The sequence below is a fragment of the Miniopterus natalensis genome, chromosome 14 (assembly GCF_054644295.1).
Source record: "Miniopterus natalensis isolate mMinNat1 chromosome 14, mMinNat1.hap1, whole genome shotgun sequence".
NCBI lineage: Eukaryota > Metazoa > Chordata > Mammalia > Chiroptera > Miniopteridae > Miniopterus > Miniopterus natalensis.
Genome location: NC_142094.1, coordinates 8487411 through 8775768, shown reverse-complemented (window position 1 = coordinate 8775768; position 288358 = coordinate 8487411). Strand labels below are relative to the sequence as shown.

The 288358-nt window shown below is 46.0% G+C and overlaps 3 protein-coding genes and 3 pseudogenes across 5 annotated transcripts in view; 4 read left to right on the top strand and 2 right to left on the bottom strand.

Annotated features, from left to right (window-relative positions):
- The window catches only part of ARHGAP22 (Rho GTPase activating protein 22), a 120038-nt gene extending 18610 nt beyond the window's left edge, over positions 1–101428 (top strand). Inside the window, exons 2-9 of the mRNA XM_016200857.2 lie at positions 8655–8742; positions 69408–69536; positions 91551–91758; positions 94209–94341; positions 95191–95264; positions 95850–95971; positions 96500–97403; positions 100979–101428. Coding sequence (XP_016056343.2) covers positions 8655–8742; positions 69408–69536; positions 91551–91758; positions 94209–94341; positions 95191–95264; positions 95850–95971; positions 96500–97403; positions 100979–101207 — 1887 coding nt within the window. The 3' untranslated portion in view covers positions 101208–101428. The remainder of the gene's footprint in view (positions 1–8654; positions 8743–69407; positions 69537–91550; positions 91759–94208; positions 94342–95190; positions 95265–95849; positions 95972–96499; positions 97404–100978) is intronic.
- On the top strand, positions 22711–22810 carry LOC148091492 (U6 spliceosomal RNA; annotated as a pseudogene).
- A 5847-nt stretch (positions 101429–107275) lies between the features above and the next one.
- On the bottom strand, positions 107276–230318 carry MAPK8 (mitogen-activated protein kinase 8). Of its 3 annotated transcripts, none has more exons than XM_087824255.1 (12): positions 230209–230318; positions 154346–154516; positions 150326–150455; positions 144211–144269; positions 143983–144121; positions 129372–129537; positions 126246–126317; positions 124076–124258; positions 123663–123787; positions 123049–123112; positions 119765–119842; positions 107276–111628 (listed from the first exon to the last, which is right to left on the bottom strand). In XM_087824255.1, the coding sequence occupies exons 2-12, from the start codon at positions 154465–154467 to the stop codon at positions 111483–111485; spliced, it is 1284 nt and encodes a 427-aa protein (XP_087680381.1). In that variant the 5' UTR covers positions 154468–154516; positions 230209–230318; the 3' UTR covers positions 107276–111482. The 3 variants fall into 3 exon arrangements, with proteins under 3 accessions (XP_087680381.1, XP_087680380.1, XP_087680382.1); XM_087824254.1 differs by lacking the exon at positions 126246–126317 and adding an exon at positions 125816–125887; XM_087824256.1 differs by lacking the exon at positions 126246–126317 and adding an exon at positions 125816–125887 and having other exon boundaries at positions 111521–111633; positions 230209–230317.
- On the top strand, positions 161073–162141 carry LOC107527954 (actin, cytoplasmic 1-like; annotated as a pseudogene).
- Positions 230319–272454: 42136 nt separating the features above from the next.
- Positions 272455–272901, bottom strand: LOC107527932 (large ribosomal subunit protein eL21 pseudogene; annotated as a pseudogene).
- A 1069-nt stretch (positions 272902–273970) lies between these two features.
- LOC148091491 (FERM and PDZ domain-containing protein 2-like) lies at positions 273971–285468 on the top strand. The gene is made up of 8 exons (XM_087824232.1): positions 273971–274016; positions 274082–274207; positions 275830–275987; positions 280055–280120; positions 281848–282039; positions 283650–283782; positions 284459–284546; positions 285279–285468. The coding sequence occupies exons 1-8, from the start codon at positions 273971–273973 to the stop codon at positions 285466–285468; spliced, it is 999 nt and encodes a 332-aa protein (XP_087680358.1).
- Positions 285469–288358: the final 2890 nt, after the last annotated feature.

Sequence of the window (288358 nt, the reverse complement as noted above, 5' to 3'; positions counted from 1 at the left end):
GCAGCTAGGGCTCCAGGACAATATTTAATAGAAGTGGTGAGAATAAACACCATTGTCTTGATCCTAGTCTATATATATATATATACACACACACACACACACACACACATACATATACATATACATATACATATACATATACATATACATATACATATACATATACATATACATATCCTTTATCAAGTTGAAGAAGTTCTCTTTTATCCCTAGTTTGTTGAGAATTTTTATCAGGAACGGAAGTTGAAATTTTGTCAAATGCTTTTTCTACATCTTTTGAGATGATTGTATCTTTTCTCCTTTTTAGTTTATTAACATGATGAATTACATTGACTGATTTTGGAACTTTAAGCCAACATTGCATAATTGAGATAAACCCCAGTTGGCGTTAAGTATTTTACTTTTTATATATTGTTGAATCTGATTTGCTAAAATTTCACTGAGAATTGTTGCATCTATGTTCTTGAAGGATACTGGTCTATAGTGTCCTTTACTTGTAACATCTTTCACTAGTTTTATATCAGGGAAATACTGACCCCACAACGTGCACTGGAAAGTATGCCCTCTTTTTCAGTTTTCAAGAAGAGTTTGTGCAGTGTTGTATTATTTCTTCCTTAAATATTTGGTACCAGTGGAGCCATCTGAGCCTGGAGTTTTCTTTGTGGAAAGGTTTTTGTCTACAAATTCTATTTCTTTACCAAATATAGGGCTCTTTAGCTATTTCTTCCTGAGTGAGCTTAAGTAGTTTGTGTCTTATTTTGTCTATTTCATCTAAGTTGCCAAATTTGCTAACATATTGTTGTTCTTAATATCACCGTATTATCCTTGCACTAATTGAAAAATCTGTGGTGATATCACCTCTCTCATTCCTGATATTGGCAATTTATCTTCTTCTTTCCTAATTAGTCTTGCTAATCCCTTATCAATTTTATTGACCTCCTCAAAGACCAGCTTTTGGTTTCATGGGTTTTCTCTATTATTTTTCTATTTTTCACTTTATTTGTAATTACTCTAATCTTTATTTTTTTCTTTATTTTACTTTGGGCTTCATTTGCTCTTCTTTGCATAGTTTCTTAACGTGAAAACTGAGGTCATTGATTTGAGGCCTCTCTTCTTTTCTGATATTAGTGCTTCATGCTATAATTTATCCCCTAAGTACTCTTTGAAAGGCATTTCACAAATTTTTGTATGTTGTGTTTTCATTTTTATCCAGTTCAAAGTGCTTTTAAATTTTTTCTTTTGATTTTTTCTTTGACGTATGAATTATTTAGAAGTGTTTTAATTCGTTTTCAAATATTGGAGGATTTCCCAGAAATCTTTTTGTTATTGATTTTTAACTTAAAATTCCATTGTGGCCCAAGAAAATATGTTGTATTTGAATTTTCTTCCATTTATTGAGACTTGTTTATGTCCATCTTAGTAAAAGTTTTCTGTCCATTTGAAAAGAATATATGGAGACAGCAAGTAGGTCAAGTTGGTTGATAGTGTTTTTCCAGGTCATCTATAGCCTTACTGATATTTTGTCTACTTGTCCTGTCGATTATTGATAAAGACATTGAATTTTTTTTACTGTAATTGTTTCTTTCCTATTTCTTCTTGTTCTATCAGTTTTGTTTCATGTATTTTGGTGCATAAACTTTTAAGATTATTGTGTTGTTTTAATGAATTGCCTTTTTATTATTATGAAATGACTGGTAATATTCTTTGTCCTGAAATCTCTTTTGTCTGATATTGACATAGCCAGTCCAGCTTTAGTTTTTTTGTCCATGTGGCAATCCCTGCCTTTTAATCAAGGGTATTTAGGTCATTTTCATTTAATGTGATTGTTGATATGGTTTAGTTTAAACATCTCATCATCCTGCTATTTGTTCCCTATTTGTCCTATTCACCTCTTTTTCTGCCTTTTTTTAATTAAATTTTTGTCATTCCATTTTATGTTATTTGCTGGCTTAGCTTTAATAGTTTATTATTTTAGTGGTTGCTTTAGGGTTTTGGTATACAACTAACTTTTCATGGTCTACCTTCAAATATTATTTCATGCATCATAAAAGAAACTTACAACAGTATATTTACATTTATGCCGTCCCATCCTTTGTGCTATTTTTTAAAATAAGTATTTATTAATTTGAGAGAGAGAGGAAGGAACGTGGAGAGAGAGATAGAAACATCAGTGAGAGAGAAACATCACATCCATTGGCTGACTCCTGCACGCACCCTGCTGGGGAAGGAGCCCGCAACCCAGGCACATGCTCTGACTGGGAATCGAACCGGGACCTATTGGTTCATGGGTAGACCCTCAACCACTGAGCCACTCTGGCCTGGCTCCTTTGTGCTATTATTGATGCATATATCACTTTTACATATGTTATAAGCTTAACACCATACTACTATTCTTTTCATTTAAACAGTCTATTATATTTTAAAGAGACCTAAATAATAAAAATAAATCTTATGTATTTATTCATATAGTTACCATTCCAGTAATCTTTATTCCTTTTGGGAGATCCTTATTTCCATCTAATATTATTTTCCTTCTGCCTCATTGTCTTTAACAAGTTTTGTCGTGTGATTTCACTAATAATGCATTATTTTAGCTTTTTTTATCTTAAAAGGTCTTTCTTTACTTAGCTTTAATTCCTGGGGGATATTTTCACTGGATTCAGAATACTAGGCTGACAGGTGTTTCTTTCAATATTTTTTAATGGTATTGCTCCACTAACTCCTCTCTTGCATTGTTTCTTACAAGAAATCTGCTGTCATTCGCTCCTCTGTACATACTGTATCATTTTCCTCTGGCTACTTTTAAGAGTTTCTTTTCATAACTGAGTTTGAACCATTTAATTTCATGTAGAGTGGAAACTTGATTCTCAAATTTAATTTGTTCCAGAAGGCTGCTTGAAAACCAAATCATTTTTTCCCATTAGAAATAATGTAAATTGAATTAGTCCATTCTGGATCCCCAAATGATTCCTGTTTTAATCTTTCTTATATACAGCACATGTCTAATGTACTGTTCAATCTATAAATAAACACTTTAAAAACAAAAAGGATATGAAATGTAAATGAAAATTTAACAAAAAGGAAATGAAATGTACAGTAAAAATAAGCAGCAACAAAAGCAAAAACCCACAAAAATATTCACAGCACAATTTCCTGAGATGTTAACAATGTGAGGTTTAGCAGCAAACTGACTCATACTCGTGCATTCTCTCCTTTGTTTGTTGCCTGAGAGAAGCATGACTGATCACACAGATATCAGCATGAAAGAGTTGCTGGGTTGAGAGGCGAGTTGTTTGAGATGGAAGACGTTTGAGAACCAAGGTTTGACCGTAGTTTTCATCATGCCTCTTGTGCTTGGGGCTCATCAGACTTCTTAGATCTGTGACTTTATTCTGTTCATAAATTTGGCAAAGTTTCAGCCATTATTTCTTCAAATATTTTTCAGTTCCCCTCTTCCTTTTCAAGCACTCTAATTACACATATTTTAGACTGCTCAAAGTTGTCCCTCATCTCTCTGATGCTCTGTTCATTTTGTAAATTCTCTTTTCTCAGTAGGTTTTATTTTGAATAGTTTCTATGGCTATATATTCAAGTTCTCAAATCTTTTCAACTGCAGTGTCAAATCTGCTGTTAATCCCACCCACTATATTCTTCATTTGTATATTGTAAGTTTCATCCCTAGGCATTTGACTTGAGTCTTTTTTTTATATCTTCTGTTGAAGGAGTCCCCCTGTCCTCACACAAGCTGTCAGATATCTGTAGCCCCACCCAACATCTTGACTGTCACTTCATAAAAGACCCTATGCTAGAACCACTTAGCTAAGCCATTCCAAAATTTCTACAGAAACCCTATAGGAGAATAAGTGCTTATTGCTGTTTCAAGCTACTGAGTTTTGGGGTAACTTATAATATAGCAATAGATAACTAGTACTTACAGAAGCTGACCTAGGAGGCTTTCTAGTTTCTGACTATCTTCACCAGCCCTTGAGGGTTCCACCATAGCCTGGGTTCCCCACTGCTGAGTTTAGTCAAATGAGAGGGAGCAAGGCTAATCACAAGGCTGCTTCCCCTCTGCCTATAGTGTTCCTGGAGTTTTCATTTAATATGCTATAGAAATGATAGATTTTGACTAAACCTTCTCATTTGACACTAATATAAGAGATATACCATCTCCCAAAGGCCCCTCTGCTGGGCAGCCTTACCCATTTCCCAGAGGTTGTTCTCTCTGAACAAACAGGTTTCTGGAGCTTGTGGCCAGGGCTCCACTTGCTGTCCATGGACCCCTTAGGTTGGCACATTCGTGAAGGCTGGAAAGCAGGAAGCTATGATCAGACAGCAGCAGGCCTGGGAGTGGAGCCCTGCTGGATACAAACAGAAGGGCACATCCTTTGTCCATCAGCCGCTTGCACCAATGGACTGCATTAATGTGGAACTAGAGGTGAATTAAGTCAGCTGTAGCCTGTCAGGACGAACTTGGATATGCAACCTGAGTAAGTAGCTAAACAGAGCAAATGCACATGAGCTCAGTCAGACACATAGGGTAAAGGGAGGGGACTCGCCTTTGTAGGGACCAGCTATATTCCTAGAGTCTGCACACTCTCTCACCGTACCCAGGTGCCCATCTGTGAAGTTCTGTGCACAAATAGTATGCCCTGTCCCTTGCCAAGCACTGCAGTAAGGGGGTCACCTGGCCTCTCTAAAGTGCTAACACTCTCTTTGGGCTCCTCATGGAAATCCCGGATCCTTCTAGTCTAGGACACTGTCTGAGGGGCTCAAGGCAAGCAGTCCTTGTCCCTGTGACCTGCGTGCATCCAGTGCACAGAAGCTCAGACCCAGCTGTCCAAGGCCAGTGGGGCAAGTATCAAATCATTCAGTCTTCACCACAGCCTCGTGATGTAAATACTGCTATTAGCCACCTTTTACACATGAGGAAGTGCGTGCTGAGTAAGCGGGTGCTGAGTAGGCTCATGGAAAAGGCACCTTCCTTTGGCTACTTTCTCTAAGTGCACCTACACCAAGAGTTCTCAAAGTGTGTTCCCTAGAGCCAGCAGCATCAAAAACTAGATAGAAATGCAAATTCTCCTACTTTCCCTAGACCTGCAGAATCAGAAACCCCAGGGTGTGTGTATCAGTGCTGTGCTTGCCAGCCAGTTGTTAAACACTCCTGTTATTAGAAATTAAATCATATGAACCTATAATTAAATAAATTATATCAAAAACAAAGGTTTAGCCCTGGCTGGTGTGGCTCAGTTGGTTGGGCATTGTCCCATGCACCAAAAGGTTAGGTTGCTGGCTCCAGTACCAGTTGGGGGACATGCTCGGGTTTGGGACTGGATTCCCTGTGTGGGGCATGCAGGAAGCAGCAGATCCATGTTTCACTCTGACATTGATGTTTCTCTTTCTCTCTCCTTCTCCCTTCCTCTCTCTCAAAAATCAATAAAAATAAAACAACACAACAAAGATTTAAATACTCAAAATGTATCCCTCCCTAATTGTTTAGCTTCATTCCCTGTGCTCTTGAGGTTACTGATCTGTGTGGTAGAAGCACTGTGTTCAATTATGTCATGGACTCAGTCATGGGGGGGGGGCATGTATTTATATCACAGGAGCTGGCAAGCACTGCAAATCAGGAGCCTTATTGCTTTTGGAGGGCCTGTTGGTCCTTTGCCACCAATCACCAGACTCAGTGCTCTGTGTTTCAAGCCCTGGGGTGATTCCGATGCCCACTCAAGGTAGAAACCTACCCCGAGTGTCCCAACTGGATGCTTCATACTAACTCCTTACAGGTCTTTTCATCATAGTCTTAACAAATGTCATACCAGAACAAGAAAGCAGATGCTCTCTCCTCCTGCCATCCCCAACCTTCACCCTCTGTGCCCAAGCAGAATGCTGGGATCAAAGCCCTGAGAGGTAGGAGGGATCTGGGTGGCCCTGAAAGCCAGTTCAGAGGGCCCTCTGCAGTGCTGAGGACTGTAGTGGGGTTCGCCTGGGAGAGGTGAGCCTGGCTCGCCATGGCACCTCTTGCACACAAAGCTGTCACAAATGTGAGGAGCCAAGTGCTCCAGCATCAGACCCGCTGGGTGCACATCCCAGCCCCTTGCTAGCAGGGAGACATGGCGCGGGCTGTTTCAGCTTTCCCACATTCTTCTGCTCATCCAGGGGCCTCCAAAAGATGAAATCCAATAATTTAGACAAAGAGCCAGGAATACAGTACAAGCTCCACAAACAGTAGCTATTCTGCTTTTTCATTTAGCTGTAGTAGAAAGTAATGTCAATGTCAATGTTGTCACTCCCCTTTAATGGATGACAGATATTGAGGCACAGAGAGAAAAAAGCAACATGCCCACAATTATCCAGAGACACTGAACAGCAAACACCCGAGGCCCATCCCACTAGCCAGTGCTGGATCTCGCCCACACCCTCTATGAGCACGGTTCCCAATCCTGGGGCTGTAGTCCTGATTTTTCCCCAGTGGCTCCAGGTTCCCTAGAAAAAAGGTAGCGGTTAACCAACTGGTTCTCTGGCTTATCGCTGAATTTCTCTAAAGCAAGCATCTGTGGGTAAAGACCTCACTTTGCCTTTGTGGTGTTTACATGAGAAAAGGAATTTCCTTGTGTCTTGAGGCACAAGGCTCCAGCAGCCACGTGGAGGCTTCAGTCACCCTGTTAAAGCCAGGAATAGCCCGGAAAAGTTGAGGGTGGGGAGGGGAGTGTTCTGTGAGCATGCATAGTATGGGGGGCCAGAGGCCACGTGGATAAAGCAGATGACCACGCCCCTCGCCTGGGCAAGTGCAGACCCAGGGAGGCTGTTCTCCCACCCAGCTAGGAGCCTTGACACAGGATAATAGCTGGGGTTATTTAGCAAACACACAGCTTTCTCTATGAGCCAGGCACTGCTCTAAGGACTTCCCAGGTACTAATTCATTTAATGCTCAGAAGAGCCCACATAGTACTATTTTTATTCCTTATTTCACAAATAGGGAAATTGAGAGGTTGCACAGAGAAGTTAAGCAGTTTTCCTGGGATCACACACCCACTAAATAGCTGAGTCAGGATTCGAACCCGGGCACTTAGATTGTGTGGATGGAGTTTAAAAGGGGTTTCCCTCCCCACCAGTGTGGCTCAGTGATTGAGCGTCAACCCATGAACCAGAAGGCCAGTTTGATTCCGGGTCAGGGTGCATGCCCGGGTTGCAGGCTCAATGCCCAGTAGGGGGCATGCAGGAGGCAGCCAATCAATGATTCTCTCTTATCATTGATGTTTCCATCTCTCTCTCCCTCTCCCTACCTCTCTTAATAAGATGTACATATATATATATAAACAAACAAACAAACAAAAAACTTAGCTGGCTTATTTTGAAAAAAACAAAATAAAATAAAACAAAATAAAATGGGTCTCCCATGGAGAGAACCAAAAATGTGTAGTCAAAGCCACACATGGGGTTGTGAACACACAATACAATATGCAGATGATGTGTTACAGAATTGTACACCTGAAACTTACATAATTTTATTAACCAATGTCACCCCAATAAATTCAATAAATAAAAATTTTTTAAAGCCAATCAAAGTCTGAGTTGGGCAATTCTGAGCATGAATGAAATGAAGAAAATCCTCGATGGAGATCAGCCACTACCATAGAGAAGGGGGCACAGGAGGCCTAGACTGGTGAATGGGGACAGGGGAAGTCCAGGTGGTTATGACAGCACCTCGTCTAGAGCAGGACTTCCCGAACAGGAATCCCAAGTCTCAACAGCCCTGAGAAGTGGGAGTTACTGTTCCATTGTAGAGATGTGGAAACCGAGGTTCAGAGAAGTTGTACAGCCAGGAAGTGCAGGGTTGGGGCTCAAACCCAGCCTGTCCATCCCTACAACCCTGCTCTTTCCCTGCGCCTTTCAGTCTTGCCACCAGGTGTCAGGACTAGAGAGTGGAGTCGGCCTCGTGTGCCCCCTTCTCCGTGTTAGTGACTGACCCATCTCTGGTGAGGCCTTTCTCCCTTTCATTCACGCTCAGATTGGCCCAACTCAGACTGCGTGGCTTTGACTACACATTTTTGGTTCTCTCCATGGGAAATCCATTTTCAACTCCATCCCTATAGCCTAACTACCTGGGATGGGTCAAATCCTGGCTCAGCTACTTACTGGCTGTGTGACCCCAGTAATGTGCGCACACAGGTATTCCAGGCACGCGGCACCATGTGTGCCGGGTGCCTCCTGTGACCGCGGACTTCCATTAAACAGTTAAAGACGGCGCCTGGCCAGGAGGGGGCAGGCTGGAGTTACGCAGATCTGCTGACTGCTTTGTCCTGTGTCAGCTCAGGGAAAAGCCAGTTCCAGTGTGCCAACCTTTCTCTCCCTGACCCTCTACAACTCAAAACTTCTGCCCCAGAAAGAGGACAATGGATCGGGGAACCCTTCACTTGGGATGGTACTGCCGCCCACTCCACCGGGGCCCCGTGCAAGGCCTCAGCTGAGCCTCAGGCCCGCCCTGAAGAGGAGGCCTGCGCCCCTCCTGGCACCCAAGCTTACCATCCAGGGCTGGAGGACTGGGCCTCCAACCCCAAGGCCCCACCCTGCCTCTCCCAGAGACCTGACCACAAAAGTCCTTTTCTAGTCATCTCATGCCACCTGTGTTTGTGTTTGTCTCTCTACTTTAGGGATTTATTTCTCTGCAAGGGACGCAGGTGACCCAACTTCTTCCTGGCCCTGAGGATGCGGGGAAGCACCTCTTTGAGATCAGCCCAGGTAGGCCTGAGCACCCTGGTGGCCCCAATGCGGGTGTTGCCTCACCTTGAGCCTGGGAAGGGCAGAGCTCCTTCATGAAACTCCAGCGCTGTCTCTAAGCACAACTCAGAAATTTGGGTCACATCTAGGGGACATGGCGAATTTGGGGGGAAATTAAAAAATTCAATCATGTGGGTAATTAGCTTTTGATGGATTTTTAACTTCACAGTAAACACAAGGGAAGAAACCAATCAACTGGGGCACCTTAGGGTGGGGGTCCAAACCACAAATCAGGGTCAGAGCAAACAAGTCGCTGGCGCCAGTTCAGAATATTTACATAAGCTTCACCGTGAATCCCAAACTGAGCTGCGGTGCCAGAGGGAGAAAGGAATTTCACCCGACAACTGCTATCCTGTTGGCAGTCACAAAACCGTTTTCTGAAGGTCCCTGTTTGAAATGTGGTTGTTACTGAGCTAAGGAAAGGTGTCTGAGCTGGTCTGCTCACAGAGGGCCATGGTGCAGTCGGGTTGTGCCATGTCAGCCTGACGCCCCTTCCCCCCACTTCCCCACCTGGGAGGCAGAGCCTGAGCCGTATCTGAGCAGTTTATTTGGAGGCACCGCCCAAAAAGCATGGAGAAGGGGCAGGAAGGGAGGAGAGTCATCGAGGTGTGCTGCGAGCTGGCTACTGCTGGGCACTGGGACTCAGTTCCCGTGGGGACTTGTGGAGATGGTGGGGAGCAGGCCTCAGAGGGGGCTCGCCGACCGCATGAGTAAGCCAGGGGCATACCCCAGCCATTAACTGAGAGCTGCTTCCTAGGGGCTGATGCCCACATGTCTGGCCTCCCCTGCACCTGTGCCAAGCTCCCCACAGACAGAGGCCTTCGGGGAGAGCTGCGGGTGCTTGAGGAGGCCACCCACAGGGATAGGAACAGTGTGCCCGGAGGTCTGGAGTGCCAGCAGTGTGCCTCGATGTGAGCCGTTCCTCTGGGAAGCAGTGGCTGGGAGCTGACTGTGCCAGGGCCTCCCTGGGCCTGCGAGACAGCGTGTTTACAGTTTCAGAGCAGCGCGGGCACCCAGCCACTCTGACAAGGTGACCAAAGAGGCGTGGATCACCCCAGGCTCAGTCTAGCCAGCAGCAGGCTGCCCGCTGGGAGCCCGAGGGAGCGCGAGCCTGGGCAGACATCGCTCACCTTGCTCTGTCCATCCTAGGAGCCCCAGGGGCACCAGCTGAGGCTGAGGGGCAGGGGGTTCGGGCAGCATGGTCTCATTTAGGCGTGTCCCACTTGGGCATTTCATCTACTGCAAGTACCAGCGGAGGTGGCAACAGAGCCATCCCAGGGTGGGGAGGGGAGACAGGCTTGGCTGACTGCAGAGCTGAAGTGAAGGCCTCTGCAGAGAAGAAAGAAGAAATGAAGGAGGGCGGTGGGTAGGCAGGGCCCTGCCACTAGGGGCGGGGAGCTGGGCGCCGGGAGGAAGGGCTGGGGCGGGCCCTGAGCCTGGGGGAGGAAAGTGGCGGTCAGCACCGCTGCCTGGACTTCAGAAAGGCGCTGAGCTGTGCCCCAGGACCAGACAGGTAAAATCACCGCCCTGCACTCTCTGTCTGGGTCAGAGCTACTTACAAGGATTTCCTGACCCGGCGACGACGAGGACCCACTTGCCACATGTGGTAACATTCACAGGTTCCAGGAATTAGGACGCGGACCTCTCTGTGGGGCCTTTATTTTGCCTCCCACAGTGCTCAAAACACCCGTCTAATATGCGTATTTTACTAAAAAGGGCACTGGAGGTTAGAAAGGACAGGAGACTTGCCCGGGGACACACAGCCAGAGCAGTAGGAGGTCCAGGGCTTGTACCCAGGCGTGTAGCCTGACTTCCACGCCGCACGCATAAGCTGCCCTCCAACTCAGGCAGCTGGCGCAGGCGTTAGTGCCTCATCCGCCTGCGCCCGGGGTCCAGGGACGCAGCTGTGGGATGGAAGCTCCCTGCGCCCCTTCCCGTCAAGCACAGCAGTCGTCTAAGCACCGAGTTCTTGCAGTCTCAGGACTCCATCTCCCCCTCTTGCCCTCGGCACAGGCCTGAAGGCCTTGGGCTGTGGGGCTGGGGAGGCGCAGCAGCTGGGGGACTGCCCGGGGAAAGCAGCCGGGTGTGGGCAGTAAGGGGTTCAGTCAGCCTTTGGGGAGCACTAGGGCAGAAGGACGCAGTCATCCCCACTGGACTCATCCTTCCAGCTGGGGAAGGTCGGGTGGGGACGCGTGTTTGCCACACCCGATATCCAGAGGGGGGAGGACTTGATAACTCGAAAATGGGACCGAAACCCAAGTGTGATGATGCATAAATCACCTGCGTGGGTTGTAAGTCAGAGTTCTATTTGTGCTCTTCAACAATATAAAAACACAATTTTTCATCAACATAGAATTAAAAATATGAGGAAAAGTTAAATCGTGAGTGCCATCTAGTGGAGATTCCTGCCAGTTCCACGCCAGGCCAGGAGTGCCTCCTGCCCCCCCACCGTTTCAGCCAGGCCAAGCCTCTGGTCTGGGAGTTGCAGCTCAAACCAGCTCTAGCCGCAGAACCCCACCCTCCACCTGCGCTTGGAGGCTGGTTCTGGGTCAGGCCAGGACCAGCCCCAGGAAGCAGCCGGGATTCACGACCCGAGCCACCTGCCCACCTGGGTCTCCTCCCGCCCGAGCAGTCAGTTGCCTGCTGTGATGTTGTGATTTACAAGAAGAAATAAGTACTTGATGTTTGTCCTAGTTCCTGACTCCGAGCTCCTAAATCCCTCAGCATTTCCTACCTGAGGAGAGTGGTAAAGGCGTCCTGTGTCATGTTAATGAGGTGACTTTTGGAATGCACCTAAGGAAGGGGCTGGCTGCCAGAGGAGCCAACCTTGTGAGTAGAGGGTTCGAACTTTCTGTGCCACGCTGGACCTCGGGGGAGGGGAGAGGGGGTGGAGGTTGAATCAGTCGCCAATTGCCAGTCATTTAATGGATCTTGCCTATCTAACAAAGCCTCCATGAAAGCCCAGGACAGCGTGTGCAGAGCTCCTGGGTTGGTAAACACCTGGAGATGTGTGGAGAGGACCAAGCTCGGAGAGGCGGTAGTTTTGTGACCCTTCCCACATACCTTGCCCTACCCATTTCTTCCATCTGGCTGTTCCTGAGTTATATCCTTGTATAATAAACTGATGATCTAGAAGGTAAAATATTTCTCTGAGTTCTGTGAGCCCCTTTAGAAGTTAATCAAACATAAGGAGGGGATCCTTGGAAGTTTCAGTCAACAGCAAGCTGGTCAGAAGCACAGGTGACAACCTGGACTTGCGATTGGCATGGGGGGTGGGCAGTCTTCTAGGACTGAACCCTTAGCCTGCAGAATCTGACCCTTTCTTCGTATACAGCGATTTTCAACCAGTGAGCCGCAAGAATGTTTAAAACATGCAATACCGGACTATTTAGTCAGGGGCACTGACCTTTTCCCTTAGATTATCAGATTTAAAAAAATGAAAACAGCCAACACAATAGCCATCTTAGTGTGAATGTGTTGTTGATGGTGGGAGCGTCACCAGGTGTTAGGCCCATGGGGTCAGACCAAACCTGGGTTCAGCAACCTCGGAACTGGGCTCTGGCTAGGAAAGAATTCAGAGCCAAGACCCGAATTATAAGGAAACATTTATTTCATTAATCACAGAGGTGGAAGAAGTAATTCCTAGAAGAAATGGGCTTAGGGAACAAGTTATAGAGGTTATGGAAAGGGCCTCTGGAGCTTGGGACTAAGGAAGCTAATGGTAACGTGCGAGGGGGGGAGAGGGGGACAGACACGCCCAGGAAGGAGAGCACTAACAGTTTGATCTTAGGGGCGGTCCCACGGAAAGGCCTTATTATAATATTCAGCAGCTTTCCAGGTGTGTCCTTTCAGGGTTGTGGTCTCCACTGGTTGCTTGGTCGGCACCAGGGCGGGGCATCATTCAATGCAGCTGGTCCTGAAGTCAGTGGCTGGTTTTGCTGCTCTTCTGGGCCTGGATCTGGAAAAACAACTGAGGCCTAGATGTTATCTCTAGGGAGAAAAGGTCAGGAGTCCAAACCACAGGACCAGGGATATGCTAGGGAAGGAAAGGCCACCCTGGGAGCGAAGTCCCACCCTACAACTGTCCAGGCACCTGGGACTTTCCACCCTGATGACCTTCTGTACCTGGCCCATTGTCCTTGCTCTGCTCATGTCTGTCTAACTGCCTGTCACAGATTAATCAAAATTATACCTATTTTTTTTGTTAGATCAGCAAAAAATATATATTTTTGGTGTGCAGCATTTTAGTAATTAGTTTATGTACCGTGCAATAAAAATGGTTGAACATCACTGTTCATGTAGATAGAAGTGAGTTAAATCGTAGGATGCCCAGCTGGTGTCTGAGAATTGCTTGGTGGTGTGGGAAAAAAAATCAACACACGCATTGTAATTGGTGGGCAGAGTTTTACCTGGCAAACACTGCCCACTCCCAGCCCTTTGAAAGTTGTCTTTTCCTTGCAGACTTGATCCCCTTGGCCTTCCAGACATTCACTTCTTGGCAGTGCTGGCATCTGGCCACAGGCCCAGCTCAGGCCTCCCTCTAAATCCACAGGGTCTGGCCAGGAGCGAAGAGACCCGCTCTGGCACTCTGGACAAAGAGCCGCTAAACCCATGGGATGCTCGTGTCTGCTGGGAAAAGCAGGTGATCAATAAAGCAGAGCAGCTCGTTACTAATATCCCTCTTCCAGCGTCAGCCCAGGGCCACAAAAGGGAAGCAGGTTGCTACACTGCAAGGATCCAGGCAGAGCCCCAGGTCTTTCTGGCAAGTAGCAACTGGACTATCCCATCTCCTTCATTGGGGGGCATGTCTTTCAGGCGGCAGAAGCCCCTCTGGCTAGCGCAGGTGAGGGGAAACTGACCGGAGGTCGTGGCCACGAGGAACCACGGGAAGCTGGAGCGCTGAGTGGAAGGGCAGGCCGCAGGGCTGCCCGGGGCCTGGGCCAGGAATGGAGAGCGGCGGGTGCTCCGGGCGACAAGGTTGAGTCCCACTTACTCCTCAGTCCTGGTGTCACTCTCTCAGGGTCCAAAGTCTCCATGGCCATGTTCAGGCCACATGCTCACCCCTGGCAACACTGGGTGGTGAGGAAAGGACTGTTCACTCCAGCGGCTGGACAGATCCTCCTGCCGAGGCATCTGCCAGGAAGCAAGGAAGCCCCAGAGGTACTGGGGCGCCTTCGGGAAGGGACGGGAGATGGCAGGTGGAGTCTCCATCACTGTGCACTGCACCAGACACAGCCTGTGCTCCTGTTCCTGCCAGGCCGCGTGTCCCCTGCTGGCCTTCCCACAGCGCCACCGCAGGCCCAGCTGGGCACCTTTCTGGGCATTTCCTCCAGGGAGCGCAAGGAGCCCAGCTGGTAGGCTCCCAGCCCCAAGAGAGCCATGAGAGGCCACTCCAAACCTCAGGAGGAGAAGAGCAGGGGACCACTGTCTTCCTGAGCTTCTCGGAAGTCTGGGCCCAGTTCCCATCACAGAATACGTCCGCGTGAGCCCACACACCATATTTCTCAAGAAAAAGTGCTAGAAGCTCTAGTGGAAGCCGCCCAGCTCTGAGACCCCTGCTCTCCCACCCAGCTCAGGGCTGCTCCCTCCCACCCACTCCCCAACACCCGGTGGGCACCCTGCCCACAGCAGGCCGGGTGAAGATGGCGTTGAGGTCTTGGGGGAGTTGGGGGCTGAGGTATAGCAAAGTGAGCAGGGGCACCCCAGGGAAATCAGGGAGGCAGGACAATTGTACCCAAGGGAGCAGGGATGGGGTGCTCCCCGGGCAGGATCGGGTCTGTGTGCAGATGGGAAGGCTCCTGGGAGAAAGAGCGAGCCCGGGCACAGGCTTCCTGTTTCATCTGTTTTCTGTCAGAGTCAGGGGAACCCGGCAGTAGCTCGGCCCTGCCACCCAGGACAGGTCATTGGCCCTTCTGTGCCGGTTTTTTCATTTGTAAACTGGGGCTAAGGTAGAACCGAGTGCCTGGGTGTGGTGAGGACACAGCGAGGTCCAGTGCCTGGCTCATGTTCTTGTACCCGGCTCTCTGCAGTCTGTCATTATGCTGAATAATCAGTTACTGCTTAGCTCCTACCTGTAAGTAAACAATCCCAGCACTGTGTGATTAAGTGCTCACACAGGGGTGTCCCTAGGGCGAGAGCCTGGAAGAGCAGGGCTAGCCTGGGTGGTTAGGGAAGGTTTCATTAAGCCTTGACAGGAAAGTAAAAATTATCCAGATGGGCAAGCAGGAGGGGACATTCCCAGGATGGTCCAGAAGAGGGGACACAGCTCACAAGGGCAGAGCCCCGAGAAGCATGGTGGAGGAGACTCGGAAGCAGAGGCCCGAGGTGGGGAGGTTGGCAGGGGTCAGATCACGCAGGGCCTGGATGCTGGATGAAGAGGCCTGGACTTTAGCTGTTGAAAACCTTTGGCTAGCAGGAGGGATGGTTAAAACCAAAACCATACCTTAGAAAGAGCCTGGGGCAGTGGTGGGGATTGCAAGGATGGGGCAGGTGTTGCTCAGCTCTGCCACTGTCTCAGCTGTGTCCCCACCCTCGCCCCAGTGACTGTCCAGAGAGGAGACTTCTCTGCCATGAGAGGAACAGGGTAGGAGGCCCTGAGCAGTGCTCGCAGGGTCCCCGGGATGATGCGACTCGGGAGCCTGGCCACTCAGCTGAGGCTGATCCTCTCAGCAGTTTCGAGCTCAGGCGCAGCGTTCTCGAGCAAGGCAGCCCTGATGGGCACAGCCCCTCTGCCTCTGGGGCCTGTTAAGGGCGTTCCAGGCCTGACTCAGCCCCTAACTGCCTGGGGGAACCAAATCAGATTTCCTCCCTTTTCTGAGTCTCAGTTTCCCCATCAGGGAGATAAGAGGATTCGCCCTGGTGACCTCCAAGTTGTCACCCAGTTTCTTATGGCTGCACTGGGTCTCTGAAGCCACTCCTGGGCATTGGGCTTGCAGCTGGCTGCCCGTATCTGGCCCACAGCTTAGAGCAGAGCGGGGAACTGCTCTGCCTGAGGCCTGACCTTGAACCAGGGCCAGCACACAGATTACTCTGCAGAGGCAGACTGCTCAGTGCTCCTGACACCCACAGAGCATCGCTCATGGCATCAGCCGCCTCCTGAGCGGGATGCCGATCTCAGCCGATCTCGGCACCTGGTACCAGTCAGCCCTCGTATCAGCCTGACCTGGCGCGGCCCTGCTGAGTTTGCCTGCAGAGCGCAGTCGGTGGGTAATGACGGGAAGTGAAATTAGATGAGCACACAGGAGCTCCCCACCCCCGAGGGTGGGAGAGTCAGCAAATATGAGAGTGGTTTTTGTATTTCCCTGCTTTGCCCCTGGGCCGCCTGTCTTAACCTCACTTTTGTCAACTAAACACAGGCCCCAGTATGAGAAATTCCCCCTGGTGTCCCTGGAATAGATGCCCTTAAAGAGGAGAGCGCAGTTCATTCCTTGGGCAGAGTCATGTTTAGAGCAGATCTGTTTTGTAGAAGTCGAACGCAGGCCACAGCTGGGATGAAATGGACAATTCCGATGCTCAGTCGCACCAGCCCCATTTCAAGTGCTCAGGAGGCATCTGCCTGGTGGAGCTGCATGGCACAGCCTGGCAGTGTGCTGCCTGACAGAACCCATGCTCCACAAGTACCTTTAAAATGAAAGGGAGGGAGGGAGAGATGGAGAACACATGGGGAAAGCCTACCCTTTGGAGTCAGAAAGACACCTAGATTTGATAGCGTTGTAATTAGTTATTAATAATAGGAAGGGAGCACAGGGTGAAGACAGACATAGGTGTATCATCTGGGCAGCTTCATCAGGAAGCTGCAATTTCACACTCCCCAGGGAACCACCAGCCCCTTCCCTGCAGATCACAGGGGGGAGAGGTCCAACAAACGGGGCAGATGCACACTCAGTAAAGTTGGTGTGATACAGGGAAAATGCCTGTCAGTCAAACCTGGGAACAGAGATCATTGGCCAGAGTGGGCAGAGCCACTACAAGCTTGTGAAAGTTTGGGGATACATAATCCCCCAAACAAAGGATTTTGCTTTCTTGTGGCTGTTGGCTTATTCTTGGCTCTCTGGTTCCTTTGTTTTTGCCCCTGGTTCCTTGCATTTGCCCGTGTTTCCTCCATGGCCATGTGGCCCTATGGACCCCACATGCAATGAACTAATGGACTGCAGCTGGGAACACAAGCTAAGCCAGCCCGATGTTGGACTGGACTGTCCCGACAGGGAGCAGAAACGGGAAACTGGCTCTGATTCTACCCCACTGAAGCCACAGCTACACTTCTTACTTGGCAGGACTGAGGGAAATGCGACTTTGGAAACTCAGAGATTTGATTCCACTCAAATAAAGTCACTCACCCTCAGAAAATTCTTTTTCTCTGGATATCACAAGAAGACCCCTCCCACGAGCAACAGGTGGGGACGAGGGCCTCTCCCCACCAATAACAGATTCACCTTTTAGCTCTGCCTCTCACCAATTTCAAGAACTTGGACCAATTAACTTAAATTCTGAGTCTCATTTTTATCATCACATAATAGAAATAAAACTACCTACAAAAGTACTCATGCGGCAGGCCGGCCATGACCATCAGGTGAACTAAGGTGTGTGGAAGTTCAGGGAACACTTCCTTCCCACTCACTGCTTCTTTCTTTCTTTTCTTTCCCTTCCTTCCTTCCTTCCTTCCTTCCTTCCTTCCTTCCTTCCTTCCTTCCTTCCTTCCTTCCTTCCTTCCTTCCTTCCTTCCTCCCTCCCTCCCTCCCTCCCTCCCTCCCTCCCTCCCTCCCTTTCTCTTTCTCTCTTTCTTTTCTCTTTCTTTCTTTCTTTCTTTTCTTTCTTTCTTTCTCTTTCTTTTCTTTCTCTCTCTCTCTCTCTCCCTCCCTCCCTCCCTCCTCTTTTTTTATCTGCTATACTCAAGCAAGATTTAAGTAAGATTTCAAATTTCTTTGGTACTGTTGCTTTTCAAAAAAAGGAATTTTAGCTCTACAGCATTGTTCTCAAACTTTCCTTGTATGGGAAATGCCTGGAAGGCTTTTTAAAGCCCAGACTCGGCAGGGAAGCATCCCCAGAGTTTCTGATTCCTTGGGGGGCGGGGGGAGCCCGAGAATCTCCATTCGTAATAGGCTTATGTGATGCTGCTCCAGGAACCAAACTTTGACAGGTCGAAATACAGCTCAGTGAAGAAAGGAAAAACCTGTTCAGTACCCTCAATGGCACCTTGTTCTTGCGTTCCGAGGAGAGCCCTGCATTTTCACTCTGCACTGGGCTCCGGGAACTCTGCAGCTGGCCCTGGCGCGGTGGGGAGCATTCAGCAGCCAGGAGCCCAGGGGCCGTGTGCACACAGGCAAGAATCTGCAGCGAAGAAGGTGACAGCCCCGGCAGGGTCGATCCCGGCCCTGTGCTGGCAGGAACCCGCGGGAGCGGGGCTGTCCCCAGCCTACTGAGGAGCTGGAGGCCACTGCACTACCCTGCAGCCCAGCCGCTGCTCCGGAGGACAGAGGACATCGAGGGGCTGGATGGCCGCGCGAGTGGATGTGAAGCGCCCCGAGGCAGGAGCAGGCGCCCCCACACGCGTGCAGGCTCGGGGCTATTTAAGTGGTGCATTCCCTTGGGCACAGGGATACTCATGGGATGAGAGGAAACCCTCACAAGAACCCAGGGTTGCCACACACACCTGCTAGATGCCAGCTCTCCCTCCTGCCGGCCACCAGATGCCATGCCCCATCCAGGGTGAAGACGTCGAGCCCGGTCCCGGCCAGGTGGCTGTTAGATGGAATGTCAGCCCGTACACCAAAAGGTTGTGGGTTCGATCCCCGCTCACGGTGTTATTGGAGAAATGCCTGGATGGTCTTTGTTGCTAGTGGGAGTGGGGTTCTTGGAGAGTTGCTGGAATAAGCATTTCCAGGGGCCCCCATGAGAGGATGAGATGTAGGAGCTTTATTTGCGTGGAATTTCATCCTTGGGTTTCCAAAGTCCCATTTCCCTTAATCCAGTCCTGGAAGAGGCAGAGCCGGGGATTCATTCAGTAGAGCTAGAAGCAAAGCTGGTGTCCAAAGTTTCCATTCCATGTTGCAGCTGGTTCCAGTTTAGCATTAAGTTAGTTGCAGTCCATTAGTCCATTGTGTCGGGTCCACATGGCTGTGGGCCACGTGGGGCCTTCCCTTTGCTCCTCTCCACTTATTTAATAAACAGGTTAAATTATAACACTATCAAGGGCATATACCTAGGTTGCAAGTTTGAGCCCCAGTTGGGGCACATGTGAGAGTCAACCAATTAATGTTTCTCATATCAATGTTTCTCTCTCTCCTCTCCCCTCCTTCCTCTCTCTAAAAAAATAAAACATAAAAAAAGAAGTCAAGCCAGGCATCTCCACTTCCACAGCCTGTTGCCCGCACTGTGTTCCCTGAATTTCCACACACCTTAGTTCACCTGGTGGTCACGGGCGGCCTGCCGCATGAGTACTTTTGTAGGTAGTTTTATTTCTATTATGTGATGATAAAAATGAGACTCAGAATTTAAGTAAATTGGTCCAAGTTCTTGAAATTGGTGAGAGGCAGAGCTAAAAGGTGAATCTGTTATTGGTGGGGAGAGGCCCTCGTCCCCACCTGTTGCTCGTGTACCTGTGGCTTCAAAGGGGCTAGAATTGAATGGGCATAGGTCACCATGCACCACACCAAGACTCTGACAAGTGCGTGCTTTCAACCCTGGCCCTCCCCATGCTTGTGCCCAGGCCTCCACCAGGTGCAAGGAAGTAGATGGCAGCAGTCCCTGGGCCGCGATGGGGAGGGGGCTAGTGGCCCCAGTACACCAAGAGGCAAGAAGCCAGAAATTCCTAGAGGCTGGTGCTGCAGAAGGCAGGACCATGGGAGAGCTGCGGTTCCCAGCCCCATGCTCTACTGGCTCATGAAACTCCACATCCAAAACACAAATTTAAAGCCAAAACTAGTAAGAATTTCAAGACAGCACATTAAATTCCTATCACAGGGCTCTTCTGAGTGGGGGCCCTACGTGCCTGTCCTGGTCGCAGGCCCTGACTGTGGGCTTCTGGGTATAAACCCAGATGACACTCTGTCTCATCCTAGGTTCAACCCTGTGAATGCAGCCCTCTAACACCCTGTTGATCTCTCCCTGCAAATTCACTAGCCCTCAGAGGCTCAAGTCATAAGTGAATTCAGTGCACATCTGATCAGTGTCCTTACTCCATTTATGAACGTGGCACTCAGAAAAGGGATGTGGCTTCCCCAAGGCCTAAGCATGCCCGACACATCACGCCCCAGTGGTGTCCTTCCTGTCCGTCCAGCACCAGGCCCTGGGCCTGAAGCCACTCCTGCCTCTGTCTTCTCCCTGGGGCCTGTTGACAGAAACATCTGCATGTGCTGCCGAGACTGCTTGCCCAGAGTCTTCCTCCACTTGTCCCACGTGCTAATCCACTGAGGCAGAGGGACTGTCACCCAGCAGGCCAGGCCTGCTCCACATCCTTGCAGATCCAGGCCAGGTTCCTGAGGTGATAACACTGAGTGAAGCCCGTCAAAAGGGCTTTTAGTGGCCCACCAGGTGTGCCCACCTGGGCCAGCCTGGCTTCCTGAGCATCATGGTCCTTCCCCAGTGCTCTGGCTCAGCCTTACCTTGGCAGGTGTGACACTCCGCCTGACTTCCTGACCCCACAGCCCAATGATCTGCACAATGACGGCCACCTCCATGGCCCGGGGGCTCCAGGGGGTGTCCTGCCCTGCACTGGGGCAGGTGCATGGATCCAGACCCAGGCTTGCTGCTGTCACCCTTGTCCCAGCCAGGTCACCACTTCTCCCACCTCAGGGCTTCTCATTCAGACTCGCACTTGCTTCTTTGTCCACGCCTTTCACACGCTATTGAGAAACGCCTCTTGGTTTTTTACTTTCTTTTCTTTGGGGGGCAGTATGTTTCCCTCGAGAGCAGAGTCCATGTCTGGCTTATGCCTAGAACTTCAGCCCAGGGCTCGGTGCCTGGCCGAGGAGCATGGACAGAGACACACCCAGCTGTGCACATATCCTGGGCTCGAGCGGCTCGGCGAACTCTGAGCCATTCGTGGGGTGCTGTGTGTGCAGTGCTGGTGGAAGGGGAGTGTGGCTGGATTCAGTGGAGGATTGGCCAGGGTCAGATCGCAAAGGACCTTGTGCATCAGGCTCAGGCATTTGGACAGCCATAGGCTGTGGGGAGCCACTGAGTGCCCCGAAACAGGGGAAGGTGGGAAAGACCCTACAATGTATTGGCTCAATCTTCCTGACACCCTAATGAGTAGACACTACACCCGTTTCACTGATGGGGAAACCGAGGCATAGAAGGGTAACTTGTCCAAAGTCACACGACTAGTACGAGGTGGAGTCCAGCATTCACCCAGGGTCTCACTTCTAGGCTGCCGACAGGAGCCCTGGTGGGTGCTGGGCACACGGCTCTGAGACGGGGAAGGTAGAAGACAGAGATGCCTCCGACAGAGATGCTGCTCCAGACAGGAGAGGGGCGACGTGCCGGGGGAGCAGGCTCAGTGCCTGCTCAGAACAAAGGCGTCGGTAAAATTCTTTAAGAGTGATCTCAGCTTGACTAATTCTTCAGATAAATTAGGATGTGGTGGGGAATGTGTCAGGGGATTGGGGGGTGGGGGGGGTTGGACGACCCAGACCACCCCTGGGAAGCCAAGCTCAGGTAGAGAGTCTCCTCCGACCATGAGCCTGCAGCTTAAGAACTTTCTTAGCCACAGGCCATTCTTCCTACTCAAAGTGTGGTCCACGGACCAGCTGCATCAGCATCACCTGGGGGCTTGTTAGAGATACAGACTCGAAGGCCTTTCCTGGAATTACTGCAACAGAATCTGTTACACCAGTACTTCCTGGGTGATTTGTGTGCATAGTCAAATGTGAGAAGCACTGCTCTCGAACGAAACATTAGTACTACCTGCCCCTGGACTAGGAGCTCCTGAAGGGAAGGATTGCACTTTGCACTCAGAGCCTGGCTCTTGGCTCTCAAAAGTGCTTGATAAATTAAACCAATTAAGTAGCAATAATTCAAAAGCTCAAAGTGATGGGCAAGAGAGGCAAGTAATAATCAGAAACAGCCTAGTTCTCAGGCTGCAAACTGAGCTGCTAACCAGGGCTGATTCTGGCCCACAAGACATTTTGTTTGGCTCCTGAAATATTTTTTTAAAGCAAAGAATTTGCCCCACAGAAAACAGAAGTTTCTACAGGTTAAATTTGGTTCTGCTTTCTCCATATAAACACTGAGCAGGAGCTCAATAGCAGCTGCCCCTTTTAGACAGAGTTTGTTCTCCATTTGGCCATAATCCCCACCTCTCCCTATTGTCCCACTCCACCCCAACTCTCTTTCTCAGTGTATCTTACTCACCTGATCCCTCTATAAAGGTTTGAGTCTGTGAGCCCTAATATTGTAGATAATAAAATTCTCAAGATCAAAGATGGCTAGAAAATGATAGTTATTGTGTATTGGCTGAACCCTGTCATGTCCCAGTTACTTGCCCTGTGGGGCTGTGGTTAAGGGTGAGGTGTTCAGCCATACTGTCTGAGATTCAGTTCTAGCTCAGCCTATTCCTGGGTCTGGGGTCCTGAGCAAGTCACAAAAGCCCTTCACCTTCAGGCTCTTCACCTGTAAAATGGCCTCAGTCTGAGCAGCTCAGTGCAGAGCAGTAAGCACCGTGCTTGGCACATGGTTAGCAGTAGTAATTAGTAGGACATTAGTCATTGCAGTTGCCACACCAAAGTGACACATAGGAATGCAGGTAGTGATTCCCTAAATTTTTAAAATATCAATATTATCAATATTTTCCTTAAAAAGGTATGTAAAAAAATTTTTTTAATTCAGTGAAGCTAAATATTTTATACATTTAAAATAAAAATGTATACAATTAAAAGCATTAAGTGAAAACATACACCTATGAAATATAAACATTAAAAATATTACCTTTCTGTGTTTCGGCAGCACATGTACTAAAATCAGGATGATACAGGGAAGATGAGCATGGCCCCGAGCAAGGACAGCACACAAGTTCGTGCAGCGTCCTGTTTGTGGGACGTGTCCTCAAGCCCTTTGTTGGCTCAGAAGCAGCAATGAGCCGAAGCACAGCCTGGGGCACCCAATAGCAAAATCGTGACTATTTCACTATAAAAATTTTAAATTACCTTTCTAATAGAATTACTAGAAGGTGATATTAATAAAATGTTGTTTAAAATAACAAGCCAAACCTTATAAAATAAAGTCTTAATAATAATGAACACTTGAAATGAAATAGTATTTGATGTTACTTTTTAATCCTGAGCAAGGCTCATTTTGAATGAGCCTATTTTTGTGCTCATTTTTTCTAGATACTATGAAATATTTTACTCTACACTGGTGAGAAGATTGTTCTCAGCTGAATTTCAAGCTAACTCCAAATATTATCCTTTGAGTTCATCTGCAAATAGTGCCATTTCTTACTCGGTACTTTAAAGGTTTTTCCTTTCCTCCTGTTTTTGGTGTTGGCAGGAACTACCTCTTCTGGGGGAGGGGTTACTACGTCTTTCAGCTGATCATGAGCTCTAGGTTTATTTGAGAGAAAGAGCTTTCCATTCGTCTCCATCTTCTCTAGGCAGGTGGATGTCCCGATTGGTCACCTGGAACATTTCCTGGTGGCCGTCTTTGAATTCGCTGGTTTGAAAGGCCTTTGAACCAGAAAAGGGTTCATGTTGCGATAGAGGCCCCTGGGCTCTCCCCTGTGGGCTGAGGAACAGAAAACTACGTTTTAAGCAAGCGATCCACGCTCCTGCTGCAGTGCACCCCAACTGTAAATAGTTCGCGTTTTAAAAAGCACAGCGCCAAAACACCTGTAAGTCAGCATTTTTAAAAGCACATTATTCTGCCCTGCTGGTGTGGCTCAGTTGGTTGAGGTCGTCCTGGGCACCAGAGGTTGCCAGTTCCATTCTCATTCAGGGCACATGCCCAGGTTGTGGGTTCGATCCCCGTAGGGGGATACAGGAGGCAGCCGATCCAAGTCTCTCTCTCGTATCAACGCTTCTCTCTCTCCCTCTCTCTCCCCCTTACTCTCTCTCCAAAAATCAATAAAACTATTCTTTATAAATAAATAAATAAACAAACAAATAAATAAATAAATCAAGCACACTATTTAGGAAGGCAGAATGTTGAAAACTGGAGTTTAATTAGTAGCGTGCCCCGGCTGTGGAAGTTCTCCGGCGGGTCAGCGACACCCCTGGGCTCAGTGTGCAGTTCACCCTGATGCTCCCACTGACTTGAGTGGGAGGATGCAGCTGAGAAGGCAATGGCGGGAAGGAGGGAGGTCATTAGACTGTGCTGAATAATGTTCCCCGCGATGGATGCCCACTGGAACATTAGAATGTGACCCTATTTGGAAATAAGGTCTCTGCCTATGCCGTTCGTTAAGATGAAGTCATACTGGAGTAGGGCGGGCCCTACATTCAATGGCTGGTGTCATTATAAGAAGAGGGAAATTTGGACACACAGGAGAGACCATGTGAAGGTGGGGACAAGGAATGGAGTGATGTTGCTCCAAGCAAAAGAATGCCAGGGTTTTCCCCGGGATTTTCTGCAACACCGGCCATGGGGGACCTGGAGCAGATCCTGCCCTAGATAGAACCTTCAGAGGGAGCATGGCCCTGCCAACACCTTGGTTTCCAACTTCTTGCCTCCAGAACTCTGAGGGAACAAACTTCTGCTGTTTCAAGCCACCCAGTGTGTGGCAATTCGGTTTGGCAGCCTAGGGAGTACACGCACCTGGGAAGCGGGCCCCCACCCTCCAGAGCAGGGTACCACCTTCCTGACCTTGGGAATCCAACCCACACTCTTGGGGGCTGAAACCCAGACAACCTGGCTCATCTTCCTCCCCTCCTCCCCTGGTGGGGCCCCCATCTTTCTGCACCCCTTCTCTGCCCCCCCCACATGTGGGCAGGGCAGCATGCCACTCCTGCTGTGTCACATCACTCCCTTGGCCCTGGCATGGCACAGCCTGGTGACTTCCAGGTGCTGCCTGTGGTCGGGTGGGGAGACCAGAGCTGCAGGCGTCCGCAGGGAGGAACTGGCCTACTCCTGGCTGTGCATGAGGCTTTGGGAAGTCACCTCATCTTCCTGAGCCTCATTGGATGGTGGCAGTGATGGCCTTGATGGGCCTTGGCAGAGATGTGGGGATATAACAGGTGCTCAGTACAGGGTAGGAGACTTGGAGAACACCAACTTCCTGGAGAGCCCCTCCTTTCCTGCCGGACTTGGGGCAGCACTGGAGCAGGTGGGCCAGGCCGGGACACACCCGCAGGGGCCGCACCTTCTTCTGGGAGGGGGAGGTCTGGAGAGGGAGGTGGGGCCAGTCAGCATCCCTCATCACGGCCGGGCTGGGCTGAGAGGGGTGTCGGGCAGGGGGTCCTGTCTGCGGTTTACCCGGTCTGGCGCCGAGTGGGGCTCCACAAATAACTACTGAAGGAAGGACGCTGCAGAGGGAAGGGGGAGCCGCCCCACGCCAGGCGCGTGGAAACGCGGTCAGCCCAGCCCCGCCCTGAGAGGGCCCGCTCTGAAGGAATGTGCAGAGCCAGGCTCCTTTCCTTTCTTTTTTCTTTTTTAATTGCAAGAGCTAGCCTTTGTTATGTGAAGGTCACTTAGTAGCCCCCTTGGATATGCAAATGCCAGATGAGTAAGCGGCTGTTGGCCTAGGGTCTGTGTGCAAGAGGACCTTTTGTGACTGTTGGTGGGGTTCTATTTTATATATCTGAGTGGCTTGGGCAGAAGTGGCTCCGTTCATTGCCTTGCAGAGGCTGGGGACTTGTCAGGAGAATTGGGGAAGGAGGTGACATTGGAATGATTTTCACAAGGAGCCCAAGTTTTCTGGAAGATATGAGATGGACACACCAACACAGTGTTCTCACACTTTTTTAACAAGAGATAAACATCACATCACATCCCAGGACCCAGGCACATCCTAAGCAAGGGTTTTGTGAAATACTACTCTTCCTGCATGAGGCTTCCACTGGCATTTTTTAGTCTGTGATTCTATCTCATTTTTAAAAACACTGGTCAAGACCCACTGAGTTGATTTCATGACCCCTAATGGGTTGGAGTCCATAGTGTGAAAACTACATCTTGGAATTTGGTGTTAAGATATATGTTGGGTGGCAGCAGGAAGGGTGCTGAGTGAAGCAGAAGTGGAGGCCGTGGGGGTTACTGAGCCCCACCTGGTACTGAGAAACCAAGGGGGTGAGGAAAAGTGGTCCTTGGGAGTGATCAGACACAAGAACGGGGCCTGACCAGGCCAACCAAAGCCAGCTCACCCCTACAGATTGTGTGTCTGTGTGTGTGTGATCTCACTAAGTGGGCGCAAGGAGCTCATGGACCCTCTCCCCAAGCAGGAAGTCATGCGCTGGAGGTGCTGTGTCTTGGAGAGACTTGGTGGCCCTGTCCTTTCCCATGGGGATATTTCCACGGTACCCAGCTGTCCATTCCCACAGATCTGTGATCTCCTCATCATACCAAGGCTAGCTTGGGAGGGGCTAGCCCCGTGCCCACCATCAGGGGCAGCCAGCACCCTGTGGGAAAACCTGGGTAAGGGAATCCAGTCACACCCCAGGCCCTGCCGATGTGGCAGGGTGCCCTCCGGACAGGAATGCTGCGGCCTGGGCAGAGGGCCCGGCAGAGCGGCCGCTTCCCCAGCAAAGCCTGGGGGAGCAGGGCTGCACCCACCCCAGCACCTGCGCTTTCGTCATGGCCAAGGCCAGCTTCTGTTCAGCAGGCTGCTGGGCATTAGGATGGGAGAGAAGTGGCCCAGGCACTTGCCCACGAGAACCAGGGTGGGAATCCGGATCGTCCTGCGATTTCTCCTTCCACACCAGGTGGCAGCAGCAAGCATGCGTGCTCTGGGCCTGCCTGTCTTGCTGTGGCACCTCTCTCCTCGAGCTGGAATTCTTCCAGGCCCACCCTCCACCTCCAGCACCCCTGCCACAGCTCCAGAGAGAAAGGGAAGGCTGTTGGGAACTCACTACCTGTCCAGCTCTTTCTAGCTTTTCTTAGTGTCCCAGTTTATCCTCACGGCGCTGCAGGAACCAGCCCATCATTGCCCCACTGAAGGACAGGGATCCTTCAAGATGGTGGGGACTGGAATTCCATTCAGACAGCTTGGTGCTGGTTTCGATCAAGGCAGTGTGGTGGCAAAACACAGCTTGGGCATCAAATGGCCCGCTGCCCCTCACAGAAGCTCATCCCTCTGAGCCCCGGGGTGGCAGCCAAGCCCGGTTCCTTTTCCTGTGGCCATAGAGACTCCATTTCCTAGCCTCCCCACAGTAAGACGGGTCGTGGAACTGAACTGTGGACAGTCAAATGTGGGCGGGAGAGCTGATGTAGGCCCCATCACTGCCCCTAAACCTCCCCACCTGACAGAGCAGATGGAGAGGATTCAGAGGAAGGCACTGAGGTCCCAGGAGGAGCCTGAGTCCTTGAGTGACCTTGTGGAGCACAGTCTCTCCCTCCTCCTCTTGAGGCTGACCTACATGAGACGGTGACCTGAGCTGGAAAGACTCTTTATAGAGTTACGCCCCTGAGCTTTTGCAGTTTGTGACAGCAGAGAGCACTAATTACCTGATTAATGTGCCTGCTTCCTTATCTGTGACATACAATATATGTAAGTGCGTGTATGTAAATCACCAAACCTGGGGGCTGGCACACTGCGAACACTCAAAGACTCACTGAGTTACTGAGGCCGGTTGTACTGTCAGCAACTATGACAACAATGGTGACAACAGCAAGGACTGGTTAACCCCCAGTTCACAGTGCTGAGTCCCCAGCCAAGTGGACCAGACGCCAGGTGGGCCTTATCTGCTGTGGCATGTTGGGATGCTGGGAGCCTTCACAGCTGTTCAGGTCCTATCTATGCAAACACTTTGCCCACTGAATTCTTGCTGTAGCAGCTGAGACATGCCATTAGGGCAATATCTGTGAGTGGACTGCTGAGCTGTGGGAATCACACATACCGATAGTGACAGTAAGAATCGCTGCAGCGGACACCTAAGTTCAAATCCCGCATCTTTCACTTCCTAGTTGTGGGGCCCAGGTAAGTCACTTAGCAGCTCTGTGCCTCCCTTTCCTAGTCAGGGACTGCAATAGGGCTCTTGTGGGGATTAATGAGTTAATACATGTAAAAAGCTCAGAATGGTGCTTGGCACACAGTAGGTGCTTAATATGTGTTACCCTTATTACTGGAACAAGTCTCCTGCTTGGTCAAGCAGCTGAGAGTGCCTCCTGCCCCTGTGGTGCATGGAAAGGCCTGATACCACCATAGCCACTGGGAAGAGCCCACCACCCTCCAGGAGCTGCTGCTGCAGCCGCCCCAGTCCCTGCTGGGCAGGGAGCAAAAGTCCTCAGGGCCATGACTGTGGCCTCCTGCTCTTTCCCAGGCTGCAGGTCTCCTGGGGGTGAGGGAGGAAAGAAAGGCAGGCAGAAAGAGCAGGTGGGGGCCGGGGGAGGGGGAGACTTTGGGAGAGGACAATGGGCTTTCTAAAATCCCTCTCTGGGCAGTCTGGCCAAGTTCAATGGCTTCAGGCCACATGAACAGCAAGAAAAATGTGGCCTAGGAATTTCTCCGCAAGGATTCCCCTTGTCTTTCTCTGTGGGAATTTGGAGCTGCAGACACATTCCTTCCATGAATAACGTCCACAGCAGCCAGAGGCCCGCGGGCCTGAGCTGGGGAACCCAGCTGGCCGTGCACCTCTAGGGCACTGCCCAGAGTGCCCCCTCCCTGAGGAGTGAACATGGCAAAGGTGGGGAGAATGGGTTCCCGCTGGAAGACTCAGAGCCTACACTGTCCGGGGCTGTCCCCTCTCCACAGCTGCTTTTCCCAGTCTACCACCCAGAAGTGGAAAGCAGGCATCTTAGAGACGGAAATTCATTTTTTTTCTAAGCCAAGTACTTCCAAATGCTCTACAATTCTCCTAAAACAGAGAACTGCAAACCACATAAAGTCCACAGGCCAAATCAGGCTGTCTTCTTTGGTAAATAAAGTTTTATTGAAATACAGCCAGACCCACTGATTTTTGTACTGTCTAAGGCTGATTTCATAGTACAGGGACCGAGTAGGATAGCTGACTGTATGACACACAAAGCTTAACTATGTTTACTATCTGCCCCTCAGAAAAAGTTTACCAGCTCCTGATTTAAAATAGAATGTATTACATTCACTTACTTACTTATACTTCTATATTACTCCACAAAGTATTTGAAATGGCTTCGAATGAGAACATTTAGAATGAAATAACACAATAGTAATTTAAAAATTAAGGACCTGAGACAATGCAAATAAAAGTAGAAAAGCAAAATCAGGAAGCAAGGCACAAATATGAAGGCCTGCTTTAAGACCTTTACACTTGCCAGAGTCAAACTTTAAATTTGCCTTGAGCGTCCTGGTAACCAATGGAAAAGGGGAAATGAGACTTAAGTCTCATTAAGAGAAAGGAAAAAGTCCTTATGGGATTCATAGACTTTTCCAACACAAGTAGTATGGGCTTATTTCAGACTCTGCCTTCTCCAGTGTCACATACTTCTTTAAAAAAAAATCAAACTGAGTGTATAAAGTGAGTAACAACTACAATGCTGTTGATGAGGGATAATATGGGGGGAAGGGTGCTAATTAACCAGAAATCAGTGGCTTTTAATGTGGTAAAAGTGCATGCAACATTTTGAGAGATGGTTGAGAGGCCTCTTTTCGGTTATCATTTCTGTAGGTCTATTTGTTTCAGAGTGAAAACTGAAGTTGGCTGGATGTAGTCCCAACTTGTCACTAACTCACCTTTCAGTGCCTGACACACGGCAGGCCCTCCAAGAAATACCTGCCAGTGGGACGTCAAGCCCCTGGACCTAGCCCCTCTGGACCCCAGATTTCCCATGAAAAATGAAGAGGTTGTATTAAAATGCAGTCTCCTTCTTCCAGAATGTCTGTGTGTCTGTGGTGCTGTGCACATGGTGTGCACACATGGGATTTTGGTCAAACTCCTAACACAGATCAGAACCATGATGAGAGGAGTGGATGAAGGAGGGGGAGGCAGGCCCAAGTGGAGACCCTCAGTTCCAGGAGGCAGGAGGCAGGAGGCAGGAGGCAGGAGGCAGGAGGCAGGAGGCAGGTCATTAGGAAAGTGACCTGTGGTGGGTCGGACTGCCCAGATTCAAGTACAGGCTCTTTACCTCCCAGCTGTGTGACTTGAGGGCTCACATAGCCTTGGTGGGTATCCACACTCTCAGCTACAAACTGGGCATGGTGACATCACTGCCACAGGGCTGCTGCAAACATCGAATGAGAGAATGCCTGTGAGGCGCTAGTGCCCGCATTAGGTAGGCTCGCAGTGAGGGGTCTGCAGACTTCCTTTATCACCCCCATCTGCAAGAAGCTCCCTCTACCAGGTGCAGGGCCAACAGGAAGCAGACGTTAGTCTGAAAAGCTAACAGAGCAACAAGCCTCACAGGGCCCTCCTGCCAGACACCATCTAGCACACCACGGGGGTTGTCTTTTTACCACAAATCTCACCTGCAGACCTGCCTTAGACCTGTGGGGCACTGAATACATCACCAAGCACTGTCCCTTTTGCCTCCAAAATATCCACCATTAAGAGCACAGCTCTGAAGCAAGATGGGCTGGTTCCACTCTGAGTTCAGCTGTTACCTTGTGCAAATTACTGCACCTCTCTGTGCCTCACTGTCCTCCTCTATAAAGTGGAAGTAATAATGACACCGAATCATAGGATTGCTCTCAACTGTTGTGGGATGCCCAGCTCTTAGCCTGGATGGCCATCAGGGCCGGCATTGCCAGCGATTAGTGTACGTATCGCTGCATTTCAGCTGTGTTTCTGCCTAACGAACCTCCCCAAAGCTTCGAGATTGAAACGTTTTATTTGCTCACTGTTCTGCCATGGGTGGGGCTCAGCAGGGACAGGAGGGCTCTGCTCCACATGTATCAGCTGGAGAATCCCCTCCAGGGTGGCCTCAGCCACATGACTGGAAGAAGCAGCCTGGCCCTCCGTTCTCCACGTGCCTTTCAACACTCAGAATGGTTCCACTGCTCACAGGCAATGGCTTTCCTTGAAAGACAGCAGCAGAGGCTGCCAAGCCTTCTTAGGACATGGCCCAGACTGGCCAACATCACTTCTTTCACCTTCTGTTGGTTAAAGCCAGTCACAGGGCAGCCCAGACTCAAGGAGACAGTGTGGGAAGTGTGGGTTGCTGGAGGCCACACAGCTCCGCCTGGTCTCCATCTCCTCTGATCTCTCTGGCTTATGCCTTTCATTTCGTAGCTTTCTCCCAGCTCCTGGTAGCCCCCTTCTGGTCCCCGCTTCAGTCTGGTGCCAGGCTGACAAGTCAGTCACAGGCAGCATCATGTCCCCTACCTTAAATGCCCTGTGCCTTGCCCTACCCCAAACCAAGCTCCTAAACATAATCCTGCCCATTGGAGGGCCATTCCTACACCATCCTCCGAGGTGCTGGACTCACACATCTCCATCTCAACTCTCACCTCAGAGACCTCTCCTCTGTCACTGGGTCACTGTCCCCAGAGCTCTCAGGGTGCCCTCCAGGCCTCCCCAGAGTGCAGGCCCTGGGCTTTCTCGGATGTTCAGTTGAGCTCAGTCATTGTGTGGTACATGGATGAATAAATGAATGAATGATCATCATATCCTCCAAAGCTATACCTGAAACTAAGATGCCATGTCCCCATTTCTGCCCTTCCCCTGAGCTTCCTGGGGCTGAGCTCACACCTTGAGATGATGCCATGAGGGTACCTGAGGCATGTGTGAGGAGGAGCGACCAGACTCCTGCAGAGGGGTGTCAAGGCCAGGTCTTGAGCCTCCTAAGCAGATCCCTAAATGGCCTAGGACGTATCTGGAAGAGTGGGGATCCCAGCAGCAGCACTGGCCTCCCTAGAAACCACACCATAGCCTCACTGCCAAACTAGGGGTCTCCCAGGGAAATGGGATAAAGCAGAGGAGGTGGAGCTCTGGGTGGCTGGGGCAGCCCCTGCCCCACACAGCCTTTGTCCTCCAAAGCTGGCGTTCAGCCCTCCTCCTGGAGCCCATTCTGCTCACGGGGTACCCACCCCCTGGCCTGGCTCTGCTTCCCTGTGGCCTGGAGGGTGTCAGCCTTCCAGCTCGGGAAGATGGCTCAGAGGCCCCACCTCCCTGGTCACTCTTCCACAGCTGGGTGGCTTGAGCTCAGCTAGAGCCTTGCAGCACTGACTGATCCTGACATTTTGGCTCAATTTAAAGTGGTTTGGGGTCATGATCAATTCAGGCAGCAGACCTATGTTCAGGAAGTTTGACTTTTTAGGCAAATTCCATGCTCAGTAGGTGCTTTTCCAACTGCAGCCCATGACTATGCCTAACCATCCACCCATCCATCCATCCATGCATCCATCCATCCATCCATCCACCATCCACCCTCCATCCATTCATCCACCCTCCATCCATTCATCCATCCACCATCCATTCATTCATCCAGCCACCATCTAGCCATCCAGCCACCATCCAGCCACCATTCATCCATCCACTCATTTATCCATCCATCCATCCATCCACCATCCATCCATCCACCATTCAGCCATCCAGCCACCATTCATCCATCTATCCATCCATCCATCCATCCATCCATCCATCCATCCACCCTCCATCCACCATCCATCCATCCATCCATCCATCCATTTATCCATCCACCATTAATCCATCCACCATCCATCTTGGTTCTGCCACTTATCACCTCATTCGTCTTGGGCAAGTTTCTTCACCTCCCTTTCTTGGGCATGTGTCTTTGTCTGCCTCATGGGGCTGTCCTGTGGTGAACTGAGATAAACAGCAGTGGGAAGCATATAGTGAATGTTATCTTCCTTCCCTGTGAGGAATAGACACACAACTAGAAACTATGAAAAGACAATGTGCCTCCAGGAATTAAACTGAGACACAAAGCAATGCTAATAGAAGCTCTTGCCTTGCTTTCTGACTCCTAAACTGCCCTGGGAGTTGATATTTAAAGCTGCTTTGAAAAGCTGCATATCCCAAAATATATTTGAACAGTGGAGTGAAGGCGCTGACCCTCTATAACAGGCTCATCTGGAATGATCCCGCTTTGCTACTTCCTTTCAGGAAGATAAACAACAGCCCACAGTGGCTGCTGTGATGTTTTCTTTTAAATCTCCCTTTCCAAATGCAGGACTTGGCCGTTGGACGATCACCAGGGCTTGCTCCCCGCACATGCTCTCCCTGAATGCAAACTCTAGCTTGGAATTCTTGGGGCCTCATTAAGCCCGCTGTGACTAAGTCATCTGGCCTGGTGCTAAAACAGTTTAAAACGACTTGGCAGCGACCAGAAGTCAGGTCTCTCTGTTTTCTCTCAGTTACTCCCTCTTTGTAACCCCCGCCCACGCCTCCATGTCATGAAGTGAAGACATCTCTCTTTTCCGATCCAGTGGGGGACAACCCTCCTCTCTCCCCAAAGAAGCCTCGTCCTGGTCTTTCTGGAGAATTAAAGGAAAGGGAGGCAGAAATCTGCCCAGCTGTTGTCAACCTCTCCTCTGAATAAGATTTAGCTCCTGGGAAAACCTCCTCGCGGCTCCAAGTCATGAATGCTCTCCTCCCTTCCCCCCCACAGCCCATTTAACTCTTCTGCTCCATGCCTCAGGCAGCCCCTGCCTCTGGCCTGGCCTTGCCACTGCTTCCCCCTTGCCCACAGTGGGTTTTCGTTTTCCCCAAGATGGGGTGGGGCTGGGTGGAAGAGAGAAAATCCCCGTCAAGCCAAAAAACCATCAGAGGTTGGCCACAGCCCTGCTTCGAGGGCAGACAGCACCTAGGAATTAGACAGGTGAGAAAGAACCTGGTACTGAGATCCCTACTCTGTGCCAGACGCTTGAAATGATTTCGCTCATTGGGTGACTTAATTACACAATGGTATGTAAATATACCTTCCTTTTAAGAAATTAGACAACTGTAAGAACAGGCAAGTCTCTGGACACACTCATCCATTTTTGTCACTCGCCCTCCCCAGAGGGAACCACTCTTGGTTTCCTGGTTTCCTCCCATGTGTTTTCCTAGGCCCTGGTGCCCAGAGCAGTACCCGGCTTAGGGTGAACACTATAGGGACATTTTGTGGGTGTGTGTTTTAGATAAGTGCTATGAACCCACAGATCTCAGATCTCAGACAGGAGCTCCAGCTCCCTCCTTTGAGATAGTACTGAATATTCTGAAAATGCCAGTGAATCTGATCATCCCTTTACCTATGAACAGCCTTGTACAGGTTTTCCTGGGCACATGGGCAAGCATTTCTGTGGGGTACACACTGAAAAATGGAATTGTTGGTCCCAGGCTATTAGAATTTTTAGTTTCAATAAGCAGCTCACATGTTACCTGCCAAAGGGACTGCAACAAAAACACACCTTCATGACAAAAGCACCTGTTAGCCCAAATCCTCACCAACACTTGATGATAATAGTTCACAATTACAAAGCACTCGGCAGATGCAAGGTGTGTGCTAAGTTTTATACATATATTTAATTATATTTACATATATATTGAATTAAATGTAATTAAATAAATATATATCTATAAAACTTGAAGAGTGTGGGGACCACGGGTTCCCCCATCAAAAATCTACCTATAACTTTTGACTCCCCAAAACTTAACTACTAAAAGTCTACTGTTGATAACATAAACTGTGGGTTAACACATATTTTGTGTTTATATGTATTATATACTGTATTCTAACAATAAACTAGAGAAAAGAAAACGTTACTGAGAAGATCATAAGGAAGAGAAAATACATTTGCAACACTACCTACTTACTGAAAAACTCCAGCCGCAAGTGGATCCGTGCAGCTCAGGGTCAGCTGTGTGTCTCAGCTGGTGCCATCCTCAGAAGGATCCATGAAGTCGTCCCACCATTCTCTCGGCTTTATAGACGGGGAAACTAAGCACGACGGGCTTGGATAACTTGATGCCATCAGACCTTTAATTTGTGCTAAATGGCAGCTGAGACGGTGCGTTTCCCTCGCGTCTCAGGTGAAGAAGCAGCCTCGGCGCGAGCGGCGTCGCGGTCGCACGGCCAGGGCGGGGTTGCTGGGCGAACGCTCCCGGTGCTACTGTGCAGGTGCGGCGCGCAGGTGAGCCGGGCGGAGCGGGGTGGCCTCGGCGCGCGCAGGAGTCCCCCCGAGGTGGGGGGGGGGGCGGGGCGGCGCCGCGCGAGCGGGCCGGGCACCTTTCTCTCCAGCGCGCGCCTCGGGGGCCAGGGTCCCCTCGCCTCCGCCGGCTCGGGGCAGGAGGAGGGGCAGAGCGCCGCTCGCACAGCGCCCCCTGGCGGCCCTCGGGAGCGCGCCGCTCGGCGCCCCGGGAGAGTAACGGGTCGGGGAGGGCGCCGGAGCGCAGGGAGCGGGCCGGCGGCTCGGCGCGGGATCAGAGCCGCTGGCGGCGCGCTCGCCCGTGGGTCAGCAGGGCCTGCGGGAGCCGGGATGCCCGCGGCTCGGGGCCTGCGCGGAGCGTGAGCACGGGAGCCCGCTGCCGGCCGCGCCGCGGAGGGTCCGGCAGCGCGCGCAGCGCCATGGGGCTGTGCTGCTGCAAAGACTGGAGAGGACGCCTGCGAGCGCCCAAAGGTAACTCGGCGCGCGGGTCCGCGGCGTGCGCCCCAGCCCCGCTCGGGGGCTGGCGGCCAGTTCTCCGGGGCTCCCGACACCGGCCTCAGCCTGGGAAAGCGCTCAGGTGTGGCCACAGGTCCCCGGGTCTCCGAACTTTGGAGTGTGCGCCTAGGAGCTCCTCTTGCCCCACGGGGTTGGCTGGGGCCTGGGGTCTGGCCCAGGACCGGAGGGCAGCGGACCGTCGCGGGCCGCAGGTCCGCCAAGTTCACCGCGGCGGCGGCGGAGCCCGGCCGCCCCCCGCCCCGCCCGCGGGTCCTCCGCCGAGGGAGCCGCGCGCGCGCCCGGCGCCGCCTCTGTGGCTTAACCGCGGCGGAGCGGGCCATTCATTCTCCTCGCCCGACTCTGTCACAAACTTGGGCCCAGGCTTGTTTCTCAAAAGGTCTGAGGTAGCGTGCGTAGGAAATAAATACACAAAGCTAAACGGGACCCTGCATTTAAACAGGACATATGGGCAGAGAGAGAGAAGTTAATCCTGCCGTAGGAAGGGGCTGCCTGGGGTTGGGCTGCTTTGCATCCGAAACCAAATAGGAAATGTGAATAGTCGCATGGTTTCCATTGCCCCAGAGAAATAGTTATCTTAACATCTGACTTTAAAAAGAAAAGGAAAGTGCACCGGGACTTCGTGTTTGGAGGGGACTAGAGCAGGCCTGGCTGGGCTGCTGCCGGAGGACTCGGGCGGGCCTCGCTGCGCTGGCCCAGGGCAGGTCAGTGCCCGCAGCAAGGCGGCCGGGATTTCCCTGGGGGCCAGCAGGCTGGAGCGGCTTCCGTCTTTCCTGGCCCTTCCTCAGTGAACGAGGCAGGAGGTGGAGCCTGAGTCTCAGGAGCAAAAGTGGATTCGCAAGGCTTTGGTTAGGAAGGGTGCGTACTCCACCTGCACCCCAGAAGGGAGGCAGGGGCAACTCCTGCTGGGCTTGTGTCCTGGGGCTCTGCCCCAGGCCTGGTGTAGGAGTGCTTCCCAGCTTGTGCCCACCCTCCTACCATCCTCCAGGCACTGCTGGCCCCGTCCTGCGGCACTGGGAGCAGGGACCCAGCCTGAGGGGCCCGCAGGGTACGGCAGCCCTTGTAAATTAGCAGGGCTGCCAGTAGGGGGCGGGAGCACTGGGGAGTCAGTGCGCTCGCCCTGTCCAAAGGGGCAGCCAGCCACCGCCGGGCAGGCAGGATCATCTTGGTTCAAATTTGGTATTTTAACATAAACTCTCCAGATGTTTAGATGTTGCCTCATTTAAAAAACTTGAACTCGTGACCAATCTGGCTAGATAAATGGACAGTTTGGACCAATGTTCAAAATGAGTTCTGCAATAAACAGGAGAAGGGTTCCTTGTCAAATAACCCTAGAAATCGTGAGTTATCGAAGTTGGGAAGGTTCTTCACTGCCTGACTTCTCAGACCTTTTAACACATTTTTGTGATTGTGTATCTTGAAGTCAGATGGATTGTAGGTACAATCTCCAAACCTTTGTCCCGGGGAACTGGCGTTTCATAGAGCAGCTCATGGCACCGCATCCTGGGACACACTTTAAGAAATGCTGCTTTAAATAAGACTTAACCGATTCAGCTGCCATAGCATCGATGTATTACACCTGCCCCCAAGGTGGTGGTGCATGTATGTGCGTGTTGTGTGTTTGGCTTTCTGACTTTCCAGACTAGGAATGTGTGTATTTTATTTAAGAAAAGATCAAAAGAGAGTGCATTAATCATTGACAGAATTTAAGTTTTCCCAAGATAACAGCTGTTATATTGATTTTTATCCTTGGATATTTCTGAATCAGAACTTTTGCAGCAGAATATTTGACCATGTTGTCCCTGGGTAAAAATGTACTTGTTAGAGTAGAAAACTCAAATAATAACTCATAGATTCCATGAAGAGAGCAGCAAAAATGCATCCATGCCCGTCACCGCAGTGGATCTCATCATCAAGCTTTAATCCTCACCCTAGGATGTTTTTATTGATTTTAGAGAGAGAGGAAGGGGGAGAGAGAGAGGGAGAGAAACAGCCATCGGTTGCCTCCCGCACACACCCTGACCAGGCCAGGGACCGATTCTGCAACCCAGGCATGTGCCCTGACCGGGAATCAAACCTGCAACCTTTTTGGTGCACAGGGTGACACTCTAACCAGTTGAGCCACCCAGCCAGGGGTAGTCATGCTTTTAAAACCTGGCCCAGCCGGGCGTGGCTCAGCGGTTGAGCATTGACCTAGGATCCAGGCGATCGGGGTTCGATTCCCAGTCAGGGCACATGCCCGGGTTGCGGGCTTGATCCCCAGTAGTGGGTGTGCAGGAGGCAGCCAATCAATGACTCTCATCATTGATGTTTCTATCTCTCTCTCTCCCTCTCCTTTCCTCTCTTTGAAATCAATATATATAAAAAAATAATAATAAAAAGTAAAATAAAATCCAGAGCCTGGCACTCTCTCCAGGAGACACTGGCCCTCCCAGAAGTTGCAGCGCTGCAGCTGGGCTGCTTGGACCAGGGAGGGAGTGCCCCAGCGCCTTTCTGGGTGTGAGGTGCTGTGATATTAATCATACCATCGAATGCAAGGCAGATGGTTGCAGATGGAACAGTCCTGGGTCCCTGGGCTTCTGAGAAGCCAAGAGGTCAGTATGAAGGAGCTGGTGTGTGAAGTGTGACACCCTCCCCAGAGCAGAGGGCAAGCACACTTGTTCTGAACTCTGAGAACGCTGTCTGATTTCATTGTTTCTGAGCGATGATTCTAGATGCTTCTGCTGCATAGAGCTCTGTGGTGGGTCTGTTGAGTAGCAAGTTTCATTTTCTTCAACTTTGCACTGTGGCCCAAGGCTGAGACTTGGAGGAAGCAGTACAAGAGTGTAGCACTGAGGCAGCTTTTGTTCAAGGCAAGGGAGGTGCAAGGGCAGGCAGACTGGTAGGCCCCTAAGGCATTTGGGGAGCACTGGCCTCCTGCTGCCATTTCATCCCTAAATTCACCCTTAACACCTCCTGCTGGTTTCAGCATTGGGAGCCTTCTCTGTCTTCTAGGATTTTGCTGCCTGTCATGTCCTCTCTCTCCCCAACACCCTCACCCTTCCTTCCACTGGCTCCTCATTAGCCCACAAACCTGCCTGAGTCATTCATCAGAACACCTTTTTAACAGCCAATCTCTCCCTGTGTGCGCACAGTCCTGCCCATCTATCCTTCCCTCCATCACCAGGCCCCAAGGAATAGTCTCTGTGACCCTGCCTTCCTCTTGTCCCCCTCCTGCATTTATCCCTGTCACCATGCTGGACCTGGGGACCAGTCCCGGCTTGCTGAGCACCTGAGAGCCCCCCACCTTCTCCTACCTCTCCTTGACCTGCCCCTCTCCACTACCTGCCCCCTTTAATACACCACATTCAGCTGTAATTCTCTTTGTTTCATCCTTTGAGTGCTGTCTGGAAGTCTCCCCCAGGTCCCCAATGATTGTGGTTGCCTCTAAGCACACAGCGCCCACCAAATCCTCTGCAGTGCCCATCTCCAGCTTGCCCATCTCCAGCTTGCAAACCCAGAACTCAGGCTGAAGTCCTGCACTCCTACTTGCGCTTCCCCAGGTTTCCTGGCTCTCAGCCCTGCCATCAGCTTCATTTCCCACAACCAAAGGCTGACATCCATGCTCCTTTTCCGGTAGACACAGGGCTTGTCGGGTGCCTGGCGGCCAGGTGCAGAGGCCAGGGGGCCAGGCAGGAACGCTGCTGCTGCTGATCTCAGGCCCCTTGCTGCCCATAGAGAGGTGGAGAGGGGTAGCTGTCACTCGGCAGGGATGACAACTGGTTTACTGTGTAAACTCCTGGACAGCCTCTGAGCCCACCTCCTTGAGAAGGTTCCATTTTTCATGAAGTCTTCCAGGATTGCTAGTAGGAAGCTGCCATCCAGGCTTCTGTCTGTTCACTTAACAATCCTCTGGACACCTGCTCCACGGCAGTCCTCGTTCCTGGTACGAGGATAGAGTCGGGGAGGGTGCAGCATCTGCCCCACCATGATCATAGCCTGGCCAAGTGGTGCAGGAGACAGCAACACTGCAGGCCAAGAAAAAATGGGGTGAGAAAACCCCCCCGGGTGTTCTGAGCGGGAGCAGAGAGCGCCCAGGCCAGCGGCTGCCTGCGCAGGGTCTTCGAGGAGGAACAGCCAGGCCAGCAGAGAAGCTAGGGAGGGCCTTCCCAGGCCCCAGAGGCGAGCTGCAGAGGCTGGGCCAGTGAGGGTCTCCTTCCCACCGCTCCTCTGTGCCTGCTCCCAGGGACCTGCACGAGCGGATGCTCCTGCGGCTCACTCTGCCACCGCCCACTCCGCCCCCTTGCCAGCAAACTTCAGAGCGTGGTCGTTTCTCAATCCAGGCCTCACTCTGAGCGCCAGGCCACTGGACCCCTCCACTGGGCGTCTCCCGGATGAGAGATGGCCAGAGCTAATCACACTAAATCTGAACTCTGATTTTGTCTTTTGCTCCAGTTTGCCGTCATCAAGTCCTGCCATTCTATTTCCAAAACACAGGTGAATGCCCCCGCTTGTCTGTCTCCCATGTCAAGCAGCCTTGTCCAGCCACCTGCATGCTGCCCCACTGCACCAGTGGCCTCCTGATGGGCCTTCAGCTTGGACCCTGCTCCAGCCCATTCTCCAGCAGTGGCCAGTGACCGTCCAGGCTGCCTGTAGGACCTCATTGCTTCTCCAAGTGCTCAGACTGGAACGGCATTCACAGCAGGCTGAGAGCCTTCGCTGCTGGGGCTGCTCCTGTGTGCCAGAGCTCTGAGGCCTCCCCTCTCTAGCTCAGGGTTTGCACGGGTCCCGCTGTTTCTGCGAGGGGTCCCTCTTCATTACCTCTTTCCCACTCAAGTGTCCTGGGCAGCAAGCAGTCCTGTGCGTTTTTCAAAAAAGGAGCGAACCTCAGGGAGAGGATTTGGTTCCATTTCCTGGCTAGGAGACCACAGGATCCATGTTACCTCTCTGAGCCTCTGTGTCCCCACCTATAAAAGGGGACAGGCAAGTCGACCTCAAGAGCTGTCAGAAGGCACAGGGATAGTCCTGGCTCCACTCCTTTCTAGCTGGGTTACCACATAGAATCTTAGTTTCCTCATCTGTAAAGAGGGAACCAAGCAAGATAGATGGTCTGTAGGGTTCCGGTCAACTTGAGGCTCAGATGATTCTCTGAGGAGGTCAGAACGGCTCTGTGTTCCTAGCAACAGGGCATTAGAGGACCAGATGCTCTTTCCCAGCTGCTCAAGGAGGGGCTTGGCCAGTGGTCATTTGGCTGTGTGTGGGGAGATGGGAGGCAGCAAGGCCAGTGCCCCCCACCCTTGGACAAAGTTTACGAGCAGGTCTGTTTAACCAGCTCATAGCCACAGTCAACACTGCTGGCCTCTGGGGCTTGGGGGTGGGGGATGGACTTATGGCCCCAGAGAGGAGCCAGTGCTGGGGAAGCCTGAAGTCCCTGGCCTTGACTGTTAGGGCAGCAAGCCTCCTTGGGAACTAGAGTCCTGGACTCCTCCAGGGAGAAAGAATATGCCTGGTGGGGTATTTTCTCATCCTGTTAGCCTGTGGTCCTTGCACCATATAAGAGGACTCTCCTTCAGGAATCTTGGGGCCAGGATGGGGAACATGCAAATGAAGTGAACCCCTAAGATAGTTCTTAGCCTACCTTCCCCAGCCCAGCTATGTAGCTAATGCACATCCTGACTGAATTACATCTTGTGCATGAGACTTCCCACAAACACCCCATCACCAGACTCTTTAAAATAGCTTTATTGAGATACATTTCACACATCATAGAATTTATCCACTTAGACTGTATCACTCAGTTATTTTAGTATATTCAGAGTTTTGCACCCTTCACCATAATCTAATTTTAGAACATTTTCATTAAATCCCAAACAAACCCCATGCCCATTAGACATCATGTCCCATTTGTAAGACAACCCTCCCCCTTTGTTCTGCACTACAGGAGCCACTAAACTATTTTTGTACAATATATGGACTTTCATGATTGACTTCTTTCACTTAGCATACTGTTTTCAAGGTCCATCCATGTTGTAGCATGTATCACTACTTCATTCCATTTTATGGCTGAATGTAGTCTTAGTATGAGTGCACCTCATTTTATCTATTCATCAGTTGATGAATGTGTGGATTGCATTTGCTAGTATTTTGTTGAGGATTTTTGTGTATGTTCATAAGGGATGTTGGTCTCTAGTTTTCTTACAATGTCTTTGTTTTGTTATCAGAGGAATACTGGCTGCACAGGAGTTGGGAGCTGTTCTCCTATTTTTTGGAAGAGTTTGCGAACAATTGATATTCATTCTTCAAATGCTTGTTAGAATTCATCAGTGAAACTATCTGATCTTAATTCTTCTTAAATGATTGGTAAAATTCTTCAGTGAAACATTTCTGGGCATGTTGAAGTTATTCAGTCTCTTGTTAAAGATTTATTTAAATTTTTCTATTTCTTGAGTTGGTTTTGGTAATTTATGTCTTTCTAGGAATTTGTCTATTTCATTTAAGTCATCTAATTTGTTGGCATACAGTTTTTTAAATATTATTCCTTTATATTCCTGGTCAGTGTGGCTCAGTTGGCTGGGTGTCGTCTGTGCATGGAATGTTTGCAGATTCTATTCCTGGTCGGGCACATGCCCGGGTTGTAGACTCGATCTCCGGTTGGGGGTGTACAGGAGGCAGTCGATCCATGTTTTGTTCTCACATTGATGTTTCTCTCTCTCCCTCTCCCTTCCCCCTCTCTCTAAAAATCAATAAAAATAATTTTTAAAATGTATTATTCTATTAGAATTCTTTTAAAAAATATATCTTTATTGATTTCAGAGAGAGGAAGAGAGAAAGATAGAAACATCAATGATGAGAGAGTCATTGATCAGCTGCCTCCTGCAACCCCCCGACTGGGGATCGAGCCCACAACCTGGGCATGTGCCCTGACCGGGGATCAAACCGGGACCTTCTGGATCCTAGGCGGATGCTCAACCACGCCTGGCTAGGCTCTATTAGAATTCTTTTTCTTCCTGTAAGGTTGGCAGTGATGTCTGCTCTTGCATTTCTGAATTCAATGATTTGAGTCTTCTGTTTTTCTTAGACAGTCTAGCTAAAGTTTGTCAAATGTGGTGATCTTTTCAAAGAACAAACATCTATTTTTATTGACTTTTCTCTGTTTTTTGTCTTTATATTATTTATTTTCACTCTAATCTTACTTATTTCCTGTTTATTTTGGTCTATTCTTTTTTCAGTTTCTTAAGGTTTAAGGTTAGGTTATTGATTTGACATCACTTTTCTTTTATAATGTAGTAATTTACAGCTATAAGCTTCCCTCTAAGCACGCTGCATCCCATAAGTGCTGGTACATTGCGTTTTCATTTTCATTCACCTCAACATCTTTTTAAAATTTCTGTTGTGACTTCTTTGGTTATTTAGAACTGAGTTGCTTAATTTTCACATATTTATGAATTTTCCAGATTTCCTCTTCTTATTGACTTATACTTCCATTCCTCTGTAGTTGGTGGATATACTTTCATATTTTGTTTTAGTCAATCCTTGTAAGTGTTAAGTGCTTGCTTTATGATCTAGCATATGGTCTATCCTGGAAATGTTCCATGTGCACTTGAGAAGAATGTGCTGTTATTGGGTGGAGTGTCCTATAGATGTATGTTAGGCCTAATTGGTTCTTTATGTTGTTCAAGTCTTCTGTTTCCTTATTAATTTTCTGCCTAATTGTTCTATCTATACTTGAAAGTGGAACACTAAAGTCTCCAGTTATTATTGGAGAATCTGAATTCAATTCTGTCCATTTTTACTTCATGAATTATGGAATTCTGTTGTTAGGGGAATATGTTTATAATTGCTATATCTTCGTGCTGGATCAAACCTTTCATCATTACAAGATGTTTCTCTTTGTCTCCACTAATATTTCTGTCACAAAGTCTATTTTGTCTGATATGTGTATAGCTACTCTAGCTCTATTTTAGGTATTGTTTGCATGGTGTATCTTTTTCTATCATTTCACTTTGAACTTATTTGAGTTTTTAAATCTAAACGTGTCTCTTGTAGAAAGGATTTGGTTTGTTTTTTAAATCTATTATGTCAGTCATTGCCTTTTAGTTGGAGTGTTCAGTGCATTTACATTTAATGTGATTTCTGATAAGGCAGTTTCATGTCAGCCACTTCGCTATTTTTTTTCTATATGTCTTTGTCTTTTTTCTTCTATTCCTTCCTTACTGCCTTCTTTTTGTGTTAAGTAGATACTTTCTATTGTAATATTTTAATTTCCTTATTGTTTCTTCACAGTATTTTTTTTAAGTCACTTTTTAGTGGTCATTCTTGGGATTACAGTTAGCTTCTTAATTTAACACAGTCTCATTCATATTAATACTACCTTAACTTCAATAGCATACATTTTTCTCTCTACTATAGCTCTGTCCCCTCACCCTCCTTTGTGTCATTACTGACATATTAATTTTTTTTATGCATTATAAATCTATCAATACAATTTTATAAGCATTTTTTCATGCAGTTGTCTTTTAAATCAGAAGATCTAAAAAATACATTTGTGCTGTCTTTTATATTTAACTATATAGTTACCTTTATTTGTGTCCTTTACTTTTTCATGTGGATTTGAGTGGCAATCTAATGTCCTTTCATTTCACCTGAAGGACTCCCTTTAAAGTTTTCTAAAACAATTTTTCATTATTGATTTTTTTTTTTAATTTTTTTAGAGAGAGAGGAAGGAAGATAGAAAGAGAAATTTGTTGTTCCATTTATTTATTTATTTATTTATGTTCTCATTGGCTGATTCTTGTATGTGTCCCGACCCGGGATTGAACCTCCAACCTAGCATATTGGGACAACGCTCTAACCAACTGAGCTACCCAGCCAGGGCTCCTTTTAGAATTTCTTATAGTGCAGGCCTTCTAGGATAGAGAACCGAATGCTCTCTTTCTGTTTATCTGGGAATGTCTAAATTACTCCCTTGTTTTTGAAGGATGGTTTTTCTGGATATAGAATTTTTGGTTGATAGTGGCCTCTCAGCCCCAGCATTTTGAAAATGTTATCCCACTGCCTTCTAACTTCCATTGTTTCCAATGGAAGTCAACTGTTCATTTTATTGAGAATGCCTTGTATGTGATGACTCTTTTTGCTTCTTTTAAGATGTTTTGTCTTTCGACAATTTACTGTAATATGTCTGAGTGTGAATCTCTTTAAGTTCATTATACTTGGAGTTCATTGAGATTCTTGGATGTGTAATGTTTTCAACAAATTTGAGAAGTTTTCACCAATTATTTCTTCAGATATTCTTTCCACTCCTTTTTCTCTCCCTTCTTCCAGGACTCCCATGACGTGAATGTTGATACACTTGTGGTGTTACACTGGTCTCTGAGGCTCTGTTTATTTTTCTTCATTCTTATTTTTCTTTTTGGTCCTCAGATTGGATAATCTCAGCTGACCTGTCTTTAAGTTTAGTGATTCTTTCTTTTGCCAATTCAAATCTGCTACTGAGTCTCTATGGTGAAGTTTTCATTTCAGTTATTATACTTTTAAACTCTAGAATTTTTTACTTGTTTCTTTTTTACAATTTCTACTTTTTTCTTTATATTCTCTATTTCTTGAGATATTATTGCCATATTTACCTTTCATTATTTAGACATGATTTCTTTTAGTTCTTTGAACATCTTTATAATACCTGATTTGAAGTCTCTGTCCAGCAAGTCTAACATTTGGATCAAGATAGTTTTTATTGATTGTTTTTTTTCTTGTATATAGACCTTACTTTCTTGTTTCTTTGTGTACCTTGTGATCTTTTGTCAGAAAGTGGACATTGTAGATAATACGATGTGTCAACTTTGCAAATTATCTTCCCCTTTCTCCCCAGGTGTTGTTGTTGTAGCTGTTTAGTGACTTTCCTGGACTAAATCTGCAAAATTTGTAGTATGCATCCTCTGAAGTCTCTCCTAAATTGATTTAGCAGTTAGCTAATGATTTGTCAGAGATATAATGGAATGCCTTGAACCAATAAGTTTTTACCCTTTGCTGAGTGTGTGTGTGTGTCTGTGTGTGTTGTGGTATACCTTCATTGCCTACGTGGTTTATGACTCCGCCTTAGCTTTTACTTCCTGCTTGTGCAGGGACTCAAAATCAGCCAGAGGTGAGAAACTGGGGACCTCTCAGATCTTTTCTGCTCATGGGCACAGCTCTATACAAGTACATGGCCATGTAAAGCTCCAGAAATATGCCAGAGCTTTTCAAATCCTCCGGTAGATTTCTCATTCCCCAGATTTTCTTTTGGCCAGCTTGTATTTGCTCCAATTAGTATCATACCCTAAGGCAGCTGTAATATTAAAGAATTACCATTAATGGTTTTTGACATATGCCCTGGAGCTAGGGCTTTTCCACAGAGTGAATCAGGTAAATTAATGACACTGCTCAGTAAATGGGGCTTTTTTAGGGAGTGGCAAGATAGGTCAAACTGTGACAGTGCTCTGGGCATGGGACTTTCTGAGATGCTAATTCATACAAGGTATGTGGGCAGGTCATTAGGTATCTGGAGGTCTTGTCCTTCTTACCTAAACTGTACCTAGATGCTAAGTAGTGACTTGGATTAAGTTTAGGTGCCTGAGGGCTTGGTCTCACCTAGACAGAAGCTTTTGAAGCTGAGAGTTGGGCAGATCTTGTTCTGAATTCTGGATCTGTCATATACTATCTGTGCAGCCTTGGGGACAAGTTACTTCTGAGCCAAAGAGGGATGCCTTCATCTGGACATTGGGATACCAGCAACCTCACCAGGTATGTCAGTGGAAGAATTAAATTAGCCTTTCTATGTAAGGTTGCTGGCACACAAAAAATGTCCATTAACAGAAATAATTATTTGGCTTGAGGCTTAGGGTGAGAGTCTTAAAAAATGATAAGGCGAGTTTTTTTTGTTGCAATAAAAGCATTTATAATACATACAACACTCACTATGTGCCAAGCCCTGTCCAAAGCACTGTATATAGGAATTCATTTACTTCTCACAATAACCCTACAGTGGATTTTATTATTAGTCTTATTTTAGAGACAGGACCCTCTAAATGGAGTTTTCTTCCCCAGGCCACTCAGAGCTGGCATTTCAATTCAGGCTGTTTGGCACGCTGCTAACTTGCACTCTGTGTTTACTTTGTTTTAACACTACACAAAGCAAACCCAGGTGCTCACTTTTACAGCTAGCAGTGGAGGACACTAATGCAAGAGTAAAATGAAAATCAGCTATGCCCTTTAATAATGAAACTTGGAACAAAAGGACTGATGCTCCCCAGTGAACGTTCAATTTGGAAAGAGTCAAAGGTCAGTCACAAGCCAGCAGCTTCTCCTTTGTGGCTTTGGCCAGGCCCAGTTCCTCTCTGAAGATCAGTCACACACAGAACTTGCCCACCCCCATCCAGTCAGAGTTCCTTCTGGGGCAGGGGATGGACCTTTCCCTGAGCCTGCTCAGACTCTCACACAGACTGCAGGCCAGTGGGAGCCCCTCCAGCAGCTCCCCATCCAGAAGCCCAGAAGCCAGTGGCACCCATAGTGGGGACTGGATGTGTAATAACTTGACGCTCACCTTGACACACCAGGGCTGTGCAGGAACTGGCACTCTTGTGAGTTCAGTTCCATCTTTTATGACTCAAAAGTGCCTTTTCCCAGTGACCACTTTCCACCGTAAGACTGTCCCTACAAGTGCAGAGCACAAGGTGTGGATCAGGAGCTGGAGTGGGGCCCTCTGCACCTGCATCCAGCCTCCTTCCGAGACCTACCCAAAGGAGGACCCTAACCTGGCAGGCTCTCAAATGCCTTCCTGCCCAGGGGGTCTGAAGCTCTGGCCGATATTCAAATGGCACCCGCCTGAATGACTAGGAGGTATGTAAACTGCTGAAATACTTCTCTACCAGTTAGCAAATTGCCACTGCCCCAGCCTTCCGGGAGCAACTCTGCATCCTTACTAGCTAGTACCAGAAGTTTCATTCCTGGTCAAGCGGGGCCACCTAAGACTGGGCACAGGCTTATGGGCCACTCCTGTTCTGATAGATGGTGGTCTCTGCAAAGCCATTTCTTAGGCTTTTGAACACCACCCAGTCTGCTGCAGCACCTTCTGGAGGCAGAGGCCCTGAACTTGGGAACAAAGAGATCTTTGAGGTTAGGTAGTTTCCATGTCCTCAGTTTACTGATGAGGAAAGTCAAAGGGAGAGAGGCCTGTGCCACTCTCCAAGAGCACAAAGCTCATTTGGACAGAGTGTGAGCCTTTTGTAGGTTGTGGGTGCTGAGTGTGGGGAGAGCATGAACAACATTAGAGTCAGGCCACCCTAGTTTTGAGTACTGACATTCCTGCGTTGACCTGCTGTGCCTCATGTGATGCACCTGGGCTCTGGGCTCCACATGGCTAGGAGAGCCCCCCTCACCGGCTGCCCCCGCGCAGGAGGCTGTGGAGGAAGAGAAGGTAGGATCGGTGCCCACCAACACTGTCTTCACTTGACAGCTGGGGCTACTGAGGTTCTCTAGGAGACACCAGCATCTAACTTAGTGAGGCCCCAGCAGCCATGTCCAGGGTCACTGCCTGCAAACTATCCAATTTGGGGAGTAGGCAAGCTCTTTTCCAGGGAAGGTCTCCGAACTCCGTCTTGCTAATGAGCAAATTGTTGGTACCTATATTTATAACATGCAGGCTCAGGGGGGTGAGCAGAGAGTCCTTGGAGATCACTTAGTCCCACCTTCTCATTTTCCCAGTGAGTTTTTAAAAGCCCCCAAAGAGGAAGTGACTCGCCCAAGGCTAAACAGCATGTCAGTGGCCTAGCTGGGAATTGTGCACCTATAGTCCCTCAAGTCTGGGGGCCCCTGTGCTCTTGACTCTGAACAAGACTGCCAAACTTAGTTCTGGTTTATCCAGTGAATTAAGGGCAAGGTCTGTGCACAGAACCGTGCTGGGATACTTGCAGAGGGTATTGCACCTTCCTTACTCCCAAACGTGTAATGGAGAAAGGAGCAGGATATACAAGAGTTATTCAAGGCAGGGTGAGGTTTGGGGAAGGAGCTGATGGATGTGAGGGAGGCACTCTTTCATGTCACCTCAGCCCCTGGGACATGGCCCTGCTCTGAATGTGCTCCATCAAAAGTGATCCTTTTCTGTTGTCTCAACAGTTTTCAATTACCAGAAGGGACAATGGGTTTAACCTTAAGCCTCTCTACTTTGCCGCAGGCCACAGCCCTCCCTATTGCCCTGCCTTGTTCATTCGCATTGACTCCACAGTCCTGATGTCTGTGTATTCACGGGGTCAAAAAAGGTTCCCCTTGTGTCTGCCTGGTTTTTCAGCCTTAGTTCAGAAACACTTTATGCATGGACTGCACTCATGTATTGAATAAGTCATCTTCCTTTGGGATGGGAGAGGCTAACATTTGCCCAGGGCTTACTGTGCCAAGCACAGCACGTGCTCTTTCAGATTTCTCAACCTTCCTGCCAGGGGGTACAGTAATGTTGGTTTTAGAGACACTGAGAGGTAAATAACTTGCCCCAGGCCACCCAGATGTCCCTGTTGAAGCTAAGTTTGAGCTTGGCTCTGAATGACCCCAAAATTCGCAGTTTTTTCTCTTCCTTCAGCTGTCTTCCAAGTCTCAAGAACAGATTCTTCTGGAAAGATTCCAGTTAATAGTCCTTGGCAACTGGGACTATGGGTCTTTGAGGCTTCTCTGGCTACCTAATAAAGTGATTTCTGATGAAAACCTACAGACAGCCTTCCTTCCTGTGCCCCCTCCTCCGTGACCCACAGGACTTGGGCAGAGCTTGGAAATCCCTGGAGATCCAGGAGCAGCAGAGCCCAGAGGATGTCATCGCCCCCCCCCCCCCTTTATTCAGAGAGGCTGGGGAGCTGCTTCTTCCCAGTAAACCCTGGGGGTGGGGTGAGTCTGGGGGAAAGAAGCCCCGGAGCCCCGGAAAAGGCCCGGGTCACCCGACATCCTGCCCTGTGAGGCCCCATTGTCCTGGCCTGGCTCCCAGGCTGGCCACCCTCGCCACTGCACATTCATGAGCGGCTTAGGGCCCATTCTGAGTTAGTGCTATTTGTAGAATCTTCCTAAAATACCACAACAGCGCCTTTCACAGCGGCCTGCATGGCGCTGGCGGCGGAAGTCGAACAAAGCTCTGCTGTGCTCGGCATCTGCTCTGGCCTCTGCGGGGGACACCTCCTGTCCTCACCAGCGGGCGCTGGCACTCTCCCACCCCGGGCTCCAGCCCCGGCCAGGTCCCCGCTCTGTAGGTGAGACCCACCATGCCCGCCCAGGTCCCCATCACGCCCCTCGCCGGCGGCGCGCCCGGGCTAGCGCAGTTCCAGTTGGTGTCGCTTAGGGCAGGACCCAGGGGGACAAAGCTTTTCTCCTCGGGCATTCTCGTTCCATGTTTTCAGGGCTCAGCTGCATGTGGTCCTGGCCGAGTGCACGTGCCTTCCCCCCCAGCAGCGCACAGGGCATTGCACAGACACTTGCTCTTGGGATGTGAGTGGCTGTCACACTGAGTCCTGTGGTACCTGGGAGGAGCTGAGTAGAACTGAGTTTTCCCGCTGGTGGGCCTCTGCGAGCCTCTCCTGCTGATGAGCCAGGTCTGGGTGGTGGTTCTTCCCAGAGCCGCTGGCTGGGTAGTGATGCCTGGTCAGGGCATGGCTGTGGCTGGCGCCCCAGGCAGGGTGCCCATCCATTCAACGGGTTTGATGATTTCCCCACTTTTGTCTTCCACCACTGGTACCTAACCATATGCTGCATAGAAAAATCATGCCCAGGCCGGTGTGGCTCAGTTGGAGCATCACCCATGCACCAAGAGGTGGCAGGTTCCATTCCGTCAGGAACGCTGCTTGTCACCCTCATGCCTGTGCCACCCACCCACGCACGGGTGTCCTGAAGGAGGCATACGATGGTCCGAGTTGCTGCTGTGTGGGGAAGGTCTGGTGCACCAGGCACGGGAGGGAGGGAGGCTGGCCTCACGCTGTGCACATTTGAATATTTGGTTTCCTTGAAATTGTTCACCTATTGCCCCAAAAGGCGAATCTTTCCCAATTCTGAATTTTCATGTCTTCTGTTTCTTCTCCTGCCACCACTTGTCAATTCCTGAAGCCGTCACTGTGGCTGCCTGGATTAGCTCTCAGTCTCTTTTTACTATCTGTTCTAATCCACGGATACCATGGGGCCTGGGAGACATGCGTGTGACATGTATGTAAAGTAAGTAAGGTCCTGAGGGAGTTATTTGGCTCCTAGTGTTTTGAGGTCAGCTTCGGCTTCCCACTCAGTTTCCTCTGTCCCGCATCTGGGTGGATGCGGTTGCCAGGTGAGTGATTTCTGTATAACAAGGTGTTTCTCTAATGCCCTGTGTGTGGGAGGGACAGGCAGTCACCCTGGGTCTGGCGGGTTTTCTGGCTCTGCAAGTAGATTCTTCAGATGAGTAAGGCGAAGCTGCTGCAGACCTCAGCAAACAAGGTATTTCATTTCCCATCTTGCAGGTGGGACTGAAGGACAGAGGTCCTGAGAGGCTGGAGGAGTGGGGGTTTTGCTCCCCAGCCCTGCCAGCTCTGCTGGATGCAAATTGTCAGGGTGTAAAATCTCAGTTCCGGCCCTCTGGCTGAGGGTCCCTGGATACTTCTGTAGAAAATGGGAAGATAGGACTTTTGTCAAGGTTGTTTTGAGGCTCAACCATGAGAACAGATAGGCCACCATGTCACACTCCAGAAAGAGGGGATTCACATAAGCTACAAGGTGAATTGGTGCTTCTGGAAGGTGCCATATTTAAGACTACAATGAGCATGGCTGCCTTGGGAGGTGGTGCCAGTTACTTAGACTACAGTGTGAATGGTTGCCTCCTGGAGTTGTGCTAGGAAGTCATGCTGGTTAACAACAAAGTCTACTTCTGTCTTGGCCTTAGCAAGACTTCCTACTTATCTGGTTGTTTATACCTGGCCTCCGGGAAGGAGGCAGCTTATAAAAATAGTGTTTTTTTTTAAACCTGAAGAATTAAGAATTTGGGTGAAAAAGAGTGTAGGGAGTACATTAACCTGAGGCCTCACACACCTGCTGGAGATGGGACCACTTTGGGCTTGACCTAGCCAGGACCCATGCAAAGAGAAACAGCATCAATTAGAGATCCATGGTGTCCATGTCGAATTAAGGAATTTCTTATGCACCCAACATAGATTTTGTGGCTCAACAAATGTCCACATGACCAGTCAGAAAGAAACTGGGGAGATGGGGTGAGTGTGCAAGCTAGAACATGGGCGTGGACTCCCACTGGCCCCAGGCACTTCTCTTTCTTTGGTAAGGTGTCCCCTCCACCCCCAGCCCGAGCCCCAGCCCCAGGCTCTGCAGCCAGCCTTTCTCCCCAGCCTGCAGAACTTCTTACAGGCCTCTGGCTACATCTGCTTCCTGTCACCTCTCTGCAGCCCTCTGGACCACCCCTCTCTGGGTGACCTGCGGGGAGGGGACCAAACTGCCTCTGGGGGAGACAGGAATCAAATTGGTTACCTTAGGAGTTCCCTCTCCCCAATCCTCCAGGCTCCTTGAGGGGCCCAGGGGCCAGCCGGTTGGCTCCTCCCCACCAGGAAGGGTAGTTCCTGTGAGGCTGAGGTTTTGTGATGCAGAACTGGGCTGGGGTTCACCTTCAAGTCCACAATAGAGAGCGGACCGGGGCGGTGGGCGGGGAGTGGGGGTGGGGTGGCGGCTTCCACACCTGCTTCCTCCCAGACTCTGCCCCGAGGAGCAGAGGCCTTTGTTGTGGCTAATTTGGCTTCTTGAAGGGCTTTTTGTCTGCAGCTGACCCCACTCACCCCTGGCTCCCTGAGGACTAGGGCACAGCTGCTTCATCTCTGTGCCCCCAGTTTCTGGCTTGGTACCTGGCAGAGGTCTCGGATAGGATCAGGAAATATCCTTCAGGACACCTGTCCTGGGGGGCTGCAGCCAACCACCTGGGGGCAAATAACTTCCCCTGACGAAAGGAGAAATGAAAATGTAGGGCCTGGGCTGGTGTCATTCTTACTGGTGTCAGTGAGGATCTAGTTGAGTCCTTGGGCGATGGTCCACCCTGCCTTCCCTCATAATGCCAGGCTGGGGTGGTGCTGGGCACGGAGCAGGGAGCAGGGCAGGCATCCCCGCACCTGTGCTTTTTAAGCAGTTGGGCATGATGGAGCCCGGGGTTGGGATCACTTGGGAAGGGGGTGGGAGGGATTGGCACTAGAATTTAATTGATACTTACTATTGCAAAGTGATTTTTATTTATTATACTTAGTCTGACATGTGCAGTTTCTGGAGTCAGAGCGAGCAGGGTGTGGTGGAACTTGGGACACCCCTCCTTTTGCCTGCAGTGGGCCAGTGCCTGCCTTGGCTCTGCCCCCGTAGGGGGGCTGGTGGGGTGGGGAGGCTTGGAGCCCTGGAGGCTGATCCCTTTTTTGTATTTCCTCTGGACCACACCTGGACCCTTCCTACCTCAGCCCCCACCTCTAGAATTTATGAGCAAGTTCTGTTGGGTCTCAGATTAAGACCCATCCTGAACCCAGGTTCTTGTCACTCCCCCCCCCTCCCTCCTGCCTTATAGCGCCGTTCCCCCCAGGGACACCTGCCAGGACCTGCCTGACCCCTGACCCTCCTGTGCTTTCAGGTGCACTGAGCCAGGGGACTCAGGACTCGCCCCACCTCAGGGCCCTTGCAATTGCTGCCCTTCCTCCCCCTCCATCCCTCTATGCCAACCCCTCAGTTACTTAGTCTGCAGATCAAGGATCCTCAGATGGGACTTTTCTGACCCCACCCTATCCCTGCTGCGGTCACCCCATCTGAGCTCACCTCCCTCCTTTGTCCATTTCTCCCCAGGAGAAGCTCTAGGAAGGTGGGGCCTTGCCTGACTTGTTCACCCATGCACCCCATCCACCCCACCCCTTTGCCAAGCATGGTACTGGCACACAGCAGGGCCTGGAGGAGTGTCAGTTGCCTCATTGAGAGAGCCTCCCTGCACTTGCAGCCAGGCCAGGCCCAGCCTGCGCCAGCCAAGCCCTCAGGAGCAGGTGGGGGAGGGGGAGTTGAAAGCTCCTGGGGCCACCCTTGACCAGGGTGACCTGAGCTAATGGATACCTGCGCCTTCTCTCATCCCTGGGCTGACAGTTCTGATCCACATTTCATAAGGCTGCAACAGACCCTGCCAGCAGGATGGAGCCCGAGGCTCCCAAAGCAGCCACCAGCTCTGTTCCACATGCTGGTGGTTCCCCTCATCCCCTGGCTCATTCCCTGTTCTGCACGTCTCCCTGGGACAGCTTCCCCAACCCACAGCCTGCATGCGAGCCTTGGTTGGGGGGACCCGGGCTAAGGCACCGAGCTAGCGGGGAGAACCGTCTCAGCAGCAGCCTGGAGAAGTGGAAGGCACCAGCTCCTGCATTCCTTACATTCCCGGTGAGCCCCCAGCACCTTCATCATTCATTGCACAGATGTTGATCAAGCACATCTGGGACAAAGCACTCTGTCAGGTCCTAGCAGAGCCACAGGATTCTTCTCACACCCCTAGAAGCCTAGGAGGGGACACCAGGGCCCAGGCTGGGCGTGGACTGTGGACCGAGGATGCATGTCCCAGCTCCCTCACGACTAGATCCCGAGTTAGGGAAACCTACCCACTGCCCCGGCTTCTCCTGTGCACAGTGGGGACAGTGGGGATGGTCGTATGTCACAGCACCTAATTCCTGGACTGGCCGGGAAGGGTGAAGCTTGTGGTAGAGCCTTGGTTAGTTAGCAGGGGCAGCAGGAATAGCACAGGCTGGCCATGGAGCCTGGGCCTCTCCCTGCCGTGGTTTGTAAAGTAGAAAGAGTCCCCTGCACAGTCCCTGGGGAAGTCGGATCTGCCCGTTTGTAGGTCGCTGGTGCTGAGTAGGCTCTTCATAAATGTTAGGCTCCTTTCAGTCCTTAGGAAAGTGAATTAAGCCATTATTCCTTCCAGGTTGCTCAGCATAAATCGCATTTTCTCCATTCTAAGTGCCAGGCCTACCCCCCTCCTCCACAACCCCCACCGGGAACATTGCAGACCCAGAGCTTCATCTGACAATTGGCGTATTTCCTTTTCATATGATGCTTTTACCTTTTTTTTTTTTTTACAGGCGGTGGGGGGAGGTTGGGAGGGGAACACTGGCCTTCAGTCAGTGGTGTTTCCACAATCCTGCCTTCCTGGCCTCCCTGGGAGGTCAGGAGACAGGACACCACAGTCAGGAGCTGTTGGTGGCAGGTGGCCTTGAGCTTGCATTTCTCGGTGTGGCCTGAGCCCCTACCCCCCAGATCTCTGGGTCCTTCTGAGTCCTTGCAGTTTTGCATTTGTTTGTGATAGTGGATAAGGCCTGTCTCGCAAACCAAGCTACATTCTCCAAGAGGCCAGACTCTTGGTTTTGTCACGGTTGAGTCCCCAGCACATGGCACAGTGTCTGGCACATGGTATACCTTCAATAAGTATTTGTGGAAGAGAGAATGCGATAAGGAAGGCAGGGCGTGGGTGAGGGAGAGCAGGTAGGGAAGGTGATAGAGAAGGGGAACATTTGAGTTGGGTCTTGATGAATGGGTAGGAGTTTACTAGGTGGGCCAAGTGGAAAAGGCATCTCAAGAAGAAGGAACAGCATATGCAAAGGCAGTGGGGCGTGAAGTGCATGGTATATCCCAGGAACAAGAAGTAGGGCTGAGTGCCTGAGTACTTAGTGAGATGGGGGAGTAGCTGGTTAGGCCGGAAAGATACCCTCAGCTCATCACAGAGGAGCCCCAGTGGGAAGCAGGGAACTGGGATGTCTCTTGAAGGTGAGGAGAGGCTGTGGGTCTCAGATTTCTTAGCAGGGAGGGAGAGATCTGACTTGCTTTCCAGAGAGGAACGTCTGGCAGTGCCGAGGCATCCTCCAGCTTGCCCCACGCTCTCCCTTCACTTCTGCAATTGTCCCTGTAAGAAAAATCACAGCCCAGTTCTCCCACGGGGGCTGCCCAGGGCGAGAGCGACGTGGATTCCCTAAAACCCGAACATCCCCAGAACCACAAAAGATTTCCCAGGGAGATGCTGGTTTCAAGAATTGAAACTCTGCTAGGGGGGTGAGCTAGCAAAAGGGGAATTTGGAGCTCAAACCATTTGGAGGGCATCTGGGACATTTTCCTAAACTAAAAGTAATCAAAGCGCAGGGCAGGTCTAACTTCTCCAGGGCCAGACACACGAGCTGTCACCTCTCTTAACAATGGAAGGAACAGTCTTTTTTCAAGAAAGCAGTCCGCCTGTGTTAGCACACATGCAGCCCTGTCTGAGTCAGGCGGGAAGCAAGCCTCTCGGGCCCGACCCCCTGCGTCCTGAGCCCCTCGCCCGCTCTCCTGAAACAAGCACAGGTCCCTGTCCTGCGTGTCTTCTCAGAAGCTGCGGCTGTGCCTACCTGTCACTCAGGCGCAAAGGGAGCATGTTCTTCGGTCTGTATCTTCCCTTTTGCACACACAGTGTACCGTCCGCCGCAGCGCCCCACCTCTTTCGGACGCGCATCACTCGTTAGCCAGCGCCTTACTCCTTATTAGCTCCATGGTGGTCGGTTGTTCGCAGCTTGTTCTTCCTGGTCCCTGAGCGCATGAGTGAATTGTCTGAAGCCTGAATTCCTCAGGAATGGACAGTCACGTGCAATTTAAAGTGTTGATGGATAATGTCAGATTCCTTCTCCTAAAGACGTTGTGCAAAGTCTACTCCTACCGCCCACTTTCCTCGCGACCCCGAGGTTGTGAGCGACTCCCAGGTGCCCACACCCACCGTTGCCGATTCCTCACCCAGTGCTCAGCCCCCCGCCCGCTCCCCTTCTCCTCTGGCCACCGCTTCTCTCCCCAGAACCGCTGTCCCACTGTCACCCTTCGCCTTCCACAGATGTGTGGACGTGTTCAAGCAGGTAAGCGGCCCCTCGCTCCTCCCTGCGCGGACGGGGCAGCCCCCCCTGCTGCCTTCACTCGCCCGGCAGAGAACCCCCAAAGCGGGGTGCACGTTCCTCCCCTTGTCTTTACCCTGCAAATGTCTCGAACTCTACTGCACTGGAATTTTCTGGGTTTTGTGTCAGATTTCAACAGGCCTTTCCTACTTCGAGATGATAGGAAGTTTCTCCCACGGATGATCCTAGTTCTCTTGTCATTTCATTTTTCATCTTTAAATCCTTGATCCATCGCTGTGTTATGAGGTGTGATATAAGGATTCGACTTGGTAATTTTTCATGCAGTTCGCCCTCTTCCACTTATGAAACAGTCCATCTTGTACTTGCCTTTTGAAATCACTTCTTGATTTTGTTGTGAACTCCCACCCGGGTCGGGGTCTCTGCTCGGGTTGTGCAGGACTCGCTGTTTCCGTTGCTGTAGCTGTGCGCTCGACCCTGTGTAGGTCGTTGCCAGGGCTGCTCTGGCTTCGTTACTCTTTTCTACAAAAGATGCACTTGCTATTTTTGCTTGTGAATGTTAGAATCAGCGTGTCTAATTTTTTAAAAATGCTATTAGTATTTTATTGTGTTAAATTTACAGACTGACTGAGGGGAACTGGCGTCTGTTAGGCAGTTTCCTTATTTATATGATAAGCACTTGTGTTTCTTCTCACTTATAAACCGATCATGGCTTCTGTATATTAATTTTGTGCCTGGCTACCTCACTGAACTCTCTTGTTGCTTGTAGTGGTTTTTCTGGTCATTGACTATCTGATAACTGAAAAGTAATAGCAGCAATGCTAACCACACCCTCCCCCCCAGCTCTTACCTTTCGTGCTCCTTCTCTGATCTGTGCACTGGTGACTACTTGCAGGAAATGGCACAGAGCAGTGGAGATGGTGGACGCGCTGCAGTGTCCTGGCTCTGATGGGAAGGCTGCCAGTCTCTCCACTGTTAACGCGGACTTAACACAGTGGATGCTCAGTGCTGTCCAGTGCCTTCCAAGGTTTCCCCTTAGACCCGGCTGCAGGGCCACCAGCCTGCCTTGAGGCTCCCCCCGCCCCCCGCAGCTCCTGGGGAGCCAGGGCAGCAATCAAGGGCCACCTGGCAGCTCTTGTGGTGTTGTTACCAGGGCGCTCTCAGCTGGAGGAGGCAGAAAGGCGCACCTACCTGGCTCAGATAAACGGCGATGTGTTATTCCCGCAGACCGAGACACCTAGAGCAGGCAGCTCCTGGGTCCAATTCAGGATCTCAGCCAAGTCAGGGAGGGGTGTAGCTTTCCCTTCTTCCCCTCTGCCCTCCTTGGCCTGCAGGCTTTGCTCCATGGCACTCAGTGTGGTCACAACCCGACCCCCAAGCATCCCTCCAGCAGGCAGGACACGCCCTGTGATGAAGAGGGGCTCTTGGTGGGTCCTTCTGAGAAGTCAGGCAGCCTTTCTCAGAAGCCCCTCAGGACTTTCCCTTTGTCTCAGAGGCTGTGTCTCCTGTCTTAGGGTGGCCTGTAAAGTGTCATTATTTTTTATGTCTTTAAAGATCAAATGCAGTGTCCTATAGAGCTCATTTTTGATGACTCCATATGATGGCACCCCGTTTCTGGACCCACTTTACTGAGCCAGTCCCCTGATTTGGGCCTGATGTGGCCCTGGAGATGTCCTGGGCTCTGCTCTGCCGGCTGGGCTGGTCCCAAGTCCTGGAACAGTGCTCACTGGGCGCCACTGCCTGTCTCAGGCCATCAAGGATTTCTCTTTTGGTTCCAGATCATCAAGAGGTGCTACCAGAGTAGGGTGCACAAACCCCACGAAGGCCAGGGTGCTGGGCCATGGGGGCCGTGGTGGGGGCCCTGCATACTGCCCTGGATGGAGCAGGGTGGGGAGGGTGAGCATAGGAGACCCTGGGCCCTGCAGGTGAGCGGCACACTGCGCCTGTGATTGAGTCGTTTGCTGGAGGATCTGACAGGTGGGCAAGTGGACAGCAGGTGCCAGGCTACCTCTGCTCATTCCTGTGTCTCCGGCAGGCCTCTGCCCCTTTTCTGCCCACTGTCTCATGAGGTTCCTTCTTCCCCTGCCTGTTCAGATTTATTGTGTGGCACATGTATAGGCCACTAGATGACATTTCACCTCCTGACTGAGAGTCCCCATGCCAGGCCACGGCCCAGCATGCTCTCTGCTTTCAGCATCTTTCCTTTCTCTCACTTTCCCTCGCTCTCTTTTCTCTCTGCACTTGTGACAATAACAAGCTTTCTAGAAATGCAGGGGTGCTCTGTCGTCCCCTCACAGTCCCGGCTGCGGGCTGCTGCAGTGGAGGGGACCTGAGACATAACCACAGTCTCCGTAGCCTGATCTCAGAATTGACATTCTGTCACTTCAGCCCTTTTCTTCTATTCATTGAAAACAAGGAACTAGGTCCTGTCCACCTTTAGGGGTAATTTATGGGGTGTGGATACCAGGAAGCAGGGTTCATTGGGGCACCTCAGAGCTTGTGCACCATGGGGCTAGAGCCAAGAGGTCAGACCACCTCCGATGGCCTGTGCTCAGAGACCCCACCCTCGGCAGTGGGTTTGTGAGTGGCCGGCACTTTAGAAGGCCAGTTTACAAGTAGTTTTCCATTTCTGACCAGAGCCAGTTGCGAGCTCCACTCTAGTCATGTGACCTCAGACAAATTCCTCCGTCAGCCTCTGTTTTCTCGTCTGTAAAATGGGTGCCACAATTGTACCACCTTACAAGGTTACTGTCAGGATATCGAGCTAAAATATACAAACCACTTAGAATGTTGCCCAGAATATGGGAGACATCCAATAAAACTTGTGTATTTTATTAAGAGAGATTGCCTATCACCTCCGCAGAGCCCTCCATGTGTCCCCACAGCCATTCACTGAACTCCCACCCTTTTCCAGGCACTACTAGTCCCCAGGGATACCAGGGAGACCAAAGGAGGCAAGGTCTGCTGTCACAAAATTTATATGCTTTTAGTAGACAGTAAACAAGGGTACAAATAAATAAGCTAATTTCCAATAGTGCTACATTCTACAGAGAAAGGAAAGTGGCAGTCATTGGGCAGGAGTGACAGTTGCTTGACTGAGGTTCTCACCTAGGAAACTTTCTCTGATGGCTGTTGGGCTGAGGGTGATGGTGAAAGGGAGCAGCCCTGCCAGGACCTGGGACAGTAACACTCAGAGCTCCTGGAAGTGCGGAGGTTCTAGTTGAAAGAGGGTGAGTGAGGAAGAGGAAGGGAGCAAGAATGGCTGATGTCAGTAACAGGACACCTGGAGGTCCAAGGTCACACTGGAGTTAGATTTTATTCCAGGAACAGTAGGCCCTCTGAAGAGTTTTAAGCAGATGTGTTTTGCTCTTAATGGGATGATTTTCTTTGCTGAAGGGATGCATGGATGGATGGATGGATGGATGGATGGATGGATGGATGGATGGACGGACAAACGGGGGAGATGGGCAACTGAATGGATGGCATCAACACAGCACAGCTTGGTGCCTGTTGCTTACCCCTCAGCCCTTTAGGAAATATCTTCAAAGCAGCCTATGTCCAGGCTCCTGACACTGTCCTAGAGGAGTGAATATGCCGAAGGAGAGGCTGCAGGTTGGCAAGGGGGCTGGCTCAGGCTCCTTTTGTCCCAGGGTTGGTGGAAGTGTTGGTGGTGAAAACACCACCAGGTGTTAGATCTGTGGGGTCGGACTTGACCTCTGCTCAGCAACCTTGGCACTTGAGTTCTGGTTAGGAAAGAATTCAGAGCCAAAACTCAACCTATAAGAGAAAGTTTATTTAGAAAGTCAGAAGTAGAAGTGAGTGGTAGAAGAAGTGGGCTCAGGAAACCAGTTACAGAGGCAAAAGAAGGGCCCTTGGAGCTTGGGAGAAAGGGAGAGGCCAGGAGGAAGGCGACAGGTAAAGGCCCTGGCGTGTTCCATAGACGGAGCCGCACTGGGCCTTCCTTGAGGGTATTTATCCGGAGGGTCAGGGGAGGGTCCCAGTAGCATATTCATCAGTGTTCCAGGTGATTGTTGGGGCAGTGGGTCATTGGTCAGTGTGGTTGGTCCTGAGGTCAGCCATGGCCTTGCTTCTCTGGTTTTGCTGCTTTTCTGGGCCTGGAGCTGAAACACAGCTGAGGCCTAAATGTATTTGATGTGGGTCAGACCCTCTAAGGGGTCTAACCTGCATGACTAGTAGCATGCCAGGGGAGGAAGGGTCAAGGGAGGGTCCAAACTGCATGACCAGTGATATGCTAGGGAAGGAAAGGTCACCCTGGGGGTGAGGTACTTATCTTCCCAGTTTTGCCCATTGATAGGTACCAGGGGCTTTCTGCCCTGGTGACCTTCTGTACCTGGCCCACCATCCTTGCTCTGCTCATGTCAGTCTAACTGCCTACCATAGAAGTACCATAAAGGTGGCAGCTGATCTCATGGAAAGAACCTAGAACTGCCAAGTTCAAATGCTGGCTGTGCCATTTCTTAGCTGGGTGGCCCTGGGCCCCTGGAAGCCCCTGGGGCTCTGGCTTCCCTGTCTGTAACACGGGTGACAGTGACCACAGAGAGCATGACTGTACTGAGAAAGCACTGGCACAGTCCACGGCTTCCTTTTCTCATTCAGACCGCACCAGAACCTCATGGGGCAGGTCGAATTATTGGCTTCTTGTTGATGAAGAAATGGAAACATAGAAAGATTATGTGGCCAGTAAGCACTTATAGTTGCCAGGCTTCCTGCATAGAGAGGAGGCCCCGGAGGCACAAAGCTGGCGGGACGGGCTCAGGCCTGTGCTCTCAGCCCCTCACCTCTGAGGCTAAGGGATGGACCCCGCGGTAGCCAGGCCTCACTTCCTGCGCTCTGTCCAGGGATGCAGGGCAGGGAGTGGTCAAGGTGGCAGGCACAAGGGCCCTGTGTGGGATTTCCCTTGTAGGAAACGCGGGCAGCCCCTGCACCAGCAGCGGATCAGCTTGTTCCTCCTTACTGCCCCCGGACAGTCCCAGCCTGGGGCCACTGAGAAGTGCTCAGGTTCCTGAAGAGGCAAAAGGGCCTGAGGGTAGAACACAGAGCACACTCCTCCGGGGCTCCCGTGAGAGTTCCTGGAGCCTTTGGCCACCTGGGTTCACCCCTGGCCTGGCAGTGCCCGGCCACTGCTCCTCCCGCAGCCGCACCACCTCCCGCAACATGCCCTTCTGCCCCACCAGGCATCTGAAGAGGAGCAGGCGTCTGCCCAGGGGTAAGTGGGGAGCCAGGTCAAGAGTAGGCTTCAGGGGCACCAAGCCAGAGGATGATTAACCCTTGAAGGGCAAGTGGCTTTTGATGGCTCCAAGCTGACTAAGAGAAATGGGTTGACTGGAGGGCACATAGGTGGCTGGTGCAGCCAGGGATGAGCAGAAAGCCCAGCTGGCTCATAGGCATTGCCCGGTGTGGCCGCCCCCTCCCCACATACACACACGCACATACGCACCCATGCGGGCAATCTCGGGACATCTGCGGGGGGGGTCTTCACCCCAAGCCTGTAGCCACCAGCCAAGAGTGGCTGCTGAGCACCTGGGATGTGGGTGGTCCCAGTTACGGTGTGCTGTTAGCACAAACTACATACCAGATTTTGAAGACTTAGTTATATGTACATATATGTAACTAAGGTATATATCTCAGTAATTGGGTTTTATTTATCTGTATTTTTTTTAAAGTATGGCTTTATTGATTTCAGAGAGAGGAAGGGAGAGGGGGAGAGAGATAGAAACATCAATGATGAGTCATTGATCAGCTGCCACCTGCATGTCCCCTACTGGGGATCGAGCCCACAACCCCGGCATGTGCCCTGAGTGGGCATCAAACTGCGACCTCCTGGATCCTAGGTCCATGCTCAACCACTGAGCCATGCTGGCCGGGCTATCTGTAATTTTTAAATGTTGAAATGAATGATACTCTTTTGGATGTGTTGGGATAAATAAAAGGTATTAAAAATAAGGTATAAGGTAACTATTTTTACTTTTTATGTACTTAAACATTTAAAATTGTACATGGGCTCAAATTATATTCTCTTTGGACTGCACTAGTCCAGAGAGCTGTGTCCCCACACTTGGCCTTCCTCTCTGGGATCCTTTCTGGGACCTTCTCTGGAGCCCCCGCTCCCCTGGGCAGCAAGTAAGGTGCCTGTGGGCCCTGTGACAAATCCTCCACTGCAGCAGCGTCACCTTGAAACATCAGTGTCCTTTAATTTTGAGCATCTTCTGTCAGTCCCCATAGAGGCAGGCTAGCTCAGACGTCATTCGGTCAAGTGCGCCGGACTGACGGCTTGTCCCCTCGCTGGCAGAGGAAGAGCCCCACGGCTGCAGCGCTTTACAGAATGCTTTCGCACATGTGTCCTTTGCTCCTTTCCCTTTTTGCTGTGAAAACTTTTATACAGAAGAGTTGAAAAATACGGGTTCTTGTCTCAGCACCCCTTCTGGGACCTGCTGCGTTTTGGGGTTACCACCTCTCCCTGAGAGTCACTGTGGGTGGAAAGAGACTCACAGAAGAAAGGTCTTAAATTCAGGAGCTCAGAGGGGAAGAAAGCCCAGCTGGGAACTAAGAAAGCCCAGTGGGGTTGGGTTGGGAGCCAGACGACTGCCTGGGTCGGAGTTCACTGGGTGTACAGCTTGGGTGTGTTTCTAACATCTTTGGGCCTCAGTATTTTCCCCTTTATTTGTTTATTATTTATTGAGGAATAATTTACACACACATTATATTAGTTTTACATATCCAACATAATGATTTGATATTTGTATATGTTGTAAAATGATCACATTAAGTCTGTTAATGTCACCACACATAGTTACAGAATGGTTTTTCTTGTGATGAGAACTTGTAAGATCTACTCTCTTAGCAGCTTTCAAATATGCAATATAGTGTTATTAACTATAGTCACCATGCTGTACATTTCATCCCCGTGACTTATTTATTTTATAACTGGAAGTTTATGCCTTGTGACTCCCACCCCTATCTTTGGCAACCACCGATCTGTTCCCTGAGCTTTGTTTTATGCTTTGCTTGTTTGTTTTGTTTTGGATCCTGCATATAAGTGAGAACATAGAGTATTTGCCTGTCTCTATCTTACTTATTTCACTTAGCACAGTGCCCTCAGCGTCCATCCACGGTGTTGCAGATGGCAAGGTTTCATTCTTTTTTTATGGTTGAATAATGTTATACATATCTCACATTTCCTTTATCCACTCATCCATCAATAGACACTTAGGTTGTTTCCATATCTTGGCTATGGTATGGTGAATAGTCCTGCAATAAACATGGGGGTGCATATATATATATATATATATATATATATATATATATATTTAATTGATTTGGGAGAGAGAGAGAGAGAAACATCGATGTGAAACATGGATTGGTTGCCTCCCATTTTGGTGCATGGGTCAACGTTCCAACCAACCGAGTGGCACCGGTCAGGGAACATAGGTATTTTTTTAGTTAGTTCTTTTGCTTCCTTCAGATAAATACCCAGAGGTTGAATTGCTGAATCATATCGTGGTTTTGCTTTTAATTTTTGGAGAAACCCACATTTCGGTTCCATAATGGCTGCACCAATTTACATTCCCACTAATGATAAACAGGGGCTCCTTTTTTCCACACCCTCACCAACACTGGTTCCTCTTGTCTTTTTGATGACAGCCATTGTAACAGGGGTCAGATGGTATCTCGGGTTTTGATTTGCATTTTCCTGATAATCAGTGATGTTGAGCGTCTTCTCATGAACCTGTCGGTTATCTGCATTTCATCTTTGGAAAAATGTCTCATCAGATCTTCTGCTCATTTTTAAATGTGATTGGTTATTTTGCTATTGAGTTGTGTTAGTTCCTTATATATTCTGGATATTAATCCTTTATCAGGTATATGATTTGCAAATATTTCCTCCATCTTTTCCTCAAAAACGGGGATACTGACCCCACTTCCCTTGTGAATGTTCACACTTAGAAGGCTCATCAGCCCTCTGACTTCCTGCCTGTCTCGAGTGAGTGCCCGTGGGTGCCAGCCCCTGGCTCTGCTGCTGGTGGTCTTTCCTTCATCAAGATTCTGTGATGCCCTCCCATACCAGGCAGCGCTCCGAGTGCTGGAGCAGCTTATAAAACAGAGTGGGGTGGATCAAAATAAAAAGTATAAATAGGCAGTTCACGAAAACACAACGTACATGTGTTGCGTCCTGGATTGTGATAAGTGCTGAGGAAAAGGTGAGGTCAGGAGGGGCACAGGTTGTGGTGGGTGATGTGTGGTGAGGTTTAAGTAAAGCAGCAGGAAGATTCCAGTGGGGCGACATTTGAGGAGAGACCAGAAGACGTAAGAAAGCAAACTGTGCCGGTGTCTGGGATAACAGCTTTCCTGGCAACAGCAAGGCAGAGGGGATGCTGGTGCAAAGGCCCTGACACGGGCCTGCCTGGCTGTTCGAGGAATGGCAAAGAACAAGGAGGGGAGCCGCAGGAATGGAGGGGGCAGCAGGAATGGAAGGGGCAGCAGGAATGGAGGGGGCAGCCAGAAGGCAGAGGAGTGGTGGGTGAGGGGCTTGGAAGACCATTGCAAGGACTTTGCTGAGAGGGGGCATTGCAGGATTTTGAGCAGATGGTGTGAGCTGGTTTGGGCCTTAACTAGGTCACTGATTTAGTCTTCTATCTAAAACAACCCAGAAAAAGACAAAATATAAGAAACATGTTTTTCAAGATACTGGACACTGGGTGATGACGGACTACGGCTGCCTAAGAGATGGGAAACAAGCGACGGGAGCCCTGCACATGCTCCAGTTTACTGCCTCGAGAAAGTTCCGAGGCTGCCGTGCAGGAAGGAGAACCCGCGTGGGAACCACAGGCTCCACGAGTTAAGGAGACAGAGCTTAGAGACCGGGAGACCAGTGCATCGAGGATTTTCAGGATGGAGCACCAAGGACAGGGCTGCTCAGAGAGGAAAACTCCCCTAGCGACTCATCGCCACACACACGTGGGAAATTTCTGATTTTATTCATCTAAAAGAAACAGCTCTTTGTGTTAGTGACTTTGTTGTCTACGTCTCTGTCTTCATTTTTCTGGTTAACAATCTTTTTTAAAAAAGGGCTACACAGCCCGGCCGAGCGTGGCTCAGCGGTTGAGCATCTGTCTAGGATCCAGGCCATCACGGTTTGGTTCCCGGTCAGGGCACATGCCCGGGTTGGGGGCTCGATCCCCAGTGGGGGGTGTGCAGGAGGCAGCCGATCAGTGACTCTCATCACTGATGTCTCTCTCTCTCTCCCTCTCCCTTCCTCTCTCCGAAACCAATTTAAAAAAGGGCTACATAAAAATATTTTAGGCTTTAAGTTCCTGTGGTCTGTGCCACAACTATCCATCCTGCGGTTGTAAAATTGGAAAGCCTCTAGCAAGACAGATGGGGGAAAAGAGAGAGGACACAGATGAGCGATATCAGGAATGAGAGGGGCGACGTCACTGGAGTCTTCAAATAGTAAACAGATAATAAGGGACTATTATGAACAACTTTACACCAGTAAAGTCAACAATTTAGATAAACCAAATTCCTTGAAAGATACAAACTTCTGAAGCTCACTCAAGAAGAAATAGATGTATATGTTAAATTAAATTTGTTATTAAAACACCTTCCCCCAAAGAAAAGTGCAGGTCTAGGTGGCTCCACTGGTGAATTCTACCAACATTAAGAAATAAGTAATAGCACCTCTACCCAAACTCTTCCAAAAATTTTTGAAAAAGAGGGATACTTTTCAGCTTATTCTGTGAGGCAGCATTATCCCGATACCAAAACTGACAGACATTCTAAGAAAAGAAAATGGCAGACCAGTACCCATTATGAATATAAATAAATTTCTCAACAAAACTTTAGCAAATTGAATTCAACAATATATAAAAAGGACAATACATCATGACCAGTTGGGATTCCAGGAATGAAGGTTGGTTTAAGATTTGAAAATTCATCAATGTAATTTATTATATTAAAAAACAAAAAAAACCAAAAATCATGTGATATCTCATTAGATACAGAAAAAGCATTTGACAAAAATCCAACATCCATCTCTGATTTAAAAAAACAGAACCTCTTAGAAAACTGGAACTAGGAGCGAACTTCCTCAGTGCAAGAAGGACGGGACACAAAACCTCCAGCAGGCGCGCTTTGGCCACGGGGGAAGCAGGGCAAGGATGCCTGCTCTCACCGCTTCTGTTTCACACCGTATGCTGAGGCGTAGTCAGCGCAATGACACGCAGGAGAAATAAGAGGCACCCGGATTGGAGGGGAAGAACTAAAACTGCCTTTATTTGCAGATGGTACGATCGCCTCTGTAGGTGGCCGGCCCGTCAGCAGAGAAGGGGCGATCTGTTCAGCAGATGGAACAACCGCCCGCCCTGGACAACAGGGCGAGCTCCGACTCATCCCTCGCACCATATACAAAAACTCAGATCTCGATGTAAGTCCTAAGGCTATGAAACTTCTAGAAGAAAACTTTTAGGACCTTGGCCTAAGGAAAGATTTCTTAGGTACAAAACCAGAAGCACGCTCAGTGAAAGAAAAGGCTGATAAATTGAGCTTTATAAAAATTAAAAACTTCTCTTGGAAATCCACTGTGAATGGAATGAAAAGAAAAGGCACAGACTGGCAGAAATATTTGCAAAGCATACATCTGATAAAGGACTTGCATTCAGATGTGTAAAGAACTCTCAAATCTCAATAATGAAAAAATGAACAATACATTTAAAAAATGGACAAAAGATTTCAACAGGTATTTCACCAAAGAAAATACCTAGATGGCAATTAAGTATATAACAAGATGTCCAATGTCATTAGTCATTTGGGAAATGCCAATTCAAGCACAATGCTGTACTGATACACACCCATTCAAATGGCTGACAGTAAAAGTGCTGACCAGACCAAGCGCTGGAGAGAAAGTGGAGGATTGGGAACTCTTGTGCACTGCTGGTGGGAATGCAAAGGGTGCAGTCACTTTGGAGAATAGTTTGTGGCAATTTCTTAAAAAGTTAAACAGCCGGGCTGGCGTGGCTCAGAGGTTGAGCATTGACCTATGATCCAGGAGATCCTGGTTCGATTCCCGGTCAGGGCACATGCTTACGTTTCGGGCTCCATCCCCAGTCGGGGGCGTGCAGGAGGCAGCTGATCAGTGACTTTCTCATCATTGATGTTTCTCTCTCTCTCCCTCTCCCTTCCTCTCTCTGAAATCCATAAAGACATTTTTTTAAAAAGTTAAACATACATATATGACATGAATACATAACTAAACATACATGAAAAACACATTAAAAGTTAAATACACAGTCCTAGAGCACCATGAGAGGGGAACCATGGGCAGGGGCATAGCTGGACCTGAGAGCAGCTGTCAACATCTGGGCAGGGCAGGTCCAAGTTTTATAGAGGAAGTTTATATAAAGCCTGTATAACTTGGGTGGCCCTCTTTGGGACAAAGAATTGAAAAATGAGATATTCCAATTAGGTACAAACTTGTAACCACAACAAGTTCTCAGAGCCTTGGACTTCCAGGTCCCTTTCTTCTGAGTCACCTTGAGAATCTTCCAGAAATGCTTCTGGTGGCATCTGGCTTCTCCTCCCCACCCAGAACACTCAGCCGTCGCAGCCTTCATTGTCCATGTGGTGTGGGGTCCTAACTTATGGAGCTCTGTCCCTGCCTCAGTTGGAGCCCCACGCCCCCATGAATGCTGCCTGCAGCTGGCTGAGCTGTGGGGTCGCCTGTGCTCTTGGCAGGTGCACCTGCCTCCAGGGCTTCAGGCTCTGTTGTCTCTGCCTCAAGCTCTCCTCCTCGCCACCTCTGCTGCTCCAAAGCTGCGTGGACCCAAAGGAGCAGGGCTGTGTGTGTAATGAGGGGCTCCAGAAGGCACCCTAGGGCCCTGGCAGTCTTGTCGCCTTGCTCAGCACCCTCCTGAGCTTTGGGCCCCACTGACCTTTCCTGCTTCTCACCCAGAGTCCAGGCCCAACCCCCCCAGTGAGGACTCACCCTTCCCTGTTCCAGTGCTTAGAGCAGCCTAGTCCGTTTCCCAGTCTTCAGTGGCACTGCTGTGACCACTACAGCCCGACCCCAGCAGGCCAGCTTGTTTGTGGGGGATGGTGGAACATGGGGTGGGTGAGATCCCAAAGTTGGGGACTTGGAATCCCTGACTCTACTGTGCTCTAGTTTCCTCATCTGTAAAATGCAGATGCTAAAAGTACTTCCCTCAGAGTCGCTATGAAGGTTAAAGAATCTAGGAAGGCAGGTGTGTCTGTCAGCTTTGTTCATTTGAGTGCCTGCAGCTTCTAGAAGAGTCCCAGGCAGGTACCAGCTCCTCAGTAAGCACTTGATTGTATCTGGTCTCCATCCTGGGGCTGGGCCCCAGCGAGGACTGAGTGTCCCCATTCTCCCCACTGCGGTCCCAGCCCCTTGGGAACATGGATCCCTGGGACTTACCCCACCAGCAGATGGTCCTGGTGAGGGTCTTTAGGCAAACACATAGGCGAGTTACATATTATGTGATGTGGGGGGAGCTGCATGAAGACAAGGACATTCTTGAAATCCCTTAAATTGCCTATGAAGTCAGTATAAAGGGTTTTATGCACATCCCCAAACCTGGTTCATTTCCATATGGAAGGTTAGTTCATTTACACGTGAACACACGAGACCCACTGGAGTCCCTGGCAGTTCACAAAGGGCTGGCTGAGCTTTCCCTCCTCCCGCCTTTAGATAAGAGCCCAGAGCGTAGCTGGGAGCAGGACGGGCAGAATTTTGGAATTTTACTCCGGGTACCGAACTTCTCAGACCTGGCCTCCAGTCTGCATGCTTTTAAAAATAGTGCCCCGGGATGATTTTAATGATTCTGATTCGATACAGAAAAATTGCAAGATCAAGGAAGAAAAACCCCCAGAAGTGCCCCAAGGCAGATATGTGAGGTGTGAAGGGGCAGGCTGTGCTGGGCTGCTGCTGAAAGCTGTGGAGAGATGCTGTCTCCGCCGGGGCAGGAAGAGCTGACCGGTGTTGGGGCTGGAGAGAGTGCGTGGGGGAGGCCACCCCGTGTCCGCACAGGGGTCCCGTAGTAAGCCTGTGTCTCCCTGTCTTGCAGGTGGTGCCGTGGAGCGGGAGAAGGTGCCGGCCAGCCCTGAGGCGCTCCTGCTCATGGCCAGTTCTCAGCGTGACATGGAGGACTGGGTGCAGGCCATCCGCCGGGTCATCTGGGCCCCGTTTGGTGGAGGTACTGCCCGTAGCCCGCATGCTCACCCTCTAGAACCCTTGCGTCCAGGTAATCACGCCCCCACCCGCTCCTGGCCTGCAGGGCCCTGTCGCCCAGGACCCACTGGCTGTGTACCATGCTGCTTAAGACAGGCAGGCAGCCCTCAAGAGCTGTCCCTCGGGACACCAAGCAGGCCCTGGCAGGGAAATCGTGCCTCTCTGCGCCAGACCCCTGCCCAATGCTTCGGGTGTGTGAGGTCTGCACAGGGGCCAGAAGTGAGCGCTCAGGGCCATAGCAGATCCTAGGAACAGTGTCCTGCCCTCTGCGGTGCCCTCTGCAGACAGAGGCCCCTGTACCGGCCACGACACCCGCCCGTCCCGACAGGAAGGCAGCAGCTCCATTCCCTTCCTCCTCTATTCGCAGCCCTTACTGGGAGCCTAAAACGTAGCGGGTTTTGTCCTAGACACTTGCGGTTCAGTGGTGAGCAAAGTAGGTAGTGTCTCTGCCCCCCTTCCCCGGGGTGTCCTGTGTGAGACAGCAGGCGCGTCGCGTGTCACGTGTTATCCAATGAGGAGCGCAGTGAGCAGTGTGCAGCCGCACGGGAGGACCTGTGTGCGTGTGTGCGTGTGTGTGTGCGCGCGCGTGCACGTGGGCGCCAGCTGGGCCTCCCGGAGAACCCCAGCAAGAGCGCACAGCCGGGACTCGCAAGTGCATGGGTCTGAGGTGGGACTGGGCAGCGGGAACACAAGGAGCCTCGGGAAGGCCAGCGTATCTGAGGGAGTGAGGACGGGAGAGTGGGGCCCTGAGGCGAGAGGTCTCCAGAGCCTGGGGACATGGTGGAGATTTCAGATTTTGTTCTAAATCAGTGGAGCATCGGGGAGGTCTCTGAGCAAGAGACAGACAAAACTGGACTTAGATGTATAAAAAAGCCCTCTGGCTGCCTTGTGGGGGTGTACTGTAGACAAGAGTGGACACAGCAGTTGGGGACAGTCATGGGACAGGGTCACGGGCCAGGCAGCGAAGAGTGGTCAGCTGGGGGCATGTTCTGCAAGTGGCGTTGCCAGATTTGCTGATGGTCTGACATGGGGCATAGAGAAAAGAAAGTGGTGCCCATGGGCAGCTGCTGACTCTGTGGGTTGGTGTCTCTATGAAGTCATCATGCAAAGGGCCTTCAGGAGGCGTTGCCACACCGGCTAAGCTGGGGCCACCTACCCCTTGCTGAGTGTGCAGACCAGGGGCCTCGGGATGCTGAGTTCTGACCACAGGAGCCACGGGAGTCCTCTCCCCCCCCCCCACAGTGCTGGTGCCCAGTCCAGACAGAGGCCAAAGGTCATCTTTGGGGGCTCATGGCACATCTCCAGATCTTGCACGCCGCATGGGCCGAGCCCCTTCCTTCATGCCTCACCTTACCCGCTGTCCTCTCCCATTCCTGCTACAGATTCCTGACCACCTGCTGTAGAACTACACGCCCCTGACCACTCTTATGTAGAAGAGTCGATATCACTTTGCAAGTTGTACTTTTTCTCTCGGGCTTCATAAACGGCCTCACACTGTTAACCATAGCCTCCTGCCCCCAACAATTGCAGCGACATGACCCACACCCCAATTTCATGGCCTGGGAGGACTCTGAAGCCTCCATGGCTTCCTTTGGTGCAAGGTGGTTGAAAGTGAACCGATAGGACAGAATAGGGCCCAGAAGTAGACTTCCATGTGGCTGGACGTTGCTTTATGACAGGTGGCACCTTTGAACACTGGAAAGAGGAGAACATAGCCGTGATCCTGGGGTAGAGAAAGACTTTTTTAATGAATTACAAAAAGCATTAATCTTGTAAGAGAAGATTGACAAATTGTACTACATAAAATGAAGACCATCTGTTCTTTAAAAGGCAGATGGAAAAAATGAAAAGATAAGCTCTAGAGTGGGAGAAGGTGTTTGCTACATATACGACCATCAAGTGACTCACACCTCAGACTCCTGCAAACCAGTAAGGCCAAGGCAGGCAAGCCAGTAGGAACATAGGGCAAGAGACTGAACGGCCGCTTCACATCCTCGTGACCAGTGAGCAGAGGCACGGGCTCAGTCTCGGGTAATCGGGGAAATGCAGATTAATCCACAAGGCGGCACCCTTCTTCTCACCTGCCCGTGTGACTAAATGAAAGGACCGCAGGTTCCAAGCGGCAAGGCGGGTATCGAGCCACAGACACTGCATGTATTGCTGGGGAAGCCGTGGGCAGTATCTGCAGAAGTGGGTGCTATGCACGCCTATGTTTTAGCGCCTCTACTGCTGGGCATGCTCACAGGTGTGCCAGGAGACGTCTGCGTCAGACACTCTCAGCAGCCCATTGATGACGGCCTGACGCCAACCAAGCGTTTAACAGCAATACAGCAGATACAAAAATAGGATTCTTTCTTACAACAGAAAACTCAACAGTGAGAATGAATTACCTACAGCTCTACCCAGCATGCCTGAATCCTAAAAACATACTGTGGGACTGGGGAAGCCTAATAATGTGCTTTATAATTCCAGTTATATAAAGTTACATAAAGTTGAAAAACAAGGCAGAAGTAAACTATTTATGGATAGCTAATTAGGCAGCAAAAATATAAAGAAAAGAAATGATGCCATAAAAGTCAGGATGGTAGTCAGTTACACAGGTGTTCATCTTGCACTATTGTCTTTTCTGGATGTGTGCATATTTTACTATGTAAAGAATAAATAAATAAAGCAAAGCAGAGAAACTGCAAGTTAGAGTCTAAGTAATTGCTCATGACAGCTAGTCAGGGATCAGAGCTGAGAAATGAAGGCGGATGTTCTGAGCCCAAAGGCTGTGCTTTGTTTCGGCCCATGCAAGGCACTGTCACATGTGGTCTACCCACACCCCAGTGTGAAGGCTCCCTGCCCATGCCTTTCTCTCACTCTCTTTTCCCCCCATCTATCTATCATCCATCCATCCATCCATCCATCCATCCATCCATCCATCCATCCATCCATCCATCAGCTACCCATCCATACATCTATCTCTCTCACTGTCTCTCTCTTGCTGTCTGCCTCTCAGCTTGCTCAGAACGAGGACCCTTTGCAGAATCCCACACAGAACTCAGGTTTGCTCCTCCCCCAGCTCCCCCCCCCCCCACAGTGATTATCAGACTTCTCAGGCTGTGTGCTGAAGAACCTGCAAGAATTAAAACAGGAACCACCATCAAAGGTGCTTATCTCCTTTCCACCAGAAGCATAGAGGAAGCACAGAAATCCCAGGGGCTGGTGATGCCAGACATGTCTGGACAAGCATGGGCACTCACAGGTGGGCTAGTCAGCCTCTGGAGGTTTCCTGGCAAAGCTGTTATTAGCCTGGGTTCCACTGGAAAGGAGGCTTAGAGGATCAGTCCTTCTTTCACTGTCTAGTAACGGAGCCCAAGAGCCCTTTCAAGCATGTTTATTCTGGCAGAGAGCGGGCCACCTCTGACAGAGATGAGTGGGCAGCATGCCTGCTGCGGTTAGAGAGCCTGGGCGTCCCCACAGAGAAACTGGGGCAGGCCAGTGGGTCAGGGAAGCCTGCGACTGCTGGTGGCCTGCCCAGGGATGAAGTCACTGATCGAGTCCTTCATTCAGCCAATCAGTCATTTGCTCAAGAATGTGTTCCAGGGGCTGGAGATGCAGCAGTGAGCAGGAAAGACAAGGCCCCTGACCTCACGGAGTGTGCGTTCAATTAGAGGAGACAGATCACAAGATGAGCAGGCCTGTTGTAGGTTAGATGGTGGTGAGTTCAGTGGAGAAAGATGAGGTGCGGAGGGCAAGCAGGAGTGATGGGGGGGGCAAAGGTTAGTGATACTTGAGTAAAGGAGATGAAAGGGTGAATTAAACACGTACCTGGGCAGAGAGTTTTGGAAGCAGAGGCAGGAGTGCGCATGTTGGAGGAGCAGCTAGGAGCCAGTGTGGCGGGAGCAGAGTCTGTGAGGGGAGAGAGGAGGAAACAGGTCAGAGAAGTAATGGGTCGGAAATCAGTAGGGCCTCGTGATCACAGTGATGGCTCTGGCTGTTCCTCGGAGTGAGGTGTGTCATTGACAGGTTTTGGACAGAGGAGTGGCGGAGCCTGATTCAGGTTCTAACAGGATCCCTTTGGCTGCTGTGTTGAGAATAGGTAAAAGAATGCAAGGATGAAACAGGGAGAGCAGTTAGGAGCTTATTACACAATTATACAGGTAAGAGATGATGGCTTGGCCCAGGATGGTATTGGTGATGAGAAGTAATTGAATTCTTGATGTATTTTGAAGGTAAAGCCAGTAGTATTTCCCTGTTGGGATGGAGGAAAGGTGTAAGAGAATGAGAGATGTCAAGGTTATTCCAAGGTGGTTTTTTTAATTTATTTTTTTAAATTTATCTTTATTGTTGAATGTATTACAGGTGTCCCATTTTTCTCCCCCAGTTGATCCCTTCCACCTTGCTCCCACCTCCTCCCCAGGCCTTCACCCCATCATTGTCTGTGTCCATGGGTTATGCATATATGCACATAACTTCTTTGGTTAATCTCTTCCCACCCTCCACCCCCCTTCCCTCTTTCCTCTGAAATATGATCGTCTGTTACATGGGTCAGTGTCTCTGGGTCTGTTTAGTTCATCAGATTCTTTTGTTTATTAGCTTCTTGTTAAAGAAGACCCTTCAACATTTCCTGTAGTGCTGGTTTGGTGGTGATGAACTCCTTTAGCTTTTCCTTGTCTGAGAAGCTCTTTATCTGACCTTCGGTTCTAAATGACAGCTTTGCTGGGTAGAGCATTCTTGGTTGTAGTTCCATGTTTTTCATCACTTTGAATATTTCTTGCCATTCCCTCTGGCCTGCAAAGATCTGCTGAGAAATCAGCTGACAGTTGTATGGGTGCTCCCTTGTAGGTAACTAACTGCTTTTCTCTTGCTGCTTTTAAGATTCTCTTTGTCTTTAACCTTTGGCATTTTAATTATGATGAGTCTTGCTGTGGGCCTTTTTGGGTTCCTCTTGTTTGGGAACCTCTGTGCTAACTGGACTTGTAAGTCAATTTCTTTCCCCGGGTAGGGGAAGTTTTCTGTAAGTATTTTTTCAAATAGGTTTTCAATTTCTTGCTATCTTTCCTCTCCTTCTGGCACCCCAATAATATGAATGTTGGGCCTCTTAAAGTTGTCCCAGAGGCTGCTTATGCTACCTTCATATATCTGGATTCTTTTTTCTTTTTGCTCTTCTGGTTGGGTGTTTTTTGTTTCCTCATATTCCAAATTGCTGATTTGATTCTCAGTGTCCTCTACTCTACTGTTGATTCCCTGTAAATTATTCTTCATTTCAGTTCGTGTAGCATCCATTTTCTCTATTATTTTCGTCATACTCTTACTAATGTCCTTGAGCATCCTTATAACCATTATTCTGCTTGCTTGGATCTATTTCATTTAGTTCCTTTTCTAGGGATTTCTTCTATTCTTTCCTTTGTGACATGTTTCTTTGCCTCCACATTTTGGCTGCTTCCAGGTGTTTGTTTCTATATATTAGGTAGAGCTGCTATGTGTCCTGGAATTTGTAGAGTGCCTTTGTGTGGTAGGTGTCCTGTAGGGTCCAGTCACCTGAGCTGGGCCTTCTAGGTGCTGCCCTGTGTGGGCTGTGTGCACTGTCCTGTTGTAGTTAAGCCTTGGTTGCTGTTGGTGTCACTGGAAGGAACTGACCCCCAGACCAATCAGCTGTGAGGGCCAGCTGCAAGTACAGCCAAAGGGCTGCTGTGCTGGAGACGCCCCTATGGAGCAGGATTTACTTCAGTGGAGCTTTGGTGTTCACCAAGTGCGCCCCTTGAGTGTGTCCCTTGTAGATGTGGTGGGGTTGTGATCCAGCGTGGTCAAGTCTCACCACCAGGTGCACTGTCTCTGGGGCCTCCTGGGAGGTGCAAAGTCAGCCTGTGCCAGTGCCTTGCCCAGGGCCACCCAGCATGAGCTACACAGCAAACCGTAGTTGGCTGCTGCTTGTGCTGGGCTTGGTGTTTCCAGGAGAGGCCAAGCTATGAACCAATGTAGGCTGCCACTAGTGCCAGGCCCTGGGCCACTTATCAAGCCATATGGGGCAGCCGCTGCCTGTTGGAGAGATTCTAGGAAAGTCCTAAGCATGAGGCTCGAGAGGCCACTTGCATAGAAAAGCCCCTGGAAATGGCCTGATGAGCTGCAGGTGGGGGGGCGGGGCCAAAGGTGTGAGTCAGGTGCTGGCGATTCAAACATGGCGCCTGCCTGCCGGCTGTGCGGGGAGGACTCGCCACAGGAGCCATGGCCTCCGCCAGCCCTTCTGCCCGGGAGGAAGCCGCCCCTCCAGCTCTCTCCCGGATTTCAGGCAGGTTAGTTCCTCCCCGAGTGTCCCAGGTCCCTTCAGGCTGCTGCCCGGCGCTGGGCTCAGAGGGAGCGTCCAAGTGAGTCCGTGCCGGGCCCTTTAGAGGAGCTGCTGGGGCTCCCGCAGCCTCCGAGACCCTCAGCCACAGTCCTCGCCGGTTTCACGGCCCGAAGCTATGGGGACGTCTCTTCCCGGCCCTGGAGCCCTGGGCTGCGGCCTGTTGTGGGGCTGGGACCCCTCCCTCCTCCGGGAAACCTCTACGGCCGAGATTCCCTTCAGGGTTTAAACCACGGCACTGGGGGTGGGCCTTCGGCCGTCTCTGTGATTCAGCCCGGATCCGCCCTCCTCCCGCTCTCGGTGCTGCTTCAGTTCCCTGGTTGTGGGGCTTCTGTTCAGCCAGATTTCAGGAGGCTCTGAGTGATGGTGGTTCTGTATTTTAGTTGTAATTCTGATGTGGTTGCGGGAGGCGGCGGGTGCAGCTGTTCCTCTGCCAGCTTGTTTCCTCTCTCCAAGGTGTTTTGATCCAAGCAACTGGAAGGATGGATTAGCTATTAACTGAGGTGAGAAAAACCACAGGAAGTGTATTTGTTTGGCAGGAAGATCAAGAGTTTACTTTGGGGCTTAGTCTGAGATACCTGTGAGATGCTCAAGGTTGGATGTCAAGCAGGTGGTCAGACATTTAGTCTAGAGATTAGGAGAGAGGACTGGGTTGGAGAGAGGATGTGGGGGTCATCAACACACTGATGGAGTTTGAAGCCATGAGTCTGGATGATACACCACCAAGGAAGCATAGGGCCAACAGAGACCCAGAGCTGAGTCTCGAGCTGCTTCCCTGCAAGAAGTAAGGGAGAAGAAGAGCCAGCAGAAGGGGCTGGGAAAGAAGGCTAGTGAGGGAGGGAGCCAGGAGCAAGTGGGGGCCCTGAGAGGAGTGAGGAGAACGTCTAAGGAAGAGGGGCAGTGGTCAGCTGGCCGTGCACTGCCGATACATCAGTCCAAAGAGAATAGACACTGAGCACTGTTCATAGGTAACTTGAACCGGGGTGGTTTTGGTGGAGAGCTAGGGATTAGCTTGAAAATATTGCACATGAGAAAGGAGGAGAGGCAGGAAATTGGAGTTTGAGCATAGCCAACTTTCAAGAAGTTTGCTGTAAAGGGAAAGAGAAATGAGACAGTGGCTGGAGGGGGAAGTCAGGTAGAGGGTTTTGTTTATTATTTTTCTTTAGTTGGGAGACAAAACAGCAATGCAAAAGATTGATGGCGCAGGAAAGGGAGAGAAGACTTGCTGGAGCACTAATATTTCTTGTAGAGATAGATGCAAAAACTCTGAACAAAAGACTAACAAATTGAACCCGGCAATACATGAGAGGATTATGCACTGTGACCAAATGGAATGCAAGGATGGTTTAACATCTGAAACTCAATTAATGTAATACATCAATAGAATAAAGGACAGAATCCATGCAATCATCTCAACAGACTCAGAAGAAACATGGATAAGAATGCTCAGTGTTTTAGGGGTAGAAAGGAACTTCCTCAGCTTGCTAAAAAGCATCTACAAAAACCCCATAGATAACATACTTAATGGAGAAAGACTGGTGCTTTCCCTGTAGGTGGGAACAAGACTAGGAGTCACTTCTGCCATTTCTGATCAGCATTGTACTGGAAGTCATAGAGCAATAAGTCAAGAAATTGAAGTGAAATGCATCAGATGGGAAAGAAAGAAAGAGAGAGAGAGAGAGAGAGAGGAAGAAAGAAAGAGAAAGGAAGGAAGGAAGGAAGGAAGGAAGGAAGGAAGGAAGGAAGGAAGGAAGGAAGGAAGGAAGGAAGGAAGGAAGGAAGGAAGGAAGGAAGGAAGGAAGGAAGGAAGGAAGGAAGGAAGGAAGGAAGGAAGGAGAAAGAAAGAAAGAAAGAAAGAAAGAAAGAAAGAAAGAAAGAAAGAAAGAAAGAAAGAAAGAAAGAAAGAAAGAAAGAAAGAAAGAAAGAAAGAAGTAAAAGTATTTCTATTTGTAGGTGACATGGTCTTGTATACAGAAAAATCTAGAAAACTGTAAAAAATGCAGCAAGGTTGCAGGATACAAGGTCCTTATACACAAGTCAATTGTATTTCTATACAGTAGCAATGAGCTAACTCATAATAAAATCAAGAAAATGTCATTTACTGTAGTATCCAAAAGAATAAAACCCTAAGGAACAAAGTTAACAAACAGAATACAAAACTTAATACTCTTAAAATGACAAAACATTGTTGACAGAAGTTAAAGAAGACCTAAGTGAATGGAAAGACTTTCCATGTTTGTGGCTCAGAAGACGATGTGTGAAGAGCGCAGTGCTCTGCAGCGGGTCTCTGGACGTCTGTGCCCAGGCCCGGAGCCCCGCCGGGCAGTGCCTGCTGGCCAGCTGAGGGGAAGGAAGGGAGTCACGGGCACCCCAGGCTGCCCGGCTTGCCTCGTTACCTGGAGAGAGCCTGCAAGCCTTCGAAGGCGAGTCTTGTGAACACAGGAAGGTGCCTAGCAGAGCGGGTTGCATTGCCGTGTGAGAGGAGGCGGTGAGCACAGGTCTCGGCACCAGGCTGTGGTCCAGGTGTATAATCTGGCTCTCCCTGTGCTTGCTGCGTGACCCTGGATAAAAATATCTTCTTTGCAGGATTGTCATGAGAATTAAAAGAGAAAAATATTCAGCACTATTTAGCACTAACTAGTCCTTATTTATTCAACAAACAGAGCATCTGCCGTGTGCAGGCAGGGGACGTGGCAAGGAGGAAAAGAGGTCAGACAAAGCTTCCATGCTGCTCCCGAGGCCAACAGCAGCAAGGAAAGAACAATCGAGTGACAGAGCAGGGGCTCTCAAGCCTGGGCCATCAAATCACCCACAGGAAAGCTGGTAAAAATAGACTGCTGGCTCCATCCACAGTTTCTAGCTCATGCGGGTGTGGCCCTAGAATTTGTATTTCCAAGTACTGCTGGCCTAGGGCCCACATGAGGACTACTGTGATTTAGAAGGTGGTGAATTTTATTGAAAGAAAAAAAATAGAGTAGTTTTAAATACAGTGGGGAGGGCAGGCTGAGAGAGTGACACTGAAACACAGCACTGAAGAAGGTGAGAGAGGGGGCCGGGAGGTGACGCTGGAGTGTGCCTGGCGCAGGCAACAGCTCGGGCAAAGGCAGCGAACTTCTGATGTGGTCCTGAGCCAGCGCCGAGGCCGATGGCGGGAGGGAGGAGCAGGGCTCTATGGGAAGGGGCCTGGTGCCTGAGGCCTCACAGGCCCCAGGAAGGACTTCAGCTTTTTCTTATAAGGGAAACGGGGAAGGGAGCACTGGAGGGCTTTGAGCTGAGGCATGACGTGATCTGATACACAGTTTAAAAGGACCACCCTGACTGCTGACCACTCTGACTGAGGGACAAGGGGAAGCCCAGGGACATATATATAGTAACCTGAGCAGGAGACAGCTGCTTTCACTGTGGTGGGTGGTGGGGAAAGTCATCAGTTCCAAATCCATTCTGAAAGCAGGACCGACAAGATCTGGGTGTGGGAGTGAGGGGAAGGGAACAGTGAAGGTGGACTCTAAGGGCTCTGGCTGAGCGCCGGAGGGACAGAGCTGTCATTAGCAAAAGCGGAAGGAAGACCTAGCGCAGAGCAGGTTTGAGAGGTGAACACATCTGAGTTTGAGAGGCCTGTTAGTCCTTGCACCAGCGCAGGTGCTGATGGGCAGTTGTATGCAGGAGTCGGGGGCAATGTTAGTGCTCAGTAACTAGTGGCATGGTGACTATCCCACTTACAGGCTAGTGCCAAACAAATCCTAGCCTTACGGGCGGCAGCATGGAATGACAGCCTTGGGGAAGGAGCCAGGCCGGGGAATGGTGTCCCTGCGCAGCTTGAGCACTCTGTGCCAAGGAGGGTGCACAGGGGCCAGGCAGCGGGCCTGCAGTGGCCGTCAGAGCCTTGTTGCCGAAGCCTGGCCATGTGGCCTCTAGGCCTCCAGAGACTTTCCTCTGACCGGCTAGAGCCAATTCTCCTGCCCTCTGGTTCCTCAGATTACGAGGCAGGATGGACAGGAGACAAATGTAGCTTTCAGAGGCCACAGAGCAGGATGCTTGACATGGAGAAGATCCTAGCCTCAAGACAACTCGAACGATGCAGAGCCACCTTGTTAGTCTAGCTGGTAGTGGTCATTATGTGCCGGAGTGACATCTCTAAATAGAAGCCCTCAAGGCACAATCTGGTTCAGAATGCAAGGTGACTGGCCCTCGCCCAGGCTGGCAGTGGCCGAGCCTGAGATCCTAGTGGACCACCTGTCCCCATTGGTGCTTGCACCACGTCCGAGCTCCTATGAGGGATTCAAAAAGAGAGAGTCTTACTTCCAGTTCCCCTGAATGTTCACCCGGCAGGCCAGGGGGCCTGGGCCTTTCCTGGCAGCCCTTCCAAAGGGGAGAGAAAGGACTGCTATTGATCTTGGCTAGGCTTTGGGTCACTAAGCCAGCAGAAGGGGGACTTGAGCCTGATTCTGTACCCTCAGCCCATTCTAATAGGCCCTGGGGGTCCACATGCTGGGTAGAGGAGGAGGTACCCTAGTCCAAGACCCAGGCTCATTGACACAGATCTGGCCTCTTCTGGGCATAGGGGTTGGCTCACAATCAGTTCCCAGGAGCCTGCGCGCTTGGATCCCTAGGGCAGGGGAAACAGCTCCCACCACAGACGCCACTGGCAGGGGCTGTTTACCAGGAAAACAGAGGCAGAGGAATGGCTGCCCTATCTTGGGAGAGCCTGGCAAGGCAGGGAGAGTGGTTTATAGGGGCTGCTCACCAGGGCTTCCTGCGCAACTCAGGACGCTAGCTGTTGGGCTGCCTTATACCCACCTCGCTGCACCCTTGAGTCCTCCCTCCCACAGCTGTGATGGAAATGTCCTGTGAGCTTGGCCTGCCTGGCTTCAGTGTGTGCTAAGTAGAGCTCAGATCACAGTCCAGAAAAGAGCCCATCGTGGTCACTGCTAAGATGAGTCCAGGGCAGGGCGTATGCCAGGCCCTCATGACACAGCCTCAGGGGAGAAGTCTGGCAGAGGCAGAGCTACCGTTTACTCAGCATGTCCCCATGCCAGGCTCTGCTTCTTGACTGACACAACAGCCCAAGAAACCAGTCCTGGTGTAGCCACTTCCTAGGTGAGGAGGCTGAGCAGCAGGAGGCTCAGGTGGTCTGTCCAGGTCACAAGAAGTAGGCGGGAAGCTGGCTTTCTAGCCCAGGCCTGATGGAGCTCAGAGCCCGGGTGCTGGATACCCCTTCTGAGGCGTAGGACGTCAGGAGCCCTCCCGGTGCCCTGTGGTCCAGGTCTCCAGCCCTCAGCTTCTTCCAGGCAGCCTGGGTTGTCCACACCAGTCTGAGGAAAGAGGGAGGGATCGATTGCATGCTGCCATGCGATACTCATGCCAGGAGCTATTATATCAAAATTATATCATAGAGGGGGCAGAGAGGCTCAGCAACTTGCCTAAGAGCACACAGCAGTGCTGGGAGTGAGGCACCCGCCTCCAGGGCCAGCCTCTCTGGATTCTGTTGCCAGGCAAGCGTCAGAGCACCTGGTCCTCTGGATCTGAGCTGTCCTTTTGGGGGCAGGGGCGTGGGAAGGCAATCAAGACCGACTGGGGACAGAGGCAGTACTTGAGGTCTCAGACCAGGGTCTGCAGTACACACAGCTCAGAAACAAGGGATACCTCAGTTGAAGAGGTTACCTGTCACCAGGTGCTTGTGTGAGAGGACAGGTCCTTAGCCTCTCAGCCCCATGGCCCTGCTCCCACAGGACAATTTCATCACTACTTCTGCACACCCACCCTCAACAGACCCCATGGCTAAACATGAGCCCCAAGGTGGGGTAGGTGCCGTCCTGGCCAGAGCATAATATAGAGCTCCTTACGGCAGTGCCTGTCAGTCCAGAGCCTTCTAGATGGGAGGCAGCTGCAGACTTTCATCATTGGGGGATCCAGGTAGGGGCGGAAGGGATTCCCTAGAGACCAGCAGGTCTAATGCAGTGACCACACAGCTGGGAAAACAGGCTTGAGAGGAAAAAGCAACTCAGCACCACGGCCACCTGAGAGAGTCCCACCGATCCTACAGCAGGTGCCTCTACTGAGCCTGAGGACCCTTCTCTTTAACGTAGACAAGTTGCTCAGGCCCAGGGGGTCCATGGGCCATGGGAACCCCAGTCTTTCCTGGCAGGTTTAGGGCAGGGCAATCCTGGGCTTGTGGCCCCCTGGCACCATGAACTGTCCTTCCCATCTTTATGTTTACCTGAACTTTGGGAAGGGAGAGCACAGAGCCTCCCCCCGTACCCCCTCCTTCCAACCCCCCACACACCCAGGGCCTGGAAACACTTTAGCCCCCATCCCACATTAGTATCAAGGCCAGGAGTAGATAGAGACCTTCATTGGGGCTTAAAACAGCACAAATTTACTCACAGTTCTGGAGGTCAGAACTGCGTCTTGGAAGCCTAAAATCAGGGTGGCCGCAGGGCTGATTCCTTCTGAGGCCTTCAGGGGAGAGCCTGGCCTTGCCTCTTCCGCCTTGGAGAGGCTGCCCACATTCCTTGGTTGTGGCCTCAGCACTCCAGTCTCTGCTCCCCTCCTTACATTGCCTGGTCTTCTACAGTTGACCCTTGAACAGCATGGGGGTTAAGGGCACCAATTCCTGTTCAGTAGAAAACCTACATATAACTTTGGATGCCCCAACAACTTAACTACTAATAGCCTACTGTTGACTGGAAGCCTTACTGATAACATAAATAGTAGATTAACACATATTTTGTATGTTATATGGTTTTATCTATTCTAAGTAAGTTAGAGAAAAGAAAATGTTATTGTAAAATCATAAGAAAGAGAAAATATATTTATAGCATTTATTGAAAAAATCCACGTATAAGTGGACTCTCAGTTCAAACCATGTTATTTAAGGGTCAACTGTGTAGTCAGATTTTCCTCTGCCTTCCTCTTATAAAGTCCACCTGGATAATCCAGTATAATCTCTCCACCCTTAATTTAATCACATCTACGAAGTCCCTTTTACCTGGGTAAGGTAACTTGGTTACAGGGTCCAGGGGTTTGGGGGCAGCGTTACTCAGCCTAACACATCCATGATAGACCAAATATCAAAGTTTTAAATAAAGACCGGATCCTTGGGCAGGGTTAGGATGAGGCACTCCGAAAGTGCAGGGTTAGATCCTGTCTCTATTGAAAATTTTGATACTTTGTTCATCACGATTTTTTGCATTAATTTGCATTTAAAAAATATTACAATAGACTATTTACCTTGATTACTGAAGTTTTTGGCACCCCGTTAAATTTTGCACCTGTGGGGAGTGCCTCACTTCCCCCACCCTAGCCCAGGCCCTGCTTAATAAGAGCGAAAAGAGTGACCCTGCCTCCTGCACTCAGCCTCGGATGGGCCCCCACCCCATCCTGCCCCAGGGCTCCCTAACCCCCCCCCTTGCAGGATTCTGCCCGCAGGCCCCTGCGGACCTCTGTCCTTCTGCCCGGTGTTGCACGGCCGCGCGCCCTCCAGGTGCGTGCCCGGGACGGTGTGCCCACGACTGTGTGCCCACCGGGTCCCCACGCTGAAGTCGGAGGTTGTGGGCTCTTCACTGGGCCAGAATCCTGCCCGGGGAAGATCGCGGGCTTTGCAGGAAGATCCTTTAGGTTTGAGGATCTGTCACCGTCTGTGTGAGCCTGAGAAAACACACCACCTTCCGAGCTTCGGCGGCCTCGCCCGCGAAAGGGGGACATTAATGGTTCCCAGGGCCGAACAGGGGGCCTCGCGCCGGCCCGCGCGGGTGACCCGACCGGTCGCCGGCCTCCCGGCCCCGCCGCCCCGGCCCGCCTGCCCCGCTGCCGGAGCCCCTGGGCGAGCTGGGCGAGGGGCGCGCCGGGCGCTGGTGCTCCTGGGCGCGGCGGCGCGGGTGCAGGGAGGGGCGGGTGCCGGGACCGCGGACCTGGCCGGTCGCGGCGTCGGCGGCATTTCAGGCATTCGCGAGCCCTGGGCCCGCCCTCCCGCGCTGCGGGGTCGGCCCGGGGCGGGCGCGGGCGGGCGGCGGGCAAGCCGCTACCTGCGCGCGTGCCGGGCATTCCTGCCGCCGCCGCGCCCGCGCCGCCATGGGCCTGATGCCGGCCGCGCGGGCCTTCGGGTGCCGCGCCTGCCCGCGGGCCGCCTGCCGCCTGCCCGCCTGCTGCGCGCCCGCCGCCCCAGGTAGGCCGGACGGGTGCGGGCGTCCCGGGGCGGGCGGCCGGGCGGAGCGCGCTCGAACCCCGGACTGCGGCGGCCGGGGAGCTCTGCGCATGCGCGTCGCGGGCGCGGCCGGGAGCTGGGGCGTGCGGGGCGCGGGGGCGCGGGTGCCCTGAGCTGCGCGGGGAGCGCGACGCGCTCCGGGCCGGGCCGGGCGCCCCCTCTGCGGGTGGGTCTCGGGGCCCGGCGTCCCCTCTGCGGGTGCGGCTCGGGGCCGGGCGTCCCCTCTGCGGGTGGGTCTCGGGGCCCGGCGTCCCCTCTGCGGGTGCGGCTCGGGGCCGGGCGTCCCCTCTGCGGGTGGGTCTCGGGGCCGGGCGTCCCCTCTGCGGGTGCGGCTCGGGGCCGGGCGTCCCCTCTGCGGGTGCGGCTCGGGGCCGGGCGCCCCCTCTGCGGGTGCGGCTCGGGGCTGCGTGCCCCCTCTGCGGGTGGGTCTCGGGGCTGCGTGCCCCCTCTGCGGGTGGGTCTCGGGGCTGCGTGCCCCCTCTGCGGGTGGGTCTCGGGGCTGCGTGCCCCCTCTGCGTGGGTCTCGGGGCCCGGCGTCCCCTCTGCGGGTGGGTCTCGGGGCCCGGCGTCCCCTCTGCGGGTGGGTCTCGGGGCCCGGCGTCCCCTCTGCGGGTGGGTCTCGGGGCTGCGTGCCCCCTCTGCGGGTGGGTCTCGGGGCTGCGTGCCCCCTCTGCGGGTGGGTCTCGGGGCTGCGTGCCCCCTCTGCGGGTGGGTCTCGGGGCTGCGTGCCCCCTCTGCGGGTGGGTCTCGGGGCTGCGTGCCCCCTCTGCGGGTGGGTCTCGAGGCTGGGTGCCCCCTCTGCGTGGGTCTCGAGGCTGGGTGCCCTGTCTGTGGTGGGTCCTGCGTGCAGAAGCGAAACAAGCAGAGCTTAGGGCGAGCAAAGCGCGCCCTTCCCCGCGTGTCCGCTACTGAGGGGACCAAGACCCAGCGGGATCGCTTTCTGAGCCACCAACTCCAAGCCCAGGGCTGCAGACCCCAAGCCCGGGGCTGGCCCACGTTTGCTCCCTGGCCCTCCGACCGGCGGCTGTGTCCGGCGGGTATGGAGCTGCCCCCCACCGGGAGGGGTAGTGGGATCGCCTCTGGTCCCCACCTCTGGAGCTTGCTCTGGACACGGCCCCCCAAGATGCTGTTTGCCTCTGGCAGCTTTCTCTCTCCTGCCCTGACTTCAGCCTGTTGGTTGGCCAGGCCTGGGTGGGCTGGAAGAGGCAGGGAGGGACCGGTGGGCTTTGGAGCTTTACAGCCCTCAGGACCGCTCTGAGGCTCTCTAGCACCCAGAGCAGACCTGGCACATGGGCACAACTGTGGGGGTGATGGAAGGTGGGTTTACAAAGGGTGGGGTGGTTGCAAGGAGAACGCACCTGCCCTGGGGAAGGGAGAAGAGAACGAGGAGTGGTTATCCAAAGTTTGTGGGTCTCTGGAGAGAATTTTAGAATTATTTTTTCATTGTGTCTCCCGTGACTGTGTCCATCCACAACCAGAGAGAGCCCTGGTACCTTTAGAGAGCAGGCCTGAGATCTCTGCTCAGTGATCAGCTTCAAGAGGGAATCCCAGCTGTCTCCCTTTCCTGCTGGGGCCCTGGGGGTGGCATTGGGGACAGGCTGAGCCTAGTCTCCCACCCCAGGCCTCTGGGTCAGAAGAAGGCCATGCTTATCAAGTACGTGCTTCAGAGTGCCCGGCGTGGTAGGCTTTCCTGTGGCTGCTCACAGTCCAACAAAGTGGCAGTGATGGAGGCTGAGAGAGGTTGAGGTCACTCAGGACAGGGACCTGAGCCAGCTGTTCGCTTGACTTACAGGCTTCCTGCTCTTGCATGGAACCCGGGGAGAGGGCTTTGTCAGAGCAGCGGGCATGAGAGGAGGCCCGGCCCGGCACTGAGCCCTTCAGCAGGTTCACCCAGAGCAAAGGCAGCCTCTTGCCAGTTTCCCTCCGGTGGCGGAGCTGGAGCTTTGTGAAGAGCGTGGGCTGGGACCTCTAGGAACCTGCGTGCTGGCTTGGTTTCCAGGGATCTGACAAACCTACTGGAACTGGTTCTTGGCAATAATACCCCTCCAAGATGTGCCAAGACGGCTGAGGGAATTTGGTGCAGCTGTTCTAGTCCCTATCAGACTCTGCCAAAGTTACTCTGGCAAGGGGAGTGGCAGGTGAGGCCTCTGGGCGAGGGATGCCAGGCCCTGCAGCCTGAGTGCAGGGCACCTCCAGAGGAAGGATGGTTGGGAAGGAAGCCTGGAAGGCCAGGCTGGAACGAGGCTTTCCCGAGGGGCTCCCAGGGCATCTCTCCTCCAAGGGTGGAGGTGGGGCAGCGTGCCTGGGAAGGTGGCACAAGGTCTCTCGCAAGGCTCCACATGGCTGTGGAGGTAATGTGGGCTTACTCCCAAGGACTGGTAGTGATCAGATGTGATCATTCCCATTTTATAGATGGAATAACTGAGACCCAGTTAAGGGGAGCACTCTGCTCCTCAACTGCTTATCCAGGATGTGTACCTGGACCAGTGCAGAGGTAGGCTTGGAATCCTTGTTTTATAGCCTTTGGCCTTGACCATCACCTTTTGCCTGTGTCCCCACCCCTGCCTGGCCAGGCTCAGCACTTGGAGGGCCTCTGGGGGAGGCTCCTCATTTCCCAGAGCCCCTGAGCGACATGTGGAGTCAGTGTTCATCATGGCCCACGGTCTTGGCCAGGGCAGGGTGCTGCTCTTCTCCCAGCCTATTCAAGCACCGTCCCTCATGCCCACTGCCCACCCCAGGTCCTCATCAGACCCCACTCATGTCTGCCTTTGGGCTTCTGCTCAGGTGCCAGTTCCCCTTCCAACGCAGGGCCTGTGGTGCTCCCTTTCCCGGCTCTCAGAGCCCTGTTCAAGGGCAGGGAGAGTGCTCAAGAGGCTTCCTGGGAAGGCAGTTGTGCTGAGGTTGGGAGGGGCCTTCAGAGACTCAGGTACCCATGAACAGTGGGGCTGGCTCTGAGGCAGCTGCCCTCTGCCTGGCCCAGGCTCTGCACCCAGAGGCTGGTGGAGTGGGCGGGGCAGGGCCTGGCCTGCCAGCCAAGTTTGAACTTTACCCTGGGGGGTGGATGTGGGGGAGGCAGGAAGGCAGCAAAGGGTTTCCAACAGAGGAGACCCTGGAAGGATTCCCATGTTTCCAGCCCTCTGGCAGTTCTGAGGCTCTCTAACACCTAGAACAGTGCTGGGGCCCAAGTGTGGGAGTAATGGAAGTGTGGAAGGAGGGATGGACAGACAGATAACGACGCATGTCTTGGGTATAGGAGACGGGAGCAGGAATGGCTGGCGTCAAGCAGAGGCTGGATGGAATTACCCACGGTTTGTGGCTCTCTAGAGAGAATTTTAGAATTGTTCTTCTCAGTGTCTCTTGCCCCTGACTGGCCTCAGTCACCTGTGAGCACAGTAGTGAGATCGGGACCGTGTGTTCATTCTTCACTCAGCACTCCTTGACCTCTGCTCCCAGCCCAGCATTGGTCCGGACTGGGGAGAGGGAGGCGGCCCCTGGTGTGGAACCAGGCAGAGGTGCCTGTCTTCGAACCAGCTATGATGGATGCCAGGGACAGTGAGAACACTGTGGATGTGCTGAAGGGACAGGTCACATAGGAGGGGATGTCTGAGCTGTTCCCAAGGGTTAATAAGAAATTTGCACAGACTGAAGAGGAAAGATACTTCCAGGTAGAGGAACCTGTTCACTGCATGGCCAGGCAGCAGGAAAGCAGAAGGAAAGGACACTCAGCGGTGGGAGAAGCGGAGGTGAAGGGGACCTGGGCATGAGCAGGAAGACGGGCGTGGAGGCTGCACTGCCAGGCTAGCACGCTCTCCTCTTGGGGACCCCCGTATGTCCTCTGACTGTTCATTTAAGGTCCTGGCCCCGGTGCCCTTGGGGGACACCTGTGCCCCACAGGTCAAAGTAGAAGAGGTGAACACCTGGTAAAGCGACGTGAGGAAATGTGGGCTGGATGTATGGGGACCAGAGAAAGAGCAAGTGCATGGACCCTCAGAGGGCACAGAAGCCACTGAACTCCACCAGCGTTCCCGTTTGGGAATTCAGGCCTGGTGCCCCAGATCTGTGGACTTTTCAAAGAGACTGGGAATCTAGATTTTTATATGAAATTCTTGATTTTAAACAACCAATTTAAAAATATTTCCAACATCATACTAAAGAAGAACATCTTAACCCCACACGAGCCCGAGCCGGTGTGGAGCTTAGGTGATTGAGCCCTGAGTGGAGGAAGAGGGAGCAGTGGCTGTGTGTGCCCAGGACCAGCCAGGCCACTGGGGCTGGACAGAGAGGCCAGGACACTGTTAGAGACAGGCCTGGGAGCTTCGCAGAGCTGCCCCAGGCAGCCACCACAGCAGCATCAGCCCCTGTACTCAAGGCTGCTCACTGGCCCTCTGGCCCATCCTGTGGGCACCAAGTCCCAGGAGGCAGACGGCTTTTCCTTTCTTGTCAGTATTGTATCTCTACTTACCTCTGCCTGCTGCGCAATGACCAGGTCCTCGGGAGCGGCCGGTGAGGAAAGACAGGAGAAACACAGGAAACAAGGCTGGTAGGTAGCTAGCATCACACAGGTCTCCGTGCACCAGTGTCCTGGGAGCAGCACTGTGGCCCAGAACATTCTCTGGACCTGGAGCCACACTGCCTGTGTGTGAACCTTGCCTTGCGATCTGAGGAACCTGAGGGCAGGAGAATTGGCTCTGATGAGTCAGAGGAAAGTCTCCGGAGGCCTAGAGGAGCCACATGATGATGATGATGGTGATAATAATAATTAGTGATGTCCCTAAGTTATTAAGCTGTGTGAGGATTAACTATGTTGATATATGTAAAGTGCTTAGAATAGCACCTGGTACCACAAGTGCCATGTTTTAGCTATTTCAGCACTTTCCTCATACACACGTTCATGTACACACGGACACACAAATCCACATGCACGCACATTCATGCACGCATACACAAGTCAATGTGCACATGCATGCACGCATGCACTTCTTCCTAAAGCTTTGGTGGCATTGCTAGGCGTACTCCACGTGAGCATGTTCTTGCCAAGGGCATGTCGTCACCCCCAGCTTCTGTGTGCCTTGTCTTGGGCTTGAACAGGGTGAGAAGGAACACTAAGCCCTGCTCTACGCCAGGCTCTGTATTATGAGCTGATGTATCTTATTTAAAGCTAAGCATGTATGTGGGGAGACGAACAGGCTTCCTGAGCCCTGCCACTGCTTAGTGCCAGGAAGGGATTGAACCTCTTACCTGCTGGCTTGCCATCCAGGCCTGGGGAAGCCACCTGCCTGGGCTGCATCCCTTAGGGAGCAGAGAACTGCCTGGACAGAATGGAGCCATGACATCATGCCTCTGGCACAGCTCTAGACCTGCCCAGGAGGGAAGGTCTCTGCAGCGTAGGTCTGGAAGCTGTCGGGCACTCCCAAGGCCTCGTGGCGCTCAGGGCCAGGAGAAGGCTGCTTTTCCTGTTGCTCTCACTGGGAGACAGAGGCTTTATGGATCCCAACTCTACCCTCTCTGCCTGGGCTGCCAGGAACCTCCCGGCCCAGCTGTATATTTAGTTGTCACAGGTTTCCTTGGTCACAAGGTCTCCACCTTCCTCCTCTTCTGCTCTATCCATCTGTCCTTCGTTGCATTTCTTGTCCTGGATTAAATGTTTTGGATACTTTGCTTCCTGACTTTTTTTTTGCAAATGTTACTGAAATATGGCATACAGAAAAGTGTGCCAATCACAGCGTACAGTTTAATGATTTTTCTCGAAGTGAACACAGTTCGGGAAGCAGTGTGCAGGCCCAGAATCAACATTTCCAGCCGCCAGACGCCCTCTGCCCCTCCCAGCCACGGGCCCTGAGGTGACCGGTGTCCTGACTTAGTTTTGTACTTTACATGAATGGAGTAGTGAAGTGTTTGGTCTGGGTCTGGCTTTTGCATTTTTTTAATGTGTTGTGTTTTCATAAATTTAAAAATTTTTTTGATAAAATAGAGCTAGCGTAAAATTTGCCATCTTAGCCCTGGCTGGTTGGTTGGAGCATTGTCCCGTTCCTCAATAGGTTGTGGGTTCGATTCCGGGTCAGGGCACATACCTAGGTTTCGGGTTCGATCCCGGTAGGGGCACATACAGGAGACAACTGTGTTTCTCACATCAATGTCTCTCTTTCTCTCCCTTCCTTTCCCTAAAAATCAATAAACATATCCTTGGTAACGACTAAAACAGACACCATCGTAACCATTTTTAAGTGTGTTCATAATGTGCAACTGTCACTGTCATCCATCTCCAGAGCTCTTCCCATCTTGGGAAACTGAAACCGCATCCCCATTAAACACCAATTCCCCATCTCTGGTCTGCTGGCCCCTGGCAGCCGCCCTTCTGCTTCTGTCTCTATGATTTTAATTATTCTAAGTGCCTCACGTAAGTGTTATCATGCAGTCTCTGTCTTTTTGCGATTGACTTATTTCACTTGGTGTGAGGTCCTCAAGGACATCATGTCGTACCTGCATCAGAATGTCCTCCCTGTATAAGGCTGGACAATATTCCGTCCTCAGCACAGACCGCGTTGTGTGTCTTCACTCTTCTGCTGAGGAACACCTGGGTGGCCTCCACCTTTGGGCTATTGTGAATTATGCTGCTATGAACATGAGTTATTAATAGATGTTCATGTCTACTTCCAGTTATGTTGGGTACATACCTAGAAGTGGAATTGCTGGGTCACATGGTTCTGAGCTTTTTCAGGAGCCTCCACACTATTTTGGAGAGTGGCTGCCCCGTTTTACATTCTCACCAACAGTGCGCAAGGGTTCATTTCTCTGCATCCTCGCCAACATTTGTAATTTTCTGTTTTTTTAAAATGGTAGCTGTCCTGGGAGGGGTGAGGTGGTGTCTCGCTGAGGTTTTGACCATCAGCGTTTCCTTGATGATCAGAGATGTCGAGTCACAATTGTGTTTTCACATGAATACAGTCTTGTCCCGTGAGCTCTGCCCCACCTGTGCTCATTGCTCTCTGGCGTTAGGGTGGTGAGTGCACCGTTTGTTCTATTGCTGATGGGCATTGGGTGGTTTCCTGTTTGGAGGGATCGCAAGGAGTGCTACTGGAACATTCTAGAGCAGGTCTTTTGGTGAACTTCGTCTTGAGTTTTTAAATGTAAGCCAGGCCTCTTTGGAGGTTAACGTTGCATAAACAAACCACTCAATAAAATGCACAATGCATGTTCCCTGAGGTCCTTCAAAGGTTCCTTGGGCTTGCACAAGCTCCACAGCACAGTACAGGCCCCCCGTCCATTGTGCCCTCCTGCTCCCTGTCCCGGGGCTGGCACCCAGCCACCCTGTGTGTGCCCTCATAGTTTCCAATGTGCTCCCCAGGAGCGGCCACCTTTGGCCCTGATGGTGCCCCTGCCTCCCAGGAGCCCACTGTCACCACTAAGCCGGATAGCTAAGGGTGTGACCAGGTCCTCTGTGTGCCCAGGGATCTTCGGGCAGCGCCTGGAGGACACAGTCCACCATGAGCGGAAGTACGGCCCGCGCTTGGCACCCCTGCTGGTGGAGCAGTGCGTGGACTTCATCCGGGAGCGTGGGCTCTCGGAGGAGGGGCTTTTCCGCCTGCCGGGCCAGGCCAACCTGGTGAGGGACCTGCAGGATTCCTTTGACTGCGGGGAGAAGCCGCTCTTTGACAGGTGAGCTCCTGGGGGAGAGATGGAGATGGAGCCCCCTGCCCCTTCCTCCCCCGCTCCCATGGCAGGGGTGGGCTGGTGCCTGGGAAGCCTGGCAGCAGGATGGGAGGCAGAATGGTTCCTCACCCCACGCAGACAGGAGAAAGGCAGGGCCTCTGGTGCTTCAGGCAAGACTGCAGGTCCTCTGTGAGTGTCTGTCCCTGGGCCTGCCTCCAGTGACCCACCTCCAGACCCCCTCAGTGCAGAGCTGAGCAGTCGCTGTGGCCCCTCATTCTCTCAGGTGTTGGGATGGGGACCGAGCCTGCCCCACCTGTCCTGGCCCTGTGCCCTCCTAACCCATCACTGGCCTTACCAGGTCCTGGGCTTTTCCCTCTGGAGTCACCTTCACTGAGCCCAGCAGCTGAGAACAGGGGAGCTGGGGCTGTTTGGGCCTCTTCTCTCTGATGGGACAGTTTTTCATGGGAAGTTCTTCCTCCATCAAGCCTACCCTGGCCTCCGTGGAGCCCCTGCCCTTTCTTCTTGGGTCTGTCTGCACAGATGCAGCCCCCTCTGCCCCAGAATATGTCCACGGGGTTCTGCCGGCAGCCCGGGCCTTCCCAGGCCTCCCCTCAGGGCGGAACCCCCCCAGGCCTCCAGCTTCTGCCCAGGCCCGTCACCACGGCCGGGGGAGTCTGTCAGTTTATTTCTTCAGATTTGGAGCATGAGACTGACCGTTCCCCAGAGGAGGTCTGCCCAGGAGGCACGGGGTCCCTTCCCCTGGAGCTCATGAAGCCACATCCTGATACTCTGAACTTGTAGTCTGTTCTGAACCTCTGCCAGCCAGGCCTCTTTCGTCTGGTCCCGTGTGGTCCAGGGCTGTGGTTGGAGATTGCTTCTGTGATTTCTGGAAACTCACCCTTGACTCTGGCCTCTGGGTGCTTTCCCTTCTAGAAGCTGCTCCCTGGGGTACCTGACACCGTTCTTTCCCACTTTTCACCATCTCCAGGTGGTGCTCTGGCCCTGCATTTGTACCCAGCCCATGACACAGGTCCCAAGGCTCCTCTCCTCATTTACTCCCTTTTAGAGGGGCCCAGGGGCTACTCCCCCACCACCTGCTCTATGTGGCATTCCAGAGTAGCCTCACTCCTTGGGTACAAACCACGCTCTTTGTGTGGGTGACAATGAACGCCAGCCCCAGGTCCTGGGCTCCCTGCTGCATAAAGAGCCCATCAGCCTGGAAGCCTCCCTCACTAGAGCTGTCTCATACCCAGCCCTTCCCCCTGCCCTGGCTCCTGGGCCTGGAGCAGCTCTCCCCGGCCTGTCCATCTTGCTGCCAGGAGGGTCTCCTTTGAGCCACCCCTGCCAGCTCCATTGACGTGCTCTCGCAATAGCCCTTTCTTAGTTCCCTCCAGTTGCTTTACTCATCCACGGAGTGAGCCCTTGCAGGCACGGGGGTGTGGCCATGAACCAGACAGACAGGTCCTGCCCTCCAGGGCCAGGACAGATGACTAACTAGTAAACGCAGCCAACCAGCACTGTTTTTGGTCACCAAGCCCAGGCCCTGCCTGGCAGGGAAGCTTAGAGGAAGTGCCAAGACCAGGACCAGAGCCCAGAACCCAGGGCTGCTGCCCTCCCTGGGGGCCCACCTCAGCCTGGGAAGCTCTGAGCCAGAATCAAGAGACTGAAGACTGGGAGCAGATGCACAGGGTGCTGGGGTGTTGGAAACAGGGTGAGGAGCACAGAAGCCCAGGCATTCATTGTGTGATTGGAACCCAGAGGCCAGGGACAAGAGCCTGACCTGCATGCCCCTGGTGGCTGGTGCCTGGGACAGGAACAGCTGTGTCCCTGACTCCCCACCCCCTGTCCTCCCAGGAGCAGTTCAGCTCCCATGTCACCCTGCAGAGGGCTCGGGTGGTCCCCAGGCTCCCAGATAAGGACTCTTCACGCCCACCGGTTCCCTGACTAGCTGTCACAGGGCCCTCTGGCAGCCAGGGGCCACGTGACTCGTCCCACCCTGAGCAGCTACTGTGCAGGAGAGCTGCACCTGCAGGGCCGTGGCTTTGCAGCAGTGGGGGTCCCACGCTGCCACCCCTGAGAACTGAGGATGGACTCAGACCCGCGGCACGGTGGTTCTGAGCCGGCGCCCGGGCTGCAGGTTGCCTAAGCTGGAGCTCCAGTCCCCACCCCACCAGGCCCCTGCGCACGCTCCTGGGAGCAACCTGGGCCTTCTATTGGAGCTGACAGTGTGGCTCAAAGGAGACCCTCCTCGACCCTCTGCCTAGCAACAAGGTGGACAGCCTGGGAGAGCTGTTGGCAGGGGGTGCAGATGCAGTCCTCACCCCTCTGTGTCTTTTTTGTGCACATTCGCGCGCACACAGTGCAAGGGCTTGACAGCAGAGGCTGACCTGGGGGAGGTGCGGGTTACTCCTGTGGTTTCCTGGCACCCATGCTTCTCACGTGTCCCCTGCTGGCAGCACAACAGATGTGCACACGGTGGCCTCCCTGCTGAAGCTGTACCTGCGGGAGCTGCCTGAGCCTGTGGTCCCTTTCGCCAGGTATGAGGACTTCCTCAGCTGCGCCCAGCTGCTCACCAAGGACGAGGGGGAGGTCAGTGCCCTGAGGGCTCGCCCTGGGAGGTGGACCTGCCGAGGGGGGTGGGCTGTGGAATCAGGACATGGAACTCTGACCTTCGTGTTTTGAGGCACTGAGATCCTGACCTGCCGGCTGCTCTGTGTGTGTGTTGGGGTGGGGGCAGGAGAATCCTGTTTATGGGGCGGGCAGCCTGGAGAATCCTGCTCTTGTGGGGCTGGAGGATCCCTCTGTGGGGCCCTCCCTGTGTGAGGCCTCGCCTGGGGGCCGCGGGGCCATGCTCTGGTCATGCCCCAGGAGCCACACAGTAGGTCCTCCTCCTGCACCTCCTGACCCTTCCTCACCTTCAGGCTGCCCAGGTGGCCACAGAGTTCAGAAACAACGACACCTTTCATCTGTTTATGTCCTGCCTCCTTCCAAAAGAATCTGAGACAGGACAGAGGCTCCCACCCCACCCTGCAGGTGCCTGGTGGGGGCAGGACTGTTTGCCCTTCCTGTGGCCATGTGGGAGATGAGGGGTCTTTATCTGGCAAATATTTGTGTCTCGATAAGCACTGGCCCTGACATTCCTCCGTGGCCCTGCAGAGGCACCCCCCTCACACCAGTCCCCCAAAGTAAATCTGCCTTTCCAGGAGGTCACAGGCCTGGCCTGGCTATTCCTGCTCCTGGGAGGGAGATGGAGTGGGTGGTGCCCTCTGGTCACCTGATGCCGAGCCGAATGGGTGGCTGGAGGTCTGGCCTCTGGTGCCTGCCACCCCCACCCTCTGCCCCCCTCCGTCTTCCTTACCCGCCTCCCTATCCCTCCCTCAGTGAGAGAAGGGCCAGTGGCTTGTCTCAGAAATGCTGTTTTTCTCTTTCAATACCAAGGGGACTCTGGAGTTGGCTAAACAAGTGAGCAGCCTTCCCCTGGCCAATTACAACCTGCTCAGATATATCTGCAAGTAAGTGGCTGGGGCAGGGGCTGGGCCACTCTCCCACCCCACACTGCTCCCCGAGTGGCAGCCAGTCAGCCAGCGGGGACTGTTGAAGGACTCGGTCCCAGGCACACCCAGCAACAGTCCCCTCGAGAGCAGGCAGTGTGAAAGTCCCAGGTGGGTCTTTCAGAAGGAAAGGGACATAGCCGGTCTTCCTGCCTCCTCTTGGTGCCTCTTGAAGTCCCTGCCCCAAGGAGCCTGCCTCCCGACCATGACCTCAGCTCAGGTGCTGGGAGAAGGTGCAGGGCAGTCCTTACCTGGTGCCATGCCGGGGATCTGGGCCTTCCCAGACATCTGCCCCCACTGCAGGCGGGACAGTCATAGGTCCTCCTTCCATGCTGATGATGGGACTGTGTCCCACTGGCTTTTGCTTCTGCTCCCCACCCCCCGGAACCCAGAGGCAGCTTGCCCTCTTCTGAGTGGGCAAGGGTAGCAGGCTGTGCCCGGTGGCCGTGGGAACACATGGGCGTGGCTGGGTATGGGTGCCAGGCAGCTTCCTGCAGAGCTGGCATCAGGACTGGCTTCACCAACGGCCTCTTCCTTGCTTGGCAGGTTTCTGGATGAAGTTCAGTCCCACTCCAATGTCAACAAGATGAGCGTCCAGAACCTGGCAACCGTTTTTGGACCTAATATACTTCGGCCACAGATAGAAGACCCAGTGACCATTATGGAAGGTAACTGGGCATGTGCATGACTGGGGGTGTGGGTGCCCACATGCACCTGTGGGACATCCGTAGTCCCTGTGCCCGAGCCTGTGCCCCTGAAAGCATGCGTAGGCAGGCACGCATGTCATCGGTAGCACAGGTATGACCTGGGGCAGCGAGAGGGCTCTGACATGCAGGTTCTGGTGTCCAGTCCCAGCCTGCCGCTTGCTCACCCACGGCCTTAGTGGGCATCGTGCCTGCTTTCTCCTGCACCCAGCTGGGTGGAGTGGGCTGGGAGGCACAGTGCCTCCTCTGTGCTCCAGGTCCACAGCTGTCAGAGGACGGGGATTCCCGGGCAGGAACCCTCTGTCTGGACCTGGAATGGGAGGGTGGCTGATGGCCAGCTCTTCTTGAGTCCTCTCTTGAGGGGCAGCCTGGCTCTGGGCTGCAGACAGAGCCAGGTGCCCTGGGTCCAAGCTGCAGCGCCCCTGACTGGCCTGGAGAGCCCGGACTGGAGACGTCCACAGCCAGGCCTTTCTCCTTCTGTTTTCTTGGCAGGCACGTCCCTTGTTCAGCACCTGATGACCGTCTTGATCCGTAAACACAGCCAGCTCTTCAGTGCGAGGGCCACCGAGGGGCCGGCCACGCCCCTCGGGAGCGCACCGTGCACAGCGAGATGGGGCTCTGAGGAGGTCCCAAGGGACAGCCAGCCAGAGCCCCACAGCCCCAGCGCGCCAGGCCTGCCCTCACTCAGGACCTCATCTCTGGACGGGGCCGCTGTGGCCGCCCTCTCCAGAAACTCGCCCCTGGTCCCACGCGGCCACTGTAGCCCTGCCACCCGCAGCCCAGGGAAGAGGGTGCAGACTCTGCCCAGCTGGAAGTCTTCCTTTCGGCAGTCTGGGTCCCGGTCAGGGAGCCCGAAGGTGGGCAGCTCCTCCCCAGAGGTGCCCATCATCTCCTCTGGCGGGAACTGGCTCATGAATGGGCTGTCCTCCCTGCGCGGCCACCGCCGGGCCTCATCGGGAGACCGGCTCAAGGACTCGAGCTCCTCGCAGAGACTCTCCACCTATGACAATGTGCCCGCACCCAGCCTCGTCCCCAGCACTCCCAGTGTGTCCAGCACGGCGTGGTCGGGGGCCTCCTCCTGCGAGGCCTCCGCTGGGGGCTCCGTCAGCAGCTGCACGGCCTGCCGGGCCAGCGACTCCTCTGCCTGCAGCTCCCTGCACTTTGAGGGCGCCCTGGAGCCCTCCCCCTTCCCCAGCAGCAGCGAGGAGTGCAGGTCCCCAGACCTGGGCCGCAGCCTGGATGAGGTGGGCATCGGCCTCAGCAGCAGTGAGCCCAGCGAGCCAGGCAGCCCGGCCCGCGACCATGAGCACCGGGCCACGGCTCTCCAGGGCCTGGTCTCGGAGCTCCGGGCAGAGCTGAGCCGACAGCAGACTGAGTATGAGCTGAGTGTGAAAAGGTAAAAGGCTCAGGGCTGGGCCCTGCGGCTGCTGCGCCCCGCCCCCGCGCCTGGCTGGGCAGAGCCTCAGCCTCCGGCCTCATCACCTCTGGCTCTGAAGGACAGCCTCCCGGAGGCAGGGCTCTGAGCAGTCAGCCCCAGGTCACCTTCCTGGGAGAACGGCCCAGGACAGGTTGGGGATGGAGGGTGGGAGTCCTGTGTCTGGGATGCTCCGGAGCAGCAGCCAGAGCTCCAGGAATATCTGCTGAAGGGATGAGTCCAAGTCTCGGCCTGAGCCGCTCAGCGCACCTTTGGTGGAGGGGCGCAGGTTGGGGTTCCTGTGTGGTCCTCAGGGAGGAGGCCGGCCCCTGGGTGTGCTTGGGCACTGAGGATGTTCCCAAATGTCATGCAGGCCCCAGGCGAGCCTGGCTGGCTGACAGTGATCCAGCCTGCGGTGGGTTGGAATGCGATTTCCTCTGGGAGCTGGTAGTGCTGATCCTGGCCCTCCCCCGCCTGGCCACAGGAGAATGCTTTGTGTCACATTCCAAGCCTTGCTCACAGCCAGCCCCCTGTGCCGAGGGTGGTGCTAGCCCTGAGGTGAGGGCACCAGCAGAGCCTCCGCTGGGCAGCATGTGGTGCTTCCAACAGCATCTCAGCTCCCTAGTCCCACTGTCTGACCTGGAAGCCCCGTTCCCACCCACTCACAGAGGGTGTCAGCGGGTTCTGGGGGCTTCCTTTCCCCACCAGGGCTAGTGGGGGTGGAAGGGATTCCTGCTTCTAATTCTGAGCCTGGGATTTGCACTGGGAGCTATGACGACAACGCTTGGCCCTGTTCTGGAAGCCACATCCTGAGGCCCCGGGGAGGGTCAGGTGTGTGCAGGTATGGGTGTGTCCTTGGCAGATAGATGACCCGAGAAGGACTTAAGGACAGAGGCCCCTGCCAGGAGGAAGGTCAGGGATGGTCAGAGCAGGTCGTGTCTGAGCCAGGACTGAAAGGTCCAGAAGGATGGAGTTGAGCAAGGAGATAGGACACGGCACGAGAAACCCGAGGCTCAGAGTTATGTGGACACCCCTCAAATGGAAGCAGGCGTTGCAGGCAGAGTAATGGGGAGCGCCAACAAAGGGCAGAAGCAGATGTGCTGCTGCAGATGAGCTCGCCCACGACAGCCAGAGTCCCGGGCAGGGTCTCCCCAGACAGCCTCGCAGGTCAGAATCGGCTCTCCTGGGAGGCTGGTTTCCCAGGGGAAGTGCACTGTTGCTTCGTGGTGGGCTCTGGGTCAGACTTCCTGGGTTCGTGTCCCGGCCCTGCCTTGTATTGACAGTGTCGCAGGCAGGTTCTCTGGGCTCAGTGACCTCATGCATTTGCCATGAGGATTAAGTGACAGGATGGGGCAGTGGTCAGCGCAGAGCCTGCCACATCCTGAGTGCTAGGAGACCTCTGCTCTCACCACCTCCTGCTTGGTGGCTCGGAGGGGAGAGAAAGCCTGCAGAGGCCAAGGGCAGACAGCCCCTGTAGCACCCGCCCTGGCAGAGGGTCCCAGCCTTCGTCCTGGCTGGAGGTTGTTGAGAGCGAGAAGGGTCTGAGCATAGGAAGGGGTAGAGCCCCGTCAGTGGGCCTTTGGGGAATGTGTCCGCCTTCTGGACTGATGGAGTCAGCGCTAGGTCCGGTCTGGGTGGGCAGGGAGATCCGCTTTCTCTGCCTCCCTTGTGACCTGATTCCTGCACCCCCTAAAGAGTGTCTGTGATGTGCCCAACACTGTGCTGGGTGCTGGGGGCAGCTGTGACCAATACTGATCAAAATCTCTGTCCTCACTCTTCCCCTGTGGCTGTGGGGCACGGAGAGACCATGTGCAAGACAGATTTTAAAACACATATTGGGTGTTAGAAGGTGGGGTGGAGGAGAGTGATGAAGCAGGGCCGAGGGAAGGGGAGCTCGGGGAGGAGGTGGGAGAGGAGCCCCCGGTCAGTGCTGCAGGCAGAGGGAAGAGCCAGAGCAAGGCCAGGGGCAGAAGCCAGGGGCTGGCGGTGGGAAGGGGCAGGAGCTGAGTGGGCAGGCTTGGTGGGGTGTGAGAAGGGGCTGGGGAGAGGGGCAGAGGGCAGGACCTGTGGTCAGAGCATGCTCTGGATTTTCCTCCCAATTAGATCCTGAGTGACTGGAGGGCTTGAGCACTTGATCACTCTGCTGGGTGCACCAGCTAGGAGGCACCAGAATGGTGCCATGGGCCTAGGCGGCAGCTGCTCTGGGGAGCCGAGCAGATTCTGAACATACTGGGAAGGTTTTGCTAATTGATCCGCTGTGGGGGTGAGAAAAAGAACTGACTTTGGGACAACATTTTTGTTTGACCAAGTGACTGGAAGAAGGTGCTCACTGAGGGGAGACGGGGCTGCGGGAGGAGTGGCTGTAAGGAGGTCGGGGCTCAGCTGTGGGTCTGTGGAGTCAGAGATACTTAGTTTGAGTGGAGTCAAGGGGTATAGAGGTTGAGGGTCATTCGAGTCTGGAGACCGGACCAGGTCACTGGCAGAGTGTCATGGAGAGGAAGAGGGGAGGCCCAGGCCCTGGGCTCGAGGGCACCAGCCGGTGGGAGGAATTGGCGGCGAGGGGGTCGTGGGATGCTGCCACCTCCTTGGGGGCCTTCTTTCCAGCCGTATGTCCTGTGCTTCCCCAGGAGGCTGGGGCAGAGGGAGTGTTCCCTCTTCTCTGCTTTGAGTTCACTGCGCGGAGGCCTGCCCTTGTCCCAGCTCCTCACACATGTGTACCAGGCATTGTGCTGTGCACGTGGCCTTGTCTGTTGTAGCTACAGTGCTTGGGGGAGGTTGTCCCTGCATTTTTCAGAAGAGGATACCAGGGCTCAGGGCATTTTGTGTGCTGCCCATGGTCATGCACTTGTGAGTAGCCAGGCCAGTTCCCAGGGTCTGGGCTCAGTGCATCCCTTAGGCCTTGCAGGAGCTGGTTGTCTGGTTGAAAAGACGGCTGTGCCCACCTTTGCACAGTGCATGCCCACCTGTGCAGGAGTGCGTGGTGTCCCTCTGCGGAAGCAGAAAGCAGTGGTATGCAGCATGCTGGGGAGACTCAGAGAAGCTTCGCTGAGGGCACGCTGTGCTGGGACACGAAGGACTACTGGGACTGGAAGTGACAACTGATGGGGTTTCCTGCAAGTTGCTGTGTCAGGCGGAGGTGTGGGGTGGGAAGCAGGAGGGAGGGGAGGGGACTGATCGGGCCTGCTCTCTGCCAGCAGGACAGTCCATCCCTGTGCAGGACAGTTGGCTGGCCCAGAATGTAAGTGGTCTTTATACTGTAGTGAGGACTCAGGGAGACCCCTAGCCTCAAGTGCCGAGGGCCCAAATGCCCGCACTGGCGTTTCTGGATTGCAGCTGAGGGCAGGTGCTCCGGGGGAAGTTCCAGGGTCTTGTGAGGAGCAGCTGGGGCTGGGCTACCCCTCAGGAGCCACCCAAGCCACACGTGTCCCCTCCAGGCCTGGCCTGAGCAGCTCCTTCCCCGCCCCGGGTGCAGCAGGTGCGGCTGCGGACAGTGGTGCTCTCCTGGCCAACCCAGCAGGGCAGAGCCTAAAACAGTGTCTTTCTTCTTGCTTGTTAAGGCTCGAAGACGGCACTGCTGAGCTGAGGGGACGAATGTCACGGCTGGAGGAGGAGCTGGACCAGGAGAAGAAAAAGTACACGATGCTGCAGATAAAGCTGCGGAACGCGGAGCGGGCGCGGGAGGACGCCGAGAGGAGGAACCAGCTGCTGCAGAAGGAGATGGAGGAGTTTTTCTCAACCCTGGGAAGCCTGACTGTTGGGGCAAAAGGTGCCGGAGCCCCAAAGTAAAGGAGTTCCCTTCCGCTCTGCACTCGCCGCCTCCGCACAGGGTCGCTGGCCTCGTGGGAGCCGCTGCAGTGCGGACCTCGGCCTCAGCAGGGACCTGGCCCCCGGCTGGCCGGGGTGCTCCTGCGAGCTTGAGCCTGTCATGCGACCTGGATGCTGCTGCTGTGACTGCAGGGCCTGGCAGGTGTCAGAGGGGACAGGCCCTTGGTCACCAAAACAGATAGTGCCTGGGATCCAAGTAGCGCACCAGGGACATTCTGCATTCTTATTAAATTCTCTCTGAAAGCATGATGCCTGCCTGCCTCCTTTGTGGGCATGGAAAGTGGGGGTTACCAGGTGACCTCTACTGCTTCATCAGGGTTGGGAGTCCCCAAGGTGTCCCGTGGGTGGAATGCCAGGGTGGGGTGGGAAGCTCCCGAGCGCCCAGAATTGTCACAGTCTCTGAAGCTGGATTTATGCAAATCTGTGTGCTTTCAGCTCCATCTTCCCTGCATTCAAGGCAGGACCATTTCCTCTCCTTCCTTCCGGGCGAGCCACCCAAGCCTCTGCGGCTGGCATGCCCCGAATTCCTCTTGGGCCTGACCCTGGAACCTGGCGCCAGCTCTGCTCCCAGGCCGGAGCCATGGGGCCGACCCCTGTCTGCACCCTAGGCCTGTGCGGGGTGACAGCATGTGTCTGCAGAAGAGGGGAGCCAGGTGCTGGGAGGTGCCCTTTCTCTGTCCTCCAGGTGCCCGTGCCGCAGCCTGTGCCCATGTCCCTGGCAGGCCCCTGCCCAGCTGGTGCCGACCCCTCCCTAGTGCCCATTCCTCCTCCTCCAGTTCGCCCTCCACTCAAAGCTCCAATTAGGGCAAATCCCTCAGGAAGGCCCTTCGCTGCCGCCACACGGCCTAGGCCTGGCCGGAGCTCCTGCGCATGGGCCATAGGGAGTGCCAAGAAGCCACCTCCAAGAGGAGGGGACCAGCCCCTGGGGCACTGGCAATGCCAGCACCAGTGTCCCTTCATCTGCTGCTCAGTGTCCTTACACAGCACCTCTCATTATTTGGGACGGTAGCCTGCAGTGGTTTTATGGGGGTGGGATGGGGGTAGTCACCAAATTGCCCTCGTTTCTGACCACTGTCTCTGGAGGAATCTGAAGCTCAGCACCCATCCGCCTAGAGTCAGTTCTAAACCTCTGCACCAGTGCATTGCATGCGGGGGCTAGGTGCCCAGGCAGTGCTGGCACCAGCAGTCAGAGCCCTGTTGGAGAGCGGAGTAAGGGGTCAGTGCCTAGTGAGACTGGCACCTGCTCAGGCCCACAGCCAGCACAGCGGGCATCCTGGGTGGTCAGGTTTCCCAGAGGTGAAATAAGTGCCCTCCCCTCTATTTCAAGGGGAAAGAAAATAATATGGGGTGTCTGGTTCCTCACAGCGAGGCAGGAAGTGGCCCCACACACCCATTCACAGGAGAAAGGGAAGGGAAGTGGGAACACCCAGGTATTCTTATCGGGCCTGAGCTCCATGAATTCTGCCAAATTTGTCCTGGAGAGAAATGCCACCAGGCTATCAAAGGCACAGAAAAAACCAAAGGGGTTTCACACAACGGAAAGGACAGTTGTCTGCCCTTAGCTACTAACATTGGCAAAGGCTCAGCTTTCAGCCAAATGCTTGTCAAAACCAGCTCATGAGCCATATCTGTCACCTGCTGGCAAAGCTCGGATCTGCAAGCGCGATTTTTCACCAAAAGTAAACGCAATATTCAACAGTTCTGTCCTCGCATTTCCATGTAACCAGCCGTCTGTGAAACGTGCTGGCCACCACTTGTGAGCACCAAGGCTGGCAGGCCTGTCCACCCCGTCCCACCCACAGGTCTCCCCAGTTGACATCGCCACCTGTCCCCAAACCTGTGCATTTAGTTTTAATTACTGTACTGACATCATTTACTGTTAAGTAAACCAGTGAATTATGAACATGAAAACAGGGAATTGATTTCTTGAAATATCTACCTGAGCCCAGTAAAGACAAGTTGCTATACAAACAAACAAAAAAAGAGATCGCATTTTAAGTGTTGAACATGCAACAGTAGAAAACTGGCAAAATCTAGAACTCTGCTCTGAGGTCACTTCAAAATGTGTTTCACTTTGAAGAAAAAACTGAAACTGTTAAGTCTCACACCAAAAAACAAAAAAGGAGTTGGCTTGTATTGAAAGCCTGACAAGTGGTGTACATTGCTCAAGGAGTTAGAATAGCTTCAGGCGTGTGAGAGAGACGGAGACAGGCCGGGAGCCGCTGAGGAATGAACTCTGCTCACACCACACTGAGGAAGGCCCGGGACACAGCCCCGCATCCACGCTGCCTGGCCCGTTTCACTGACCCCACCCCACCCGGGGAGCCTCCCAGCACCCCGTCATTCTGCCACAGGGACAGTGACACCATTCCCGCGGCACCTGTACTGAGTCCACCGAGCACCGCCGCCCTGGCCAGAAATCACCGCCCTCCCCCCAGGCACATCACTGCCGCGTCCCTGCCCAACAAGCCGGTGGCAGCGGTTGTCATTCTATATCAGAACCATCTCCCTCCCACCCTTTGGAGGAGACAGAGCCAGAGGTTTGGGCACCTGGCGTGAAGCCAGGGCTGCACTCCAGGTGCCTGGTGTGGAGCCCGTGCCCAGGACGGGGCCCCGCACGGTGAGGCCCCGCGTGCTGCACCTCAGGAGGGGAGCCGGTAGCTGCGGGGCCTGGGCGAGCCTCCAAGCCCACTCCCCAGGCGCTGCCTCCGTCCAGGAGACGCGTGGGCCGCGATCCCGCACTGATGCCTCACCTGCGAGGCGCAGGGAGTGAACAGGGCGGGGCAGGCGCGTGCGGGCCAGGCCCGCGGAGAAGGGCTCTCAGAGGCGGGGCGCTCGAGCTGGGGTTTAAAATAGGGACGTGTCAGCGAAGAAGCCAAGCCCCGGCCCCCAGATGCGCGGCCTGTGCGGGCGCCCAGCTGGAAGGGCTGGCGGCGGACGGGCGCTGAAACGGCCCCAGACACAGCGCTCAACGGTTCGTCCCCCCAATCATCTCAGCGCTCACGCAGGAACTTCCCTCGGAGCAGGAATCACTCTCACCCACCACGTGAAGGCTGGGGCGCGGGATGGACGCGACGGCCTGGGACTCAGCAGCACAGGTGCGGGTGTGAACCGCACAGGATTCCTCCCTTTCTCTTCAGCATTTCTCTGTATCTGAAACTTCTATTCCTTTCCAAGGCCAAAGCCAGCGATTGCATTTGCTTCACACTGATTGTTAGTAGAATACACGGTCAGTTTTATAAACCAAGTGAAGTGGATCATTCCAGTAGCCCTGGGTGACTCCCCCACCCTCCGGGCAGGGGGGCTCCTGGAGGCCGACTCGTCCAGGTTACCCACTCTCCACCCAAGCTCGGGCTAGCTGGGGCTACAGGATTCAGCTGACCCCACCCTCCCTAGCACCCGTCTCAGCAGGGCTTTCAGCTCTTCCTTTAACCTGGTCTGTCCCCTCAGCCTCCCCCTTTTCTCTCAAGACACTGTCGTGATTCTTTATACTCATTTCCTGCCCATTTTCAAAAGCACTTTGACCTCTGCTTCACTGTTTGTCCCCTCAGTCCTGGCACCCCTGCTATGTGCCCCCTGTCCAGGGAGCACTAAGTCTTACATGTGACACCCAATAGGAATCCCCTTATCTTTTTCCTTTGTCCATGAAATGACACTGAGGGAAGTGGTGCAGGGGCCGGAGCAGCAGAGGCTGCAGGCCTCACAGGTCAGGGCTGAAGACTGGAGAGCTGCAGGCTTGGGGAGCAATGACTCCTCTCCTCCCACCCCTGAAACACCCCCAGTGCGTATCCAACACACTGTCCAGACTGGTCTGTACAACCTGAAAGTACACCGGGCCCCAGCAGGTTCGCTCTGTGGTTATAGCATCGGCCCTCAGACTGGAGGGTCCTGGGTTCGATTCTGGCCAAGGGCACATACCTCAGCTGCAGGCTCAGTCCCCTGGGCCACGTGTGGGAGGCAACCAATCGATGTGTCTCTCTCACCTCGATGTTCCCCCCGCCCACCTTCCACTCTCTCTGAAAAGCAGTGGAAAAAATATCCTTGGGTGAGAAAAAAAAGTGCACTGGATGCATTCTTCCCGCACCACCTCGCGAGCTGCCCAGCCGTCAGGGCGCAGCACCTTCCCTCGGCCCGGGGCCACCTGTGGTGTTCCCTGTGCAATGGCAACAAGGCCCCTTCCCACTCTCATTATGCAGAAAGGACCCCGACCCGCTCAGCTGCGTCTCTGTGGCTTCCCCTCCCAACTTCCACACCTCCAGCCTGACCCAACCTGCTTCCACTGCCGACCCTCCCAAAACGAAGGGCTGCTCATCACTGCTTTCTCACAAACCACAAGTTCTTGCTTTTTTATTTTTTAAAAATATATATTGATTTCAGAGAGAGAGAGAGAGACAAATGACGATGACAGTCATTGATCGGCTGCCTCCTGCACGCCCCCGACTGGGGATCAAGCCCACAACCCGGGCATGTGCCCCGACCAAGAATCAAACTGCGACCTCCTGGATCCTGGGTCGATGCTCAACCACTGAGCCACGCCTGACCGGGGCCCTGCTGCTTTAAATGAAGACAGTTCCCCCAAATGGTTCAGTTCTACCCTCAGATTTCAGTCGTTTCCCTTCTGCTCTCAGCCCATATTCCCATGCCAGGGCATTCCTCATGCCTTGACCGTTCGTTTTTAAAAAAACTGTTGCATGATCTATTTCTTTTTAATGTTTTTACTGATTTCAGGGAGAGAGAGAGAGAGAAAAGCATCAGTGATGAGAGAGTCATTGATCGGCTGCCTCCCGCAAGCCTCCGACTGGGGATGGGGCCCGTGACCCAGGCAGGTGGCCTGACTGGGAATCAAACCTCGATCTCCTGGATCCTAGATCGATGCTCAACCGCTGAGCCACAATGGCCAGGCGCCCATTCACTTTTAAAACTCCTTGCATGTCCCCTAACCTGGAAATCTCTCTCCTCTCCAAACCCTCCTTACACCGAGGCTCAAAAAAATGCCCCCTCTGCAAACCCCCCCTCCTCTCACCATCGAGTCCCCGCAGTGCGTTCTTGCTGCTCTGCACACGCATGTCAATCACGCTGACTGGACCCAGCGTCACTGTTTCTGTTTCCCTCCTGACCAGCTCACAGCACAGGGGCCTGGGCGTATACACATTGATGAAATGAAATGAAATGTCAGGCAGAAACCTAACATTTACAAAGCATACTTGAAGTATCTTCAAGTTTAAAATGATGTCCAGAGGCATACTAGTATATTAGTTGTAGAAGCTAAAAAGTTTCTAAAGCACAAATCAGTGCAACTGTCGCTCCCAGAAAGCCAGTGGGCCTTCCAGGGCCCACCACCAAGCTAAACGCAGCGCTGCCTCTGGGGTGTTACGAGCGGGTGGAAGTGAGATGAACCCCACTCTGGCCGCTGGTGCCGCGGCGCTGGAGGCCTCGGCGATGACCAGCAGCCGAGGACACAGGCAGCGGCCGGGCTGGCCCGTCAGCAGCAGGGCCAAGTCCCGCCTTTACTCAGAGCAGAGGTGCAAGTGCAGGCACGGGGTGTGGGGGGGCAGCTGGCATGTGAGGTCATCGGGGCCAGAGCTGAGCGAGGGGAGTGTCTACACACGGAGCCTGGGCACACAGCACGTGACCCGGCTGACCGGCTGCCCGGTGCCCGCAGAGGGACGGCACCTGTGGCCAAAGCCGGCAGCGAGCTCAAAGCTGGAGCCCCTGGTTTGGAAAGAGATAATTTTTAAGAATTTACTTTTGCCAAGTGGCCACAATAGCTGTTCTCTCACACGGTTACCAAGAACTAGGTTATGGGCACTGAAGCAAACTCCCTTTTTAAGACTGTTTCTCCAGTTATTTCAAACACCAGAAAAGCAGGGCAAAGATTTAGGCTACCGGCAGTCTGTCCAGAACCCAAATCTAAAAACCTGCCCAGTAATGCCCCCTTCATCCCAATCCACAGAGTATCTTAAAATTGCCTAGAAAAACTTTTTAGCACAAATTCAGATTATTTTTCAATGAAACACTCTTAATTTCAGTTTTCATACCACTTTTTCCTTTTTTATTTAAAATATTATAACCAATGAACATACTAGATAACATTGTTTACATTCCAGTGGTGCATGTTTAATGACTAGGGCATGAATGATTAAAAACCACAATAATGACCTCAGCATTCCCTACAAGGGGCCCCGTTCAGTTCTGTCTGAGGAGGAGCGGATGGGGAGGCGTGGAGGAGGAGTGGCGTCCTGCAGGGAGGAAGCAAACTCAGTTACCACACTTGGGCTGCAGGCTGTTCCACCTGTGGAACAGGGTGAACCGTAATGAGAAAATAGACATCACAGTCCAGGTGGACAGCTGGTTCAATTTAAATTCATCACTCGGCTAAAAGTTTAAGAGCTTCTCAAAAATATACCAAATATCGGGCCTACAAAAGTAATTTATTTCTTCGTAAAGTTTACTTAGATTTAGTCCTTTTGTAAAATGTAAAGAATGGGCTGATATCACGAGCAGGTTTCTACTTACACAACAGACAGTAATAACGTACAACAAGCTCATCTAACACAGTTTTCCAAGATATACAGTGACAGGTTTTACTCGGGAGTCCCTCTTACTGATGCCAGGATGCGCTCCCCATACGGACTGGCACGTGTCAGCACTGGCTGTGAAGTGTCCACACATGTATAATCACACTCAGGAAGGAGCGAACAGAAGGGCAACGGCTTACTCGGGAAAGCATAGAAAATTAGTGTGAGGTAGTTCAATACAAACCTAGTTTAATTTGTAAGTTGTTGTGAGAATAAAACATTGTGCAAAACTAATCCACAGGTAATATTTCTTAAAAGTTTCAGTAACGAAAGAATCTAAACCAGAAATGGCCAGGAAAGTGTTACTCTTACTAGACTCTCCTAAGAGCACTTAACTAAGAGCAGTTAGTTTGAAATTAATTAGGACTTGTTTTCCTTATGAGTTTTCCAATCATACCCCAAACCACACATTTCTGCTTCAATGCCCTTTACCTCTTCATCTTTCTTGCTATTAAGGAAAAATTTGTTTCCCCTGATTCAGAAAAACCCTAAGAGAGATCAGTAGAAACACAACCTATGCTAACACACAAAGGGCACGGAGTCAATGTTTAAGAGGGCTGCTAGGGACAGAAGGTGGTGTGTGGTTTTCCTACCGGTAAGAGGAGCTTCCTGGGGACATGGGGCTTCATGCAGTCACTCTATAGCTAATGTGTGACTAACAAACACACTCACAAACTACGACAGGGTTTCTGAACAGACTATGCTTTCGCCGCAGAACGTGCAGGCTCTGCCCGGGCCACACTGAGTAGTTAAGTCCTCGCGCGGCCGTGCTGGCCGACAGCGCAACTGTCCGACCTGAAGGCCAAGCAGCTCGCGTGCCTGCGGCCGGCTTCAACGTCAGGCTCTGCGTCTTCCCCTTCCTCTTGGACGGCTCAGCAGGGTGAGCACCGAGGGCGCTGCTGCCTTACACACAGCTGGCTTCTCTGGACCGGGGAGGGTTACGTGAACGGCTGCGCCTCCACCCACGTGGAGTGTGTGTGCCAGGAGCGGCCACCGAAGGTGTGCGACAAAGTGAGAACTGCTCAGCAAATAGTACGGAAGGGCTGAGCTGCTCGGTGTATGTATATTGTAATTAAGCAATCCCAACAACACAATTATTTTACAAATGGTCAATACACATTAGAGGGTAACATAATAGTAACCAGGAAATAATATGTAGAATTAGAATTAGTGTCTCTTTCCTAACCTATAAAGTTGAGTAATAGATCTTGGTCAAAATAATCTTCTAAGACGGTGGGTACATTACGCGTATAGTTGAAAAACCAAAGTTTATAAGATAAACAAGGTGGCTTTACATTAAGTACTGCCAGACAGAAATCTTATTTGTAATTCTCTTAAAAAAACAAACACACAAATGTTTAAGATACTTTAAAGGTTCAAAAAGTTTTAAAAATAAAGCGAACATATATATCTTTAGCTTAACAAATTTAAGAGGGAACATTGTATTTAGATACTGCATTTTAAAAACCTAGGGCACACAACATTTAACAAACAGACTTTGTTTTCAAGATAAGAGTTTAAGCATATTGTCTACATTAACTAATGAGTTCATTTTCTCTCAATCAACTGAAACATGCTGGTCGGCAAGTGGGAGCTGGCATTTACAACAAACGATACAGTAACAACACCTGGGTTTCCTTGCTTAACCAAAATCTGTATCAATACAGATGGCTTATTAGCAATCAAACATAAACCATGGGAAGCTTCTGAAAGCATGTCAGTTGTTAAAGTGCAATAGTGAAATGGTCTATCCTAGAAAACAGAGCTAGTTCACTGTTGAACTAACATACACTAAGGACACACTCATGCTCAAAAGTCTCCGCACACCCAATCGTTTCTATAAGCCAAGGGATTAGTCTCAAAACTCTAATTTGCTTAATGAAATTAATGCACCATGTTGTATGAGTAGGAAAGGGGCTGATAAAAAGGTTGACAACTTCCAAAGAGACTGGAAATCATGACTTTAAACCATCAAAAACAAACTTGCTATTTCAAAGCATATAAAAAGGCTAACGTAGTTTAATCCTAAATATTGCACATTAACAATGATCTAAAATACCTCACTCAAAGGAATTTTGCACTAAATATACAAATCACATGCCCGGCAAGCTTTCCGGCACTGTGAGCTGAGCTGCACCAGCGCCTGCTCCTGCTGGTCACTAACTCCGATGAGCTTTCTGCTAGAGCCGTGTCCCGCATCTAACTATGCACTTGCTAGATCATTACACGAAATCCCTCTTGTTCCAAACATAACAAAAGGTGCCTGGGGCATCATAGACAATGTATTCAGAGATGAGACTTCAATGACATTTTACTTAAGAAAACTTCAGTTGTAGAGAAATAATTCTGCAGATATAAAATGTAAACAGTTACATCACTTGTCAGGAGCAGCACCATTCTTACACTACTCAACATCCACGTTGTGTGTTTTACTGAAAATCAGATATAAAAAATGAAAGACTCAGACTAAATAATCACCACTTATGCCTGCTCTGCTCAGTGTGGAGAAACAGTCCTTGGAAAATGGTATCTAATATATGGCTGTGTGCTACTATTTTCAGATGAACGGTATATTGCTCATTTGATACATTACCCACAGAAATCTAAGTAGGCTTTGAAACCTCCCAAGAGCTAGTAAAACATGACTATGCTACAGGTAGAATCAAATGGCCAGAAACAACGGAGCTGGTGCTCCACTGACTAACGCTCTACCAGGAAACCAGAAAGGACCAAGCCCGAGCCGCAGGAGAGGAAGGACCAGACCCACAGCCCGAAGCGATTAGCTCAGTGTTTACAAAAACAGACTCACAGCTCAGAGAAGTGAACCGTCCGCCTGTCTGCACTGAAATGTACCACTCATGACGTATCCTCTTGCCTGTGTGCCGTAAGCTTTGAGTCACAGACTTGCAGGACACAACATGCTCTTTTCACTTCACTTTTGTTGGGTGAGGGGGGGGGGCAGTAGAAGGGTGGTGGTGGGTGCCCAGCATCTTCAACGACATGCTCTGAGTTATTCTGCCATTTAGATGATGGGGCTTTTGCCAAAATTCATGTAGGATTGCTATCAACAGTTGTAACTAAATTAGGATTGGCAAGTAGCAATATTGGAGGTTTTTAACGCGTTCATCGTTTACAGTAGTTATTCCTGAATACAACTGGCTACAGGTTACTTTCCCTCACTCCTCTGTGGTTATTTCATTGATAAGCACATAACCCTGAAGGATAGCATCATGAACAAAACATCTGAAATAATTTCTAATTAAAAAAACTATAAAAATCTTAAATAATTCATGATATAGGCAAGTCACCACATAATAGTTGCTTTGATAAACAAAATCTTACAAATTCAGTAAAAAAATCAGCAGCATAAGATAAAGCAAATATGCAAAAATTTTAAACCATGATAAAATAATTAGGTTTACATTATACAGTTAATTACAGCAAAAATACAATACAGTTTTGTTGCTGTTTTAAAACAACTTAAGTTTTAAATTACATCACTTGAAATTAAAAAAAATAAACTACTTTACTACAAAATGAATTTTACATTTTTGAAAAATCACTCAAAGTAAGACCACTGACTGAGTTTCCAAAGTAGTTCTATCAATGACTAAACGACACCCCATCCCTCCCACCCCCACCCCCCAGGCCCAAGTAGTCATCTACAGCAGCCCAGAGGTCCCGCTGATGCTTCTAGACTGCTGTCGGTGTCCGAGGCCAAAGTCGGGTCTGTTGACATTGAAGACACGTCGTTGACGGACGGCGATGACGACGGGTGCTGAGAGCCATTGATCACTGCTGCACCTGTGCTATGAGAAACAAAACAGCAAATCAGTTGCAGACAGAGTTGTAGACCCAGCCACTCACACTGTACTGGCTACTGCCAGTGGTCAGTAACTCTTCTCTTGGCTTTAAAAGGCTCACTAAAAAGAATCACAAGTGAAATTCAAAACAACACTAATTTACAAGCTCTTTTCATTGCAAATTATGAAGCAAGAACTCTGAAAATGTCTGGAAACCCAGCGTCCTGTCCTTCCCACAAACTTGTTTTTCAGTCCAAGACAAGAATTGTTAAGTCCAAGCAACATTTAGACATGGTCCTACTGCAAGACTCATGAATGGGCTTTAGGCTGTGAGTGAGAATAACACTGATAATGTTACTGTAGACAGGGAGCATTGGGGAGTCTCCCTCACTGGCCAAGATGTTGGCAGGGGAAGGTTCTTACACAGCGTGTCAAAACTAGAAATATGAATGGACAGGGCCTGAGGGTGCCAAAGCTAGAACTATGAATGGACAGGACCCGAGCAGGCCCAAAGCTAGAAAGATGAAAGGATAGGGCCCCTAGCACATAAAAGCTAGGAAGATGAATAGATACAAAAAAGCCCTCCCCTCCCTATCCCTATTAAGAACAGTGGGCTTGAGCAGGAAGAGAGATTATCTCTGAGACAGAAGGGGGCATGGTCTTTGAGACATGAGCCCACCATTCTCCCAGGTCATGTGGCTCCTGAATAAAACTTCTTTCCTTTTGCGCCAGCACCTGCCTTATGAGTTTGGCTTTCATTGCTACAGGCAGCCGAACTTCCATTTTTTGTTTGATTTACAGTAATACATGCAAAACTGTCTTGCATTTTGTCAGAAAGAGGATCTCAAAGCAACATATGACTCAAAAAGTAAAAACTACTGCCCTAATAAACAGTGATTTATGATATCTTCTCACTGTAAAGTACAGACAATACTTCTGGTACACCTTATTTTAAGCAAAAGCCAAGACAAAGACTGAAATCATTTCAATTGAAAGGGTCTTTCCTTCGACTGCCCCAATTTACATGAGGTTACATGACTTGCCACAGCCAATCAAGTGTCCTAGTTAGGTAAACTCAGGTCTTGTTATTTCTATTCTAATAAATACTTGGTAAGTGCCAATATGGATTTATTAAACAGACAGAGTTGGGGAAGACTGTTTCCTTTACCAAAAGTATTGCCTAACAAGAACTTCCTGAATTTTGAAAAACAATAGGAATACAGGTATGTCTCGTTTTATTGCACGTCACTTTATCGTGCACGTCACTTTATCGTGCTCTGTGGGCATTGCATTTTTTTGTTTGTTTGTTCTAACAAATTGAAGGCAAGCCCTCCACTGGCAAAAAGATTACAACTTACTTTACTGCAATACTCGCTTTGCTATGATCATCTGAAACCAAACCCAAAATATCTCTGAGGTATGCCTGTACTTAAACCTACAGAAAAATCCTCTCAAGGTCAGGAAGGGGGAGGGAATGAGAGTGGAGGTAGGGAATGTGTTATAAGCGATTCATACACTTGATGAGTACTATGAACCTCAGATCACTAAATAAGGGTCATTCTAAATTTGATTACACCAAACAATGCAAGTTGTACAAAAGTTCTTAAGAACACATTTATAGAATAAAAGCAAAGGTTTCCAAAATGAGCAATAGAAAAAATTTCTAGGGGTGAGTTTCAGGCACCCAAAGATGCTAAAAACTAAGCAGGTTGAAAGCTGCTGCTTGAGAACCCAGAATCTGTGTGTTGGAAATTATCCCTCCATTCTGTCTAATGACCAGTAATAAAAACTTAAATATGAAAGGCCCTCTGAGAGCTTGTCTTCAAATGCAACAAGGAAATAGCCAGGAGAGTTAGAATAGGCAAATCTTTAGGGTGCTGGGAGACAGAAAGGAATGGAACCATAGACAGAGCAGGTGATCAGCAGTGCAACAGGAAAAAGGAAAGCAGACTGAGTACTTCGGGCCTTGACAGAAGAGAAGGGCAAATATGACAACCTTTTAGACTCAAGAAAGGTCCATTAGGTTCCCAGTTAGAGTGAAATGAAGAGACTGTACTTTTTAAAAAGTTCAACCCACACATCATTATTGAATTTGCCCGTGGTGACTGAAGACTATATAAAAACAATGGTTAGCTTCAAAGACTTGTACTGAAACATTCAATTCATAAAAGGGTTCCATCATATATACTTTTTCTTGCCTCTATTTTTTTATCCAAATTTCCTTTTGTCCAAATTTCTTAGTTTGATAATGTTTCATTTTTTAAAATCAAGTAGAAATTACACTGTGATTATCTGGTATTTTGATGTCAAAGACTGTTCCTTCTTTCTCTGTATATAATCGAAAATACAGTATTTTTATAACAGCTTTACTAACATTCTTCTTTGCAAATGATGAGAACCTCGAATATGTCCAGAAACCTGACATCCTGTCCTTTCCGTTGACTTCTCTTGTAACCATCATCAAGTGTTGTCTAGGATCCAAATTTTTCACTTATAAATTAAGAACAAATACAACCACTCTATCTAATGAAATTACTGTTTATGCAGTCAACTCTGAGGATGTGCCTCTCACTAGGATAGTGTGCTACAGTGTGAGACTCTCCCAAATGATAGACTTTCCAATCCCACCTGAGCACTCAGTTATACTACTGCTGTTCATCAATACAAGCTAATTAACTGTGCTATTAAAGCACTTACAATATAGCTTTGTTACAAGTTAATTCTAAGTAAAAGCTGTTGGAACCAATTTATATTTTCAACAGGATCTATATTATAATTTGGAAAATTGCATTCCTGATCAAGGATTTGACAAAACATTTAAAAAACTTTAAAATAACCAAAAATGTCATAGGAAGCTATGACAAAAATTATTTAAACAAATATATGTTTACTGTACAACAAAATGGGCATCTGAAACTATAGTTAAAAATTTTATCCATAAGCAGATATAATATTCAATTTTTTTCTTAGAATGTAGAAGAGTTTTCGAGGGATAACTAAAATGGCACAGTTTTACTCAAATTTAAGACCTACCTATTGAAACGCTATTCAGCCTTCAAGGCTCAGCTCAAATTTCACCTCTTCTATGAAACTGCCCTGAGCTCTGTAGCCAAAAAAGAAGTCTGTTCCTAGCCAGAGGACATATGAGATGCTGGGAAAACCACGCCCTCCAAAGTTACTGATAAACGGGGCTTCAAGGATTACCTTTTCTACACAATAGATTTGTAGTATTATGTCATTTTTCTGAATTTTAGTTCCCTCACTGTAAAGTGTGCATAAAATCCCTCCTTTGGGGTCTTGGGGCTGGATGAAATAAAGTACACAAACCACCAGTGTTGGTCATGTGGCTATGAACTTAATATGTTTATGCTGCCTGTCATTTAACTGTTCCCTCAATTCTTTATGCGTTTACAAGTACTAAAATTAAATATGAGCTTATGATAAAAGAAAACGTTTAATTCCTGCAAACCAGTTCCTTCTTAGAGATGGAACACTTTCCAATGGTTGTTTTAATGGCATCGTCTTGGGTTAACAAGTCAAAAACACCAAAAGGTCAAGGATGGTAACTTGGGATCACATGCACCGAATTCTGCAGTGCAGCTTTAGCTTACTCACACGAAGTAAAAGCAGTGAAGGCCATAAAAGGAAAGAACACTGCACTGCAAGAAATTTCTTCTTTAAAGACAAGACAATGCCAACAAAACCTTTCTGTTCTTCAGTGGAGTGTCAAAACCACAGAAAACAATGTGCGTTTGATGCAGTCTCTCATCTGTCAGTATACTCATTAAACTTTGAATAATGGTATAGTATAGTGCGTCACAGTATATAGTATAGCGCAGTATAATACAGTATAGTATAGTGCTCCATGGTATAGTATAGTGCTCCATAGTATAGTGCAGTGCTCCATAGTATAGTGCAGTGCTCCATAGTATAGTATAGTGCTCCATAGTATATAGTATAGTGCGTCACGGTATAGTATAGTGCTCCATGGTATAGTATAGTGCGTCACGGTATAGTATAGTGCGTCACGGTATAGTATAGTGCGTCACGGTATAGTATAGTGCTCCATAGTATAGTATAGTGCGTCACGGTATAGTATAGTGCTCCATAGTATAGTATAGTGCGTCACGGTATAATATAGTGTGTCACGGTATAGTATAGTGCGTCACGGTATAGTACAGTGCTCCATGGTATAGTATAGTGAGTCACGGTATAGTATAGTGCTCCATAGTATAGTATAGTGCATCACGGTATAGTATAGTGCTCCATAGTATAGTATAGTGCGTCACGGTATAGTATAGTGTGTCACGGTATAGTATAGTGCGTCACGGTATAAATGCTCCATGGTATAGTACAGTGCTCCATGGTATAGTATAGTGCGTCACAGTATAGTATAGTGCGTCACGGTATAAGTGCTCCATGGTATAGTACAGTGCTCCATAGTATAGTATAGTGCGTCACGGTATAGTATAGTGCTCCATGGTATAGTATAGTGCGTCACAGTATAGTATAGTGCGTCACGGTATAAGTGCTCCATGGTATAGTATAGTGCTCCATAGTATAGTATAGTGCGTCACGGTATAGTATAGTGCTCCATGGTATAGTATAGTGCGTCACGGTATAGTATAGTGCTCCATGGTATAGTATAGTGCGTCATGGTATAGTATAGTGCTCCATGGTATAGTATAGTGCGTCACGGTATAGTATAGTGCTCCATGGTATAGTATAGTGCGTCACGGTATAGTATAGTGCTCCATGGTATAGTATAGTGCGTCACGGTATAGTATAGTGCTCCATGGTATAGTATAGTGCGTCACGGTATAGTATAGTGCTCCATGGTATAGTATAGTGCGTCACGGTATAGTATAGTGCTCCATGGTATAGTATAGTGCGTCACGGTATAGTATAGTGCTCCATGGTATAGTATAGTGCGTCACGGTATAGTATAGTGCTCCATGGTATAGTATAGTGCTCCATGGTATAGTATAGTGCTCCATGGTATAGTATAGTGCTCCATGGTATAGTATAGTGCTCCATGGTATAGTTTAGTGCTCCATGGTATAGTTTAGTGCTCCATGGTATAGTTTAGTGCTCCATGGTATAGTTTAGTGCTCCATGGTATAGTTTAGTGCTCCATGGTATAGTTTAGTGCTCCATGGTATAGTTTAGTGCTCCATGGTATAGTATAGTGCTCCATGGTATAGTATAGTGCTCCATGGTATAGTATAGTGCTCCATGGTATAGTATAGTGCTCCATGGTATAGTATAGTGCTCCATGGTATAGTATAGTGCTCCATGGTATAGTATAGTGCTCCATGGTATAGTATAGTGCTCCATGGTATAGTATAGTGCTCCATGGTATAGTTTAGTGCTCCATGGTATAGTTTAGTGCTCCATGGTATAGTTTAGTGCGTCACGGTATAGTACAGTGCTCCATGGTATAGTATAGTGCGTCACGGTATAGTATAGTGCTCCATGGTATAGTATAGTGCGTCACGGTATAGTACAGTGCTCCATGGTATAGTATAGTGCGTCACGGTATAGTACAGTGCTCCATGGTATAGTATAGTGCGTCACGGTATAGTATAGTGCTCCATGGTATAGTATAGTGCGTCACGGTATAGTATAGTGCTCCATGGTATAGTATAGTGCTCCATGGTATAGTATAGTGCGTCACGGTATAGTATAGTGCTCCATGGTATAGTATAGTGCTCCATAGTATAGTATAGTGCGTCACGGTATAGTTTAGTGCTCCATAGTATAGTATAGTGCTCCATGGTATAGTATAGTGCGTCACGGTATAGTATAGTGCTCCATGGTATAGTATAGTGAGTCACGGTATAGTATAGTGCTCCATGGTATAGTATAGTGCGTCACGGTATAGTATAGTGCTCCATGGTATAGTATAGTGCTCCATGGTATAGTATAGTGCTCCATGGTATAGTATAGTGCGTCACGGTATAGTATAGTGCGTCACGGTATAGTACAGTGCTCCATGGTATAGTATAGTGAGTCACGGTATAGTATAGTGCTCCATAGTATAGTATAGTGCGTCACGGTATAGTATAGTATGTCACGGTATAGTATAGTGCGTCACGGTATAAGTGCTCCATGGTATAGTACAGTGCTCCATGGTATAGTATAGTGCGTCACAGTATAGTATAGTGCGTCACGGTATAAGTGCTCCATGGTATAGTACAGTGCTCCATAGTATAGTATAGTGCGTCACGGTATAGTTTAGTGCTCCATAGTATAGTATAGTGCTCCATGGTATAGTATAGTGCGTCACGGTATAGTATAGTGCTCCATAGTATAGTATAGTGCGTCACGGTATAGTATAGTGCTCCATAGTATAGTAATGTGCGTCACGATATAGTATAGTGCTCCATGGTATAGTATAGTGCTCCATGGTATAGTATAGTGTGTCACCGTATAGTATAGTGCTCCATAGTATAGTATAGTGCGTCACGATATAGTATAGTGCTCCATGGTATAGTACAGTGCTCCATGGTATAGTATAGTGAGTCACGGTATAGTATAGTGCTCCATAGTATAGTATAGTGCGTCACGGTATAGTATAGTGTGTCACGGTATAGTATAGTGCGTCACGGTATAAGTGCTCCATGGTATAGTACAGTGCTCCATGGAATAGTATAGTGCGTCACAGTATAGTATAGTGCGTCACGGTATAAGTGCTCCATGGTATAGTACAGTGCTCCATAGTATAGTATAGTGCGTCACGGTATAGTTTAGTGCTCCATAGTATAGTATAGTGCTCCATGGTATAGTATAGTGCGTCACGGTATAGTATAGTGCTCCATGGTATAGTACAGTGCTCCATGGTATAGTATAGTGCGTCACAGTATAGTATAGTGCGTCACAGTACAGTATAGTGCGTCACGGTATAGTATAGTGCTCCATGGTATAGTATAGTGCGTCACAGTATAGTATAGTGCGTCACGGTATAAGTGCTCCATGGTATAGTATAGTGCTCCATAGTATAGTATAGTGCGTCACGGTATAGTATAGTGCTCCATGGTATAGTATAGTGCTCCATAGTATAGTATAGTGCGTCACGGTATAGTATAGTGCTCCATGGTATAGTATAGTGCGTCACGGTATAGTATAGTGCTCCATGGTATAGTATAGTGCGTCACGGTATAGTATAGTGCTCCATGGTATAGTATAGTGCGTCACGGTATAGTATAGTGCTCCATGGTATAGTATAGTGCGTCACGGTATAGTATAGTGCTCCATGGTATAGTATAGTGTGTCACGGTATAGTATAGTGCGTCACGGTATAGTATAGTGCTCCATGGTATAGTATAGTGCGTCACGGTATAGTATAGTGCTCCATGGTATAGTATAGTGTGTCACGGTATAGTATAGTGCTCCATGGTATAGTTTAGTGCGTCACGGTATAGCATAGTGCTCCATGGTATAGTTTAGTGCGTCACGGTATAGCATAGTGCTCCATGGTATAGTTTAGTGCGTCACGGTATAGCATAGTGCTCCATGGTATAGTTTAGTGCGTCACGGTATAGTATAGTGCTCCATGGTATAGTTTAGTGCGTCACGGTATAGCATAGTGCTCCATGGTATAGTTTAGTGCGTCACGGTATAGCATAGTGCTCCATGGTATAGTTTAGTGCGTCACGGTATAGTATAGTGCTCCATGGTATAGTTTAGTGCGTCACGGTATAGCATAGTGCTCCATGGTATAGTTTAGTGCGTCACGGTATAGCATAGTGCTCCATGGTATAGTTTAGTGCGTCACGGTATAGCATAGTGCTCCATGGTATAGTATAGTGCGTCACGGTATAGTTTAGTGCGTCACGGTATAGCATAGTGCTCCATGGTATAGTATAGTGCTCCACAGTATAGACAGTGTAGCGCAGTGTAACACAGTATCGTGCGCAACACAGTGCAGCACGTTCCTCCCAGTGCAGCATAATGCATTATCACATAGGGCACTGGTGCAGCAGCGCACCCACGCTTTCCAATTTAACCAGCCCAGCTGTACTCCTTATACTTATTAATGGTAGTAAATATGGAAAGAATTGCAGGTTTAAGGCCACTGAAGACTACAACACGACAAGTAAACTGCAACCTTAGCCAAGCTTATATTGTAACCAACCTAAAGGAGAGGGCTGCCCCCGTATAACTCCATTCTTGGTTCTCTCTTCCAAGTCCATAACTTCCTTGTATATCAATTCTGAAAAAGAGGTGAACAAAAACAAACTTTTCAGAGTCTGACAGCCAACCTCACAAGATATGTCTATTTTAAATAAATATATTTTATACACATTAAATACTTCAAACAGTATCCCTCCAATGGCAGAGGGTCCGTAAATGTCAGCCTAAGATTCAAAGATGTTAAAAACAATTCCTTGATCCTCAGCTGCAAATTATGTTGAAAGAAACAAAATCTCTGCCTTAACTGGTGGTTTCTAAAGTTGGATTAAGGACAGAGCTGTGATGAGAAGATTCATCTCCTCAGCTCCAGCACTCTGCACCACACCATGTCAGACGGCCGTGTCAGACACTTGTTTAATGCTGACTCAGGGAGGGCTCAGGTCACATTTGTCTTACTAACTTCTTTTTCCTGATAGGACCTGGTGCATTGTAGGTGCTCACCAGATCCTTGTTAAAGGATTTAAATGAAAGTGTGTGGAAGCCTCTTTAACAGAATGGTATGTAAATCACTGTCATTAAAGGGAAAGAAGCACATGATTACACTTGAAATCCTTATGAGCTGCAGCATGACACACTACAACTGTCGAGACTCCTCCATGGGAATCTGCTCCTTTACCCGGCTGTGGACAGTGAGAGGCTGCTGCAAGGACGCTCCACCTAAGGGGTTGCCCTGGATTCTTCTCAGTGACCTGATGTCAAGTGTGATGAGCCTTGTGACACTGAGTGCCTACTTAAGAACCTTCTGGTGGAAACTTCAGAGCCACTATTCCTCAGCTTTTTGGGGTCATGGAATAATTTAAGAATTGCATAAAAGCAATGAACCCTCTTCTGAGAAAAATGTACAAGCAAAAAATGTTGCATAGAATTTTAAGGAGTCTGTAATTCTTTAAGTTAAACTGCTGAGAAAGAATCTGTGATTATAGGGTATGACAATGTTTCTGTTGGTAATAAGGTAAGATAAGCAGATATGCTGGAACGAACAAGCGCTACAGACACCTAGATTTGCTTGCTATGGTAAACTTGGACTGGGAGGAGAAAGATAGGAAGTCTTGATAGACGAAAGAATGGGAGATGCTTTTCTTCAAAGAAACAAAAAGGAATGGTAAGCATTCCAGATACGATTTTTTTTTAAAAATGAGAAAACAACACTCTTTTATCAAAAGGGATTAGGTAGAAGAACCAGAGCTACTCAGCAATACTAACTAGGAGAAGCAATCTTTAGTTGATAGCTTTTGCAATGGATTTTTCTTTGTGCTATGATGCTAAAACTTGTCAGCAGATCTTGAAAAAGGCAGTTTGTAGGTAAACACTGAACAGCACGTGGGGCTAGGAGAACGCGATACAGAATAAAGGCGAACTAGTTTAGAGTACTAAAAAATCCCAAGTATATCCTTACACAAACAAAAACGCCACACTTCACTGACTTTAAGATGGACTTTTTCTTACAGTTCAATGTCTCTGAAATTGGGCTGTATCTTATAACCACCGATGCAGTTTGACTGGCAGCGTTTCCTCTTTCTTAGTGGCACATTACGCTGTGTTTTACAATTGATAGCCTGCTAAGATTCCATGAGATACCATAAATGTCTACTGTAGATGCAATGACATATAAAACTCAGGTTAGATATTTTCATGCACACTCTGGCCCAGTTATATCCTTGTATACTACCTATTACATGTGCAAATGCAGTCAGTTCTACCCAATTCTATCATTCCAGTGGAGTCTACAGTAGAGTCTAACTACATGTCTCCCAAAGTGAACCCAGAGAAAACTAATCTCTGGCTATTCCTAAGAACAAAGAATCAAATTCGTTCTTTCCAAATAAATTTATAGATGGATTACCTGCCCAGTTCCTTTTGCCATCCCAGTATTTAGGCACATAGTTCTTAATAACAAATCTCTGTACCTAGTTATTTAAGTTCTGGTAAAAAAGGCGGTCAAGTGACTTGTTCAAAGTCATGTAGCTACAGAAGTGGTCTAAACACTAAATGACAACAACACAAATGAGGTAAACAGGATCTAAAAATTACCTGGCCTAAATACCCCAAGGAACCTTTTTGTTGTTGTTAATTCTCACCCGAGGATATTTTTTCCATTGATTTTTAGATAGAGTGGGAAGGAAGGAGGGAGGGAGGGAGGGAGGGAGGGAGGGAGGGAGGGAGGGAGGGAGGGGGAGTAGGGGAGAGAGAGAGGGAGGGAGAGGGGGAGAAGGGGAAGGGGAGAGAGGGGGAAAGAGATAGAGAGAAATAGAGAGAGAAGATAGAAAGAAACATTGATGTGAGAGACACACACTGATTGGCTGCCTCCTGCAGGCAGCCCAAGCAGGGCTGGGGATTGAACCTACAACCTAGGTACATGCCCTTGATAGGGAATTAAATCCATGACCATTTGCTATGTGGGCCTATGCTCTAACAACTGAGCCAGTGCATCACAGGGAATCTTTTAAAGAAAAAGTATTTCCACAACTATCAAAGCATTATTATGTTCAACCACCTTCATAAAATAAAACTACAATATTAGATTTGCAAAGATTACAAATTAACTCACTCTGTTGGTGAGGGTGGGGGTAAAATAGACACTCCTATACCATGCTGATGGAAATGTAAACTGCTACAATTTCTTTCAAGAGTAATCTGGAAATAATTGAAAAATATCCTTTGGCCCAGCAAATCTTGTAGGGCTTTTTTAATTGGCATGTTCTCACATGTGCACAGAACACTGCAGTTGTTGCAATAACAGAAGACAGGACACAACTTAAGTACTCTTCCAGTGGGAGCTGGATACAGAAATTGTGACACAGCTGGACACTATATGTCAGTGAGCCAGAAATGTGGTGCATGAGAATATAATCTCTATGTGATGTGCTTACACCAACAAAGCAAGTGTGCACATCCTACAACCATTTGGGATTAAAACAGGGTGGCAGAGGAGAAGGGGGAGACATCAAATACACAGGCTTTGTATTTGTAGGCTATGGAAGAACAGAACATTCCAGAAAGAACTAATGTTTCTGTGTCTGGGTTGGGGGATGTGCGAGATTAGAACTTAATCAGGGAGGGAAGGAGACTTACTTTCTATTTTTGCAAAAAAATATTAATACTCGTATTAGCAAATATGAATTATGAATAATACAAAATATCTTTAGTTTCTTCAACATGGTGACTAAATCAACACAAGAAGCTAGAAGCTCTCTCAGCTCCATCCTAAGGCCCTGGGAATACTACCTTTCCACTCTTCTATCGTGTGCTCCCGCTCATCTAACTGCTTGTCAGGTATCTTTGGTGGTGGCTGAAAAACAAAAGACAACAATAAATGAGTTAGTTTACCGGAGTGCACAAATTTGTCATAATTATTCGAAATATCAGCCAGACAGAAAGGGTTGTAGAAATACATTATTACACCGAGGTTCATGAGCCCTCTTCTATGCAGAGACTCGTTTGAGAAGACTTCTTCATGACAGGAAAAAGGCGTTCACCTACCTTTTTCTTTTCTTCCAGCTTTTAAAATGTTCACATTTCTGTCATAGATCTGGGCTATGCTTTGGACATGATAATTTGTTTTATAACCAAGTTAGGATGTCCTCCCAAAGCATTCAGTGTTCTAGCTCATCAGCTCAGGTGTCAAGGCCAGATGGCAAGAAACTGAGAGGGTAACTTTATTTTGTGTAGGAGGTGCTTGGATATGCTCATTAACTTAAAGCACTTTTAATGCAAAACAGAAAAACATCACCATCATTTACCTATATTTTTATTTAAAATTACAGTGTCTCCTCCAAACCTCACTTTAGTTCTAACTGTAAGGGGCAATATCTTCTTCAAACACCAAGAGAAGAACTTACAGCCTCTGCCTCAGAGGGGTCGTACCAGACGTTGATGTATGGGTGCTGGAGGGCTTCATCTACAGAGATCCTTTTGGATGCGTCAATCACCAGCATTTTGGATAATAAATCCCTCGCCTGACTGGCTGCAAAAATAATGATGTTAATGTACATGTATCTCATAAAGGTTTTAAAATTAGCAATACATTTTAGAAACTTAAAATCATTTATTAAAAAATATATATTTTTTTAAAAATAGATTTTACTATAAAATCAGGTCATACATATGATGAAAAAATATAAAGATACAGAAAAAAAATAACTAAAACCTTACTTTGTTCCACCACCCAGAAATAACCTTGTGCTATGTTCCATTATAACATGAAAACACACACACACCAATGGGATTAAATATATATATTTATAAAAAGTACCTTTAAGTTTGTTGTGTTCTGAGTCAGCAGGGAACAGCACATCAGGAAAGAGTTTCTCGAAGCTGTAGCCAGCGTATTTAGGTCTGTTCTCAACGTAAGTCCTTACTGTTGGTTGTAGTTTCTTCATGAATTCAGGACACGGTGTTCCAAGCTGTTCAATAACTTTATTCCACTGATCAATATCTAATATCAAGGAGCTAAGAAAAATACTCCGTATCTAATGTTCAACACATTAGTCACAGCCATACTCAAATAACAAGAAAATAACAATTATAAAATCCTAAGAAAGAATGTGGCAGTTATAAATCTTGTATCTTACAGCCACCCTGCAAAAGGTGGACAAAAAGGGTCAATAAACAAGCACTATTAACCTTATTTAGATAATGTGTGTGTGTCTAATATTGATTTTATCATAAAAATGAAAGCTTAGCCCAGCCAGCGTGGTTCAGTTGGTTGGGCACTGTCCCATGCACCAAGAGGTTGCCAGTTTGATTCCCGGTCAGGGCACATGCCTGGGTTGCAGGCTAGATCCCCAGCAGGGTGTGTGTGCAGGAGGCAGCCAACTGATGTTTCTCTTTCATCTATGTGAGTAGCTCTCTCTCCCTTCTCCCTTCCTCTCTTTCTGAAAAATCAATAGAAACATATTATAAAAAAATGAAAGCATAAACTAACAAATTCCAAATACAAATGACAAGTGACTCAAAGAAAACGGTAATTACTACCCACAGGGACTCTAAATGTAAACTACACACAATTCTAGAATACAAAATTTGCCTTTTCTTCTGGCTTATCAGAAAATGTGAATTTCATATCCTAGAGGCTAAGAAATATTTCTTATAATCTGTCCTGGCTTTTTAAAAAATTTTCTACACTTAACAGAAAATAAAAATGATGGATTTGATAAAAGTTGCATTTTCTTTTGCCATGCTTTGTTGAGCTTATGTTAATAAAATCTGTTTTAAAGCTCTGAAACCTGTGAAAATGAACCAGTGTTTGGTAAGCTGTGAGGTTAGAACTCCCTAGTCTCCTTTCTCCTGTCTTTGCACTCCCAGTCCTCCTCGCAAACTAAGAACAAAAGCTCCTGCTGTAGCCCATGCACATGGCTTTCCCTGCCTCCTCCTTGAAGTCAACCTCAGTGTTATTGGCTGATAAACATGTAACACATCACTCACTGGTGAGATCCGTATTAAAAGTAGTCAGATGAACAAAAACCATGAATCCAAATCTATTTACACCATAATAAAACTGTTACTGCTGAAGTTCTCAGATGAAAAGATCAATATGTTATGTCAAGAAATGAGACAATAACCCAAAGACACAAAACACAAAGAACATTAATGAAGAAGGGGGACACACACACACACACACAAAAGGATGACCAGAGGCCACAGGCGATTCCAAAACCAGTCAAGTCCTGGGCTCTTCCAGACTTGATCAAGTGCATGATTATCAGAAACTTTTAACTCAAGCCATGATTTTTGATTTAGATTAAATAAATCAACTCAAAGCCAGCAAGTAGTTGTGGATAATTAACTTGAGCAGTTCTCAGAAATAACATATGACACAATCAATAAGTGAGGGAAAGGAAAGTCTATGTCAAATAGTAGGTGGTATTTTGAGAATAGAATAATTTAACAATATTATTAGGGAGAGACAAAATACATCATACTTGACCTAGCTGATGTGCTGTCATACATTTTGACCTTTAGAAACTACATTTTAGGCCAAAGATAAGGATACGATCTGTACCTGGGAACAAAACACCACCTTTGATCATTTCTCCCATGATGCACCCAACTGACCAAATGTCAACTGAAAACAAAATGCAATGACATTAACATAAAGATTTTGGTTAAAAATTAAAAAAAAATTATATAAACATTAAAAGAAATCACACACACCATGTATACTTTAAAATCATAGAAAGCAGTATAAAATAAAGATGAGTGACAGTGAATGTGCTCTAACTACCAGCAGAGACTGTATGTCCTGCTGCTAGATGCAGCCTACGAGCATTTCAGCGTCTCATCTCAACAGGTGTTGAAGTACAACAGCCACAAACTTTGTCTGTTTAAAAACCCCCATGTACGAATGAACCAAACTCATCTTCGTTAGAACATAAGAAATCCACCACCTAACTGATTTCACTGCTGCAGCAGCACAAGGATACAGTCCCTTCCTGGAAAGAGGATTTTGTGGCAAACCATTTCTCCCATAATGCACCCCACAGACCATAAATCCACTATATGTTTGCAGCACAAAAGAAGGAAAAGCAAAGCAAAAGGTCGTTAAAATCAAAGAAGCATAATATGACTGCATTATACAAAAACTACAAAACACCACAAAAAGAAAGAGTGATTTTAATTTTAGCTAATGGAATAATTTAAAACACAAAATATTTTTCAAAAGGCTTTCATTCACAAAAGCACGCGTGAAGTGTGGCCTTTTAACCATATATCTAATTTTAAAGTGAGAGCTATGCACAGAAATCACATGAATAAAACTCCTATACATTCTGTCACTGAAATTTGTTTATAAAATATAAAATAGAACGGAACACAAACTTTGTAAATAAGGTTGAAAAAGTACGAGGTAGCAAAATTAAGAAAATAAAATCCTGACACTATTTTGAGGTTCAACTGTGCATTATGCTCTCTCTTTAAGTCAAATAAAAAAAAAGCATGAGCAGAAATAATCTAGTATGTTAAATATTTAACAGAAAACATATATTTCTATGAATAATTACAGTTAAAACATTAATCTAAAGCCCTTTAGATATTTTCAAACTGATTTCATACATTTATATTTGAGTAAGTGCTTTGCTTATAAGTTTAATCTGAACTGAAAGTCGTTTGTTTCCTTGGCAATGCTGTGCTGCATCTACCCTCCTATTCCGCCAGGAACAAGCACATGGGGAATGAACAAGTGATCAAGTAAGAAAACTCAGTAGAAACAGTATATATAATGATTTCCAGCTAAAGTCTTAAACCCATAAAATTAAACTGCTTCTGATTTAAGATGTTAGGTTTGGCCGAATACCTATGAAAGTTCCCACTTCAATGCTGAAAAAAATCTGCTAGACACAGAAATGGGCAATTTGAGGATCTCCACCTGTTTCATTAAAACTGACAATACACCCTGACATTTTATATCCTTGGGTTTGAAAATAAGATAAAAAGAGGAGAGTAGGTGTTTGCAGTTTAACAGAAGAGGGAAAGACTGAGCAATTTAAAAGGAAAGCCTTAGAAACTTGAATTTGTTTTTTAAGCTTGAAGGTCTAAATTCTTTAAGGGCAAAAGAGGCAGGAATTGATGTTAGAGAGAGATGCACCCTTTACCCATGTTGAAGGGCCTACTTTCTAACACATTCTTATAAGGAGACTTCCAGTTCATCATAGACTTGTAGAAGCTAAACTGGAAATACATTTTGGAAATCCTTTGGAATTAAAGTTTCTCTAAAATTTAATATTAAAATAAAGGCAAATGCTTTTATATTTATGGCACAATTCAACTTTCAAAGATAAAATTTTAAAGTTAATATTCAGAAATCAGAGAAAATTTTTTCCAGGGTTTTCATTTTTGGTAAAAATAAATTATAATAAATTTTCCCTATATATTTTATAGAGAATGGCGAACTTTCCTTAAATATCCAGGACACAAGTTATGAAGGAAACTTTAAGAAAACACATAAACATATTTTTAAACAGATCTCAAAGCTGCAAGCATGGGAGCAGCTCATGGCCAGTTAAGACTTTTTCAGAACATAAGCCTAAAAATGTAGCTTTAACAGGTCTAATTGCTTAGTCTATTAGGCAGTTTAAATATATTCCACTGTATAATACTTCCCAAAAAGCTTTGCAGTAGCTTGCAATAAAAGGCAAAAAAAGGGGAAAAGTTGTTAAAAGAGGCAATTCTTATGTTTAACCTTGATGGCTAAATGTAGTTATTGTATTAATTAAGCATTACATCTGACTCAGTTTCCCAAACCAAAAAAAAAAGAAGGGCAGGCAACAAGGTCATCTACATAATTCTTATCTAAGATAGGAAAGCATGCCAATTCTTTATATGATATTTTTTCTTGGTGCTAATTTCTGGAGAGAGCACTCTCCCCAAATCACATTTATAGGACACTGAGTGACACATTACAGTTTCTGAGACAATCTAAATGGTTCTACAGCAAAAGCAAAAGCAACCTTCATGTTGGTCACGTGTATCAATCCCATCCCTCCCTCCCAAAAAACCATCCAAAAAACACTAACAAAACCCCAGTGAATCTAATACTAAAATCTAACTCACTAGATTCTACAGGGTGTTAAGACAATTTTAGGTGGACAGTAAGAAAACAACACAGTCTGCTTATTTAAGAACAAAAGAATAATAGTAAATGTTTAAAGTATTTGCTTTAATTAGCTCAGAAAAGGAAATTAAGCCAAAATCTCAGTTCAATGCTATCTTTTATAAAAATGAATCAAGATGATTGACTTAATACAGTTTCTTAATTCAAAGGTAACTGCTGCTCCAGATTCCTTGCTAGAAAAAAGTCCAGGCCCTATTCTAGGGAGTATTTTGGATGAAGTTACCACATTAAAAAAGTTATAATTTAAGTCAATAAAGTCCTGTGCAGACTTATTCACCTCCTGAGAGTCAACAAAATTTCTTCTAAAATTAAATATATGTATATGTCCAATTTTTTTAAAATTCATGAGGTACATGCCTGATAATTTTCCTCAACCTTGCTTCTAATGCTGATCTATGTAACTGAATACACCCCACATAATGCTGCCGTTTCTTTAAGGCTGGACACGGCTTTGATGAAACACCCTTTCCTACAAAAGGTCACCTTAATTATCCATCAACTTTGCAGATGGCTTCATCCTAGCTCTTCAAGTTTACACTAATTGCTACTACTAGTAACTAGTTTCAGGGGGTTGGAAATGGATACAAAATATCACTAACGGCAAACTAGGATTCCTACAGAAGATAAACTGTCAGTCCACTATATATATACTTCCTTGAGCCCATGTTAGAAATACTCATTTTCAAGTTACAGGAAAGCAAATTTCAGAGGCCATGGAAACAAATTCTTTGTCGAAGGTAGTATTGATGGTTACGTATTTGTATTTAAATAAACAGAAGCCCTAAGTTTTTCCAAACATATATGACAAAATTTATAGTTACTTTCAATCTCTTGATAAAACATTTCTAACAGTGACATATTTAACTAAGCACTTCAGCTTAAATATTAACATAAGATAGCTGATAAAACAACAGTATTTCAAGTAAATGTGTTTGCTGACCGTTTTCTTTGTAGCCCATCCCTAGGATGACTTCAGGTGCTCTGTAGTAGCGAGTCACTACGTAAGGTGTCATCATAAAACTAGTTCCTGCAGTCCTGGCCAGTCCAAAGTCAAGAATCTTCAAAGTGCAGTCTGATTTTACTACTATATTACTCGGCTTTAAGTCCTTCAAGAAATAAAAAAAATAACAATGACTGCTATGACATATACAGATATTTTGCAATTCACAAGTTATCACTTGTAAAACTATTTATGCTAGTAAACACAATTTATGCTAATTGTTTCTCTCACCATAACTGATATTACTGCACAGATTCATCATAACAGGCAAGTTTGAGGAATTAGCTCGATGGTATTTTAATTTATGAATACATACAGTAATTAGAGAATTTAGTAATGTTTTATTTGCTAGAAATTATGATTAGCTGTAATTTTCAATCAAGTGGTATAAAAGCAATTTGGAAAGGCATCTAGAAGCTCACATAAAACTAGTATGGTAAAAGAAAGAATTGTAAGTTAGCATTATAGTCACTTGTATACTAAATTACCAGCATTTAAAAAACTAATTTTAAAGACACAATGAACTTTACATAGATATTACAAATCAACAATGGGCCACTCTATGTCAATCCAAGCAAGTGTCATTTGACATTTCAAACTCGCAGATGTCCAAGTCTAACGGACTGAAATAGTCATTAGCACTCTTTCCACCACTGATTTCCCACCCCAAATCACACAAATTTGTTCATTAAATTTTTGTCTGTTCAGAGGTAGGACTGCATTGTCTTGGAGCCACTAATCTACAAAATTACTTTCTATTAATGCTACTAAATAATGTCTTTGTGAAGAATTTTCCACCTGACCCCAACCTTAAGGAATTCCATGCTATGATTATTAAAAGGAAGGCAGCGGCATAAATAGTCATGGCTTCAAGTTCAACACATTTTGCTTGTTAGCTCCCATGAAACCTATTATAAACCAGGATACTAAAGCAAGCAAGCACCTATCCACTACACAAACACATTCCATTACTGGTACTGGCAGCCTGAACGGAAAGCAATGGTTACTTTTTCAGAGTCTCTATCCAGGAAAAACTGTATGCTGTCGTTAGCTTATTTTCATAGGCAATCACAGATGGTTTTAGAAGATATATAACCCAAGGGCTTTATTAAATTAAAAATAAAGATCAACAGGCTTAAGGAAACAGGTGAAAATTTCCATTATTGCTATTCTGTAAATATAATGTTGCCACTATTTCCAAAATACAGTTCCTCAGCAAAATAACACTACATGTTCAAGAATAAAGATTACAAGCTTTATACCATTTCAATGTCTGGTGATGGTTTAAGATCAATGGCTCTTTATACTACTGCATTTTCATCTAGAAATAAGATTCGAACTTCAAATACTTTATTTTGGAAAATTAAGAGCAAAATACACTTTAAAAAATAGATTTGTTGGAGAAAAAACTTAAAAAACTGTCCAAAAGCACCTCAAAGAATATTACCTGAAATCTACCCATATATGTCCCTTTCTACAGATGTTAGACCCACATGAGAAGAACTGAATTTGTATGAATTTGTGGCAGACACAGTGGAACTAACCTAACAATATTCCCCCTTCTCTCCTGCAGAATTTCTAGCCTCCTCACAATTAGGTAGGTCAGGCAGGTCTAAGGTGACCAGTTCTAGGAAATGGGATGTAAGTGGGAGCAAGCAGAAGGGTATCTTGTCGCTTCCCTGCTTTGGCGACTAGTAACATTCCAGATAGTGGACTCTCTGTCAGTATGGGTTGCCGAGTGTCTAGGTAAAGCAGAGTCCTCACCCATCATGACCTGCATTGGACATGCAAAGTGGGAAGTAAACCTTAGTTGTTAAGCCACTGAGAATTCAGGTTTTGTTACATAGCACAGCCTAGTTGTGCCATTGTGACTTATAATTAACATATAGTTGGTCTTTGTCTCAATCACTGAGACAGAGTTCCTAAAAATCTTAGAATTCTCTCTTTTAAAAAAATATATTTATATATATATATATATATATATATTTTTTTTGAGATAGAGAAAGGGAGAGGGAGACAGAGAAACATTGATCAGCTCTCTCCTGCATCAGCCCCCTGACCTGGGATCGAACCCACAACTTGGGTATAAGCCCCAACGGGGAATCAAACTGAGGACACTTTGGTGCACAGGACAACACTCAACCACTAGCCACACCAGCCAGGGCAAGAAGCTCAAGTGATAAGAGCAAGAAAGGTGAAAAAAGTGTTTTTGTTATTTATAAAAACTTTTCACTGTCCCTGAGTTTATGTTAATGAAGTGACTTGGAAAGCCCAAAAGGATGGGGGCTGGTTGCCAAGGAAACCAACACTGTGATTTGAGGTTGGAACTTTCAGCCCCACACCTAGACCTCAGCTAGAGATTAAGTTCAATCACCAATGGTCAATGATTTAATCAACATGCCTATGGAGGCAATGAAGACTCAATAAAACCCAAAGGACAGGATTTGGTGAGATTCTGGCTTGGTGAACGTGTGAAGATTTGGGGAGTGGCACACCCCTCCCCACATACCTTGCCCTATGCATCTCTCCACTTTGCTTTTCCTGAGTAATGTCATTTGTAAAAAAACTGGTAGTCTACTAAGTAAAATGTTTTCCTGAGTTCTGTGACTACCTCTGGCAAATAAACTGAACCTGAGTAGGAAGTCATAGGGACCTCTGAATCAGAGTAACACCTTGGGCAGTCTTATGGGGATGAGCCTTTAACCTGTGGGATCTGATGCTGTCTCCACGTAGAAAGTGTCAAAACTGAGTTAAATTGTAGGATACCATCGAAGTCCAGACAACCTGAGAGTTGTTTGGTGGGAAAAACTAGCCCACGTGCGCTGCCAGAAGTGGTACTGTAGTGAAGTACACAGAGCACTGCTCTTCCTTCTCACTAGCTTATTTTGGTAACAGAGAATGGTGCCAGGAGTGGGGTGCAATTCTTACATACACACAGGATCACCAGTTAGCAGCTGAACAGCAGGCAGCATGGAAACTAGCATCACAGCTGGAAAAGCGATCCAGGTTATACAGAAGCAATACCTTTGAAGACACTGTCCCCTGCAAGGTCTTGGAAGGCACAGCCCTGCATAATGAAGTTGAAGCTCTAGCCTAGGGGTTGGCAAAGTAAGAAAGTGTTCTGGAACACAGCCGCACTCATGGGTGCCTATTGTCTATGGCTATTTTTGTGTTACAACAGCAAAGCTCAGTAGCTATAACACACTGTATCATCTGTAAAGCCTGAAATACTACTGGTCTTGCCTTTACAGAGCAAGTATGCTGGGCCACTCCAGAAGCGATTGAAAAGTAAAATTACAGTGGTGTGTGTTGGTGGCCACTGGATGCATCTGAAAGAGCTGAGCACTTTAAAAGTAGAAATGAAAGGGAACAGAGTTTATAATTTCAGGGCCTTGCCATTCTGTGAAAGCTAAAAGCTACTAGACACTTAAGAAAAAGGCAGCGTGTTCAGCAAGTATCTCTTCCTCCTGACCCACCAAGCCTCTTCACCTTACCGATGGGCCTAGTCGGACGACCTGTTCCAGTCAAGGGAAGGGAAGGGAGTGCGCCACGCCCCGGCTCTGCGGGTGAGCTGTGGGCATGCTCGTGGCGCAGCGTGGCTCCTGCTCTTCCTCCTTTCGCCATGAGGAAAGGGTGAGCCCAGGGGAAGGCACTCCTTAAGACCAGCGATTTTCAAACCTTTCATCTCATGACAAACATAAACTATTAACTAAAATTCTGTAGCATACCAAAAATATATTTTTGGCAGGCCTGACAGAAAAAAAAATATATAATTTTGATTTCACACTGGACAGCTATCATTGTGTTGGCTGGTGTCATTCTTTTACCTGACAGTCTAAGAGAAAAAGAGGTCAGTGCCCTTGACTAAATAGTCAGGTGTAGCATGTTTTACACACTCTTGTGCTCACCGGGTGAAAATCGCTGGCCTCGACAATGAAACCTGACTGTGGAAAAACCCTGAACTGACCCGAGATCTGGAGCAGTGCTGCACAGCCAACTTGCAGACCTGAGCAAGCAGTAAATGCTGCTTTAAGCCACTGATACCTTGGATTACTTTCTGAAGCATCATTTTCACATAATTCTAAAAATCCTTGACAGAAAGACTTGTAAAATCTTTCAAGTGATGAAACTGCTTCAGACTTGCTAACAGAAGGCTGAAAGCTTAAAGTTAGACATTATGTCCAGCAAGCTAACAAATGTGCTTGGAAAAGAACTGTAATTAAAAAAGATAAAAAGACTCATAAGTTTCTGAGAGTTATACTATCAAAAAAAAACCTTCATAAGTCTGTGGCTGCTCTAGCCTTAAGACTGGTTCTCAATTCAGGGAAATTGTGCCCCCAAGGACATTTGGCACTGTCTAGAGACATTTTTGGTTGTCACAATTGGGGAGTACTACTGGCATCTGGTGGGTAGAGGCCATGAATGCTGCTAATCATTCCACAATGCACAGGACAGTCCCTCAAGAGAATTTATTCACCCAAAATATCAATAGTACCCAGGTTGAGAAGGGCTGCCTTAAATTGACACTTGACCCTCAATCTTATACAGATAGAAAGCTGAGAAGCCCCTAAAGAGAACATATTTTCTAATACCTACTTCAGATATATTCAAGGAGTGGAGCCAGGTACTACAGAGAACAGTGGACAAGGTGTTCCTTGCAGAGATCAGATTCAGGGGCTAATCAAGGAATATTCCTCAACCCCAGGGCAAGAGACACTCGCAATGTCTGACTGAGGGAATTTCAAATTACAAATAAGCAATAACTTCCTTTTTCAATTTCCCAAATGGGACTGTTTATTGTGGTTACCCTGGCCCTGTCTGACCACCACATCTACGAAATGGGGGCAGGGGAAGGGACGAGGGAGGCCGGATAACTTGGTCATTTTACTTCCAATATTTCTGGACCAAAGGAGCAATGTCTGGGTCTGATGTTGAGATGACATGTATCACTTGGAGCTGAAGGCCTTGAAAGACTGGGACTTTGAGTTATCTTGCCTAAAGAGGGGTTAACTATGGAATAAAGGTGGCACAGGCATTTTTGATAACCAGAAGGACACGGTGGCAGGGACTGGTGCTCAGCACCATGCTGAAGCCTGCTTCCCTGCATTTCCCAGTTCCCCTACTAGGAGGCAGGTCCTTATCACCAGTTCTGATAATGGGCTTAGAGCAGAAGTGATGTGTGTCGTTTCCAGGCCAAAACACAGAAGAGTTGGTGCACAGCTTTCTCTTCCCCCACACAGTGACCAGCAACTATCTAGACAGTAGGGCCCCACACTGAGCTTGGGTCTCTGAGAGACTCTGGGGAACCCTCCGGCTTTCACTGAACCCCTAAAGGAGGAAAGTTCAGGTGATTTTACCAAGTGAGCAACCTCAGACCAGCAGAGATATCAGCTTAGGGTGAGGGGAATTTGAATGAGTAGTAGAGCAGAGAGGTGACTCAACTGTGGCCTCAAGACCAACTACGGAAGTGGGTACAGTAGTTATCCCGTTGAACTTCTTGTAAGTTACTTAAGGAACAGACATCAACGAAATCAAGGAGGAACAGTTTCCAGAACTTGCTGTATGAAGAAAGTGGGAACAATAGCACCAGGGGCGGCCTACAGTGGTGCTATGATGCGAGTTCTGATTCCCGGTGCAGGATGAGGCCCTCACTCTCCCTGCTGTGCTGGCTGCTGACAGTTTCAGCAAGTCTCTCCCCAGGAACTGCCCTTGGCAAGAGTGCCTCATTTCCCAAGGCCATGACGCTCCACAGGACAAAGGTCCAGCTGAGCTACCAGCTGAGGCCTCTGGAGTGACTGCATGCAATTCACTTTTCCCCTCTGCACTTATACTTCCTTACTCCCCTCACAGGCCCCAGGATGAATTTTATTAGTTCAAACTCATTACACAAGTTCTCTGCAGCTGTACTTTCTTTTTAACACTGTGTCTGTCCACGCTGAGGGGTATGCTATAATACCTCAGCGTGTCCTAGTATCTGTGTAGTTATTCTGTTCTTTACAACTGAAGCTTTGTAAACTGCAACTCTACTCCATGGCAAGTTTCCTGACAGTTATTTATTCAAGTGTGTGATACCCTCCATCCTTATAAGTGACTCTCTTCCCCATCATACTCAACTTCACCTGATTAACAATTATTCTTGTTTTGTTTTATACATTTTAGCGGGTGGAGGGAGAGAGAGGTTGAGAAAGAGAAAGACCACTTTGTTGCTCCACTTACTTGTGCTCTCATTGGTTGATTCCTGTATGTGCCCTGGCCCAGGATCGAACCCGTGACCTTGGTGTAGCGAGACAATGCTCTAATCAACTGAGCTTCCTGGCCAGTGCTCTTTTTTTTTTTAAAAAAAATTATTTTATTTAATCTATTGGGGTGACATTGGTTAATAAAACTATACAGGTTTCAAGTGTACAACTCTATAACACATCATCTGCACACTGCATCGTGCACCCACCACCCGAGGTCAAGTCTTTTTCGGCCGTCATTTATTCTCCCTTTGCCCTCTGCCACTGCCCCCCATACCCTTTCCCTCTGGCTACCACCATACTGTGGTCTGGTCTCTGTGTCTTTTCCTTCTAATCCCTCACCTTTTTCTCTCAGCCCTCCAACCACACTCCCCTCTGACAGCTGTCAGTCTCTTTCATCCCTGGGTTCAGGTTTGCATTCTGCCAGCACACCTTTGCTTTCAGCCTTTGGAAGTTAGCTACAAATGTTTTTGTTACAGAAACATATAGCTGTTGGTTTTGTGTGTGCGTGTCATAATTTGATATTTTTTCATTAAGAGGTTAAAGTTATATATCGGCCTTCTATAATTTAACGTTTCCTTTTTATGCTTCTTGCTGTTTCTTTTTTTAAAATCTTCTATCACTTGATCTGTGATTTCTGTTCTAATCACCTGTTACCTCTATTAATCCAAATATTTTCCACTTGGAAGATTTTACTTAACTAAAATCAAATTAGCTTCCATGATGGTGGATTACTGTCCTGATCCACAGGACAAAAGAAACAAACAAAAACAACACTCAGAAGTTTAACTCATTTGCTCTATCTCACATAATATATGAGGATGGGTTGAGGAAGATATATTCTTCCATTTAAAGTTTATCTTACGTCACGTAAAGAAGGCATTAGACATAATATTATAGCAGTTGCATATATAATATACAAAGCAATCAGAACGATAGCTAAGGATAAGCATGAATATTTCAGATATATAATTGTCTTAAAATAGTTAATTTGAGCACAAATATACGTATTTATTATATGAGTTAGGTTATTTGTTACAAGGTAGCTCAGAAGGAAGATATAATTCCACTGAATTAAAAACATATGTCCACACAAAAACTTGTATACAAATGTTCATGTCAGCATTACTTATAACAGGCAAAAAAATGGTAACAGTCCAAATGTCCATCAAGTGGTGAACTGATAAACACATGTGGTATAACCGTATAGTGAAATATTTGGCACTAAAAAGAAATGAAGTACTGATACATGATATGTACATGGATGAACCTTGAAAACATTATACTAAATAAAAGAAGTGAGCCATAAAAGACCCCATACATATAATTCAATTTACAGTTGAACCTTGAAGCACACGGGTTGGATATGCAGAGGTCCACTTATATGTGAACTTTTTTCAATAAATACTGTAAATGTACTTTCTTCCTTATGATTTTCTTAATAATATTTTCTTTTTTCTAGTTCTTTTTTTTTTTTTTAAATATATCTTTATTGATTTCAGAGAGAAGAAAGGAGATGGAGAGAGAGAGATAGAAACATCAATGATGAGAGAGTCATTGATCGAGCCCACACACAACCCGGGCATGTGCCCTGACCGGGAATCAAACCCTGATCGCCTGGATCCTAGGTCGATGCTCAACCGCTGAGCCACGCCTGGCCGGGCTAGCTTTCTTTATTGTATGAATACAGCATACAATACATATAACATACAAAATATGTGTTAATCGACTGTTTATGTTATTGGTAAGGCTTCTGGTCAACAGTAGGCTATTTGTAGTCAAGTTTAGGGGAGTGAAAAGTTATAGATAGATGGTGGACACAAAAGGCAATATACAGATGATGTATCATAGAACTGTACACTTGAAACCTATGAAATTTTATTAACCAATGTCACCCCAATAAATTTAATTAAAGCAGTAAAAAAAAATTTATATGTACATTTTTTACTGTATTAGGGGTGGTCAGTGTCCCTAACTCCCATGTTGTTCAAGGGTCAACTATGTATGAAATGTCCAGAACAGGCAAATATATGGAGACAGAAAGTAGATTAGTGGTTGCTTAGGGCTGAGGGGGTGAAGGTGACAAGGAAGAATGAGAATTGAAGGCTAATGGGTGCACAGTTTCTTTAAGGAGGGCAAAAATGTTCTACTATTAGATTCTGATGATGGTTGCATAACTTCTGAATATAATAAAAAGTGAACTATACACTTAAGTGGGTAAATTGTATGGCATGTGAGTATATTATATCTCAGTAAAGCAGTTAAAAACATAGGCTACAAAGATATAAAATGCTTCTGAATGTATATATGTAAGAAACAACTCTGGTGAATACTCAATTTTATGTAACTGTTAAGGATAGCACATATTTTATTTACTGCTTAATTTTAGAGCAAAAATAACCTTATAGTACCCCATATAAATCAGCTAAATACAACGCTCCAAGAATGTGATGAAAGGCTGTGATGTCAGCAAAAATGGTCGAGTACGCAGCTCCACAGAAACACTAGAAGCGGAGGAAAAATGATCTAAGTAAACTTTTTCAGAAATCTGGAAAACGGTCAAAGGTTTATAACCAAGTGAATGCAGAATTAAGAAAGAGGCAAGTCAACAAAGATAGAAAAGATTTGTGATGCTCTTATTAGAACTTGTGCTACCCAGCCCCTGGCTGGGTGGGGCATCTTCAAGAAAGCAGCCCACATGCTGCTCAGTGTGGGAGCCAGGTCCTAGGCTACAGAGAGGGTATGTACTGAAAACATGTAAGGCAAATTAACAACCCACTTTGGGATAAAACATTAAAGTGGAAGGAAACAAGACGTGGAATATCATCACATAGTATTCCATAATGGGAGTCCCAAAATGGGGGAGAAAAGGGGGCAGAAAAAATATTTTAAAAAATGACTAAAAACTTTCAAATGAAACACATAAACCTACACTGTGCATAAATCGAAACTGTGCAACAAGCTACAGAAAGGATAAAAGCAAAACATCTGCACCGAGACTCATCAAACTGCTGAAAGACAAAGACAAAACAAAGAATTTTGAGAGCGTCAAGAGAGAAGCAACCTGTCACTTATAAGAGATAGATCCTCAATGATATCAACAGCTAATTTCTCAATAACAACAACAAAATCACGGAGGCCAAAAGGTGATGAAATAATACGTTTAAAGTGCTGAAAGAAAAAAAAAAAGCCAAACAAAAATTCTAAATCCAGCAAAATTAAAAGTGAAGAAATTAAGACATTTTGAGATAAAGGAAAGCTAAGGGAATCTGTCGCTAGGACACATCTATAAGAAGTGCTAGCCTGGCGGGGCATGGCTCAGCGGTTGAGCGTCGACCTAGGATCCAGGCGATTGGGGTTCGATTCCAGGTCAGGGCACATGCCCGGGTTGCGGGCTCGATCAATGACTCTCTCATCATTGATGTTTCTGTCTCTCTCCCTCTCCTTTCCTCTCTCTGAAATCAATAAAGATATATTTAAAAAAAAAAAAAAAAAGAAGTGCTAAAGAGTCCTTCAGGTAGAAATAAAGGAACAGTAGACAGTTACTTGAAGTCAAATGAAGAGATAAAGAATTCTGGTAAAGGTAATTATATACGTACATAAAAAGGCCAGCTGTATTCCCCCCCCCCCCCCGCCCCCAATATGATTTAAAAGACAAATGCAGTAAACAGGAAGTACAAACCTATCTTGATGGGCACACAGTATATAAATATGTAATTCATGACAATACAAAGGGGAAAGGAGAGACTGCATAGGAGTAGAGTTTTTGTATGTTACTAAAGTTACGGCAGTAAGAATTCAAAATAGGTTGATATAAACTGAAGGTTAAACTGTAAGAGGTTAAACTGTAATCCCCAAGATAACCTTTAAGACTGAACATATACAGAAAAGGAAAATAGAAAAAAATAAAATGATACACAGCAAAAAAAGTAATTAAACACACAAAAAAGGAATAATAAAAAAGGTTGAGGAACAAAAAGATATGACATACAGAAAACAAATAGCACAGTGGCCAAAGTAACTTCTTTCTTATCAGTAATTACATTACATCCAGATGCAATAAACTCTCCAACTAAAGCCAGAGAAGGGCAGGAGGGATAAAAGATGATCCTGCAGGCTACCTACAAGAGACTCCCTTTAACTTCAAAGGCACAAAAAGACTGAAAGTGAAAGAACGAAAAAATACTATGCTTCATTCAAATAGAAATCGAAAGATAGGTGGGATAGCTATTCTAATATAAAAAAAAATAGACTAAGTCAAAAATTGATACATGGGGCAGAGGAGGACAATACACACTGATAAAAGGATCAATCCATCAAGAATGTATGTACAGGCACCTAACAAAGCCCCAAAATACATGAAGCAAAAACTGACATAACTGAAGGAAGAAATAGACAGTTAAACATTAGGTGAAGAGTTCTATACCTTCCTTTCATTAATGGGCAAAACAATTAGAAGATCAGTAAGAAAATAAGAACGTGAACAACACTATGAACCAACTAGACATAACTGACATATGTAAAATAATCTCTCCAAAACAGCAGAATACATATTTTTCTCAAGTGCATATGGAACATTCTTCAGGATAGACCATATGTTAGGTCACAGGACAAACCTCAATAAATTAAAAAAAAAAAAGAAATCATACAAAGTATCTTCTCTAACCACAATGGAATGAAGCTAGAAATCAAGAAGAAGGACATCATGAGAAAAAAACCTACACAGCAATATCACTTATGAACACAGGTGTAAAAATTCTCAGCAAAATACTAGCAAAATAATCTCAACAGCATATTAAAAGGATTATACATTATGACCAAGTAGGATTTGATCCCAGGAATGCAAGGGTTGTTCAATATGCAAAAATGAATCAATTTAATATACTACATTAACTGAATCAAGGAAAACCAAACACGATCGCCTCAACTGATGCAGAAATGCATTTAACAAAACCCAACATTTTTTCATATTAAAAACACTTAAACTAGGAGTAGAAGGTATATGGTAAAAAATTAATCTTAATGTAAAGAGAGGCCTGGCTTTTGCCTCAGTTATAGGTGACCTCTAGGCCCCTGGAATGTCCTGATAGCAGTGTCTCTGTTTGCCTGGGGTTTTGGCCACAGGACAGTCTAACAATGTGAGAGACTAAAGGTATTAATGTAAACCTTAGGAAAGCGTTGGAGACTAAAGGTCAGCCAACAGGAAGGCAGTGTGTGATTGAGTAACAAGAAAAATTCTGGATACCAAAAGCTTGGGTGGGCTTTCCTGGCGGACAATACTCTGTACTACTAAACTTTATGAGGAGAGAATGACTGACTGAAATCTCCACATCTGGACCTCAGATTCTGCCCAAGGCATCACCTCCTTTGGTTGGTTCTAATTTGTATTCTTTTGCTATAACAACAGAGTAATCAAAAGTATAGTGCTTTCTGGAGCTCTGTGAGTCATTCTCATGAATTATTCAAACTGAGAGTAGTTTTGGGGACCCCAAATTTGCAGCCAGCTGATCTTAAGTGGGAGTAGTCCTGGGAACCTAGTGGTTGGGTCTATACCCTCTGACTGTACAATGTGACTAACTCCAATGAAAAATGGAACTTCTTCAAATAGATAAAGGGTATTTATGAAGACCTCTCAGCTAATATCATACTTAATGGTGAAAGACTGGAAGCCTTTCTCCCAAGATCAAAAACAGGACAGAGATTCCCATTTCGGCCACTTCTACTCCATACTGTACTAAAGTTTTAGCCAGAGCAACTAAGCAAAACAAAAACAAAAGCAACACAAAACAACAAAAACAAACTGGAAAGAAACAAGTCCAATTGTGTAAATGAGATCATCTTAAAAAGAGAAAATTGTAAAAAAAAAAAAATTCCCTAACCATATTAGAACAAATTAAACGAAGTTGCATGATATAACATCAATACACAAAGATCAGTTGTGTTTCTATACACTAGCAAAGAACAAACTAAAAGGAAACTTAAGAAAATAATTTCATTTATAATAGCTTCCAAAAGAATGAACTACCTAGGAAAAAATTTAACCAATGAGGTGAAAGGCTTGCACACTGAAAACTACAAAACACTGCTGAAAGAAATTTAAGATCTATGTTACAGACTGCACCGTGTGTCTCCCCAACCCCAAATTCACACACTGAAGCCCTAACCCCTCATGTGGCTACATTTCAATATAGGGCCCTTATGGAGGTAATTAAAGTTAAATGAGGTCACAAGAGTGGGGCCCTAATCCAAATTAACTGGTGTCTTTGTAAAAGATACTAGAGCTTGCACACGTGTCCCCCAACCCCCCTCTATGGCACAAGCCAGTTAGAGGTCTCACCAAAAACTGCTGGTCATGGACTTCAAGCCTCCAAAACTGTGAGAAAACAAATATCTGTTGTTTGAGCCATCCAGTCTCTAGAATTTTGTTATGGAGCCCAAGCAGACTAACATAATCTAAGTAAATGGAAAGACGCCATGTTCATGATGAATACTAAATATAGTAAAGATGGCAAAACTACTCAATCTACAGATTCAATGAAATCCTTACTAAAATTCCAACAGCCTTTTCTGCAGAAATGGAAAAGCTGATACTCAAATTCATATAAAATCACAAGGGGCCCTCCTGAATAGTCAAAATGATGTTGGAAAAAAAAGGAATACAGTTAAAGGACTCATACTAGCCCATTTTAAAACTTACTAAAAAGTTACAGTGATCAAAATAATGTGGTACTGGTATAAGGACAGACACACAGATCAATAGAATAGCACTAAGAATCCAGATAAAACAATATGAGGTCAATTTTCAACAAAAAGGTTGCCCAGCTAGGCATGTCTCAACAGTTGAGCATCGGCCTAGGATCCAGGAGACTGCGGTTCGACTCCCAGTCAGGGCACACGCCTGGGTTGCAGGCTCGATCCCCAGTGGGGGGCGTGCAGGAGGCAGCCGATCAATGACTCTCATCATTGATGTTTTTCTCTCTCTCTCTCTCTCTCTCCTTCTCCCTTCCTCTCTCTGAAATCAATAAAGTTATAAAAAACAAAAAAGAACAACAAGGGGGCTGAGACCATTAAATTGGGAAACAATAGTCTCTTTAATCAAGTGCTGGAACAACTGGATGTTCACAAGCAAAAGAATGAAGTTGGACCCTTACATTCACACCATATAGAAAAATTAACTCAAAATGGGCCAAAGAAGTAAACAGAAGAGCTAAGACCATACAAATCTGAGAAGAAAACATAAGTGTAAATCTTGATGACTCTGCATTTGACAATGAATTCTTATATGTGACACCAAAAGAACAAGAACCAAAGACAAAACAGATAAACTGAATTTCATGAAAATTAAAAACATTTGTGCAAAGGGTATCAAGAAAGGGAAAAGACAAGATATAAAACAGGAGAAAATATTTACAAATCATGTATCTGATAAGGGTCCAATATGTGAAATATATAAAGAGCTCCTACAACTCAACTAATTAAAAAATGGGCCAAGGGCCTGAAGAGGATTTCTCCCAAAAAGATAGGCACATGGACAGCAGGCACATGAAAAGATGCTCAACGTCATTAAGGAAACACAAATCAAAACCACAATGAGATACCATTTCATGTGCACTAGGATGGTTAGAACAAAAAGGTCAGTAAGCACTGGCAAAGATTTAGAGAAACTGGATTCCTGGTCATAAATTACTGGCAATGTAAAATGGTGCAGTCACTGTGGAAAAAGTTTGGTGGTTCCTCAGAAAGTTAAACACAGAATTACCATATGACCCAGCAATTCTACTCCTAGGTAGATGCCTCAAAGAATTGAAAGCAGGAACTTAAATACTTGTACATGAATGTTCATAGCAGTATTATCCACAAAGCTAGAATTTAGAATTAACCCAAATGTCCATCAATGAATGAACAAACAAAATGTGGTAATTAGATAAAATATTAGTCATGAAAAAGAATGAACTACCAAGACATGCTACAACATGGATGAACTGAAAACATTATGCTAAGTTAAAGAAGCCAGGCACAAAGGTCACATAATTGTATGATTCCAAGTATATAAAATCCAGGAGAGGAAGTCCACAGACACAGAAAGCAGACTGGTACAATGCCTGGGGCTGGGGAGAGAGCGAATGAAGAGCAACAGCTTAATGGGTATGAGGTTTTCTTTTGGAGCAAAAGAAACATTTTAAAATTTGATATTGGTCATAATTGCACATTTTGTGAATATACTAAATGTTATTGAATTGTACACATTAAAATGGTTAATCTTATGTTACATGAAATAAAAAGAGATTATGATGATAGTTGTTTCTACTAACCCGATGAATAATTCCAGCAGAGTGAAGGTGCTTGATTCCACACAGCATTTGATAGAGAAGGTAGGACATTCTTTCATGATCTAGTTCCATCTGAATCACTTGGCAAAGATTTGCATCCATGAGCTCCATGACTATGTAACTTCATGGGTGAAAAAAGATGACAGTTAAAGTACACAGCAACAATCTAAGAATAAGGCACTAACGTAAAATTTTAATGATCGCACTTACACATCTTGAAATTCTTCTAGGGATTTCTGTGGTGTAAAAACATTCAAAAGGCCAATTATCTGTGGGAAAAGCAGAGAGATTAAAAAATTAGAAACTTTCATAATACTTTCACTTGGGAGCTGTAAATACATGGGTTAAAAAAATCCACAAATAGTTTTAAAATTTTCAAATCTTATTTTCTAAGTCCAAGTAATCTCTTTCCTTTTGTGTATTAAAACTTTATGGCCAGGGGCTGGGGGTAGGGAGGGAACCAGAGCACAGAGGATCTTCAGGGCAGTGAAAACACTCTGTGTGATACAATAGTAGTGGATACATGTCCTTATACATCTGTCCAAACCCACAGAATGTACACCAAGAGTGACCCCCAATGTAAACTATGGGCTTTGGGTGACATGGATGTGTCAGTGCAGGTTTACTGATTGTAGCAACTGTACTCCTCTGGTGGGGAATGCTGGTAATGCAGGAGGCTGTGTGGGTGAGGGGGCAGGAGCTACGTGGAAAATCTTTGTACCTTCCACTCAATTTTGCTGTGAGCTAAAAACTGCTTAAAAAAACAAGTTCTTTAAAAAATTATAACAGAAGAGCTCCACATAATCCATTCTACTAATGCACATTCAATTATCAAGAACCTATGTTATACAATCCTCTACATCATTTGAAGGCAATCTTAAATCCCTTATGCCTGTTTATATCCAACTCAAAATCTCTATATCATCTCAGCCTTCCCCACAGCTTTTCATAATACTGCACTTCCCAGTTTCACCAGTCCCAGCCTGCTGCATGGGTCTGTCCACAGCATGCCCTCTCTCCCACTATTCTTCAGTCATCCTCTTTTCTCTGTCTGTGCCCTTTCCCCTGGGTGATATATGATCTTTTTCTCCAAACACCTCTATGTGGGTAATTTCCAAATATGAATGAAAAGTCCTTGCTTGGCTTATGAGTCTCAGGTGTATACTGCCACTCCACAAGGCAGTCTCACGAATAGTACAAAATTGAACTAACTATCATTTGTACCCAAACTCCTGGCTTTTCCAGAGTGCCTCCTCTTTTACAACAGAAGGCTCAGCATGACTTTGTTTTACTTTTTCAATATTTACGCTGTAATAAATATTTTAAAGAATGTGATCCACTGTATTGTCAGTCTGAACGTAAACCTCTTCTTTTCATTCCTTGTGCTACTACACAGGTTGAGGATTCTAATATCATAATTCATATAATGACTTCTAACACTAGGTTTCCTAACTTGATACTTAGGCCGTACTAAATTTAAATTTCTAAAAACTCTCAATGCCTTTAAACATACTTTCCCATATGCATGTCATTTACCTACTGAACTTAGTTACCTTCAAGATAGACCTGTTCAGTAGTCTGACAACCCCCAGTCCTTGAGAGGCCTGAATATTCTATTTCGTCCCCATAGTATCTTACATGTTATTATGGCATTTAACACACTGTCATATAGTCTCATTTTCACAACAGCTCTGCCCAACTACACCAGGATCCTTATTAGGAAGAGATGTGTCTTGTTCCCTTCAGAGCCCTGGCACAGAGGAAGATACCTGGCACACATTTTAAAAATGTTTGCTGACAATTATACTTAGAGGTAAGAATGTTCTAGACATAAACTTCATTAGGGCAGAATCTACATTCCTCATCTAAGCATAAAGCTTTGCTTGATGAATGCATTCAAATATTTGTTCAGTAAATAAATTCATAAAATTTTCAGACTAGAAAGGATAAAACATATTTACGATAGGAGAAGTGACAATAAGAAACATTTAGCTGCTCTAAATGAACTCAAGTCTCTCTAACCAGTTCAGCTGCACACTTGGAGACTTGGAGAAATACAAAAACTATTCTTATTAATATCTGGGAAATCCTGGAGTAGAAGAGAGGTGTTAAAGATGAAAGGAATAGAGACAGAAAGGAGACTAGTGGATGCTAGAGCTGAGGCCTGGAGATGGGGAAATGAGAGCTAAAGGATACAGGGTTTCTTTTTGAGGTGATGAGAAAAGACACACAAGTCAGGGAATAAACTAAAAATGGCTGACTTGTTAAGATTAAACGGATGAGTAGCATGCTATATAAACTGTGTCTCAGTAAAGCTTTTACAAAAAAGGCTGAAACAGCTGTCTGATTTTTCAAAAAGGAAAATAAAATAAATTATATCAATCATAAACTAGACAAACAAAAGCCAAGGACTGATTAAGTGGGTGGCATATGACTACTGTGAGAGAAGTAACAATTACGAGGAGCAGGAGCAGGTAAATTCCACTAAGAAACTATCTTCTTTTGTGAATAAAAACAATAACAAAGAGCAATAGTAGTAAATCAGAGAAACGCAACCAGATACATTATATGAAGATTTCAAAAAGGATTTTTTGAAAATGTCTCTGATGATAATCTCCATGTAAATAAGATGAAGAACTGGGGAAAGCAGAATAATTTTTATTTAGACATGTAATTCTGACAGTAGACCCAAAGGCTGCTAGTGAACTAACCCAGCTATTATGAAGGCATCCTGAGCAGAACAGGGAAATGAAGCCAATAGGTGAAAAGTTAGAACAAAGAGATCAATCCCCAAAAGTCCAGGAAGAGGAACCAGGTTTCATGTGTGAAATTTAATAGGGAGAAAGAGAAAGTACTATACTTATTCTCCAAACCACCCCCCCCAAAAAAAAAGGTAAAGGAAAAAATGGGATATGTGATGTGTTAGCAGGCCTGCAACAAAGAATAACTTGCTTAGACAATGTAAGTCAATGGTGACTGATTTCCACGCGGGAGTATGGTGTTCACAGTGAGGAGAAAGGACATGCTCAGTCCCTCTCAGAGGACGCAACCGACAGGCAGCAATGCGTGCCAGGTGACACAGTAACGTGGTCAAAGGTAAATGGCCAAGTTGAAAAAGAAACTCAGAACCATCTACGAATAGAGTAGGAAATGCACAATCATATGAATGTACTTAATACCACTTAAAAAATGGTTAAGATGCTAGGTTTTATGTTATGTGTATTTTACCACAATAAAGAAAAAAAGTGAGTAGGAAAAGCCAGAGATATTTAGACCAATAAAGAGATGATTTGTGCAGAACATGAAAATGTTGAAAAGGCAAGACATTATAAAAACATCCATCCATCACTGAGTAAAATAATTCCATTACCATTCTTGGTTTCCTTATATTTACTTAAAAAAAAAATCCTCACCTGGGGATATGTTTTTATTGATTTTAAAAAAAGGTTTTTTTGAGAGAGAGGAAGGGGGAGAGAGAGAAACATTGATTGGCTGCCTCCAGTATACATCCAGACCAGTGACTGAACCTGCAACCTAGGTATGTGCCCTGGGTGGAAACTGAACCCACAGCCTCAGTGTCCAGATGACACTTCAACTAACTGAGCCACCTGACCAGGGCTCCTTATATTTACTTTTACATTCGTTCACTGAACAGATACGTCTGAGCACCTCCTCTGTGCCAGCACTATTCTAGGTGGCAAGGGTACTGCTTGGACGGAACTGCGCTGCCCTCACTAGAGGGTTAACCACATGCAACAAGCTTCCTATGCCCTTCATTTAGTTGATGGAGCCATCTTTCTGTGCAGTTGCCCAGGGTCAAGAGGTAGGAGTCATTGGCCATCTCTTCAATGAGAAACTAAGGCATGAACACTACCACCATTGTCACGAAATAGGCTACAAAGGGGCACAAGCAGCTCTATCCGAGTGGGGGAGGCCACCAGCAGAAGGCCACAAGCAGCATGCCTGGCTCTCACCGTTTTTGTTTTTCTAACATCTATATGAAAAATAACGAGCGATTTACAGATCTCTTTCCCTAATCAGAACCTCAGGTGTAAATATAAAGGTACTATAAAACATATAAACATTTACCACCAGATGCCCATATTTTGCTCAGCATTCCAAGGCCACATTGCTAAGTCAGCATATAACTAATACAGTGACCAGTTATTTAGGAAGGAAAGAGCCACATCAGACTGACAACATATGACACCCAAGTTACGTCACAGGTAACAATACAAACAGGACTTTTTATCACTAATTGTAGATTACAGGGCAAATCAATCATTTTTGTGATACTAAACTCAGCGTTTACCAAGCCTTCTAATTTTGTTCCATTCAAGTAGTTACGACAGGTGGGCAGGTGGGCAGGGCTGGGTGAAAAGAGGGTTTCAACAGTCTCACTCTGGGAAGCATGTCTCACCTACAGGGGCTGATTCGGTTGTGCCAGTAAAGAGTTTCACAGTAAGATGTGAGAGGGAGGGGCCTGGACGCGATGTTCACAATAACAAGATGAACCCAGGCGACAGAACACTGTGTTCGAATCCTCCATGAAAGGGTTTTATTCTGAGAAGTTCCTTTATTTTAGATGCTACTGAATGCTGCTTCAAGGGACCGAGAAACCTGGCTCTATTTTGTGGAGTTCAAAACTGTCTCCACCTTCCAGCAAATACAGGTATCTTTCATTAGACTTGAAAAAAGGGCTCTGAGACTGTACAAGCTAAGCAGATGTGTGGGCTCCCTTTCTTGTTTTTAAACAAGGAAGTTAACGTAGCTAGGAATTAAAGTTAAGTAAGACTGGCTAGAACAAGACTGCCTGACACAGTTTCCCCATCACTGACTGACTTTAACCTTTATCTCTGGGTCTTTTTTTAAATGCTATTTTCCTCTCTGGGAGGTCCCCTTCCTTCAACAATCCAACTTTTACCCCATTATTTAAGAATTAGTCAGGTCCATCCTTCCCCAAAGCTTTTCCACTTCACCGAGGCTCACAGCAACCTTCCCTCAGAAATCTCAGCACTCACTTATTTTTCATCCACCATAATCTGACAATGCTAATAAACTCTGACATTAGAATTTATTCTGCTTGGTCTTTAACTCTTTATGTATTTGTTTTGTCTTCAAACTAACACTGTAAACCCCCAAATAAGGAGCCTAAATGTTAACTTCCATAACATTTCCCCTTAGTGACTAACCTAGTAACTCCATTGCACAGAGGCTTACACACAGTTAACTCTCAAAATGGGGTGAACTGTTTTGTCTGCAATCAGAAAGTACTGAGTGGATTATATTCTATAAACTCCTTTGAACAAACACCACAAAACATCTCTGTTCAGATACTTTTGGTTTAGTTCTTCATAAAAATGTCCCTTGCACAATTCTATCCCGGTTTATTTCCTCTCAACATGGAGACATCATTCTATTAAAATAATTATAAAACTATCAGTATGCTTAATGTAAGCTTTAAAAAGTATAACTTACTATTCTCAACATGAGTGAAAGTTGTATGTTTAAATACTTATAATCATTGGGAAACAGAATCTGAATGTTTTTCTAATTCCATTGAAATATTTTTTAAAGTTTCTACTAAGCTTCTTTATAATCACTGGCTATCCTCAATGTAAGGTGACCAATGTGTATTGGCATCACCTACAGAGAACACAATGAGGTCAGGAGAAATTATTTGAGTCTATATCCAGTGTTAGTAAATAAAGTTCCAGAGTCGAAGTGTAACAGGAACAATCTCCGTACTCAGGCTCTTTTCTGACATGTCAGCCTGACAGAAAACAAAAAGCAAAAGATAAGATGAAGCATAAAGTTCTTCTAAAATACCTACCTCTTTAAAAGTCCTTTTGCTAACTGAATGTCAGAAAATTACACAATATGAATTTCAGAAGCCATTTTTCTTTTAATATAATTAATAAAGTTGAGAAAAAATTCACAATGTAGATATATAAACCTTTTATTTTACTTTTAAAAATTTATTTTACTTTTATTTATTTTTTATTGATTTTAGAGAGAGGAAGGGAGAAAGAGAGAAACATCGACTGGTTGCCTCTCCTAGCATGTGCCCAGCCAGGTATCAAATCCACAACCTGGGTATGTGCCCTGATCAAGAATCAAACCTGCCACCTTTTGGTGTACAGAACACCACTCCAACCAACTGAGCCACACCAGCCAGGATGATATATAAACCTTTTAAACAATGTTTCAACTCAGAAGAACAATTTCAAGCATCTAATATTTTTAAAGTTTTTGATATTCATGTATTCATGAACAAATCTTTATTTCATCTATACTGAAGAAACTTTCTAAAATGTTCACTTACATTTTTGTGATTAACACATTTCATAAGAACCAGCTCTCTGTAAGCCCGTTTAGCATGGGTTTGATTCTGAAATGGCCGGCTTAGCTTCTTGATTGCAACATTTCTTTCAAGAATGGCATCATAAGCTGCACTGTAATAGAAATTAAAACACAACAGAAAACTTAATCAAAAGTCTGCAAAACTGAATTTACAAAACATTCATTGAGATTTCTCACTTTCTCCAGAAATAAATGCAACTGGATCAGTTCCCAGTCTCTGATGATCAACACGTTTCTTCTATACCTACTGCAGCATATTCTAAACAGTGCATAACACTGTTTCTTAAAATGCTAATGGATTCATGGACTGCGACTGTGAAGACAGAGATTCTGCTTGTTCACTGGGCTTCTCCAAGATCCACCTAAAATACAAATGGGCACTCAACGCACTCATTTTTAATGAGTATTGAAGTCCAAAAGATAGCTTAAAGCCTACATGAACCATTCACCCTGCACCTACACTAAGGAAAGAGAACAAAGAATTCATGCAGTCATAAATTCTACTCAACATATCTGCTGAAGAATTCTAAATAAGTATATCACTTCCATCCTCTTTGGACACAAAATATATACAGAAAGAGGAAGTCCATACAGAGGTATTTATACAAAAGATTATTTTATTATAGAAAAAAAGGAAGCCTTAAAATTTGTTTTAGAGGGGGAATTAAAAATCGGTGTTTATAAAGATGAAGGTTAGATTTCAGGACATCAGAAGCTGCTTCATAATTGTTAATGAAACACCTAAAATTCTGGGAAATATTAACATCATACTCATTACTTTTCATATCTTTCTCTCCCATGTGACACTGACCAAACGGTACCTCACACATATGACAGGTAAGAGAAACTCAAATACAATAAGGTGAAGTGGTTTAAAATTATAGAATATTATAATTGAAAGAAACTTTAAAACCACTTGGATTCACCACTGCCTGATATAAGGCCACAGGTTAGGTAATTTGCCCAGGGTAAGCCAGAAAGTTAAAAGTAAAAGACTAGAAGACTAAGACGTGAGGTCGTATCCTTCACACTGGGCCACCTAACATACTATAAAATACTATTTCTGTTTATGTGGTATTTGAAAAGTCAGCACACTACTGATTAAAATGATTCTCTCACCTAACTGGAAACTTGAGTTTGTTTTACAGCTCTCTTACCATATCAAATATATTATAGAAATACATGTATTAAGAAATTGGTACTGCAGCCCAGCTGGTGTGGCTCAGCGGTTGAGTACCGACCTATAATCCAGGAGATCAAGGTTCGATTCCTGGTCAGGGCACATGCCTGGGTTGCGGGCTCGGTCCCCGGTCAGGGGTGTGCAGGAGGCAGCCAATCAGTGATGACTCTCTCATCATTGATGTTTCTCTCTCTCTCTTTCCCTCTCCCTTCTACTCTCTGAAATCAATAAAGATATATTAAATAAATAAATAAAGCAATTTTCTTAAAAAAAAAAATTAGTACTGCATAAATGAACACATCTGTACATTCTATATATACCATAATTATTGCCTACATACATATACAAGGAAGGACAAAAGTAGGTTTACAATTGTTCGTAGGGAAAATAATACAGTAATAAATAACAGTACAAGAATAAACTCCATGTTTTGTGTACTCACAATTGTAAACCTACTTTTGCACCACCCTGTATATACATACACATATCAAAATATACATAAGTATTATAATCTTTACTTAGAAAATGCCATATTTATAGATATGTCTCTCCTAAGTTAAAAAAAAAAATCAAACATTAGGGGTCATGCAAAATGATAAGAAATTTTGATTATTTCAAGTAACATAGATTTTACTTTTAACCATTAAATTCATTCTTATTTTTTATCTGCTAAATCAAAATAATATCTCAAACTCTAAAATTCAAAAGTACCTGAGTACGTTATACTATTTTATATACAAGGAAATTACATTTCTAACTACTAACTAGTAAATGTCCACAAGTCAGAAACACCTGGGGATTCAGAGGTCCAAATACAGACCTAAAGAATCTTACTACCTATGACTGAAGCCCAAAATAATGCCTTTAAAAAATTAAGTTCTTCAGTTGATTCTGATAGTAACACAACAGTGAGTTAAAATTTATTTAATATTTGTTTGTTTTATAGTAACCTTTTATTAAAGAAGCAAAAACTTGAAGGTATTCCTTAGGACAGGGGTTAAGATGGCTTAAATTCCCTTCCAAGGCAATTTTTTCAAAATTCTGGTACACAAATTTCAAAATACACCCACTTAAGGATAAATGAAGGTAGAGAAACATTATTATATTTTCAAACAATATTAAGTAATTTATAAAGAATACATTCCTCATGACTCTATAAATTAGATGAGAAAACAGGCTTAGAAGTATTAATTCGCCGTGAGTGACACAGCTATTAAATCACAGAGCTAGAATCTGAACCAAGGGCTGCCTTTCAGCATACTTCCCATACTGACTTTACCACACTATTTTCTTTATCTTTAATTTGTAGTTGGTTAAATGTGGTTGGTTAAAATGACAACCAGCTAGCCAGAAACGCTTTATAAAACGACCCAATTTTCGTAATTTTTGATATTATATATTACTTCAAGAATACAGAAGAGAATAAATGTTAGTGTTTCTGTTACATAAACTTGTTATGTGATTTTAATATTTTACTATAATTGCTCTGATTTAAAAAAATATATATTATTGGTAAAAGCTCCTTTAAAGCCTTCTCTGTGCTCTCAGAGGTAAGCACTATCCTGAGTTGTTTATGAATGTTTTTATACTTTTCTACATACATATGCACCCATAAATATACAGTATTGTTTGACTATTTTATTTTTAAAAATATGTCTTTATTGATTTCAGAGAGAGGGAGCGAGGGAGACAGAGATATAGAAACACAATGATGAGAGAGTCATTGATTGGCTGCCTCCTGCACCCCCCCCACCCCCCCCCCCCCGCTGGGGATCGAGCCCACAACCTGGGCATGTGCCCTGACCGGGAATTGAACCTCAATCTCCTGGATCCTAGGTTGATGCTCAACCTCTGATCCACACCAGCCAGGCTGCCTATTCTAAACTATATAAAAACTATCTATAATGTAAGTATATTCTGTATCTTGGTTTTAAGTTCAATGCTACATTTCTGAGATTATCCTTGTTGACACATGCAGCTCTACTTCCTTTAAAATGTACAGTATTTCACTGTGTGAATATATCACGTTTTTCGATTCTCCTAGTGAATGATTTGATGCTGTTTTATAAGTGGTGCTGCAGAGATCAGTCCTGAGTATTTCTCTTCATTTACACAAGCAGATTTTCTAGAACAGGGAGAACTGCAGGTTATAAACACGTAACTTTTTCAGAGATTCTAAAATCAATCTAGTCCAAGAAGAGGTAATAAAGATATAATTGTGCTTGAGTGAGGCGTAGAGAATTTCCCCAAACACTAGTTATTGCATTAACTTAGTGATCTAAAATCAAGAGCAGGACTGACTCTCAGTTTATAAGGAATGCCTCTGATATATAAAGTCTAGGCCTTTTGTAGAAATTAGCTTATAAATCCATTTAAAAATATATGTATGTTTTGAAACACAGTTAGATGATACAGCTGACTTCATTCCTCAGTGTAAAATAAGATTTCTGAAATTCCAGTTTCATTACAGTGTGAAAGCGATGATTAAGTGCAGCTTCTTATTAAATGATTACCTGTGGGAATAGATGTACACATGGAATGAACCAGCACCCACTAATTCTCTCCTGATACAGACATTTGCCTCTACATGGCTTATAACCAAGCATTTATCCTTGAAGATGGCAAAGGCCATTAATCCATGAACAAAACAACTTACTGTGTCATAGCTTTAATTCAAATTTTATAGTTTTAATTAATTTTTTGAGGCAAATTAAATATTTACACCAAGGTATCTATATTACCAGAGGCGGCAGTAATAGCAGTTAATGATTCTTTGACTAATTTTTGGAAGTTAAAACTTACCATACTATCCCTTGAGCTCCTGAGCCTATAGGTTTTAAATTCTGATATCGTTTCAGGACTGTAAATGTAGAATCTCCGATCTCTACACTATAAAAATTGCTGTCACGCTTACTTCTGCTCATGATGGCAAGCAATTAATTTAATGGCTTCATCCAAAAATTCACCGAAAAGCTGCAAAACGGAACAGAATGTATTGTTAACAAAATGAATTTGTGCAACCTTAAAATTCAAGTTCTCACTCTGTTCACTACCAGTAACATTAATTCTAGATCATGTTAAAAGAGCTGCTTCATTAAAAAACACAATTAGAAAGGAAAAATATCACAGAGCCTGGTTAGTATCTGCTATACTTAAGGAAATGACTGGTAGTTGAAAAAACAAAACAAAACTTTTACTAGAATAAACAGGTTCTCCAATCAAGAAGTCACTGGTATTAATATGCATACATGTCTTACCTTACTGGAAAAGTGGGGAAAAAAAGCAAATTAGAGCTAGATATATTTTCAAGGTTACTCCCAGGGCTTAAAATTTGAAACCAATCCTTTTTATGTGCTTATTATAGAGTACTTAAAATCTTAATTTTTGTGAGAAGTTGACAAACATTCATTCAAAAATAATTCACAATCTCATTTAGTGTCACCTGGGAGGATGACAAACACACACCCTAGTAATCTGGTTAACATGTGTCACCCTGCTCAACACAGCAGCACAGCACTGTCACTTGTAACACAACCCCTAACTCCCATGGCAACATCCGACTGTGACGCTTATGAAGTTGTAATGGTTGAAAGAATGGTTGAAAGAGGTAGAAAAATAAGATATGATAATATTTTTAAAATGAGAAAATATGAGAGAAGTATTTAGTATATTAGGGTATAAAACAAAACAATACTGTTTTGAACTGTTTGGGGCATCAAAAGCATGACCTAAGTTCTGGCCACAGTTCTTTCTTTACCACCTGATTAAAAGCCAAGGCAGTCTCTTTCTACCCACTTGAGTACTGGCTATTAATAAACATATTATCCATCCTTACTGGACGAAAGTGGCCTATTACAAAAGGCATGCAGCAAGATAGCTCCAACCCTACTCCCCACATACCACAATAAACCAAGAAACCAGTCAGATCTATAGAATTACTGGGGGTGTATGTGGTTATAAACAATGCTAACAAAACAAAAATAACATCCTGATAAGACTTACAAGACAAAGAACTGATTCAACAAATATGAAGTGCCTACCATATGCTAGGCACTGTGCTGTGCCCACCCTGCAAGGGCTCATGAACTGGGTTCTAACAGCTGAATTCTTAGAGAAGGGTGGAGGCCACTGGAAGTGGAGAGTGAGAACTGGAAGAGGAAATCTAGTGAGCTATTGCCAAATCCAGATGAAAAAACAAAACTAAACAAAAAGCCCAAACAATGTAAGCTTTAACAAAGAAGATAAACTGGAAGCTAGTGAGGAGTTGGATGAATTATCTGAACAAATTAAAGAAAGACCCAGAGAAATATTTCCAAAATCAATAACTAGTCATGTAATACTCCAAAGAGGACTGTCTGCAATGGTAACTGTCATAAATTCTGCCTAAGTAGATAGAGCACAGGCTTAAAGGAAAGACTTTGGTAATGATTTAAACACTCGGCTATGCTCATTGGACTATCAAACACAGGTACTGGTCACCCAGACCAACTTCCCACCTTAATGTGAATTCCCTCCTTGCCTCTCAGAGCAGGGAAACGGGGAGGGCGAGAAGGGGGAAGGAGGCTGGAGAGAAGCACTGAATGCCAGGCCCTTCACCAAATACCCTACATATTTCTCCTGGAAACTGGGCCTGCCCCACGGCCTGGAGACAATAATGGTCTCTGGTGATCTACACATACACTCAGAGGCTGAACACAGAACTGACAGTGTATGGACTGTCTGCAGATACGACTTCTAAGCTCACATGGAAGATCTGCACTCCTCTCCTTAGGGAGAGAGAGATCAGGAGAGGAAAAGGTACTCTTGGTGCTTCACAGGAGTTTACTTACTGTTACCAAAGCAGGAACAAAAGGCTGTGTTTCAGTTTCCCAAGCTGCTGGAAATCAAAGAAAAAACTTAGCAGGTCCAGGATCATACACAGTACAGGTCTCCCTTTCTGTTAAAATAACAATGGCAAGGAAAGGCTTCTCTCCGATCTCAGAAAAGGGTGGTCTGGCAGCAGGAATGGGGTCCATGGTGCTCATACAGAAGACGGGATAGACCTGTGACAGCAGCGAGCAGTGACAGCCATCACAGCTCTCCAGGAACAGTGCAGAGGCAGCAGATGGAGGGCCCAAGGTTAGGCGAGCAGCCCCGGCCACTGGTACCCTGCTCAGAAGCCACAGCTGCCACTCCTAAAACAGGAGAGAGAGAACTCGACTCATTTAAGCTAGTTGTAGAATGTTTACTGGAATAGCTGAGTCAAGCTCTATGCTAGGTACTGTAAATGCAACAGTAATCAGCATCTGGCCCCTCATGGAGCTTGCAGTTCAGACAAAAAGGGATAATTAGTTGTTTAGCAACTGCCTGATTGTGATTATGATTTAATAAGAGCAATGAAGGAAAATGGAAGCAAGCCTACACCAGTCTGGACTCAGAAAAAGATTCTTTCCCCTAATGATGCAATGTTTGAGCAAGATCTGAACACTAAATATGAGTTAACCAGGCAAGGAGAAGGGAGCTTTCTAGGCAGAAGAAACAGCACATGCAAAGGCTCTAAAAAATTCACCAGCATTAACAGTACAATGGATGAGTTTTGATAAATGTATAAATCCTGTAATCACCACCAAAATCCTGTAATCACCATCAAAATCATGATATAGAATATTTCTATTACCCAAAAAGTTCCCTGTATGGTCAGTTCCTGTCCTCTATCCCTAACCTGTCCTGGCAACCAATGAACAGCCTAGTTGTGCCTTTTCTAGATCGTCATACAAATGAAAATCGCACAGTTCATGATTTTTCTGTTTGGCTTCTTTCACTTGCTGAATGTGTTTAAGAGTCACCTATGCTGCAAACCTTTTTATTACTGAGTGGCATTCCATTGTGAGGACAGACCATTTGGACATGTGGACTATGTCCAGTTTTGTGGTTATTATAAATGCCAGTATGAACATTCACAGTTTTCTCCTTCCATTCTGGGTAAATACCTAGGGGTGGGATACCTGAGCCCTACGTTTAACTTTTTAAAAAATATATATATCTTGCCCAGCCAGGCATGGCTCAGCGGTTGAGCATTGACCTGGGATCCAGGTGATCGGGGTTCGATTCCTGGTCAGGGCACATGCCCCAGTTGTGGGTTCAATCAATGACTCTCTCATCACTGATGTTTCTATCTCTCTCTCCCCCTCTCCTTTCCTCTCTCTGAAATCAATAAAGATATATTTAAAATAATAATAAAAAAATATATCTTTATTGATTTCAGAGAGAGGAAGGGAGAGGGAGAGAGAGAGAAACATCAATGATAAGAGAGTCACTGATCGACTGCCTCCCACACACCCCCGACTGGGGATCGAGCCGGCAACCCGGGCATGTGCCTGACTGGGAGTCGAACCCCAATCTCCTGGATAATAGGTTGATGCTCAACCGCTGAGGCACGCCCGGCTGGGCCCTATGTTTAACTTTATAAGAAACTGTCAAACTGTCCTCTAAAGTGGCCACACCAGTTTTCAATCCTACAAGTAATGTATGAGAGCTCCAGCTGCTCCACATTCCTGAACTGCCACTTAATTTTATCTACACTAGTGGTGTACATCACTGTGGTTTACATCTGCTACTAACTAATAATGCTGAGCATCTTTTGTGGGCTGATATGCTACTAATTAACTATTTCTCTTGCCTATATTGTCTTCTTGTTATTCAATTATAATATTTATATATCCTGGATATACATCCTTTATCAGGTGTTTTGCGAGTATTTTCTTCCGTTCTGTGTGGTTTGCCTTTCCTTTTTCTTAACAGTACATTTTAAACTTTTTACTCTGAAGTGATTTTACTCAAGTACAGGCTACAGAAATAGTCCAGACTTCCTGGGTATTCTTCGCCCAGTGACAGCATTTGACATAATGATAGTACCATTATCAAAATGAGAAAGTCGGCACTGGTACACTACTATAAGCAAACTTTATTCAGATTTTATGAGTTCTTACATGCGCTGATTTTGTGTGCGTGGTTCTGTGTAAATTTATCACATATACGTATTAATGGAACCTCCACCAGAGTTAGGACACAGAACAGTTTCATCATCCCAAAGAGACCTTCATGCTACCTCTCTATACAATCATACACTCCTGCCAACCCTACCCTTGGCAATTAGGTTTTCATCACTGTAATCTTTTTCAATTAAAAATTTTATACAAACGGAATCACATAATATGTAATCTTTTGAGACTGTCTTTTTCACTCAGCATAATGTCCAAAATCCTCCAGATTGGTGGTATGTCAAGAGTTTGTTCTTTTTCTTACTGAATGCTATTCTGTTTGCATGAATGGAGTTTGCTTTTCATTCACCTGTTGTTTTGGCCATTACGAATAAAGCTGTTTACTATGAACCTGTCTATAGATTTTTGTGTGAAAATAAGCTTTCATTTCTTTAGGGTAAATATCCAGGATGTGGCAACTGAACGCTTAACGTTATAAGAAACTGGCAAACTCCTTCCTACAGTGGCTGTCGTCACTTTGCATTCTCACCAGAAATGTATGAAAGATCAAGTTCCTCTATGTCCAATCAATACGTACTCAAGACAGTATTGTTTATCTGAGCCATTCTAGTAGGTGTGTAGTATCTCATCAGGACTTTAAATTTTTTTTATTTCTCTAATGGATATAAACATCTTTTTATGTACTTTTGCCATCTGTATATGTATATTCTTTGGTGAAATGTCTGTTCAAGTTTTTTGTCCATTTTCTAACTGGGTTGTTTAATTTACTATTGTTAAGTTCAGAGAGACTTTTATATGTTCTGGATACATGTCCTTTGTCAGACACATAATTTGCAAGTAATGGGTGACCCCTTAAACAGCAGGGGTTTGAACTGCGCAGGTTCACTTACATGTGGATTTTTTTCAATACCTATACTATTTTGGGTCTGTGGTTAGATGGTTATAGACACCAAAAACCAACTAAGTTTTGGGGCAGTCAAAAGTTATATGCTCCAGCCCTGGCCAGGTGGCTTGGCTGGAGCGTCGTCCCATACACCAAAAGGTTGCACATTGATACCCAGTTGGGGAGCATACATTCGGAAGGCAACTGACCGATGTTTCTCTCTCTCCCCTTCCTCTCTCTAAAATCAATAAAACACATCCTCAGGTGAGGATTAAAAAAAAAAAAGTTATATGCTCCCAATCCCCATGCTGTTCAAGGGTCAACTGTATTTTCTCCCTGTTGGTGGTTTCTCTTTTTAAAAAATTTTTTTCGGGAAGGGGGAAAAGCGGAGAAAATGGGGGGCATTTGTAATGCTTTCAACAATAAAATAAATTAAAAAGTGTTTTTTCCAATCACAGTTGAAATTCAATATTATTTTATATTAGTTTCTGATATATACCGTTATGGTTAGATATTTATATAACTTACAAAGTGATCCTCCCAATATGTCTAGGACCCACCTGGCACCATACATTACATTATTACTGACTATATCCCCTATGTTGAACTTTATTTACATTCCTGTAACTAATACCTGGCACCATTTCACCCAGTCCCCCAACACTCCTCCTATCTGGAAACCATTGGTTTGTAATTGGTATCTATGAGTCTGTTTCTATTTTGTTATTTTGTTCTCTAGATTCACCATGTAAGTGAAATCATATAGTATTTGTCTTTCTCTGGCTTATTTCACTTAGCATAATATCCTCTAGGTCCATCCATGCTATCATAAATGGTAAGATTTTATTTTTTTATGGCTGAGTAATATTCCACTGTATATATGCACCACATCTTTATCCAACTGTCTACTGATGGACACTTGGGTTGCTTCCATATCTTGGCTATAGTAAATAATGCTACAGTGAACATAAGGGTGCATCTATCTTTTTGAATAACTGTTTGGGATTTTTACAGAAATATACCCAGAAGTGGAACTGATGACTCATAAGGTAGTTCTATTTTAAATTTTTTGAGGAACCTCCATACTGTTTTCCATAGTGGCAGCACCAATTTTCAGTCCCACTAATAATGCATTAGGGTTCCCTTTTCTCCACACCAACACCTATGGTTTGTTGATTTATTGATGACAGCCATCCTGAGGTGTAAGGTAATATCTCATTGTAAATCTAATTTCCTTTTCTCTGATTAGTGACATTGAACATCTTTTCATATGTCTACTGGCCATCTATATGTCCTCTTTGGAGGATTGTCCATTTTTTAATTGGGATTGTTTTTCTAACATTAAGTTGTATAAGTCATTTATACATTTTGGATATTAACCCCTATTGAGTGTATCCTTGACAAAAATCTTTTCCCAATGGGTAGGTTGTCTTTTCATTTTGTTGATGGTTTCCTTTGCTGTGCAAAAACCTTATAGAGTATGATGTAGTCTGATTTGTTTACGTATTTTTTTATTTCTCTTGCCCAAGAGATATATCAGAAAAAATATTACTGGCTGAAACCACGCCCACCCACCAGCACAGGCCCCTCGCCTTCACTGCTCCTCTGCCTTCGCCAGTCTACACTGCCTCCAGCTTGCCACAGATGACGGTATGCTGAGCTTGTGGTCGACAATGGCTTCAGCATGTGCAAGGCCCTGCAGGTGATGATGCTCCCAGGGCCATCTTCCCTTCAGTTGTGGGGTACCTCCAGCATCAAGGAGTGATGGTAGACATGGGTCAGAAGGACTCCTACATGGGTGATGAGGCCCAGAGCAAGTAGGGCATCCTGGTTCTGAAGTACCCCATAAAGCATGGCATCGTCACCAACTGGGATATGAACAGGCATCGCACCTTATACAATCAGTTGGGTGTGGCCCGAGGAATATCCTGTCCTGCTCACCAAGGCCACTCTGAGCTCCAAGGCCAACCGTGAGAAGATGACCCAGATCATGTTCGAGAACTTCAACACCCCAGCCATGTACATGGCCATCTAGGTTGTACTGTCCCCATATGCCTCTGGCCATACCATTAGCACTGTGATGGACTCCAATGATGGGGTCACCCACACTGTGCCCATCTATGAGGGGTACACCCTCCCCAATGCCATCCTGCATCTGGACCTGGCTGGTTGCGACCTGATGTACTACTTCATGAAGATCCTCGCAGAGCTTCACCACCACAGCTGAACAGGAAATTGTGTGTCACTTCAAGAAGAAGCTGTGCTATGTTGCCCTGGACTTAGAGCAGATGGCCGCTGCAGCCTCCAGCTCCTCCTTGGAATAGGAGCTACAAGATGCCCAACAGTCAGGTCATCACCACTAGCAACAAGCAGCAGGCCCTCTTCCAGCCTTCCTTCTTGCGCACAGAGTCCTGTGGAATTCATGAAACTACCTTCAACTCCATCATGAAGTGTGACATCAACATCTGTAGGGACCTCTATACCAACACTGTGCTGTCTAGTGGGACCACCATGTACTCAGACATCAAACACAGGATGCAGACCACCACCCTGGCTCCCAGCACAATGAAGATCAAGATCATTGCACCCCTCTGACCACAAGTACTCTGTGTGGATCTGCAGCTCCATCCTGGCCTTGCTGTCCACCTTCCAGTAGCAAGCAGGAGTATGACGAGTCTGGCCCCTCCATCATCCACTGCAAATGCTTCTCAGTAGACTGTTACTCAGTTGGTTAACATCCTTTCTTAACAAAACCTAACTTGCCCAGAAAATGAGATATTTCTATGGCTTTATTTGTTCATTTGTTTTTTTGTGTACTTGACTCAGGATTTAAAAACTGGAATGGTGAAGGTGACAGCAGTCTACTGGAGTAAGCATCCCTAAAGTTCTACAATGTGGCTGAGGACTCTGATTATACATTGTTTTTTTTTAAAATAGTCATTCCAAATATCATGAGATGCATTGTTATATGAGGTCTGTTCCCTGCCCCAAAGCTGCCCACTTCTCCCTAAGAAGGGAGAGTCCTCGCCCAAGTCCACACAGGGGAGGGTGAGAGCATTGCTTTTGTGTAAATTATGTAATCCAAATTTTTAAATCTCTGCCTTAATAGTTGTTCTTTTTGTTTTATTTTGAATGGTCAGCCATCATGGCTCCCCATTTTATCTCTAACTTGAGAAGTATGAAGGCTTTTGGTCCCCTTGGGAGTGGGTTGAGGTATGGAAGCAGCAAAGCCAGGGCTTACTTGTACACTGACTTGAGACCAGTTCAATAAAATGCATGCCTTAAACAAACATTACAAGAGCAATGTCAGAATTAATGCCTGTTTTCTTCTAGGAGTTTTATAGTTTCTGGTCTTACATTCAAGTCTTTAATCCACTCTGAGATTATTTCTGTATATGGTGTAAGAAGGTGGTCTAGTTTCATTTTGGGGGGCATGTGTCTATCCAGTTTTCCCAACATCACTTATTAAATAAGACTACCATTACCCCACTGTTTATGCCACCTTTGTCATAGATCAATTGGCCATATAGTTGTGTATTTATTCCCGGGCTCTCTATTCTGTTCCACCGATCTATGTGTCTGTTTTTTTATGCCAGTACCATGCCGTTTTGATTACTATAACTTGTAATATAGTTTAATATCAGGTAGCATGATACCTCCAACTCTGTCATTTGTGGTTCCATATAAATTTTAGGATTATCTGTTCTAGTTCTGTGAGCAATGCCATTGGTATTTTAATAGGAAGTGCACTGACTCTATAGAATGCTTTGGGTAGCATAGACATTTTGATGATGTTAATTCTTCCAATCCATGAACAGAGTATATGCTGCATTTATTAGTACCTTCTTCAATGTCTTATCATTTTTTGAGTATGGGTCTTTCACCTCCTTGGTTAAATTTATTCGCAGGTATTTCATTCATTTTTTTGATGCAATTATGAATGGGATTGTTTTCTTAGTTTCTCTTTCTGAAAATTCGTCATTGGTGTATAAAAATGTAACCAATTCCTGAACATTAATTTTGTATCCTGCCACTGAATTCATTTATCAGTTCTAATAGTTTTTTTGGTGGATTCTTGAGAGGTCTCTATATATACACTATCATGTCATCTGCAAATAATGACAGATTTACTTCTTCCTTTCCAATTTGGATACTTTTATTTCTTTTTCTTGTCTGATTGCTGTGGCTAAAACTTCCAATACTATGTTGAATACAAGTGGTGAAAATGCACATCCTTGTCTTGTTCCTGATCTTAAGGAAAAACACTTTTAATTTTCCCCATTGAGTAGAATGTTAGCTGTGGGTTTGTCATATGTGACTATTATTTTTAAAAAAATATTTTTACTGATTTTGAGAGTGAGAGGGAGCAGAACATAGATCTCGGCTACCTCCTGCATGTCCCCCACTGGGGATCGAGCCCACAACCTGGACATGTGCCCTGACTGGGAATCGAACCAGCAACACTTTGGTGCATGGGACAACCAACTGAGCCTCACCAGCCAGAGCATACATGGCCATTATTATGTTGATGTATGTTCCCGCTAATCTTATTTTATTGTGAAATTTTATCATAAATGGATGCTTTCTCAAATGCTTTTTCTGCATCTACTATGATCATGTGATTTTTATCTTTCATTTTGTTTATGTCGTGTATGACACTGATTGCAGATACTGAACTAAACTGGCATCTCAGGAATAAATCCCACTTGATCAGGGTGTACGATCTTTTTAATTTATTGCTAAATTCAGTCTAATATTTCATGAGGATTTTTGCATCTACATTCATTGGGGATGTTGGTTTATAATTGTGTGTGTGTGTGTGTGTGGTAATATCTTTGGTTCTGGAATCAGGGTAATGTTGGCCTTGTGAGATAAGCTTGGGAGCCTTCCCTCCTCTTGAATGTTCTGGAATTATTTGAAATGGATAGGTATTAATTCTTCATTGAATGGTAAAATTCACCTGCGAGGCCATTAGGTCCAGGACTGTTGTTTGTTGGAAGCTTTTTATTACTGCTTCAACTTCACTAGGAGTGATGGGTCTGTTCAGATTTTCTGTTTCTTCCTGACTCAGCCTTGGAAGATTGTATGTTTTTAGAAATTTATCCATTTCTCCTATGTTGTCCAGGTTTTTTTAGGTATAATTGTTCTTTTTGGCATATAATTTTCTTACAATCCTTGTATTTCTGTGGTGTCAGCTGTCACTTCTCTTTCATTTCTAATTTTATTTATTTGGGTTTTCTCTTTTTTCTTGAGGAGTTTGATTAAATGTTTATTAATTCTGTTTATTTTTTCAAGAAACCAACTTACGATTTCACCACTTTTATATATATATTTTTAAGACTCTATTTTATTTCTGCTGTGATTCCTTCTACTCACTCTAAGCTTTGCTTGTTGTTCTTTTTCTAGTTCCTTCAGGTGTAAGGTTGGAATGTTTGGGATTTTCTTCTTTTTGAGGTAGGACATATTGGTATAAATTTCCCTCTTAGGACTGCTTTTGCTGTGTCCCACAGATTCTGTCATTGAATTTTCATTTTCATTTGTCTCCAGGTATTTTTTTATTTCTTCCTTGATCTCTGTTAACCCTTTCATTGTTTAGTAACATGTTATTTAGCCTCCACGTGTTTCTATGTTTTTCAGTTTTCTTCTTGTAGTTGATTTCTAGTGTTATACCATTGTGGTAGAAAAAGATACTTGATATGATTTCAATCTTCTCAAATTTACTGAAACTTGCTTTGTGGACAAACGTGGTCTATCCTGAAAATGTTCCATGTGCACTTGAATAGAATGCGTATTCTGCTTTGGCATGAAATGGTCTAAAAATATCAATTAAATCCATTTGATCTAATATATCATTTAAGGCTGCTGTTTCGTTTTAGATTTTCTGTCTGGAAGAACTATCCATTGAAGTCAATGGGATGTTAAAGTCCCCTACTATGATTGTATTACTGTCAATCTCTCCCTTTATGTCCGTCAATATTTGTTTTACATATTTAAGTGCTCCTATGTTGGGTGCATAAATGTTTACAAGGGTTAATTCTCTTGCTGGGTTGATCTGCTTATCATTATGAAAGTCCTTTGTCTCTTTGTCTTAAAGTCTATTTTGCCTGATATAAGACATATGTGTTGCTACTCCAGCCATTTTACTCTTACTATTTGCATAAAATATCTTTTACCATCCCTTTACTATCAGTCTCTGTGTGTCTTTTGATCTGAAGTAGGTCTCTTGTAGAGAGCATATGTCTGGGTCTTGTTAACTTATCAATTTCAGCTACTCTATGTCTTTTCATTGGAACACTCAATCCATTTACAATTAAAGTGATATTTGATAGCTATGTAGCTATTGCCAATTTACCATTCATATTTATGTTCTTTTTATCCCTGTTTTTTTCTTATTAAAGCAGTTTCTTTAACACTTTTTATAATACTGGTCTGGTGGTGAACGCCTTTAGCTTTTCTTGTCTGGAAAACTCCTTATCTCTCCTTCAATTTTAAATAATAGTCTTGCTGAGTAGATTAGTTTTGGTCGAGGTCCTTTCTTTTCATCACTTTGAATATTTCCTACCAATCCCTTATGCCTCCAAAATTTCTGTTGAGAAATAAGCTGTCTTATGGGAGTTCACTTGTAGGTAACTAACTGCCTTTCTTTTGTTGCTTTTAAAATTCTCCCTTTGTCTTTAACCTCTGTCATTTTAATTATGATGTGTCTTGGTGTGGGCCTCTCCGGATCCATCTTGTTTGGGACCCTGAGCATCCTGAACTTGTATATTTATTTCCTTTGCCAGGTTAGAAAAGTTTTCAGTCATTATTTCTTCAAATAGGTTCTCAATCTCTCAAAATCAATCAATCAATCAATCAATCAATCAATCAATCAATCAATCAATCACTCAATCTCTTTCTCTCTCCTCCCCCTCCTTCTGGTACCTCCATAATGCAAATCTTATTATGCCTGATGCTGTCTCAGAGGGTCCCTCTTAAACTCTCCTCATTTAAAAATTTTCTTTTCTTTTTGTTGTTCCGATTGGGTATTTTCTGCTACATTTGTCTTCCAAATTGCTGATTTGATTCTCTGCTTCACCTCATATGCTACTGATTCCTTCTAGTGTACTCTTCATTTCAGTTATTATATTCTTCACTTCTGATTGGTTCTTTTTATGATTTCTATGTCCTTTTTCATGCTTACTATCCTTTTGTTGAAGTTCTCACTGTTTCTTTAGCATATTTATAAACAGTGTTTTGAACTCTGTATCTACTAGTACTTTGCTTGCCTCCATTTTGTTTGGCTCTTCTTCTGGAGAATTCTTTTGTTCTTTCATTTAAGACATGTTTGTCTCTTCATTTTGGCTGCCTCTTTTTGTTTGTTTCTATTATTAGGTAGATCTGATACGTCTCCCAGTCTTGACCTTGTGAAGTAGGTGTCCTATGGGGCACAGTAGCATTCTCCCTGATCACCTGAGCCAGCTGCTCCAGGAGTGCCCCTTGTGTAGGCTGTGTGCCCTCATGTTGTACTTGAGCCTTAATTGCTGTTGTCACTTCAGTGGACGGGATCGACCTTCAGGCTGAATGGCTGTGACAACTGACTATGACTATAATGTACAAGCTGCTGTATGGAGGCTGACCTTAGGAAGTGGGATTTACCCCAGCAGGCTTTGGTGACTGATGAGACCACATTTGGGATATGCTGTTTCTGGAGGTAATCTGATGGTGCTTGTTTTGGTGTGAAGTGGCCACCAAGTATGTGGGTTCTGGGGCGTCTTGGGAGGGACTCCAGTGCAGGTCAAGGTCAACTGCTGCCTGTGACCAGCCTGTGGCTAGTTGGTACAAGCTACAAAGTCACCCTTGGTTGGTAGCTGCTTGTGTTGGACCTGGAGATATGTGGGAGAAGCCATGTTGCAAAAGGTGGCTGGCTGCCACCAGTACTGGGCCTGCCTCCACCTGTAGGCTACCCGTAAGGCTCAGAAGATGAAAGAGCCTTCAGCAGTACTCAAGTGGGGTGAAACGGGGTCTCAGGGAGCCACCAGGGTGGTACAAGTGGTGTTTAACAGGTTAATGTAGATTCAGATTTGGCACTAGTAGTGAGCCTGGGGTAACTCACCAAAAGGCACAGGGCACACTGAGACCTGCCAACACCCACCTGGGGCCTGTGGACCTTTGAGAGTCCTTTATAGAAGACTGCAGCATGAATCACTGCTGCTGGATGGACCAGAAAGAGCCTCTGGTGGTGCACAAGTTGGGTGGAGCTGGATCTCAGGGAGTCATCAGGATGGAGTAAATGGAGTTCACCACGTTAATACAGATTCAGAACTGTACTTGTGGGAGGACTCAACACAGGAAAGATGGCGCCCACCTGCCAGCTGTGTGGGAGGGCTCAACACAGGGACAATGGTAGCTCTTCCTCCAGCAGTCACACCGAAGCCACACAACTGAGTTTTGCCCTGTATGTCTCTGGCACCTCCCCAAATGCTGTCCTTCTGCCAGAGCCTAGGGTAAGTGCCTACAAACAAGTCTGTGTGCAGGCTCTTTAAGAGTTTGCCTGTGTTTTAATCAGCCTTTAGTTTCACCTGGACGGATAAATCCCCACTGATTTTCATAGCCAGATGCTGCGGGGGTTCCTCTTCCTGGAACTGGTGCTCCAGGCTGGGACTCCTCTCTCTTCAGGAGGTAACCTCTGCAGCTGAGATATCTTTCCCAATTTTCAACTTCCATATGGGCTGGCTTGCCTCGAGTATCCGCCACTTCTAAAAGTCACGACATCTTTCACTTTATCTTTAGTTACAGGACTTCTGTTCGGCTAGTCTTCAGATGGCTCACCAGGTTGACTATTATACAATTTAGTTGTAATTCTGATGTCACCTGGGAGGAGGTGAGCACAGTGTTTGTTTACTTTGCCATATGATCAGAACTCTGTGGCTTTTCTTCTCACACAGTAAACCACAAAGTTTTTAACACTGATAAAGGCCAAGATTTCAATTTTTTCCTTTACAGAGTTTGCTTTCAGTTAAAGAAATCTTTGTTTAAGGCCCTAGATCAAAAATGTTTTCTTATGTAAATTTTGTGGTTTTACATTTTACATTTAGATCTATGACCCATTTTATGTTAATTTTTGTATAAGGTATAAGTTTTAGGCCAATGTCTATTTTTATTGGCTATAGATATTTAATTGTTCTAATATCATTTGTTGTAAAGAGCATCCTTTTTCCATTGAATTGCATTTGCAGCTTTGTCAAAGTTAATTTGGCTATACTTTTGTGGGTCAATTTCTAGATTTTGTGTTCTGTTTCACTGATTTATCCCTTGGTCAGTACCACACTGTTTGAGTTTAGGAGTGTATGTTCAGTCTTAAAACCAGGTAGTATGGTTCTTCCAAATTTACTATTCTTATTCAAAGTTGTTTCCAGTTACTTTATCTTACGATACAAATTTTAGAATAAACTTGTCTACGTTAACAAAAAAGAATGCTACGATTTTGATAAAAATTATGTTAGTGACTTTTGAAGAGCACACATTTTAAATTGAAATGAGGTACAACTGATCTTTTTTTTCTTTTATAGTTTGGCTTTGTATGTCTTATATCCAAGACATGCCTTGCCTACTCCAAGATTTTTCCTATGCTTTCTTCTAGAAGTTTTACGGGTTTAGCTCTTATATTTAATTCAAATCTATGATACATTTCAAGTTAACTTTTGTAAACGGCAGAAGGTAAAGGTTAAGGTTTGCTCTTTCTGTATGTGCAAGTCCAACTGTCCAAGAACCATTTGTCAAAAACCTTATAGTTTTCTCCACTGAATTACTTTAGCATTTTTGCCAAAAATCAGTGAATATATGTGTGTGAGTCTATTTCTGGTCTATATTCCATTCCTTTAATGTATCTGTCTATCTTCATGCCGATGTCACACTGTGTTGATGAATATAGCTTTATAGTAAATTGGAAAATCAGGCAATCTAAGTCATTCAACTTTGGTCCATTCAAAATTGTTTTAGCTATTCTAGGGCCATTTTCATTTTCATATAAATTTCAAAAATAGCCTGACAATTCCTACAAAATACCCTGTGGAGATTCTGACAGGCATTGTACTGAACAGTATATGTCAACTTGGGGGAGAAATGACATCATAACAATTGAGTTTTCTGATCCACGACCACGGAATTCGTTTCTATTTATTCATTTCTCCTCTAAGTTCTCTCAGCAATATTTAACATACACAGGCCTTGCAGAATTTTGTTCAACTCCTCTAGGTACTGATATACTAGATGCTATTGTAAATGTTTTCACCTTAATTTTTATTTAAATTTTCATTTGTTCACTGCTGGTACAAAGAGATACAATTAATTTTTTTGTGTAATAATCTTTTGTATAATAATTTTGTCTTGGTAGTCTTTTTTTGTGGATTCTTTAAGATTTATACATACCAATTTGGGTGCCTTTGAATTCCTTTTCTAGCCTCAATGCACTAGCTATAATTTCCATACAATTCTGAACAGAAGTATTAAGAGCAAACATCATTCCCTTGTTCCTGATCTTCGGAGGAAAGCATTCAGTTTTTCACCACTAAGTATAAGGTAATTACAGGATTTTACTAGATGCCCTTTAACAAGTTGAGAAAGTTCCCTTAAGTCCTAGTTTACCGATAGCTTTTATCATTTATGAGTATTGAATTTTGTCAAATAAGTTTTCTCTATCTATTCAGATAACCATAAACTTTTTTTTCTTACTTAATTGGTTCATATGATAAATTATACTGATAAATTTTCAACTTTGCATTCATTCCTGTAATAAATCCCACTGGGTTAAAAGTATTATCCTTTTTATATACTATTGATTCAGTTAGCTAAAATTTTGTTGAAGGTTTTTTTCCATCTAGTTTTCTTTCATGTTAGGATAATGCTGAACTCATAAAATAAAGTGGGAAGTATTCCCTCCTGTTTTATTTTCTGAAAGACTGTGTAGAACTGATAATATTTCATCATAAGTATTTGACAGAATGCCTCAATGAAGCCTTCTAGGACAAGAGTTTTTCTGAGGGAAGGTTTTAATTGCAAATTAAAAAGAAATTATTTACAGGGTTGTTTAGGTTATCTATTTTGTCTTAAATAGGTGTTGGTAGTTTATTTGGGTGTTTTTTTTTATTTTTCAAGAAATTTGCTCATTTAAGTTGTCCAATTTAATGTCTATAATATCTGTAGTCAAATGTCCTCTTTCATTCCAGTTATTGTAATCTGTCTTCTCTCTTTTCTTTCTGATCAGTCTGGCTAGAATTTTATTATCATCATCGATCTTGTTAAAAAGCCAGATTTTAATTTCTGATTTTCTCTATTGTTATACACTTTTCTATTTCACTAGTTTCTGCACTTTTCTTTATTTCCTTCTTTTTGCTGGTTTTGGGATTGCTCTTGTCTTTCACTTTCTTAAAATGAGAACTGCTTTTTTACAATATAAGCATTTAAAACTATAATTTACCCTTTACACCACTTTAACTTCATCCTGCCATTTTGATCATTGCATCTATATTTAATAATAATAAAAGCAAACACTTATACAGAGCCTACTTTATGCCAGGTCCTTTTTCAAGCCCTTTATAAATATCCTTTTCATCCTCACAACAATCCTATAAGCGATTTCTAGTTGTTTGTGGCTAGAGGGTAAATTCAATCCCTGTTACTACATCTTGGCTGGAACCGTAAGTCGAATATACTCATTCTGTCTGCTGTTTCCTTATGTTAAGATAGGAACTATTGTTTTTCCACCTTACAGATGGTGAAATTGAGTCTTAGGTTAATTGCCTATGGTGACAAAGTTAATAAGCGGGAAGAGTGAAGATTTAAGTCCTTCACCTATATAGTCAATTGAGTCTAAAATAAAACAAATCTTGGTAGTGAAGAGGAAAAGTTACAAATATGTTGAGTCTTAAGCATGTTGAGCCTGAGATATCTCTTGAGATGTCCAAATGGAAATGACACATTGGTTGTTTGATACAGAATTGGACTTCAGAGAAGTTTGGGCAAAAGATACAATTTCGAGTTGTCAAATCAATGAGAGAGAATGATAATACTCAAAAGGAGTGTAGTAGTGAGAAAAGAGAGGCATAAGAGTCAGCTTTGTGAATACCCACATTTAATGAGCAATTAGAGAAAGGTAAACAATAAAGAAGTCAGAAAAGATGTAGCCAGAGACACAGACAGAAAATGAGGGGAACACATTGGAAAAGCCAAAGGAATACAGTACTGAATGCTACAGAAATATCAAATAAGCCATTTATGTGAGTAGAGTGAAGGGGGTAGAAGCTAGATGGAAGTGAGCCGAGGTATGAGTAGGATACAATTTTAGAAATAGGATAAATGGGTATAGTTACTTCTGTAGAGAAGTTTAGCAAAGACTAGAGAAAGTTGGTGAAGAAAGGTACATATGGTCAAGGGAAGATGAATAGATTATATATGACATATAACACAGCATAGTATAGCATAGCACATATATGCAACACAGAGACAACCTGATCATATTTACAATAAAAAGAATCCAATAAAGAGGAGATGGGTGAGAACGGGGGGGGGGGGGGAGCAACAACCCGAGGTTTCAGATAACCTTTATCTCCAAAAAGGTAGAAACAACTGGGATCCAGAGCACATGCGTGGCCAATCAGATGGAGACACTGGTGTAGCACTGCCCTCAGAAAATACCATCAAGAGACTAAGACAGAAGGAGCAATTTCCAAGATAAGGTCATTAGGAACACTGGCAACATTTATGGAGGATACATTTAGAGTACTGTTCTTTCCACAATGAAGCCAGAACAGCAAACAGCATGATGAAGAAATGGTATGGAGACTGATCACTGTTTCCTCTGCTCAGGAAGGCTTCTTTTGGATTAAAAACAAAGGAACTGTCATAAAGAACTTATATAAGTCAACACTAGGAAGACAAACAATCCAATTAAAAAATGGGCAAAGGATCAGAATAGACCTCCAAAAAGGACACACAGATGGCCAATAGACATATGAAAAGATGGTCAGCATCACTAATCATCAGAGAAATGTGAATTAAAACCACAATGAGGTATATCACCTCACACCTGCCTGAATGGCTACCATCAATAAATGAACAAACAAAAAGTGCTGGCGAGGATGTGAAGAAAAGGGAACCCCAGTGCACTGTTGGTGGGAATGCAGACTGGTGCAGCCACTATGGAAAACAGTGTGGAGTTTCCTCAAAAAATTAAAAATGGTACTGCTTTTTGACCCAGCAATCCCACTTCTGGGAATATATCCTAAGAATCCTGAAACACCAATTGGAAAGAATATATGCACCCCTATGGTCATAGCAACGCAATTTACAATAGCCAAGATTTGGAAGCAGCCCAAGTGCCCATTAATAGATAAGTGGATAAAAAAGCTGTGGTACATTTACACAATGGAATACTATGAAGCCATATAAAAGAAGGCAATCTTACCTTCTGTGACAGCAGGTATGGACCTGGAGATTACTATGCTAAATGAAATAAGCCAGTCAGAGAAAGACAAATAGCATATGATCTCACTTATACATGGAATCTAATGAACAAAATAAACTAACAAAATAGAAACAGAAGCATGGATACATGGAACAGACTGATAGCTGTTCGAGATTCAGCTTTAGCTTTCAAATTTCACCTCTCATTCACTATTCCTTTGGCCAGAACACTACTGATGTCAACATGGCTAAATGATCATCCCCCCCAACTCTCATGTACCTCATTTTCCTTTCCTTTTCATAAAATATTTTCACCTCTTTTTTTTGTATCTATCTAAATTCTATCAAAGACTAGCTTAAATATGATCTTCATGAAGCCCTTTACATTCAAAACAGCTTGAACTTAACTTTTCATCTAAACTACCTTGCTGAGCCCGGCCAGGCATGGCTCAACAGCTGAACATCGACCTAGGATCCAGGAGTTTGAGGTTTGATTCTCGGTTAGGGTACATGCCTGGGTTGTGGGCTCGATTCCCAGTGGGGGGTGTGCAGGAGGCAGCCAATCAATGACTTTCATCATTGATGTTTCTATCTCTCCCTCTGAAATCAATAAAAATATATATTTAAACTACCTTGCTGAATATTTAAATATGCAGATTTTACTACCAGACTGTGGTCTTTCAGAAGGCAAGAACTGTCTCCTACACCTTAGATTTCCAAAACATGTCAGCTCTTTGCAGAGTTGGAATTTAATAAATAACTGCTAAAAAAGTTAAGCAGAACGTGGTACTTTTTTAATTAATTATTTGAGAGAGAAGGAGAAGAGGGAGGGAGGGAAGGAGACAGACAGATAGACAAAGACAGACAGAGAGACGGGGGGGGGGGGCGGGGGGCGCGCGGCGGAGAGAAACACTGATTTGTTGTTCCGCTTATTTATGCTCTCATTGGTTGCTTCTTGTATGTGCCCTGACCAGGGATCAAACCCACAACCTCGGCACAATGGGACGAAGCTCTAACCAAATGAGCTACCTGGCAAGGGCCAGAAGGTGAATGTTTTAAAGTAACAAATTACATAATAAACCATTCTGTTTATCTTCATCAATGTTTTCCTTCATTATCAGAAAAAAAAGAAGAGACTGAATTAGGTTTTTATGACTGCAGGTTTATTTCTGTACTGTCCATGATGAGGAACAAGACTACTGCTGTCAGGTTGACCCATCCATAAAATGGAATGTCGAGCCTGAATGTGGAGACAAACAAGTTAAAACTAAATAGTTATATAAAAAGTATAGAAAGAAAGCAGAGTCAGGCCTCACAATGACAAATAATTCAGGCAACACAAGAGTTCAGAAATCAAGACAGCTCTAGTCACTGGGGCCATCTGGAGCTCATCTATCCTTGCCCTTCCTGCTCCTATGGCTACCAACAGCTCCCATCTGCAACAGTAAATTCGATGTGTCAACCTGACTGGTGTTTTTGGATGACTTAGCATTTAAACAATATGACTGAGGAAAGCACAGTGTTCTCCCTAATGTGGGTGGGCGGGCTTCATTCAATCAGCTGAAGGCCTAAAGAAAACAGAGGCCAGCTCTCCTATAAGTAAAAGGGAACACCTACCGCCTGCCTTCAGAGGCTGTTTTTTTCCAGCCTTCAGACTCTAACTGAAACATTGGCTCTTCCTGGGTCTTCGGATTAGAACTTCCACCATCAGCACACCTGGGTGTCACGCCTTTGGACTTGGACTGGAACTGTATCAGTTCTCCTGGGTCTCCACCTGCCAACTGCAGACCTTGGGGCTGCTCAGCCTTCATGATCATGTGAGTCAATTTCTTATAATAAATCTAATCCTTTCATCCATCATGTTGGTTCTGTTTCTCTGGAGAACCTGATGAATACATCGTCTTGCTCTTCACTCTAAGTGTTTCTCCTTTATCACTGGCATTCTACTACCTCATGGTGGTTGCATGCTGCCTTTTCCCGCTTCATCTTCTACCGAGGACTCCGCTCAGACATCAGCTCCTCAGAAATCCCTCACACAGACAGCCTATCTAAGATGGTGCTTCTAGTCACACCCTCTCCCTCACCCTGCTTCTTGTTTCCTTAAAGCTCGTCACTCTGACATTTTACTACATGCTAGTTTTCTGTCCTAAATGTAAATTCCATGAAAGCATGAACTTTGGTCTGTTCATGAATAAACCACCAGAATCGAGAATACTTGGCAAATAGTAGGCATTCAAATAGGTGCTGCAAGAAGAACAGATGAACTAAGTTCCCATTATGAACTCTCCATCATTCTCCTCCTCTCAAGGAGGAATTTACAGGAGAGAAGGAAATATGTGACTGACCAGCTTCATCCCCATTATTGCTGTCTGTGTAGTTTTCATTCCAGTTATGGCCAAGGTGGCAGAACCACACACTACAGGATCCATCCATGCTAAGGTAATGCTTAGGGCTGCTTTCCTGGCAGGCACTTAACAAACTTTAAAATGACAGTTCTGTGTATTGTGGGCACTGTAAGATTAGGTCTAACTAATGAAGTCAGGCTACTTTCAGAATATAAGAGTTTCTTGGCCTCACACCAAAATCAAGTCATTGTTTCAAAATTCACATTAAATTTAATATCACTCCTTATCAGCCTTTAACTGGCTTCCAGAACAGATCTCAGCTGCCACTATGTAAATGCATCTATTTAAGTTCCACGTATTTTTCAAAGCACACTCTTCAATTATATTTGAAATAATACATAAATGCCACGAGGTCATATAACAAGAAGACCCATTCCAGTAATGGATCTGTCCACAACTAAACTGACATAAGTAGAAACAATATATGAAGTATAGGATGCATTCCAGGGAAATCTCCCCCACTCCTTTCTAAAAAAAGTTGCTGACTAGCTATTTATGTCTCTCACAACATATGCTGCTTTCTCTCCTTAGGAAGGAAGATCCTACTGGGTGGTGCGCAAGCAGTACAAAACCTTGCGCTTGGTGTGCTTCTTCTATAAGGAGGTAGGAGAGCCCTACATGCAGTGGGCCAACCCAAGTCTGAGCACACACTGGAGGCCGAGGCAGAGACAGGCTGACCACGCTTCAGTCCTGCTATCACTAGCACCAAACTAAGAAAACCAGAATTTTACTCCATTCTCACTCAGGGTATATTGTTAAAGGGAAATTCTTTTGTAATCTTGTAATTGAGATTATAAATTAAAGAGACAGATAATGGGTAAGAGCACTGGTTATGTTCTTAAAGCTGAGGAGGGAGAGTGGGGAGGGGGGGCATGTTAAATAAAAAAGAGCTCCCAAAAGCAAGTGTCTAACCAGGAAGTTTCCCATTTTTACATGCGTGATGGGATTTTTCTCACTGATTTCCACTGCAACCATAAACCTAGAGGGCCTTATTATTTCCCTTTCTTCCTATTCAAGTTCAATAAAGGATCTGATACCAAACCTCTTCCTTTGCTCCCTTTAAAACAAATGAGAAGACTTCTCAAAAGAGATGTTATTAAAATACCAAAGGAAAATAAAGGAGAATAAAGAAAACTACATGAACCAGTTTGCATCACAAATCTGTTTAATGGCTAACCTTAGAACTTAACCCACTGACCTCAGAAGCTATCTTACGGAAAGGTGAAACTTAAGGAGCTTATTACAAAAACAAAATGAAGTAAAGCCAGTAGGCAGAAAAAAAACTTACTGCAACCTGTAGACTTTTCCTTTTGCCCTTTATTCTAGTTTAGTGATTCTCTAGTTTAAATCTGCATAAGAATTAATGTTCTTGTGTGTGTGTGTACACATAAAATATTTCATAGTGTCTTTTATGAGTTAAGGAACTGTCAAGGGTTATTCTGGCTTTTGCTTTACATACTGACTATAACTCTAGTGTACACAAGAATCCATTCTTCTAAACAATTCACAAAGCTTGCACAGTCAAAATCATCCCTGAAAATTCCTTAAATCATAATATATAACATTTAGTACAGTAACATTTACAGCCGCCCCAAATATGAAATGCTCACCCTATGGAAGACATGTAGGAACTAATAAGATAGAGAGAGCAGCAGATTCTTGTCTCCAAGGGCGCCTAAACTCACTGTGATGGGCAGACTTGTCAGTATCATTTAAATTGTCATTTGTCTGCAAGATGTGCATAGCTGGATTTCGAAAAATATTAAACTTGTGTATAAAAAATGTTACTACCATAAACATTCAAATATGAAGCTTCAAGAAAGAGGTTAGAATCTTATAAAAAATTAATTCATCTGACTCAGTGGTTCTTATGAGAGAGCCTAAATGAGGCCTGAATAACGGCCCTCTATATTTGAGACTCCTCCTTCCTTCTCTGCACTTTTTTTTTTTTTTTAAACTATATCTGTATTGATTTCAGAGAGACAGAGGGAGAGGGAGAGGGAGAGGGAGAGGGAGAGAGAGAGATACATCAATGATGAGAGAGTCACTGACCTACTGCCTCCTGCACATGCCCTACTGGGGATCAAGCGAGCAACCCAGGCATGTACCCTGACCTGGACTCGGACCGAGATCTCCTGGATCATAGGTCAATGCTCAACCACTGAGCCATGTTGCTGGGCTGCACTACTCTCTTATCAAGAGGTTAGGATCTATTCCCACAGATCCCTTATACAAAAGTAGAGGACAAATCCTTTAAGCATCAGTATAATTAGCCTGTTTCTTTGGAGTTAACCATGAGAGCAGAAAAGAAATTATTCCAGCCAAGAGATAACCTTGAAGCCTGGGCCACCACCTGTTCTTTCGGCCATGTACACCAATCGTAACTAATCTGCCCTCTCTTCCAGGAGTCTGACCCCCACCACAAATGCGGTGGGGAGAAGATGGACTGGGTTGTACTTCTGCAACTGGGTTTTGTAAGATCTATCCGTAAAAAGATTGAATTCTTAATGGAGTTTACTTGAGTAAAATAAGCCTACTTACTTATTACATTCCAACCACAAAGTAATGCTAGGACAGGTGTCCCTTCACAGTTTCTATATTTTGAGCAGGATGCCTTCAGCTAAAATAGTGGCAGCCACATAAAATCACTAAGTCTCAGAACTCGTTACCAAAACTTCAGACATTCACGTTCAAGCAGTGTCCTCAACAGTACATTAACATATTCAGATACTTTTTAAACAACAATGATAACAAACTTTAGTAATGGAACCCAACATGGGTATGATATTACCATTAACATTTCAGTTACTTTATATACAAGATTCTAAAATACTTTGTACTCAAAATGGCAAAAATCTCGAAATATTAGAAATTTGGCTCTGGATCTAGATTATTCATGTTAGTGGCTAAAATGCCATGCCAGTTTTCCCAATCAATTCAAGAAAAACAGGTAACCTGGGAGAAGAGGGAGAAGATGGCAGCCGAACAGGCAGACCAGACCTTTCCTGCACTCCTCCCAGGGCCAGACTGGAAATAAAACTAAATTGGGAACATTTACTCAGAATTATCAACGGAGGTCCAGCTGAGGAGGAGACTTATATCAAGCAAGGACAGAAACCACCTGGAGACTAGCAGGAGGGATGAGGTCAGAGAGGGGCTGACCCAGCTTCCCTAGGTGGCAGGGAGAGTGAGGAGGGATCTCTTGGCTACAGGAGGGTCTTTTTCCTGAGAAGATCAAGGTCTGGAATCCAGGCTGCGCTCCACGCCCCGGAGCACCAGAGCTCAGATGAGTGGCCCAGGGAGAATCAAGCCAGGAAAGGCCACAAGGCCTCTGGCCCCGAGGGAGACCTGAGATAGCAGACTAGAGCCAGTCAGAGGTAAAGCCCGATTCGTTGTTTTTAAATCCAGAGCACAGGATTTTCACCCACTGGCCCCTCCCAGAAGCCACATCTCAGGAAAAGGGAAAACCCCCGCCCTAGGTCATAAAGCCTACCCCACCCTCAGGAGCTTTGCCTGCCACACCCTGCATCTTCACCTTTGCAGAGACTGCAGTGGAGGCCAAGCCTACTGGTTTGAAGTCTCAGTGACTGGATAGGGGTGGGGGGCCATCCTCTCCACTATCCTGGGAACCTGACTGGTGCTTCCCCTGCATGTATTCAGCTGATCCCACTGGACTGTATTCGAGGATCTCCGCCCAGGCTAGGGAAACATTCTGGGACACTCTCAGGGAAGTAGCCATGGGAAGTGGAAACACACCCACTGTTTCCCCTGAAATCTGAACAGCTCCTCCTGCTCACAGGAGACCCAGGGGTCTAGACTCCTGATTCCTAAAGCCCTTTCAGAAACAGACATTTGAGTGATGAAGACTGACACCTGGCTGGGAGGGATGGCGGGTGGAGGCAGAGCCCCAGGAGCCTGGGGAAGTTTGCTGACCCAGCCCTGGACCCCCTGCTGCCAACAAACCAGCCCGAAAGGGCAGCTTGGCCCCTCTGGAAGCAGCCAAGTCCTGTGGACACAGGCACAAACTGTGGACAGTTTGGAGCTTCAAGCAGGTTGCTGAGAGCCAAAGGGGGACTGTCTCTCACAGTGCTTAGCACCTAAGTACCTCCCGGGGAGCCCAGGATTTGCAGACAAGAGTCAGGGCAGCCTTCAGAGGGGCAGGATCCAAAGGCAGCGCCGAGGAGGCACTCAGCTGCCCAGAGGAACCCACTTCACTTCTTTCCTTCTTTAACCTGTATCTTATCTTTTCTTTATTGATTTATTATTTTAGTCTCTAATTTTCTCTTCCCTTTTCTATTTTTTCTTCTTTCCCCTGCTTTCTCCTCTTTTCCTTTTCATATTTTTTCTTACTCTTTTTTTTATACCGTTTTCCTTCCCCTGTTCTTAGTCTTATTTTCTTTATTCCATCTCTGTCCTTTCATATTCCATTTTCTTCCTTTTTTTCCTTTTCTTTTCTTCTATCATTCCTGTTCCCTTTTCTCTTTCCTAATTCTCTCTCGTGGTTACTTTTGTTGTTGTTGTAGGGATCTAGTCTAAGTTTTTGTTTTGCTTCTTATTTTGTTGTGTTCTATTGTGTCAGCACCTCCACAACAGCATGTACAACTTGAGCCTCACAGTCAGCCAGCCTGAGAGGAGATTCCCTCCAGGTCTTTATGGTAAGTTAATATTTGACAGAGGAGGCAAGAGCATACAATGGAGTAATGGCAGTCTTTTCTATAAATGATGTTGGGAAAACAGGGCAGGTACACGCAAAAAAATGAAACTAGACCACCAACTTACACCATACACAAGAATGAACTCAAAATGGATAAAAGACTTAAATTTAAGTCATGAAACCATAAAAATCCTAGAAGAAATCATAGGCAGCAAAATATTAGACATCTCACTTAGCAGAATTTTCACTGATACAACACCTAGGACAAGAGAAACAAAGAAAAAAGATAAACAAGTGGGATGACACCAAAATAAAAAACTTCTGGACAGCAAAAGAAATCAGCATCAAAATGAAAATGGAGCCCATTGTACGGGAGAACATATATGCCAATGATACATCTGATAAGAGGTTAATTTCCAAAATATATAAAATACTCATATAACTCAACAAAAGGAAGACAAACAATCCAATTAAAAAATGGGCAGAGGACCTAAATAGACACCTCTCCAAAGGAGACATACAGACGGCCGAGAGACATGAAAAAAATGCTCAAGGTTACTAATAATAGGAGAGATGCAACTTAAAACCACAATGAGGTATCACTTCACACCTGTAAGAATGGCTGCCATCAACAAATAAACAAAGGACAAGTGCTGGTGAGGGTGTGGAGAAAGGGGAGCCCTAGTACACTGCTGGTGGGAGTGCAGCCACTATGGAAAACAGTGGGAAATTTCCTAAAAAATTAAAAATGGAATTGCCATGGGACCAGTGATCCCACTTCTAGGAATATATCCTAAGAATCCTGAAACACCAATCAGAAAGAATTTATGCACCCCTATGTTAATAGCAGCGCAATTTACAATAGCTAAGATCTGGAAACTGCCTAAGTGCCCATCAGTAGATGAGTGGATAGAAAAGCTGTGGGACATTGACGCCATGGAATACTATGCAGCTGTAAAGAAGGATCTTGTACCCTTTGGGACAGTATGGAAGGACCTAGAGAGTATTATGCTAATAAGCCAGTCAGAGAAAGACAAATATCACATGATCTCACTTATATGTGGAATCTAATATTGAACAAAAGAAACAAACAAAATAGATCCAGAGACATGGAACAGGATGACAATTCTCAGAGGGAAGGGGGCGAGGGGTGGGAGGAGATTAATCAAAGAACTTATATGCATATATGTGTAACCCATGGATGCAGATAACAGTGCAGTGAAGGCCTGAGGAGGGGGCAGTGGTGGGGAGGAGGGGGTCAATAGGGAGAAAAAAGGGGACATCTGTAATACTTTCAATAATAATGATAAATTTTTAAAAACCACAAAAACACAGGTAACCTAATTTCTAAGACTATATTATTTCCCAGGGTACTCAAAAGACATTTTCATTTTAAAGCTAAGAAAAAATCATACTTGTAAATTCCTACAAGTTTTTAATGAGTTCTTATGCAAGAAGGAATACCTAGCTTAAAGGGCAAGTACCTTCAGTTAACCATGCTATCCAAAAAATTGATCATATAATCTTTTTTTCTTGAGAATGATGTTTTCTAATAACTTTTGCCAAATCTTTTAGTATTAAGATTCTCCGGCCCACAAGAGAAGAAAATGTTGATCACACTCAACTACCACCAGAGACACTTCCTAAAACCACAAATTAGGAATAGTAAATAAAAATGTCCCAGATGCACCTCACAGGGGATTTTATTCATATTAGTTAATCCCACATATAATTACCACAGTTTATCTTGCCAGCAGTGTAATTATGATCAGAATTTTTAAAAAATGCTAGATAGGTACTAGAAAATGTTTCCATGACAGCTTTCTGTAATTAAATGTGCCTGACCCCAGCATAAAAAAAAAAAATCACTACATTTCAGAGTAAATGATACCATGTTTCAGAATCTGAAAGCTCAGCAAAATGGAAGAAAACAGCATTTCCATTTGATTGTGACACCTAGATATGACAAATCTAAGTTGAAGACATGCAAGAGTGGTAATAAGGTTTAATTGTCTAATTAATTACTCAGAAACAGCTTCAATTTTAAGCTTTATCTCATCTTCAAGTTGCCCTTTGCCGCGAACCAGCCGCGGCGAGCAGGACTGTGCTCCGGAGGTGAAGAAGAAAAGAAAGAGACGAGACAATGGGGCTGGGAGGGCTCTCTCCCTCAGGGATGCTGAGTGAGAGTCAAGCAAGCTTTATTCAGAGCCACAGCATTTTATACAGCGTTTCAGGGCATTCGGCCAACCTTCTGACCTTCTACGACATTCCTAGATACAACACTTTAGAGGAGGCTGCAGCCACACTGGTGTCTCAAAGGCATGTTTCCCAGATAAGGTAGGGGAGTATCTGGTCTAATTGGATCTGGGAACCATGCGGGGCTGAGCACACAGGGCAGCAGACATGTAGGCACTCCCTGATTTACAGGGGGCCTCGGCACTGACGCGCCGAGAACACCAGTGCGCCGCGGTCCGCTGTCCCGGGGCCCAGGACCCCACAGCTCCCCCTTTTTGTTTTAAAATTTAAGGTGGTTTTTCTTTTGCTGCAATTGCAGAGCCCTTCACTGGAGAAGACCTGTGCTTGGGCCATAAAAATCTGTTTTTTTTACTCCCAACACAGGAATAGCAACGAAGGCCAGTGCACTCCATTTTAGAAAGCTAGAACCTGGCTAATACATTTTGTAAAGAAGCTTATCAAAGCTATGTTTTTAAATGTTACTATATTGGGGAGATAAAATAATCGTGTATAATATATATCATTCGTTGGCAATAAACATGTTGCAAAAAATCCTTCCAACCTTTCATGCTCCCCCATCTCTTGTACCCTCTGGAGAGCCACTCACGAGCCACCCAACCCAAGGACCTGCTCAGTCAACTACTCTTGACCCTCTCCTGAGTTTCTACACAAACAGCTCAAACCTAGCAAGCGCACCGTCTGCACTTCCCACTCCTTAAATACACACAGTACCAAAGCCCTTGTTATCCTCTGCATTACTTCCCTCCCTTGGTAAGTTCATGACTGCAATTATGATCGCCAAATTGTTTTCAGTCCTGACCTCACTCCTATACTGTCACCTGCCTCTTGGTCATTTTAGTATGAGAAGTTCCACAGGTATTCAAGCTCTAAAATAGTGAAAACTGAATTTTTCTTCCTTCCAAAACTTGCTCTTCCCTCCATACCTATTTCTTTATCAGCAATATTACTCTTCCAGTAAGTAACACAGACTTGAAATCTCCAAAGAAACTACTGGTTCATTTTCCTTTTGCGTCCTTCACCTTAGGATCAGTCTCACACTGACTTCCTCTCACTTATTCTTTGCACATAAGGTCCCCAGACCTTTAACAGCTCTACTTTCCCATTAGCCCTCTTATGCTTTTACTTCTTTTCTTCCTCAGCTTACGTGTCATGGTCCATTAGACCGCCACTAAGCCAGTATCCCTGCTCTGTCTCTCCTGATGCACTGACCAGAAACAGCATAGTCAGGACCAAGCTAGCAGTTTCCGCCTTTTGAGCCTATACCTCAGCTGCTGAACAAAAAACTCAAAGGTGTGTACTGGTAACTGCTTTTAAATTCAAGGCCTTCAACTTAAGTCAGACAGAAAACCTTAGATTTCCTCAGTCAGCTATCTTCTCTAATTTCTACATTATCTATTTCAAATAGTCCTCCTGTCAACCCTTCCTTACTTATAGGTAATACCAATCCCTTACCAGAGAAAAGAGAAGTCAGGAAATACTTCAACTTCCTTTTATTAAACCACTGTCCACATAGTACTTATTTTTGCTTTGTTTTTTACTATTATATTATAACAATGCTCTGAATAAGTCTCCTGATCTTGCTCAAATAAGTATCATTCTTTCTCCTAGCACTCAAATATGATTAATATCCTGCTATTAAAACACACACACACACACACACACACTTTTAAAAACCCTGTTCCACTGTCAATAACAATCTCTAGCCACTGGCCCCCTCCTTCTCTCACAGCCAAAGTTCTCAAGCAGTTTGTATTTGCTATTTCTATCTCTTCATCTCAATAGTCCTGAACCCTCTGCTTCAGTTAAATTCACCAAGGTCATCAACCTGCTTCTTGCTCTGAAACCCAACAAACTTTTTCTTATGCTGCCCAGCAAAACCTAGCAGTACATTCTCCTGTCTGAAACACTCTTTTCTTGGGTTCCTAAAAGCACCGCATACTCATTTCTCTCACCTTCTTCCTATTCCTTCCAGTCTTCCCTTACAGGCTCCTTTCCCCCAGCACCCTCCATGCGCCTCTCTGCTGCCGCGGCGCTCTTCTCTGGCTGCACTTTCCCTCTCTACACCCTCACCGGGTCTGCTTAGCCAGGCCCAAGAGCGTGCCCTTGATTCTTCATCCTTCCATATTTAACTTAACAGGCAATTCTGGAGACTCAATCTTCATCGACCGCAAGCTCCTTCTCTTCCTCACCACCCTAACTCAGGCCAGTGGTATCCTGTCTGGATAACTGTGTTCTCCTAAAGGGGCTCTCTAGTCCCCCTATCGGGAGTTCTTCAGTCTGACGCCACAGTGATCTTTTGAAGTTGGTTCATTCTGAGAGATCTGCCCAACCCATACCACACCGCACCCCCTTAATTATGAAAGGGGTGGACTTTGAAGCAGTTATGCTAATGCTAAGATGCCCTCCTGGCCATAGCTGATCAGACAAAGCCAATCAGATTCTTTCCAGGGGATTTGGAATTGGGAGAAAAACTAAGAGGCTATGGGTTAGCTTTGCAGTTAGAGAAGGAGAAAAGCCTGTATACAAAGAGAGCACAAGGAAGCACAAGCTAGAGACGCCTGTGGTGAGGGAGCGGGAGTGGGAGAACAAGAGGGCCTGAAGCTAACTGATAACCATTTCTGGTTCCAGACCTCTGTGAAGCCCAGCTGTACCTCTGACCTGTGGCACGCTGAACTTACCTGTATCACTTTCTTTGTCTTTGCTTAAGTTTCTTACTTATAATTAAAATATCCTTAACTACAATAATCCTTCTAACATGCAAATTGGATCCTGAATCTCCATTGCTAAAAATCATATCATGGCTCCCCTTCTACTCAAAAGATAAACCCCAAAACTTTCCTTAGGGTTTTCAGGGCTCTGAAAGACTTGGCCCTGGCCTCCTGTCCAATCCCAGAATACAGCCAAAATGAACTTCTTTCAGTTCTGCAATGCACCACAATCTCTCTCACCTCCGAGCTGACACAGTGTTTCTTTTTCCATCCCACATAATTCTCTCCACTCACTTTCTCTGGTCAAGGCCTATAGATCTGTGAGGCTTCAAGGTTAAGTGGCCAGTGCATTCCCTTCCAGGGCAGGGCAGCACCTGCATCACCCTGAAATGTGTTGGAGTTTCCCACTGGACTACAATGCTGTAAGGACAAAGAGTACTCATTCTGTTGCCAGAACTGATAGCAGATACAGAAATATCCACAAATGGTCCTGGCCAGGTAGCACAGTGTTGTCCCCATACACCTAGGCTGTGGGTTCAATCCCCGGTCAGGGCAGACACAAGAATCAACCAATGAATGCATATAAATAAGTGGAGCAACAAATCAGTATCTCTCTCTCTCCCCTTCTTTTCCTGAAAAAAAGAAAAAAAAAAAAATCATGAATGAATCTAATTGGTTGCCAGATTGTTCTGATTTTACTCTATCTTAATAAAATTTCCTATTTTTCTAGATACTGTCCTACTCAATCTCATTTCTTCTTCTCTAAACTATTTCAATGAATTCTTAACTAATCTCCCTGCTTGCAAGAGATCTTAGTTCTCTCCTATGCTTAAAAATTACCCCTAGATCAAACTGCACCCAAATGGACTATTTTTTATTTTTTGAACAGATCCAACTTTTCTTCTGTTTTGCCTCTGTTCCCTTCTGTGAAGTGTCCTTCTTCACCATGTCCACATGTTCAAATAGGAGCCATCATTCTTAACTTCTTCATAGTTTCCATTTCTTTTCTCATGCTATTGAGCACCCTTATAATCAGTATTCTGAACCCTGTATCTGATAGATTGCTTATCTCCATTTTGTTCTTTCATTTGGGGCTTGTTTTTTTGTCTCCCCATTGTGGCTGCCTGTTTGGGTTTGTTTCTATGTATTAATTAGATCTGCTAGGACTCCCAATCTTTTGGATGATCTCTGGTGCAGGCCAGTGTCAGACTCTGTTTGTGACTGGCCTTGAGTACCCTGTTTGAAGTTTTCCGCACTCCACAGCTTCTGGTTCCCTCTGCTGGGGCTGGGTGTGTTTGGACAGGATCAAGGTCTGCTTTCCCAAGCCCTGGGTCCAGAAGCAAATCAGGCAAAGACTCAAAGCACCCAAAGGCTGACTGTTATTCAGTCTCCTAATGAGCCTCTGGCTGTAGAAACTCCACAGGGTGAGGTGAGAGGTTTTCCAACAGGTTGGGGGCAAGTGCTCCCCCCCCGCCCCCCCGTTTGCCTGAGAAAGACGTCTTCTGCAGTATGGGGAAATGACTCAGCATAGCACAGAATCCAGGTATCTGTCCTCTGAGCTCTATCTCCAGAGCCCACAACCCTAGGTTCTCCTCACAGCTCCAGTCCAATCTGCCCTCCCTCTGCTGGAGCCCAAGGTGTGTGGCTGCACACGAAACTTTGTGTGTTGGCTCTGTAAGAGGGGTCCTGCATTTCCAGCTGTCTCCCTGGCAGACAGAAACCCTGCTGCTTTTCACAGCCAGGTGTTATGTGGGCACCTTTTTCAGTTCTGGTGCTCTTGGCTGGGAAGCCCAGCTTGGGGTTTAGGTCCCAGAGTTCTCAGTGGGAGACCCCCACAGCTAAGATCTCCCTCTGGACCTTCAGCTGCTACCTGTGGGAGCCCAGCCAGCCCTCCGCCTCCACACTTCCTACCAGTCTCTATGTGGTCTTCCCTTTTCCCCCTTGGTTATGAGGGTGCTCTCCAGCTCGTCTTCAGTTGCAGTTGATTATTCAGGATGGTTTTCCTATATTTTAGTTGTAATTCCATTTTGGTCCCGGAGAGTGTGAGTGTAGCTTCTACTCAATCCGATGCCATCTTGGAATCTTCTATGCACAATCACTTTAAATTACAGGAAACAGACTAGAAAAGTTGATTCTGAAAGAATTCTCATTTGTTTTTCATTTTTTGTGAACTTTTCTTTACTCACCAAGAACATTCTGCAAGCTACGAAGCAGAACATACTACCTATTAAATGACTACATATTGTGACTTCTCATTGAATCAGGAAGTGACTAAACACCACCATATGTAATCAAGGTTTAGATGAGGTTGATTCTGCAGATATAACTGTTATCTAATTGTCATACCATGACTGTAACTCAACAAACAGGCTTACTCTCTGACAACAGAAAGCTCCTTCTTTATACTCATATCTCAAATATCACTCAGATACATAGCAATGAATAATAATATGGCTAAGAATTCTAAAATACCTTTGCCAAAGATTTTTTATAGACAGATGAATAATTTTACATTTGCCTCAAAAGATGGAATAAGAATCTCCTTAGTTTCTCATTATCTTGGCAAAGCTCTGGAATTTCCAATACAAGGCAACATTTTGCAAATATAGTAATATTGAACAACACTGGATAATAAGGAATAAAAATCTCAGTATATCTAAGCACTATGTAGGATAATTTATAAGGTGATATGAGAGGAATAAATTTACGCATGGTTATGGCAAGATGACATTGTAACTAAAATCTGATGACACAAAATGATATCAGTGGGGTCAAGTTAGTAAGCAATACTGATTATTTGTTTCAATAGTCTGAAGGAACAACATCAAGTTTGAAAACTTTGAAGGATTGCACCCGAAGACACAATGAAAAAGGAAAAAGACTATAGAGCCAAGAAAAGGATACCACAGCCATGGAGAAATGAAATACCCCTTTCAATAAGTTTTTAAATTGCTCCTTTTACTTTATTTCAGTTTTGTTTCCTTAAGAAATGTAGATAATGACCACATTTCCTCTTTTACACAGCTTAGCTATCAGACCCTTAAATAAGAAAATACAAGGGAGTTTATGAAACTTTTATCTAGTCCATACTATTAAAATCTTGTGCATATTCTAGGTTAATAACATGCCATTTTCCTTTAAAATACTATGTTTTCAAACTGATGAAAGTAATTCATAGTTATTACCATGTGTATTGAATATATACATAAACAAATACATATACACACACAATGCCTGAAGAATTAATGCTAGGTGCAGTTTCTCTGGATAAATCAATGTTTACACAAAATTTAGGGTTATCATCCTACGGTTATCTGTTAAAAGAGTTAATATGACCAACTGTTCCGCTTTGCCAATAAAGTTTCTTTATATCAAAGGTCTTTTAAAAAGACAATCAACCACTGTTTTGGAGTTTTCTGCCTTTAGGATGTGAAAGTTTCCAACCAGTTAAAATAATTTTTAAAATGGTTTTGACATTTTAGGAAATTACGGTTTTTCTCTTGGTCAAAAGAATAAAGCAACCCTTGATACACCAAAGAGACCGGGTTCCCCTTTTGGAAGCACAGACACCACCTTCCCAAGAGACTACATGGATGCCTGGAGAGAGTGGGAGCTTTGAAGCAGGTCTGATCAGGACCCACATTTTGCCTCTCCACTTACTAGTTGTTTAATCCCACAAAATTTATTTAACCCATTTGATCCTTCAGTTTCGTCGTATATAAAATGGAGATATTTGTATTTGTCTTTAGGTTCTTGTGAGAATCAAATCAACTACTGTGTATTAAGTGAGAAGCTGGCACACAATAAGCCTTCAACCAATCTCAGGCCCCCTTCCCTTCTACACAAGAACTCAAAACAACTAACAATGAGCACAAAATATTTCTAAAGAACAGAGTTTTAAAAAATTTTTATTTTCACACAATATCAACAAGGACAATGTGAAAAAGTGGTAAGATTCTCCTCCCGCTGTACATGATTGATTACAACAGAATCTCTGTCAGCCACTTCAGTTCACCCATCAGTACTTGGCTCCACAAACTCTAGAAAAAATATTAATGCCGTGGGCTCCCTATGGATAAATGTCCTGTTTACTCATCTGGTATTCCACCGCCCCCACCTAGTACAGTGCCAAACATATGAACACTCAATATTACTATTGAGAAGCAAAGAGCCCTAATGTGCCTCAAAAACTCTCAAAGTGCCACCATATTCTGCAAAATGACTCAAAATGACTATGAGTTAGGAAGAAAAGAATGAATTACTAACTATATGCCCAGTTTGAGGGCATCTATATACAGATTACCCAAGTCCAAAACAGCTCCTAAAAGCAAAAAGTAAAATCTTCTAAGCATTGCCATACACTGTCTTTACTTATGAAGAATACTTTAGCTGATTTTCCCATGTTTGTAAATAATCAGAAAATGTAGGGTAATTTGCCATCACATATATGTAAAGAACTGGAATAGCTTGTCCAGGTAAGACCTCATCCAGACAACTGAGAAGCACACAGTATTCAGAAAGCAGAAATCAAAGGCAAAGCAGCCAAATATCAATATGAGCTGCCACAGTGGTGCACTGGAGCCATCTAGTGGATAAGAGAAAAAAGTAAGTTTAATTCTGTAAGGAGAATGTCCTATTGTCTCAATTCTCCTCTATGAAAACAATAAGGTGTGTGTTTTGGGAATAGTAAATTGCAGCCTATGAAAGATAGTAGAGAACTAAGAAGTAGGTATTGGGGAAAGATGAAGGGTAAAGTGGTGACAAATTTGGATGGATGGAATTAAGATTTTATGGGTAATTAAAGATAAATACTAAAGACAAACCCTCCTGATATTTTTCTTAAAACCATATAACTATAACCCTACATATAAGTTTCTAAAAGACATTATAGAAAATAAGAAATATTTCATTCCAGCTACAAAGGTCAGGCAGTAAAATCAAGGAGGCTTCTGATTAAAAAGCAAGAAAAAGGAGAACTGAGTATAAACTGAATTTCTATAGGACTAAATGAAGAAAATGATGCTGCTACCTTTCTGTCTGAGGAGTCCCATCCAATTAGGGTTGAGACAACCCCAGCTCACTTAGGACGTGCCCCTCCCACTGCCATCCCCACCATTCAGCAGAGCAGGAGGCCCTGGGAGAATGCAGCAGAAGAGAGTTTTAAATCCTTCAAAACACTCGTATCAACAGCATTGCTTCTGAAAGTCAGAACGTGAAATTTAAAAACTTCAGAAGCCATGACTTACTTGCACGGTGTGATATTATTGGTCAATTCATTTAAGTTTTGGAGGCATATTTTTCTCACCCATAAAATTATGGTCTTGGAATAAATCAGTGGCAAGATCACTTAATTCTAAAATTTAATGATTTTTTTAAAAGACAAAAAAAGAGGAATCATACTTTCTAATTTTAAAATTTACTACAAAATTACAGTAATCAAACACTATGCTACTGGTGTATAGATCAGACTCAAGAAATAAACCCATACCATCAGTGGTCACTTGATTTTCAACAAGATACTAGATAATTAAATGGGTAAAAATGGTCCCTCCAACAACTGGTGCTGTATAACTAGATATCCACATGAAAAAAAAATTAATTGACCCCTTACCTACACCAAATTAAAAAATTAACTCAAAATGGATTAAAAGCCTAAACATAAAAGTCAAAACTCTTAGAACAAAAGATAGGGGAACAAATCTTCTTGAACCTGGATTTGACAGTCTGTTTAGGTATGACACCAAAAGCACAAACAACAACAGGAAAAAAAACAGATGACTTGAACTTCACCAAAATTAAAAGCTTTATACATCAAAGGACATTACCAAGAAAGTCAAGACAGCCCAGAGAATAGGAGAAAATATATGCAACTCATATATCTGACAAAAGTCTAGGATACAGGATATATAAAGAACTCTTACAATTCACCAACAAGAAGACAATCTAATTAAAAAAACGGGCAAAAATATTTCTCCTAAGATATGCAAACGGTCAGTAAGCACAGGAAAAGATAATCAACATCCTTAGCCATCGGACAAATGCAAATCAAAATCATGAGGTACCACTTCAGATCCACCTGGATGACTCTATCAAAAAGACCACAAGCACTGGCGAGGATACAGAAAAAATTAGAACCCTGCGCACCGTGGGTAAGAATGTAAAATGGTGAAACTGCTGCAGAAAGCGGTTTGGTGGGTATCTCAGTTAAACAGAATTAACATACAACCCATCAATTTCAGTCTTGAGCTTATATCCAAAATAGGTACTCAAAAACTTGTACATGAATGTTCATAGCAACACTATTCCCAATAGCCAAAAGGTGGAAACCACCCAACTGTCCATCAGTTGATGAATGAAGAAACAAAATGTGGTACATACATACAACAGAATAGTATTCCGACAAAAAGGAAAAGTCTGACACTCAAGGTTAATGGCTTAGTTCATTTTATATTTAATGTATCACTGATGATACACTTGGATTTACATCTACCTTTTTATTTTTACTTATTCTGTGACTGCTTTTGCTTGTTTTTCTTTTGGATTTCGTACTTTTCCTTATTGCATTGCTTACACTATTTAAGAAGTTATTCTATTTCTTTTAGTTGCTGGTCTTTATTACAACATACACGCTGATTAATTCAGACTCTGAAAAGTTAAATATCCTTACTCTCCTACCAAGTACCGGAGAACACTAAAGCCATTCATCCATCTTAGACTTATATGTTATTATTGTCATACACATTAATTCTATTTTTAAAAGTCCATGAGTGCGGGCTGCTGTGGCTCAGTTGGGCTGAGTGCTGTCCTGTGCACCAAAAGGATGCCAGTACGATTCCCAGTCAGGGCACATGCAGGGTTGTGGGCCTGATCTTTGGTGGGGGCGTGCAAGAGGCAGCTGATCGATGTATCACTCTCACATCATCCATGTTTCTCTTTCTCCCTCTCCCTTCCTCTCTCTAAAAATCAATAAAAATATATTTTTTAAAAAGCTAATGAGACGTAATCACTGTTTTATACAAATTACTGTTTAGATTTACTGATCTATTTACTACTTTTGTGCTTTTCATTCCTTCTTAGATTTTAGGCCTTTCATCTAAGAATCCCGTTCCTTCTGCTTAGAGTGCATTCTTTTCTAAAGAGTAATTGCAAACACTGAGTTTTGGCGGGGGGGGGGGTGAAGTGGGGGGGGTGCTTAAAGTGTCTGAATTTCCCCTTTTCCTTGGTGTAGAATTCTAAATTGTTTTTTCTTTTTACTTAAGTTCCAGTGTCTTCTAGTTGTGACACCATGAAAGGTAATTCTCTCTAGATAATTTTAAGATCTTTTTTCTTTGTCTTTGGTACTCTGATGTTTTGCTGTCACAAGCTAAGTGAGGGTTTCCTTTTACTTAAGCCCGGGTGAGTTCCTGTGATTCTTGAATCCACAGGTTACAGTAAAAGAATCTTAACCATTATCTGTCAACTGTTGTCCATTCACCAGTCTCTCTTTCAAAAGGCCATTCAAGTAAATGTTTAGATATAGTTAGATAGGTCTCAACTTCTCTTTCTTATTTTTTTCTATTTCTCTCGAATAATACCAATTTCTTCAGATGTGGCTTTTTGTTCATTATTCCTCTCTTCAAGTTTACATAATCTGCAGTTAAATCAATCCCTCAATTGACGATATTTTTTTAAAGTTGCAATTAGTATAATTTTTAATTCTGTAAGTTCTAGCTGGTTTAAAAAAAATCTTTTTGAATACTCTTCATACAGTTGACCCTTGAACAATGTAGGGGTTAGAGGCACAGACCCCATGCACAGTCAAAAATCTGTGTATAACTTTTGATTACCCTAAAACTTAACTATTAATAGCCTACTACTGACCAGAAGCCTACTGTTATCAATAGCATAAACAGTCAATTAACACATTTTGTATGGTATTCTTTTTTTTAAATATATCTTTATTGACTTCAGAGAGAGAAAAGGGGAGGGAGAGAGAGAGATAGAAACATCAATGATGAGAGAGTCATTGATCAGCTGTCTCCTGCACGCCCCCGACTGGGAATAGAGCCCACAACCCGGGCATGTGCCCTGACCAGGAATCCAACCCTGATCACCTGGATCCTAGCTCGACGCTCAACCTCTGAGCCACGCCCGGCTGGGCTTGTATGGTATTCTTATAATAAGCTAGAGAAAATAAAATGCTATTAAGAAAATCATAAGGAAAATACATTTACAGTACTGTATTGCACTTATTGGTATACTGTAAGTTTACACTATTTATGAGATGAAAAAAGCCTGCATGTAAGTGGACCCATGCAGTTCAAACCCACGTTATTCAAGGGTCAACTGTAGTTTCTTAACCTTAGAATATATTTTCAACGTGTCTTTTGTTTAAACTTATTAAGCAGTTGTTTTACATTCTATGTTTATTTTCTTTCTTTTTTTCTTTTTTTAAATATATCTTTATTGATTTCAGAGAGAGGAAAGGAGAGGGAGAGAGAGAGATAGAAACATCGATGATGAGAGGGTCATTGATAGGCTGCAGCCAGCAACCCGGGCATGTGCCCTGACCGGGAATCGAACCCTGATCCCCTGGATTCTAGGTCGAAGCTCAAGCGCTGAGCCACGCCCGGCTGGGCTACATTCTATGTTTATTTTCTAGCAGGTCTGCTGCTGACTCCTGTGCTCACAGTTCTTAAGTTTCCTTGTGTTTTTGTTGACTGTCAGTTGCTCTACTTGGAATACAAATTTGTATTTGCTTCTAACAAGAACCTGGGGATATTCACTGCCAGTATAGGATTACTACCATTGTAAGGACAAATCCAAATTAGATTTTCTTAGGAAAAACTGTTTAAACCACTTAGATGGTATTAGATTCAAATCACAAACCACATGAGCATCAACTGGTTGATCAAAATTCTTAGCAATGATCTTGCCCCCACATATCTAGATTAATAGTTCTTGAAGTGTGGTCCCCAACAAGCAAAATTAGCATCTCCTAGAAACTTCTTAGAAATGTAAATTCTCAAGTCTTATGCTATACCTACTGAATTATAAGCTCTGGGGATGTCACCTAGCAATCTGTGTTTGAAAAGTCCTCCAGGTTATTCTAATGCTTATTAAAAATTGAGAAGCACAGAGAAAACCAATTTTCCTTGCAGTTTTGAAGGATGGTGGAATTGGTGAGGTTTCTAGTTTAGCCTTCTGAGGCTCAGCTTTAAAGGGGAAGAGGGTGACGTATTAGCCTCATCACCTCAGAAACAGCCGGTTATTTTCTGAAGTTCCTTAATGCTTCCTGAGGCTAAGGGAAGGAAACTCAGATTTACCAGGTTTTGCAAATGCTCTCAGGATGAGCGCCAGTTTGTTACACACTTAACTTTCACAGATCCTATGACTTCATTTAGTCTTTTTTCCTTTGAGAATTTTAAACTTGATGCTTTAGCTAGGATTTCCTTTTAATTGACTCACAGAAAGTTACAAAGGTAGTGCCATGTACCCTGCACCCAATTCCCCCAAAGGTTACTTCTTACTGAACTATTATATGAAATCAAAACTAGAACACTGACATTGGTACAGTGTGTATATAGTTCTCTACCACTTTATCACCTGTAGATCTATGTAACTATCATCACAATTAGAATATAGAGCTATTCCATCAACACAAAGACTACCCCTTTACAGTCCCATCTGTCTCCCTCTCCACTGCCCCCACCCTTAATCTCTGGCAACAACTAACCTGTTATCTGTTCTCCATTTCTATAATTTTGTCATTTCAAGAATATTATATAAATGGACTCATAAAGCTACTTTTTGAGAATGGCTTTTTTCACTCAGCATAAATGCCTTTAAAATCTATCCAAGTTGATGCACATATCCCATTCCTTTTTTATTGCTGAGTAAGACTACACAATATGGATGCATCACAGAGTAGTTTAATCACTCACCTACTGTACGGCATTTTAGTTAACAGGCGCTGGCCATCACAAATAAAGCTGTTATGAAAAATCATGTACATGTTTTTGTGTGGACAAATGTTTTTGTGTGGATAAATGCCTAGGAGTGCGATTGCTGGGTCATATATGATAAGAGTATGTTTAACCTTTTGGTTTTCCGGAGTGGTGATTCCATTTTACATTCCTACCAGCAGGGAATGACCATTTGGTACCATCACATTTTTACTTTAATGGCTCTCATAGGTGTGTAGAAATATCTCACTATAATCTTAATTTTCATTTCCCTGATGGCTGGTGATGGAACGCCTTTTCATGTGCTTATTTGCCATCTATATAACTTCTTCAATAAAATGTTTCTTCATGTCTTTTGCCCATTTTGAGTTTAGAGAGTTCTTTATATAATTTTAGTTATGAGTTCTATGTCAGCTACGTGATTTGCTAATATTTTCTGCCAGCATGTAGCTTGTGTTTTCATCCTTTTAACAGGGTCTTTGAAGAAAGCAAATGTTTTTAACTTTGGTGAAGGACAATTTAATGATTTTTTTCTTATACGAATTGTGCTTTGAGGGGTAATGTCCAAGGACTCTTCACCAAGCTGTAGGTTCCAGAGATTTTCCGGTATGTTTTCTTTTTAAAATGGTATGGTCATAGGCTTTATATTTAAATCTATGATCCAATTTCAGTTTATGTTTATATAAGGTATGAGGTTTAGGTTGAACTTCATCTGGTTTCCCGTGGATATCCAACTGTGCCAGCACCATCTGTTTCACAGACTGTCCTTCCTCCATTCTCGTTTGCATCTGTATCAAAAATCAATTGGCCTATATTTCTGGATTTCTAGTCTGTTCCACTGACCCACAGGTTGATCGGTCTGCCAGTACCACACTGTCTTCATTATTTTAGTTATATAATAAGTGCTGAAATCAAGTAAAGTGATTCTTCCCACTTTATTCTTCATTTTTTAAAGTTGTTTTAGCTATTCCAATTCCTTTGCCTTTCTATATAAATTTTAGGATAATTTATACCTATAAAAATATCTTGCTGAAATTGTGATAGAGATTTTGTTAAAGCTGTATATCCTTTCTATACTATGTTGAGTCTTCCAATCTATAAATCAACTATGTCTCTCCATTTACTTAGGTCTTAGATTTCCTTCATCAGCATTTTACAGTTTTCAGTATACAAGTCCCATACATACTTTGTTAGATTCATAACTAAATATTTCATTTTTCTGAGCAATTGCAAGTGGTATTGTATTTTTAATTTCCATTTCCACATGTTCATTGCTAGAGTATAAATTAATTTTTGTGTTAGACTTGTAGCCTGTGATTTTGCTGAACTCACTTATTAGTCCCACCATTTTCTGTTTACTTGTTTGCAGAGTACTTGAAATTTTCTACACATGTGCTCAAATCATAGGCAAACAGGAACAGCTTTATTTCTCCTGTTTCAAACTGTATGCCTCCCCCCTCCCCGCCCTTGTCTTCTTGTGATGGCTGGAGCTTCTAACATCAGGATGAATAACAGTAGTGAGAATGAACATCCTTGCCGCCTCGTTCCCAATCACAGGAGAAGAGTATTCATTCTTTCACCAAGTATGATGCTAACTGTACATTTTCTGCACGCTCTTTATCAAGTCGAGGAAGTTCTCCTCTATTCCTAGCTTTCAGAGTTTTAGTCATAAACGGTGTTCAACTTTGTGAAATGCTTTTTCTGCAGCAACTGGTATAATCATGACTTTTCTTCATTATCCTATTAATACAGGCAATTATACTGACTTATTTTCAAACATGAAGCCAACCTCACATCCCTGGAGTAAAGTACACTTGGTCAGAGTGTACAAGTTTTTCTATATTACTGGGTTATATTTACTTATAATTTGTTAAGGAATTTTTTTACGTATACTTATGAAGGATATTGGTCTGTAGTTTCCTTTTTTATATTGTCTTTGTCTGGTCTTGGTAGCAGCAAGATTTCGTAAAATGCATTAGGAAGGGCTCCCTCATATTCTATTTCCTGGCCGAGATCATGTAGAAATAATGTGAATTCTTCAAGCATTTGGAAGAACACATGAGTGAAACCACCTAGGTCTGGCTTCCATTTTAAAATTACAAATGTAGTTCCTTTAATCGTTATAGGACTATTTGAGTTATCTATAGCATACTGTGTGAGTTGTGAGTTTTGGTAGCTTCTGCTTTCTAAGTAATTGGTTTGTTTCATTAAAGTTGCTGAGATTTACTCTTTTTTTTTTTTTTTTTTTTAAATATATCTTTATTGATTTCAGAGACAGGAAAGGAGAGGGAGAGAGAGAGCAAGAAACATCAATGATGAGTCATTGATCCGCTGCCTCTTACACGTCCCCGACTGGGGATGGACCGGAAATCGAACCTCGATCTCCTGGATCCTAGAATGATGCTCAACCTCTGAGCCACACCCGGCCAGGCGCTGAGATTTACTCTTTGTTAAGAATTTCTATTTTGTCATTAGTTTCAAGTGTGTTTTTAATTGCTTGTTGAAACATTTTCTTGATGGCTATTTTAAAATCCTTGTCAGTTTATTCTAACATCTGTGCTATCTTGGTTTGGCACGTGTTGTTTTTTTCTAATTGGAGTTGAGACGTGTCTGGTTCTTAATATAACATATTTTCAGTTGAAACCTGCATACTTGAGGCATGATGTTCCGAGACTCTGGACCTTATTTAAACATTGTTCTAGCAGGCTTCCTCTGACACTGCTCTGGTGGGGAGGACACACCTTAACTCGGGCCTGGCAAGGGTAGAAGTGCAGGCTCCTCATTAGGCTTTTACTGACAACAGGTGAGGGGAGGGGAAGGGAAGGCAGAACTCATTATAACGAGTGAAGGGGAGAGTTCAGGATCCTCACTAACACCACACTGGCTGGGAGGGGTGTATTGTTACTGTTCCCCATATCACCTCCACAGTGCGACGGGGAGGCATTTGCTGCCTTGTTGCACCTGAGGAGGGTGAAGTCTAGATCCCCTCTCGGTTTTTGCTAACTGGGTGATTTTTTTCTGTGTATTTGGCTAGAGTGGAGAGGTTATTGTTTAAAAGTTTTGCTCATTAAGCTATCCGTTTTCTGGTCCTTGGCTAGAGAATGTAGACTTTTCTTGGGGCTTCTGTCTGCACTCAACATTTCTGGGTTGCAAGCTTCTCCACACTCATTCTAGTATATATGAGGCAATAAGAAAACCCAAGATTTCTGCCATCATGTTATCTGGGTCCTGAGGTACTTTCTTCTCTCCAGTTTTCAGAGTCTTATGTTTGTTTTATACACAATGTCAAGGGTTTTTTGCTGTACTTAGAAGAATAGAGAAAAGTACATCTATTCCATTTTTCTGGAAGCAGAAGTCTATATTGCCATCATATTTAAGTTTACTTTTACATTTTCTTCAGGGTTAGTCTTGGGAGGGAGGGAGAAGAAAGAGAGTGTGTATTCTAAAAAATATGATCTTGAACTCAAAGAAATGTTCCTAATTCATTTCACTCACATGCCTTCCAATAACTCTCCAAATACTTGGTCATTTTACTTCACAAAGTATTTAGGATTGGCTTTCTATCAGAAAATAACAAAGAGCCCAAGGCCTGTATACTGGCTGCCTCACAAGCCAAACTGGGACAACAGACAGTAGCTGAGAGAGAGACAGTTGACCATAAGGAAATAAAGTGGGGAATTCACAGAAACATTGGTTCAAGCCATGAACTGGGAGTTTCTGAAAAGTTTCTCTAAGTCTCTAATATTTCCTATTATCTTGTTTATTCTCTGCAAACTTTACTTGTAGAGATAAGTATACTAAAGTCTCCCACTATGATCTATCAATAAAAAAGACCCTTTCTGTTCTGCTTACTGTTTTATGCCTTGACTTCTATTACACCTGTGTTATTCTTAGTTTCCTTTACAATTTCATAACCTTTTTTGTAAACATTCATGAATTTGTTTTTAACTTCTAACCTTTCTGAATCACTCTGTTTTAGATGATTTCTTATATAAAGTATCCACCTACATTTTTTCTGACTCTGTCTGGATTTCAGTGGGCAGAGAGGAAGAAAGAATAAGAGACATGTAGGATTATATCACAACCTTGCTGAGAATTCCTGAACTTCTACAGCATTGTAACTTTACTTGTCTCAACAATTATAACTATATGATTTTGGCATATTTACTACATACATGCTATCTTTCCATGGACTGTAGGCATTTGTAGGGCAGAAAAGTTTTTATTACTTTTTTTTAAGGTTTCTCAAAGTATTTAGCACATTGCCTTGTCTATAGCATATATTTAATAAATATATTTTGAATTTACATTAATCATGAAGATTCATCTCGTAGCACTGTGAGGCTAGAGAATGTAACAATGATAATACCAAGCCTGACAGTTTAGAAACATATGATGACATGGGCCGCCAACAAGAGAGTTAACCAGTTTCTGACAAGTTGTCTAAACTGATGTGAAACTCTCCAAAGAAGGACTGAACAGAACTGCTTTGGTTAAGTACATGATGAAAAACTAGTAATTAGTAGGAAACAACCGCAGATGGCCAATCTGGCAACGATTTTACACAGGGTGTACCTCTTTAGGAATAAAGACAACGGAGAGTTATAAACAGTACCAGAATCTGTAAGCTCAAAACTAGCTCACAAAATCTGTGCAGTTTTAAAAATGTATATAGAGAAGCAAATCTGTTACCCTAAACTTTTTAAGCTTCTTCTGGACCATATTTTACTTATAATAATTTTCAAAGGTGACAAACTGCAGTTGTCTCTAAATTATCTGCTGTCACTGAGGAACCCATAATTAGAGTGAAGATATCATGTGACCTTTGTTTATTCTGTTTTGCTCTATTTACCATTTAATTGGCATTCCTTAAATGTATCCTGGCTAAATGGGAGAGACTGGGGGAACATCACAGATGTGCTACCTTCAGTGGGTAACCCACCTAGGACTCAAAATGCTACAAACCTACACATCAAACAATCCAGGTCTGTAAGTGATAAATTTACACCACATATGTCCATATGTTTATCACCTTCTTTTCTCTGCTACTTCACTTCTGGCTCCCTACTGCTCTCTCTAGAAAACAGTAGTAACAAAAACCTCTGAAAGCTGCAGTACCTGCCTTGTGAGGCAAGTTAAGATGGCAATCAACTGAAGCTTTCACTTCAGGTCACTTTAGCCAAATATTTTGGGAACTGGGCCTAGTGGCCATCTCAAAGGAAAGGATGAGACAAAATTAACCATGACTCTCGTTCCTCATTCATAATAAACAAACAAGCACATAAATAAAAATTAATGCCCAACCAAATGCCCACCATCAACCTCATGGTGTCCTACACCTCTGACCTTGACCAAGGCCTTCACTCCTCCTTCAGCCTCCTAAATCTTTCTATGGAGCGACTAAAATGCAGCTCCAAATTCCCCTGTGCCCTCAATCATTTATGTAAGTATTTGCTTTGCCTCTATTTTGAGTTAAATCTTGTCTTTTCTCAAAACAACACTTCTTCGTATGCTGCTCTCTCACATGGTGGTATAGGTTTCTTGCTTACTCAATGCTACTACCCTTCTCAAACCCATATAGACATATACACAAAAATGTGCTCCTTTAGAGCTCATGTTATTCAGCTGTAACACCCAGCTCCCTTCTTTGTTGCTATGATCAACCGGCCTTGCAGTTACCCCCTCATTCGTTTAGGACTGTCACCCTAGTTAAAGTCTTCCCCTTCACCCTAAGTCCTGCTATCATCCTGGGTGATATCAACATCCAGAAATCAAACTTGCCCAAATTACGGCTTTTCAGTTCTCTGATATCCTCTCAACCTAACCTTAGCCACCTACTCTTGTGGCCACTACCTGGATCTAGTTGTCACTTGAAGATGATCCACTGGTAGAAAACATATTTCAGGTATCCCACTCAAACCTCTATCTATTCTCCTGGTAGCTTGCTGATAAACCACCCTCGCTATGAACATTCTTCAACCTCAGATGGCCTTCTACACCTTAACTTTCTACTACCTTCTCCCATCTACCTTCCTTTTACTATATTCATTTATTTTCTTAGGCAACTTAAATTCCATGTTCTATCCTGTTGAAAACACTCTTATAAATACCTTAACATCCTTAGATTCCTGTGTTGCAAAATCCCAAGCCCAGATCAACCCAGCTATTCACTTTCTCCATATTTATGCCCAAGTGCAAATAGAAAAAAATAACACAAGAGGAGACACAACTATCATTTCATGATCAACTTCAATGAGAACACTATGGTGCCCTTTACTTTCTACTCTCTACAACCTTTATTTTAAGTGTTCTCTATTCTCTTCACACTTCTAATCCCTATCACTTCCTTCTCCTCACAGAAGAGAAGCTATCAAGAAGTCTTACAACTTCTAGCTACCAAATACCCCATACACATACACGCTTAACACCTTCTGATCTCACTTCTGCCTCCAACAAACAGGTTTCTCTAAGACTATCGAGGGGACTTTTTAAAATAGATTTTTATTGATTTTAGAGAGGAGAGAGAAACACTGATCAGTCGCCTCCTGTATGCACCCCAACCAGGGATGCAACCCACAACCTAGGTATGTGCCCTGAACGGGGATGGAACTAGAGACCTTCTGGTGCACAGAGGGGCTCAACTAACTGAGCTGCACTGGCCAGTGCCCCATGGGACATTTTCCAATCCATTTCGCAAGGTCTTTCAGATCAACCTGACACAATTGATTAAATCCTTGAAATGTTCTCTTCCCTGTGTGGTAAGTTGAAAAATGTTCCTCCAAAGATATCAGGCCCTAATCCTTGGAACTTACAGATGTTATATGTTGAATGTGACGCAGTAAGAAAAGTATATTTGGTGTAGTCCCTGGTTTCCAAGAATATCTGGAGTGGTAAAAAAAAAAAAAAAAAAGTGTCTTTTGCATGCTAATAAGATGACTGGTGGCCCACAGGTAGCTTCAGGAGGAATGCTAGGTTGCTACAAACACCAAGGAAATATTGGATGGTTGGAACTTTCCACCCTACCTCTGACCTGGACATTGAGCTAAATACCAATGTCCAGTGATTTAATCAAATACGCTTACATAGTGGCACCTCCATAAAATGATGGGGCTCAGAGAGCTTCCAGGCTGGTGAAGATATCAAGGTGCTGGGAGGGTAATGTGCCTGTAGGGAGTATGGAAGCTCTGCACCCCTCCCCCCCATGCCTTGTCCTATGCATCTCTAACACCTGGCTGTTCCTGAGTTGCATCCTTTACCAGTAACACTATGTAAGGTGCTTCCTGAGCTCTGTGAGCTGTTTCTAGCAAATTATCAAAGTTGAGGGGAGGGGTTGTGGGGAACCTCCCCACCTCAGCTTCACAGCCATTTGGTTAGAAGTACCAGTGGCCCAGACTTGCAACTGGTATATGAAGTGGGCGTAATCTTGTGGGACTGTGCCCTTAACCTGAATTAAACACAGAATTTAACAGAGAATTAAACTGTAGGATACCCAGCTAGCTAGTATCCAGAGTTGGAAAATTGGTTGGTATGAGGAAAAAAACCACACATTTGGTGTCAAAATTGTTGTGTAGGTAAAAAAAAGCTCGAAGTAAAGCTGTGGTAGATATGATTAAATTAAGGATATTGAGATGAGATTATCCAGAATTATCCAAGTGGACCCTAAGTGCTATCATAAATGTCCTTATCTGAGGGAGATAAGACACAGAAAAAGAGAAGGCAATGTGACCACACAGACAGTGAATGGAGTGGTGTGGCCATAAATCAAGGAATGCTGGCAACCATCCAGAGCTGGAAGAGGTGTTGGAAGGAGCACGGCATTGCCAACACCTGGATTTCAGCCTCACAGTACTACTGATTTCAGACTTCTGACTTCCAGAACTGGGAGAAAATATACATTTCTGTTGGTTCAAGCCACATTTGTGGTAATTTGTAAAAGCATCCATAAGAAACTAATACTCTGTAGCTTCTTTACTAATTCACTGTCCTGGTTTGCTGAAATCAGTTCTTTGGCTTCTTTAATGATTCCTCATCATCTCTACCTGGATATTAAAAAGAACATCTCTTTCTGTATGCCTTTGCTCTGGCTAATTTCATCCACAGCAATTACCACCTCAATGACATAGATCCAAATGTGTATTTTCAACTCTGATCTCTCCTACATCATACTTCCATTTGGATATTCAAAAGGCACCTCCAATTCTAAATCTGCAAAAACCAAACCTGGTGGCCTTCCAGCGTTCCTTGTCTCTGCAAATGGAATTCTGCTCTCCAACACTGGCCTTCTCTCAGGTCCTTGGAATATGCAAGGCCCTCTCCTGATAGCTTCTGCATATGCTTCTCTCAGCCTAGACTGCTCTAGTCATCCTACAAATCTCAAGTTTCAGTTTAGCTGCCAACATCTAAGGGGAGCTTTGCAGGACTCTCCAGGTTAAATTGGGTGTCCGTGTACACTTTCATGACTCCATGTTCTTATCCACTGTATTTATCAGTTCTAACTATTCACTTATTTTTGTGATTCTCTTCTCCACTAGACTGTAAACTCCAAGAAGGCAGGGAATGCTTGTTTTATTCATTCGGTATACTGAAAACCTAAGCCTAGCGCCTGTCATATAGGAAGCACCAAATAATATTGGCCAATTGAACAAATGAAAAAGAAAACCTATAACTGCAAGTATGAGTGTCCTGGAAGTCACATAACCTTTCTTCCTTTACCTTTTACATTTAGTTATCAATACTATTAACATGTTTTAATGTAGATCCACAGCAATTTAGCAAAATTTTCCTAAATTTCATTGTCCATATTACTCATTATATTCTAAATAGGATTCAGTGCTTTTAAAACAATAGTTCTTGAAGCAACTCTAAAAACAAAAATTGATAAAAGCTGACTTCTGCTTCTGGTGTGGTAGAGTACTAGGATCAGATTTACCCTCTTTCAGTAACTACAAAGTACAGGAAATATGATACTGTTATGGGACATTGGACAACAGAGATTAGGTCTCAACCCATGAAAAGGGAAACAAATTAGGTAAACCCTATAGCTGGCCTGACATTCTGACTGGGGGCCCGTTCCAGACCACTGTGTAGAAAGGGCCCCACCAAACAGAGCGTATGTATTTCACTGAGCTAATAAGGAGATTTCAGATGAGGAAGATGAACGTGATTGGAATCCTGAGGGCAGAGTAGAGAAGAGTGGAGAGAAGAGTGCTCTTCGGAGAAAGAGCCCCAGAAATGAGCATGGGGCCCTCTTACAGCTTTGGCTGAATACTAACTTATATACGCACGAGGGAAAACTCTTCATGTCTGAAACAAAGGATAACTGCAAGGAAGCTCTAAGATGAACAATTCCCAGAACTCATTCCGAAACAGGATAAAAATGACCAGACTTCTCTGAAACTGTGCACGTCAGAGACAAGGAAATGACAACTGTAAAATACTGAAAGACAAAATGTCAGTTCAGAAATGTGTATCGTTTGCCTTTTTCATTCTCTCACAGTGAGTTTTCCAGGGGTTAAGACACCTGTGATATCACAACAGGTTATATTATTTTCTCTTGGTAAAGTTATTTTTCATTAAAAAGCTTTTTATGTTAACTTGTAATTGGTTTATTATTTTGTAAATAAGCTGATATCTTTCAAAGTGCTTAATTTTAATTTCTAGGGAAGTAAATTTTGATAACTATAATAGCCCACAAAGACAACATCTATTTGCGATCCTGAGTTTCAAGACTGAAAAGTTTGTTGAAGCTGCTTGACAAGCAGTGGTCCCATCCAATCAGCATTCCTTGTGAGGCCAGAGCCTTGGGAATGTTTTCTGTTACCAACTCAATTTCTCTAATGCATATGCAGCTTTCCCACTGTGTTTGTCTGGGTAATGCATCTAAGTGGTTTAATTATTAGTGTATACTTATATTCCCTCAGGCTGTAGCATCTGCTGTGATGTTCTTCTTCACTCAAGACATATTTTGTGGCTTCTCTCTTTTTATACTGCTCAGTCTGGCTAGAGATAATGATTTACCCCAAAAAATTATTAGCTGTATAAATTTTGAGTCTCAAATTCTAGACAGGGATGGGGTTTTGGTGATGAGCAATGGTGGTTTAATGAAATATATCAATATTTAGAAGATCTGCAGACCTCACTGAACCAGCGTTTTCAAATGATCAAGAAATGGGCAAAAGATCATTTAAGTGCAAACCAGACCAATGGATTTAAATACAATAAAGTATGAAAACTTTATTTGTATGATTTCATAATTTATGTTTCAGTTAAGTTGTTGAATTCTGATGTAGTATAAAAGAGTACACAAATTATCTGTATGATGACATGGAAGTGCACATAAGTACTTCTACTGTATAATGAAAAATAATGGTTGTCTGAAGAAAAAACACCTGTGCAACTATCTGAATTGTGAGCCACTTTTTTTGTGGAACACCATTTTAACTTGAAAGAATGACTAACACATTATTATTTGGACTAGAGTAATTGGAAGACATTTCCTTGAAAATGAACAAAGTGAACCCGTTACTACAAGGAAAACAAATGATAGTATTTGCTTCCAAAGATAAAATTCAAACTATCAAGTGAAAATTAAAATTTTGGAAAATTTGCACCTGTCCCTGTGACCATTGGAAGTGTCCCAAGATTTCTCTGATAAGATAGGTAGTGATATTAACAAATAATTTTTTGATATTATATAATGCAACAGCTCTCAAACTTTTTGGTCTCAGGAACCCTTATGCTCTTCAAAGTTAGTAAAGATCCCAAAGAACTTTTATTTACGTGGATAATATCATTATGTACTACATTAAGACATTAAAACTCAGTATTTGAAAAATTTTAAACTTACTTAAAAATAACAATAACAAACCTATTACATGTTAATATAACTAGCATTTTAATGGAAAATAATCTTTTTTAACTTCAAGGAGAAGAGTGCCACTGCTTTTCATGTTCACAGACCCCTTTCCTGTCTGGCTTTGTTTAGACAGCTGGATTCTCTCACCTGGTTCTGCACTCACTCTGCTGCAACGTCACAGGCCAGGTCGTGTGGCCTCTGGAAACTCTTCAGAAGCAACATGAAAATGGCAAATAACATCTCAGTATTACTATAAAGACAGTTCTGACTTCACAGAACCCTTGAAAACTCTTCCTACCTTCCTTTTCCATTGTTACAGGAAAGTTAAAAGACGGCAACAAACCTTAGCAGAGACTAATGTTGCAAATGTTCTCTTATTTTATAAAAATTATTTCTTTGGACTGGCCGGCATGGCTCAGTGGTTGAGCATCAACCTATGATCCAGAAGACCAGGGTTTGACTCCTGGTCAGGGCACATACTCGGGTTGCGGGCTTGATCCCCAACAGAAGGCATGCAGAAAGCAGCCAATCAATGGCTCTCATCATTGATGTTTTTCTCTCTCTCTCCCCTTCCCTTCCTCTCTCTGAAATTAATAAAGATATATTTTTTTTAAAAATTTACTTCTTTGTTAAGTGACAAATTTCTTTTAAACACAATCTATATTTTTAGGCTTTATCCCTAATCAAGTCAAAGCTGTTATCACTATTCTAGTCCCCAATTCATGAATGCTAATACAGTGCACTACGGTTTGGACCCCCAACATAAACATATACATGTATGTGTGAGCCTGCATCTACAACTATATATAATCTCTCACACGTGCACAAAATATGTGGAAAGAAATACACCAAAATATTATTAGCAAGATTGTGAGCAGTTTTGATTTGTCATTATTTTACCCCCCCCCCCAATATTCTATGTGTATGTATTTGCATTGAATTTTTAAAAAATAAATGGAGAAATGCATCTACTACTCTCTTCCTTGTATTAGCACTGGATAATATTCTTTTCAAAAGGAAAAGGGTGTCCTGACCTTAGGGAGCCACAGGCCTCAGTAACTACGAGTAGGCAGACAATGAGGAGAAAATCACAACAGGAAATAGGACGGACGGCGTGAACCCCGTGATGACACATCAAAGAAATGAAATTTAGAATTCTGACCCAAGAATCCAGGATTTCCAGTAAAATATGTTCTCATAAAATAATGATCCTTCTTACACAGTGCCAACAGGAAACGTACACAAATACACTTGTTAAAAATATTTAGTTCTCTGTAACGTATGAAGTATTTTTACTTACTCTCCTTTGATCTTACCAGAGAATACAGTATTTTAAAATTCATACTCTAAATTGACTAATAAACTTTTCTTTATAAAAGGAGGCCTCAATCTTTTTGGAGATTATCACAATTCATGAAAACATCTCTTGACCAAAAAGAATAGCAGCAAAGGGCCTATAACTCAGAACAATGACATACAAGCTCTGAATTCTTCCAGTGAAGGATCTCAAAAACTCTATTACTTACATAACTGGTGTTTGTAATGCTACATCCAGGCTTTATGATAGTATGAGGGGCACTCATTACATCATAAGCAACAAGAAGAGAAGGGGAGAACAGATGCAGAATCACAAACGACTCTTTCATTTAACCAGCAGAGAAGAGGCAGCACAAGGCAGTGGTTAAAAGTCAGACGCTGCCCTGGCTGGTGTAGCTCAGCTGGTTGCACATGCTCCCGTTTACCAAAAGGTTGCTGGGCAATTCCCAGTTAGGGTACAAACCCGGGTTGTAGGCTTGATCCCCAACTGGCGGTGTGTAGGAGGCAGCCAATGGTTGTTCCATTCTCACATCAATGTATCTCTCTCTCTCCCCTTTCCTCTTTCTCTCTCTCTAAAAAAAAAAAAAAAAAACTTAAAAAAAAAATTAAAAAGTCAGACACTGGAGCAGATTGCGTGGATTCTAGCCCAACCACCCTGGGAAATGTAATTAACTAATCTGTCTCAGTTTCTCTACCTATAAAGTGGGGAAGAAAGCAGAATAATAAATAATATACACCTACAAAGTTGTTAGAAGGGTTAATTGTGTTAATATTTGTAAAGTGCTGGCACATAGTATCTGTTAAAGAAAAAGACAAAAAATTCTAAAGTTCAAACACTTTAAAAATAAACAATAAAATCATTGTAGAGATGCAGAAAAGCCAAATCAGATCATTGAGAATACTGCAAACTCAATTTTTCTAGCTTCTTAAAAAAGTATAGGAGTGTGGGTGGTCAGTTACCTCATAACATAGCAGGAGTCCAAGCTGCTAAAGTACAAATCATTTTCAAGGACTTCACAGAAGAGTTTGACTAGATGTAATTTAGACTGTATGCCTACGTAAGCTGAACAGGAAAATGTTCTGTTTTTGAAATAAGGAGGTGTACATTCGATACTAGCACGGGCAGGAAGCCTCAGTTGCTCTCTAGACTACTAAACAAAAACAAAAAGGTTGATCCTGTGTGGCAAATCTGTTAAAAGTTTAAATGAAAGAAATGAACAATTATGTAAAGTTAAGACTGAAACCAATTTCCTAAAGAAATGGAGTGTTGCAGGTTGAGGTAGAGTAAGTACAAGTTGAAATGCTGCCACCTTGTTCTACCAGAAAGCAAGGAAGCACTCAATGACCAACCAGATCAGATCAATATGACAGAGCAGTCATCTCAGGAAATTCCCACTGGCCAAACCTGGGGCAATATGAGCATCACAAAGAACAGAATAATGACACCTAGAGCAAGCAGAAGGAAAAATAAGAATTAAAGCAGAAATCAACAGGAGTGAAAACAGGAAAACAGAGAAAAATATTCAATGAAAACAAAAGCTGGTTTTGTTTGTTTGTTTTTTTAAAAATATATATTTTACTGATTTCAGAGAGAGGAAGAGAGAAAGAGAGAAAGAAAGAGAGAGAGAGAAAGAAAGAGAGAGAGAGAGAGAAACATCAATGATGAGAGAGTTGTCACTGATTGGCTGCCTCCTGCATGGCCCCCAAGTGGGGATCAAGCCCGCAACCCTGCATGTGCCCTGACCAGGAAGGGAATCAAACCGATCGATCTCCTGGATCCTAGGTCAGTGCTCACCCACTGAGCCACGCCTGGCTGGGCAAGCTGTTTTTTAATTTATTTATTTATTTTCAATCCTCACGGGAGGATATTTTTCTTCCATTGCTTTTCAGAGAGAATGGAAGGGAGGCAGAGGGGAGAAACATGGATGTGAGAGAGACATACTGATTGGCTGCCTCCCGCACGCACCTCCAAGGAGGCCAGGGATTGAGCCTGTAGCCAAGGTACGTGCCCTTGGCTTAAACTGAAGCCGGGACCCTTCAGTCCGGGGGTTGACACTCCAATCACTGAGCCAAACCAGCCAGGGTCAAAAGCTATTATTTTGAAACTATAAATAAATTGATAAACCTCTAGCTAAACTAAGCAAAAAAAAGAGAGAGGAGACAAATTACCAATGTAAAATATGTAAGAGGGGCCATTATACTGATTGCAAGTATGTTAAAAGAATAAAGGAATATTATGAAAAATTCTAGACCCAAAAATTTAATGTTACTAAGATAAAATGGACTAGGACTGTGAAAGAAAAAATCTACCAAAATTCACACAAATAGAAACAGATAATCTGAATAGGCCTTATACCTGTGTTAAAAAATCAAATAAATAGTTATTAACCTTTCTGAACTGAAAGCACCAAGCCCAAATGGTTTCACTGGTGAATTCTACCAAACATTTAAGGGGGGGAAGAAATGATATCATATCTCTATCTCTTCCAGAAAATAGAAGCAGTAGAAACACTCTCTACCTCATTCTATGAGGTCAGCATTATCCTAATACCAAAATCAGATAAGGGCATTACAAGAAAACTACAGAACAATATCTCTTATAAACACAGATGCAAAAATCTTCAACAAAATATTAGCAATCAAATCCAACAATGTATAAAAAGAATTCTACACCACAAGCAAGGGGGACATATTTCAGGTATGCAAGGCTGGTTCTAAACACATCAACAGGCTAAAGAAGAAAAATCATGATTATATTAACTGAAGAACAAAAAGCATTTGACACTCTAACACCATTCATTATAAAAACTCTCATAAAACTAGGAATAGAAGAGCATCTCCTCACTTTGATAAAGAACATCTACCAAAACAAAACAAAAATAACAACCCTAAACCCTACAGTTAACATTACACCTAATGGTGAGAAAGTTGAAACTTTCCCTCTAAGTTCAGGAACAAGAACAACCCTCTCAGCACTCCTATTCAATATCATACTTGAAGTTCTAACTATTGTAGTAAGACAATAAGAGAAAATAAAAGGTATACAGATTGTGAAAGAAGAAATAAAACTGTTTTTGTTTACAAGTGTCATCATTTTATGTAGGAATTCCCAAAGAATTGACAAAAACCTCCTAGCTGATGGCTGTTTTCATTTGGGTATGGGTTAATAATTCTCATACTGCTATATATGTATACATATTAGAATTCAACAATTAAGTAAATGGATGATATATGGTGAGAGGCAGGTTTCTCTCTGTTGGAGGAAATTTTCTGATGAGTAAGGGAAAGATGCCAGAATGATCCACATGGTAATGGACTAGAGTTGAAGACAGTTAAGAACTCACACTTAGTTTAATACAGACACAGATATTATACCTAGGCATATTTATAGACATGTGTATAGACACATATTTATAATACACACACCCATTTCTTTGCTCTTCTGAGAATGCCTAAAAACAAAAACAGAAAAAAACTACATTTCAGTACCAACAAGCACCCAAATCTTGGTTTCTAACACCATTCTCAAAAAAAAAAAAAAAAAAAAAAAAAAGGGCTCCTTACAGAAATGGCTAATTCTAGGCCTGGAGCAGAAAATATATAAAATGAACTGGGAGCACCTTATAGTGTCAGAAGGTAAGAAAGTCCTCAAAAACTGACATATACACAAAACACTCACTTTGACAGAGGTATGTCAAAGGGGCACAGGAGCCAAGTGAAAGACCGCTAAAAGGCGAAAGCTGGAACAATCTGAGCAACAAAATGAAGTAGTACGGAATTATAACTCAAAGTATAAAATATCTATGAATCTACACTGATAATTGAATAAACTAATAAATAAGAGAGGAGATAAATCTCTCATGTAGAATTATTCCAAATAACATGATTTCCACTCTTAAGGAGGAAGAGCAGACTCCTTCCTCTTCAAGTGTAGGCTGCACACAGTGACTTCTTCCAAAGAGTATACTAAGGAAAGGCGGAGGGCGGCGGGGAGGGGGGGGTGTAACTTTATAGTGGTGAAATATGACAAACACTACCTCAGCCAGATGATCAAGGTCATAAATTATGTTAATAGTAGGCAATAAAAATGCACTTTACCTAGTGATCTTCCTCCCCAACACCTTCAACCATAGGTCAGAAAATGAGAAAAACACCAGACAAATTCTAATAAAGAAAATCCTACACAATGCCTTATCGGTACTCCTCAAACTGTCAAGGTCACCAAAACATTCAAAGGCTGTCTGGGAAACTCAAAGCCAAGAAGATCCTAAGGAGACATGACGACTAAATGTAAAGTAGTATTCTGGATGGTGCTACCTGGAACAGAAAAAGTTCATTACGTAAAAACTAAGGAAAGCTGAACAAACTACAAACTTCAGTTAATAATAATGTATCAATATTAGCTCATTAACTGTAATAAACTTATCACACCAATGTAAGATGTTGATAATAGGAGAAACTGGGTGCACGGCATGAGAAGTGTCTGTAACATATTCTTATTTTTGCTGTAAACCTAAAATTCCTAAAAAGATAAACTCTATTAAAAATAGGAATAATGACTAATATCATTATAAAAAACAATGAAAAAACAAGAGTCTCTGTGGTACTGAAAGAGAGAGGAAAATAAAGTTATTTGCCAGCACTGGAGATGACCAGTAACCAATGTTCAGAGATGAAATCACATTCAGATTTCAGAGTTGAAAGAGTTTTCAGAGTTAAAAAGTTGCTATATCAAAGGAAAATAAGCATTTACATTATCTTTTTCTTTTAAAAAAATATTTTTTACTTATTTTTAGAGAGAGGGGAAGGGAGAGAGAAACATCTACGTGAGAGTGGAACCCTGATCAGCTGCCTCCCACATGCCCCCACAAGGGATTGAGCCCACAACCCAGGCATGTGCTCTGACAGGGAATCAAACCAGCAGCCTTTTGGTGCACAGGACAATGCCCAACCAACTGAGCCACAATGGCCAGCCTACCTTATCTTTTTAGAAGCAACTGTAGTTTAATCCCAGCTGGCATGGGAAAAGTCTTTGTAACAGGAGAGTTGGCTAACAGGTCCAGAAGGATGACAGGGTTAAAAAGGCATCCTTTTGAGGCCAAATGAAATACTGATTTAGACAAGGCTAATTAATACATGCTAAAACATCAGGCAAAAGGCTGCTGGGAAACACTATTTGCAGGGAATCAAAATATCACCTCCCTGTTCAATTGCTAATTGCAAAAGTGGGAAAAACCATCTTAGATAAAATGGAAAGATCTGGTGAATACCGCCACAACCAAAATGACCACACTTCATTCAGGTCATTTCTATGCCTCATGTTCTGAATCACCATAATGTACACAGGGGCATCTAAGCCAAAACAACCAAACAACAAAAAAAACACACAACTAAATATAATCCAGCCTTTAGACCCAACCTTTTCAGGTAACACAGTGGCCTAGAGATACAAGATAAACACCACAAGGAAACAATCAGACAAATCCAGTATGTGGGAACATTCTACAAGACAAGTGGCCTCACTCTTCAAGAAGCCAATGTCACTGGGCAAGCGTGAAGGTGGGGACAAAGGTAGTATGTAAAAAGTGACTAAAACAACAATCAAATGTAATAAACTCTGATTGAACACAGGTTGGAGAAAACCAGGTAGGAATGGACAACTGGAGAAACTTGAATACAGACTAAATATTGTTTTTCTCCCTCAAGTATGACATTTGTACAAGAATGTGTTTAATTTTAGGAGGTGCTTGCTAAGGCATTTAGGGGTCAAGTACAGAAAAAAAAAGTACCAAGCGAGATATATACAAATATAACAAAATGTTAACAACTGTATCCCAGTGGTAATATTCAGGTGTTAGTTGTACTATTCTTTCCATTTGTCTGTATATTTAAATATTCTTAATAAAAATTGGGGGTAGTGTAAAAGAATGAAGTCATTAAAAAAACACATGTGGCTAATAATCATTTGTAAACCACCTGAACACAGTAATAGCAGATTCTATGGCAGATATGACCAGTCTCCTGTGACACATACACAGCATGGCCATTAAGAAGGTGGGGGCATGAAAGAGAGGAAATCAGTTGAAGAATTCCCACTTTCCAAATTTTATTTCATTATTATTTATATATATATATATTTTTAATCCTCACCTGAGGCTATTTTTTCCATTGCTTTTCAGAGGGGGGGGGGAAGAGAATGAGAGAGAGAGGGGAGGGAAGGGAAGAGAGAGTGATGTGAGAGAGACACATCAATTGGTTGCCTCCTGCACCCACCACTGGAGCCTGGGATGGAGCCTGCAACTGAGGTAGGTGCCCTTGGCCGAAAATGAACCTAGGACCCTTCAGTCCGCAGGCTGAGGCTCTAACTACTGAGCCAAAATGGCTAAGGCCCAAATTTTAAAATATCAACCCAAACTCTCCTAATAAAATAATCTGAGACAGACACCTCCAATATCTCTCATTTTTCAGAAGACGGTACTACAAAAGAAATGTCATTTTTGCTCTTCAATTATAGTGGTTAAAGAGTGATAGATTTTGTAATTTTGAAATTTAATACAGAAATGAGCTGGAGTATCAAATTCACAAAAATGAACTCATGTAGATCGTAAATTTACATCCATAAAAACATATGAAGATAGCACACAAAATGGCTGTGTTGTAGATATATACTGCTTATGAGGAACAACCACAGGTCCAGCCCCAAAGTGAACCAACTAACTCCTCCACTTAATGACCTAGAAGGTTATCCTGGAGTTACTCTATGGAACAATTTTTTAAAAAATATTAATCTTCACCCGAGAATACACTTTTTATTGATTTTAGAGAAAGAGGAAGAGAGAAGAAGAGGGAAGGGGGGGGACGGAGAGAGAAACATCAATCTGTTACCTCCCGTATGAGCCCAGACTGGGGATCAAACCCACAACCTTTTGGTGTACGGGATGGCACTCCAACCAACTGAGCCACACGGCCAGGGCTCTGTGGAACACATTTAAAAATATTATTCGCCCAGCCGGGCGTGGCTCAGTGGTTAAGTGTCGACCTAGGATCCAGGCGATCACGGTTCGATTCCCGGTCAGAGCACATGCCCGGGTTGTGGGCTGCAGCCGATCAATGACTCTCTCATCATTGATGTTTCTATCTCTCTCTCTCCCTCTCCTTTCTGCTCTCTGAAATCAATAAAGATATATTTTAAAAAAATAAAAATAAAAATATTATTCAACATAACCGAGTGAATACTTCTCATTGCCTCTTCCATAATATCTAGGATTCTACAGCCTTATAAATGTCAACTCCTTTTATGTGTGACTGCCCTTTCTCACTCCTGATAGACATAAAAATGTTACCTTATCTTTAGCTCTCCCAAACTACAAAAATGTTGCTTATTCCTGCCATTTGTTTCCTCCATTTTTATTCCTAATCCTATTTTCCCTTCTCTAATAACTGCTATAATGTATATAAAATGAACATATAATGCTATATAAAGATAACAGTACCCCAAATCTCACCCTGAGAAAAAAACTAAAACCACATACATGAGAATTTCAAACAGGGGAATCTAATGAGATAAGCCTTCATTAAGCTAATAAATTACTTTCCCTTATACTGGTGAATTATAATTAGGAGAAACTCTCTTACTGAGAGCAATGAGAAAGATGGACACTGACTTCACCCAGGCAAATAGAAAAACAAACCAAAAAGACACCTGTATGAAGGCATTAGAGTGCTAACAAGGTAATAAAGAGAATGGAGGCTAAGATCTGGGAGAGCAAGGAAATCCTTAGAGGGGAGGCATGCATCTGGGGCCCTTTTTCCCAGGGAGCTTTGCCAGTTCCATAAAGGCGGTTGAAAATTGTTGAACTTTCCACAGATCTACAAGGCTAGGGGGGGATTAAATACTGGAAGTAAGGACCCAACAAAGTATGGGGGTAGGGAAGAGGGTGGGGGTACTGATAACACCCTGGTTTTATGTTGTGACCCCAAATGGTCATATCCCTAGGAGTAAAGAAAACATAAAACAGACCATCTTTGCAGACTCTGGACTCAGCTTTGAAACATGTTTGTCTCTGACTAGATTAAGATGATCCAAGATTCCAAGTGTCAGTAGCTAGCCTCCTACCAAAAGTAAACAAAATTCCTTTTTGGAAGGAGATAATATTCTTAAAAACCTTAAATTATCTCTATGATTTTTCATATAATATGTCTTAATAAAAAAGTATCCTGATATATGAGACCAAGACAACATAATAAAAAAATTAAGTGACACAAAAGCCTACAGGAAAACACAGAGGATCAAGATAATTAGATTATTCAATACAGACATGCTTAATACATATATGTTTTAATCTGAAATTGAGAGTCATTAAAGACTGGCCCTGTACAAAACCCTGCTAATTTCAAATCATATTAATTTCCTAATCCTTTAATCTCTGATTTATCTCTGATTAAAGGATTCCCACAGCTGTTTAGACCCTCCTTATTCCCCTTAGGTACACACACATCCAAAAACAACACCTACTAAACTACGAAAAATCCAATCTAAAAGGAATTCAATATGACTTGCCTATTGGTACATTCCCCAAGAGGGAACACCCCCCATTAGGTCACCAAAAGAGAGTGAACCATATTGCAGGGAGCCACCACGTATCAGAGGTTTTCAAGCATTTTACATTACAACCCATTACATGCACACCTTTGTTTGTAATCTTATACCTAGGTGCACAATTTAATTAAAATACAAATTTCAAAATACAATTCTTAGCTACAGTAATCAAGACAGGATGAATGGCATAAGGACAAATATATATATTAATAGAATAGAATCGAGAATCCAGAAAAAACAGTAACACCCATCTAGGAAAAAAACAAGAATGACAGGACAGTTTGATAATAAAGCACAGTATTTACTGCTAGGACAACTGCATATCTAGATGCAAAAGAATGAAGTTAGATCCCTTCCTCACACCAAATATATATATAAAAAAATGAACTCAAAATGAATCACAGACCGAATGTAAGAGCTAAAACTATAAAATTCTTAGAAGAAAACACAGGAGTAACCTTCATATCCTTGAGTTACATAATGCTTTCTTAGATAAAACACCAAAAGCAACAAAGAAAAAATAAATTCAAGTTAAAATCTTTTGTGTTGCAAATGACACATCAAGAAAAGATGGTATCTTTTCAAAGAAACTGAAAAGACAACCCTCAAAAATAGGTAAATATTTGCAATAGGGACTTGTATCAAGACTATATAAAGAACACTTACAAACTAATACAATGATAAATAACCATAATTTTTTAATATAGGCATAGAACCTGAATAAATATTTCTCCCAAGATATACAAAGCACATGAAAAAGATGATCAAAATCATTAACCATCAGAGAAATGTGAATCAAAATCACATTGAGTTACCACTTCATACTCATTAAAATGGCCATATCAAAAGACAGACAAAACAAATGTGAAGACGTGGAAAAACTGCAACCTTCGTACCTTGCTGGTAGAATGTAAAATGGTGCAGCCACTCTGAAAAACAGTTTGGCAGTTTCTCAAAATATTAAACATGGAATTACCCTTATGACCAGCAATTCCAATCCTGGTTATATACCCAAGAAAACTGAAAACATTTATCACAAAAACTTATGCACTAATGTTCGTGACAGTATTACTTATTATAGCTAAATGCCCATTGACTGAGAGTAGATAAAGGAATGACGTACTGATACATACTACAAGATGAATGAATCTTGAAAACATTATGCTAAGTGAATTAAATCAGCGACAAAACACTATATACTGTATGACTGCCTTTATTTGAAATGCTTAGAATAGGCAAATCTATAGAGACAGAAAGTGGTGGTGGGCTGGTGAGGGTGTGTGTGCATGTGCATGTGTGCAGGAATGGGACTGCTAATAAGAATGGAGTTTCTTTCTGGAGTGATAAAATGTTCTAAAATTAGGATGTGGTGATTGATGGTTGCATCTTTACACCATGAATATAATAAAACACTCTGAATTGTATACTTCAAATATGAAAATTGTAATGGGTGTGTAAATTAAATTTCACTAAAGCTGTTAAAAAATTCTTATTACTTGTGTTACACCCCAGTAGGTTCTATTTTGTTGTTTTTAAAAATGCTATTAGCTGGGAGCCCCTAAATTCATTCTACAACCACTAATGGGTCATGAATAGCAATTTGAAAAACACTACCATAGAGTCCTCCAGCAGAACTGATGCCCACCTTCTCCTATATCAGGAACAATCCTATCACACCGCACATCCCAGAAAAAGTCCAACTCTTCCTGGTTACCTACCATTCCCCCAGCTCTCACGGCCACGCTGCTGTGTATGTCCTCCATCTCACCCAAGTCTTCATCCCTCCTAAGTCCTTTCTGGGCTTCTGAAATTCCTCACTGTGACAAGTAAACTTAGTTGATTACACTACCTTTACTGCATTTCCAATGCGTTATCATCTACCACCTGCCAATTCAACTGCTCCACAGTAGTTCCCTTACCTCCCTCATCATTCATGCACACTGACTGACCCCTTTAATACCTTGGCTTCTAACTCATTGGCCTCTTCATTCCCACAGACTTTTCCCTCGATTCCACCTCGGCAGCCCACTCCTGAGGTGATCCCAGGTATTACCAACACCAGAAACTATTATACCTGTCAAATCTCTATTTTAAGCATTCCACTCTGACCACCAGTTCAATACTTACTTCACTTCATCCCACAACAGTTTTAATTAAAATTTCTGATGCTACCTCGTCCTTCCTATTCACCTTACTTCTCCTGCCTTCTTGTCCACATCAAACGTCACGACTCCTCACCCCTGCTCCAAGCTTTCCCTTGAAAGCCTTCCCTTCCCTTGTCCCTTTTCCTTCTTTTATACTGATTTAGTTTTATGTGTCAACTTGCTCGGGCTGTAGTCGTCCTGTTACTCAATCAAACACTAGTCTAGATGTTGCTGTGAAGGTGTTGTATAGATGTGGTTAACACCTACAGCCAGTTGACTCTAAGTAAGGAGACTATCCTCAATAACATGGGTGGGCCTCACCCAATCAGCTGGAAGGCCTTAAGAGCAAACCTGAGGCTTCCCTGGGAAGAGGGAATTCTGCTTCAAGACTGTCGTATCAGCTCTTGCCCAAGTGCCTGCAAGTCTGCCCTACAGATGTCCGACTTGCCAGCCCCTATAATTATGTAAACAAATTCCTTGAAATTTCTTTACATACACATACATACATATTTATTTCCTGCTGACCCTGCTTCTCTGGAGAACTCTGATACACCTGGCAAAACCTCATGCCAGAGGATTCCAACCATCTGGCTTATCTGTGCCTATATTTAACCAGCTCAATAATGCTGAGGAAAAGAAAATCACAAAAGCAGATTGACTGATGTCACTTTAAATTCAAGATTTCAAACCTTAAATTAACAATTAATAATTCTTGGGAAACTGCTTCAACCTTCCCACACTCTCATACCCTCTGCCCATACCAATATCAGACTTCACTGAGAAAACAGAAACCACAAGAGAAGATGAAAGCCAGGAGAAGCCTTCATCCTACCATCACCAAACTTCCCTGCAAGGGCACACAACTTTTCTGCATTCCCTCCCGTTGGATGAAAACGCCTCTCTAACAAAGTCTAATCTCTCTACTCGTGCTCTCCATCCCGTTTCCCACATATTCACCTTTTCACTGGCTGGACCCACATTTTCCTTCATCTACCAACTCACTTCTCCATCCCATTCACAGCTAATCTTTAAAAAGTTGTCTACATACACTGTCTCTGGATTTGCTCATTTCTCATTGACTTAAAAATTTTTTTTCATTCACTGTTTCTTACCTGACTTTAACTTGGTTTCTTTTACTTCACTTTAATAAAACTCATCTAGAACACCAACAACTTCCCACATAATCTCTATACCTTCTTCCTTATCTACAAAAATGGGAATAACAGTCTAACAGTGCCTACCGCATAACACTATTGCATGACGTTTAAACAATTTTAATGGATGTAAAGCACCAGAACAGTGCCTCGTATGTGATAAGCACTGAATAAGTATTAGCTATTATATTATTAGGATATTCTGGATTCTTGTTCCCTTCATTCTGTTTTTTATTTCTAGCTTATTTGATAATAATGTGTGAGTCCTTGAATAATCAACTGCCTCAGATGGGGGAGGGGAGGCAAGGATAAGTGGAAAGAGACAGAAAATAAACTATGAAATCTCCATTAAACAATGAGATCCTTATTAAATTTTGGCCAAGTGTTTTCAATCAGCTACCACGTAATTTCACAAGGATGAGCTACCTCAAACCCAAAACTCAAACCAAACTTCCTCCCTCACTCCCTGCCATGCTTTCCTGACTTGCAGATTTTTGCCAATATCATTTTTCTAAGCATAAGTCTTTCCTGTCCAAATTCACTCACTTTTCACTTCTATAGTTTGACTCTCTACCTTTATTATATACTTTAGGAAACAGACTAAGTTATATTTCTTCTGGAAACTGCCCCTGGGTACAATGCACAAAGAAAGCATTCTATATGTATTACTAAATAAGAGAGACAAGTCAGTCAATTACTAATTCTGCATTTGCTATCGAAAGATCACTATGTTGTCTATTTTACATTTTGAAATCCACAATTCAAGTTTATTTACATTAATGTTAGAAAACTTCACGCTACTCCAATTACTCGCATACCTCCATTTCACTTATTATTCAGATTCTTTTAATACTTAGAAGGTACACAGGTAGTTTGGTTCTTGTTTTACATGCTGTACAGGAAAATAACAATGTCTTAAAAATCACTGCTGCTAGTGCAGTAAGAGAAAAAAACTGGGGTGTTCAAGTTGGGAGAGGGAGATAAAAATTGAAGTAACTTGGGCAAAGGAAACAAAAGAAAAAATAAACAAATGGAACTACATGAAACTAAAAAGTGTTTTGCAGAGAAAGGAAACCAACAAACTGAAAAGACAACTCACTAAATGGGAGAACATATTCACCAATGATACATCTGATAAAGGATTAATACCTAAAATTTATTAAAAAACTTCAACTCAACACCAAAACAAGCAATCCAATTAAAAAATGGGCAAAGGACTTGAATAGACACTTCCTCTAAGAGGACATAGAGATGGTCAATAGACATATGAACAGATGCTCAACATCACTAATTGTCAGAGAAATGCAAATTAAGACTACAATGAGATATCACCTCAAATCTGTCAGATTGGCTGTCATCAATAAATCAACAAATAACAAGTGTTGGTGAGAATGTGGAGAAAAGGGAACTCTCATGCAATTTTCATGGGAATGCAGATTGGTGCAGCCACTGTGGAAAGTAGTATGGAGTTACCTCAAAAAATTAAAAATGGAACTGCCTTATGACTCCTCGAACTTCTGGGAATTTATCTGAAGAAACTTGAAACGCTAATTAGAAGAATATGTACATCCCTATGTTCACTGCAGCATTATTTACAATAGCCAAGATTTGGGAGCAATCCAAGAGCCCATCAGTAGATGAGTGGACAAAAAAGCTGTGGTACATTTACACAATGGAATACTACTCAGCCATAAAAAGAATGAAATCTTACCATCTGTGACAGCATGGACGGACCTAGAGGGTATTATGCTAAGTAAAATAAGTTAGTCAGAGAAAGACAAGTACCATATGATTTCACTTATATGTGGGATCTAATGAACAATATAAACAAACAAACAAAACAAAAACAGACTCACAGACACAGAGAACAGACTGATGGTTGTCAGAGGGGAGGGGGGTTGGGGGACTGGGTAAAAAGGTGAAAAGATTAGAAGTACAGATGGTAGTTACAAAACAGTCATGGGGATATAAAGTTCAGCACAGGAAATACAGTCAATAATACTGTAATAACTATGTATGGTGCCAGGTAAGTGCTGGAAATATTGGGGGACCACTTTGTGAAGTATATGATTGTCTAAGCACTATGCTGTACACTTGAAACTAATAAAAAATAATACTGAATGTAAACTGTAATTGAAAAAAATATTTCAAAAATAAATAAAATATTTTAAGCTGGAAAAGAAATTAAAGTAAAAGGATGGTATGATTTATACCTGAAAAAAAAAGTTCAATTACAGAGCTATTATAAATAAGATAATTTAAAAAGCGGTTTTTTTTTTTAAATATACAAATGTTAATTAATATGCAAAATAACCAGCAAAGATTGGTAAGTTCAATTACTGAAAAAAAAATCAGCAGGGCAAAGCCATCATAAATAAATTTAAAAAGCAAACAGTAAATTGGAAAAAATATTTCCAAAAAGTAGCATAGGGCTATTTTCCCTAATATAAAAATAAATCCTATAAATCCAAGAAAGAGTAACAAAGAGATAGAAAACCAGAGGTCACAATAAAGATATAGAGTCCTTAAAAGACAAAAGATGTTTAATCTCACTCATAATGGTGATGCGGAAAGAAGATGTGCAGGTGAATGTAAGTTGAAACAACCTCTAGGTATGGTACTTTGGCCATATCTACCAAAATTATAAATGCACATACACTATAACCTAGCAATTCCATTTCTGGCAATATATTCTATACACTTCTATACAACTGTGAAATGATGTACGTGCAGGATAATCAACTGCATCACAGCTTTTGATAGCAAAAGAAAGAAAACGATCTAAATGTATGTGAAAAAGGGGCTAGTTAAGTAAATGTTACACCTCTATAATGGTATTATAGAATGAATTTTTGTGTCTTCCCAAAATCCGTACGTTGAAGCCCTAATACCTGGAAGTGGGGCTTTGGGAGATAATTAGGTTACAAGAGGCACGAAGATGGGGCCCATGATGAGATCAGTGTCATAAAAAAGAGGAAGAGAGAGCAGAGCACTCTCCCCATTGAGGACACAGTAAGAAGGCCAGGAAGAGTCCTCACCAGGAACCAAATCTCTAGGCATCTTGTTGGACTTCCCAGCCTCTAGAACTGTGAGAAATAAATGTCTGTTGTTTAGGCCACCCAGTCTATGGTATTTTTGTGATAGCAGCCCAAGCTTACTAAGACAAATGGCATATCATCAAGGTGTTAAAAAAAAAAAAGCAAAAAAAAAAAAAGCATACTATTTATGTACTGATATGACTAACGTGAAATCATCTCTAAGCTATATTGTTAAAAACAAAAGGTAATGTGCATGGTATACAACTTAAATAAAAAAGGGGGGAGGGCTGGGGTTATACATTATATACTATGTAAGACACACAATCCCTAACAGGCAATCTGAATTCCATAACCTCTGAAAAATAATTTAAAAACATAAGGTTAGTACAAACCTATTTGGTGTCAAAACCTGAGAAAAAATTCCATATAATTCGTTATAATCTTTATTTAACCTACCTATTGTACTATTTATGCTTTTAATACAGACATATTAAAGCGTTTGATTATGGGATGCTACCCCATTTCCTACTAGGGATTTTGGATAATATAGTAGATGCACTTATATTACCTTTCTACAGCACCCCCCCCCCCAAAAAAAACAACAACAACCCACCGTTATTTCTGAAATACACCTGGACTAAGGGTCTGGACAAGGAATTATCTATCTATTTACTTGCACAGACATAAATCATCTTTGGAAAGACTCACAGAAACTAAACACATTTCCATGTAGAGGAGTTGGGTGGCTGCACAGAGTAGAAAGCAAACCTTTTACTGTATATCTTTTTAAATCTTTGAAATTTTAAATCAAAGTGAATACACTACTTAGTCAAAAGATAAATAAAATGTTAGTAAAAATCACTAAAACTCTTTCCGTGCAACAGTAACAGACAAAGCCAGATGCTTCGGTTTTTGTTTGTATTGATCATAAAGGGACCCTTTTTCATTACAGGGAAATCTATACAACGGTGGCTTTCCTTTATTTATCTCACTTGTGGTTGACCCAAATGGTATCTGAGATACCCTTTTAGGAGTAAGTCAGGGAATGGTGAGTTTCCACTCCCATTAACAGCTTTTAGGAAATAGCAACATCAATGTTTCTGATGCCCTATGCCAAGCAAAGCAGGTGTGCTGGGCTGTTTTTCTTTCTTAGCGTCCCCAGAAATATGTTGGGGCTTGGGCCTGTCAGCAACAGGAAGCAGTGAAGCCCACTCTTCTGAATATAAGAAAAAGGCTTAAGAAAGTGCTACCAGCACAGATCTAGTCTTACATGTTCAGAGCTTCAACATGAAGAGTTTGAGGACTCCAGTTACGTACTCGAGTAGCATCTTTTCTACTATGTGCTCTTCATACACTTATTTTGATAACTTGTTCTGTTCCAAAATGGATTTGAGGTGACCATAAGGTTTGCATTTTCTTATGATTTAGATTTTGAGTAATCTGTACCACATTCTCAACTTTAACTAGAAAGTAGAAGACATCTTGTTTTTTGTGGTTTATCTAGTGAGTGTATTTTAAAAGGAGGAGCTGGGGGTTTTTTTCAGGTGCCCCCAGAAATATGTTGGGGCTTGGGCCCCTCAGCAATCCAAAATGCATAGTTTGGATGTCCCCAAATACCCCAAAGCCCAGCTATCAGGCCTGATGACTAAAGATTCCTAATGAAATGCCTAGCAATATTTGGTTCCTTTCATTAGGACATAAATGCACTTGGGTTTGTCCTCTCTCATCAAGTTATACTCACTGAAAGAAAACAATGACTGGCTCTCACATCACTTAATACCTATTAGTACTTATTCTCAATAAATAGTTCCTATGCAAAGCCAGCATCATTTCAGAGTTGTTATCTCAAGGAGGAGAAAGAAACTTGATGTATGGCTATAACAGTAGAAACACTATACAGAAAACCTAGAAAAACACACAAAAGATAATACTTCCGGGTGTTATTTATAAATCACTTCCCTCATTTTTCTAGACCTCTAGAAAATGCTTAATGAACTGCTGTGGTTACAAGGTCTCTGACAAATCTGCAATCTTCACATAGAAGCAAAGATCCAAGTAAGATGAAATTTAAAAGATGAAGCAGCATTCCATTTTCTTCAAACGTGGGCACATGATAAAGCTATTCCCAGCTCCTGGATTCCCATTCCTTTAGATATCTATCAAAATAAACTGAGGAAAGCTTAGGCAATTCTCTGCGGGAGGGAGACGTAAAGTGGCAAAACAACTTTGTATTAGAGAATGTGGCAAAAAAATTTCTTTTTAATATATACTTTTGGAACATTTCCAATTTTTCAGGCAGAAGAGATTACTGATCCAAATGTTAAATCATTTCAGTCAATTCAGATGAGGTGAGGCAATCAAATTTAAATAAACTCCTCAGAGATGCAGAGGGAAACAACTGTCATATTCTGGAGATTGCGAATGAATCCTGTACATCAAATTGGTTTTAAATTTACTTGGCATTTTGCATTTGTTCCAAGTTAAAAATAATAAGTGATAACAATAGCTAAAATTTCCTGAATACTTACATCTAGCGTTCCAGGCATTGTACATGCAGTACCTTACTCAACCCCACAGCCCTGTGAGATTATGTGCTATTATTATTCTCCTTTGACAGATAACAAACCAGGTCAAAAGATGTTACATAAACTAAACTAGCTTATGCCATATAGTTAGTTAGATTTGGAGCATGGACTGGAACTCAGAGGTGACCCTAAAGCCCATGCCAGCAACTACTGTTAAGTTTAGGCTCCTTAACTTCCCAGGATACACAGATATATGTTGTCTATACTTGCTACAGTGTGATATAACCCACCACCTTGAAAAGGAATGGCAGCTAATAATTTTTCTAAAAGGCCTTATCACACTCAGATATAATTTTAAAAACAGGATTTCAATGAATTTGGCCTGCCCAGAGATTTGTGGTAGATGTTTGTTTGGGAGATCTCTCATAAATCTTTTGAAAGAACATATATTCACTGTTTGGCTATGCCTAAGTCCCATCCCTGATCATAAGTTTCTTGAGGCTAATAAATTCACTTTCACATCTTCCACTAAGCCAGTCCTGAGTAGAGTCTTGTTAGTAAACCTGGCACCATGGAATACATAAAATCTATCCTTGAAAGAACTCCTAGCTTACAGTGGTGCTTTTTATTTGTTTTATAAGTATGGATATTACAGAAAATATCTGACTCAACAACTTATTTTGCTTCTGAAAATTACAAATGGTCCCACTTTCATTGCTGTTCTTGACATGGGATTCTGATTATCACCTAATAAGGCTCTTTTTGTCCCAGTATATTTTCTGAAGAACCACCTATCTGGGGAACAATCTTTCTATTAAAAAAAAAAAAAAAAAAAAAAAGTTCGAACAGTCTCAGTTAGTGCTCTAAATCAAAAAAGCATGAACAACTTGCTAAGGCTCTAGGGTTTGTTGATGACAAAGTCCAGACAACAGAACAGAGAAGTGAACCCAGGTCTGATTCTACCTACTGCCCTGACTGATAGAAAGGCTCTTATTTCAGTAATCCTGTAATCTTTTAGGTAGTAAAGTCCTTTGACTCAGAACTCATTTCTGACATCAAAGTTCAAGTCAATCTGCATAAGAAGACGACAAAGCTTCTAAATGTTCATGTAAAGAGCTCACGACTAAGACAATAAGCATCTCAACTCAATGAAATATGCCAATGATTCATATTTAAAGCTATGTGGCTATAATGACTTCCTTGCACTACGTGCGTGGATCAGAAAGGCTACTCGTGGATCAGAAAGGCTACTGACCGTACCACTGACTTGACCAGAGACCTCCACAGAGCTGGCATCTTAACGTCAGACATTATATTTCTACAAGTGCCACAAAGCACTTCAACTTATCTAGATGACTAAATATGTCAAAACTCAATTTAATGACAAAGCAGACTAAGAAGAATTACAATTAGGATAGTTTGAGTAGTAACAAATTACTTCAGGTTGTTTCACTGAACATTTAGTATCTTCACAAGGTCATTTCCGTATCAGACATTGAGCAAATAGTTAAGATTCTAACCTTATTAATTTTGGTAGAATATATTCCTAAACTAATTTCCCTTCCAACTGGCCATTCTCCCAGGATCTAATTCTGCCAGGACATTTAAAAGGAGGCCTTTTCAAACACATTAATGGAATAAACTTGCTAACAGAATCAGTGCTCTCTCTTCCTTTAAACATAATTTACAGGGGAATGGGGAGTGACTGCTAGTGGGTATGGGGATTTCTTCCTGGAGTAATGAAAATGTTCTGGAACTGGTGGTGATGCAGGCTCTAAACGCATCAATATTATGGTACATAAATTATATCTAAACAATGGTGATTTTTTTTAAACTAACAAAAAATAGCCTGGCGCCCACAGCTCAGCAGTTCAGCATCGACCAACGATCCAGGAGATCAAGGTTTGATTCCCAGTCAGAGAACATGCCTGGGTTGTGGGCTCGATCCCCAGCAGGGGGCATGCAGGAGGCAGACAATCAATGATGTCGCTCTCATCACTGATGCTTCTCTCTCTCCCCCTCTCCCTTCCTCTCTCTGAAATAAATAATATGTGTGTGTGTGTGTGTGTGTGTGTGTATATATCAACAGAAAATAGAAACAAACAAAAGCCTCTGGCTCGACCGTTGCCCAACAGTGAGCTACTGCTAAAGGATTTTTATCAATAACCTTACTGGAATCTGACATACCTTAACTAAGATTGACATCCATTATTTTAATAAGGTATCATTCTCTTGTTTATTTGTACTCTACATCAGGTAACAAGCTCACCCCAAATTCTTTCATATCCAAAACAAATGCTAAAATTTATTACGTAGTGACTGGAAATAAAATGCAACTTGGATAAATTGCTATTATTTTGAGTTTGAGGCCCATATGCTTTACCAATAGTACTAGTAAAGGAAGAATTTGAAATTAAACATTTCCAGCAAACATTTCTAAAATGTTATTGGAATTAAACATTTCTAAAACTTTTATAGAGCTTGTTCCCTTTGTTCTAATTTTTCCACTTAAAAGAGTCATCAGAAACTTTTCACGTCATATTCACAAAAGGTTAACTGCAATCATTTTAGACCCCTATTGAAATATCACTGTCTGTCTGTGCATGTGTATGAGACAGAAAAAGAGAAAGATAATACACAGATACACAAAGACATACATTTGAGATAAGGTTTTATTTTAGGATACTGAATGGTTTAAAAGTGACAAAAACATAATTGATACTCAAGTAATTTAAAAGCCACTACTGCCATGAGAATAGATATGAACTGATCATTTAGCCATTTGGAAGTGACAGTTTGATTGAGGCTTCCAAAACTTTACAGAGAACATTAAATGTTTTTTGGGTTTTTTTAAGGTTTGATTTTAAATATTATCAATGGTAAAGAGCTGCTCACCAATCTGGCGTTTTTGAACATTTACTAATATTCCGGGCCAGGTGCTGAAGACACAGATGTAAGACAGGCTTGTCCTAAAGGAAGTCCCACTTTGCCAGTTTTTGTCAGGCACAGAACTAACCTGTTCACTTATAGAATCTGACCGCCTAGGCTTAGCCCACAGCAGGAAAATCTGAGGTAAACATTACAAATGACTATAAGGCTATAAGACTGTAACACTGAAAAGTTAAATTTAGAAATAAATAAAAGCTGTTACACACTTAGATCAAAATCTAACTCTACTTTCTAATATAACATTATACTAGAAGTTCCAGATCTATTACTAAAAAAATAGCAAAATGACCTATTATAAAACTATATCTTCTTTAACACACATCACTTATACAGGGTAAAGCAAAAGTAGGTTTACACTTGTTCATATGGAAAATAATTAATAAATAATAATATAAGGATAAACTATGTTTCACGTACACACAACTATAAACCTACGTTTGCCCACCCTGTATAATCTCCTTATTTAAAAGTACATCTATTGTGTAAAAGTACCAGAGCTTTTTTATCCACTCACCTACTGATGGGTAGTTGGGCTGTTTCCAAATCTTGGCTATTGTAAATAATGCTGCAATGAACACAGGGGTGCTTATAGTCTTTCGAATTACAATGGAATATTATTTGGCCATAAAAAAAGAAAAAAATTTTACCTTTTATGGCAGCATGGATGGACCTGTAGAATATTATGCTAAGTGAAATAAGCCAGTCAGAGAAAGACAAGAACCACATGATTTCACTTATATGGGGAATCTAATAAACAAAATAGAAACAAAGTCTTACATACAGAGAACAGACTGACAGCTATCAGAGGGGAGGGGCTGGGTGGCTGGGTGAAAAAGGTGATGGGATTAAGCAAAAAACAAAAACAAAATCCCAAAGACACAGACAAAAGTATGATGACCAGAGGGATAGGGGTGGGGGGAGGTAGAAGAGGGCAAAGGGGGGATAAATGGTGATGGAAGGGGACTTGACTTGGGGTGGTGAACACACAATACTATATGCAGATGATGTGTACACCTGGATAGAATTGTACGCCTGAAACCTATATAATTTTATTAACCCATGTCACCCCAATAAATTCAGTTTTAAAAAAGGCACATCTATTATACTTCAAAGCATCCTCTCCCATTAAAGGATATTTGTACCCTTGAACTCTTGTGAATCCTGAGGGGGAAAAAAAAGACACCTACTAAGAAGGGGTCCTGGGGGCTAACTGGGCTCAAATAAAAAAAGCAGAAACCTAGCAGCCCTATCTGCACAGGAACCTCTCAAGCAAACTTGTACTGCAGGGAGAGGACTGCACTGAACGGCCTGCCTGCCCTGCCTCTGCCATTTGAGCTACACCTTATAAAGGAGATCCTGGAATCCTATCCCAACCAATAGTAGTGAGACTTTGCCCATCCAATGGGAGCTGCAGCAGCTCTCCTCTGACCAATCAGGACAGCGCTTTTTGGGTCCAAACTTCAAAGGTTCTGACCCCTGATTTGCATAAGGACAGGCCAATCAGGAAGCAGGCGCTGGGACTTCGGTCCATATAAGCCAGCCGCCTCTGCTCCAGGCGGCGGGACTCCCTAGGTGAGCTGAAAGGCTCAGTGGGGTCGAGCAGCACAGGCCAGAGCCAATGGCACCGATGGGAGCGCCGCAGGCGGCCCACGAGCACAGAGCCCACCCTGGGAAAGGGGCGAGCCCCAGCGCTGTTCCACAGCTGTGCTGTTTTCACAGCGCACAGGGCACTGCTGCGCCGCTTGCACTGGATAGTTTCCTTCTTCACTGCACCCCAAACTGGGGGTTCCTGTCAGCAGTTAAACTGGCACCAACCACCGAGGTTGCACTCTCCATCAGGGTCCAGTACTGAAGAGCTGCTGAATGAATGAACGAACGGAATGAATGAAATACACGTTCTAATTGCCAAGACGGTGCTTGTTAAAACACAAGGGGCTGACAAACCAGAATTCTACCGGAAAAACCACTGAATTTCAGAGGTAAAAATAGTAACCACTCAACATTGTCGGGTACTAGCCACTCAGCATGTAAACATCTGATGAGGAACTTTCAGAAATTAAAAGTGTTAATCAAAATACTTTAAAATGGACTTGGATCTACCACCTAAGGACCGGGAACCCAAGTACGAGACAAAGAGATGGGAGGGTGGGGTGAAAAAGTCAAAAGGTCACCAGCGAGTGACCCTCAAGAGAAATGCGCGCCGACCACTGGAGCCGCGCCGAGCTCGATGGCCACCTCCCGCCCAGCCCAGGGCCCGGCCCCGTCGCAGCCCGGAGCCGAAGGCCACCCGACCCTTTCCGCGCCGCGCTCGCCCAGAACGTTAGCACAAAGGAACCACCGCGAAACAAAACACGGCTCCCGTGGAGGGTGGGCCGGCGTCGCGGCCGGGGGGGCCCCAGCGCTCTCCGCGGGTGCCCACCGCAGGGGTGGCAGCCAGGGCGCGGCGGGGCCACCCGGGCGCCTCAGTCCCGACCTTCGCCAAAGTGCTTCAGAACTTGCCACCCCCTCCCCGCTCCCGCTCCATTTTCCCCTCTCGACGTGGACGTGGGACCCGCGCGAGAAAGGACGGGCGGAGCTGGGGCGGCAGAATGGGGGCGAGCGGCCGGGGCCCGCGGCGTCCCGCAGCCCCGAGCCCCCGGCCGGCCCCCGCCTCCCGGGCCGCAATTGTTTCCGCGCCGCCCCGCCCGCCGCGCGTCCCCCGAGCGCCCGCCCCCACCCACAGGCGGGGGTCACGGCGGAGAAGGCGGCGGCACAATAACATAAACACCGCGGGGCCGCCGGCCAGCCGCGCCCTGCGGCGTCCGTCGCGCTCACCCGGCAGCACAGCGAACGGCGACAGGAAAGCCCGCGGGAGGCGGCGGCGCTGTCGGGGCGCTCGCCGCGGCCGTTACCCAGCGCGGCCCACGGCTCTGCTTTCTGGACCGCGTCGTCCGGCCTCGGCCGCTCCGCTGAGTAACAGGGACGCGGGCCGTCACCGCGCACGCCCTGCACGTCATCGCGCAGGGCACCGCCCCTGCGCCTCGCGAGCGGCCCGGGGGCGGGGCGGCCCCAGGGCCCGGATTGTGGGGGCGGGGCCCGCGGCTTGGGGGCGGGGCTACTTAGGGGCCGGGAGGACTAGCGGAGGTCGCCGGGAGGCGGAGCTGAGGCCGAGCCTCCCAGCGCGGGGCGAGGGCGGGGCCAGGGGGCGGGGCCTGCCCGGCACGTGGCGGCGCGTGGCGCCTCCGCTCCGCCGCTGGCCCGAGCGCTCGGGGCGTCGGCCCCGCAGCCTGCGTGCTCTCCGCGCTCCCCGACCTTGGCCGGCAGGGGTGCGGGGCAAACCCGCCCGAGGAGCAGCCCGCACTCGAGCGGGGCGACGATGAGGTCCACGCCGAGGACGCCCGCCCGCACCGCGCCCTCCACCGCCCTGACAGCGGCCGGCGTCCCGACGCCCCTCCTGCCGCGCCCTGTGGCCACCCCGTCCGGCTGCGGGGCGCGGACCTGCGGGTCGGCGAGCCCCTCGGTGCCCGCAGCGAGGGCCTGGCCACGCCGCACTCCTCCCTGCGGCGGGGCTTGTTTTAGCAGGAGAGGGGCGCTGTGTTCAAGGAACTCAGCACAATAAGATGTTCATAATGTATCATTCACAGAAAGGGGCGAGTCTACACACATATAAAATGGCCCTACTTATATGCTGCATATGCATAGAAAGAAACACGTCCAATTAACAGTAGTTCATCATTGGACTGTGGAATAAAAGGTGAATTGGTTCTTTCTCTTTTATACTTTGGGCATTTTTTTCATGGTTTCCAAATGGAACAGTTATGTTCATAATCAGAAAAAAGTATGTCACTTTAATAATGAATAAATAAATGAAAGATATACATATTTTTTAATAAGTGAGTGAGTTCAGGCAGACTGTCTTCGCACGTCGCGTTGGGCGGGCCTGTTCCCAATGGCTGTGAAGCGCGCACACAGGCGATTGGTCCCTGATTGGCCTGTGCTTATGCAAATCGGGTCAAAAAACACTGTCCTGATTGGTCAGAGGAGAGCTGCTGCAGCTCCCATTGGATGGGCAAAGTCTCACTACTATTGGTTGGGATAGGATTCCAGGATCTCCTTTATAAGGTGTAGCTCAAATGGCAGAGGCAGGGCAGGCAGGCCGTTCAGTGCAGTCCTCTCCCTGCAGTACAAGTTTGCTTGAGAGGTTCCTGTGCAGATAGGGCTGCTAGGTTTCTGCTTTTTTTATTTGAGCCCAGTTAGCCCCCAGGACCCCTTCTTAGTAGGTGTCTTTTTTTTCCCCCCTCAGGATTCACAAGAGTTCAAGGGTACAAATATCCTTTAATGGGAGAGGATGCTTTGAAGTATAATAGATGTGCCTTTTTTAAAACTGAATTTATTGGGGTGACATGGGTTAATAAAATTATATAGGTTTCAGGCGTACAATTCTATCCAGGTGTACACATCATCTGCATATAGTATTGTGTGTTCACCACCCCAAGTCAAGTCACCTTCCATCACCCCTTTCCTCGCTCCCTCTCAGGCCTCTCTGTTTCCTTCCTTTACTTCCCCAGTAAATATCTATCGCATGCTCATTCTGCACGAGACTAGCAACATTAGGGAACCCACAGACTTAACCATTGTAATATGGAAATAATGACAGTAAGCAAATGAAAAATGATTGGCACATATATTACAAATTGATATGGATACACAGTATTATGAAACCAGTTGACAAAATTAATAAAGCCAGGAAATTAATAATTACAGAACTGCCTCTTGAGCTGAGAATAGATTTAAGTAGGTAGAAAATATTTCAAACAGAGGTCCCTTGGTGTGCCAGGGTCCTGTGAAAAGAGGGAGCAGAGTAGCTGGAGAAATTGAGGAAAGGCCGGTGCTGCTGGAAGAACAAGGAAGGGGGAGTTATTAGGTGGAGTCGGGAAGACTGGAAAAGGGCCAAAGCTAGCGTGGCCATCTACCCATGCTGAACGTCTAGTCTTTGCCCACCTACCCATGCTGAACGTCTAGTCTTTGCCCACCTACCCATGCTGAGCGTCTGGTCTTTGCCCACCTACCCATGCTGAACGTCTGGTCTTTGCCCACCTACCCATGCTGAGCATCTGGTCTTTGCCCACCTACCCATGCTGAGCGTCTTGCCTTTGCCCATCTACCCATGCTGAGTGTCTTGTCTTTGCCCATCTACCCATGCTGAATGTCTTGTCTTTGCTAAGTGCAATGGGAAGCCTCTGCTGTGCTTCTGCAAAGGGGGGGCATGGCCAGAAAGGTGTCTTGAGTTGTCCAGACAGCAGGTGGTAGAGCTTGGTGCAGGGTGATGGTCATGGAAACAGTAGGAGAAGACCCTTCAGGAGATTCAGTGCACAGAACTTGAGGTGGATTAGGTGGACAGTGAAGGAGAGGGAGTCATCAAGAAAAAGCCATAGGTTTCTTGCTTGTGGGTGAGGGTGGGTGCTGGTGCCGGTTCACTGGATGGAAAGAGGACAGGGATGGAGTGGGACAATCATTAGAGCAGGTAGTTTGAAGCCTGTCGATCTACCCAAAAGAGATGGGAGTTGGCAGTTGGGTACACAGCTGAGCTCAGGTAGATAAGAGATGAATCGTCGGCAGACAGTGAGGACTTGAAGCCTTGGGTAAGGATGAGTTAGCCTAGGCCTGAGGGAGAGAGGCCAGTGAGCAAGACGAGAAGACCAGGAGTCAGCTTTGAGGACTGGCATTGAATGGCCACGGAGAGGATGAGCCTGTGAGGGAGCGGCCAGGGGGTACACGGAGAGGGAAACAGGAAGATGAGAGTGATCGATAGTATCAAATATAAGAGGAGGTTTGGTCCTGGAGTACTTAGAGCTGGAATTGGATTAGAGCAGAATTGGATTAGAGATGCTCTTCCTGACCATCCCTCAGGGCTCCAGCAGAGACTGGGCTTAAGGGGCCTGCAGCATCCCCTTCTCTCCTTCCCCAACCCAGCCTCAGAAAGACCCAGGGACCAGCTGTTCCCAAGACAACTCCACCGGCACAAGAGACAAATGGACCTGAATGGGAGAAGAGAAAATGGAGGTGGTGAATATTAATGAGTCAGGCAGTGAGTAAGGACACAAGCGTAGTGGGCACAAGCGACTGGCCTGGTGGTTCGACTGCCTGTAGCGTCGTTGCACCAAAAGGTTGAGGGTTTGATTCCCTATCAGGCACATACCTAGGTTGTAGATTTGATCCCCAGTCAGGACGACTGCTGGAGCAACCTAATGGTGTTTCTCGCTCACATCAATGTTTCTCTCTCTCTCCCTTTCTCTCTCTCTCAAAATCATATCCTCAGGTAAGGATTAAAAAAAAGACACAAGCATATTTTACATCTGATAGGAAGACTCTGTTGACAGGAAGAGGCCGACTAGAAGGAGAAGCATGAGTGTGGCTTTCCTGGAAGGGCAGGGAAATATGATTGGCTATCCAGAGAAAGCATTGGCAGGTACCTCCTACTTCCTACCAGACAACGTTAAAAACTGGGAGGTAAAAAAGACAGTATAACCTGAACATTTGTAAAGTGAGGAGTGTTGCAGAACAGAGCTCCCAAGTTCTGTGCCCAGTTCTGTAATGCGACTCACAGCCTCTCATTCAACATGGAGAGCTTCTGATTTAGTCTCAGCCTACCACGTCATCTTCCAGTCTTCATCTAGAAGGGACACCCTGCATGTTTACATGTGTATACGTGCATGTGTGTGATTTCAGAAAACATTCACTCCTTGTCATTGAAAGCACTCATCTCTGATAGTTTGCAAATTCAAAATGCTTTTTGTAACCCATATGTGGCTCTGGGCCTCCTCCCTTCTCATGGCATAGTTCCTTGTCAACCTGTTAGGGTTTCTTGTGAACCTTTGGGGCTGGGCTCAGAAATAAAGAGTTAAGGATTCAGGTTTATTTGAATCTTGTCCCAGGGGAGTTGTCTTGGGGACAGCTGGTCCCTGAGTCTTTCTGTGGCTGGGATGGAGAAGGAGAGAAGGGGATGCTGCAGGCCCCCTAAACCCAGTCTCTGCTGGAGCCCTGAGGGATGGTCAGGAAGAGGTTGCACCCTGTCCAGAGCACTTCCTCCCTTGTCTTTCTCCCCAAACTGCAAGCTCGAGCACACACTCTCTCTCTCTCTCTCTCTCTCTCTGTGAAGGAGCTGAGCCTTTGACTAGGGTGTCAGGTGTGTCTCACACCTAGCTGTTCAAGGGTGCAGAAACCAAAAGTTGAAACTTTATGTGACTTTCTGGTTTCCTGACCTCGCTCCGGGTGGGGCTAAGGCCTGCAGAAGGGCCCACTCCGCCTCCACCACCCTCCTCCTCCTCCTCTAGTCTCGCTTCCCAGCTCCCATATCTGGTTTCCCAGCTATGCCCTTGGATCAAGTCTACTTCTCCCGCCACAGGAGGAACAGGTTAACTAACTCCTCAGGCAGCCACCCCCTGACTCTGAGATGCTCTCTGGGGCTTTTTCAAGGTAGAGCCTGCTGGTTCCAGAGGGGCAGCTCAGTTTCTGGTTGCACAACTAAAGAAAACATGGCCTCTCATCATGCAAATTATCTTCCCATCTGCAAAGAAGTAAGGCTTATTTTGTCAGGGGTAGGACAGGACCAAAAATGAGCACAGTTCCTCAATCACAACTTGAACAAAATAAGTGGAGATAGAAGCGGGTGGCTCTCTGATTTGAACTTACAAGCAGTACCCCCTCTGTGCTTGGGCTTCACCACCACGTGCACAAATGGCTTCCAGGTGCACACAAGAGAGAGACAAACCAGCTAGTCAAGTCTATAGATGGAATACACATGCATGTTTTCACAGAAAAAACAGCATTTATGCCTCTAAGATATTGGTTCTCAAATTGTGGTCCCCAGAGCAGCAACATCTGCATCACCAGGGAACATGTCAGAGATGCAAATTTTCAGACTCACTCCAGACACGCTTAAATAGAAGCCTTAGGAGGGGCCCGGCCCCCTGCGTTTGAAGGAGCCCTCCAAGTTCAGGCGCACCTCAGAGATACTGTGGGTTCATTCCAGATCACTGCAACAAAGCGAGTTCTAATCTTTATGCTGGTGGAGGGTCTTAACTTCATTTTGTAAAAACTGCAACATCTTGAATGTTGATGTGGTGAAGCGCGGTCAAAGGAGGTCTGCCTGCATTTCTAGGGCCGCAGGTCTGAGAACCGCTGCTCTAGAACACAGCTCTCAAGCCGGCCTGCTCCTTCAGATCAGCGTGGGAGCGTTTAAAACTACCCACGCCCGGACTGCACTTCTGGAGATCCTTCTTCAGAGTCTGGAGTGGAGCCCAGGCTTCTGCAGCCTTCGCAAAGCCCCTCAGGTGAGTATGATGTGTGGCCAAGATTGAGAGCCAGCAGATTCTATGTTCTTTAAAATTGCAGAGCAAACAGGACTAGACAATGGGCCCCACACTAGCTTTTGTGTTCAAGTTCTCTCTTAGTCCTTACTTTCATTCTGGCTCTTTCTAATGCTCTGCACCCACCTCCCACAGCTTAGGTATACCTATGATAAATTGTCTTCTCTCCATCCACACTCAGATATTAAAGATATTTAATATTTATCTTTTGGAGAAAAAGATAAAGGGAGTTAAATGGAAGGGAAAGAATAAGTTGTTGAAGTCCTATAACTGATAAATAAAACACTTGCTGTTGTTTTAACTAAATATAAATTAGGAAGAAGGCTTTCCATCAGATATCTCAGCATGGGCCCTCTGCCCCATTTACAATTTCTTAGCCTACAATTTCTTCCAGCCCAGTGGATTTTGCTATTTGCAATTCATTTACTGTAGAAGATTTGTCCAGGCCCTGTGGTGGAGAGAAGACAGCATCCCCTTACTGGTCTTTTCTGGTCTCTTCCCCTTCACAGCTTTAGGAAGAATCCATTTCTATCTCTACCTCCATCTCCACCTCCACCTCTATCTCCATCTCCATTCTCAGCTAAATTTTAAAAGGCTCCTTATGGTGTTATTGGGTGACAGAAGGATATTCTGGCATCACCAGACAGAGAAAAGTCATTGTCTGCAGATAGCAGGATTATGATCCCCTCAGAAGGCAAAAGTGCAGCTGAGAGAGGTGTTTCTTTGCCAAGGCAGGATCTGTCTCATGTCCCTAACTCCAGAGGCATTCTGAGCCCCTCCAGGAGCCCCGAGAAGATGCTCTTGCTTCTAGAAAGCAGAGGTTAAGATATAATCTGGTGACTGAATTTTCAACAGCTCCTTTATCCTGTTCCTTGAGCAGATTCCCAAACGAGGGCACTTTGCTTCTGAGGGTAAGTTTCATTGCCCTTCTTGCCCAAACCCAGCAGGATTAATTCCCAGACAAGGGTTGACGTGGCTGCATCAGACTTTCCTACCGGCCTTGCTGCGGGGCTGAGAAGAGGGCAGGGGGAGGTGCCACCACCCTCCAAGGTGTGGCCCTCTGACTTGGAAGATAACTACACAGGGAAGAAAGTCAGCTTCCTTCTCAAGCCGGAGGCAGTTCACACTGCAGCTGATGCTTGAGGGACAAGCAATCCAAGGTAAATAAGGAAGACGCCCATTTCTGAGGCTGCTAAGTCATAAAACTGGGTAAGGCCTCAGACCCAGACCCAGGCCTCCCCGTCTCGTCCCCTTGCAGCGTGCTCTTTCCTGTAAGCCACGTGTGCCTGGTGACTGTCAGCCTGTGCGGAGCAGGGCGCGGAGCAGGACTTCCCTGGGCTCAGCGGGAACAATAAGGAAGTCACAGACCGTCCCCTCAAAGGCAGGCGCGTGCCAGGAGGTCGCTCCGTCACCAAGCGCTCAAGCAAGGTCTCCCAAGCAAGGGTGTGACAGGCAGACATGGGGTCCATCCCCCCAGGATCAGTTTGTGAAGGAACACACCTACATACACAAAGTGACATCGGATCCACACGCTTGGTTTGCTCTGCACTCGGCAGGCTGGGGTGTCAGGACCTGGAAGCAGAATTTACCCACTGTTCCAGAGGCCTGCAGCCCTGGGAGGGAGATGGGACAGGGCTGCAAGAGGCAAGCAAAGAGAAAATCAGACATCCAGACCTGAGCTCAAGGGCAGAGATTTATCAACAACAACAAAAAAATTCACAGAAACAAAACCCCCTGGGGAAACTAGCTAAGGCACTAGATTTCTCCCCACCCCAAACAGTCCTGCAGCTCACAGATCCAAGGGCAGATGTTTGAGAGTGCCGAATAAATGGGGGTTTGAGGATTCTTGAGTGGTCCTCAGTTGAATTGAAAGGCATAGAACCAAAATGGTATAACCGTGGACATTTCTCTAGAATCCCTGTGAAGCAAGTAGAGAGACAGAGACATTTGGAGGGCTGTATCTGGGAGCTGGGGTGTCCTGGGCATGCTGAAGTTGAAGGTGTTCCTGAGAGGATCAGGGTAAGAACTTCAGGGTCCGGGCTGGGCAGGAAGGACAGTGAGGCTGGTGAAAGACAAATAGATTGGGGCAAAATTCACACAGGGACCCGGGCTTCCTGTTCATCAGGACTGAGGATGGTTGTCAATGCACGTGAAGGCTTGCAAGAGGGATACAGACAAGAACTGGGTGAAATATTGTAGTTTAAATTTCCGACATGGAGTAGCTCCTAAGTACGTTCACAGCTCTGAATGGCTGGTTGGAAGCAGATGTAAAGGTCTCTCAAAGTGAGTGGTCAAGGAACTCAGAGCCTTTAGTGTTTGAGAGGTAGTTTGACCAGATGTCCCAGGTTGTAGACGATGGGTCCAGTTTACATCTATTGCCCAGTATAATTAATAATAGTGCTTTCTGCACTATAAAAAGTACCCAAGTTTGAATGACTACTGCTAAAGTGGTAGAAGCAGCAGTGCTGACAAGAGTGGCCATGGCCCAGGAGAGAGAGGCCTCTGCATGAGGGAAGCTCTGGGACCCCCGTGGGAGGTGCCTTCCTGTCAGCCCCCAGAGACCACCCCTGGGGCTTCTGCACAAATATGAACTCTCTGGCCTAAACTCAAGGACAGAAACTTCCCACTCTCAGGCAATATTGCTCTTAGCTACAGAATTGTACTCTTATTACAAAATAAAGACGAAATAGACACTGCAATAAAGCACATCAGGGAACTATCAGAGTTCTTCAAAGCATTTAAAATATCCAATTTTGAAAACTGACGCAACATGACAAAGCAAATATCCATAGGCTTAGAAACAGAAATTAAGATGAAAGATTGTCAAATTCAACAAAAAGATCACTATTTCCATATGAAGCTTTAAGTGAACCAATTCTTAACAAGGAACACAATTTCAAAATTAATTTTTCTTTGTAATGCATAAGTAGGTGTTTTGATTATACACAAATCATGAAGTCACTTTCAGTTTTTTGTCCAACTTGCACAAGTTACAGGAAATGTTAGAGCAAATATTAAAATACCATTGCATAAGTTTACATTTAAAATTACGAAACTTATATAAAACTGAATTGTATAAAGAGTTAAATCTTTTTAGAAAAATTGTTCATTAAGAATTATCAACCTAGATGTATTAAAATTTATATTCTGATATAATTTATGAGAAATTTATCCTTATGTTATCATAGCTGATAAAATAGTCTTAGCTCCAGTAACAGTTACATCAGCAGAAAGATCCTTATCAAAATTTAAAATTATCAAAAATTATTTGTCATCTTGCATTTGCCCAGAGCAGCTGATGGCACTTTCAATGTCAATTAAAAATTGATTTTTAGTTGTGAAAACTATAAATTTTGATGATGTGACAAATGAATTTGTGAAATAAGACAGAAAAGATATTATAATCAACCAAGATACCACATCAATGAAGTATTAAATTTTATTATATGAAATTTTGACACCAAATATTAATAACATGAAATTATAGCACCAAAAAAACCATTTTTTTGCTGTTACTCCTATTACATTTTATAAGTAAAATATTTTAAAGGGAAAAGATATATATATTTTAGTACTTTTATACCTTTTTCTGCGTTTTGAACAAGGGGCCTCCTGTTTTGAACTGGAGAAGGAACCATGAAGTTTAGCAAGGGAAAGTCACTGAAAACGCTCCCCACCTGCGTGATGCGCCGCGCCCGCCGCAGGTCCCGCCCCGTCCCGCGTCTCGCGCCGCCCCCTGGCCGTGCGGGCGGCGGGGTTAAGACTCCCGGGGGACGGGAAATTCGCTGGAGGGGTGAAGTAACTTGCCAGGTCACCCAGATTCTCAGTGGCCGAGCCTGGACTTGAAACTCAGCTATGGCCCTAGTCACCACTACGTGCTGCCTCCTGAAGGATGTGGTTTTCTCGTTAATTCCTAAGACGCTGTCCCCTTAATTAGGCAGAGCCCCGCGCCGAGCAGCCTCAAGGTCTCCCTCGGAACTGCGGCAATTTCGTGAGGTTTGCTGTAGTTCCAGTCGTGGCCAGCAGGCGGCAGCACCACAGGTCGGACGCGGCGCGCTGGGCCTGCACCGCCGGACCTGGGACTGCCCTGTGGTTCGCTGCTCTTGGAAATTAGCCTTTCTTTCCAACAACTCGAGGGCAAGAGCAGACATCCCAGACAACGAACACCACTCCTTCTTTCTCTCTGCCTTCCTTCCCACGTTTCCATAAACAGTTTAGTGCAGGGGAAGAAATCATACTGAAATAGAGCTCATGACCCAGAGAATAAAAAGAATTCCTAGATTTCTAAAAGAAGTTTTTTAATTAAAAAGATTTTTTTTTTACAGGTAATGAGCTACAGAGGTAGATAGAGAGGGGCAGTGCTGCAGACCTCTTCAGCACTAAGCTGTTTAAACACAGGCCCACTTACCCTGGTCTTTGCCTGCCACCATTGACTTCAGAAAATTTTGAGTAAATGATAACGATGAACTCATATCCACGTCTCGCCGATTTAATTCTCACAGTCATTCCATTTTAACAGAGAGGTTATAACTCCTCTAAGTTCCTGTGGCCACTGAGAGGTGGGGTAGACGAATAAATGAGTGACGAATGGTGGAGACAGCTTCCTGTGTCTTGTTCTTCCAGGCCAGGCCTATGCGAATGGAAACCTCAGGCAGAATGGAGGCCACGGAGGAGCAGAGGGGAGACCAGGAGAGGCAGGACTTCTCCCCAGACGGGCAGGCCACCGGAGGCCTGGAAAGTGTCTGGGTTGGGGTGTGAGCTGTGTGCAGCAAGGTGAGGTGGTAAAGTGCCACCTTCTCGTCTAGTGACCAACAGCAGCACTTTCAGCAGGAGTGAGTGTGTCCCAATGCCATCCTACGCCATTTATGCATTAAAGCCGGCTCATTAACCAAGGGAAATACATGGGTGAGAAACGGTGGGAAGATAGTGTCGGCACCTTTATTACTGAGCAAGTCCAGGGTCTCCTGCAACCTGGGGTGCGGAAGGAGCAACCACAAAGGGTCTGCCTAGCAAATCTCACCTCTCAGTGCACAGGAGCCGTCAGAGAGGAACCACCTTTCTGGAATTGTCATTTCCTTCTTCACTCAGGCACTCAAGAGTTCATTTGTCTCTTTCTTTTTAATCCTCACCTGAGGCTATGTTTATTGATTTTTTTTTAAAGAGAGCGGAAGGGAAAGAGAGAGAAAGGGAAACATCGGTGTGAGAGAGAAACATTGATTGGTTACCCCCCACATGTGTCCCGACCAGGAATCGAACCCACAGTCTTTGGTGTATGGGACAACTCTCCAACCAACTGAGTCGCTCAGCCAGGGCCATTTGTCTCTTTATAGCACCTCGCCAGCAACTAAAATATGTTGCCTCAAGAAGAAAGGACACAGCAGCTCAGTGTCCTCGGGCTTCCCCTCAGCGGCCCTGCCCTCTCTCCATTTCTAGCAGTCCTGCAGGCCCTCGTTGGCTCCTCCTGTCGGCACAGCTGGCTTCCGTGGGCTCTGGCCCCAACTCCTGGCTGCTTTGTCTCTGAAATTCAGACTTGTCTTCCTTCCCACCTGGGCCAGAGCATACCACTGAGCTCTTTGTACCTGAAGGGAGAGCTGCCGAAGCTGACATGGGCAGGGGACAAGTGTCTGCATCTACACTGACATGGGGAGGGGACAGGAGTCTGCATCTACACTGACATGGAGAGGGGACAGGTGTCTGCATCTACACTGACATGGAGAGGGGACAGGTGTCTACATCTACACTGACATGGAGAGGGGACAGGTGTCTGCATCTACACTGACATGGGCAGGGGACAGGTGTCTGCATCTACACTGACATGGGCAGGGGACAGGTGTCTGCATCTACACTGACATGGAGAGGGGACAGGTGTCTGCATCTACACTGACATGGAGAGGGGACAGGTGTCTGCATCTACACTGACATGGGCAGGGGACAGGTGTCTGCATCTACACTGACATGGAGAGGGGACAGGTGTCTGCATCTACACTGACATGGAGAGGGGACAGGTGTCTGCATCTACACTGACATGGAGAGGGGACAGGTGTCTGCATCTACACTGACATGGAGAGGGGACAGGTGTCTGCATCTACACTGACATGGGCAGGGGCCAGGTGTCTGCATCTACACTGACATGGAGAGGGGACAGGTGTCTGCATCTACACTGACATAGGCAGGGGACAGGTGTCTGCATCTACACTGACATAGGCAGGGGACAGGTGTCTGCATCTACAGCAACTGGCCCTGAGGCCGCTGATCCTGCTCGGGCTGTGAGGACCTTCCCCAGCCTCCTCCTCATGACTCCAGGGTTGGACTGTGCTCCTGGCAGGTAAGGCTGGCTGAACTTGGAACTGCAGCCCTGAGGCTGGTAAGGAAAACAGCAAGTCCCAGTCCCTGTCCTGACGCTTCTGGCTCACCTGGCAGCCTCGGTTGGCTCTGACCCCCTCCCCCAGACCTGCCCTCTCTGCCCTTTCTGGTCCCTTGCCCAGCCCTGCCTGGCTCCAGAACAGCCCTTTCTTGGTATTTAGCAGAGTCCTCCTTCCTCAGTTTTCAAAAGCTCCTTCCTGCTCACCCTTCTCCATAAGCAGATGTCATGGCTCCAGACAAAAAAAACCGGGTGTCTGGTTTAAAAATCCCTGCCCTCTCCACCAGCAGGAAGTGCAGTATCAGGCACTGAGCCAGTCTTAGGTATTTGTCCCTGCCTGTCCCAGGCACCCTCTCCTTCACTGGACCTCCCTCTGGCCTTCCTGATTCTCTGACCCTCTGCACAGCCTCAGCCCTCGGGCCCGCCTGCTGCTCACTGCCTTCATTATTATTTTTCCTTTTTTGTGTTTGTTTTTTAATATTACATATGTCCCTTTTTCTCCCCAATGACCCATTCCACCCCATCCCACCCCCTCCCCAGCCCCTCTCACTGCCTTCATTATTGTTCTCAAATTCATCACCACCTCATCTTCCCAGTGTTCACTCTAAATCGTTCCCATTGTTTAAACTTATCTTTGTTGCAAGTTTTACAGATGTCCCCCTCTTTTCCCCCCATTGACCCCCTCCACCTGGCTCCCACCCCCTCCCCACGCCTTCCCCACACCATTGTCTGTCTGTCCATGGGCTTTGCATGTATGCATATGAGCTCACTGATTAATCTCCATTTTAAAGTCTGAACCTCATCATACAGGTTACTTTGTTGTTTTTTTGTTTTTCTGTTTTTTAAATTTTGTTAAATTTATCTTTATTGTTGAAAGTATTACAGGTGTCCCATTTCCCCCCCCCAAATTGACCCCCTCCACTTTGCTCCCACCCCTTCCCCAGGCCTTCACCCCATCATTGTCTGTGTCCATGGGTTATGCATATATGCATATAACTTCTTTGGTTAATCTCTTCCCACCCTCCACCCCCCTTCCCTCTTTCCTCTGAAATATGATCGTCTGTTACATGCATCAATGTCTCTGGATCTATTTAGTTAATCAGATTCTTTTGTTCATTAACTGCTTGTTAGAGAAGACCCTTCAGCATTTCCTGTAGTGCTGGTTTGGGGGTGATGAACTCCTTTAGCTTTTCCTTATCTGAGAAGCTCTTTATCTGACCTTCAATTCTAAATGATAGCTTTGCTGGGTAGAGTAATCTTGGTTGTAGTTCCATGTTCTTCATCACTTTGAATATTTCTTGCCACTCCCTGATGGCCTGCAAAGTTTCTGTTGAAAGATCAGCTGACAGTCCTGTGGGTGCTCCCTTGTAGGTAACTAACTGTTTTTCTCTTGCTGCTTTTAAGATTCTCTCTTTGTCTTTAACCTTTGGCATTTTAAATATGATGAGTCTTGCTGTGGGCCTCTTTGGGTTCCTCTTATTTGGGACCCTGTGTGCTTCCTGGACTTGTAAGTCTATTTCTTTCCCCAGGTAGGGGAAATTTTCTGTAATTATTTTTTCAAATAGGTTTACAATTTCTTGCTCTCTTTCTTCCCCTTCTGGCACCCCAATAATATGAATGTTGGGCCCCTTGAAGTTGTCCCAGAGGCTGCTTATGCTACCTTCATATATCTGGATTCTTTTTTCTTTTTGCTCTTCTGGTTGGATGTTTTTTGTTTCTTCATGTTCCAAATTGCTGATTTGATTCTCAGCATCTTCTACTCTACTGTTGATTCCCTGTAAATTATTCTTCAGTTCATGTAGCATTGATGTTCTCAATTCTCAATTATTTCTGTCATACTCTTACTAATGTCCTTGAGCATCCTTATAACCATTATTCTGAACTCTGTATCTGTTAGCTTGCTTGGATCTATTTCATTTAGTTCCTCTTATAGAGATTTCTTCTGTTCTTTCCTTTGTGATACGTTTCTTTACCTCTGCATTTTGGCTGCTTCCTGGTGTTTGTTTCTATGTATTAGGTAGAGCTGCTATGTCTCCTGGAATTTGTAGAGTGGCTTTGTGTAGTAGGTGTCCTTTAGGGCCCAGTGGCTCAGCCTCCCCAGTCACCTGAGTTGGGCCTTCTAGGTGCTCCCCTGTGTGGGCTGTGTGCACTGTCCTGTTGTAGCTGAGCCTTGGTTGCTGTTGGAGTCACTGGGAGGAATTGACCCCCAGGCCAATCAGCTGTGAGGGCCAGCTGCAACTACAGCCAGAGAGCTGCTGTGCTGGAGACACCCCTATGGAGCAGGATTTACTTCAGTGGAGCTTTGGTGTTCGCCAAATGCGCCCCTTGAGTGTGTCCCTTGTGGATGTGGTAGGGTTTTAATCCAGCGTGGTCGAGTCTGACCACCAGGTGCACTGTCTCTGGGGCCTCCCAGGAGGTGCAAAGTCAGCCTGTGCCAGTGCCTTGCCCAGGGCCACCCAGCATGAGCTACACAGTAAACCATAGTTGGCTGCTACTTGTGCTGGGCTTGGAGGTGTCCAGGAGAGGCCAAGCCATGAACCAATGCAGGCTGCCACTAGTGCCAGGCCTGGGGCCACTTATCAAGCCGTATGGGGCAGCTGCTGCTTGTTTGAGAGATTTTAGGAAAGTCCTAAGCATGAGGCTGGGGAGGCCACTTGCACAGAAAAGCCCCTGGAAATGGCCTGGATGAGCTGCAGGTGGGGAGGGGCGGGGCCTCCGGGAATCATGGGGCGGGGCCAAAGGTGGGAGTCAGGCGCTAGCGATTCAAACATGGCGCCTGCCTTCGGGCTGTGTAGGGAGGACTCACTAAAGGAGCCATAGCCTCTGCCAGCCCTTCTGCCTGGGAGGAGGCCGCCCCTCCAGCTCTCGCCCAGATCTCAGGCAGGTTAGTTCCTCCCCGAGTGTCCCAGGTCCTTTCAGGCTGCTGCCCGGCGCTGGGCTCAGAGGGAGCGTCCGAGTGAGTCCTGCCCGGCCCTTTAAGAGGAGCTGCCGGGGCTCCTGCGGCCTCCGGGACACTCAGCCATAGTCTGGCTGGTTTCACAGCCCGGAGTTGTGGGGACGTCTCTTCCTGGCCCTGGAGCCCTGGGCTGAGGGCCTGCTGTGGGGCTGGGACCCCTCCCAGGTTTACCCACAGCACTGAGTGTGGGCCCCGGCCGCGTCTCTGCAATTCAGCCCCGACCCTCCCGCGTCTCCGCCCCTCCTACCGTCTCGGTGCTTCTTCAGCTCCCTGGTTGTGGGGCTTCTGTTCAGCCAGATTTCAGGAGGCTCTGAGTGACGGTGGTTCTGTGTTTTGTTGTAATTTTGATGTGGTTGTGGGAGGCAGAGGGTGCAGCTGTTACCTACGCTGCCAGCTTGTTTCTCCCTCCCATACAGGTTACTTTGAATGTTGCTTTCCTGAAAAGATTGAGGTCATCTGACATGAGATTCTTTTTTTAAAATTTTTTATAAATTTTACTTTTTCATGCTTTCATTAATCCTCATCTGAGGATATTTTTTCCCTTGATTTTTAGAGAGTGGAAGGGAAGAAAGGAGGGAGAAAGAGAGAGAAACATCGATGTGAGAGTTTCCTACCACATGTGCCCCACCAGGGCCAGGGATTGAACCTGCAACTCAGGTACGTGCCCTTAACCAGGAATCGAACCTGCTGCCTTTTGGTGCTCAGGACAGCACTCTAACCACCGAGGCACATCAGCCGGGGAGAGATTCTTCACATTCTCCCCATTGGCTTCAGATTTTCTGTGCTCTTTCACTCATCCTTTCTCTCTCTCTCCCACTCCCAAGAAAGAGACACCTCTCCAAGGATTTCCCTTGCATTGATTCTTCAGATGGAAGGAACACAGGTGGTTTTTTAAAGAAATATATATTTTTTGATTTCAGAGAGGGGAAGGGAGAGAGAGCTAGAAACATCCATGATGAGAGAGTCATTGATGGGCTGCCTCCTGCATGCCCCCCACTGGGGATCAAGCCTGCAACCAGAGGCTGTGCCCTGACCAGGAATCGAACCTTGATCTCCTGGACCCTAGGTTGATGCTCAACCACTGAGCCATGCTGGCTGAGCAGGAACACAGGTTTTGAAGTGTGTTTAGGTTCATAGGTGTCTTTTAAATTATTATATATTCATTTTTTGAAAGTCATTTCTGCACCTGAGACCTTTATTTTTTTTCTCTCTTGAATTGGTTCACAGGTTTTTGAGGTCTGTTTTGGGTTCAAATCTTAACTCTGCCATCTGTTATAACTACGTGTCCTTGGGCAAATTATCTGACTTTTCTGAGCATCAGTTTCCTATCTGTAGAAGGGGGATGATACACTCCACTTCCTAATATGTGTGCATAAGGAATCATATACTATTTTTAAAGCCTTGGCACATTGTAGACCTTCACTGGAGAGCGTGTTCCTGGTCCAGCTGCCATCACCAGTCACGCCCTGGCACTTCTGGGGCTGCACCATGGATTTGAGCATTTGCTTCTTGGATGCATGAACTTGCCAATTCAGTGAACCTCTCTGAGCTCTAATCATCTTCTTCAAAAAATAATAAAAAGGTATTGACCTCACAGGGCTTCTATAAAAGACAGCGAGACTAGGCCTAAAGAAGCACATCTTTAATGTCATTGTGTGTTTTCTGGGCCTTGTGTCTGTATCATTTTTAGTCTGTGGATGCACAAATATTCCACCCTCCAATCACCCCTAACCTCCCGAAACCACTAATCTATTTTTCATCTCTACAATTTCGTCATTTCAAGAATGCTATATAAATAGTCGCACTGTATATGACCATTTGAATTTGGCTTTTGAAACCAGCACGCTGCCCTGGAGATCCATCCAAGTGTTGCACCGACAAATGGATCACTGGATTCTGTTGCCAGGTAGGACTCCATGGCATGATGTACACAGTTAGTTTAACCAGGCACTCGCTGTAGGACATTTTGGTTGTTAACAGTGGACTGCTGTAAATAAAGCTGACAATCATGTACAAATTTTGTGTAGACAGAAGTTTTCATGTCTCTGGGATAAATGCCCAGGAGTTCAATTACTGGTAAAAATATGTTTAGTTTTTTAAGAAGCTGTCAAACTGTTTTCTGGGGTAGCTGTGCCATTTTTACATTCTCAACAGCAATGTATGAGAGGTCCTGGATTCTGTTTAGAAAAATAAAACTGTATTGCTTTAGATTTAATTAATTTGTGATTTATGGCAATTTAAACATTGGACGTGTCCTTGGTATACAGCAGGAGATAAGGGCATAACTGGGAATCAGTTTTAGTGTTGAATTTCACTTGATTAGGTACCCTATTTGGAACTGTATACAGCTATGAGTAAACATGGCTTCTAAAATGGAAATAATTGAATTATTGAAAACATGCAAATTTATTTATTTATTTATTTTTGTTAAGCCATACCCAAGGATATTTTTTTCATTGGTTTTTAGAGAGAGTAGAAGGGAAGGAGGGAGAGGGACAGAGAAGGAGAGAGAGAAACATTGACTGGTTGCCTCCTGCGCGCTCCCCGACCGGTGGGATCGAATCTGCAACCCAGGCGAGTACTCTTGACGGGAATCAAGCCTGCGACCCTTAGTTGCTCAGCACACCGACCAGGGCCAAAATGCGCAAATTAAACATTTTTAATACTTAGTCATGAGTTTCCTTGCTGTAATTTGAAGGAGTGAATTCTTGGCCTAGGTGACTACAGGAGGGGGTTACTGCTGAGCGCTAACACTCACAGCGAGAGGGGAAGGCGGGAGGACCTGAAGCAGACCGGCTTGTGCCCGAATGCCAGCGACTCCCGCGTTGCACTCTCTCCCTCCCCCCCTCTCTTTTTCTCTTTAATTAAAGAAACCTTGCATTTATTACAGAGGGGAATCCAAATTTTGTTGCTCTCTGTCCTACAGTGAACCAGCCGCATGAGGGAGTTTACTTTCTCCCTCTTGGACTCGGCTTCTTCAATTATACATGGTTAGTCTCAACGAATTACTAAAAATTGCCTGGGTATGGCTAAATGCAGATGTCCCTGGCTCTCCCCCGAGATTTCCGTCCAGCAGGTCTGGGGCGGTGATGGGGAGTCTGCATTTTGTCAAGTTATAGTTTGACTCGGGTAAGCAGACGAACTGGGGAGAGACAGCACTGGCGGTAGGCTGCAGTTGCTGTAAGACGCTGGCCAGCGCGCCGCGGGCTTTAACAGGGAAAGGGAGCTTTAAGCAGGAAAAAGATACATTTTGTAAAACGTTATGTAAGGCTTATCAGTTTTATAAAAAGGTAACATAACACAAGGGTACACAGGATAAAAGCCCCCAAATGGACAATAATTTCCCTGACTAAATAATAACTAATGACTAAATAACTCCTCAAAACTCTCTCCCCAAAGCCACCACTATTAAGTTCTAGTGACTCCTTCTAGATAAAGAATATATGTACCAATACATAACATATAATAGAAGCATATTTAAAGAATGTGTTTATATCTACTTGATATACCTACACTAAGAGGAGTCATGCAGGGCAGTTCCACAGTTTTGTTTTTGAAAGATTTCCTCGGCAGCCGTCGAACGCCCGTGTGCACAGCATCCCTTCGCCCTTCGAACACCTGTGCCGTTGGTTTACCGCTGGGTGTGAACCACAACTTATTTTTCTACCCACCAAGAGTGGACACTTTGGTGCCTTTCAGTTTTTCGCTATTACACAAATTACTGCAAAGAGCATCCTTTTTTATGTGCTTGGGTGAACTTTTGCAAGAATGTTCATGGGCTCAGTTCCTCGCAATTGGGTTTGCAAGTGATAGGTGCATTTATAGTTTGTTTTTTTTTAATGCTCACCTGAGGATAAGTTTATTGATTTTAGATAGAAAGGAGAGAGAGAGAGAAAAGTAACCCATCCGTGTGAGAGAGAGACATTGACCGGTTCCCTCCCATACCAGGGATCGAAACTGCCAGGTTTTGGTGCACAGGATGACAGGGTGGCGCCCCAAACACCCGAGCCACCCGGCCCAGGCTGTGCAGTTGTAGTTTCATTGAATATTCCCAAATGCCCTCCAAGAGGTTGCACTGACCCGCACTCCCACTAGTGGCACATGGAACCATCATTCACCGTGCCCTCACCTGCCCTGGGTTTCATCACACGCCATTATTTTATTTTTTGGCTCAATATATGAAGTACAATGTATATTTTGTTTTTAAAAATATGCCTCTCTGTTTTGGAGCTGCTGTTTTTCCACCCTTCCCTCTACAGAGCTGGGGTCGAATGCTGGCTGTTGCCCCTCTCTGCCGGCTCCTCTCTGAACCCAGATACCAGAGAGTGTAAGAATTTCTTTTCCTCTTTGTTCAACCACATCTCTCCTTTAAAAAACCCGACTCACTTTATTGAGGTATTATTGACACACGCAGAGCAGTGCATATTTAATATATACAACTCGATGACTTTGGAGATAAGTATATACCTGTAAAACCACCACCACAACCTATGCCACGAACAGACCTATCACGTCCGGAAGTTTCCTCCTGCCCTCTTCATTGTTAGCGTTATTACTATTTTGTGTGCGTGTATGCTTAATGATCACAACTGCAGTCCTCTTGCGTCCCCACCGGCAGCTCCAGGTCCCCGTCCTCACTATGATTTTGCGTGGCCTCTGCTCGGTGTGCACAGGTCCAAAGCCTGGCTCTCTAAGGGCGGGAGGACTGCAGAGCTAATATAATAAGGCTCGGCTCCGGGCCTGCCCCTGGTTCCTGACGGGCCTCTTTCTCCTGTTGGACCAGGAGATAAAGGGACGTCAGTGTAAGAGCCCCGCTGAGCCCTTAATCCGGCTGAGCGCCTGCAGGCTGTGCCCGGGCCAGGGCCTCGAGGACGGCTGCTGAGGAGGCTGCGGGCTGACGAGCCGGAGAGCGGGAGGCGCTGAGGGAAGGGCCCTTGGTGACTCACTAGTGGGCAGCCGGTGCTTGGTAACAAACTGTGAACAAAGGTGGCACACAGGCGACAGTGGCAGCTGAGCAGAAAGAGGAGCGGGAGACCCCTGCTCGTTCTCGGAAGGTGTCCGTGGTGACGGCCTGGATGGGGTCACGGACACTGGGGTGCGGCCTTGGACGCAGGACACAGGTACGCCTTGACGTCTTTCACTGGGCCCCTATCAGTCTCGCCAAGAGACGGGCGAGCCCATCCGCTGGGCCTGGGACCCCCGGCCGGGCCGGGCCTGTGTTCGCCCCTTTGCAGCGCCCTTCGGCCCGGTCTGTGTTCCGGACACTGGCAGGACCCGATTCAGACCCTGCGTTTGTTTTTAAGTGGTAAGGGCTTGGCGGAGGCAGAGGCAAACCCCTGTTAGAACTGCTGCTGTGCTGTTCAGCATCTGTTCAGATTCAAACAGGTGTTTTAACTCTCCTGAGACTCAGTGTCCTTGCCTGTAAAGTGGGGATAATAGCGCCCACATTGCAGCGTTGTTGCAGATACATGGGACGATATAGGTAAGGCACTTAATACATGCTTAGAGCTTAAGGGGAGCCCAGTAAATGACAGCTGCTGCTACTCTCAGGAATGGTGTGGTTATTGCGTAAAGAAAGTGGGTGGTTTAAGGCAGAGTCCCAGGCCGTGTATAGTTGACTCCCAGAAAATAGTGGAAAACAGTGTCAGTGACTCACCGAGCTTTACACCGATGCTCAGCTGAGTTTTTCAACAGCTTCAACAATTTTTTTTAAAAGGCACAATTGAATTCAGAGATGAAATGTGTATATATCTCCTGCTAAATCCTGTGATTTGCTATTGCCTATAGCTGAAACCAACCAATTAGTTAGATTATCAATTCAACAAGCACTTACTAAATATCTCCTGGGTGCCAAGCCAGCTGCTAGGTGCTGGGAACATCTCTCTCTGCTCAGAGCATCTTCCAGGTGAGTGGAGGAGCCAGAGAGCTCTACCTGCACAACTCATGGTAGAGCAAGTGCTAAAGTGGCACAGGCTCCTGGAAGAGGTGATGTTGGAGCATGGCCTGCATGCTAGGTGGGAACTAGCAGGAGGTGGGAAGGGAGGAGGCAGGGAAAGGCATCCCAGGCCGAGAAAGGCACATGCAAAAGCCGAGTGGCATGAATAAGTAAAGCATATTCTGGGAATAGCGGCAGTTTGGCATCTGGTAAGAAAGGAGGCTGCAAGTGTGAACAGGGCACAACAAGGAAGGTCTTCTAGGGCTGCATTCATCAGAAGGTCCTGGAGAGCCCCTGGCAGTCTTAACGAGGGGCGTGTCACGATTGCACTTAAATATTAGAAAGATTATTTTGGTAGTAATATGGGTATGGGATTGGAGGGGCGCAGCTTGGAATGATGACGATTTTCTAACCTGAGGAAACAGCAGTGGGGGCGTAGACAGCCTCCAGGCAGGTACTGCCAGCACTGGGAAAACCCCAAGCTTACACATACACGGGTTCATTAACATTTCATTGCTACAAAGGATGTACATTGCACAATTTACAATAAGAATTACTTTTTATTGAAAATTCCATTTGGCCAGTTGATTCACACAGAAGGCAGTCATTGATTTTTGCTGAACTCTTGTATCCTTAGTCAGCCTGCGATTGACCAGTGAGTGCAGTTCCAACACCAGTGTTGGCTGATACTTTTGTTTCCATTGACAAGAAGAACATTAAACAATGAAGGTGAATCTGTTAACTTTACTCATCTGTCAATGACATGAGTGACTTCGTTGCTGAACTGGACAATAGTTTTTTAATTCTGGAAGAATATTTCCTTAGTTTTGTGCTTTTCACAATGTGACAGCTACAGACATGACACATGTTTAGGTTTAATCTGCATTATTAACGTTTTCTTAATTCTAAACCATCAACAAAACAACAAACCAAGCCCTGGTTTGTAGCCTTTGCCAATTTCTGTGGTGTAAACACTCCCACTATGGCCAGTTTCAAGTTCCCAATGTGATGTCACTGAACAACAATGTTGGGAGACATACGCTCTCGCAAACCATTATATAACATTTATACCATATATATAAAATTGACTTAAGCTTAAGAGCACAGACAACAGTAAGATGTTATAAAATAATTAGGATATGGTGAGTTCTGGGTATATTGTTAAAATAATTTATTGAATTGGAAGTTTCTGTAACTTAATTTTTTCAGTGGCTATGTTTAACAACCAGCTTGCAAAATTCTGGAGATTTAATAACTGGCTGCCCCTGGTCTGCGAGAGTCTTCTTCAGCCCATCACAGGACCCGAGAAAGTTTTCAACAGGCAGAGCCCATGGGGTGGGATGTAATTAGTGGGCAGGGAGGGGGCAAAGAAGAAGGCTAAGAAGAACCCGCTCCTCACTGAGGGCAAGGGCATGGTGCCCCAGGGCGGGAAGCACAGGCGTGGGCTCAGGGGTGCAGGTCAGCGCTGGGCTCTGGAGAGACCAGCACGAAAGCGTGCGGCTTAAACGCAGAACAGAGAAGGGCGAGGGCTGTTCCGGGCTTGAGGGGAGGTCAGGGGCTTCCTCGGAGGCCCGCAGATGAGGCGCGCACTCCCTGGTCAGCAGGACCCCGTGCGGCACAGGTCCTATGTTTTGAATTCCCAGCGTCTAAGCCTCCAGCGCTGGCACACTGGAGGGGTTTTGGCTAAGTTATTGCGCATTAATTCTTTGATTTCTAAAGTAATGTTTACTTTGCCCTGTATTAAATGACTTTAATGCTACTCTCTACAAAGCGTATTGTGAGCCTAAAGGAATATCTGGAAAGCAATGTAAACCTCCCTGGAGAGACCCTTGGGTGCAGCCCTGCCTGCGCTGCCTCCCTGTCAGTCCTGCTCACCGGCCTGGAGTTCTGGGGGGCGCAGACGGGCCTGCGGAGCCAGGGGAGTGCTTGTAGAGGGCCAGGGAGGTGGGGCCTGCAGCAGCCCGGACGGGAGCTCACCTGCAAACAGCCCCGCTGACCAGTCCTCTCCTCGCAGTTCCCCCAGTTCCTGGCGCTGGTGATTGCCCCTGGGCCCTACTTCATCCCCTTTTGCACGTGCCTTTCACTCACAGCTCCTTGTTCAGCCACAGAGCCCGGACATCGGGCAGCTGTCCTGGTTTATGCCCTCGGCTTATCCTGTGGTAAGTCTGCCATTAAATTCCTTCCCTCTGATCTAAGAGCGTAGGTACCCAAGCTCCCTGGAGCACTGACCAGCTTCAGTCAGGGGGCTCCTTGGTCACCTAGCCCAGTAGTTCTGCCTCCAAATTCGAATTAGCTACAGCCATTGCCTGCCTTTAACTGGTTCTTCCAAATGAGCTGCTGCGACACAGGGCAGTGCCATCCATGCCTTGTAATGTGCTGCTGAACCAGCCGGTGACCTTGTTAGAATGCAGATTCTGACTCGGGAGCCTGGGTATCATTTCTAACAAGTTCCCAGGTGGTGCAACGTGGCCCGTCTGAGGGACCACGCTTTGAGTAGCAAGGACTGGGGTGCAGCCTCGGCCAATGCCACCCGCAGCCCCAGTGCTGAAGCCATTTCTGCTCTCAAGCCTACTTTTACAGGTTTACCCCTGCCGAGTCCCCCGTCCTCACTGTAGACTCAACATCAGTCATATGAGTAGCTAGCATTTGCCGAGAAGCTGCCCTGTTTCAGAAACAATAACTCATGTTTATAGATGATTAAAGAGAACAAATAGGTCACCCAAGGTGGACAGGAGTCAGTCCAGCTCTGACCTCAGAACCTGCCCTCTCAGCCACTGTGCTTTGCTATTTCTATTTCCTTCCGAGTTTTATCGGCCCCGAGGTCAGTGTTCTCAGCTGCTCCCCCTAGGCCTCTCCTCCCTGACACTGGCTGCTAAGTCCGCTCCCCAGTCATGTCCTTCATTTTAGTCTTGGCTCCTGGCAGCTCGACTGCTAGTTGCCTCTCCCCGGACCTTGGCTGTAGATCCCCTTTCCCTGCATGCCCTGGAGCTAAAGTGGTTGTGATAGCCCAGTGTCACGGAGGCAGCCGAGGCAGTGAGGGGAGCAGGAAGGCGGCCTGCTTGCGGTGAGCTGGGGCCAGTCAAGCGTAGACTGAGACAAGCCTGTCAGAACTTACTGTTCCATAGATTAAGAGGTGTAGAAAAGTGTCTGGCTTGATAGGAAAAGTGTCGGGCATTTTTAACAAGGGTCATTAAAGTATTTCATTCTTTCATGCGTCAGCGTCATCTCTGCGTGATGGTGGGCCACAGGGGACAGGCACCTCTGATGGACTCCGTTGGTTTACCGAGTCCTCCAGCCTACGGGGAAGACGGGCCCGGGCAGGAGTGTTGCCCTGCGGCCAAGGGAAGGACAGGAGCTGAGAGGGGTGGAGCATCTGAGCTTGGAGAAAGGCTAGGCTTTCCCTGGAATCAGTCCCGAGGGGGGAGGGGTGCAGGGGTCCCCTAGAGGTCCCATAGGCTCTGCCTTGTTCAGGAGCTGGGAACCTGAAATGACCCTACGGAGAGCAGAAAGCCACCGAAGGCTGTAATGTGGAGGGAGTAACAGGGTCAGACCTGTTTTAGGAAGAGGTCTCTGCAGGATAGAGGATGGGTTGGGCCGCGGAAAGGCCGGTGTGAGAAGAACCCGGTGGCCATCCAGGCTGCGGGAGGTGGCTTGGACCTGCCAGGGCAGTGGGCCCGGGAGGAGCGGGGGAGAGGGGTTGCGGAGATGGAGGTTAGGAGGATGGCACGGCAAGGGCAGGAGAAAGAAAGGCCTGAAGCAGCTGGGTAGCCGGTTGTGCCATTTATTTGGGTAGGGTGCTGGGGGCGGGGGGAGGGAAGATGACTTCCCTTTGGGCACTCACGGGGGTAGCAGCCGGGACGCCAAGCGGGAGCGTCTGAAGGGAAGGCACACGTGGAGACGATGCTTCCCCGTGGGTAACTGAGTGTGGAGTGTTAGAGAGGGGCAGGGCAGGAGCACCGCCTCCACTAGGGATTTCACCGGTTCACTGGCACAGAGAGTGCCACGGCGTCTGTGTGTCCCAGTGCACACCTTTGTCAACCAAAGTCTCCGCACAACTTCCCGGGAGAGGAATCACTTGATGGGAAGGGGCGCATCCCTGGGCTCCTGGACTGAGTGCTGCCAGTTGCTTTATAAACCAGCGTTTTCCTGTTGGCCACACCTGGGAGGTGGCTGGGCGATCCCACAGCTGAGTGTGGTCAGCAGCGAGGCTAACCTGAGGGATGGAAAGGGGCCTCCTGCTGGTTTCTCTTTGCAGCATTGTGATTACATGCAGGGTGGACAGCTTTCCAGATGTCTTAATGAGTTACACTTTCTTTCATGATTTTTCTTTCTCTCTCTTCTTATCTACTAGTTTTGGGAACCACAGATATTTCTCTTTTGAAAGAAATAGTCACTTTCAGCCTGATCTCGTATCTTAGCTCATTGCACTGCACTTTATGGATGTCACAGTGGGAAGCAGGCTCTAAACTCGGGAACCTAGGAGGGGACCCTGGGGACTGAAGCCCAGGCAAGGGTCTTGAGGCTGCAGTTCTCTCCCTACGACCAGCTGGAATGTCATGTGAAGAGATGCCTTCATTTCTCCACCCCTCAGCTGTCCTCACGGGTTTCTTTTCTGTGCTAAAGTGAGGTCCCTTGGACCGGTTAAGCTTGATACAGAAGCTAAGGACCGTCTCAGGCTCCTAGTAAGTCTGTTCCTTTGGGCTGTGACCTCAGTATCTCTTTCCCCCTCAGGTGGGACAGGAAGGCAAAGGCTCTGGAGTGGGGCATTTCCCTTCCCCCAGGTTGGCTAGATTCCGGTAGTTTCCCTTGAGGGCAGTGGGAGAAGAGAATGCGCCTGTCTTATTTCAAAGTGGATATTTCCTTGCTGTAAAACAGGAGGAGATTTTCTCAAATGTCCCCTGCAAGAATCTCATAGAACTCCTGGAGGTAAATCTCCCAACAGTGTGAGGTCCCGCTGAGACTGGGGCCCAAGGATTTTTGTGTCCACTAGTCCCCGTGCAGCCTCCACAGTTCATCAGCTCAGCGAAGTTGTCCTTCCCTGGTGCCGACTCCACCTGCTCATGACAAGCTGTGGTCCTGCACCCACCCACCCCTCCGGGTCCGGGGCATCAGCTTGCCCCGTGGCCGTGAATCTCTGATAGATCTAAGAGTTGCTGATTCTCAGGATGTTCAAATTTTTTCTTGATGTGAGAATGGGAGTGAGGACTTCCAAACTCTTTACATATTGGACTGGAAAGTGGAAGTCTGCCTGTTGCATATTTTTAAACTGTACTCCTGATAAATGTCATACCAAACTTTGAAAAAAAATATTTTAAGATAGTAACTCTTTTTTCATGGATTAAGAAGGCTTTCACCATTTCAGCTATAAAATCAACATTATTATACCCTAAATCTCAATATCTCTTTCTCTCATGGTCCCCCCTCTATGCAGATATATAATATTTAGTACTTTAATTAATTTAAATTTTGTGTGTGGTGCAAGTAGAAATCCAAATTTACTTTTTGCCAAATGGAGAACCATTGTCCTGACGCCGTTCATTAATCGAGGCATCTTTCCCCACCGATTTAAGTTGCTAAATTTTCTCACTCAGTTTGGTCTATTTCTGGATTTTCTATTCTGCTTCATCAGCTTGTCCACATCCAGCACTACACTGTTTCATTTATAAGGGCTTGATACTAGAATTATTTTCTGTTTTAACAGTGGGTAAAAAGTCTTTGCAGCTTCTTTATTTGCGCTTTCAGCTTCACCTGAGAGCTTTACATTGTGGAAAACACACCAGGTCTTGGAGCCACTAAACCAGCCACTGTGAACATGAACGGATGACATACTAGAGGAATTATAGCTGCTTGCCAAGGCTTTAAAAATAAATTGTGGAACAGTTTTCAGCTGATGACACCTGTGGTCTTTGGTCTTCCCATTGCCTTTATTTTCTTATTTCTCATCTTCATTTATATTTTTTGACTGGAAATTAATTGTTCCAGCTAGATAACTTTTTATTTTTATTTTTAGCACTGCCTCTAATTATGTGCAACAGTGTTGATGTCCTTGCTTCAGTTGCTCATGTTCTTTCATTTTTAAAAATGCTTTATAATTTCATGCTTTTCTTTCATTATTAAACTTTTAATAGTTTTGGAAGAAATTTTGTCACAACATGTCTCGTGGCACTTTGAAAGCACTTTGCACGTTTAATATTTGGAATCTAGTGTTTGGCTAACGATGCACAAGGATCAGGAACCTTTGGGATAGATTATTTCCAAAGCAGAGTAAAAGCGTGCCCTGGGTGAAGATGCAGCGTGGGGAATGGATGTGCAAGGCGTCTAGTATCCCGCATCCCCATGGCTTGTCAGATTCAACTCTGTCACTTGATGTTCATTTGTATTACTACGTGGTGCAAATCGTCTTTGCTCTAAGAAAGAAAAAAAAAGCTAAATGTAAACCAGTGTGACTTCCACGTTACACTGACTTCATTCCCTATTTACCAGTCACGTAAGAAATAATTCATATAACAGAATACAAGGTGTAGTGAATTGATCACAGACCTATTAGAAGAAATATGTAAATGTCATCGAGTCTTTAATGTCTCTGTTATTTTATCCACTAATCAATTTCTAAGACAGTTGTGTTATCATTGCTTACTATGACTGTCAGTATGTAACGTTCTCTTGGTAATTCTCTCAACTTTTGCTTTATCGATTTTATGACTATTTTGGATGCATTTAAGTTCATAATTATTTTCTTGTCATTATGTTGACAAAAATTGGGTTTTGTCTTTTATTAATATTGCTGTGCTAGCTTTCTTTTGGTTAGTGCGTCCATGATGTTCTTATCCTTAATGCTTTCTTTTCAGCGTTTCTATCACTTTGTTTTAGATGGTTTCATTTAAGCAGCCCTAGCAGGATCTCGTTTTCCCTCTAATCTGATCACCTCCGTTTTTCAAAAAGCTTTTTATTGATATTAAATTTACATACAGAAAAGCACAAAAATTGTTAGTTCCCATCTTGATGAGTTTTTACGAATTGAACATACCTGTTTAACCAGCACCCAGGTCAGTAAACAGAGCCCCGCCAGCATGGCCCACGGAGTCGGGCAGCATGTGCTTTTGTGCATGGCCTACTTTGCTCAGTCTTCTATTTATTAGGTGCATTTAGTTGTAGTTTGTTCAGTCTCATTGCTGTACAGTATTTTAGTATGTGGTGGATATGCTGTAATTTATTCTTCTGTCCTACTGTGTACAGGCATCTGAATAATTTCCAGTTTGGTGATACTATGAATAGTGTTCCTCTGGCCATTTAGTACATGCCTTTTGTGGACATGTGGACGTGTATATGCCTGTTGGGTGTATACCTAAGAGAATTACTGGGTCATGCAGCAGGCATATGCTTAGCTTTAGTGAGTCTGCCAGGCAGTTTTCTAAAGTGGTTGTACCAACTGACACTTCTACCAGTGAGATATGAGAGTTCTAGCTGTTCAGTGTCTGTGCCAGCACTTGGTATTGTCTTTTTTTAATTTTAGTCCTTCTGATGGGTGTGTAGTGGTATCTCATTGTGACTTTAATTGGAATTCCAGATGATGGATAAACCTGAGTTTGTTGGCATTTGGATGTTCTCTTTTGTGCTGTGCTTATTCAGGTATTTGTAATTCTTTCGTATTAGGTCTGTTCTTTTAAAATTGATTTTTGGTAGCTTTAAAAATATATTCTGGATAGCAGTCCTTTTTTGGGTATAGTACTGTAGATTTCTTCTCCCCCTCTGGGTTATCATTTTACCCTCTACCAGTGTCTTTTGCTAAACAGAGTAAATCTAGTCTTTTAATAAGTACATTTAACCTGTTTACATTTATTAATTTCTGACATGTTAATAATGTTTTGCATCTTAGTTATACCATCTTATTTTGTATGTCATAGTTATCATTATTTTTCTTTGTTCTTCTTTTTTCTGCCTTCGGTTGGGTTAATAAACTTTTTATACTCTTTTTATATTCCTCTGCTGATTTGGAAACTATACATTGGATTTCTATTTTTGAAATGATTACCTCAGTTTTTAAAGCTTATATGTTAATGTTATGCTATACTTTCTCAGCCTAGTATAATTGCTTTTATAGATAAACGATCTTTATATCTGATAACATAAAGATTTCTCTTTGCCTTCGATGTTCTACAGTGTTGCTGCATGTGTCTAGGTGTGAATTTATTGTGATTTATCCTGCTCAGTACATAAATGTGCTTTGGATCTAAGGATTCAAATTCTTTTATTTCTGGACAAACCCCAAGAATTATTTATTTCTTCAAATATTCCTCCTCTCTTATTTCTTCATTCTCTCCTGGAACTTCTACTTGAAGAATGGTGGAGCCCTTGAGTCCTATCATCTACCCTGAAGCCAGAGTGATCTTTCAAAAATATGAATCTCATGATGTCACTCACCTGCCCAAAGCCTTCTGTGCTGGATATTTTCTAACCACCGCCTGCTGGGTTTCTGCAGCTCTTCCATTCCTTGTACAATCAATTTCCTTTCTTCCTTTTGAAAAACCTAGAGTAGTTTCTGTTATCCTGGATGAACCTGACAGATGAATTCTTCATTAATTTACCATTTTGGGGGACACCGGTTCCAAATGCCTTACCATGGCCTGAGCACTCCTCTGTGACCCGACTCTATTTACCTTCCCATTCTTGTCTTTTTTCATTCTCTCTCCCTCACTGTACACAGGCCATATCAACCTTCTGTGCAGAAAAGACAGCAGAGCAGGTGTCGCTGCTGTCCTGTGGCGGGCCTGCTGACGAGGCCGGCTCTTGGCTGGCCCTGGGAATTTGTCTTTGGGAGGGTTCCCACCACCCTATCTGATGAGAGAGGCTGCCTGCGCCTGATCTTTGCAAACAGTGTGGCTGATGCTGAACACATGCCTTCCTCTGGAGTCTGAAAGGTCGGTGCACACCGGGCAGAGCGCGCCTGCGTGACCAGACCCCGGTAACACCTGGGTGCTGAGTCGCTAACGAACTTCCCTGCTGGCGACATGTACTCCTGTTGTCCTAACTCGTGAGGGGAGTTCAGCACATCCTGTGTAGCTGAACTGCAGGTGGCCTCCGGAAAGCCTGTGATGGGGTTTCCCCGGGCTCACCCTCCGCACTTTCTGTTTTCGCTGATACTGTTTTGTAGCCTCCCTGTCTGTTCAGTGATAATCAGAGTGTGGTTATATACTGAGTATTTCCCGTTCTTCTCGTGAGTCTCAACCTGAGGATGGCTTTGGGAACCGACCTACCTTGTAGATCTGTGGAGGAAGGAGATATTGTGTAATGTTTTAAAGTTAACTTATTAGAATCACTTATATTATTTCCAAGAGCAAATTTCGTAAACACAAAACCTTTGATATACAGTTTTACCTTTAAGAGAAGCTTTGTGTATATACTTCAAGTACAGCTTTCCCAGGATGACACAGACCTAACTTCCTGTTGCAAACACTGTTGACGTCGTTGGGTCAAGCGAGCGTGCGCCTCTACAGCAAGCCCTCCAACAACTGTGCTGTCCAGCTCCAAGTACACAGCTGCAAGTCGCAAGTCACAGAGGCTACACACTAACTATTAAAGCAAATACTGTTAAAGTGAATACTCAATTTTGGTAACAGATAGCATAAATAGATTTAACTTAAATTTAAAGCAAATACTATTAAAGTGAATACTCAATTTTGGTAACATATAGCATAAATAGATATAACTTAAATTTACAACACTACATAGGTCAATTTTCACAAATCTTCCCCCTGTCTTTCTAACCCTGAGCTTTCAAACAATTTCTTTAATCAAGGTCAGTCATTAAGTACTGTTTCCTCATGAGGAAAAGGGTTTCCTTCGTTCCCAGTGCCTTTCAGATAAGAGGTGTCCAAGCAACATTCCTGGACTGAGTGAGTGGAACAATAGTGCTAGACTTGGGATTCTTTTGGTATTTTAATAAACTTTATTTGAAGTATAACACCCTGTGAGCACACCCATGAAACCACTGCCCCGATCAGATAGAACATTGACAGGACCCCAAATTGCTCCTCTGTGTTCCATCAAGTCAACACACCCCAGTTCCCCAGAGTAAGCACAGTTTGCCCTCTAACACCTGGATCACCTTTTCAACTCTCTGTAAATAGGATCAGGTATTATTTTCGCCCAGACTCTTTCCTTTAATATGTTTGTGAAATTCATCTATGTTGTTGCATGCTGTAGTTTATTTTCTTTGCTGCTTAATATTTTATTGTTAGGAAGGCAGTTGATCCATTCTATAACTGAAAGCTGTCTGTGTGGTTTCCATTTTGGGGGGTTGTTATAAATAGTGCTGCTATGAACATACTTGTGTGGTTGGGCATAAGACAAGGAATGGGACCACTAGGCCAAGCACGTGCATTTATTCAGCTTTAGTAGGCCACAGAAACCCATTTTCTAATGTGGTTGTACCAATTTACCTGCCTGCCAGCAGGGTATGAGGTTTCCAGTAACTCAGCATTCTCACCGCTACTTGGAATTGTTAGCCTTTAAAATGTTTGCCATTCTCAGGTCCTTGATGTACCCCTAGCTCTTTGATGCCTAAACACAGACTTTAAAATGTTTACTCAGTATTTTTCAGTTAGTTTTGGCGAGAGGGTTGGTTGATACTAGAAACAGGTCTGGAATTGTTTTTATTAAAGGGTTGTCAAAGGGAGAAGATCAAAAGAGAGAAGATACATCAGATTAGGAAGAAGGATTAGGGTGAGTCTCTGTGGTTCCGATGAGAGGGAACATTGGCTGTGGAATGTGAGTGGTACCAAAGCTCGAGAAACAGGGGAGTGTGGTTAGGGTTTTTTCTGGGCATTATGAAGGTTTTACATCCCCTGGCTTGGCATTTGCTAAAGAGCCTGCACTAAAGATTCAAGCTGCTCTAAATTGCCCTTTGTCTGTTAATCTGAGTCCTGCGAAGGTCTGTGACTTCAGCGCTGTCCAGCTGCATGAGTTACGTCAATTCCTCCTTTTAAATTTGTATATGAGAGATCACATAACTCAACACAATCGGTTTATATTCAGAGAAGCATAGTACACTAAGAAGCATGCTTAGCCGATAGACCTGATTCTTATATCCCCCATTATTTTATTGTGAAACATTTTAAACATTAAAAGTTGAAATAATTGTAGAGTGAACACTCAAACCTACCTCTTAGATTCTGTAAGTAATATTTTATAATTATTTACATACAAATTGATTTTTTAATTATCCCTAAATCATTCATAAATTTATCTTAGTCTTGATGATTTTCAAAGAAAGCTGCAGCTTGCAAATGTCACTAAACCTTCAACTTGCAATGTCACTAACTAGAATCAATGACTTGACTTACATTTAATTTTTATTACTTACCAGCTGTGTACATTTGAGCATGTTACTGCAGCTCCGCCCCTGGACGTAACTGAAGGGCAGTGCGAGCGGAAACCCTCCCCAAGGCAGAGTTTCAGGCGGCGCACGTGGTTGTTTATTCCACTCGGGAGGAGAATGGCCGGAGGTAACCCTATGCCAACTCGTGACCAATAGCTTAGCTGGATGGTCGGAGACTTAGAAGGGACATAAATGGAAAGTTGGCCACAAGAAGGCCTTGGGAAGAGGTATGCAAATAGACCTCTCTGACTGGGCAAAAGACATGAATATATTTGTGTCCCATGTGAATGTTCACAGCAGGGTGACTTGAGCAGTGGAGGATTGTAATCATCAAGGGTATAGGGTGACCCATTCTGTTGACACCAGTCAGCCTCATTCCACAGCCACTCCTGTCATTGCCCAAGGGGCTCGGGAACAAACTGGCCACAGTGGCGGGGATGGAGGTTATGCGTGGCCTTCCACTCACGCGGGCTGACCTGACTCCAGCCACTGCGGAGTGCCCAAACTGCCGGCCGTAGAGGCCAGCACGGAGTCCCCGGTGGAGCACATTCGCAGGTGGCCAGCCATCCACCTGGCGGCAGGCTGAGTACAGTGGGCCACTTCCGTCATGGAAGGGGCAGCATTTGGTTCTCACTGGAATAGATTTACCCTGGCACTGGATGTGCCTTCACCTCATGCAGTCTTTTGCTACATCTCCCATGTGGATGTACAGAATGCCTTACCTACTGCCGAAGTTGTCCACATAGCATTGCTTCTGGTGGAGGAACTCAATTTGGAGCAAATGGTTTGTGCCAGTGGACTCATGCCCACACAGTTCACTGGTGTTACCATATCCCTTCTCATCCTGAGCACCTGGCTTGATAGATGGTTGAATGGCCTTTCGAAGACTTGGTGACAGTGCCAGCTGGCGGCAGGGCCTCACAGGGCTGGGGCAATGTTATCGAGGAGGTCGTATATGGTCCAAGTCAGCACCCAGCATACGGTGCTGTTTCTCCCACAGCCAAGACTCCCAGGTCCAGGAATCAAGGACTGGAAATGTGAGCACCATCCCTCATTATTACCACTAGTAAGCCCTTTGCAAAAGTTTGGCTTCCTGTCCCTGTGACTATACACTTTGCTGGCCTGGAGGTCTTAGTTCCAAATGGAGGAATCCTTCCACCAGCATATTCGACAATGACTCCATCAGACTGGAAGGTAAGACTGCCTCCAGGCCACGGCAGAGTCCTCAGGCCTCAGAATCAACGGACAAATAGCGAGTCACTGCACACTGGTAGCATGCCTGCGGTCACAGTCGGTGAAAACTTGCAACAGCCCAATTCAGGCAGGACTGCTAAGGGCCCAGGCCCTTCAGGGTCACCCCACCAGGCAAAGAACCACAACCAGTCAGGTGCTTGCTGAGGGCAAAAGAGATATGAAATGGGTAGTTGGAGAAAGTGGTTATCAATGCCAGCTGTGCCACGTGGCCATTAGTAGAGGACTGTATTGTCATCAGCATTTCTCCATTAGTTTGTTATGAAGCTGCTGTGGTAAGCAAGTTTCTTTTCTTCCCTCTCTTATCCCACATCATCGAACATATTATTAATGTATTAATGATAGTTAACTTTACATGACAGGATTTAAGCTTTAAGCATTAAGAAGAGTGAACATCACCCAAGGGCTTAGGGTCTTTCTCTGGGAACAGAGTTAACATGTTTCCAGTGTGTGTAGGATGTAGTGTCACGTAGGAGAGCATGACTTCCTGATTGTCGTTGTCTAGACATTAAGGATGCGTTCAGGAGAATGGGTACAGGTGCTGGTTGACAAGGGTGGACTGTGACGGTCAGTTTTATGTGTAACATGGCTCGTTTACAGTAACCAGTTACTGAAGGTTACAGTAACCAGTTATTCAATAAGACACTAATCTTAGTGTTGCTGTGAAGGCTTTTGAGAGATGGGTTTAACATCTACAAGCAGCTGACTTTAAAGGAACATATATTCTCGATAATGTTGAAAAGTTTAGAAGTAAAACTGACGTTTCCCTGAGAGAAGACATTCTGCCTCAAGGCGGCAGCATCGGCTCCTGCCCGTTTCTAGCCTGCTCCTCTGTCCTATGCATCTCAGACTAGCCAGTCCACACAACCATATAAACCAATTCCTTGATATCTATCATCTATCTATCTATCATCTATCTATCTATCTATCTATCTATCTATCTATCTATCTATCTATCTATCTATCTATCTACCTATCTATCTACCTATCTATCTATCTAATCATCTAGCTATCTATCATCTATCTATCTATCTATCTATCTATCTATCTATCTATCTACCTATCTATCTATCTAATCATCTATCTATCTATCATCTATCTATCATCTATCTATCTATCTATCTATCTATCTATCTATCTATCTATCTATCTATCATCTAGCTATCTATCATCTATCTATCTATCATCTATCTATCATCTATCTATCTATCTATCTATCTATCTATCTATATCTATCAATCATCTATATCTATCTATCTATCTATCTATCTATCTATCTATCTATCTATCTCTATCATCTATCATCTATATATATCTATCTTCTATCTATCATCTATCTATCTATCTATCTATCTATCTATCATCTATCATCTATCATCTATCTATCTATCTATCTATCTATCTATCTATCTATCTATCTATCTATCTATCTATCTATCATCTATCTATCTATATCTATCATCTATCTATCATCTATCCATCTGGTTCTTTGGAGAACCCCAATAGCTACATTATGAATTAGTTGAATATTAATCAAATATCATGTGAAGTGGGTCTTTTAATATGTAAATCACTGGATGAATGGAACATAATACTTTAAAACTGAATATAAGTCTCGAGACAAAGCTTTTAAAATTCACAACTTTAATAAATTGATTTAACTTAAACACATGTAGCTTTAATTAGTCCTATTAGCTTACAGTCCCACCCCTCCCCTCATTTGGAAACTGAAATGGCTCTTCCACCAACGTGGCTTCTGTGACCTTAAGTCAGGTAAGTCTCAGTTTCCTCACCGGGAAAGGGGGCTCCTTGTTGCCTTGCCTACTTTGGAAGATTTTTGTGGGAGCCAGAAAAGTTTAGGAAAACTCTGTAACCTGTAAAGGGCTATTCTCCATAGAAGGCATTGTCTTAGAGGGAATTGGTGAGGATTCAGTCCATCCACTGAGCACAGATACATTATAACCGGCTCTGGGCCTTAAAAAGAACCAAGCAGTGCTTCCCAAGGGGAGTGGGACAGGAGCTCAGGTGGGACACGAACTGTGTCGTAACACTGAGTTATGTTTTTGACGTTTTACTTCAATTCTTCAGGTTATGTCAGAAGAAAGTCCGTTCAGAACCATGGGCCTTTCACATTTCTCAAACTAACTGTTCGTTTTACAAAGAAAAGATCACACCTTGGCTCAGAGCCTTTTGAAGGCAATAATGTCTGCAAGAATTCAATGATTTAAAAAATTAGTTATAATTACCTTCTATTTATGTCCAATAATACCAAATTTCCATTTGTTATAATGATATAGTTTCCTCTGAAAGCAAATGCACATAAACACTTGCCTTTCCAGCACGGAGGTACAGGGACGTGGCGAGGGGGCAGCGGGGCGATGGCGACGGCGACGCTGCTCTGAGCAGCTCTGCACTCTGTATCCTGCTCTCACCTGGAAAGGGGGCCCCCGAGGCCTGGAGAGGGGCACCTGCTCGCTGCCTTCTCCCAGCCGCCTGCTCTGCTCCTCGCGAGCACCCGTGGGTGGGAGGCTCAGCTCCGGCTCACAGGTGAGAGGAGCGAGGTTGCGGGTTTTCCTGTCCAAGGCCGCGCCCCCAGCGCTGCAGCCCCGGCTGTCAGGGGCCGGGCAGAGTGGAGGGCACAGCCACGACCCCAGCGCACCCAGCACCCGTCACCCACGAGGGGGCTCCACGGGCTCACTGCGGAAGCTCTGGGAGGTGAGGGCCCTGGCTCCTTTCGTTGTTTAACCAGCGCCAGGGGAGGCCGACTTTTACTGCCTTTCCCCCGGGAGCATGCTGCTCGGCCTCTGAGAGGCTTTGCGCAGATTTCCATCTGAGTGCGGACAGGGCGTGTAACGAATGCCCCCAAAGAGAAGAAACGAAGGGAGACAGGGAACAAGGGGAGGGAGGAAAAAGGGCCATTCGGAGAGTTTTGATTCCTTGGGAGCCCCACAACCGTCTCTGGTTCCTCCCTGGGCTCTTAATTTGGGGACACTGAGATATTTTAGGTGTTTTGCTCAGGTTGAAAATGAAATCTTACCCTTGGAAGCGGCTCAGCAGCCCCAGTGCTTAAAATCCCTCTCTGGGTGGCTAGAGCAGAGGTGAAAGAGAAGGGAAATAAGGTTGCTCGGCACCGTTTCTACCCCGAGCACCTTAATTCAGTCTTCCCAACAGTTCCATGAGGTAGCTGCTATGATTGATCCTATTTTCCAGATGACAAAACGGAGGCTCAGGATGCTGGCAGCCCCCCGAGACTGGAGGAGACAAGGGGTGGCTTTTCCCTTAGAGCCTCTCGTGGGAGTGGCCCTCGCCCACACCCTGATTTCAGCCCAGTGAAACGGATTTCCCCGAGATAATAAATTTCTGCTGTTTCAGCTACTAGGCTTGTGGGATTTGTCAGAGCAGCCACAGGAGACTAACGCAGGGCCTGAGATGGAATCCTGAGGGATAGCGTTTCAGCAGCAGTGAAAGGGAGAAAGAAAACCAAGCTAGGCAACCAGGAGGCAGAAGTAACGAGGAGTTCTTCCAGGACGGAGTAGCTGCCTGCTTGCCTGTCCCCTGAGATGGGGGGGGAAGCACTGTCCCCACTACAGAGGTCTTATCTCCCTCCCACCTTCATCTTTCTGTGCCTGGGCAGTGGCACCTTGAACTCCCGAGTTGGGAAGGGCGCTGGAGGCCCAAGAGACCTGGTCCAAGCTCTGTGCCAGTGCAGGGTGTCTCCCAGGGCGTTCCAGAGGGTGAGATCTCACAACCACCCAGAGTTTACTGCCACAGGTCGGCAACAGTGGAGGGAGAGGGAGGGAGAAGGAGGGAGAGGGAGGGAGAGGGAGGGAGAGGGAGGGAGAGGGAGGCAGCCTGAATGAGGGCAGGATACAGAATGTGACTAAACCCTCGCAGTTCAAAAACCATTCATTACACGGCCAACCGATGGTCAGGGTCAGCAGAGCCTCACTCCTTTGGAAACCAGCACTTCACAAACACTCTACATATCACGCAGCAGGCACACATGGTGTGTGCTCAGGGGGAGGCTGACCTGCCAGCGGGGGTTTGGGGGCTCACTCAGCAGCTGTCCTGGGACTTTGGACGTGGGCTCTTCCTGAGTGGGAGGGGCAGACATGAGTCTTGCTCTGGACAGAAACCACCCCACTTCAAGACTGGTGAGGGTGACATGAGACAAGGTTAGACTGCGGCCCTTAGGCACTGCCACTCCCCCTGCTCTAGTCAGTACTCAAAGGCATGGCCGAGTCAAAGCGCCTGGGCGCACTGCCCGGCTGGGCTGCATTGCCTCTCCTGCAAGCCAGCAGGCAGGAAGCTTCCTAGGGCTCCTCCTCTGCGCAGTGAGATTCCTCCCCTGGGCCCGAGAGGCGTGGCAGGAGGCTTCTGTCCAGCTCTGCTACTGCCCCTCACACCTCCGTGTCCCTGGCTCCCTCCTTCCCCACATATCTGTCCAGCTTCTCTCTGCCCTTAGAATCTGCCAGCCCCAAGATTCTGTGCCTGTTGTTCCCTTGTCTGGAAATGTTTCCCACAGCTGGTGCCCTCTCCACCTTCCAGTCTCCGCTCACACGCCACCTCCCGGGCCGCCCCGACCGCAGGCTCAGCCCCTGTGAGTGCTTCACCTGGCCTGCTGTCCTGCACAGCCCACCTCTCTGTGGAATTACTGTTACCTGTTTGCCTGCTCATTCTCTGTCCCCTCCTGCTGCCCCCATCAGAATATAAGTAGAATGTCATATCGTTTACCATTCTGTTCATAGCACAGAGCTTAAAATATTCTAGGCCCTTGATACGGGTTTGTTAAGGGAGGCTGAGGCAAGAGTGTGGGGACAACTTCCCCAAGGAAACTCAGGGCCACCGCCACCATAGCCCACGTGAAGGAGTAGCCCGAGAGGACACTGAAGAGCTGGGCCAGACTCAGGTGAAGGGGCTGGGAGCTGGAGGCCAATAGGGAAAATCCCTGGAAGGCAGGATGCCCCACATCTTGGGATTTATGGGGGAACCTAAGGAAGCTCTGGAATGGGCCACAGGGCCTCGGATGAAAAGGAGACTTTCAGGCTACTTGATGACCATGGTGGCCTTCAGAGAATGGAGTTAAGGCAGAAGACTCAGCCCATGGAGGGTGAGCCCAGGAAGGTGCATGGAGATGCATCCCCAAGGCGTGCCGGTGGCTGATGCTTTTCCTGAGCCTCCGTTGTGGGTTTGCCTGTGCGGTAGGGCCCGGCCATCCTTCAGATAGTTAATGATCCCCTTTTTAGTCTGAAGTACAGCAGTACCTCCACCACCAGACTGTTTAGAAAGCTTGAAGAGAAGCCCAGAGGCATCACAGCGTGCTGATGGAAGGCTGAGGGCGACTCTTTCATAGCTCGAGACTAGTACACATAAAGCATTTGGAAGTGACTGGCAGGCACATGGTAAGCGCTATGGAGGGTCTGTTTACTTGTATTGTCATTGTAGGAAGCACCAGCTGGCTCTGAAATGGAATTTGCAGTAGGACACAGAGATAACAATGTTAACGTGAGTCCAGGTTGCTTCTTTGAGGGCTGGTGGGTTGGAGAGAAGTCCCTGGAGTGTCCCCGAATAGTTTAGTCCCCACTGAAGTGGAGGGGTGTGGCTAGCGCTGCCAGAGGCTGGCTGGGTTCCCAGGTACCAACACTCTCTCCCGGAACCAGCCAACCCCTGTGAGCAGATCTAGTGTCATCCCTGACACTGGGCGAGGGACAGGGGTCTTGAACACAGAAGAGCAAAAGGCACACATTTTTCCTGCAGTAGGATCACTTGTGTGCTCAGGGAGAGGTGGGGCAGTTTGGTTTGGTTTTGTTTAATGGGAAGGATAAGGAATACTTTGGGGGCACTGACTCCTGGGTTTAAGGTTGCCTGTGATGTGAAAACTGTGATCCTGATACTTCCAACCAGGAGAACGGCAACTCCAAACCTCAAGGAGCTCTTAGCTCTAAGGACCGGGGTGCCTGGTCAACTGATCCGATCAGCTGTGCGGTTTTCTAGGTGTTGGACTCCCTATCTCTCCTAGACAGAAAGGGAAACAGTACTGGGCCTTTCGGCTGGTGAGCATTTATTGGCAGGGTTTCAGGACAGCTCTTCAGACAAGTTGAGCATAACTGATGAAAGCTATTGGGTTCATGTTTCAAGAAAGGAGGTGGAAATGTAATACCTTTTTCTTGGAGTCATTTTAAAATATTTTTGTCAGGGCAATGCTTGAAATTGTTTTAAGCTTTTAATTGTAAAATAGCAGATACAAGAACTGACAACAAATGTGTAGCTTATGAGTCATTACAAGGCAAACACCGTCGTAACCATCGCCCAGGCGAAGAACCAGAGCTTTGCCACCCAGTCCAGCAGCCCCTCAATATCCTCTGTCTCAGTCATAGTCCCATTGACCCCCAAAGGTGACCGCTATCCTGCCATCGCAGTCGCCACTTCCTTCTGTTTGTTTATGGTGCTATCCCTCAAATGTGCCTTTTCAGACAGTATGTTTAGTCTTGCTCATTTGAAAAGTGGATATGCTTTTATTTATAGGTTCCCCTCCATCCCTAATCCCTATATTTTGTCTCTTTTTAAAAAAATTATTGAGGTATAGCTCACCTACCACAAAATCTACTTGGCCCGTAGTGAATGAAAGTGTGACTGTACAGGGTACATACCTCCCCCTTCCAGCCGTGCATGGGAGGCTGACTGTCTCACGTCCGAGCCCCAGGCCCCAGTTTCCGCCCCTCCTACAGGCCGGCGCAGCAGCCGGGGGGCTAAGCGCTGCTCTTCTCCCACCCGCAGCTGCTCGCGAGGCGACGTCAGAGCCCCGCCCGGGCCGTGCTGAAGGCGGGGCGACCTGGGCCGGTCCCGCACACGCCGCGCGTGCCCCGCGGGCCTGGCCGGGCGCGGGGCCCGGCTGCGGCTCTCAGCGCCGTCGGGCTCTATCCACGGCTGCGGCGGGACCGGGTCACAGCCCGCCTGCGGTCACGGGCCGCACTTTGCTCCCGACGCTCGGCGACAGGCGGGTCTCTCGTCGGACCTCGTGCTCCCACTTAGCCCACGGGAGCGACGCCTCGCTGTGTTTCAGGCTAGCCCCGCACTGGGGTGACTGTCGTCCCGGCAGCGAGGAAACCGGGCGGAGCGGCCGCGCTCCCTCCGCGGCGACATCTAGCGGAGCGGCGGGGAAACTGCAGCGGCCGCGGGCGTCCGACCCCGGGGCGGGAGGGGCTGGCCCGGGACCTGCGGCGTGGGCAGGGGTGGGCGGGCTGGTGCCGGCGTCCTGCAGCCGCGACCCAGCGGTGCCGCCGCCGCGGGATCCCCTCCGCCCTTCTGTAACCACACCCACTTTCGCCTCCCATCCTCCCACTCTGGCAACCACTAATTTGTTCCCTATTTGCATAGTGTCGTCATTTCAACAATGTCATGTCAGTGGGATCATACAGCAGATAACTGTTGAGACTCACTTTTTTGCTCAGCATGTTTCTCTAGAGTTCATCCGCGCTGTGCGTATCTATCGTTCATTCCTTCCAGTTGCTAGAGTATTTTATGGTGCCGCGGTGCGCTCAATTGTTCGCCTACTGAGGGTCATCTGTGTTGCTCCAGTTTTTGGCTACTACAAATAGAGCTGCTACAAACATTCATGTATAGTTTTCTGAGCTAACATAAATTTCTATTTCTTTAGGGTAAATGCACCCTTCTATTTCTTAAGGATGTGATTGCTGGATTGAATGCTAATTGCATGTCTAGTGTCCCAAGCAACTGCCAAAATGCTGGCCAGGGTAGTTGCACTGTCGGTGTTCTCATCGGCAAGGTGTGAGGACCCAGTGTCTGCACCGCACAGGGCTTGGCGGTGCCACAGTTCTTTGCTGTAGCCATTCTGGTAGGAGCGCAGTGGCATCTTGTCATGATTTTAATTTGCATTCCTTAAATGGCAGGTGGTGTTCAACATCTTCTCTTGTACTGTATCATTTATATATTCTCTTTGATGAAATGTTTGCTCATGTCTCTTGCCCATTTTCTGATCAGGTTGTTTGTTTTCTTATTGACGAGTTTTGAGAGTTTTTTATGTATTCTATCTATGTGTACATCGTCAGGTACATGGTTTTCAAATATTTTCTCCCGGCCTGTAGCTTGCCTTTCATCCTCTTAACAGTGTCTTTCTCAGCAAAAGCTTTCAACTTGGATGAGGTCCAATTTGCCCATTTTTCTTTTATACATTGTGCTTTTGATGTCATCTAAGGTCACTTTGTCTAGTCCTAGATCCTGAATACTTTCTCCTATTTAAAAGAAACTAATAGTTTTATGTTCTACATTTTATCTATGATCCATTGTATGAGGTATGAGTATTTTCACAATGAACCAAGCACTGTTTTTTGGAAAGACTGGTCTGTCTCCACTGAATTATATATAGAAATGATGGTCTTAATTAGCCCCACCAGCCTAGACTTTTAATGCATTTTTTTCTGATGATAGAGTGATTAGAAATAAAAACTTTTGATGTTTCTGTAAGATATTTTATTTTGAGATTCAGAGGTTTCCTATTTGAGAATCATAATCTTGTCCCTCTGTTTTTTTATTTAAAAGTAGCCTTGCGGTGTAGTTATAGAGCTAGAAAAACATAGGAAGTTACAAAAAAAGTATAAAAACACAGAATAGGAAAATGTTAAAAATATATAGAGTTGAAAAAGAGCAGAAGGGGAGTGCATAGTCCATTAGTTTCTTTCTTTTTTTTTTTTAGGACACAAGTTTTCTTTAATTTTTTTTTGGGGGGGCGGGGAAGGGATACCACACTTCTACCCAATTAAGAGAAACATTTTTATCAGTACAGAGGGTTTTTTTTTGTTTTTTTTAAAACACTTATCGTGCCATGAATTCACAGGGAATGGGTTCCAGCAGCTCAGGCTCCTTTCCATGGGTCCTCACAAAGTGCGCTTCCCTGGGTGGAGCAGGCCAACGTTTCAGGGGAACCCAGGTCCCTTTCTCTTCGGCTTCCTTCTTTTTTGGATCATTTTCCTTCCCGTGCTTCGGGAAGCTGTCTCGGCTCTTAGAGCACTTAATATGCTCAATACGCACATTAATTCTCTTGGCAAGAATTTTGCCCTTAACTTGTTTGTTCACAACAATGCCCACTGCATGCTCGGTGACACTGAAGACTCCTCCAGGTTTGCCATGGGAACATTTGTGGGCCATTCCTCTTTGAACAGTGCCCATTCCCTTGATGTCTACAGCATCACCTTTCTTGTAGATGCGCATGTATGTGGCCAAAGGAACAACTCCGTGTTTTCTAGAAGGCCTAGAGGACATTTCCCGTGGTGTTGGTCATTTTGGTGAATTACTGGCAGATGGCGGTTCCGGCCGAAAGGAACTATTCCATTAGTTTCAAACAAAGTTTAAAAAACGAAATAGGAAGAAGAGAAAAGAAGAAAAGAAGAGCGACTAGGGAGGGCCTGCCCTGCCGCTGTGCCCTGTCGTCTCTGGGCGGGTCCTTCTGGCTCTTCTGCCTCCCCCAGGATCAGCAGTCTCTTTTCCCAGCCTCCCTGTGATGCGGGCGACACCTCACACTTAAGGCTCCTGCCCATGCCTGGCAGCGCCAGGGGGAGGTGAAGGGGCAGCTCTTGCTCCCGGGGAGCTGCAGGTCCTCTGGAGGCCAGGAGGGGTCTTAAAGGCATGACCCGAGCAGCTGGGGGGAGAGCCTGGATTAGCCAGCCTTGCGCTCCTGTAGGAAGCTCAGTGACCCGAAGGTTAGAACAGCCCGCCTGGCCCCCTCCTGCTGCCTCGTACCTGGCTCTCCTTGCTGGCGATTAGCGGGTGGCAGCTTTGCAGGGGGCAGACACCCCGCAGCTCTGGCCTGGAGGAGCGCTTCTGAAGAGAGGAAGGGAAGACCAGCCTCTTGACCCGTGCCCAGCAAAGCCGGCCACTGCTTCCCTGTGAGTCGCACCTTTTCAAACCACGGGCCTCTGCTCCGTCCAGTGACTTTCCTTCTTCAGGCAGGTGTTGGTGACCATTAGAGACAGGACTCGTGCTGGAACCAAATCCAACTTTGCGTGTGGCAGCTGGAGAGGAAAGGACATGAATCATGTATCAGAGGCAAAAGGGTTGTTAAGGCACTTTCCCAGACAGAGGGGGACAGGCAATGGACAACACCTGGACAGAGGCGGCTCTGCAGCAGCGCACTCCCAGCTCCGAGGGAGGCGCATGCTCATGGTTCCTTGTTCATTCATTTATTTATCCACTTAGCCCTTCATTTGGGAGTTTACTTATTTATTGATTTGCTCATTCACTGAGAGCCAACTAGCCAGCCCAGCCAGCCCTCTGATGAACATTTCTTTAGCTTCCCCCATGTGCCAGCCCTGGGGACGCAGGTGATGAACACATGGTTCCCTGTGCTTCAGAGGGGCAGGACCTCCGGGGCCAGAGCAGTGAGTGCTGGCCCAGACGAGCTTCTGGACACTGCAGGGGCTCTGCCACATGTGTGTTTCTGCAGGCATGAGCCCAGCCTCTGTGACCCTGGCCAGTGCCCTGCAGGTCAGGGCCGAAGCTCTGTCAGAAGAGGAGATCTGGTCCCTCTTGTCCCTGGCTGCTGAGCGGCTCCTGGAAGACCTCTGTGAGGGTAAGAGAGTATGTTTGGGATACTTGAGCTGCAGGGGTTGGGGATGGAGTGGGGGTGGTGAATTTGAAGCTTCTCAAACAAATACATTTCTGGGTGTTGCTGCTGCTACTTTTTAAAATATGTTTTTATTGATTTCAGAGAGAGGAAGGAGGAGAGAGATAGAAACATCAATGATGAGAGAGTCATTGATTGGCTGCCTCCTGCACACCCCCTACTGGGGATTGAGTCCAAAACCCAGGCATGTGCCGTGACAGGGAATCGAACCCTGACCTCCAGGTTCATGGGTTGACATTCAATCACTGGCTGGGCTGAGTGCTGCTTCTAAATCAGTCCGAGGAATTATAATAAGTAGGCACCTGGCACCATCCACGGAGGTGCACTGGAGGGCAAGCCTGTCTCTTGACTCGTGGCTGTGACAGAGTGTAAGAAAGGCGTGCTTCTCTCTTGGCGCTGCAGGTTTTCCAGGCAGCTCTGTGGCCTCTTCCACCACTTGGGCAGTCTGGGCACAACCAGAGACAGGAGAGGGGAAGCCCCCACACTGCCGCCTGCCAGATGCTGCACCAGTTTGTGTCCCATCAGGAGCTAGAACCCACACACTCCTGGTCTGAACAGGGAAGGCTAATATAAAAAATAGGAGAGTAACTATAAGATGTAAGGAAACTACATGGTCCCCTAGGGCTGAGGGCAGTCCCAGTGGGGAACAAACTTTGGAGGGAAGTCCCCTCCCCGGGTTGGGATCCAAATCTGTGCCTGCTGTGTCTGGGTGGTGGCAGGTGCGGATGAGCCACAGCTCAGGAGCTGGTGCGGGTGGGGGGCCTGGAGCCTGCAGCTTCTGTGTAGACAGGCGACCACTTGGCGAGGCAGGGCGGGAGGTGGCTGAGGGGCCAGGTGTCCTGGGCATATGTTGGCATCAGGTGTCCTAACACACACACCTCTGACCCCAAGAAACAGCAGTGTCTCTCCAGCGCCCTCTACCGAGAAAGCTGCACATGGCACCTGCTGTAAAGGTGAGATGCTTAAAGGCTGAAGCAGGTACTGAAAGGTGGATTTGTAGCTAAGAGACAAATCGACAACTGGGACAAGCACTGAATCCCCACTGAGATGTAAACTCGGAAGTCACACACGTTTGGGGGCTGCCAGCCCTCAGTCAACGCCCCCCCCCCCCCCCCCCCCCCCGGTGTGAAGGGTGCCAGCACAGGGAAATGAAGGGAGGCTGTGCACCTGCACCTTCAGCTCCATCATCTCCCTGAGTCTTCACTACCTCTGCCCTACCCCGGGGGTCTGACACATGGCTCCAGGATGCCCAGAACACCAGTGGTCTGGGTCCCTGGCCTGGCCTGACTCCAGAGAACTCGGGCTTCTCCTTGAGACTCCTGGCCACTGATGAATTCAGATGCAGGGGTTAGTTTCCTTGCCACAGCTGTTGCCCCTCTGTAGCACATGCTCCTGTGCACGCATGCATCATGGTCAAATTTATTTCATTCCGTGTTTGCCAGGGGCCAGCCCCCAGTCCATCCCAGAGGGGCTGCTGCAAGGCCTCTGCTGGGCACAGTCCCACAGCTGGCCAGCCAGGTGGCAGGTGGTGGTCCCTGTCTCTACAGCCCGCTCTGCCTCGGTTTCAGGCTCCTCGGACTATGTGGTCTGCCCCTGGTCAACCTTGCTTTCTGTGTTTGGAAGTCTTTCTTTCCAAGGCCACGTATCTCACATAGAGGCCACTCCTTTCAAGGCCCCTGAACTGCTCCGGCAACAGAGCGACAGTGAGCAGCCTGATGCATCTCAGGTAAGGCGTTGTGTCCCTGCTGGGAGAGGCCTGGGCCTCGGTCACCCCAGCTGCCCGCGCCCAGCCCAGCCCAGCCCAGGGGACTCTGAGGCAGACGGTGTTTAAGGAACGTTGTTCCCAGGCTTTCTTGCCGTCAGTTTTTAGCTCTGAGAGGATGACAGGTCAGCATCTCTGTGTCCCAGCCTCCACACCTGTAATGTGGGGTTAGTATGACCCAATCCCTTAATTTATTATGAATGTTCAGGGAGTTCTGGGAAAGCTACAGGTAAATGGTCCGCACGCCGGTACCATTGGCAGCTTGCAGCAAAAACCCTAAGAAGGACCTGATCAGACCTCAACTAGGAACTTAGCCTAGAGCGTGAGTAAAACTTGATTGAGCTGCACCAAGGTGTATTTTGTGTTGGTGACATTAGTGATAAACTGGAAAGAGTTAACGTCCAGTGAGAGTGGATATGAAACAAGACAGTATTAAAATGAGTCTGTAGGAGCTAACTTAATGACTGTAAAAGAAATTAAATATATGCATGTACAGCATGATTCTAGCGGTGCACACGCGCGCATGCGCACACACACACGCCAAGGTGTCTGCAGGGATTGTTTCTCGGCAGCGGCACTGGTGACTTTTGCTTTGCCATGGATACGTTTCTGCTTCTGAATAGCACCACGCTCTAGTTGACATTAGTTTCGATGTTAAAAAGAAGAAAATCTGAGGAGAGTGTGATGTAAGGCAGGTGCAAGCTCTGAGCAGGGCGCAGTGGTGTCTCATCGGGGAGTTCTGTCCCTGTGTCCGGTCCTTTCGTGGGAAAGTGCTGGTCTGGATTCCACTCTCCTTGGGTGCATTCTGGAACAGAGGCTGCTCTTCCTTTAGGCTCAGAGAACAGGGCCTCGATTGTTGCCAGGTTTGGCTTGTTTGGGCCCACGTGTCTCCAGGTGAGGTCACAACAGTGAAAGCATCAGAGTCCCATTGGCAGTGGCCCTGGCTCTGTCGCCCTACAGGCAGTTGCCCCAGCACTCCTTGTCCCTACACCCTTCCCTATACTGCCAGGATCCCATGGGCGAATGCCTGGGCTCCGGTGTTTCGCGCGGACTTGGGTGCCTCTCAGATTCCCTCTATTTGGGTTTCTTGGGTGGCACTCCACGCACAGCATGTTACCGCCCACACTCTGGACTCTGCTAAGAGGCCACATCCTGAGCCCTGGGGCTGATCTCAGTGGCCACTGCAGGGGCCTGCTGGTGAAACCTGAACATGCAGGGAGCTGGTTTTACATGGCGTGAGCCCTAACCCATGGAAAATGTGAGGCAGGCGGAACTGAGAGGGTGCGCTCTCCCCTCCTTCTTCCCTCCTGGTCTGCTTTGATATGGGCAAGTGCTGCGAGCCCTCCAGGGAAGTCCTGAGTGCTCGATGGCTGGCCTAATGGCCCTGCACTTCCCATCTGTCTTCTCTGTGCCCTTGGCTTCCCGCTCCTGAATGAAATGTCAGCATTTCACCCTGTCTCAGGTTCTGTTTTCTCAGGACCTGAGCTAAGACAGACCCCGAGTGCCCCTGGGCCTTCCCTGTCCGCCCCAGTACTCACTGCTGAGGGGTAGACTGCAGCTGAGTGCCCACTGAGTGACTAGTCACCCCTGCTCACCTGCTCAGAGCCTCTTAGCTGAGCTGGAGGAAAACATCCTGCCTGTCTGGCACCGGCTCCTGCACGCAGAGGGCGCAGAGGGCACAGAGGGCGAGGGCTCCCAGAGGCCGCTGCTGAAGGAGGGGCGGGGCTCAGACCTGGGAACCTGGGAAGCTGCATTGCTGAGGGTCCATGCCAGGAGATAGGGTGGGTCTGAGCCAGGATAGCCCTCCAGGGCCAGCGTGGGGAGGACAGAGTCCCGAACCAACCACACAGCAACTTCTGTTGGTGGCTTAACTCTCTGGGCGTCTGAAACATGGCACGTGGGAATGTGGCTTAAGGGGCAGAAGCCACCAGCCTCAAACCCTGTTTATCAGGCCAGGAGGCAGGGTCACCTGGCCATTTTCTCTCTTACAGCTCCCCCACCAGTCAGCTCTGTTAATTGCTGTTCTCTTCCGTTTACCACAGGCTCCTCCCTTCATCCAGGGTGGCGTGGGCCCTGGGGGTAGAGTGGGCACTTAGGAGAGTGGCCCCAGGAGATGTGGAAGATTCAGCTGCCTCCTTTTCTCAGGGCAGCATCAGCTCCAACCTGCACGTGGCAACACTCCCCTCCCTGCTTGCAGTGTTAGTCCCAGGTGCAGGTAGAAGGTGTGGGCAGGTCTCTAGCTGTCACTCATGCCACAATCACCCCCTCCCATGCTCATGGCAGACATCACTAATTGATTATGGTCTTCTTCCCACGGGCCCAGGAGTTACCTTCAGAGCCTTCTTGCCACCCTTCTTCAGGTGGGGTCTACCAAGGGGCCGGATTTGGGATTTGGGATGAAGGCTCTTGTCATTGTGGCCCTTGGCCTCGCCTAGGAAACTTTAAGATAGAGCCCCTGGAACCCAGGCAAGTTACCAGGTGTGGGTGGTGTCAGATGCTGCTCTGGCCTCTGCTCTCAGGGTTATTTCTCTAGAAATGAGGTATAGCTTGTGAGCTTCCTGGTAGGTATCGAGTCATATTCATCAGAGGGGGTGTTGACTGGTTTAAAGGGTACAATTTTAAACAAACTATAGAGCTAATTGGCACACATGGCACTGGACACATACCCTTGACCCAGAGATATCAAAACCAAAGCCAAACCTATTTGCATTAAACTCAGCGGATTGCTCAAGTAACCATGCATTTTACATACTAAGCCTTGTTAATTCAATGTTTCCCTTTCAAAGTCCCAAAAGTAATTTCCTTAGAAGAGAGATCTTAAGGGGAATGTGCCTTGTCAATTATAATAGAAGCCCAATAATAATCATCATCAGCAGCAGTAGCATTTATTGAGGACTTAGTATGACCCAGAAGTGACAACGGAGTGGCTTAGGGCAGGGACTCTGGTGACTGGCTTCAAGTCTAGGCTTTAGGTCTTACTTGTGCAAATTCCCTAACTTGTCTTTGCTTTTGCTTCCTTCTGTGGAAAAAGGGGACAATTAAAATGCTTACTCACAGGTTTGCTTGAGAACTAAATATGTTAATGTAAGCGAAAGATTCAGAGCAAGGCTGGGATCAGTGCTCCCTGCCCGATAATAACTGAAACAATTATTACTGTTGCCACCTGCAGACACTGACTCAGCCCCCAGGGGTCCTGGGCAGAACAGTCCACTCTAAAGGTGAGGGGACTGAGGCTCAGAGGAGTCAGGCGATGCTCTCACTAAACCACGCTGCTTCTGACAACAAATCATGCTTTAAACCTGCCTGAGCCACAGTGTGTGCTGCACAGGAGGCTTTGGCTACTAGAAACAAAAGCCTGAACCACAGCCGCTGAACCGCAGATGCCGTTATCATTTACTTAAAGAGAAGCCTGGGGGTTGGCCAGCTGCTCAGTAAATGTCTTCAGGAGTCCAGGCTGTGTGTTCTATTCTATTCTATTCTATTCTATTCTATTCTATTCTATTCTATTCTATTCTATTCTATTCTATTCTATTCTATTCTATTCTATTCTATTCTATTCTATCCTATCCTATCCTATCCTATCCTATCCTATCCTATCCTATCCTATCCTATCCTATCCTATCCTATCCTATCCTATTCTTCTTCTATTCTATCCTATTCTATTCTATTCAGCTCCTGGCTTTCTGTTCTTGTGCTGTTGCCTTGTGGTCACAAGAGGGCTGCTATGGTTCCATGTACGACATTAGCCTTCAAGGCAGGAATAGGAAAAATGACCAATTAAATAGGTCCTTATTGTCAGAAAAGCAGAAGGCTTCTCAGAAGCCTCCTAATAGAGTTGCCTTTGTCTTTTCCTAAAATTGGGTGTCATGGTCACTGGCTTTTAGCCGCTAGAACAGGAGGCAAAATTTTAAGAGTTCCAGATGGCTGTGGGCTAGCCAGCCAGCCAGTAGTGTCTGCCACATGTGGAAAGTTTTGGACCAGGAATAACAGAGGTGACTGAAATCTAATCATGTGCTCTTTCTCTTGGACAGACACATGTCTATTCTTTGGGAACCACCCTCTACTGGTCGGCAGGGTTTCACGTTCCACCAAACCAGGTCTGTAACCAAGATAGTCTGTGTTGCCAGGTTATGTCTTTGGATTTACTCAGCATTTTTTCCAGGGACAACCTCTACTGAGCTGTGTGTCACCATGCTATCCTCCTAGGTTCTAGGAGGCACTGCCAATGGATTATAGACCTCTCACAGAGTCCAGAGACAACCTCAGAGTCCTCTCCTGGTCCACTGGCAGCCACCGTTTAGACTTGGCCGGCAAGATGAGGCTTATTTGCCACCCCCTTGGAGGAAGTAGCAGGCTAGAGGATCAGATAGCTGCTGAAGACATATTTATAAAATGGATTTCGAGTGTCCTTCCTGGAGTTAGACGCTCCCCTGAGAATGGTTCTCGCTGCATGGATTTAGGAAAATGCTCCCTATAGTGTCTTTCTCTCAAAGATTTTTCAGAGCAGTTTCTTAAAGACTCTGAGAAAAATTAAAGCATAGAATTTTTTACCTTTATCATAGCATTTCACAAAACTTTTGACTATGGAATATTTGTGTGTATAAATTTTGGTCTGACACTATAAGAAATGAGTATAACTAGGCCACACACTGGAGGACCCTGCCCTCCCTCCCGCCCACCCATCCATCTCACCCTTGCCTCCCCCAATTCAACATTTCAGTGCTTCCTGGTGCTGTTCCTAACACAGGCACCTGCTTGTGTCCCTCCTCAGGGAAATCTTTTGTAGCTCCCACTACCCACGGGATTACATTCCACTTCTCAGCTGGGCATACCTGGAGCCCAGAATTGGGTTCCTGCCGTGGCTTTGTTTCTCCTCTGCACCCTGCCATAGGCAGGGCTGGCTTCATGGGCGTGTGGCCTGTGCAATAGCATGGCTCCCTGCGCTTACAAGGCCCCATGCTTGATTTAATGCTCTGTTGTCATTGTGTTGAAATTCTTAATAACTTTGAGCAAGGGGCCCTGTGGTGTCACTGCCTTGGGCCCTGGTCCTGCCCATAGCCCCTTTCCTTTCAGACACATGCCGAACTTTGCATACACTGCTCCCTCCACCTGCCCTCGCTTCCCCACTGGTCCGGTTAACCTGAGCATGGCAAGAAATGGTAGTGCAGCCTTTGCCGGGAAAATGACCAGCAATATGGGTGAGCATGAGAAAAAGCCTGATTTGGGGTCTGAATTGAGGCCTTCCCCATATAAATGGAGGCCATTTAAACACACGAGGGAAGTGCTGAGTGAAATAGCTAGTTTTCTTTCTGTTTGGTGTGTACATATGACCTAAAATTCAACTAAAAATTACTGACCTTGTGCTGACTGCTGAAGATTCCGAAATGAAATGCCACTGTCCCTACATCCCTGGAGCTCGCATTTGAGTAGGAAGACCCAGTGAGACCCAGTTGCGTAAGCTGAGAAAGTCACAGGCTGCCCAGGGGAATGTGAGTTAAAGGCGGATTGATCCGTGGTTGACTTGGGCGCTTGGCATGGGTGGAAGTCCGTTTGGTCAAGCACCTATTTTTCGTGAGTATCCCAAGCACATGTGTGGGCTCTCCATACCCTGAAGGGCATTGCAGATTAGAAAGCAAACTTCTCACAGCTGGTGCATCTGGTGGCTGCAGTGATCTAGCTGCATTCATCCCTAAACTCTCCGGAAGGAGCAGGCATCTCTGTGGCGGTCTGAGGACATTTGTCTCTGTTAGTCCCCACTGCACACCTGCAAGGAGCGGCCTCAGGACGGGCTCTGCAGAGGCTCACCCAGCACTCTGCTCTGCAGGCCCTGCAGCTCCGGGAGCCCCTGCACTCTGTTCTGCTGAGCATGTGCGAAGACCAACCTGGCAGGAGGCGGCCGCTGCAGTCGGTTCTGGAAGTTTGCTGGGTTCACCAGGAAGAAGTGGCTGCACACCCAGCCTCTGCCAGTCTCCACATCAGACGGCTGGTTGGCTTGGTTCTGGGCACCATCTCTGAGGTCAGTGTGGATCTGTGCTTTCCACCCCACGAACCATTAGCCACATGTGGCAGTTGAAATTTAAATTAGCTAAATTATAGTTAATTAAAGTAAAATAAAATTAAAAACTCAATTCCTCAGTCCCACCTGCTACATTCCAAGTGCTCAATAGCCACACATAGCTGGTGATGGCCACGCTGGACAGGCGGACCTAGAGCATTCCTGTCATCATGGTTTTATTGGGCAGTGCTAGCAAAGGCCTTGGGGTGAGCCTGATTCCTAATGTGGCTGGGACCCTCGGGATCTTTGAAAGTTCCTTTTCACATAAAAATGATCAGGTTTGTAATCCATGGGTCAGTTCACCTATCAAAATTAAACTCTAGGCCTGTTGTGCAGGAAGCCTTCCCTGACCACACCTACACGGTCCCTCAGCTCCTCTGCTGTCCTGTTCCTGCAGAGGGTCTCCTTGCTGTGCTTGTCGCATTGTGCTCCTTGCTGTCCTGCGCTCTCCCCAGCACCTAGCAGCGATCTGGCACCTACTAGGCATTCAGCTTAGGCTGGGTTTCCTTGAGGCAAAGTCAGGGACAGGATTTTTATGAAATTTATTGGAAAACTGCTCCTGGAAGAGAGGGAGTGACGGAAGGAAGACAGGAAGGCGGATAAGCCAAGTGAGTTGCTAGTCTCAGCTGGAGACAGCCTCAGGGTGATCCCCTGGGGAGCTCTGGAGTGAAGTCCACCAGCATTGGCCCCCTTGAGGCCGGGACAGAGCTGGGACTGGGGTGAGGCAAGTGAGGTGCCCATGGTACACGTGCAAGGAGGCGAGCGTCAGAGGAACCGGGAAGGCTGGGAGCCCTGCCCTGTCCAGGGGGCAGCTTAGAGAGCTGAGACCGGAACGAATGTGGGGCCATGTGGATGGAGAGAAGACAGCTGTGGACAGGGACGCTCTCAACAGCCAAGCAGAAAACGCTCCTCTCATCCTGTTCCTTCTTGGACGCCGCCTCTCTGGGCACGCGGACGTGCTGCCCGTTTGCCGAGCCAGAGGGTTTGGTGGGGAAGGCGTCTGTTTTTCAAACACGTTACCGCCTACCCTCCTGGAGTGTGTCCTTGATCCCTGACGGACACTGAATTGACCTGCAGCGTTTCATTAGCGAGCCATGAGGTAGATTTGGGCCACTGATGGGACATCCGTTGAGGCTGAGCTAGGTGAGCTACAGTGGGGCGTAGGGCACACAGTGAAGTGGTGAGACAAGCAGCAAACGTGACATAATGTGTAAGTGAGGGAGTTGTAGGAACAGTGATGGGGAAGATGACGAGAGGTCACCGGCGTCTGCTGGGGGCCGCGGTGGAGAGGATTAGACTGGAGGCGGCATAGTTTGGGGCCTTGGAGGCACAGTGACCTCAGCAGGGAGGCCCTAGGCAGTGGAGGAAGTGCCTGAGCCAAGGCACAGGTGTGCCCGAGTGCACACGATTGGGGGGTACAGGGCACATCTGGGTGCTAGAGAAGGCATCGTTAGGCTCTCCCTGTGTGGGGCAGACACCTCCACCCTGACGCAAACTGAGAGCCAGTCTGTGCGTGTCCATATAACCGCCCCTTGACCGTGGCATGCGGATGTTGATGCACTTGGCCTCAGGTGGAAAGGAGAGCTGTGGAAGAAAGCTCCCCTGTGCAGCAGGACAGAAGCCACCTGCTCAGGAACAGGCTGCATCGGAAGAGCTGCGAGGGTCCAACAGCGCAGGCCCCGGGGCGCCTGCTGCCCTGTGGAGGTGGGTATGGTGCCCTGAGCCCTCCCTGGGTAGGCCGGTGGAGCCTGTTCCCTGCCCCCGTGGGCCAGATGTCCACTGTGGTGACAGAGAGGCCCATGAAAACTAAGCTCTTCCTGGAGGCCCCTGAAGAAAGGGGCTGAGCTTAGGACTCCTGTGTCCCGAAGGAGCTTCTTTTGGAGGTATAATTTAACAGATATTTATATCAAATGTAAGCTCATTTTTATTGAGATATAACTGTTTAAAACAATTTAAAACAAAACATAAAAGAAAATTTTTTCTGTAATTAGTTTCTAGGTAGAGTGAAAGGAACAGTAATTTGTAAAATATTGTCTTTATTGTTGCTCTAGGTATATTAAAAGAATAGATTTTAGAATAATCCTCAAATCTGTTCTCTACTTTTCGACTGTATCTGAGATTTTAAAAAAACAAAACAATAATTCCCTAAAACAGGGTACTCTTTGCTGTTAGGCTTTATCTTCCCCTTAACCACCCTCCCCCCAACCCTCTGTCATTTTCATTTCCATTTTCCACATGAAACAGATTCAGAGAGGTTGAGTAGTTCACCAAGGTCACACAGCTAGTAAGTCCAGATGCTGATATCCTCGCTCCAGGCTGCCTGATGCAAGAAAGCCGTCTCTTTGCCTCTGCTCATGCCCTCACCATGCTGCTTGGTCAGTTTCAGAGAGAAGCACAGGGACCCAGGGCTCCCTGGAGCCCCGTCCACGAACCTCAGCACACAGCCGCTGCGACCTCTGTGTTAGCAGGTGCGCGCTGGGTGTACGGGACTGTGGGCTTGGTGTGGGACTGCGGGTGGGGAGCTCTGTAACCTACTTCTTTACTGAGTGCTGATGAGGAGCCTCCTGCTTCTCCAGGGGGAGCTGATTCAGTTCCGCTGGCAGGTGAAGAAGCCATGTTTAAGCAGAGACCAAGCCAAGGTGATGAGGGGCCTCATAGCAGCTGGGTCGCCAGGGCAGCCGTCTCCTCTGGGAACCACACACAGGCTCAGTTGCGGAGGAACACACACTTGCACGTCATTGTGACTATCTATGGCCATGCGAGGCTGCGTAACAAACAGCCGCCAAACACAATGGCTGAAACTCTGCTTTATTTAGCTCTTGACTCTGTGAGCGGAGAATTTAGGCTGTGCTCAGCTGGCAGGTTCTTGTGGACTCGGCCGGATGCCCTTGTGCACCTGTGACCAGCTGCTGTCTTGGAGACCCTGGCAGGCGAGCCAGAGATGGTCTGAGAGAGAGGGAGAGGGAGAGGGGGGAGGAGAGGGAGGGGAGGAGAGAGAGAGAGAGGTACTTCCAGAACTAGCCCCCACCACCTCCACTTCATTGTATTGGCCAAAGCAAGCCACAGGCGGCCTGATCCCAAAGGTGGGGAACAGACTCCACCCCCTGATGGGAGGGTAGGGGACAGAGTCACACTGCAGCTGTAACTTCTCCAGGCCCCAGGTTCCCTGTCTGAAGAGTGGATATGGGGCTCCCTGCCAGATGTGGGGTGAAGGAGCAGTGCACGCCCTGCCCAGCTGAGCACCTGCACAAGGGGGGCTTTTACCAGCTGGCAGCCATTCCCCCTGTTAACTTCCTCCTGTTCCTGCCGGCTGGCCAGTGTTCCTCCAGCCGGAGCTCCCCAGGACCTGCAGGAGGGCAGGCGGCCTCGCCCCGGATCCACTCCCTCTGAGGCCACACACCACTCATGGCCAGAACCTCCTTCTCCAAAGCGTCTCCTGCAAAGAAAGGGAAAGGTGAGTAAAAGAAGACCAAAGGGTGGATGCTCCCCAAAGAGCATTGAGCGGGGAGTGGTGGGTGGCTGTCACAGCAGCTGAAAATGGGCAGGGTCCTCTGGGACCCCAGGCTTCCTGGGCTGAGATTTCTAGATTGGGCTAAAAACCCTGAAGTCCTCCGTTTGGGGCACTGGGTATTGACTGAGTGGCCTGGCTGTGGTAGACTCCGTGTAGGATGCAAGGTGGAAGGTGCCCGGTCCCGCCGTGAGGAGTCCACAGCCGTGCTGGGCAGATGGCAGAACAAGATTGCTGCTAGGACAGCTGACAAGGCTGAGTGCACTTGGAAGGGGCCTTCTAAGCTGATGGGACGTGCAGGAGCAAGGACGTGGGTGGGGCGGACAAGGGAGGAGAATCTGCTCTGGCTGGTGGTTAGGGCAGCAGGGTTCAGGTGAGTGTGGGAGTTGAGGCTCGAGAGTAGCCAGGCCAGCCAGCCCTCGCCGGGGGTCCAGGCTGGCAGAGGGATAGGTGACCAGGGGCCCCTCAGTGTGCTCCTGCCTCTGGGGGCCCTGACTCCTCGCAGGCAGGCAGATCTCTGCAGAAGGGCCACTTGCTAAGCCTGTACTGGACGGTGAGATTGGGGTGGTCCCAGGATGCCCCTTCTGCTGGAAATAGTCCTGGCACCGGCTTTAGGGCCACTTCAGTGCTCAGAAAAGGCACTCCTTCCTCAAGTGTGACACTGCCATCACTGGAAGCTGTTTTAATAATCACACAGCTCCACAGTGACTCCCAGGGGCCAGCACTCCCTGGAGCGGGGACGAGGCCCCCTGGGCAGGTTGTTCACTGAGGAGAGTGCTTGTGTCAGGCCTCCTGTTTGAGTATCTGGACCCCTTGGGAACATCAGACCCAGATGTTCTTGCTTAAAACTTCTCAACAGATTGGAGATGAGCTGAGCCTGCAGTAGCCTTAGGACATCCTCCTACGTGGCCTGGGCTCCCTCCTCCTCCGTGGCCCTGGGCTCCCCTTACTCCCGACCAAGGCCAAGCTCCCTGCAAGGCCACATTTTTTTGCAGTACATAAAATGTTTTATAATTTTGATACATACAATGATTATGTAGACATTTATGAACTATGAAACTTATAATGAAGTAGACACCAGCTTAAGAGCTAGAACATCGCCAAAGCCACGATTCCCTCCTACAAGGCCACTGCTTTGATGTGCCCGGCCTAGCTAGGGCCCCAGCCCAGTTTAGCCTCATGTCACTGAAACCTGCTTCCTGTGGCCTCTGGGGAAGGGAGTACTGGCAGGGTGTCAGAGGAGTTAAGCCACCGGGGATGCCCAGTCCCAAAGCTGGGTTCCAGCCTCGTGGAATATGACTTTTCTTCTCTACCATGAGTGATTCCCGGTGTCTCCCCAGGTCTCAAGGCCAGAGTTCGTCCTGCTGGCTGCAGAGGCCCCAGTGACTTTGCACCTGCCTGGAGCAATCATGGTAACTGCTGGGTTAGAATTGGCTGGGGGGGGAGGGTGTTGACTAGTTAGTTAGTCAGGCCCCAGGGCTGAATGAGCTCTGGCTGGGGTCTTGGCCTGAGGGTCCCTGGGGAGCTCGCTATGTCCTCCAGACTCCTGCTAGAGCCCTCTACCAAGCCACATTCCTTCCTCATGTCCTTCGGCACTTACTTGTCCCTGGAAGAGAATGCTCTGTGACTCAGCTAAGCCTCCTGTCCTGTTAGACTCAGCTCAACCTTCAGCTCCTCGTTCAGCAGGAAATTGTTGTCTAAGCACCAAGTGGGCACCAGGCACGATTCCAGACCCCAGCTCTGTGCTGGGCACCAGGATCCTCTTCATCTGGAGCATTCATAGTTCACCTCCCCTCTCATAGCTCTGCTACCGCAGCCCTGGAAGACTGTGGACCCCCAAAGGGGTTGTAACGTCTGTGTGGAGAGGCACTTGGTGACTGGGTTGGGTGTGGTGAGAGGCGTGTCCCTGCTAAGTCACCCACAGAAAGAGCTCCGGTGCTGCTGTGCCCTGCTCTGAGAGGCCTTGGGGTGTGTGCTTGGCTGGGACCCTTCTTGAGCCAGCCCCCTGCACAGGAGGACAGTGGTGGTGGTATGTGAGCTGGTGGCCACCCTGGGTGTAGGGTGGCAGAGGTTGCAGGGTAGGGAGGGGGAGGGGGAGGGGGAGGCCAGGCAGGGTTTGGAGCACCAGGGAGCAGAGGAATTGGCAGTCAGACCCATTGGCAGTGGTGGGGAGGCAGGACCATTGTATGCCAAGCTCCATGTGCAGGCTCTCTTGTCCCATTGGGCCACACTTGGAAAATACACTTTCAGAGATACAATCATTACGATTCATAGAAGCAACTGCAGAGCACTGAACCCAAGCACAGGGCCTTTCTGAGTATATGGGATGACCCTCACACTTCTCTCTCCCCCTCCCCACCTCTCTCTCTCTCTCCCCTCCTGTCTCTCTCTTCCTCTCTCTTCTCTCTCTCTCTGCCCCTGAACCACATGTTAAACAACTGCTCAGGTGGTTTAGATGTGCAGCAAGGGCAGGCACCGTGGCGGCTCAAGGTGTGCCATGTGATTAGCTCTACCTGGGATCTTGCAGAAATGCCCTGCCACAGGGTCCTAAGATCTACACTGGCCCCTGGAGTATCTGGAGGATTGGGGTGTGGGTGTCTCAATGGCACTAAAACCACATGTCATTTCCATCAATGATTGCCCTCTAAGGAGAGTTTCCCTGGGGAGGTCTCGGCCAGGCTGGGGCACAAGGTGCCGTAGGAGCAGAGAAGGGAGTGAGTGACTCTACTCTCCAGGCCACAGCCAAGGGTCCTTTGCCTGGCCTGGCAGACT

Coding starts and splice junctions, on each gene's coding strand:
- MAPK8 (XM_087824255.1), bottom strand. CDS start 154,467: ATGAGCAGAAGTAAGCGTGACAGCAATTTTTATAGTGTAGAGATCGGA. Junction 144,270..150,325: donor AATGTGTTAATCACAAAAAT/GTAAGTGAACAT, acceptor CTTTTCCCACAG/ATAATTGGCCTTTTGAATGT. Junction 119,843..123,048: donor CACGATAGAAGAGTGGAAAG/GTAGTATTCCCA, acceptor CCTCTTTTTCAG/AATTGATATACAAGGAAGTT.
- LOC148091491 (XM_087824232.1), top strand. CDS start 273,971: ATGGTTCCCTGTGCTTCAGAGGGGCAGGACCTCCGGGGCCAGAGCA. Junction 275,988..280,054: donor AGCAGCCTGATGCATCTCAG/GTAAGGCGTTGT, acceptor TCTCTTGGACAG/ACACATGTCTATTCTTTGGG. Junction 282,040..283,649: donor TTCTGGGCACCATCTCTGAG/GTCAGTGTGGAT, acceptor ACTTGGCCTCAG/GTGGAAAGGAGAGCTGTGGA.